The 222080-nt window shown below is 39.9% G+C and overlaps 14 protein-coding genes and 2 long non-coding RNA genes across 20 annotated transcripts; 7 read left to right on the top strand and 9 right to left on the bottom strand.

Moving 5' to 3' along the window:
• Nucleotides 1–1283: 1283 nt before the first annotated feature.
• Nucleotides 1284–10697, top strand: LOC117255327 (ATP-dependent RNA helicase DHX15). Its single transcript, XM_033624103.1, has 14 exons — nt 1284–1448; nt 2741–3083; nt 3263–3456; nt 3577–3736; nt 4680–4898; nt 4985–5152; nt 5312–5398; nt 5573–5722; nt 5881–5989; nt 6089–6280; nt 8816–8938; nt 9646–9836; nt 9965–10134; nt 10246–10697. The coding sequence occupies exons 1-14, from the start codon at nt 1384–1386 to the stop codon at nt 10361–10363; spliced, it is 2289 nt and encodes a 762-aa protein (XP_033479994.1). The 5' UTR covers nt 1284–1383; the 3' UTR covers nt 10364–10697.
• A 1097-nt stretch (nt 10698–11794) lies between these two features.
• Nucleotides 11795–16478, bottom strand: LOC117255303 (solute carrier family 22 member 7-like). Its single transcript, XM_033624050.2, has 9 exons — nt 16045–16478; nt 15833–15936; nt 15586–15740; nt 15174–15342; nt 14062–14185; nt 13845–13954; nt 13494–13708; nt 13187–13295; nt 11795–12357 (listed from the first exon to the last, which is right to left on the bottom strand). Exons 1-9 carry the CDS (start codon nt 16423–16425, stop codon nt 12147–12149), a joined length of 1578 nt encoding a protein of 525 aa, XP_033479941.1. The 5' UTR covers nt 16426–16478; the 3' UTR covers nt 11795–12146.
• Nucleotides 16479–18663: 2185 nt separating this feature from the next.
• On the bottom strand, nt 18664–24394 carry LOC117255709 (solute carrier family 22 member 7-like). The gene is made up of 10 exons (XM_033624852.2): nt 23924–24394; nt 23723–23826; nt 22056–22210; nt 21651–21819; nt 21300–21423; nt 21108–21217; nt 20214–20428; nt 19979–20087; nt 19556–19762; nt 18664–19474 (listed from the first exon to the last, which is right to left on the bottom strand). The coding sequence occupies exons 1-10, from the start codon at nt 24302–24304 to the stop codon at nt 19432–19434; spliced, it is 1617 nt and encodes a 538-aa protein (XP_033480743.1). The 5' UTR covers nt 24305–24394; the 3' UTR covers nt 18664–19431.
• A 7325-nt stretch (nt 24395–31719) lies between these two features.
• Nucleotides 31720–38512, bottom strand: LOC117255716 (solute carrier family 22 member 7-like). Its single transcript, XM_033624862.2, has 10 exons — nt 38044–38512; nt 37666–37769; nt 36457–36611; nt 36157–36325; nt 35133–35256; nt 34930–35039; nt 32845–33059; nt 32649–32757; nt 32328–32534; nt 31720–32045 (listed from the first exon to the last, which is right to left on the bottom strand). Exons 1-10 carry the CDS (start codon nt 38419–38421, stop codon nt 32012–32014), a joined length of 1605 nt encoding a protein of 534 aa, XP_033480753.1. The 5' UTR covers nt 38422–38512; the 3' UTR covers nt 31720–32011.
• Nucleotides 33254–37793, top strand: LOC117255717 (uncharacterized). Its single transcript, XR_004501567.2, has 3 exons — nt 33254–33471; nt 35229–35273; nt 37660–37793. It is a non-coding gene; the product is annotated as an uncharacterized LOC117255717 (long non-coding RNA).
• An 8159-nt stretch (nt 38513–46671) lies between the features above and the next one.
• Nucleotides 46672–57743, top strand: synpo2b (synaptopodin 2b). Of its 2 annotated transcripts, XM_078166266.1 has the most exons (3): nt 46672–47337; nt 48200–50259; nt 54966–57743. In XM_078166266.1, exons 1-3 carry the CDS (start codon nt 46689–46691, stop codon nt 55491–55493), a joined length of 3237 nt encoding a protein of 1078 aa, XP_078022392.1. In that variant the 5' UTR covers nt 46672–46688; the 3' UTR covers nt 55494–57743. The 2 variants fall into 2 exon arrangements, with proteins under 2 accessions (XP_078022392.1, XP_033480696.1); XM_033624805.2 differs by lacking the exon at nt 54966–57743 and having other exon boundaries at nt 48200–51636.
• Nucleotides 57744–58849: 1106 nt separating this feature from the next.
• Nucleotides 58850–67311, top strand: myoz2b (myozenin 2b). Of its 3 annotated transcripts, XM_033623004.2 has the most exons (6): nt 58870–59004; nt 60009–60118; nt 61929–62095; nt 62538–62631; nt 65227–65389; nt 65467–67311. In XM_033623004.2, the coding sequence occupies exons 2-6, from the start codon at nt 60037–60039 to the stop codon at nt 65690–65692; spliced, it is 732 nt and encodes a 243-aa protein (XP_033478895.2). In that variant the 5' UTR covers nt 58870–59004; nt 60009–60036; the 3' UTR covers nt 65693–67311. The 3 variants fall into 3 exon arrangements, with proteins under 3 accessions (XP_033478896.2, XP_033478895.2, XP_033478899.2); XM_033623005.2 differs by lacking the exon at nt 60009–60118 and having other exon boundaries at nt 58850–59004; XM_033623008.2 differs by lacking the exon at nt 60009–60118 and having other exon boundaries at nt 58881–59026.
• A 2770-nt stretch (nt 67312–70081) lies between these two features.
• Nucleotides 70082–104828, top strand: usp53b (ubiquitin specific peptidase 53b). Its single transcript, XM_033623266.2, has 17 exons — nt 70082–70483; nt 73895–74091; nt 74451–74611; nt 76726–76818; nt 76952–77086; nt 78996–79109; nt 79339–79421; nt 81371–81479; nt 83068–83214; nt 83927–84076; nt 84178–84346; nt 89294–89416; nt 89553–90279; nt 94452–94513; nt 96090–96168; nt 96887–97725; nt 98132–104828. Exons 2-17 carry the CDS (start codon nt 73998–74000, stop codon nt 98206–98208), a joined length of 3162 nt encoding a protein of 1053 aa, XP_033479157.2. The 5' UTR covers nt 70082–70483; nt 73895–73997; the 3' UTR covers nt 98209–104828.
• LOC144462473 (uncharacterized) lies at nt 72225–97242 on the bottom strand. The gene is made up of 3 exons (XR_013490765.1): nt 97113–97242; nt 73871–74082; nt 72225–72475 (listed from the first exon to the last, which is right to left on the bottom strand). It is a non-coding gene; the product is annotated as an uncharacterized LOC144462473 (long non-coding RNA).
• A 1002-nt stretch (nt 104829–105830) lies between the features above and the next one.
• fabp2 (fatty acid binding protein 2, intestinal) lies at nt 105831–107587 on the bottom strand. Its single transcript, XM_033623594.2, has 4 exons — nt 107430–107587; nt 106741–106913; nt 106309–106416; nt 105831–106024 (listed from the first exon to the last, which is right to left on the bottom strand). The coding sequence occupies exons 1-4, from the start codon at nt 107494–107496 to the stop codon at nt 105974–105976; spliced, it is 399 nt and encodes a 132-aa protein (XP_033479485.1). The 5' UTR covers nt 107497–107587; the 3' UTR covers nt 105831–105973.
• A 3944-nt stretch (nt 107588–111531) lies between these two features.
• On the bottom strand, nt 111532–137200 carry gucy1b1 (guanylate cyclase 1 soluble subunit beta 1). Its single transcript, XM_033624022.2, has 13 exons — nt 137070–137200; nt 136670–136743; nt 133358–133458; nt 133149–133267; nt 127797–127994; nt 126464–126694; nt 126129–126245; nt 124978–125111; nt 121126–121323; nt 117794–118031; nt 116906–117046; nt 115312–115466; nt 111532–113005 (listed from the first exon to the last, which is right to left on the bottom strand). The coding sequence occupies exons 1-13, from the start codon at nt 137070–137072 to the stop codon at nt 112861–112863; spliced, it is 1854 nt and encodes a 617-aa protein (XP_033479913.1). The 5' UTR covers nt 137073–137200; the 3' UTR covers nt 111532–112860.
• Nucleotides 137201–138738: 1538 nt separating this feature from the next.
• Nucleotides 138739–150629, bottom strand: gucy1a1 (guanylate cyclase 1 soluble subunit alpha 1). Its single transcript, XM_033624021.2, has 8 exons — nt 150069–150629; nt 149754–149821; nt 148677–148765; nt 147868–148583; nt 144791–145276; nt 142207–142350; nt 140326–140480; nt 138739–140037 (listed from the first exon to the last, which is right to left on the bottom strand). The coding sequence occupies exons 1-8, from the start codon at nt 150324–150326 to the stop codon at nt 139899–139901; spliced, it is 2055 nt and encodes a 684-aa protein (XP_033479912.1). The 5' UTR covers nt 150327–150629; the 3' UTR covers nt 138739–139898.
• A 10632-nt stretch (nt 150630–161261) lies between these two features.
• Nucleotides 161262–168575, top strand: ufsp2 (ufm1-specific peptidase 2). Its single transcript, XM_033623315.2, has 12 exons — nt 161262–161353; nt 161547–161637; nt 162598–162781; nt 162880–162946; nt 164119–164273; nt 164415–164607; nt 165889–166035; nt 166165–166329; nt 166427–166551; nt 166636–166712; nt 167857–167981; nt 168081–168575. The coding sequence occupies exons 1-12, from the start codon at nt 161351–161353 to the stop codon at nt 168165–168167; spliced, it is 1419 nt and encodes a 472-aa protein (XP_033479206.1). The 5' UTR covers nt 161262–161350; the 3' UTR covers nt 168168–168575.
• A 2014-nt stretch (nt 168576–170589) lies between these two features.
• cfap97 (cilia and flagella associated protein 97) lies at nt 170590–177722 on the top strand. 2 transcript variants are annotated; one of them, XM_033624696.2, is made up of 5 exons: nt 170590–170728; nt 171566–172545; nt 172935–173215; nt 176095–176257; nt 177044–177722. In XM_033624696.2, the coding sequence occupies exons 2-5, from the start codon at nt 171582–171584 to the stop codon at nt 177163–177165; spliced, it is 1530 nt and encodes a 509-aa protein (XP_033480587.2). In that variant the 5' UTR covers nt 170590–170728; nt 171566–171581; the 3' UTR covers nt 177166–177722. The 2 variants fall into 2 exon arrangements, with proteins under 2 accessions (XP_033480587.2, XP_033480586.2); XM_033624695.2 differs by having other exon boundaries at nt 177041–177722.
• Nucleotides 177723–178423: 701 nt separating this feature from the next.
• slc25a4 (solute carrier family 25 member 4) lies at nt 178424–180615 on the bottom strand. Its single transcript, XM_033624697.2, has 4 exons — nt 180403–180615; nt 179288–179774; nt 179050–179190; nt 178424–178943 (listed from the first exon to the last, which is right to left on the bottom strand). Exons 1-4 carry the CDS (start codon nt 180511–180513, stop codon nt 178786–178788), a joined length of 897 nt encoding a protein of 298 aa, XP_033480588.1. The 5' UTR covers nt 180514–180615; the 3' UTR covers nt 178424–178785.
• Nucleotides 180616–215408: 34793 nt separating this feature from the next.
• On the bottom strand, nt 215409–217337 carry helt (helt bHLH transcription factor). Its single transcript, XM_033625089.2, has 4 exons — nt 217205–217337; nt 216513–216617; nt 216246–216342; nt 215409–215980 (listed from the first exon to the last, which is right to left on the bottom strand). The coding sequence occupies exons 1-4, from the start codon at nt 217229–217231 to the stop codon at nt 215505–215507; spliced, it is 705 nt and encodes a 234-aa protein (XP_033480980.1). The 5' UTR covers nt 217232–217337; the 3' UTR covers nt 215409–215504.
• Between the last annotated feature and the right edge of the window lie 4743 nt (nt 217338–222080).

Genomic DNA, 222080 nt, shown 5'->3' with positions numbered 1-222080 from the left:
CCCAAATCAAAAATACATATTTCTCCTCTTACCTGTAGTGGTTATTATTGCTCTGAATTGTTTTGCTGTGAGCTGCAGAGTGATGGAGATATCAGCTGTAGAGATGTCTGCCTTCTCTGGAATATAATGAAACTGAATGGCACTCAGCTTGTGGTGCTCAAAGCGCCAAAAAATACATTTGAAAAACTCAACAATGTCTCTTTCCAAAAATCATGGTCAGGTTACTCAAGATAATCCACAGATTCATGTAGGAACTATTTTTTTGAGCGACAGCAGGCACGACATTTTTTATGTAAATATTGTAGTTGTTTGGTTTATTGGAATAGTTTCCCCTAGATTTTCTTTTTTTCCTTTTAAGCAATTCAGTAATTTCAAGGTAAAAGAGACCCCACACAGTAGTTTCCTTGACATCTTGAGATTGGAGGCAATGCAGTGAATGTTTAATATATCATAATATATATGTGCAACCTTTCAGAAATGTCACTATGGTGAGTGTGGGAATGATAACTGTGCAACTCTTCCTTCCCATAGTAGGCCTATTATATCTGTTTTTTCGTGGTCCTGTACAGCTTTACTTCTTCAAGATAGTGCTGAAACAGTCAGTCAACTGAAAAATTAAGTGGAAATCATTTTCATAGCTGAGTCATTCATTGGGTAAAAACACCCCCAAATTTTTGGTCTGAGATTTCTAAAGAAAATTGGATTTGCTGCTTTTCATCTTATGCTTTATTGGATATATTATATATAACTGGACTGTGGGTCTAACACAAGTTGAAGACATCACCTCTGAAATTTGTGTTGGACTTTTTTCACTACTTTGTGACATTTATTAACAAAAAATTGACCGATGATTAGTTGTTTCTGCTCTTATCATGTGTGAAGAAGCAACCAAAGCAGCTCCGTACAAATTGTGCATGAAATGAAATGTTAACATGATGGAACTGCTTTGAAAATGAGCTTGCTTGCTTCATTCATTCATTCATTCATTCATATTAGCACAAAACTGACATAATGAAGGTCTTCAAACCACATTTTGACAAACCATTTTCAGGACATTACTGGTTTTATGTTATATTTAGGGCCCTATCACCGTAGTGAATATTGTGCTACAGTGATGCATACTCCTGTACATTTTCAATGAAATCATCACAAATAATTTGCCAGAAAAACTCCTCTCACTCTGCACCTTGTGGTCATCCAGCCCTGCAGTGTGTTATACTGCCACTAAACACTCCAGACCAGCAGGTGGCGGTAATGTGATCCGCACCGCCGCTGTAAAATTAATGAAAAGAAGAAAACACAAGCACAGGAATCTGGAGTTATTACCCGGTAGAATTGTGTCCGCGTTAATAGATTCAATATAAGCTATATTATCTCCTAAAGATGTCCAAAAGACATCGCTTGGACTTGGGTGATGACTACTCCTCTAGTAAGAAGAGGTCTGAAGGGTAAGTGGAGCTCCAAAGTTAACATGTCTGCTTTAACCAGTTAGGTGCTAGCTAGCTGTTAGCCGATGCTAGTTATTTGGCTAATAGCCACCATGGATGAAGAACCGAGACAATATAACCTCAGCCGTTAACGTTGTAGCTCTGGTCTTAGCCACAGTTTAACGGCACCTGAGTGTCCATCTGATACAGGGTTATAAATGTATGTCGTTTAGCTGTATTGTGTTATTGACTTAATTTAGGTTAGCTAGTGAGGACGGCTTTAGCTAACAAACGTTACCTTTACGATTGAGGCACGTGTATGTGTGGCTAACGTTCACTTAGCGAGTTGCTAACAACCATAGCTAGCTAACTTTAAATGACTAACCCTAGCTAAAAATATTGAAAGATTGAGATTTGGTTCTTGGTATAACATTAGTGTTCTACTATTAATAATGATAACGTTAAGAGCCCCAAACAAACCGTAATGTTACTGTTACTGCATGCGTGCTAACCGGCTTTCGTTATCTTCTATTAACTCACTTCGTTTATTTGCCAGTTTCGTTAGGTAGCGTTACACTTAGCTAAAACTATTACTGTCTAATAAAACAGCCCTGAAATGAACACTGCTTTCATATTATCCTGTTCACTTTTAGATAAAATTATTATTCATTCAGTCTTATTTTGGAGGGTAACGTTAAGTTGGGATCTGTTTAAATATATTGCATTTTATCAAGGTATGAGTGTATTTTTTTGTCCAGCCTTGCCCTAAAGTTGGTCTCATATTGCATAACACCTCTAAAATGACTGTCAAAAGTCAACAGTAAAATATGCCAGTATATCCCAGTCGTGATTTTTTTAATTGAGATCATATTTTGTAGGAAACAACTTGAGGGTTGAATAAAAAAAAGTAATATTAAGTGCTGTGCAAACTGACAGTTATCATTATCAGTACCTGCCTCAATAATCCATTATCTTGAATTCTACTTTATAGATAAGGTCAGGCTAATACATAGTGTTATGTCTGATAGGACTCACCATAATTACTAGTTTTAGACTTGCAAATAGTGTTCAGGTCAACATCCATCATTATTCATACATCCATAGGGAGTTGTCTGATGTGAATGCTTCCAAGTTGTAAACATGGCTAAGGTCTCTTTCTCTGCTATTCACCCCACGTGATGTGAGCCTGGCTAAACAAATATTTATCCTTTGTGATTTTGACAGTAGTAAAAGCAGAAATCACAACGCAGCTTCACAATAATTTCCTTCACATTGGAAATATTTCTAACAATGCCCTGCCCTGTTGTTGACAGGAGAGACAGGGACCGGGACAGAGACCGTGAGGATCGCTCCAGGGACAGGGACCGAGATAGGGACCGGGACAGGGATAGAGACCGGGATAGAGACTCGAAGCCTCCTAGTGTCCCGTCTAACAGCACGGCACCTGTGCCATGCCTTGCGCCCATCAAGCAGATGGCTATGCAACAGCAGATCAACCCATTCACCAACCTGCCGCACACGCCGCGCTTCTACGAGATCCTGAAGAAGAGGTTACAGCTTCCGGTGTGGGAGTACAAGGAGAGCTTCAGCGATATCATCACACGTCATCAGAGCTTTGTCCTTGTTGGTGAAACTGGTTCTGGGAAGACAACACAGGTCTGTAATGCAATTAATTAGACAGTATCTTATAAGTCAGACACTAAAAGCTTGTGTAATGAGTGGTGAAAGCTTTTGAAGTACCAGCATATCCAGTATGATGGCACAGTGTTGCCCAAAAGTGATTTTTATCAGATGATTTTAACTGAAAGTATTGCAACTTGTGCTTCAATCTCCAGATCCCACAGTGGTGTGTGGACATGGTGAGAGGTTTGCCTGGGCCTAAGCGGGCAGTAGCCTGTACTCAGCCCAGGAGAGTGGCAGCTATGAGCGTAGCTCAAAGGGTGGCAGACGAAATGGATGTCATGCTTGGACAGGAAGTCGGCTACTCCATTCGATTTGAGGACTGCAGCTCTGCTAAGACAATTCTCAAGTAAGTGATTGAGGTCTGCTAATGCACTATAACTTAATTTCAGAGGCACAATGCAACCAGTCTTGTTTGTTTTAATCCAGATTTTATCACTCTAACAAAGCATGTCTGTTATTTCTTTAGGTACATGACAGACGGTATGTTACTAAGAGAAGCTATGAATGACCCGCTGCTGGAGCGATATGGTGTCATCATTCTGGACGAGGCCCACGAGCGAACTCTGGCCACAGACATCCTGATGGGAGTACTCAAGGAGGTGGTGCGTCAAAGACCAGATCTGAAGGTACTGGTTAATTTTTTAATGACTGCAAGAAATGATGTGCTTGCTTTTACCATGGTGTATATTGTGTGTTGCTACAACCAAGTGCTTCACTAAATAGGTAGGCTGTTAAGAAAATTAATCACGTTTCAAAAACATTGATCTGTGGCCCATAAGGAATTGCATCACTGTTGAAATGAACCCATTATGCTCATTTTCAAGGTCCTCAGATAAGATAAGACTTTATTGATCCCCCAGAGGAGTAATTCAAATGTCACAGCAGCACAAGACAAAAAAGACATTGAATAGAATAAAGATAAAAGAGAGGGGGAAAAAAAGAAAAATAAATAAATAAAAAAGATAAGTAAAATACACGTCATATTGACCAGATGCCAAAATAAGTCAGTTCAGAGCTGGATGTAACTTGAGCCAAACTGCTGTTGTACACTCTGATGGCGGTTGGCACAAAGGAGTGTCTGAGTTGTTCAGTCTTGGACCTGGGTGGGATGATCCTTTGGCTGAATGAGCTGCCCATCAGCCACAGCTTGTCGTGCAGAGGGTGAGAAGGATTGTCCAGGCTTGCACAGATTTTCACCCTTCTCTCAGCCACGGTCTCCAGACTGTCCAGGTCCAGTCCCACCACAGTGCGAGCTTTCCTCACAAGCTTTTCGAGCCTGTTGGCCTCACCAGTCTTAACGCCACCCTGCCAGCACACTACAGCAAAGAAGAGTGCACTGGCCACCATAGACTGGTAGAAGGTCTTGAGGAGCCCACTACAGACACAGACCTTTCTGAGTCTTGAATAGGGTTTTTTACTATAACATGTTAACCTGCTTTATTGGTCAAAACACACTTAGTTTTCCTCATACTGTATTCTCCCCCTGTCTGTGACGGCTCCATTTAGCACCGGCCTTTTCAAGCCAAGTCAGAAAAACAACATGTACCATGTTTTCTGCTTCCTGCACAGGTGATCGTCATGAGTGCCACGCTAGATGCTGGAAAGTTCCAAGTGTACTTTGACAACTGTCCTCTCCTGACTATCCCCGGGCGTACACACCCTGTAGAGATTTTCTACACTCCCGAACCAGAGCGGGACTATCTCGAGGCAGCGATCCGCACTGTCATCCAGATTCATATGTGTGAGGAGGACGAAGGTGACTGCCTTCTCTTTCTCACCGGTCAGGAGGTAAGACTTGTGGAGCTGGTATTCGCATTATAGCTGCATTGTTCTGTTTCCTCAGCGCACAAAGTTGAATCAAATTTTTCTTTCAGGAAATTGATGAGGCCTGCAAACGGATCAAGCGTGAGGTAGATGACCTTGGACCTGAAGTCGGAGACATCAAAATCATTCCACTGTATTCCACATTGCCACCACAGCAGCAGCAACGGATCTTCGAGCCTCCTCCTCCGAGGAAGCCCAATGGTGCAATAGGAAGAAAGGTACATTTTACCTAGTAGAACAAAGCAATTAGATACCCTCAACAGAGTACTGCACCAGATGCATGTTACTCTGTGGATGGCTTTACATTCTGTCTCCATTTGCATCCACTTGTCAGATTTTGATCATAGACATCTGATGGCCTTTTGATTCGTCCTCAGGTTGTGGTGTCGACAAACATTGCTGAGACCTCTCTTACAATTGATGGTGTGGTGTTTGTCATCGATCCTGGATTTGCCAAGCAAAAGGTGGGCAAAACTTAACTCACATTGCATTTAAGTGGTTTTTTTTTGTAATATGGTGCTAAATCAAAATTTGGATGATCCTGTAAAAGATTTTGTATATCTTATGATTGGCTTGTAGTCTATTGCACATCTCAGGTAAATTATCTCACTTAAACATGCTTTCAAATGTGTCTCCAGGTTTACAATCCCCGTATCAGAGTTGAGTCTTTGCTTGTGACGGCCATCAGTAAAGCTTCTGCCCAGCAGAGGGCGGGACGAGCTGGCAGAACACGTCCGGGGAAATGTTTCCGCCTGTACACAGAGAAGGCCTACAAAACAGAGATGCAGGCAAGTGACAGCAGCTACAGACTTAATTTCTTCTTCATGTTTGGAGATTTGAATGTAGACAAAAACAAAACTTCAGATAGTTTAGCCTATTCTTAAAACAAATGCACATTGATGGCAGTATTTGTTGTATATTAACATTGTAAACACTCCCACTCCAGGATAACACCTACCCTGAGATTCTTCGATCCAACTTGGGATCTGTTGTGCTGCAGCTGAAAAAGCTGGGTATCGATGACCTTGTGCACTTTGACTTCATGGATCCACCAGGTGAGTTAGTCCGCATTAGTTAGATTGAATGATAAAACATTTATTAAGCTCTACTTGGGCACGACTCTGACCTCTCTGCCTTCCCCTCTCCCTCCACAGCTCCGGAGACGCTGATGAGGGCCCTTGAACTGCTGAATTACCTGGCTGCTCTCAACGATGATGGTGACCTGACAGAGCTCGGCTCCATGATGGCAGAGTTTCCTTTGGACCCCCAGCTGGCTAAGATGGTCATTGCCAGCTGCGAGTTTAACTGCTCTAACGAGATCCTTTCCATTACTGCCATGCTGTCAGGTAATGCCCAGGACTGGGCTGACCTCTTCCTTGCCTTCTGTAGGCCAAGTCTCCTGTGGTTAAACACACCAATACTACTCACTGGTAGTTTTAGGCAGGGGGGAAGTGTCCCAGAATTTCTGTTGCGCACAGCATTTTGGACAAACGTGAATGAAGGAAGGAGTATTATGTCTTTTTACATTTTTAATTCCAGTGAAAGTCTTGATATGGTGTCTCAAGCACTTAAGTCAGCACTTAAATGTGCAACATGCACAGATATGACACTGTTAAATAGAGAAGCAGATCCCCTCAGCAGGAAGTGAAAGAAACGTGCGGTATGTAACTCTGGAGAGAGGCAGTTGATTGTTGAGTCTCATTCCCAGAAGGGCTGCGAAATTAATCTACTATTAATCACGATCTGGATTTTGGTTTCCCACAATCAAAAAATGTGTGCTCAGCTCAGAAAACTCAGATCAGAAAAAAAAAATTCAGATCTAGGACAGAACCAATCATATGCAAAGAGAGCATGAGACTTGTGTCTGTGCCGCAAAGCAACACAACTCGCTTAACTAGCTGAATAACACCACAATCTGCAGTGCTGTGGTGCAGTACGACAAATGCAGGAAGGCCAAAAAGAGTAATAATGCTAACGTTACCTCGCTGAATCCCCGTCCTCCCCAGCATCAGCTTAGACATCCATAACAGTGCCACTGTACAGTGTACAATTGTACCGTGGCAGCTATAAAAAATACAAAAAACAAGGCAGTGGATTCTTAGCTATCCAACTCCCAACGACAGACTGAAATAACCTGTGCAATCATTTTATTTAGACAAAGATATCTGTCCAATAAACACGGTTTCTTTTCGCTGCATTTTGGAATGGCACATTTTAGTTAGTCTATATTTAAGGATGCAGTTACATTTATATTTTGCTTGTACTGTATGTACTGAATTGAAGGTGAAGAAGAACCTTATTTTACCTAATTACTTTGATGCAAAAATGTGTTAACTAACAGGAATGCTGAACAACCTGGAAGTTAAAGCAGTGTTCTGTTTATTTAGATGTAAAGTGCAATAAAAATATTTATCCCTAAAGTCAATGAATAATCGTGATGCTAATATTAATCACAACAAGTATGACTTTCATTTTGGCCGTAATTGTGCAGCCCTAATTCGCTGGTCATCAAATACCAACACTTGAGAATGGTAGTCGGACTGAACCACAAACCCAAAGCGTGAGTATTTTACGACCACGGAATGAGACTCAACAACTAACCATCTATTGCCAGAGTTACATACAGTACCTTAAACTAAACATGTAGCAAATAAGTATTGGCCAGAGGTCATGTGAAACTGTTTCTTGATTTAATTCTGAGAGTTAATTTAGTTTAAACCAGTTGGCAACAACGATACACAGGTTGTACAGTATACCAAGTTACCCTCTGAATTGTAGTTCGATCCAGATGTGAGAAAGTGGCATATATTATGTTCACAGTGAGGTGCAGACTAAAGTTTGAAACAAAGATTGTCATTATTCCCAAGGTAATACTGCAAACAAAATATATGTATGTACAATAATCATTATTATTTAATCATGATATTGTATATCATAATCTGCATACTATTTTTTCATAGCTTCACAGCCCTATATGAACGTTATGTCATAAAAAGCCCTTTTTTATTCACAAATTCAGTTGTGGTTGGAATATCTTTCATTCTGGACAGCTTTACTTAAATTTTAAAGCTTTCCCTTAATTCTATACTGTTTTCATTTTAGGTTGAAATTAGTTACGGCCATAATACTGTATGTCCAGCATGTTCATTGAATAGTGAGTGTTTCTTCACCAAAGCAAGTGGATAGGGCAGGCACCACTTAAGATTTTATTCATATTCATCGCATTTATCAGAATTTTCTGTTCATTGAAATAATGCATTGTGAATTTTAACGATTAGCGTTATGCCTAGCTGTATGTAGCCTGGAAGTTTTTTAATTATCTGCTCTCTTTAAGATTTTTTCTACATCCACAAAATGACCATTTGTTTATCAGTTTGTCACAGTGTAACATTGAATTCATGAATAAAACTTTGTTTTTCTCACATGCCTCCACGGTGAACGGAGAATCCAAATATGTGAAAAACAAGTTTTCTTTATGAATGTAAGGTAACACTCAATGAGTAATTGATATACAAATGGTCATTTCGTCTGTTAAGTCTTCCTTTAAAGGCCGGAGCATTATGTCTTGATACCAAAAAGTAGAATTTCTGACTCTTGAGAAGTTAAAGCATTTGCTGGTGTCCCTAACACTTTGTAGTTGTGTGAAAACTCTTGTTTTACAGATGTGGTTAAATGACCCCCCTCTCTACGAACTAGTAGCCATTACAGTTGGGAATGACCATGAGAAAAGACTGCAGCCCCCTTTGATAGAGCTTGTGGTCCTGCCCTGTCCCAACGCAGTGTCGAGTGCCCTAGCATCATAGGCTTTGCTCCATTTTTCTGTGAATATTTGACTCATCCCTATGGGCGGCTTTGTTGGGGCCCATACCAACCTTGTTTAGTCCCACAGTGTTTTGTCCGCCCCACGGAGGCTAAGAAGGCAGCAGACGAGTCCAAGATGAGGTTTGCTCACATCGACGGAGACCACTTGACGCTGCTCAACGTCTACCACGCCTTCAAACAAAGTGAGTATCAGTGATCCCCTTGAGACGTGTTTCATGAATTAAATATAGTTGGAATACTGATGGGAAATGGACTGCACTTTTATAGCATCTTTTAGTCTACCGACTACTCAGAGTGCTTTTACACTACATTCTGTCACCCATTCACACATACATTCGCTCAAGGATACTTGGACATGCAGACTGGTGGGCGCTAGTTAGGAGCCCTGCTCATTTATGATTACCGCATTGCTGCGGAAAATGGGGGTCACCCTCTTGTGTCCTCCCAGGTCGCCCTGGTGAGCAAGTGGCTTCATTTTGAGTTGCAAAACCCCTTTAGCATTGTGAACTATGTTAGCAGCATTATCCACGCTAACACCGATAACAGTGCTGATGGAGCTTAGAGTGATAACATTATTAACAATGCTAAAGGGGGCTTGTGGCTCAAAATTGAGCACCACTGAAATGCTTGTTTTGGTCTTCACCTACTTGTGAGACAAATGTGTCCTTAGCTTGAAGGATGCCCCACTGTGCCCACAAGCTAGTCACTAACTTCGTCCGTTTGTTTGTCTTTAGGTTGGCAGGTAGTGACAGCGGGTTTGTTGAGCATTTTCACTGACTGGAACGAACAAATCCAAAACATGTTTATATGAAAAACAGTGCTTTGTGCAGCTTTAGATTTGTTGCCTGACACTTAATCAAATGTCTGAATCCTTGTTACACTTTTCCAGACCACGAGTCCAACCAGTGGTGCTATGACAACTTTGTCAACTACCGTTCCCTGATGTCTGCTGACAACGTGCGGCAGCAGCTGTCCAGGATCATGGACCGCTTCAACTTGCCGCGCCGAAGCACAGAGTTCACCAGCAGAGATTATTACACCAACATCCGCCGAGCGCTCTGCACCGGCTTCTTCATGCAGGTGAGCACAGATTAGTAAATGTAAGACACTGATCTAAAGATGGTTAACAGGATGTAACTTAAGTTTACACCAGAAATGTTTGTTTACTCACATTTATCTGTTTCTTAATACATGTTCGTAACCTGCAGGTGGCTCATTTGGAGCGCACAGGTCATTACCTCACAGTCAAAGACAACCAAGTGGTCCAACTGCACCCATCCACAGTCCTGGACCACAAGCCCGAGTGGGTGCTCTACAACGAATTTGTCCTCACCACCAAAAACTACATCCGCACTTGCACAGACATCAAACCAGAGTGGTATGTGTGCCGATATTTAAATGATTCCTAATACAGGTTCATAAAGACAAACTGAACTTTGCATTTGATCTCCTGACCGACTTACTCACGGCCTTCTTTCCTCTGTTACAGGCTGGTGAAGATTGCACCGCAGTACTATGAAATGAGTAACTTCCCACAATGTGAAGCTAAGAGACAGCTGGAGCGAATCATTGCCAAACTAGAGAGCAAGGAGTATTCCCAGTACTGAACAATAGCCAAGAAGTGTCCTGGAAAACAACTGCGTACTTTAGTTTTAGATCTTTCTGTATCATTGTATCTTAATGTTTAAAATTTGGCATTTTGATTTTTATATTTTGTTTGCTTTTTGTTTTGTTTCTTTTTTTTCCCATCACTGTTAATTCTGTAACTAAGTGTAATGTCAGATAAAAATATCAGCAGCAAATATTAGACCTGGATATGAAGATTTTCAAAAGGAATATCAGAGACATGTCATTTAGATGTGGTTGACTTTCCTTTAGGGGGGTGCTGAGTCATAAAAAATTGGCTTGCTTTGTTTCTTTAATAAAGGAGCTTTGACTTAATTTCTGTGTATATATTAATAAGTAAAGTTATTGCAGATGTTGTGCGGTCCCTATCGGAGTTGTTTAGCTTTTGTGTTGGGACACTGATTTAGCAGTTAACTTTGCTTGTTTAAATATGTAAATAAGTCTTGAGACTGGTTTATGATTAATTGATACACAGATCAATACCACTACTGTTACAAGTACACAATAGTACTGTTTCAGTATGCTAAATATCTGAAATAATATTGGTTCTCAGCAGCCACTTTATTACAGCACACTTTATTTAACCTGTGAGTTGGCATAATATGGATATGGCAGCTGCCATCTCCTGCTGGTGGCATCATTTGGAGCTCAAGTCTGCACAGTAGCAATCTCTTTAGTATTGACTTTCCACCCATGCACCCATCTAAACAATGCCAGACAGTGGCATTGATCTCAAGCACACTGAGTGGCACACATAGCTGTCAATTCTGATGCTAGTTATTTTTATACCATTAAATAACTCACTGAAAGCAAACTTATAAACAGAACCTTGAGCATACAGTAGTGTGATTTAAAAAAAAAAAACACCCAAAATGTGAGATACCATCTTTGGGGAAAATGTATTTGACTCGTGCTTTGATGTTTTAGTTTGGCCTTGAATGTGAGAGTTCAATCTTTAGATAAGTTTGCCTTATACATTGTCAGATATTCCACTAAAACAACTTTTGTCTGTCTGAGTGTGAAGTAATATGCATTTGTGGTAATAGTTAAAGCAGGAACCTCATTATGTGGTGAAATGAGTCATCATTTTCTCACATTTTGTTTAGGAAATACCTTTTTATTGCAATACAAAACCAAAAGTACCAATCAGTGGTGATCACATTTGTTTTTAAATGCCATACTGTACATAGATATTGCATAACACAGACTAAGGTGGTTACAGTGTTGTTATTTAAACATGTTGCAATCATTGATGTTCCAGCATTGTATTCATTGCTATGAAAAAAACTGTTGGTAGAGGGAGCCAAACTTCTTTAAGAACCATAGTCACAGGCGATAAACACACACCTATGAGCCCTCGTGGACTTAAGGCATACCACTGCCATCACGTAAGGTCTGTGAGGGCAGAGAGTGCAAGTAGCTAATAGACTGTCCTCAAATTTTTTTTTTCAAATGACACGATCTGAGCAGGGAACATCACAATTTGGGTAAACTGCTCACAATAACTGCTGAACTGCTACTAATTTAAGCTTAAACAGCACAGAGTTCAATTTCAAGGAAAAGTTTACCTTGCACCTCCTCAAATATCCTTCCAACCAACCAATATTTATTAAAGCTGAGGGTAATTTTACTTCAATCATATGCTGAAAAATGAATTAATTCAATACAGACTATACATACTGTCATTGTTTTTTCTTTGTTGTTGTTGTTGTTTATTTACTAAATATAACTGCTTGACTAAATAAGCACCAGTGACCGTCATCGCTACCACTGTTTTTCGATATCCTCTATGGTCTCTGGCAGGCACCGGTTGCGTGTCTCTGATAATGTTCTAGCCACTATTCCCCCCAGTGCAGCTGTAGAGCACAGGACGAGCTGGGGCAGGTCCTTCCACACGTCATCCAGTAAAAGAATCAAAGGAGCCACAGCAACACCAAGTCGACCCATGAAGGAGTTGAAACCCATACTACTCTGCCTAAAAACACACACAGAGGAGATGAACTTCAGGGCTCTAAATGATGATTTTGCTCATTTTAAAATGGGAAAAAATACGTTCGTTGTTCTGCAGTGTTGACATACACCAATCAGCTGCAACACTGATGAGGTGAATTACATTGATCATCTCGTTACAATGCAATATTCTCTTGGAGTACCTTGGGTCCTGGCATTCCTGTGGATGCCACTTGACATGCACCAAACATTGCAGACCAAGCACTGCCCCTAATGGCAACAGCATGCCCCAGTGGCAGTGGCCCTCCAAACAGGACAATGTTTCATGCCACACTGCTAAGCAATGACCTGAGGAACACGACAAAGAGCTCAAGGTATGGACCGGGTCTACAAATTCCTCCCAATCCCAATCTAATTAAGCATCTGTAGGATGTACCCGCATCCCACCTTGCAACCCACAAGACTCAAAGGATCCACGGCCAATGCGCTGGTGCCAGAAACCACAGGACACCCCCAGAGGTCCTGTATCAATACCTCAACAGTTCAGAGGTCCCCCCATGGATCAGACTTGGTTCTGACCTGTCAAGGCATGGACACAGGACATCACGTCCCATAGATGGCACTGCCATTGGGGAGCTCCTTTACCATGGAGGGGTTGACTTGGTCTGCAATGGTGTTTTGTGGGGTGGTGTGTGTCAAGTGGCATCCACATGAATCCCAGAACCTCAGGTTTACCAGCAGAACATTACATTGTAACAAGATGATCAACGTTACTCTCTTCACTTGTCAGTGGTTTTAATGTTGTGGCTGAATGGTGTTTTTAGGCTTTAGGAATGGGATGAATGTATAATTACCTCACTACAGTGGGATAGAGCTCAGAACTGTAGAGCACAAGTGTTGCAAAGGATGCTGAAGAAAACCCTTTTCCAATGATTGCCACCACTGTTCTGACAACAGACATATCTGAAAAAAGACAGCAGAAACTGGGGGATGACTATTATTGTTGCAGTTGCTGAATTTGAAGTAATTAAAATACTATAGTTCTTTATATTTTCCTGTGTTTAATGACCATAATTTCTGTTATTGAGACCATTAACAATTTAAAACAACAAAATAACCTAAACCTTACTTCTAAGTCTGTGGACATCAATGAACGCCTACCTTTAGGTACTACAATGTTGATTCCAAGACAGGTGCTGGCCATCAGCAAAGCTCCCACCTCAGTGCATTGCCTGCCTATCCTATCCAGTAAGTAGTAAACTGATAGTTTGGCTGGGAGCTCAATTAAAGCATAAGTAAACTGAGTGAGGTAGATGTTGAGCCCAAAGCCTGTGATGTTAAAGCTGATGCCATAAAATGTGATTGCCACACAAAACCTAGAGGAAGAGACATCACAATTGGTAGTTTGTTTAGATATAATCAGAATTATTCACCTGGATCTTTTAAAATGAGATACAAACATAATATTACAACCCAAAGGTCATTAAGCACAATGACATTTGGAATACAGACCACAATATACCAGTACGTAGGGCCAGTCTCCTCATTTTGGATGTCCGTATCAGATCGAGGTACGAATAGTGCCGATCTCTTTTCTCAGTCACAACAATAGTGGATAGTGTCTGAAACAATACAGAGCAGCATTATTCTCTGAACCACGTGATACACAACAGTGTATTAAGTGTATTAGAAATTCACTTAATTTACCCATCATCTGGAATATGCTGACCTCTGTTTTCAGTGTGTGAACTGAGTCCTCTGTTTGGTTCATCTTGGCACATTTTTTCAGATACATCTGAGCTTGCTCCAGCTTTCCATTGGCGATGAGCCACCTTGCCGACTCTGGCATCCACCTAATGTTGAAGGCAAAGATGTTTTCCCACTCCTGATGTATTACATAGCAATGAATGACATTTTTACATTGAAACAAATTTGACAAATGATGTGAACCTAACCTATGTATTTAACGCCAGTTGGGTACAGTGGCAGAACAAAAGTAAGTGTAAAAAAGCAAGTCCGCATTCCAATTACTATGAGCTGCCAAAAGTTTTAGAACTTTACCAATCTAACATGGGACTCCTATAACATTGTGTTCAGTGCATCGCAAGAAGAGATTAAAATGGATATTATTTCATTTGATTTAGCTACATTGCAGAGCTGCAACGTCCACAAGATTGGAGCAATTAAGGATTTTACAGCGACTCTGTCTAAAATTCCTTACGCAGGAGAAGAGAGATGTCTTGGCCTGTTTACCGACGGGATACGGTACGTCTCTGTTACATTTAACAGACATGCCGTACCTATGGCTACGCCGTCACATGGTCTGAATATCCCCGCCCATTTCTATTACAAAACGAAAGACGAATGTCCCCAGACTCCCATTCCGAAGTTAGGGAGGCTGGTCATGCGAGACTAAGTGGCTATCTTCTGCCAGCCAAGCAGCTAACTTGTGGTTTAACACTCTGCTACCGTGAATGGGGAAAAAATGATTTCATCATGCACCTCCTCTAGACTTTTGAAATGTTGCGTGACCCTATAGATAAAATCCCGCTCTTGAAACAAGTCATTTCGTGGTGGCTTTGACGCTCAAAACAGTGTATCCACTGATTTACAGATGTTTCTTTCCTAATGTAAGTCTATGGGGGAAAGTATTTTTGGGCTCTATGGCGTCATTTGATGGACCCGGATGTTATAATTCCATGTTTGGCCAGGTAAAATTGGCTTTAAAGCCTGGCGCTGTTCCAGGGGGCTTGGTTCAATCATAGCACTCAATGTTAAGCACCCCAAAACACAACCACCAGGGCACACTGTAGGGAACTTCTGTTAGTTTTAGAGTCGTACCTCCAGGTGATGATGGCCAAGATAAGAGGTGAGGTAACACTGACAATTAGCCACCTCCACTCAGTCACAAAGTAAGCAATAGCTGCAAATGCTGTGTTCCCAAACGTCCAGGATAAGCTGTCGATCACTCCAACCAGTTTCCTGTGCTTGATGTCCACCCACTCCACACCTGCAGAGAACAACACACAATCGAGAACATCGAACATGCGGCTGTTGTGGCAAGGACATTGCCTGATATACATGGGATGTCTGCTGGCTCTACCCAGTGAGCTACTGGGCACCCCAGAACAAAATTTAGTGAAAACATTCAGTGCAACCCCTTTTCTGTAGACCTATTGGTAGCCTAGGCATCTGAGGTGAACTCAACATGATACAGGGTATGCTTACAACAGAAATTAAAATGTATCATTACTGAGGACCGTTGAGACAATGATGATGCCGGTGATGCAAAACCCAGTGCAGAACCTCAGCACTGCGAACATCACATAGGATGTAGAGAAAGCACTTGCAACAGCAAAAAGCATTCCAGACACATATGACACCAGCAGCATGATCCTTCGGCCAAACCTACGGAAAGTCAGAAAGTTTCCAAATTTTAATCTTACTCATCCATGGAAATATTGGGTGATCAAAGTAGTCAAGTAGCCAAGCTGCGATACCTGTCACTCAGGCTTCCAAAAGTCACTGCTCCAAACATCACTCCAATAAAGAAGATGGTAGCAGTTGCTTTGTTTTTACCTCTTCTATCACACACCAGGTCCCACTTTTACAAACAAATAAAGAAGGAGATTAACTTTGTTTTCGAGGGCCTAAGCGTCTTCTCTCTAAAAAGCGTTGATGATTGTTACAAAGTACAAGAAAGGAAAGTCACCTGTGAGGTCAAAGTAGTCTTGAAGGTGGTGTTATCGTACACCCATCCATTCTGACATGGCACTGTGGGTACTTCAGTCATGTTGGAGGAGTTAAGCAGCAGATGATATTGAGGCTCTGCAAACATCTGACAGGAGTTTGGAGTCCCATCGTCCTGGACCGGAATACTAACAAGAAGCCTCTCTGCCTGGGATAAATTCCTAAAAAGTCCTCCATCATCCAGGGAGCTGATGTCGCAGTGGTGAGAGGGAACAGCCGCTATGAAGTTATTCAGCATGAAATGGCAGGGCATTGTGAAACGACCAATAAAGCTGATAAAAATAATCATTATCTGAAATCTGCCAAATCCATTGATATTTTCTAGAATGTTCTCGAACTTCATTGTGGCCTCTCGCTGTGTGCAAAATCCTCTTAAGCTGAGAAAAAATACCTATATGTCCATGCAGTCACACTGAAAAGAAGACGACAGAAAACCTGACCCTTAGATTTTGACATGGCAACCTTTGGCACCTTTCTCTAACCCAAGGTCTCCTGGTTTACAGCTGAGATTGGTGAATGTTTCACCTCACTTAACCACTATAATATATTTTGTCTGTCTGAGTGTGAGGCAATATATGCATCTGGGGTAATAGTTAAAGCAGGAACCTCATTATGTGGTTAAATGAGTCATCATTTTCTTTTACATTTTATTTAGGAAATACCTCTTTATAGCAATACAACACAAAAGGTATGAAACAGTGGATGTTTAATGCATGTTACATTTGTTTTTAAACAGCATTTTGTAGACAGATTTTGCATATGTAAGACAGACTAAAATGGGTACAGTGTTGTTATTTAAAGGTGTTTCAATCAGTGATCTTGGGCTACTGATTGCTATGAAGATGAATATTAAGCAGGAGATGTCTCGTCAGATGTCCAGACTGATCATCCTCTGAAACATAAAAAGTATAATCTTGTTATAACAGTTCAAAACTTAAGAATTTGGTTGGAAGTAAGGCCCAGCTGTCTGTTCCACATCTTCAGTGGTTTCTGGTAGACGGACATTTTGCGTCTCCAAAAGTAAACATGCTGACAGCCCTGCAGCAAAGGCAAGCAAGGTAAGAAGCAGTGCTTTATTTCTGCTCAGAATTCTTGGAAATCAGTTCTGAAGTCACCTATTTGACCAGTGATTTCAGACTTAAGTTTGTTGAGCATTTTCTGAATGTTCTCCTCCATTGTGTGAATGTCTTGGCGTCTTTTCAGTTTGGTCTTAGCACTTACGTTCAGCGTTATGGCTCCAGAGCTTAAATTCATGCCCAGAGATTACTATTTCCATACTTCTGCAAAGGTGAAAGCACAGGTTCCCTTTGAATTTAGTAATGAATCCATTCAGGGGTTGGAGCGACATCGCTCGTGCGTGACCGGAAGTAAAGTCAGAAGCAGTGCTGGGTAGAGGGAGCCACACTTCTTTAAGAACCATAATCAGATGGACACACCTACGAGGGACATGAAGGAGCTGTAACCCAATCCGCTTTGCCTGTGTGACAAAAGTATATTTTTTCAGGCTACAGAGAAAGCATTTCAATTTTGCAGAGGTTTACTGGTTTACTAATTCAAACATGGACAAATGTATAAATACGCGACCTTGGTTTTAAGCAGCAAACAATTCCAGACAATGTAGTAAACTCATTATCCAGAAAGGACCCTTGACAATGGTAACTGTTTGTATAAAATATAACCTCCACCTGTGCTAATAGAACAATGGCTACAATATAGTAACCCTCTGTGCAAAAACTTTCATCTGTTTGGTCATGTTTAGGTACATATACATTTAACATTTTGCAGCCTTTAGAAAGCTACAGACTTTATAAAACTAATAAATTTAGCAACGAGTGTTCAGAAAAGGGGTTGCTGTTGTCTTAAGCTATTAGTGAAAGCCTTTTTTTTTCTAAGAAGACCCACTGAGGGCAGGATGCATCCCATGATGGGTGAGTTTTGACGAATCACAGGCTGTGTTGGTTACTGCGTCACTGCGCTGATCTCACAGACCTTACATAACAGAATAGCATGACATCCAACTATCCGTAGAACTGTGGAGTCTGGGCAGTGGCCGAAATATTAAGTAGGATGTCATCGGTGTAAATAAGTGTAATAAACAATGTGTAGAGGATCCTTTCAGCACACAGAAATGGGCAAGAAGTATTACGGTGTAATGCAGTGTGTTACATTTTACAAGCCTAGAGTACATAATCATCCAGTCCATGTGTAACCATTCAGTATGATTGCTTTCCACTGTCTGCAAAGTTTACAACTTACAAAACACTTGACTTATTTTCATGCTGTTTTTATTGTTGGTCATTGGTGCATTTTTATATATACTTACATATACACATAATTTTTCATATACTTGTGTATGAAGGTGACATCAGAAGAAAAGGAGCCTTGTGACCCTGAAAAAATAACAAGGCCCTTCTGCTGAGGCAGGACCTGTCCGCACTGCAGACACACCAAGCAGATGAGGCAGTCTAATTCCCAACTGGTGGGTCGTAATCCAAAAATGGGTCGCTGATCCATTCTGAATGGACCGCAAGGGACTCGCAAATGTGTCATGTTTATAAAAAACCCCACACACTTTATTTTAACATACAGTGAATTTCTTGCGCAGAGCTTTTATTTTGAAGTGCCATATCCCTGCTGTAGAGTGAGTGACCACTTGAGGGAGACAGCAAACTAGCTCGACAGCATGGCCAAACACAAGTATGACACTGAATATATTAAATTGTATGGACCTTGAACTTGGCTGGACCAGATGGGAACCACTGGTCTTGTGCAATGTGTCCCTGTGTGTACAGTAATATATTCATGACATCACTGCAGCACGTAGCCCAGTGTGTCGTGGAAAAGAAAACATATACAACATGATTGTACATTACAGTGTTGAGCATGTTGGCCTTGAGCATGTTGGCCTTGAGTAGGTTGACATTTCTGCGTTGTCAAGTGGGTATCCTTCCTCAGTTTTTCTCCAGCGGGCTAGGCAGAACAATCTGCCATCTCAGATTGCCCCCTTCTCATATCATTCCCCTTTCTTGCATCCTTTTACCCTTTACCATCCACATGTTCCCATCTTTAAAACAATGCATTAAACTTAAGTCTGTCTCCTAGATTTTAACATCACCTTCTGCCCCCTCAGGTTCTTTTTTTTTTTAAGAAATATCTTTTCTTTATTCAGGAAACACAAAAATCAGTCATCAATCAGTAGTATTTGATCACATTTTTAAAGAAATGCACTAAAAAATTCTTTAAGAAACAATGGTTTGTTCATTACTGTACATTAAAACACATTATTCCCACTGATCTACCCTGCAACTAAACATGGAGGCCTTTTGGTTGCAATGAAGATGAGGTCCATTTAGAGTTGAGCTTTCTCGTCAGATGTGCAGATTGATCTTCTCCTGAAACACAAAAGACGTTTTTATTTTCTAAGACAACGCTCATTTATATGTTTCGATACAATCGAAATTAAGGCCCAGTACCTTGTTAGTTCCACATCCTCAATAGTCTCTGGTAGACGGATGTTTTTTGTCTCTGGTAGAAAATAAGCTGATAGCCCTGCACCAACAGCCACCAGGGAGAAAATAGTACTCGGCAAATGGCCCCACACTTCTTCTAGAAGCATGATCAGGGGGGATACAGACACACCGCAACGGGCCATGATAGCACAGAACCCCAATCCATTTTGCCTATGTAACAAAAAATACAACAAATTTGTAGCAATCAGGGAAATCAGTTTCAGGATACAACTGCGACTCCCTCAAGTCTTGTGCACTGGCTGATTTATAAAGACCTGATCAATGTGTCCAGCTAGCAAGATGTCACAGTAAACTCCGAGGCCTCTAGATATATATGCTGTTTGTTCATGTGCAAAATATAAGCTCCATATTAGACAGTTTACTGACCTCATTACTGTGGGGTAAAGCTCTGATGTGTACAGATATACAGTTGTAAAAGTTGCCTCGGAGAACATTTTGCCCAAAGCCCCCACAGCTGTCTGAAACAGCCCCTTATCTGAAAAGAAAAAGTTGTGAGAAGACATTATAACTCCACCTTGTATTAAATTTAAAGCCACAATGTCTAAAATTCCACTATTCACAACTTTGGCGACCCCCAGTGGCAGTTTTTGTGATCATTTACCTTTAGGGACAAACATGTTGCAGAATATACACAGTCCAGTCGTAAGAAGTGTTCCTGTTTGATTCAACCTTCGGCCAGTTTTGCTCAGAGAGAAAAAGATAAATGCTTTTGCTGGAAGTTCAATGGCTCCATAGATGAACTGTGTGAGATAAATGTTAAGACCAAATCCAGCGACATTCAAGCTGATTCCATAATACGTAAAGGCCACTCCAAACCTATCAACAGAGAGAGACAGAGAGACAGAGGACAAATTCATTTATCTTAAAAGTTACACATTTACCCCAGAAAACACTAGTTTCTGATTGGCTGGCAGGTGTCTGCAACAGGATTCTTCAATGGTCAAATGTTAAACCAGTAATCTCAATCAGTATGCAAGGAAGCTGTGGGTAACCATGGCATCAGTACTTTGTGTTGCATTACAACTGGACTGGATGTTGGAATGTACTTAACTAGGACAATACACAGTGTCTTGCTGTGCAAAGACTATCTGCCTGGTCTGTTATTTCAGGACACCTTACTGTTTCCATGATAAGTGCTATATCTAAATCTGTGCATTCCAAAGCACAGATTCATTCCTCAAACTTCCGGTTTCCCTTTTTGCGTTATTTCCTCTCACGCAGAACGTACGTGCTACTTGGCTGTCGAATGTACTGTCTTTGTAGTGTGTTCAAATGCAACTGACGCAGGGCGACGTGAGGCGACGTAGATGATGCAACAGTTGGCTTTCGTTGCCTCTAGTTCTTTGATGTCGGTTTGGTGTGTCAGCATCTTTAAAGTTAGTTGCTGCCAGGTTGAGCGATCACATATGGACAGTGCATTGTACACATAATACATTTTTCCAAGATTTAAAAGGTGAACATCTCAGTTGTTTAAAGGCAAAAACAAGGTATATACCAAACAATGGCAGTAAGTAGAGTCAGCCTCCTCATTCTGGGTGTCCTCACAAGGTCCAGGTAGGAATATTTCCTGTTTTCATTTTCTACAAGTATTACTTTGGACAGAACCTGTAGAGTGAAAAGGAAATGTTGATCATAGTTATAGCAGGTATTAATTTCTGACTAGATCAGATCATGTAAAAATTTGTACCTCAGGCTTTACGTCAGCCATGAACTGCTCTCTGCCGTTGGCTTCTGCACACTTGCTCAAGTAAAAGTGAGCCCTCTTGACCTTTCCAGTACTTATCAGCCATCTGGCAGACTCGGGGAGCCACCTGTGACAAAGTGCAGTTTGTAATATCACAGATTTTAAACTTTTTTTTTTTTTTCACATAAACTCCTAAGTGGCACCCGTGCCTTATCGAAACCAAAAGTCATGCTGTTAATAAGAATAAGGATCTTTATTCTGAAAGTTCACACGACTTGTTTGTGTTAGGTTAGCTTGGAACTGGAAAAAAAATTACTTAATATGGCTAGAGCTCAATTATTATTTCATCCTTACCACCAGGAAATCATTGCGAGAAACAGCGGGGTGGTTGCTACGGCAGTGAGGTGCCTCCAGTCATTCACAAAATAGGCCACCAAAGGTAGCACAGCAGTGCAAACACTCCAGTCCATGCTCATAAGAACGCCCACTGCAGTTCGATGCTTAATGTCCACCCATTCAATACCTGTAAAGAGCAATGATAATAAATCAAATCCATTAAAACACACTAGGCAATAGTTACGGTTGAGTCATTACGACTTTATCAACAAATCATACTTTTTTATGAGAAATTGTATCGACGTTAAAACAAATCTAATTGAACAGAAATGGATTTTATACTATATCTCAGTAAATATTTGTATGTTACTTTTTTTTTGTAAGATTAATATTGAAAAAAAGATGCTACGACATTAAACTCACAAAGGACGATGGTGATAATACTTATTCCAGACATTCCAAGTCCAGTGAAGAACCTCATGGCAGCAAACATGGTAAAATTATATGAGAAAGCACTTGCAAATCCAAAGATGGCAGCTGTCACATATGACACCAGAAGCATGATTTTTCGGCCAAACCTGTGTGACAAAATAGTTATAGATTAATCTGTACAATAGGTCCGTGGTTCTCAACTGGTCCAGCCATGAGGTCCAGATGTCCCCTTTGTCATTAGTTCGAGGTCCCACAGTGTAATATATTCAGCGTCATACTTGGATTTGGCCATGTGGTTGAGCTAGTTTGCTGTCTCTGTCAAGTAACTGTTGGTCAGTCTACAGCACAAAACGGCACTTCAAAATAAAAGCTCTGTGCTGGAAATGTACCGTATTTTAAAATAAAGTGTTACTTGAAACATTTGCAAGTCACTTGCGGCCCATTCAGAATGGACCTGGGACACACTTTGGGACCGTGACCCACCAGTTCGGACCCACTGGAAAAGGTGTGACAAAACATTTTTACAAATATATTCCTTACATAGAGTCCACTGTGTGTAGAATTAAAAGTAGTCATTAGATGGTCGATGTGCAGGTTAGGTTTGGGTTAAAGGGTACATTTTTTGTTTGAGATAAAGGTTAGACATAGGGTCAGGTTAGGTGAAGGGTTTTTATAGCCTGTGAAGCTGTACTTAGTAACACTTTCTGTACATTAACATTTAGTCAGCCGATAGCTGAGTTTTAACTTTGAACTTTCCAAATAAGAAGTACAAAGTTTGCTTCTGTTTTGGTGCATTTATGTTTGAGCAAACTGGACAAATTAAGCTTCTCTGTCCTGGAGTGCACTGTCTGTCCTCATCAGACCAAGTCTCCTAGTGTAGCTGCACTGGCTGTATTCCACACTCTCCTATGCATAATTGATGCCTCAATGTTTGAACCCAATTTTTGATTCCATACAGGTGTTGTTAGTAAAATTTGGCAATGGCGAAAAACAGACATCAGATGATATACCAAAGCACAACCCTGTGTCTTAGAAATTATGTTTGTATGTCATAAAACTGCTTTCTTAAACATGTTTCAGCAGTGTAATCACTGCCTGGGTTATGTTCAGACACAATGCTTCTTTTAAGTTATGAAACACTACATTCATGTACCACGTAGGCTTCACAAGGAGGATGGGGGGCATACAGAATGCAGGACCTTGGCACCAGAATCTTAGGTTTGCACCCAGACTCCTCTCTTAGGTTTGGGCAATGAAGGCACTTTGGTTAAAGTGAGGGAAGGATCGTAATTTTGGTTTAGTGTCATTTAAAAGGTAATAAAGTGGCAGTGATGTGGTCACTACAAGTGGATACTGTATTGCAAGATGGCATAATTTGGTGGAAAACAACTGAAATACATTGTCAGTGAACATTTTGCTGGTACGTTCAGTATGGTTCAGTAGCAACAATTCCTCATTATGTAACAGAAAGCATCATTTGCTCTGCTTTATGTTTCCCTCAACATGTTTGCTGTTTCAACTTGGTTGAACTTACTCTATTACAACAGTTATCATACTAAAGCAAAAACACATTTCAATGTATAAGTTTCTCTTAAAGTTGTGCAATTTAACCACACAGACCCAAAAATGTCTGGTCGAAGAATGAAAGGCATGTACACCTGTCACTAAAGTAGCCAAACACTGCTGCTCCAACCATGACCCCCATGAAGAAGATAGTGGCTGTGGCTCTGTTCACTCTTCTTTTATCACAAACCAGATCCCACTGTGAGGGAAACAGACAAGAGACAAAGAAAAGTAACATTCAAATGGCTAACTTGGGATTTGTATCACTTTTGGATTAGTTTGGAATAAACATTCACCTCTGTGGCCAGAGTAGACCTGAAGGTGGTGTTGTCATATACCCATCCATTCTGACACGGCACTGTGGGTAGCTCAGTCATGTTGGAGGAGTTGAGCAGCAGATGATATTGAGGCTCTGCAAACATCTGACACGAGTTCGGAGTCCCATCCTCCTGGAGTGGAACACTAACAAGAAGCCTCTCCGCTTGGGATAAATTCCTAAAAAGTCCTCCGTCATCCAGAGAGCTGATGTCGCAGTGGTGAGACGGAATAGCCGCGATGAAATTATTCAGCAGAAAGTTAAAAGGCAAAGTCATACGAGGAATTACCATCAAGAGGATCGTCTTTAATTGGAATCTACCAAAGCCATTCAGCTCTGCCAGCACGTTCTCAAACTTCATCTTCAGAATAAATGATACAACACTTCCAGTTTGGAGTGAAGTTCAGACAATGATATCACAAAGCACACAAGATGTCAATTTAAAAGTGGGACACTATCCTGTTGCACACTGTTATATTTCATGGGTTAATGGTCAGCTAAAGACAATGTGTCAATGTGCTGTGAGGTTGTACAAACACTTGTATCCACGTGACATGGGTATGCTCCAAACTTTTATGGGTTCCTCCTGGGCCCTTGCTACAACCACTTAAACTGTGAACTAAATCTACCTTCGGGTACATATAAAGTTACCTTACCTTAACCTTTCACCATGTTTCATGAAAAGTACACTTTCGGTTATCCATCTGACAGACAAACAAACGGACCTACTGAAAACACAACACCCTTAGCAGAGGTAATAATTTGCCAGTGACACTGTGACACCAAAGTACCTTCCTGTTGATACTGTACATGTCCTGAAGCATCGCAATACCCCCCCTTGAAAAGCCAATTTAAGATTTACCTAATACTGGGGATGATGGGTTGTTGTCTCATGATTGAAAATGTCTGATTGTGGAAGAAAATTCATTTGATTCCTTAAAAATTGTAGTGGGGAAGATACACAAGATCTAAGGTCCATGACAAAATCTCTGTAATGTATTAACTATTTGATGGATTGCCATGAAATAAAGTACAGACATTGACTGACTTGGTGATGCCCTCATGATGACATTTTGTTTCTCCACAACTGTTGGATGGGTTGCCATTAATTGGTTGGTTTGGTGAGTTAACTTCATTGCCATTACAATAAACACTGTAAGGAACCTTTCTTGGTTAGTTTCATCGTGCAGGACCAGTTGCACCCCTGGAAACTTTTCATAGGGGTGGTCAGGTGAGGCCACTGAAAATCTTGGGGTGGTATGCCTGGAACAAATGCCTTACTTTTAAGACAAGACAAGACAAGACCAGACAAGACGAGATAACTTTATTCTTTATTCTCTCAAAAATCAAAGTCTTATAAAAACAATAGTTTTCCTGCAGTCATTCTGTGTTCATTGCCTGTATGGCATAGGGAATAAAGGACTTCTTATATGTGCTCCGACTGGCTTTAGGGACCCTAAATCAACGCCCAGACGTAAGCAGCTCAAACTGTGAGTGTGATGTTATACTTACCTACAAACATAATATTAACCCTGATGTTTTACTGTTGTAGTATACAAGCTAGTTGAAAACCACGTCATTATGACAGTTAAGGAGTCCCATTTGCCAGCGATTGTATCAGGGTGGCCATGGCCCCTTCCTGGCCACCCCTTGGCAGTGCCACTGTGAAGGACGGGAAGGATATTTAAGGTTATTATGGTGACACCGGTGACATTTCCCAAGCAGCAGTGAAACCACTGTGAATAAAACACATTTGTAACAACTCATAATGTAATCACCACACATACTGTAATAATTTAAGTGCAATAAAAGCTCATAATGTAATAATCAGCACATAATGTAAGAAAGCCATGAATGCATAACATTTTGTGCATAGTTTAATAAGTTAATACAGTGTATGAAAGTATTACATTTTAAACTAAGCAAATAATTGTTGAGTAACATGATAAATTCAGAATATGGTGTAATAGTTTTAAAAGCGAGCCCTCATTTTCTTCTTCAAGCAAAGGTACCCTTCTTGGTTTACAAGGAACAAGTGGAGTCCTTATTATGAAGCACCTGGACTTTGTCTGCTGATCTAGACTTGAAGACACTTTCATCAATCAGTTCCAAACTGATGAAGCCCCTTGGATGTGTGACAGAGCTCAGGACTACAGACTTCAGTGACCTGGACAAATAAGAACATTTACAGGGACAGAGACTTTAGTACACTTGGTGATTCTTAGCATGTGAAATAGTTGTTCCCAGAGGTGGGTAGTAACTAGTTACATTTACTCAGTTACATTTACTTGAGTAACTTTTTGGATAAATTGTACTTTTCAGAGTAGTTTTAATGCAAAATACTTTTTACTTTTACTTGAGTTATATTGTTTTAAAGCAACAATACTCTTACTTGAGTACAATATTTGGCTACTCTACCCACCTCTGAGTACATAATTACATATATAAATATATATATATATATATATATATATATATATAAAAGAATATATTTGTGTTTCTTGTGCCTTGATTTATGTTATGTTTGTAAAGATTTAATTTATTTAATTTATTTTTGTTTTAGTTAAAGGGGTATCGTTTAAAATACATGAATTTGCAGATTATTATTTTTGATTGATTGATTACGTTCATGTTCTTATTTTACAAATAAATCAGACGTTACTCAACAGTTACTCAGTACTTGAGTAGTTTTTTCACCAAATACTCTTTTACTCTTACTCAAGTAATTATTTGGATGATTACTTTTTACTTTTACTTGAGTAATATTGTTCTAAAGTATCAGTACTCTTACTTGAGTACAATATTGGCTACTCTACCCACCTCTGGTTGTTCCATACTTAATAATTCCATGTACTTTCAATGTTGGCTATCCCATGCAGCACACTGTTTAATAAACAACCTATAAAACTGTGTCTCTTACTTTGGCCACTAGGTGGCTCCTTTCAGTGGTGATGTATTTCATCTTGCACAATGGAGAAGTTCTGCCTCTCAGAAAGAAGTCAACTTTAGCTCCTTAGCATTTGAAGGCAAATTTAACCGACTGAATTAAAAGTGTTGGTAACACTTTATATGGATAGTCCACCCACAGGTATTTTATAAAATATCTCTAACACTTCATAAGCTTATTAGATGAGATTCAGCCTGCATGGCAATTAACTACATATTGTCAGAATAATTAAGTTTAAAGGTCTAGTTTAAAGGTTCATTTGGTTGCGATCTGCAAACTCACTCCTAGATGCCACTAAATCCTACACACTGGACCTTTAACTTGAACTATTCACTCAACCTATGCTGCATAGTTGGAGTGAATACTATAAGTTCAGCTAAATTACTCTGAGAATATAGGTATGTTGATACACTGTCACATACTGTGGCGCCTATCCACCTTATTTTCAAACACGGAAGTAAATAGTGATCAACTTTCGTTTTTTTGTGCGTGACCTCCGGTCAGCCGCTTTCCCTTACCGGAGCTAACGGTGCAAGCTAATTTTTTTTCAATTGTCAATCAGTTAGTTAGTTAGTTAGTTAGTCTGTGTATTTTGTATAGATAACTGTGCCCACGTTTCCGTTATAACGAAAATTTATTCCCTCTAAACGCGAATAAATCGCACGTCAATCATAAACTATGAACCAAAAAAGCACAGTCTATCCCAAGTGAGACAAACTGCTTGATCCCCGTCTCCAGTGTACCAGCAGAGAACCTGCAGAACCGAATCAGCGAAAAAACACACCGGGCTAAGCCTCTCTACCTGAGCAGCTGAAGCTGCGGCTCGCACCCTCAACACACAGACACACAGACAGTGCTTCTGCATGCCAGCCACACGTGTGCGCAACTGTGAGAAATAAATAGTGAGGTGTACGCTGCTTTTCTATCTTTTTTTCCCTTTTCTTTCTTTCTCTCTGTCAGCGACATACACTCCTCACACAGGACGGGTTGTTTTAATTGACTGAGTTGATCATTAAGCCATAGTGATGCGCGGATCGGCTCTGATAGCACCTGAATCAGCATGTACGCATCAACCATCCAGCCGTTACAACATGATTGAGCTAGCAAAGCAGTTTTGTGTTGCTATGTGTAGTATTTATTCAGTTTTGGGAAATCACGATGTCTAGAAAGCATCAGTGGCTGCAGCTGACAGGGACAGCTAACGTTAACACTAGCAGCAAAGCTAACATCAGGATCGTCATCCGTTAAAAGCCTCCCGTTGTCGGATACGACATGAAACTACTCCAGTTAGCTCAATCATGTTGTAACTAAGACATCCGCTGGAGAAAATATTTTTTTCACGGGCCACTTTGTGAGTTTAGTGAGTTATTACAGACACGGCTAACGGCTAACAGCTAACGGTTAGCCCAGCTAATCTACGATAACCATGTTATTAATTACACACAGAGAAAATACTAATGTTTGTTCAGTCATTGTGTTTATAGACTTTACAAACATCAGATTAGTCTAAACGGTGATATAGTGACGTGAAAAATGTGATATATACATATATATAGCTAAACTCAGCAAGGTAAACAACAAGGCGATTCCCATTTACACAGTGGCAAGAGTGCTGGACCGGAAGTGTCGCACAAAAAACGGAAGCTGGCTGCGTTCTGTTTTGCCTCCGTTTTTCCGTGAAAAATAAGGTGGATAGGGGAGAAAAGTTAGGACGATTCCAAAAACAGGTAAAAATTAATATAAAATTATTAAACCATCACCATTAAGGATTTTTTTTTTTCAAATATAGTAATAAAATGAATGATCTCTTTGTTTTTACTTGTTTTTGCCAGTATAAGTTAAATATCCCCATTGACCAAAAAGTGAACATGCATATTGACTGACCACCCCCCTGTATCTGCATGAAATGGTTTGGTCCGCCTTAGCGCACTGACGGTGACGGTGCCTAGCAACAGTCAGCAGTTGCGCTAGAACGCTACAGTCATCATCATGCTACCTAGGCTAGTACTAAAAGAAAATCCGGTTTTCATAAAAGGAAAGGGAGAAAGGAGAGAGAGCAGAGGCAAAAGAAAGGGTGTCAATATATAAGCCAGTTTTTCTGCAAGAAAGGTGGGTAGCCTATAGTCTGTGAGTGGTAGAAATGAACCTGTTAGCTTAATGTCCATAGTGAAATAAGCTAGCTACAGACTAGTGTTAGCCTACATTTCACTCCTTTTAACCTACATTTAATCAGTGCAGGTAAATGTTTAGCAAGATATTCATAATAAATCAGTTGTCCCTGCCTCTTTTACCAGACTCAACAACAGATGAGTCAGAAGCAGCAGCCCTGTCTCCCCATAACTTTACTCCTCCCCGTCCCAATGAAGAAGGTGAGCAACACATGCCAGTTAGCATCATTGCAGGGAGTCTGTAGGAATTTCTCTCTCTCGCTCTTTTTTACTATTACAAAAAAGAAAACAAAATATTTTTTAATGACAGAAATTCAAACAAATTATTTTTCCACATAATAACTATTATGAAACAATGAAACGTTAAGTAGCCTAACTCAGCACCTCCATGAGGCCTTTTAATATAATTTTCCATTTCAACTTTATTTTCTTGTTGGCATATATGTGCAGTTAAGTTAAAAAATCTGCTGTTTTTATTATTTTGAGATGATGATCTTAATTTATTTTGATTGAAAAGTTAATGTAGCCTATATTTAAGTTATTCTTTAAGTCTTTCATTAATGTTAAGAGAATTTTCCATTTTGGGATTTTACATTAAGACTGTAAAAGATGGCCTTTAGGGCATTTTTTATGGCAGTTTTTAATCAAATAGTGAATTGCATACTGTATGCAGACTGTTGCATGTACAACTCACTAGCAGTAAATATTGTACTGGTAGTATTGAACAACAAGAAGCAAGACAGTTGCAAGCCTTCAAAGTTAGAGTTATGTAAAGCTTTTAATGGATCAGTTAGGTCCTAGAGATGTGGTGACAACAGCTGCGCAGGGAGGCCCAATATAATTTTTTTTCATGGGGCCCAAAATTCCTGGCGACGCCCCTGAGTCTATAGATAATCTGTCAAACATCTACAGAATAAAGCCAAACATTTGAATAGTTGATTATTGACTAATAAGCTGTTAAAATGTTACAAATACTCTGAAAACTATTTGTAGACTGACTAAAAAAGTGTCTAATTACTGGCAACTATGATAAACAATGGTATGTGAGAGAAGTTAGGATATAAGGTAAAAATACTTTCTGTCAGGGCAGCTAGTGCGTTCATCATTGTAGGCTCATGATATCTACTGCATATATGTCAGAAAGACTAACACGTTTATGACCTGTGGATTATAACATGTAGCCTAGTGTATTTCTGTCAGAAAAGCTATAGTGCATTATCACTGGTAAATGCACCAACTAACAGTCAAAGTAACTAAAATAATATGGATCTGTTATTTCATATGCCAGGAATCACGCAGTATATTAAATTCAGCACCATCTCTGTAAAAGTTCTCATTTAGGTCACTGGATATCTTGTAATCCTGAATTTTGTCACACATTCAAGAGGCTAAATCAGTTTGAAACTGATTGATGAAAATATTTTGTAGACCAAAAAGACCAAGTCCAGCTGCTTTAAATTAAGGACTTCACTTGTTCCATGTAAAACTGAAATAGTTCCAGGAAGAGAGAATTTTTTGCTTAGTTTATTATGTAAGAATTTTCCCATTATGCACAAAGCTGTTATTACATTGTTTTTCTTACATTATGAGCTTTTATCACATTTAAATTATTACATTATGAGTTGCTACACACAAGTATCATAAATATAGAAAATCAGTTCAATAAATGAAGGCCAAATGTTTACAATGTAGGAGATGAAAAGCCTAAACAATTAAAATACGTGAAACACTGCATATAATTACAGATATCAGCAGTGCCAGAGGATGAATCCTAATAAGTTATTCTATCTTTTGAGTTTTTCTTTAGCACCACCAGCAGGTCAGAGTTTTCATTTTTCAAAAAACCAAATGGGAGGCAGCAGTAGCACATACTGGCTTGGCTTGGAGTGTGGACTGGCAGTTGAAGAGGTGCCAGTTCACACTCCTGGGCACCAGGAAAGTGCCCTTGAGCAAGGTATCGAATCCCCAAACTGCTCCAGGGGCACCATATCATGACTGCTCCAAACATTTTTTTTTAATATACTTCATTAATCCCCCTGAGGGGAAATTCAATTTTTTTTGCTTTTTTTGTCATTAACACACAGGTTTGAAAGACACACACAAACAGGACCTATACATGCACAAAGTGGAGAGATGTCAGAGTGAGGGGGGTGCCTTGGTCAGGCGCCCTGAGCGGTTGGGGTGTTCGGTGCCTTGCTCAAGGGCACCTCGGCAGTGCCCAGGAGGTGAACTGGCACCTCTCCAGCCGTTAGTCCACGCTCCATATTTGGTCTGGATGGGGACTCAAACAGGTGACCCTCCGGTTCCCAACCCAAGTCCCTATGGACTGAGCTGCTGCCACATGTGTGTGTTGTGTGTAATAGGGATATGCGAAAGTCACAAGTCAACTGCTCCTGTGGATTGTTTAGACTGACAAAAAAATAAATAATAATAAAAAAAAAAACAACAACTGGAAAATTACTGATATTACTGCACCACCAACCTCAACTGTACCAGCAGCAAGCTAAACCAAGATATTCAATGTATGGACTATCTCTCTTTGTCTTTTTAAGTGTTTTTTAAAGGCAACTTTTTATTAACATGTGCATGAATACAATTGTCCCATATACCCGCACCATGACAGCAGGAAATAACTGAAACTAATTCCAATAAAATCCATAGTCATGTTCTCATGAATTACAATTTTATTGCTAACCTCAAGTAAATTCACAGTTACATTTCTCTCTTATTGTCTCTTTGTGTTTGTCCAAATTTCCTCTGTACAGTACATTATTAAGACAGCGCACCTGTGGATATGTTATATCTGGAAAGACTCTTAGTTCAAGTATTTATTGTGATTTTAACAATTTTATGGTTACAAAGCAGATTAAATCAACCTATCTTGCATTATTAAAACTTGCAGAACAAATTCATTGTGGCAAATAATCACTCTAGTTAACAATAACAGTGGTTTTTATTGAATCTCCTTGTTCCTTGTTGACTGTCCCCTGCAATTTAGACAAAAGGGAAGTGGGTCATTTTTGCATCATGAATAGATTACATAGTATAAGAGCAGACTCAAACGACGATTTCTATTTTTGGCATCTGCAAATGATTAAAATATGTCAATTATCCAAAAGAAAGTTGTGTAAATAACACACTGAAATTGCAAAACATCCAGTTGCCTTTGATTGACTGGATTACTCTTTAGCAGTGAAGCTCAGTGAGGTAGCTAATCATTTACTGTAGCTTTAATATTGAATTACATGTAATCTTTCTCTCCTTTTTACCTTGGTTTCTCAATGTCCTCGATGTACTCTGGCAGTCGGATGTTTAATGTTTCAGGCAGCAGCGAAACCACCAAACCAGATACAACTGCCACCGTGCAATAAGTGACTGCAGGGAGGAGATGCCATACGTCCTCCAATAGCATGATGAGTGGAGATATGGACACACCTAGCCGCGCCACAAATGCGGTGTAGCCTAAACCGTTCTGTCTGAAAAACAAAAAGCACTGAGGTTAATGTAAACCTGTAATAAATGTTGTCACAGCAGAGTAGATAATCATTGTTCATGGTCAAACTTGTCACAAGAGTTTGTTGCTGACTTACCGTACGACTGTAGGAAAGAGCTCAGTTGTGAAGAGGTATATGATTGTGAATGAGGCTTCTGACATGGCTTTTCCAATGACGCCCACAACAGTACGAATGACCCACTTATCTGGGGGAAAATGTTTAGATATTTGTCAAGACAACTCTCAGATATGTTAACAAAAATTTGATTTCATTAAAATAAAAAACAAATAACCTTGTGAGACAAACATGTTGATTAGGAGACAGAGACCAGTCAACAGCATGGATCCCATTTCACCAGACCTCCTCCCAACTTTCTCCAGGAAGTAATACACACCAATCTTCAATGGCATTTCAATAGATGCAAATATGAGTTGTGTGAGGTATGTGTTCAGTCCAAACCCAGTGATGTTCAGACTTATCCCATAATATGTAAATGCAACGCCATACCTAGAAAATGGAACACAACATTAAAACATTCACACACACCAGTTTTAACCCTGATAAGTGCAAAAAGGCAGATTTTCTCATGGCATATATTACATTAATATATACTCAATCACGATTTTACATTCACTAGTGTTTGATTTATGTCACTTACACTATGTTAAATTCATAGCTCAACATTTTTAGAAAAGACATTTGTTTGCTTTATTCATTAGGGTTACATCAAAAGATTGATACCACTAAACTACAGGGCTGGAGCCAGACTACAATTAGCTTAGCTTAGCATAAACACTGGTAACAAGGGGAAACAGCTACCTCGCTCTGCTACAAGTTCAAAATCCACCTACCAGCACCTCCAGGGCCTACTCATTAACATGTTTTCTGGCCTTTGAAGTCCAAACAGAAAAGTAACAAGGTAACAGCACATAGTTTGGCTTCATTACAACTCACAAGATTCACCGACAAACAACTGTCTTATACTAAACACATTTTCCAAGCAAATACAACATGCTAATGTTATTAGCGCCAGCCTATGGCATTTTACATTGTATAAATTAGCCTAGCAACTAGCGATCTTTCCCTTGTCTCATATAAAACCAGGGACAACAGCAACATCTAACAAAGGTAAGGGCACACAGTTTGGCTCCATTACAACTCACAGCATTCACTGACAGAACAACTGTCTTATACTAAACACATTTTCCAAACAAATATAACATGCTAACATTATTAGCACCAGCCTATGGCGTTTTACATTGTATAAATTAGCCTAGCGACGAGCGGAGATTTCCTCTGTTCATATGAAGCCAGGATAAATCCCGAAGTATAAATCCCTGAAGGATAAATCACACACAAGACTTAAAATGCTATTTTAGTGGAGGCTTTACTTTCTTCACAATTTATTGTTTCCTATCTGTGAACTACAAGTAAATACAAGCTTCGTCTCCACTGAGGGAAATGGTTTCAGTATACAGAAACTGACAGGTCTGCGTCACCGCGACACTGAGCGTAGGGTGGGCGAGTTCAACTTTCTGTCAACAGCTTTGAAAACACCCCTTTTTTCACAGGTAACTTAGCCTGTTCCCCCCGCCACAGGAAATAATGGATTAATCCTGGAAAGCTATTGATGTAACACTTTTCTCCTTATGAAAGTAACCCTGCGATTATTCCACCAATGAGAATTTGGTCGGACAAGAGCATATCGACCAAATAATCGACAAGTCGACCAGGAGACTACAGCCCTAGTACAGTGACGACCCTTGAATTGTTTCACAAGGGTGGCCATATGGAGCCACTGAACATCTTAGAATGGCACACTAAAACCAAAAGCCATAACAGAATTTAGGGAATTCTCAAAAAATAGCTATCTTAAAAATTGAGTGTACCACAGCCTCTTGACGACAGTAGTATCGGCCTCCAATGGAGGCAATGGGACCATGGCCCCCCTGGACTACCCCCCTGGGTACACCATTGTTGGTGCACAAACAGGAGATTGTTGTCGATCCTCTCATCTCAGGGCCCTGACACACCACCCTGCCAGTCAGCCATTGGTCAGTTTGTGGCATGTTCCTCACTGTTGGTGCTAGTCAGCCCTGGTCAACTTTTTTTAGCATGTTGAATCAGCATCAGAGACGGCGGAGTCCATCCACATTTGGTTGTGGATTTGGTTGTTGCAGAACATACATAAGCCAGTGGCTTTAGTGTTTGCGGTGTGCAAGTGTATTTGGCCAAGACCCAGGCAACATGAGGCAAAGAAACACTCTACCTTTGTCCCTACTAGTTATTTGATGTCAGAAAGAAAGTAAACAAGCATCTTTCTCAAAATGCTAGGCTAAACAATTCCTTTAACCCATGTCATGAAATTGATACGTACCACACTATCCCTGAGCATATAGACAGTTTCCTAATAGTTGGGGTCTTGAAAAGATCCACTAGAGTGTACTTCTTATCCTCAGTTTCACCTTTTACAGATTGCAGTAACTCCTATGAGAGAGCAAACACAGTAAAACTATTCATTCATAAGACTTGTGGACAGGACTAATTGTGAAACTGTTAGTAAATAACATCAAAATGTACCGTCGGTGTGATGGTGGCCATACACTTGGTTCTGCTGTTCATCGTGGCACATTGCATTATGTACTGATGAGCCTCGTCTGCCTTTCCTTTTGCCAGGAGCCATCTCGCAGACTCTGGGAGCCACCTGAAGCAACAAACATGGTGAGTTCAGTGTCACACTGAGCGCGTTTACATGCACACTAATAAACCGATCATTATCAGATTTTTGGAGTTACCTGATTATTCAAGTGGTCATGTAAACAGCATAATCCGATAGGCTTTATCAGATAAAAGCCATTATCTGATTATGAGAAATCAGATAAACACACCTAGCTTTTTCCCCAATAGTCAGATTATTCGGTGCATGTATACCCTTTAATCTGGTTTCTTTCGGGTTTTGCTATTTTATACTCCCACTCCACTACATTTTAGAGGGAAATATTGTACTTTCTACTCCACCACGTTAATCTGACAGCTTTTGTTTCCTTTCAGATAAAGATTTTACATAAAATAATATATTTTTATATTCTCAGTGTTTAAATTGTCACTTTTATTTTATCTTACTTATATGTTATGCACTTTGTGTGACAAGTTTATATACCATACACTTGTATATTGCTCTTTGCAGTACTTTTACTCCGAATCTACCCAAAGTATGTAAAATAGGCTCCACATTGATAAACTACACATTAGAATGCTCTCACATGTATTTGTTAATGATAAAAACAAACAGTACTGTAAGAATATAAGCTGTCAGCATGATGAGTGCTTTACTTTGCAAATATATGACTTGCGTACTTTTCAAGGTTTTTCAAGGATATGAGTACCTACTGTAACAGGAAGTTTGAGTTTTATGTCATGTACTTGGAGAAATCCAACTGAAGGACTGAATCATGTAAACCAGGTTTTTCTGATTATCAGATTATTGAAGTGCACGTAAACGTGTCAAATCGGATTATTGCCATTACCTGATTATTCCCAGTTATCTGATTATTGTGCGCATGTAACCGTGCTCACTGACTTCTGAAATATGAAACTTTAATACCTCCAAGTAATGATGGACACTATCATGGGTAAGGTCACTGCCACGATGAGCCTCCTCCATTCATTTATGCAATATGCTATTCCCACCAGAATCCAGGTCCCAAGTGTCCAATCCAGGCTTATGATCACACCAGCAAAGGTCCTGTGTTCAATGCTGAACCATTCAACATCTGGAGAAACGTTAGCACAACTGAAAAGTCAGACCGTATTTTACAAATGATTTCTTGAGACTAAAACCAAAAAAAGATTAAAACATATTCTATTTTCCTTATCTCATTTTTTTTAACATTAGCATACTTACTCAGAACAATAGAGATGATACTTATTCCTGAGAGTGACATCCCTGTAAAAAACCTCATGATGATAAACATCATATACGATGAAGAGAAGGCACTCAGGATTGCAAACAATACGGACGACAGATAAGATACCAGCAGCAGTGGCCGTCGTCCAAACCTGGTCATGAAAAGAAAAATATTAAGAACAATTATTGTCTTAAAAACTAATGAGACAGACCTTGAACATTTATTCTCAATTCACAAAAAAGGCCATGCTTTGCACATGTTCTTTTAACTTGTCTTGAAGGTACCGTGTGTAGGATTTAGGGGCAACTTGAATGGGGATAATATGTTTCAATCATGTGGCTACTCTACACATTCAAAATAATATCGGACTGAATGGATCAAATGTGATTGTGAAACGGGTCATTTCACAGGGGTTGTGACACTCTAAAATATTAAGACACTTATAGACATTTACAGACGCCTCTTTTGCCATGGGAAAAAGTATTTTTGGGCCCGATGGCATCACCTGACAGATGTAATTACTCTGTTTGACCACTTTAAAATTTGACGTTAAATCCTGGCACACCTTCTAGGGACCTGATATCTACATAACGGGTGGATGATCTTCCATAGAGTGCCAACAACCACTTTTTTTTTTTTACTAGAGATCTTAAACATTACATTAAGAATTGTCTTGCTTAAATCAAAGCCCAGCGTATTATCTTACGCCTCCACTGGTGCCCAGTACACAGATTAAAGACAGAATAATGTGAAAGAAAGCACCAGAGGCCGGGATGTTCTGACTTTTGGCCTCTTGTTAGGTCAAGATCCAAAAACACAGGATCCTACAATTTCCATTATGCAGCTCAACAGTGTTTTTCATTAATTTACCTTGTCTCCTAAATCCCCCATCCATCTAAAATTTAACACAGGTTAACACAATGTTAAATCTCAAGCCCAAGCATCATCATTATTTATTTTTATCGTAATTTTTGTCAGACTTTGTAAAGCTCCTCCAGAAAACAAGACTGTCCTTCAAAATTCCACAGGTGCTTTATGACACATATTTATGTTTTGTGTGTGGTGGCGACCTCTAGCTGTCGTATTTATTATTACAGGAGCAAAGAGGGAAGTCGGGTGAGGAAATATATCTGACATTTGTTATAGAGAGGCAGTGTGTATCCATTTTTTTTGTTGTTGTTGTTTTTTTTTATTAACAGACCTACCTGTCACTGAGAAACCCAAACATAGGGGCACCGACCATAACACCAATGAAGAAGACTGTGGCTGTTGCCTTGTTCATCCCTTTTCTGCTGCACACGAGATCCCACTGCAAAGACATGATTGAAAGCATTACAGTAAAACATTTTGCAGTTGTCCATTGTGGAAGCTGAACTCAATACCAAGTCAAAACTAAATGTTTCTTACATTTGCATTTAATAAAAAATTCAGCCACAAAGGATGCAACAAACATTTGATTTAATGCCTACATTAAAAGTCTACAGAACAAATGCCAATGCCTTTAACGTCTCTGAGGAACATGGTATTCGATTAAAACATAGCTACTTAAAAAAAATACTGTTAAATCTATTGAAGAAACTTACCTCTGTTGCCAAAGTAGATTTAAATGTGCTGTTGTCATACACCCATCCGTTCTGACACTGAACAATAGATGCATCCTCACTGCTGTTTAAGCCTACCAGATGATACTGCGGCTTTAAAAACATCAGACAGGAGCTCAGAGTCCCATCCGGCTCTGTTGGCACACCAGCAGCCAGTTTCTCTGGCTGAGATAAGTTCCCAAAGATGCCTCCATCATCCAGAGCGGTGATGTTACAGTGGTGAGAGGGAACAGCCGCCATGAAGTTATTCAGCAGAAAGTGACATGGCAGAGTCATTCGAGCAGAGATCTGAATCAAAAATAGTCTGATTTGGAATTTTCCAAATCCGTTAATTTCTGAAAGTATGTTGTCAAATTTCATTTTGCTGCTGTGCTGTCACAAGAAGTTAAATGTTCCGACAGCCATATGAAGTTAGGTCCCAGACACTTAACTGGACACATTCACCAGAGGCACGTTAATCATTATCATCCACTAAAGAACCAGCTTTTTCAGTGCCCCCTATGTGATGCAAACACAGTCAGTCTGTTATAAACTAACTTAACTGTATTGGCGCAACCACAACAATTTGCATAAATCACTGTGTAACAAGATTAACAGGAGTATATCAAAGACCACTGGACGAAATATAAGTCAGAGGGGTGTGATGATAAATCATCATCTCCTTTAGACAACACACAGACTGTGTTTACAAGGTCTTTAGTATCCCGGTTTTGAGGCTTATCCCGGCTTTGAGGCTTATCCGGGATATGATGTTTACATGGAACACAGAGAAAGCCGGTTATTCATATCCCTGTATACATGATAAATGCCAGTAACCCGTTTTCTGATCACTGCATCCTATCTGCGCAGGTGTGTGTTACGTCTTTTACGTCTTTTGTTTACAACAGATTGAGCGGGAAATGTGATATATTTATTATATTTAGAAGTAAGACAAAAATGAGACCTCTGTGGCTTCTAGCGGACTTAGCTTTAGTAAATACTCACGGCGCATTACAGCAATGGCTCATCCACTTCATCTGTGTCTTCTGCCGTCTAAACACGTCTTTTTGTCGCTCCAAAAATGGGAAGCTCTTGTTGCCGCCATGTTGCTTGTATATCTGGTGCATCACTCTGGCACCTGCGCACACGGTGGGCAGCCGTCAGAGACCGGGATAAGGCGTATACATGCTCCAGTATCCCGGCTTCTATCGGAGTACTCCAGGTGGCAAAACCAAGTTTCTTGAAACCAGGAAAAGGGCATAATTCGTGATATGGTGTTTACATGCACAAACACAAAAACGGAATACTTAATGTCATATCCTCCAAAAAAACAACCACAGTTACCCACTGACTTAAACTTAAACTGTGTTACATTTGGTGGTTGTCTCTATTTTATTTTTTAATTTAATTAGATTTTTTGTGTGTACATGTAACACAGAAAGGCCACAGAAAGGCTGCCAAAATGGCATTGGGGGAAAAAAATCTGATAGGCTGTTACTGTGGTATAATTAAATGATGCGTGTGTGATATTGTGATATTTAGATGTATTTATGTAATCCCAGCCAGTCTTTTTAGGTACACACACACACACACACACACACACACACACACACACACACATTAAAGAGTGATCTTGTTTTATTTACTCTGTTCCATTATGTTTGTGAAATGGGAGGAGTCATGAGATACTAGAATATTTTCCCAATTGTTTTTCCCCACTTGGAATTTCACTTGTAATGACAACCTCAGTATTATTGAACACACAATCACAGGAGTCTCCTGGATAAATACACGACGCTGCAAAGTTATGTGCTTCTATATATTCCAAATTAAGAAATCTCCATCCCCCAAAAAAATGATCGGAAACCATGAGTGATGTAAGTCACGCTGGACCACATCAGCCCTGGCCCTTGACACACAGTTACATAATGGCCATGACATGTTGGTGCCTCTTAAAATTGTCTTCCAAGCTAAAGTCAGTCCAGGTGAATACAGACTTTGCAATCCTCTCTGAGCATGAGGACATTGCACCATTATAATGACTATGGCGGTAATGGGCCCAAATGTTATTAAGATCTTAATGAAAAATGGGGATGCATTAATTGACCAACCAAAAGTAGTATTATCCAATTATCCTCTTAACAGAAAATAAAATACACTTATCAATAATGAATCAATCTCAATACCTGGGTTATGAATTTTCTATACAGTGATCTTAGTTCCTGCTCAAAAACGACTTGCCGATAAATGAAGATTTTTTTTAGGGCTAAATGTTTAACAACTGAGTAAATGAATAGTAAATGAAGATAATATGAAATGACACAAAATCAACAGTATGTATAAATGGATTAAGACAAAAGGTTACACTTTTGTCAGTTATTTAGTTTGCCGATAGTGAGAGATGGTATGTGACTATAGATAAACTGGGGACGCAGGGATGCGCATAACCATTTACGTAACGAAACCTAAATTAAGATCAGAATAACTAAGTCTCCTATTCAACATCAACTCTTATCACAACACAGCGGCTGCATCAGGTGAGGGGAATTCTTTGCCTGCCCTTTTAGCAGCGTTTAATCAGGCGGACGTTTCTCCGAGGACCCCCAGACTGTCACTTTGCAGCTCCCGGACCTGCCAGCAGAATGAAACTGGCTGGAACACAGTGGTGGAGGAGCGGTTGAGCCTGACTGCGATGTCCTTCAGGTGGCCCTCAAATGTCGGTTCTCTTAGGCTGCAGAAAGTCTCTTGGTTTGGCAAAAGATCCACTGTGGCAAGTGGCTGTCAGCCGCTGGATCTGATGCATCTTTGATGGAGTTGCAGGTCGAACAGTAGCTCATTTATTTAGCTGTGGCTACTCACTTATAATAAAGTTGAAAACAATCTCGTGGAATTGTCCGAGAGATTTAAATGATGGAAAAGTTGACATATGTTTTGAGAGTTAAAGAGAATACATTGAAAAAGAACTGGAACAAATGGAACATTTACATGAGACATGACACCAACTAAAAGGATGCCTGACTTGAAGACACTAGAATACGGAAACCGTCCCAAATAACCAGTTATTGTATTTGGTTTGTGTATCACATTGTATTAGCTCTGTGTCAGTGTGTTTGTACTGTTTATATATCTGTGAAAACTCAATAAAAATGTGTTTAAAATAAAATGTTTTCTTTCTCCAGTTCTCATGTTTGAATGACTGTCCAGAGACAGTGGTTCATTTTCTGTCTGAAACATGTCTTCTACACTTACCACTATCGAATGTAACCAAAGCTGCATTATCATAGCCATAATTCTCTTTTATCATATTAAATGTCTCAAAAACTCATTTTAAGGACTGAAAATGAAATACTACTTTTGCGAGACAAGCAGAGAGCACAAGTGTACACAGCTGTTGACATTTGACCCCACTTAAATCACCAGTTATTTCAGGCAGTTGACTTGTTGTTCCCAGTACGTCACCTCTATTTATAATGCTTCAAATCTGAAATGATCATCAGCATTTCTCTGTATTTTCTGACATTTCATTAAAAAAAAAACATCAACCACAGTAACTAATATGAGCGTTACTTGCTACCCTGATTTAACACATAGCCTATAATTTGTTTGTAACTTTACTTCATGTTAGATTACAATATGCCCAAAGGTTCTGTCAATTGAGAGACAACTTAATATGCTTAATACGTGCACAAACACAGGAACTCAACAGCACAAAGAAGGCAGGCTTGAATCAGCGGCTACTCTGATCTGTACCACATTCAAAGCTTGGCACTCTTCCTCAAACAGCAGCCAGTTTGCAATATGCTAAATGTGAAATACAGTGGTCTCATTTGCATGAGATACAGTGACCTTGTTACAATTTCCATTAGTACAAAGACTCACTCCTCATTTCAAGGAGCCAGGGAGATAGCCACATGAATTCAGATCGAGCTTCGTATCTTTACAGACTGTGGGAAGCAGGGTTAAATTATGTCTTCAGTGCTCAGCACAGCTTCCCCAAAAGTGATGAATAACCTGAGACCGAACATGAATGACACTTTTATATTGTGGGACGATCATTAGCTCCACAGTGAGGCCGTGAGGTCATTAAAAACAAATGCATTCATCTTTTTGGGAGCATTTATCACTGAGGAAATAAACAACTATGACAACATAAGTGCTTTATGAAGTTAAATCTAAGTGGAAATAATGATTGAAAGTGAATATCAGTGTGTGTGCTGCAGCTGGAGTTGCTTCTCCATTCCCATATTGCTTCTGCAAACCACGGTTTCAAACTTCAGTTCCATGTACGGGTATCCTGTCAAAGAACAGCAGTCTGACCTCATCTATTTACCATACAGCAGCTTTATAATGTGCCATTTTACCCTGATTTCTTTTAACCCTGTTTCATAACTCAATCTGACAGCAAACGCTTATTAATGCAACTTTTAACTGTAGTGGTTGCAAAGTAACATGCAGCACATCTGTGCTGACTTTGTATAAGGCGGTTTGCTAATGTCTTTTGGTGAAGTTATGACACATACACTGACAGCAAGCTGAAAACACATTTTAAATCACTCTAAAAATATCTACTATTTTTTCCTTAGGATCAGGGTCAACATGCTATAGCCGCACGATGCTAACTCAGCTGTGTCCAAACGGGGATGGGGGCAGGAGTACCCTTTTCTCCTCTCTCTTTAAATACGGTAGCATACATGAATGAGCAAGGCTGCACTATGAGCAAGGTGACCTGAACCTGAACATCTGCAGTCTGCAACAAGTGCTCAGGTTCTCTCCTCCACAGTCCTGCAGTGAAACCAGCAGGATGTGAAGTCTATAATGCTGGATTTTGATTGACGAGGATTTCTTTTTGGACAAACTTTCTTCTACAGTTGCTTCGGGAGTGAATAATGTAAGTAGTGGATAATGTTTGCCAAGTACTTTCTTGCTTTCTTGATCCTCCTTTAAGAAGCTTTCTTGTATCAGAAGCCATATCTCTGTTTTATTCAGCATGCTGTTGTGAATTTCATTTAGTGAGATTTTCTCAAAGTCTGCTTGCTTTTGGCTTTGATGGACACTTCTACATAGTAATGAATGAACAGGTTAAACTGAATACTTAGGCTTAAACTTATTACACCATCTTTGGGTGTTTAATTCTTTTCGTATGGTTCCCTCCTGCACCAGAATCTATTAAGCAGTAAGATACATCTCTCTAATTGCTGCTGCACCAATTTAATTCTAGTTTAGATATAACTTCAGTCAAGAAATATCTGGTTTGGCTGTATATTCAGACTCCTGACATAAACAACTAAAACGTATTTGCTGAGGCTGTTTAAAACAGGTGCTTCTCATTAGTGCCTAAAGTAAGGCGGTCTAATTGTGTAATAAATGGAAACATCTAATCCGCTAGAGCTCAATCCTCACAGGGGTCATCCCCCAGACCAAAAGTTCACCCGTTTGTCAAGGATGCTGACTCCCCGTCTCCATGGCTATGAGTCAACACAGTGAAATTACTGCCATACTAGGAAACAGAAACTCCCGTAGCACCAAAGTAAGGCTTGATGATGGTTTAGTGTTAAAACGAAGTGGAACCAAGTGTGAAGAGAAGCGTGGGCATGGGACAAAGAGTCCAGGGGTCTGTAGCTCTTAGTAATCCCGGAGCCGCATGTGTCATAAGGCCTCTTTATAGCAATGGAATAAAGATCCACGCAATCTAAAGCAGTTAATCCGAGGCTTCAACAATCTTCAGTTGAGCAGTGTTGCACCACATGAAGCCATTCCACCTGCTGCAGATAGAAATGTGTGCGTGAGCTGTATGTGTGCAATGATGCATAGAAGTGTCATTGTTTTCATTGGTGAATATTGCTCTTTGTTATCAATGATGGTCTGTCACTCCTCATAGAGTTGAGCATTAGTTGCCGTATTATACTGTCCTGTTCAAATGAATAAAACTAGTTTGCAGTGCAAATGCTCAGACATAAGTAGATGAGAGAAGGGCCAGTAAATTACCATTACAAAAATATGGTCAGCTATAGTATTTAATCTGGGAGACACCTTATGGAATTATAACTGGTTCTAGTGTTCAAGTATTATAGTGTACTTATGTATTGCACATTCGTATAGTCTATTGTACAGCTCTATTTGCTTATGATTAATAATATAAAAGGGAATTTGTTGTCATTTTCTCTTTTTTTCCCCTCTAAAAAATGCATGTTATCTTTCAATATTTTCCATCAGTGGACTCAGTGTTCCTCTAAGTGTGCAAACTGAAAAAAAAGAAGAGCAGGACTCATTTAAATTGGTCCAAATTTGTAATGTAAAGATGCATTCAACTGTGAAATAGTGTCAGTTTGTCTCAACACTTAAAGCTTTGTTCTAGAGAGCTGCTGTAAAGATTGCTGTGACAATATGTTGGATATTCATTGATCTACAATGGATGCATCCTCATGTTGACCTTTACCTGACCTCTGGTGCTGCCATTAACCCCCATGTCCTCTTGAACATTACTGAAATCCAAAGTGGCAGACTGATGTGAAAGCATTTCAGGCATATGTTGGAGCTTTTCTGAATAGCAACTTTCTGGCCAAAATGTCAACCTGTAATCTTACAGTAGGCAGATTGAAATTAAATCTCCTGTCAGCATTTATGCTCCCATTAGAGGAACAACACCTCTGAAGTTGCCTTTCCTCTAGCGCCACCCTCAGGATAAAAACTCTACCCTTTTGACCCAGCTATTTTTAAGGATCTAATAATAGCATTATCATTTTGTTTTTTTGTGACTTTGCAGCAAGTACAAGCTGCTTGCATGGCTTTAGACTTTGAGTGCTGTTGATTAAAGTCTGTTGTTTCTGGAATGAATTTAAGCGTATAAATTTTCTCTCTGAGTGACTTTAGTTGAATAATATTTGTAGGAAAGACACAGGTGGCAGGAACGGTCCTGTGACCCTTTGAGAAGTAGTTTTTGACGGTTTATTTCGTCACCCTATCAGGTCTCAAATTAGCTTTTCAGATGTGATGAAGAACTGATACGCATGTGCTTTACAGCCTATGATTTTTTTGTGTTACACATTATAATCTATTTATTGCAGCTGAATCAAAGGAGTATGTTGTAGACACTTTGAAAAGATAAATTATAGAGTGTGAATGTGAAGATTTTATAGCTCGCAATGTCTTTTTTTTTTAATTATTCTGGTGATCGGGGGTAAATTTATATAACTCATGGTCTGAAGTGTTATGGCACCACCCTCTGGAAGACATGTGTTTGGGAATGGAGAACTTGTGTTTGCAGTGAAATCTAAAGTGCTGTCCCTGCTTTCCAAACAATAGCAGACAACTGAAATGGCTTTTGTTCTGAATTCTGGCTGGTCTATAGATGAATATTCTGTCTAATATTGACAACATGAACAAACATGATGTCTGTATTAAATTTAACAGTTTCATATTAGGTTATAAAAGCACCATTTTATGTTCATGTCAATTTACTAACCTGAAAATGGGGAAAGCAGCAAAACTCTTGAATTTAATGTCAGTTTCGGCCAAAATAATTGATTGGATGGAAAAACACTGACCGCTGTTTTGCACTATTTTCTGTTTTTAGTTTAGTTTATTTAAGAAGGGACAGCACATATTTAAAGGCTATTTTTCATCTTTAGTCCCTGTAGATGTTACATAAGGCTACCTAAAATACAACAAAGCACAAAAAAACAGAACAACAAAAAAAGAAAAAGCAAAGAAAGAAAGAAAAAGAAAACAGGGCAGACAGTTTTAAAGACTTTGAACACATCAACAAGATATGATTTTAACATGACTTTTTAGTTACAAGAATGTAAGGATCATCAAATGTGTGATTTGGCACACATTTGATGATATTAAAGGACACACAATTTTTAAAAGCACTACAGGCTGTCATGGATTTTCACACAATAACTGATTACCAGAATAATTCAAGAGAATAACTTGGTAGCCTGTTTAAAAGATTATCTGTTAACACAATTTAACTTCAGTAACAAAACAAACACTGCTTGTAGTGAGGGAGCAGGAGGCTCAGTATTTCTACTATGTATAACACAAATTGTCTCTGAGATTCAGTTCTTAAATGGAGATGCTGATTGCTGGGCTGATATTTGTTGCAGTGATAGATGAGAGCTGCGGCAGGAGAGAAATCTCTCTGTATAAACAGGAGTACGGAAAACAGCCACCCAATTGTTTTGCTTATCCTCTTGGATGTGAATGCTGTTTCCCCCCTTGATATTACATACCATTCCATTTAGAGCGATGGCAGCCCCGATGAGACTGCCAGAGAAAAGCTGCACTTCCTATTGGGGATAGGAATAATTCAGATGGTAGTTCAAAATATTACAAAGTGTACTAATGCTGACATGTCTTGATCTGAAGAGTAAACACTTCAGTGAAGGAGTTTGTTGTCATGGTTGTTAGGATTTCAGTATTTCTGCAAGACTGTCAAAGTTTGACAAATCATTAAACCTAGTGTTAACACTCATGTCTGTCCAGGATTGTTTTCTGGGGTTCATTTTATACAGATACCATGTAATATTTAAAGTGTGATACATGTGTACTTATTTTCAAAGGGCTCCTTGACCTGAAACACTTTGTTTGTGTCTTAATGAAGGTGTTGTTGGTGACACCCAGGATATTGTGAAACAGCATTAGAGATGGAGCCAGAAGTCGAAGACCTTGACAACAACGACAACTCAGTGCCTTGGTCAGGTTCAGATGGTTCCCAGGAATTTTGTGAGTCTTATAACGAAGATGATGCCAGTGATGAAGAGTACCCTTTAGACCCTCTCCCTGCTCGCAGATCAAACACAGATCTCGAGTCCCCAGAACGCCGTCAGTCACAGGACTGGGGACCTCCAGGTGAGCGACGCTCCCTGCGTGAGCTGAGTGGAAGTGAAGACGATGTTTCATACCAAGAAGAGGATGACATCTACCTCAGTGAATCAAGAGAGTCCATTACAGAGTCTCCTCACATCCAAAGATCACTGTCCCCACACCCTGAGCGCCCCGACTCGGAGCCACACACTGGCCAGATAACACGTCAGCATTCCTACTCATCCTCCTCCTCTATTGGCCGTGCTGCTGATATGACCCTGGCCTTGACCCTGGCCGCAGAGCAGCCCCAGGACCTAGGCAGTGGGAACAGGAGGGTTGAATCTTCAGAGGAAGGAGGGAGTAGTGAAGCACCTCCTGCTTCTGTCTTCTTTGGAATTTCAGATGAGGCTGCTGAGCAGGCAGAGAAGTGGAACTCGGAGTCTGACACAGATCTGTGCAGACCGGACAGGCACAGGGCAAGGTCCACACGTAAGTATCTATCTTCTACCCTCACTTGTTAGATTCCAGTGGACATATGAAGCGGGTGGTGCAATCTCTATAGCATATACTAAATGTTTTTTTTAATCATGCGTGACTTATTAATAGATAAGATACTAATTTGTGTTTGTTTTAAAAGCAGCCTGAGACGTGAACTAACTTTTGATAATAATCTTAAATAAAAATTTCTGCCTGTCATTATTTTTGGTGTTATACGAAGACTTTAATCGATAAATAACATTTGCAAAGCACCATGGGTTCTGGTTATTTTCATGCTGCAACGTGGGGTCTATTTGAGGTGGACTTAGAGGGAGAATTCCCATGGCTTTAATAGTCAGAGCAGGATAAGAATAAAATATGACCATATGATGAGGCTGGCAGAAACAAATTTGACAGACACCAGCAAGTGTCACCCCGGCCTGTCACCCGATCCCTTTTCCAATCGTAACTTGACGGCAATGGAAAGTGAGCTCCTCACTTTTCTTGCCTCATGGACCCCCCTAAGTTAGCTGTAAGTAAATATGATGCTTTTATTAGTGTGCTTGCTTCAGCAGGGGCAACTTTAATATTGCTTTTGCTTGTGCTAAGGTGTGCTTGCTTCAAATAATAATGACAATAACATAATAATAATAATGGTTGGTTTCATCTGAAAACTGAGATCAAACTGAATTGAATAAAATCCCAGAATATCTGTCTGTTATATGACTTTACTCAGCACTGATCAGTTAAATACTGTACCTTTAAATGCCAATTGACTGACAACATATCAAAATAAAATAATGTGTATATATTTCCATCTGCATCTCCGTTTTTTCTTTCTTTTTCACCGTCCCTCTCTCCTCTTTTGTCCCAGGGCTCGATCACAGCGAGAGCCAATCGGAAAGACACGTCAAGGAGACCAAATCCAAATGTAAGCGAATTGCTCGGCTTCTAACGGATGCACCCAACCCTCAAAATAAAGGAGCCTTGCTGTTTAATAAACGCCGTCAGAGAGTCAAGAAATACACACTCGTGAGTTACGGGACTGGTGAGAACAAGCTTGACAGCGAAGACCAAATAGAGGAGGAAACTGAAGAAGTTAGATCAACTGGTTATAACTTTGTGGCAACAAGTGAATCCGAGCTCGAGGAGGAGTATTCTGTTTATCACCAGCAGCATAATTTAAGTCTGAATTGGGGAAGTGTTCGAGAAATGGAGGCACTACCAGAAACGAAAGGAAAGGGCGTTCTGATGTTCGCCCAACGCCGCAAACGGATGGATGAAATTGTGTCAGAGCGTGAAGAACAGAGGAATAAAGCATTACCTGTGGAGACGATAACAGAACACGAACGTACAGAAGCACAGAATATTTCTGACCCTGAGGAAATGTATGTGCATGCTGATCAGGCCGACTACATGGATGCAAATCTTAAGCAACATGTAGAATACCAAGAAGATATTCAACAGATGAACCACCTATCGAATGTGCCAAGACCGTTGGTGCCAAACAGAACTGCAAAGCCCTTCCTTGGATTTAATGTCAGCACAACTGCTCCTGTCATGCCTGGTGGCGATGTTCCAGCGATGAAGAAGCATGAATCAAGATTCAGAGTACCTGTGCCTATTAACACTAACCCACATGTTTGGTCCCCCACTGGAGACATTATAGCCTCAAGAGATGAGCGAATATCTGTCCCAGCGATAAAGACCGGCATCCTACCAGAATCTAAAAGGAAAGCTGCTAATAAACAGCCATCAGCGCAAAAATCTGATCCTCACCTTCAAAACAAAGGGGACAGGAGGTCTTACATTGAGCCTGAGGAGGACTTTTTTAGTCTCGGTGCTGAAGCTTGTAACTTCATGCAACCCAGAACAGTAAAACTCAAACATCCCCCTCCAGTTGCCCCAAAACCTACCATCAACCCATCCTGCCCACCTTGGATGAGAAGGAGCCCCTCTGCCGAACCCTTTATTCCACCAAGAAGTCCGGTTTCACAACCTTCTCACAGTCCTGCGGGGCCTCATAGTCAGCATTACTCACCACAGCAAGACTGGGCTCAGCCTCAACAGATGGCCAACCACTGGGCACCAGATCAGACTCAGGCAACACTTCAAACACCTGCCAGTGCCTGGGCTCCGGCCTCTTCTCAGCTTCATCTTCAGCCAACCACAAATAGCTGGAGTCAACAGCCGTCACGATCCCCTGTGAGTATGCAGGCCCGCAGTCCTACTTACAGCCCACATCAACCAGCTTCACCCGCAAGGAGTAAGTTAGAAAGTGTCCCAAACTCAGTTGCCTCTTGCCCACCACAAGCAGGGAAACCATATGTCCAAATGTCAAAAGCATCGCTGTCTTCTCCAAAGGGTCGAGTCTCAGACAGAGGTATCAATCGGGCCGGTGATGGTTCAACTATGGCGGGAAAAGGCGCAGAGTTGTTTGCCAAAAGACAGTCCCGTATGGAGAAGTTTGTTGTCGATGCTGAAACGGTGCAAGCTCACAGAGCAAGATCCCCCTCCCCTACTGCGTCCCTCCCTAACTCATGGAGGTATTCCTCCATTGTCCGTGCCCCACCTCCTTTATCATACAATCCTCTTCTTGCCCCTTTCTACCCTCCATCAGCAGCCAAGCAACCCCCTTCTACAAGCCCCAAAATCAAGCCTAAGACCAAACCAAAACCTAAAGCAGCCCCAAAGCACCTCAACTCCTTAGATATTATGAAACATCAGCCTTATAAGTTGGACTCCTCGCTATTCACATATGATGCAGCCCCTGAGGCCAAAAGCCCCAGCCCCAGCCCCAAACCAACTTCAGCATCCAAGTTTGAGGCTACCAAAAGCCTCAAACAAAGATCTGCCCTTTCTCATTCTCCTTACAATGCCTCTGAGCTCGTTGTTCAAAGCGAGCCAGAAGTCCCCGCTAAGTCTCCTATATCGGTAAGTTCCAAACATTCTTCTGCCCGCCCGCAAAACACAAGATCAGCTGAGCCTCTTGCAACTGACAAGCACTTGGATGAAAAGCACACTGTCACGCCGCCTGCAGCCCCTCACACAGGCAGTAAGCAAGCACCGGCCACCCGGCCCACAAGCGCATCCTCCCAGCATTCATCTGTTGGTGACAGCATAGCTTCAGCTTATTCTCCTGCATCTCTCATTGCTAGAGGCGCACTTCAAATGGCACCTCGCCCGAAGTTCTCTGCTAAGAAGCCAGCAGTGGCGAGCAAACAGTGGAGGCCTGTTGCTGTTCTTCATTAGCTCTAATACTGTATTTGGTCATGCGCTGGTGCAGTCACCACTGAGACGGTAGAACACAGTTACATCTGCCCTGCAACTCGGTAGCATCTTAACTTAACAGCTGGAAATGGTTAGACGTTTGTCTAAATGTAGGTCACATCCAAAATAGTTTACAGTACGCAGCTATGAGGGTATATTTAGCTGGAAATGTGAAGAAACCATGTTGAATGTACAACAAAGCAAAGCTTGCTTAAAAATGTAAATCAATAGAATATTAAATAAAATAAATACAGAAATAAATAATTTTGCACATTATACCATCTTCCTCAGATGTGGGAGGTGCATGTGTGCTTGAAAAAGGAAATGTGAGACTAGATAATGTTGAGTGATTCTCAGGAAGTGCTAATACATGTGCAATAATGTGTGCAGAGAGCCTCGTTCAACTGAGGTCTCTAGTTTGTTTTTCTTTTGTTGTTGATTTTCTTTTGTAAAAAAAAATGACTACTTGCATGAATTTTTTATGTGTTAGTGGTTATCACTGGCCCCAAAAACTACACACAACAATGACATTTACTAACATATTTATTTATTAAATTAATTAATATTCTGTCATCTGGGATAACAGGAACTCACAATTATATATGCAAAATATTCTTAATTGTTTAGTGTGTCTGGGGAGAAACTGTCAATGCACTTCTTTTTTTTGGATGCACAGAATTTGCAATTCCTTCAGTCTCATTCCAAACTGACATCACAACCACTAAAAGCACTAACATTAGTTGTGATTCTTAACCCTGATGACTTTAAATGTTTCTTTTTATGTGGATATATATTCTGCAGTTATGGCCAGTTATTTAACTGTCAGTAAAGTCATCAGGCATTCTGTATCCTAATCCTTGATGTAAAACACGAGCTACCACAGAGATTTGACGATTGATCCACATTGCCAGCAGCAACTCAAAATGAAAAAAGGAAACAGTTGTCTTGTTTGTGTTTATGTCTCTGTCTTTCAAACATATCACTGTTGATTGCACTTCTTGTTCTCAGCACAACCATGCTATTAAATTTCTCTTTCTCTCTGCGTGTGTACTTCCTGTGTGTGCCACGAGCCTCTCTTTTTCTGCACCACTACTTTTTCTGAGTCACCCATATTTCCTCCTTCATCTTTCTCACTGCCTCACACAGAATTTATTCATATTTACTGCACCTTCAGCAATGCCAGTTTTCCATGATTCACTGCTTTATTGGCTGTTTTTAATGAGTTATTGCTCATATTAATGTAAAATGGATAATTGCTGAAGGTTAACACCATAACTGACCGGTATGACTTCATGTTTCTGGACTGATGTATTTGTTTATTTTCACAGCATTTCCATAAGACCACCTTTGAAGCTGTAATTGGTAACTTTTATTAAAAAAAAAGAAGAACCATTTGTCATATTTGCTGAAACTGTCACTATATCCATGTCATATTATATGGTAAGACAGGTTATCATGAAAAAAATCATGTTCCTCTGCCTCCTCGTATTGCTTATAATGGCTTTCCAGTTGAAGAACTCATCAGAGCTGAGGAGTTTCAAACAAAGCTGTCAATCATGTCAATCACTGCCTGTGAACTGTGTTTAAACTGTCAAATTAGGCAGCTCTGATTAAAAAATAAGTCAAGATTCTGTCACTCCATGGCCTATTTCTCGCCTCAGATGTTTTCAGAATCATATTTTGGCGAGCTGTTTAGCTTGTAAGATGAGAAGGTTTGCTCGGGCTGGTGGGTGGTGCTTCGTTTTTGTTTGAAGGTTTTCAAAATGGCAGCCATGTCACAAACATTCTAATTTTACAGCTAAACAGTACACTAAAATATGTTTCTGACATTACATCCATAAACGATAAATACTGGGTGCTGGACAGAAGAACAAATCCAACAAGATCCAATAGGTCAGCAGACCAGAAACTGCTCTTTTTGGAAATTGATAAGATAAAAGATAAAACTTTATTGATCCCACACCGGGGAAATTCACATGTTACAGCAGCTCAAATAGCACAGATAAAAAAAAAGCCAGTTGAATGGCAACAGAATACTTACAGAATAAAGATAATATACAAAAAGATTTCAATCTTTCTAATCATAATTAGAAAAATATAGAATAAAATGTACTAAATTTGGACACAACTATACACTCAGTACTATTTACATTATACACCTTTCACTTATGCACATATTGAACAAGAATATGTATATATGAATATATGTATGGGTATATATCAACAGCTGTACAGGATGTGCAGACCTGTTCTTATATTTTCGATTCTAGCAAATGCTATTAGAAGCATAACTAGTGGGAGGAGGAAGCTGATAGTCTGTCACATGTACTTCTGTGTGGATGTGGTACCAGTTTCGGCAAATGTAACAATAACATACTTTTATAAAAGTTACCAGCTGTATCTTTAACTCTGAATAGACAAAAGTTTGGATCTATGATCTTGGCCCTCAAAAGATAATCTGCACACTTTTGTTGAGCGGTGCTGATAGTCTATTGAAGGGAAATCCACCCTAAAGCAGAATTTACATTTTCCTATTCCAATAATATCTTGAATGCAAATATGTACTGTCACAGTAAAAGTATGTTATCTGTATTTATAGAATATATGTTTTATTATATTTAAAGACAGGCTGGATTCTGCTTAGGTTTTGAGTGTATTTTATAGTTCTTAATACTCATCAATGTAGTCATTCACTCACAAATATTCTCCCCACACCCTAAGATCACTCAGCTACACCCAAAACTAGCACAACAACCTCTGAGTAACAAATATTCTAGTATGGTATATTGGCATATCACTAAGTTTTTCTGCTCACTAGAAAGATACAAACACTAGTAAATTGAGCATAGAAATATACATTAAGAAATGGATTATTTGTGGTGAAGGATAAGTCAGACACAATCACGTTAGCTGTGAAAACTAGCTATCAATACTGGCTAATGGTGTGCCACTCATGTTTAGATATATGGTCAAATGGTTTATGCTGAGACAGTCACATTACATGGTTATTTATTTCTTTAGCTGTTTTAAACCAAGAGAAACAACCAACACGAACAGGAGCTATTTCCTGGTTTTTTTAGTTTTTTTGAAGTTTATGGTTTATATGTTAAATCATACCGCAGCTGGTAAAGGTTGCTATAGATGTGCTAATAATACGGTTGTTCCAACTGACATGTCCGAACTGTAGAACAGACAGTATCCCTGTCAAGTATCCCTGAATACTGATTACAGTAGTGACCATGATTTGAGGAAAAATAGGCTGCAGTCTAGGCTAGATGTACAATGAAACCAACATGTGAATTGTCCTGTAGGGTGGATTTCCCCATTATGCACATGACACAAAGACAAGTGGGCACAGATATAGCTCCAAACAAGGTTCTATAATCGTTTAGATGTCTTTGTCGTAGTAATATTGTCACTGTGCTTGATTTAAGTTTCTTGAACCAACAGCAGGTAAGTTCTTAAGTCTTCATTTGTTTTTAATCTTTGTTAATGTCAAATGCTGCTACACAGATCATACGCACGCATATATATCATTTAAACCTGTTTAGGGGATTTTAATAGAAAGCTCAGTCCTATAGTTGGTCTATAAATCTTGACATTTTTAAGTTGTTTTAGACAAATAAAAGGTCCTGTGAATGGGCCCTACCCAAATCTGCAGCAATTGTTTTAAGTTAATAAGTACTGGTGAATATTTTGGTTCATAAAATATGATAATCATTGCATATATTTAGGATTAAAATGATCATTGGTGGCCTCCATGACACCATCCTAGCAGATGGGTCACAGAAAGCGTTCCCCTTTTTTCTCCCCTGTGGGTGGCCCTGCCAAAATCAACAGTCCCATTTAACAGAAAATGCAAAATATTACATTTATTTCATGTGCAAAAAGTAACACCATGTGAATAAATGTGACAAAAAATGAATGTTTCAGTCAAAGGACAACTTACGAAGCACAACTTGCAGACTAATTCCAGAGAAATAAATAGGCTGATCAGACTTACAACAATGGCCACTGGGAGGAGGGCAGTATAAGGCTGAAATGTTCACTTCTTGCTGGATGTTTTCGCATTGTGTCCCTTTTTGCCCACAAAATAAATGGATTCTTTTGCATCTTAACAGCCTCTTATGTCAGTATGCAGGGAATTTTTCCATAAAATTGAAAGTTGTTTTCTCAAAACTATAATTCAATTGTTTGCACCCACTTGTTGACGAGCACTGTCATTTAATTTCAAACAAAACATGAATAAACCTTACATAAACATTACATATACATGATTAGTTGTCCAGGCTTCCATGAAGCCAGAGGGTGGCAGCAAAGTCTGCAGCACTGCTGTAGTACCAGTCAACTAATTCGAGCTCTTCTTTCAGGGATATGGTAGAAGCCGCTCCCTGAGTCTGCCCAAGCGACTGAATTCGATGCCTTCTCCCAGACTCCTGTCACCTGTGAGCACACCAGGAATCCAGGCGTCATTTTTACCCACACAGAGGCAAGCGTCCTTTCAAGAAAAAGTCTACAAGCCACTGTCACCATGGGAGGCAGCATCCAGAAGCCCCATTGGCTCAGTGGATGATGCCTTTGTGTTTCAGGGCCTCTCGTCATCTGTTGCCACTAATGTCAAAGCCGCAGGGCACCGTCGGTCTCTGCCAGAGCCTCCAGAAGAATGGAAGCGTAGGGTGTCCCTTGATCCTGCACCTGTCAGTGCGGGTCATTACCGAGCCGCCCCAGCTTTTCAGGCACCGTTCATGAGCAGGACATTTTCACCTGAGAAACCAGCCTTCTATGGGCCTCCCTTCAGACCTGCGCAGCCTCTGAGGTCTGCCAGCATCGGATACATGGGGCAAAGCTCCAGTCCAACTGTGTACTCTCACATGCATAGTGCAATCCACAGAAGTTAATACCACTAAAATGAGATCAGGCATACATCAGATGAATAGAAACACTCTCACATTCTGTATGGTGAAAAGTGTGTTGAACATGAAAGACAAACAAGTTAATTTGGCCCCAAGAGATGGAACATGTTTGCTTTATAATGATTACAAAAAAGGGGTTGTTGATGTGTTGGCTCAAACTTTTCCAATAAGTCTGAGAGGTCTGAGACTCATGAGACGCATGTTTTAGACAATTTATTGTGTTTGTTTTAAATTGTTGATGGCAGTGATAAAAGTCGCTATCTTAATGGTACGAGTGGTCACTTGGTTTGAAGAGCACAACGACTTACTGTAGCTATTGTGTTGTGTTGAGATATTACCCGGCTAAGCATTGATGGGAGAGTCTGCAGTTGTGTCAGAAAGATCATTTCAGAATTATTATCATGTTATATCAGTTTTTACAGACTGGTTTAGGACAGAAGTGGACCACTGCAGTCAGGAAAAGTGTTTGCAAAGTGTTAGGAGAGCTAAAGTGAACGTGCAGTTGAAGAAATGTTTGGTAGATTGCCTTTTATAAAAATGTGGAGTGGTGTTGCTCACTGAAAATGCTGTTAATTTTGACATTGTTAATTATAAATATTTAGTGAGAAATGAGGCACTTTTTCCTTCTGTTCTGTGTGGCTTTTCAGTCATGTATCTTAAGTGAAGCTTTCAAACTCACTGTGATTATGTGATCACTTCTGTACACCTGAATGTTTCATATAGAGATGTCCAATACACATTCACTCATCTTGTTTTAATCTGTCTTTTCTCTCACTACTATTGCAGTGGCAATGGCAAGTATATTATGAGACTTAACATTTTGTATGTGTACTTTATATGTACTGCAGTGCATTCTAAGAAAATCCTGCAATAAGTGTGGCATCTTAAAGGAATATTTTACCTGTGAAATGACCATTTCTATATCAGTTACTCACTCTTACTTTGAATTAATGAAGAAAAATTTGTTTTTCTCACATGCCTCCACGGTGAACGGAGAATCCAAAAAAGGAACATTCTCCATTAATTAAATAAAAAAATGGGCTGCATTTAACAACTGCAAAACTATATAAAAACATCCATTTTCCGGGTGTGGCTCAGGAGGTACAGCGGGTCGTCCACTAATTGGAAGATCAGCAGTTCGTTCCGAGACTCCTCCAGTCCGCATTTCAAACTATCCTTTAGCAAGATACTGAACCCCTATTTGCTATTGCATCGGTGTGTGAGTGTGTTAAACCTGAGCAGCAGGTGGCACCTTGCATGGTAGCCTCAGTATGAATGGGTGAATGTGACTTGTAGTGTAAAAAGTGCTTTGAGTGGTCGGAAGACTAGAAAGGCACCATACAAGTGCAGTCTATTTACCATTTACCGTCAACAAACTTACAGAACTCATGCAGCATAATCCAAGTGTCATTTATTTAGTCATATGCTCAGTAATATCCAAACATATGCATGTTTGCTAAAACATTACGATTTCAAATGTCAGTGCAAATAGTCTCGTGCGAGGCCGAGAAGTGTGCCTTTGCACAGGCATGCATTTTTACACCGCATAAGCAGATTTCATACACACATGCATGCTACTCATAGGTGTTTTATATTGTAACGTTCTAGCAAAAATGCATGCGTTTGGGAAATACTGAGTGAGTACTGACTGGATAAATAAGACTTGAATTATACTGATTCATGTGTAAGGGTTTGTAAATGAATGTCTTGATATAGTTTTGCTGTTGTGTATTGACAATGATCCTTTTTTTGGATTCTCCATTCACCATGGAAGCACATGAGAAAAACGTCCTCTTCATGAATTCAAGGTAAAACACAAGCTGAGTAACTGATATACAAAAGGTCATTTTGGGTGGTAAAGTACTCCCTTAACATCGACCTTTTTCGAAACTGATGACGTATATGTGAGATTTCTCAATGGACAGAAGCTTTTTTGCCTTTATTAAATATATTTTTAAGTCAGGAGGAATAAATGTTGCATGCATACATTCATGGCATAACCCACCTTTGATGGTACACTGTGTGGTGTCAAAGTGTAACAGAAACACAGATTCTGCCACTGAGTGTCAGGGTTTCAGTGTGACTGATGTGGCCATGTTTCTTGTTTTCATGTTTCTGGCCTAATTGTGGGGGGCTTTAACCCTGTGTTTGATGATTTTCTTTAGTAAAATGTTGGGTTTTTTGCACCTTTTAAACACAAACTGAAAAATTAAAAGATATAAAAATGCTTTAAAGTGGTGTTTTTTGGCTTTAATTCAAAGAGTAAGCATTATTTTTGATTCATTCTCTGACCACATGTTACATTTCTTCTTTTATTTAGATGTTTATTCATTCAGTCATTCATTTTCCATAATTCATTATCCTGTTGGGGGTGGCGCGGGGCTGGAGCCTATCCCAGCTGACATTTGGCAAGAGGTCGGGTACACCCTGGACTGAGGGCCGACACATAGTGACAGACGACCATTCAAACTCACATGCACGCCAATTTAGAGTCACCAGTTAACCTGCATGTCTTTGGACTGTGGGAGGAAGCCGGAGTACCCGGAGAAAACCCACGCTGACACAGGGAGAACATGCAAACTCCACACAGAAGGGCTCTCCCTCCCCAGGGTTCAAACCCCACACCCTGGGATCGAACCAGGAACCCTCTTGCTGTGAGGCGACTATGCTAACCACTGTATACACCATATTAATGTTATATGAATAACTTGTATATTAATGTTATATTTAACACATGCAGTGCTAAAAAAAAATCGACAGTAACTTCCATAACAAAGATTACATCAGGAACTCCTCTCATGTGTCAACAGAGTATTTTTTTCCACAAGAGATTAAATGTTCACTATGTCTGAAGTATGACGACGGGTTTAGCTGCCAGGGTAACGACCTTGAAGCTGCTTTATAAAAATCTTTTTGGCTGACCACTATCTCAGGGGTGAGACCGGACTCCCTCTTTAAACCTCCCTCGCTGGTCTGTATATCATTATTCAAAGTCAGTAATCGCACATAGTAACAGTACAGCTTGAAGAGAGGCGTACACACAAGTAGCAGCTGTGTACTAACAGTACTAATGACCTCCCTCACTTGAAGGTAACAGCGCCTCGAGATTACATCCACCCACAGAGACACACTGACTTTGAAGACCCAACACAGGGAAGGAAATGTGTCTCTGGAGGGGAGTCCTCGCCTCAAAGAACATCAGTGAGCATGTTGTCCATCCTCCCCTCTCCCTCTCGCTCTCCGTCTCCCTCTCTGGTAGCTATCCTTGCCCCATGGTGTTTGAGAGTGGTTTTGAGTGTTTGGCAGGTTAAATTTAGCCTATTGATGTAAGCTGCATTCCATTCACAACAGACACAGAGACACACTCACAGTTTGGCTTTAGTGCCCGGGAGTGTGAAGATCAGGGAAGATCAAACTACCTTACTGTAGGTTGACCCCTGAGCCTCCGTGTCTCCCCTTCAAGGATACAGGTTACACAGTAGGGACACCATCACAGGTACGGAGAAAGCCTCTTCAAGGTGTGTCTTGTGAAATGCGGTTGATTTAATTTTGATTGAACGTTACGTTAGAGCATTTAAGAAAGTGACTGTGTTGTGATAAATAAATAGGAGTCACTTTCTTATGACCTTATGGAAATTTGACAGATTATCAGTTTATCAGATCTGTAGAAATGTATGGCTTTGCTTTCTCTTTAGTTTGCATAGAAATGATTTTAAAAATGTCAGATATAATAGCTGCAAAGCCAGCAGATGGGCACAACTACCAAGTTACTACTTATTAATATTTAGTATTGTACCATGGAGTTTAGTTTTCTGCAGAAAAAAAGTGTGATTGCAGGATGATATTTTAAGCATTATGTGTGATATTTTTGGGCTGGTGGACATTTGGTGTGTCCCGCTAGGCATACAAACCCAGATCACAATATTCACCCTTGACCTTTACGCAGGTGATTTATCTTGTGGCAACATTAATGGGAGATACCACTAACGTTAACTCACATACTCAGATTTGCTTCAGTGGCAAGGACGGATTTAAGAATTACGTGCGTTCTACCGATGCAAGTACAATGGGGCTTTAGGATTACGTAATACATTGTAATCTATTAAACGAAACCTCCTCAGAGAGATGATTGTAACATGACGAATACTGACACGGCAGATTTATTTGACGGGTTGCCCTCCGAATCATCTTTAAATTCCAGTAGATCATGACAGCAAATGGGAGATATACTTAAGACTAACAAAACTATATAATGCTGGTGTATTATGTAACAGAAAACAATACAACAACAATACAGACTGAGAATTTCCCCCCTTACAGCTGATGGAAGACGACTTTACATTCACACACCAAACATCAAACTCTGTGTTTAGCTGTATCCTGTCAACATGTGGACTCGCACTGCACTGATGTTCTTGGGGTTGTACCATTAGGGATTAAAACTCCTCCTTTATGACTCAGGCAGAAAAACCACAGCCTGTGCCCTGTATGTGTTTCCAGTACTCCTGCCAACCTTGCCAAAGCCACAATGTCACAATTCTGTACAATGCCAGCTGAGGAGAGGAAGAAGTGTGCAGCAGCTATTTGCCAAGAAGTCCATGGTACCGATGGTATGATAAGAGCGGACAAACACACTGTTGCAACAGAATATCCATTGTGATCCGGGTTCAAATGTCACGGCTGCACTCCCGCACTTGCCATAAATAAGCTAATGGGGTGATTTACTACCTATGGTGACTAATCTTTTGTCGTTGTCCTTTTCAAAAGTCTATTTCTGGAGAGGGGAGGGAAGTTCTGAGGGCCAACTGTGTGTAGCCGTTTGGATAACGTGACGGTTTGTGACAGCTGGGGTACATACCGTCTGTCGTGGTGGATGAGGAAGCATCACGTCCATCCAAAACTAATTCTCAAGTACAATGATAACTCAGTTTCCATGACAGGGCTTACAAAATGGAAAAGCTGAATTTTCTGACACCTTTGATGTCATTTATGGACCCTCTCTTAAACCTTCAGCTGGCAAACTGATATCAGCGTATATTTATATTGTGTATGCAGCACTTTCCAGCTCTAAAACCAGGGTGGGATTAACCCACTATCCCAACCGTCTGTAACGACTCCAGCTCCCTCCCAAGTTAGTTTGTCGTAATTTGATGATACGGAATTTATAGCATCAGCTGATGCATTACAGGCATTAAAGCAAGATTTTTTTGACACAGGACCTTTCTAGAGGACGGCCTAAATATGAGGTTAAAAGGCCATGTTGAGGTGCTCACTCTTTCAGTCTATATTGTGCTTTTGTATTCCCAAACAAATGTGCAATTAAAGCCTAGTGTGTAGGATTTAGTGGCATCTTGCAGTGAGGTTGCAGATTGCAACCAAGCAGCAATCTCTAGGGCTGAAAAATGAAGCCAATGTGGAAATGCCAAAAGCTGCAGTTCCTCAAATGGCCACTTGAGGCTGGCTCCAGAAGCCAGTCAGTTCCCATAGACCCCGATGTTAAAATGTCCAACTTTACAGCAGAAATAAACATGTTTACAGCCTCGTCTCTATAGCTAATTTTCCTCTTTATGATACCTGTATGGTGGATGATTTTTTAATGTAACTCACCTTTTTACACATCCTATTAAGGCTTAAAGTAATGCATTATTAAGGGTGTGGCCTCTTTGAATGACCAGCTGTCTGCAAGGCTTCATCACAAGCTATGAGTCAGATCCACCCCTCGCTCCTCCACAGCTCCACCCTCTCGTCCAAATACCTTCTGGCTCCAAAAACCTAAGGTGGTGATGGCCAAAAAACTGAACTTGAGGATGGCGTCACGTTGGCTATCCGTTATTTTATATTGGCTGTGACTGCAACCAACCCATGTGTCAAGCATGTAGAAGACCTACTGTGGCCAATGTGAAAACACAAATGGCGCTCTATGGAGCCAGTGTTATTTGTTTGTTCTGGGCTACTGTAGAAACAACTACGGACGAGGACCTGCTCCATATGTAGATACATACAGCTCATTCTGAGGTTACGAAAACCCAACAATTCTTATTTTCAGGTGATTTCTAAACTAAGGAAAACGTAGTTATAAATATTATATACCATCCCCCTGAATCCAACACATGGAACCTTTCATCAAATCATCATTCATGCCACACCATAAACTCTGGGACACCCAAAGCAGTTGCCCACCTTTTCCCATTGCTATCAACCCAATAACATCAGTGACAACCCTTTGGATTGGTTATCCTCTTTAAAATTATACCTTAACTAAATGATACATGTTGGCCTTAGTGTTTCAGCAACTGTTAACACACTGACTGATTAACTGATTGATTGGTTGGTTGATTCATTATTGTCTAAGCCTACTAAATCGACACAGATTATTTTCTTTTTCTTTACCTTTATCTTTATGTATATTTTTTTCAACAGGGGACACAATGGATCTCGGAAAGAAGCTCAGCACTCCTAAAGACATTATGCTGGAGGAGTTATCGTTGCTTTCCAACAGAGGTTCCCGGCTTTTCAAAATGCGCCAGAGGAGATCCGAAAAATACACATTTGAAAGTATCCAAAACGAGGCAAACGCACTGCTGAATGTGAGTCGATTCAATTCTGTCTTCTTGCACATTTTTGATTATCACTATCTGGAGTTCTGGCATCAATGCTGTCTGCAGGAGAAAGTGTAAAATTGTCTGTGTATTACTCATTTAGCAAAATTATCAGGAAATATGCTCTTCAAAAAAAAGTGTTACAACACATGGGTGATAAGAGAGACATGTGCCTCTTGCCTTTTACATCGTCCAGCCAAATAGTTCTGAGAGGCTGTGTAGGCACTTTGCTGAGGAGCTACTCCTCTTTATCAGTGCCTGCTGATGTGTTTCTGTGTCCGTGTGTATGTGCACGCGATGTAGCTATAAGTGTGTGTTTATGCGTGTGTATCAGTGCATGGAGCAGCTATAGATGTGCCAGGTTTACATTTTGTTACGCAACTGGTAACCAAAGCATAATACATGTACTGTGCTTTATTCTGTTTCGCAGAATGACATTTCAACAGAGAATACACACACTGTGGAAATTAAAGTGGATGCACCAGCTGAAGGAAGTACTGAAAATCCAGCAGTCACTGTTACAGGTAATTATAGTGTTAAGCTAGTGAGGCTGCTTATGATGAATCCAACAGAAAACTTTAAAATTTACAATATAAATCAAGATTTAAAGGTCTAGTGTGTGGGATTTAGTGGCATCTAGTGGTGAGGTTGCAGATTGCAATCAACCGAACCTTCTCCCATGTGTCAAGCCTGTGGGGAACTGAAGTGGCTGACACTGAAATGTGAATGGCCCTATCTAGAGCCAGTGTTGGGTTTGTCCATTCTGAGCTACTGTAGAAACAATAGCAGAAGACCTGCTCTGTAAGTAGATTTACACGGCTCGTTCTAAGGTAACAAAAAGACGATGCTTATTTTCAGGACGCTATACACTAATGGAAAAAGTATTACATCCCATTTCTGTCAATTTATCCCCCTACACACTGGACCTTTAAACATTAAAATATCAATCATAATCACGGGTAAAAATAAATGTGCTAACATTATCATCAGACCTGGTCATTGAAAGAATTCCTACTGTATTTCTTCCGCTGTCAAACTGTAAAAACATAAAAAATAAAAACCTAATCTGTTACGCTGCACATTCAAATAATAGTAACTGATTATGTAACGCTGTCATAATAATGACAACTGATATCATACAGTCATAACAGCTGGTCTTGTTTTGTGGCAACAAGCTTGAGTAGACAACATGGATGTAACTCTGATTCGTAACACAACCTGAGCAGCGTTAAATGCTTCATTTTATTTTGTTATATTATATTTTAATAGGCCAGCAGAATCCTGTGCCGATTCTTAAATGCTCCAGTAGGGTGTCATCCCATGTCGACACATTATATGATGAGTACACACTTCAACTATGTGCTATTTTAAGGCCCCAGATCTCAGTGACAGACAACTCAGTCTGCCTGTGTTCTCTAAGCACAGTCTCTATTCATAATCCTATCCACTCTTTAGCCACACCCCATCACCACCACCACTGCCCCCACCCCAGAAAACAGCTCAGCATTAAAGCTGTAACTTTTACTAAAATAACCTTGTCTCGTATTTGCTGAAACTGTCAGTATATCCACACAGCACTAAATGAGACAGATAATCTGTGTAAAGAAATCCTGTCCTTCTGCCTACTCCATTGCTTCATAGCAGAGACGCGTGTTTTATACTGCATGTGAATAAAACAACCAATCCAAGCCGAGGACTCTCTAACGTAGCTGTCAATCATGTCAATCACTGATCGTCAACTGCAGTCATACTGTGTTGCCTATTTTTTGCATCCAGTGTTTCAGAAACATATTTTAGTGCACTGTTTTGCTGTAAAGAGAGAAATTTTGTGACCCGGCAACCATGTTGAAAGCCTAGCATTGGCCACCGGCCATAACAAACTCTACCATTTTACAGCTAATGCTTGATTTATGCTTGATGCATCTGTGAGGGTTGGGAGTATCTGCACTGCAAAAGTGATGTCACTCCATTAGACACAGCCCTTCGTGGGTGTTTTGTGCAGTAGGTTTTCACCTGGCCATGCACATCTAACTTTTTCTACCTATGTGGACAGGGAGGGGTGGAGAGCCATGCTGTAGAGATGAGTTTTCGCTACACCACTCCCCACAGTTTGTTAGACAACACATTCTTACTCCGACCTCGTCACATATTGACGTTTGGTCATGGACTTTTCACGGCCACATACGACGTGCAAGGTACGAGGTGCGTTGGTCGATGACGTTCTGGGACACCGCGTCAAGTTCAGCCTGTTACATACATTGTCTTCTTTCCAAACACACGTCCGTTTTCACAGGAAATGTAACATTTACATACAGTCTCTTTCAAAATAAATGCACTGAGTCAGTACAACACCGTGAATTGATGTTTTTTTCCTTCAACAACAAACACATGCGGTTGGGTTCAGTCAACAAAAACACGTGGTTAGGTTTAGGAAAAGAGAACAGGGTTTGGCTTTAGAATCTTATGGGACACAAACACCGCTCTCTTGGGTGAAGGTCGCTGTTTGTTGGACCCAGCCACAACCCCTCCTGCCCACCCCAGTCGGACTTTCACCACCTTAACTTTTGTCCTTGTCCCGCTGCATTTCCCCCTGACACTGCTGAGCACTGTTAAACTATAATGGCAACCGGCCACATATCATGCCAACGTTAAAGGATGCTTTTTTTCATTGGTTTCTGACACTGCAAGTCACTGCCCAAGCACCGAATTTCGACGACTTTGGAGTAAGACACGGCTCTGTTAGAATGTCGGTTTTGCTGTGGGGAGAAACTGCACAGAGCATAAAAGATCCAAACATACCTCGTGTCCTTGCTAAAAGCATAAACAAGCCTTAAACAGTGCACTAGAATATGTTTCTGAAGTCAAGGATCTGCAGTGACAGAATCTTGATTTATGTTTGATCTGTCCAGTCTGACAGTTTAACAGCAGTTCATGGAGTGACTGACATGATTGACAAATGCATTACAGACTCCTTCACTCTGTTTGGTCATTTTCCAACAGCCACAGTAGATTGTAGTGAATGCCAATAGAGGCAGTAGGCAGAAAAGTTACTTGTTGTTTATTTAACCTAAAACCACTGATTTCATGTTGCCTCTCTGTTTCTGTTTGCTCCATGACAGAAGTGACTACAGAGAAGGTAGATGCCTCACCTATGCCAAAGTCCTACCACTCCCCGTGGGATCAGGCAATCCTCAGTAACCCTGACCTCGCCGAAACTCTGAAAGTGACAATGTCAGCACCAGACCCACGACCAGACCTTCCTGAGTACAAATGCTTTAACCGGTGAGAAAACTATGAGCACATTTTAACAAGCAGAGCACAACAAGTAGGCTGCCACTCACACTTGATGTCAATCACAGGGTTGCCACTCCTTTTGGTGGCTTTGAGAAAGCTCCCAAAGGAATCACATTCAAGCTCCCCGTGGTGGACCTGAACCCACCCAGCTTCCCAGAGCTGCAGGAGCCGGGGATGAAGCGACCCACCTTCAACAGGACAGCCCAGGGGTGGATATCTGAGGGCACCCATCTGATCCTACCCACTATTACCCTGGAGCCCATCAAAATCCCAGAGTCTGACGACCTGTAGGTTGCTTACTGTAATCTGGCAACATGATATTGGCTGCAGTGTTCTGGCCCCCACCTGTGATGACAGCAAAACGGTCATTTTGTAGCACAGTTACAATTCCTAACCAATATTTTGGGTTTTTCCCATTCAACGGACACAAAATGTTTCATGCATTTGATGACTAGTGTGTTTCCACTGATACTGAAAGCAAAACTGTAAATTTTATAAATGTTTAGATGAATTGATGAAAATGTAATGTAAATAAAGAATGCAAAGTATTTATTGATGGCACCCAACTGGAACATGCAGTAAGTTGTATTTAGTGCATATCAGTGAGCAGTATTTCAGTTATATCTACTTCAAAAAACTGCATTACAGAAAAATACACACATAAAGTATGATGTTCTTGCTATCCATATATTATCATAAAATCAAATCTTAACCTAAAGGGTAACTTCAGTATTTTGTACCCCTTTTTTCCAAGTTTTTGTATCTGAATGACGAATAGGAGCAAAAACTTTTGAAATTCTTCCAGTAGTGAAAGCGGAAAAACAGGCTGCAATGTAACCACTTGGGGAAACTGTGCACCATCAGTTTACGTCCACTAAAAGAGCTTGTTTTTGCCATTGACAGGCTCAGACTGTTATTCTAAGTGTCTAAACACATAATGGAAAGGATCCTCCTTGTTAAAGAGTAAGATCCATTTTGTTTAACCAGGCACAGCCATGAAATCACCAAATTCACCAGACTCCATTTAAAGTCTACAGACACAAAAAACCTCACAAAAACCATCTTGGTTCATCTCTCCATTGTTCCAAAATCACCACCTCTAGTTTGGTTAAAATAAACCTTTAATTCAACCAGTTAGATGTGAAAATACGCTGGCTCTGTGCACTCTAAAATTACTGTTTATTTAAAGAGTCTGGTGGGTTGGTGATGAAGATTTTGGGGCTGTTTCTGATTAAATAAAAAGTTAACAAAAAGCTCAGACTGTTTCGCGGGTGCAGCCCTCTCACTCAATATTGGAACAATTTCAAAAAATGTCGTCCCCATAAGTCACTTAGACACAGAAACATAAGAAAATAGGAAAAGAAAGAAAAGTACTGAGGTTACCCATTAATGTTAGAGCAAGCAACTGTTGAACATACAAATATAAAATATAAATCACTGAAAGTAAAGTAATGTAAAATTCAGCACAAAAACAAGTAATTTATAGATTTATAGAAATAAAATAATGGTTAAGAGCTCTGATTTCTTGTTGACTGCTGAAGAAAAAGAAATTGTTTCAAATTGCAACTGAGAAACATTTTATTCTGAGGAAATAACAGAGGTCATAAGCATGGCATCACTACATCGATCTGGGAGGAAGACTGAGAAAGCTGGACTTTGATCTGCAATGGCATGGAACTGGTACTTTGATTTTTTAGGCAAATACATTTCATAACACACAGATCAATACAAAATGGATATAGCCACGCCTTGTTTGGAGTGGAAGAACACCGAAGAGTAGATTAAAATGTTTGTTCTGCATCGTTTTTAGACACATATGCACTACAAATGCCGACAACAGCAATACTGTGTTAATGTGTTATATTTTGATGTTGAACTCACTGTGTTTCTGAAGAACTTGGCAGAAAACAGTCGCTCTGTGTGCCTTTACTTCCACAGTTTAAGTGTATTGCCTCCTCAAACATACTGTCTATTGTCTCTCTAATGACTAACTCAAAGGTACACTATGCAGGGTTGTTGGTTACCATTTCTAAACACGCTCACCAGAGCAAAGTAAAAGTAAAATCCAACTCCAGATTCACTCTTGCTTGCCATTTTGCCTCACTGTATTTGTGACTTTTCGGCGTTGTGTCTCTTGGATGCCTGCAGCTGGCACAGTCTATCTTTAATACACACCTTTTTTATGCTTCTGAATGTAACTGCACATCCAGTTTAACAAACTCTGTATTTCAGATGACTGGAAAACATAGACGGGGAGAAAATTGAATTCAAGGCCAGTGGGGACTCATGAGCAAACCTAATGCATGAATTTCATTTTCCAAAACCTCAACAATCAAATGAATTTGCATTTCTATTAACACCAAATGGTTTGTGAGTCAAATGTGCAGAGGGGATTTTAATTTTTTTCAGCTGTGTCATTACTGTCACGATAAGAAATGTCCATTTGGATCATTTCAAATGAATTAATACGGCAGCTGTGTTTGTCTCACCCACTCCCTGAAAGATTGAGCTATTTTAAGACTTAACTTTGAGAGAGTCTTATGTAAGCAATGTCACCGCAGTACATGTAGAAGGTGATGTCTCACTTTCATGATGGTGCACAGGTATAGAGGGGAATACGTGTCAGACATCCCAACATGTAAATCCTGTTTGTCTGTGATAGAAATCTAAAAACATGATAATAATAGACCTAACTGAACTCAAGTTACTGTTTAAACTCTGAATGCCCTCGTAGTCACTGATTTATAGTTGCTGAGAGTCTATTTAAGTCACTTTTTTCCCAGAAAGGCTGAACTCCACTCTGGAAACTGAAAAAAGAAAGAACAAAATGGATACAAAGAAAAAAATCCTGACTCCAAAAATAAACTAAAGAACAGTAGAGTTTGACAGCTCATCTGAACAGAGCTCAGCTGTGCAACATTCAGAGGGTGAAATATGAAGCCTAAAATAAAAAATACCAAAAACACCTCACGCGTCTCAAGGGAGGTTTCAGTGCTATTGCTGGAGCCAAGATGGGATCAGAGAAAAGCTATATACAGTTAGACTGTACCATCCCATCGACACATGCTCCACAGTTTTCCCATATATTCACTTCAGTATATAGCGCTGCAGAACATATCAGGACCTGTATGAAAATAATAGTTTCCCTACAGTCGAAGCGTATCACTGAAATAGAGGATGTGCCTGTTAAATATTCACAAACAGATTTCATTCTTGGACTCAAAATAAGCGAGAACTTCTCAGTGTAACAACTAACGACGAGTCAGATACGCTATTTTTCACAGGCTGGCCCACATACTGAAGACACACTCACACACACACTGTAAATTATCTACTAGGATCCACTGTGTGCATTGTATTTCAAGGAGGTGAGAAAAGCAGGAGGTGATCAACATGGCATGTGGCATAAGGATGGTAAACAGTGCGTCATCAAATCACTCATTTTATCCTTGATCTGATTATTTTTGGGAATTTAATTATTGTTGCACTGAATAATGAAGCTTTGGACATTTTGGGCAGACCCACTTAAACAGGGATACTTAATTTGCTTTCCTCAGGGGCCACTTTTGCAAAATGACAGGAGGCCAGGGGTCATTTACTAAACAAACATTAATAATATCTAACGGATAAACAAATGAATAAATGAGGCAAATCCAGTTGCAGCAGCACCACCCAGGTCAAGTGTGTGCAGGGGCGTTTCTAGGATTTGAGGACATTTGGGGCTTAGCCAGTACCTCTGTTAAAATAAATAAATAAATAAAAATAAATAAAGGTCTATTTTGATATTTCTGTGCACTCTGGCAGCTTCTTTACATTTGAAGAACAAAAACACAAAAAATAGAAATTAATTTATTTTCAATGAATTAGAAAACATGGCTGGCGGGGGCGTCAGTGGCTTAGTGTTTAGATCAGGTGCCCCTATGCATAGAGGCCCTGTCCCCTGACTCTCTCTCCCCCCCCTCACACTTGGCTGTCCTATCCATTAAAGGTAAAAAGCCCCCCCAAAAAATCTTTAAAAAAAGAAAATACTCAGTGGGCCACCCTGCAGCATATCACGAGCCAGGTTTGGCCAACGGGCTGTAAATTGAGTATCACAGCACTAAAATTTATGTGGGAAAGAAACAGACACTCCAATCACTGAGTGTCATTTCTGCTGACTGTGGCTTGTGTGCACCATCAGTCGTCCTGTCTTCACTTAAAACCTGCTCAGCTCTGCAGGCTCTCCCTTCCAGGCCTTCCATCTGCCCCGATTTTTGTGAATTGTCCTGTTTACTGCAGTCACAGAGACAGAGATGGTAGATTAAGAATATTATTGCTGTTTGATTGAAAAAAAAAAGCTTAATAGTGAATCAAATGATGAGAAAGAGGATGAAAGCTTCTTTTTTTCAGTGCATGGTAGTTTTGGAATATTTAAACATTTGGTATTTCACCTTTAATCCAGATATAAAACAGTATTCTGTTGTGTTGTTTGACATTTAAGTGAGAGCATTCACAGGAAATAAATAAAAAAAAAAATCACACACAGGCAGGGTTTAGTCCCCACAGTGCTGCATGATTATGAAACCAGTGCAGTCATGTGATGTCTTCTCTCATCATCATCATGACAAGTTGGAAGTCTGACCTTCCGCCAGCACACAGTTTGCCATGCAGGGACTGAAGATTGCAATACAGCAGCAGTGCACTTGAGGCTACACTAGGGGCGGAGTTTGACCTCTCAAGTCTCAAAACATCACTAATCCGCGTCGGACATTCACATGCACAGGCCATCACTGGCCCCGTTTGTGCAGGAAAAAAAGCGGACGATTTTTTTTTTTTTTTTTTTTTTACCGAAATAACACTGTCCCGCCCGGGTGTGTGTGGCAGCAAACAGCGGCTCGGGCTGCAGTCTGTGTGCGTGTCGGAGGGATTGGGAATGCTGCACTATGACAGATAGTGCGTTACATGCGTCTGGACATATCTGCAGTGTTTTCTAGCCAGTTTTATTTGGAGCATTCGGGGAGAAGTGTTGGGGATTTTGCGCGTTGACAGCTGGACCGCCCTGCGCCTTCATTGGAGGCAATCAAGTATCCGCTTCCCTTTAAGGTGAGTCGGCACAGCACTTGTTTTGTTAATGCCTCAATGCAAGTTGCCGCATATTTATGCTACAGTAGCTGACCGGGCGCTGTTCCCATGTATACAGTTCACCGTGGTGCAACGCTGGCAGCGTGTCTCCTGCTGTGGGAGCGCGCTCGACGAGGCTTTAGTTTTTTTTCTAAATGCAGGAAATCTCAGGATGATCATGCAATCCCGTTCAGTAAATGTCCTCTTTATGAACCCGACTGCAAAGATGGGCGCTTATGTCAGACCGTATAGGCCTATACGGGCATCACATGTTGTCAGAGAGGCTGGTGCAGAAACACATGTGGGCACTGACACCAAATACAGCCTTTACAGATGAGTTTACATAATGAAAACGCTGGGTTATTTATAAAATAGGTCATTTAAATGACTGCAATCAGTCATTGCTTGAGCATAGAAATTACACATAAGCCTATTAACAAAATAAAACACAAGATATGCCTGTAAAAGTTTAATATCCGGTTGAAAAATCACAATTTTCGTGTCTTTCTCACCTATTAATCAGAAATACTCCCCTTATGTGTAAAACATTACACATGTCAACAAACCACAGCAGCATCAGATTAAGATAAAAATAATGTAGTCTCCTGTGGGACCTCTGTGCACGTCAGTATAATTAAAAACAAGGCTGCAGTTGTGTGTTTGGATCTTTCAGTGGTGGGGTTACCCTGCTGTTTACATTTGTACTCAAGCCTGTAGCTTAAATTTCATGTAATTGAGTTTCAAAGAAGAGGAGCTTTTGTTTATGTTTGTTATCAGCTCCATAATGCAGCTATTTCTTTTGTTGACACATTATCATATCCACAAAGAGAAAAGAAATAGCTGCGGATCAAAGCTAATATAAATGTAAGCAATGCAGAACCACTTAAGGTTTTATTAGAAAACTGTAATGATAAAGTTATGTAGTTTTTAAAAAAAATGCAATAACTATTATGCTTATTGTTGTTTTGTTCCTTGTCATTCTACCTCGGCAAATAATCTGTCAGCAATGAAGCAGCAACAGGGTTAATTACAAATAAAAACTGCCCTAAAGGTGTCTGAACATCCATAAGCAAGGCAGTAATTATCACATATAGTAGGAGGACATAACCCCCCATTAACTTTCAAATAAGCAAAAAAAAAAAAAAATCCCCCCATACATTGATAAAAAATGATATAAATTATAGCTTTCACAGCCGTCCATGCATGGAAAAGCAGATTTCAAACCACTGTAAAAAATTCACTTATCGAAACAAAAATCTGAAAATAAACATATTGCATCTAGACAGCATGGAGATGTTGGTAATTTATTTTAACAATGATTGATTTGCTTCATAAGTGAAAAACTGATGTTTAAATTTGCCATTTTTACATTGACTCCAATTGTTCACATTAGAGCAAAATTCAAAATGCTGTCAAAAATTCAGTTTTTGAGATAAAATTCTGAAATTTGCCACATATCATCTACCATGACTCTAGAATTTTGTCATTTTTTCATGAACATTGAAGATTTATCTAGCAAGAACTTGCATGTATATGTTTACAGTACCGTTTACAGTCAAACATTTTGATGCATTTTGATAAATCAAAAATCTGAGAAACGTAGTTTTTGTAGGACAGTCTGAAGATGCTCTGTAGCAAGTTTGGTGTCAATTGAGCAAAAACTGTGGGAGGAGATAGGTTTAAGAAGTTTTACAGTCTTTGGAAAAAAAAACCAGAGTGATGAACTTCATAATTTTTAATAGGTTTAAATGTACAAAGGTTTCTTCAGTATTGGGGCTACAGTTTGATGAAAGTTGTGAAGTTGTAGCACGTATGGTTGATTTGTTATGAATTTTCAAAGTTTTGAACTTTAGGCGCTTGCTGTAGCGCCACCATCAGGACTTCTGGCTTGAGTTTACAGCTGAGGATATCTGGCATGAGACTGGACCTTTGTGCAAAGTTTGGTGAGTTTTCACCCATGGGAAGTATGATTTCCTTGGAAGAAGAAAGAAGAAAGAAGAAGAATACCTAGGATTACAATAGTGTCCTGGCAGCTTAGCTGCCCGGACCCTAACAACAACATCAACAACAACTATGACAGGTAAACACAAACCACTGTCCTAAACAATCATTTATTATAAACAAAATTCAAAGATATTCAGGGCAACAGCAGCTCAGTAGGGACTTGGCTTGGGCACCATAGGATCGCCGGCTCAAGTCCCAGCACTGACCAAGTATGGAGCGTGGACTGTTAGCTGGAGAGGTGCCAGTTTGCCTCCTGATCACTTCTGAGGTGCCCTTGAGCAAGACACTGGACCCCCAACTGCTCGGGAAGCCTGTCCAAGGCAGCCTCCTCGCTCTGACATCTTTCCATTTAATGCATGTATAGGTCCTGTTTGTGCATGTGCGTGTATTTCGGGCCCTGAATTTCCCTATCAGGGATTAATAAAGTATATCTTCGTCTTCTTTAAATTGCTATTATTATTACTACTGGTTTTAGTATTACAGTGTACTGCAGTGGTTTGTCCAAGTGGTGTTGCCGTACCCCAAGAGAACACAGCTCACAGGCATATTCAACCAATGATAATGTCTCAATGGCATTATATATATCTTCATAGTCAACAGATAGTCTGAGTAAAGCGTCAGCAATTTATGTTGTTATGATATATTATAGTGGTAAATGAGTTGAGGGGGACGACCCCCAGACCCCCTCTGGTGGATTTGGTCCCCTCCCCCATGTTGACTCCATGGCTACAGCCTTGTCCATAAGTCACCAGGTTCTCTTTCCCCCATAAGCAGGTCTAAAAACAGTTAAAATGTTGTCATGGTCTTACATCAGCCGATGTGGTGGTCACAATGCAGACTGTAGAGGCTCATGTTTCAGTGTTTCTGAACAAGTAGGGAGATACAACAGCAGTACATAGTGTGGGAATTAATCTAATTGAGTGTTTATTTGGCTGCTATATTCAGCAGTTTCTGTCAGAATGAGGAAAAACTTTGTGCTCGACTTGTGTTTGTGTGCTTTTTTTGTTTGTCTTCTGCAATGGTGTAGGTTTAATTTCAACACTGGGGGGGTGACATATGGTTGTTTGGGAGTCCTCAGCCAGAAAATTTTGAGTTCTTGCTTTCTGGTGATTTTTTATGCACCGATTTATGGTGTAAAAGTCTTTAATTTTGTCAAAGAAGAAGTCCTTTGCTACTTTCATATTTTTATTGAGGGATACAAATGCGCAGGCTCTAAATATGGAGGGGGAAGTATCCCCTGCGAAATCTCCATCTATGATGTTATGCAGTTCTGCAGCACTACTTTTGAAGCATTAGCTGGCTTTTCTGCTTTTAAGCCTCGCTATAGCTGCACTGTGGATTTGTGTTAGCACATTTATATTTTACCTCTTCCTTTCCATCTGTCCTCAGACATTGTCCAGTTGCCAGTCAATGTCCAGTAGCACATGGCTGAGGCTGCCTTGTGGCTGATCCTGACCATGCTTTCAACTAACCGCTCTGGAGGTTGGTGGGGATGAAATGGATGGAGCCCATGGCCAGACCAGCGCACCAGCTCCCACCTCCAAGCATGTCCGGCCGCAGCAAGTCTCCCCCCAACTCTGGAGAAGGTAGAGGACATGATTCATCTGGCGTCCAACCAAATCAGTCATTTGGATTAGTGATGTAATGAAAACTGAGTCCAAGATGAACTGAATTTCCATCCAGGGTTGCTTATTATGCCTCCATAGTGTCATGCAATAATAATCACATTTTGAATCAGACATTAAAGGAAATGCACTGAAGTAAACAGAATTTAACATGTTTGTATGTTTAGTATGTTTTAAATGGGTCATCCATTATTTTTGAAGTTACGTTAAGGCTCCACATGAAGTGTAAATTGCCTAAAAGGGCACACAAACACAGACTGACACCTTCTACATGTCATAACCTGAGGGGTTTTCTTCTTTCTTTTTTTTGTTTTAATCAGTTGCAGGCTCTAACTCCATGGCATGGGTGAAGATGTTCAAAAAACCTGGAGGAGGTCTGAAAAAATCCTACCAGCCTGGGAGCATGCTGTCTCTCGCGCTCACCAAAGGCCTGCTGAATGAGCCCGGGCAAAATAGCTGCTTCCTAAACAGCGCTGTGCAGGTGAAGAACCATTTTCCACCAGCTCTAAATGACTGAAAACATACTTGAATTAAAGGCAGGTGCTGTTAGCACCCAGGTGTCCGTAGCCAAAAATGCTACTGGGACCCAGAGTGTAAGAAGAATACATAGCTATTTATGCTTGGGTGTATGTATTCCTGGGCATCCTAGCAATGTCAAAATTGGCTACTAGCCTTAACCATGACCTCTTTGGCCTAACCCAGGGGTCAGCAACCTTGGCCATAAATTCCACCTTCACAAAAATGATAATGATCAGTTTTGGTGGACACTGCCAAGGAGGTATTGATTTAACTATATGTTTTTATTGAGGTTATAGTTTACAGTTGTATTGGACTGGACTGCATTACATTAAAAGGTGTTACTAATGCTTTGCCTCGTTTGCAAATATGAGGGGGGAAGAATATTAGAAAGACATTTCAATACAGTGCAACATTACTAATGGCTCTAAATAAGCATTCATTGATATCTTTTACCACAAGGTTGCTCCTCTGCAGTGAGCTATTCATGATTACTATATGTGCTGCTTTAACTTTGCAGCGTTGGTGATGAAGACACACACACTATTAAATTCTCTTTTTTCCCTTTTTGGATTTGGGAGACACAAGACGAGCGACCTCCATTGAGGTTTAGCAAAATTTAGAGGAAAAGGCGCCAGGTTGTAGACGTGTGACGCACATTTTAGTTGACAAAAAAACAAAGATTTAATCTGTGTATAGGCTACGCATTTTTACAATCGGAGAATGTGAAATCACTTTAGGCCTAGAACAATGATGTATGAATATTAAAATGTAAAACAAAAAAAAAAAATATTGACAAATCCACAGGGAGCCACTGCAGAGAAGCTAAAGAATCACATGTAGCTCCAGAACCACAGGTTGCGTACCCCTGCCCTCACCCTAACCACCTCCGACCTCAATGTGTCAACATGATGAGCACTAGCCAATCACAAAGAGGGGGCCGTAGTAACACGTTGTAGGGGTGGGTATAAATAGCCAAATAGCTGCAGTGTAACTATTCTCTGCTGGGTGCAAATAGACACTACATATATTTAAAATAACTTCACTTGACCAAAACCGTCTCAGTGCTCAAACAAACAAATCAGCACCTTTTCCTTAAAACATTCGGCACTCTTGTCTTATAGTTTTAAAACACTTCACTGTAAAGGTGAATGAATCATGTTCTCGCCACTAGCAAGCAGAAGCACACTCCAAAACAAACGCAGCATCCTTCTCTTTTGGCGAACATTTTTGGAATCATTATCCTAGTGGAGTGGAGTCCTTTTTGCCACCGGCCAACATTCGCTTATGTTTTTTTAATTATTTGGTCTGTCAGCTCCTGAATAAAATATCTGTCTCTAGCTCGATTTTATTTATATTTGTTTTTTCAAATTGTTTTGCTATTTTTATTGGCAGAGTCTTGATGACGTGTGTGAGCTGGATGTGTTTTTTTTAACGTGTGGGTTGGTGAGAGATGCTGGGACTCAGCCACATGGACCAGAAAACCAAAATAATGAGATGAAAATGACTAAAAGCTGAGAAAGGCTGCAGAGTTGAGTGTTAACTTTCAGTGGGTTTGGCAGCACTATAAACCTTTTGGTATTACACTGAGGAATTTCATTCAATGGTTATATCAGAATTTTGTTTTTAATGGCCCTGATGCACCAGGCCGACTGTCAGCTGTTGCTCAATGTCAGGCTGTCGGTGAGCATCCATCACCCTAGTTTTTCATTGCTCTCTAGCGCACAGTAAATATCCTTTGTTCTTTTAACATTGTTGTGGTGCTAACGGGCTAACTAGCATCTTAAATTCATCCTGTTGGTCTCCCTGTTTCCCTTTTTCAGTGACGGATACAGACTACCGCAGAACATATGTGCTAGTTGGCTGGTGGCTGTAGTCTTGGCGGTGTGTTCAAGTGCAGCTTTTTGGTGGAGGAGATATGAGGCGATGCATCAGTCGGCCTTTGTTGACGCTAGTTCTTTGACTTAGGTTTATTGTGCCTGGGCCTTAAGATGTTTGATTTGAGCTCATGAAATCCTTGAAATGAGTTAATGTGCACGTCTCTATTTTGATGTTTTTGCTGTTGTTAAACCTTCACAGGTGCTTTGGCAGCTGGACATCTTCAGGAGAAGTTTGAGGCAGCTCTCAGGTCACTTCTGTCTCGGTGATGCCTGCATTTTCTGTGCTTTAAAGGTTTGTATGTCTCTGCACTTTGAGCTAAACCTGGCATTATTTGAAGTATGGTTAAAGATATATCTCATTACTCGTTGATACTGGTTTTAAAATTATTATTATTGAGTAGCTGATCATTGTTTTTCCTCTCCAGAGTATCTTCAGCCAGTTCCAGCAGAGCCGAGAGCGTGTGCTGCCCTCCGACAGCCTGCGTAACGCCCTAGCTGAAACTTTTAAGGATGAGCAGCGCTTCCAACTTGGCCTGATGGATGATGCTGCTGAGTGCTTCGTACGTTGACACTATGTCTTTTAGCGTTAAATCAAAGTAATATCCAGTGGAAGACCTTAACTGTGTATTAAATAATGTTATGGTACTTCCTCTTCCTCTGTGACACTGAAGGTAAGAAACAGAGGCCATTGACAAAAGGCCTTGGTCCTGTGTAATCACCGGATTTATCTTTCACTGTATGTTAATTCTGAATTCTGGCCTCTTGCTTTGTTGCATATTTAAAGGGACACCGATTTTCAACCAGTTTTGTATCAGAATAATGCAGGTATTATGTATAAATTAACTGTTTTAAACTTCTCTCCGTCTCACCAGTGCCCAGATCCCTCTGCTCAGTCAGTAGATTTTCACTGGCTCAAGGGCTACTACAGATTGCGCTTCCTCATTTTGTATGCCCGCCGCCACCTTGGACAGAAATAGTATTGAAGTGGCTCTTCAACTAAGACTAAACTCAGATCAAACTGTAAAACTCTACAGGTCTGATCAAATATAAACCAAGATTCTGTTACTGTTTTGCCTATATTTTTCCCAGTGTTCTCAGAAACATATTTTAGTGCACTGTTTAGCTGTAACTTGAGAGTTTGTGAACAGGAAGTTGGCCCGATACTGTTTCCTGTATTGTGGAAACAGATGCTGAAAATATTGAGCTCAAACGGTAAAACTAAGCAGTGTTGGTAACACGTGAACGAAGATTCTGTCACTACACTGTCTATTCCTCACCTAAAATGTTTTCAGAAACATATTTTGGCTTGCTGTTTAACTATAATTCAAGATCATTTTTTACCATGTGACCACCATATATTTTTGGATGGGCAGCTCCAGTGGCATAAGGAAGTTACAATGGGCCCCAGCGCGCACCATTATGACGGGCCCTAGTGCACGCTATCATGCACATATTGTCTTGAGACTTGACACTGGATAATATCAACATACATATTACCCAGCTATCCTCATTGCATATCTGTATATGACAAAAAATACCTAAGAAATTATTAATTTAATTTAACAATTTTAATAGCTGATTTTTAGTTATAGAATAAGCATATTATTTTGTTATAGATGCTATTGACTATTTTACAAAAAAGAAAAAACCTGACAGAGGTGGGTTTGCCTCTTTGAAGGGCATATATAGCAAATGGCATTGTTTTTAATTTAATGAGAGTTCTTTTTTGAACCTGGGCATATTTTCAAGGTGGCAGTCACTCGTAAGGGTCCATTCTCCACCCAACCCTTCTGTCTCTATGGGCCCCCCACCTCACAGGCCCTAGTGCAACTGCACTGCCTCCTCTGTCTATATTTACAGCCCTGGGCAGCTCACGATTTGTCACCTACCAGCAGGAGCGTTTATTGGTGCCGTGTTGCCCATGTGCATTCTGGTAGTCGAAGGTTTTCTACCTCTTGAGCAAAAACAAATGCCACAGTCTGTTTCATCTGCTTTTTCTGCTCATATAGCACCAATTTCAAAAGTATTTGTGTCTCTCTACTGCATAGACGGCCCATTTTAGTGAAGAGATCGTCACTTCTTTCACATTCACTTTTGTGTTTGATCTTTGTCATGGTAGACAAAGATTTGTCGTGGTAGGTTGTTTGTACAGTTGTTGTATAGTTGTTTATAGAGGGCACATGGTGCATGGTAACTCGGTGTTTATTGAACTCATGGGGGGAAAAGTAGAGACCTCAGTAGTTCAGTATGACTTCACATCACAAGCTATGAAAAAGGGACTCCATTTTAAAATCTACAGCCGTTTTGAGTCCAAACCTAACTGAATAATATGTTGATATTTTAAGTGTGTCACATATGTGTTGTGTGTGTTTAACTGATTAATTTACAGGTTGTAAGGAAATAATGCCGTGCAGCATGTTTGTTTGCATTGTTTAAATGTTATATCTGTTCTTATCTCTTACACATTAGGAGAACATCCTGGAGAGAATTCATCTACACATCGTCTCAGACACTGCAACTGATGCTTGTTCATCCAAATCCTGCATCACCCACCAGAAGTTTGCAATGATGCTTTATGAGCAGGTAACTAAGTTTTTTCGATGATGTTTGTCATGTTAGATGTGAAGATGTGCATGTATGTGAGGTACATAGGGGCAATCACTGTGAAGTAGAATAATACTAAAGAAATCCTCTCACAGCTGCTCTGATTGTTAGAGTCATTGTTAACTGGTCACAGGAATGTGCACAGGTCATTAGTAAAACTGAGCATGAAATGTAGTCTTAAAACTTACCTACAGTATTTCTTTTACAGTTTGTGTGTCGCTGCTGTGGTGCGTCTTCAGACCCACACCCATTCACAGAGTTCGTACATTACGTGTCAACCACTGCTTTATGGTGAGTGCTTGATTTAGTGCCATGGCTTTAAAAAATGGGATACAAAAATCAGGCCACAGTGTTAATCCTGATTTAAATGTCAAAGTATTAAATATGGTTACTAGAAAATTATTTGATTGCAATGTTAAGCATCTTAGATCAATTTCCTTCCTGTCCTTTAGCAGCCTCACTTAAACATCCAGTGCTGATTATTATCAATGTGTCTATCCTTAAATATTCTCGAATGACTTAAAGCTAAATGAACGTTTTGTCTCATTTTTTGCATTTCTACAAGCTGAATGATAGTTCTGTCATCTTGAGGTGAATGGAAAAAATGCAAAGTGATCCTGCTTGGTTAACCAGTGATGTGTGGTGAGCCACATATAGTATTTTCAAAGACTAGTCACAGGCCAGTAATAATCAGTCTGTGGGCCACAGTTTGCACCCGCGCAGGACTTTGGATGTGCCTGCATTAGACCAAGCAGTGCTAACAAAATGTAAACAAACCACAAGTCCACCGTTGTTGTTGTTATCGCTTCTGGCTCATATGCATTATATAAAGCAGATAAAGCAGATGTCCACACAGATAAACAGTAACTGAACATTAGAAAGCAGTTTAAAAGATCTCTGTTTTAGTGACTTAAAACTCCATTTGTGTGTGGACAAGAGGCCAAAACGTAAAGGATATTATTGGTTTTTAAAAATAGCTGTGTATGTGTAGACAACTATCACCTCAATAATAAACATATGGTTGAATTAACACTTTTCTGACAGTGTCAAAATATGTGCATATCCAAATTTAAACCATGTTATATTGATTTCCAGAGTGCAGTTTCTGTCTGTTACAGATGCACAAAAGTTGTGGTGACTAAGTGTACCCCAAAACTTCCCTAAAACTTTAAAAGCATAGTCCCAATTAAACACCTAGGCCCTTTTACTACCCTGGTGTGGCTACATATTTTGACAAATAAAGGCCTGTCTCACTTAGAGGCCTGGTCTGGTTGTTAAGCGCTTCATTTTTTTTTTTAATAGATGTTCTTCGGATGTTTAAAACGGGGTTGTTGACTATCTCAGATTATGTGTCCATTCCTCAATGACCCTGTAAGTTATTCATATTCCTTTAGTCTACACGGGTCATCAGATCAAAAGAATCAAAAGGGTTTGTTAATACAAGTTGTTAGTATTGTTTTAACAGGATTTAGTGGGCGTGTGCCGTAATCCCTTCGAGTGCTGTAACTCAGTCTTTCTGTGATGCTCTGTCTGTCGGAGCTAGATCACATGAATGATTCATAATTGATATATTATCTGAAACCTCATTTTTAAACAAGTAATGTTCATATGGGTTTAAATAAACAATTTGATTGTACTTCCATCTTTGCTGAGCAACAGATTTGTGTGAAAGGAATTGAAGTCCTGTCCCATGTGGACGCCTGTCCCAAATATAGGCCTGTTGAGTTCAGCGATTTAACCCTTTGAAACGTGACGGCAAATTGGCCTGATTTCCTTTAAAAACATGGGAAGCTGGCAATGAGCAATGAAAGAAGAGATGACCAAAAAATTTAGCAAGATATTTGTATGAGAAAAATAAAGACAAGACAATTAGTTTAAAAAAAGAGTGCTTAAACATAATGATAATTCTGAAACATGATTTTAAAATGTAAAAAATAATAATTATAAATAAAGTTTTCCCTTGCTTTTTTCTTTTTTCCACTATTTTTAAAAATAATTTTCTAAATATTATTTTTTTTATATATATAATTTGTGGGTCATTTCTTATCAAGTTGCTCATTGCCTTTTTTCCCATGTTTTTGAAAAAAATGCACCAATTTGCTTAGGGTTCAGTGATTTAAGCAAATAATAGCCTGGGCTATTGATAGAAGTTTTATGGTATCCACTGAGTGAAAAATATAATACATTTGTATTTGGGACCAACTCTCATCTGTTAATTCAGTCTCTGTTTTTACGCACAGCCAACAGGTTGATCGCATGTTGGGGAAAAACGAGCGGCTCAGGTCAGACATGTTTGGAGAATTGCTGCAGGCAGCAAACAACACAGGTGGTGACCTCCGAAGCTGCCCGGTAAGTGATTTATTGTCACTGTTCATTTCAATGTAACAAATCAGACAACTTTACAACTTAGTTGCTCAGTACCTCTCCCTGTTCTGCTGCTTTGTCAAAACAACTGAATTCAGCCATAACTAAAGTAAACGCTAACACGTAACACGGACACAAAGATGATTGTTGCAGCTATGCAGAGTACACTCTGTGCTTTCTGCTGTGACTCTGCACTTGAAGCGGCCAGAAGGAGACGGTGCCAGACTAGTGTTAGGATATAAATAGCAGTAAGGGGGTATACTGTTTTTCTCTCATCTGTATTTGTTACCACTGTCTTCCTCCTCAGTGTGCATCAGTTGGGTGAAGCTGAGTGCTCTGTTCCCTTAACCCATTATTCTTCCCTAAAAAATGTGAGCTGTAGCACAGGTATAATGATACTGATGTGCAGACTGTCTGATTCTTTTTTTCGTCTTTGCAACAGTCCTTATCATGAAGCGAGAAGTCACAAGTTTTATTTCAGTTTTGTCTGTGTGTGTGTGTGTGTGTGTGTGAGACAGAGATAAAGTCGCAACCCAGTACTAACATTTGGGGAAATGTGCTCATTTATTTATCGCTGAGATTTAAAAACAAAGCTGCACATTTTAGATTTTCCTCCTGTGTCTGCTCGGCTGCTTTCTGTCTTGTTAGTTTTGTTTTATTTATTTCATGTAAAGCACTCTGTAACGGTGTTCCTCACTGCGTTCTGCCTTTTGATTTTATTCCTGTATCTTTGCTTTTTTTGTGTGTGTGTGTGTTTGTCGTATCAGTGTATCTTGTTACTAATGAACTTATCACCGACACATCCAAGAGTTGTTCACGCTTATAAAAAACAAGCTGTCAGTTTTGACTTAATTGGGCCAAGCTAATGTTTGCCAAGAAACAGAAATAGAAAGGCTCAAACTCAGTGCTCCTTGAAATGTCTCACTTTCTGTTACTACACATCTTAAATACAGACATACCATTTGAATATAAAGCAGATTATGAAGTGTTGTGACACTGGCTTGTTGTCTTTGTGCTAAGATACATGTAGGCTGAATACAGAAGCCTATCTCTGTAATGAACACACATTGAAACTGACTTGAAATCCGTATTTTGTTTCCCCAACAGGTTTAACTTTTACAGTTGCTGTCTTTTTGAGTTCCTCGAAGAACATTGAGAGACAGACTCAACCCACTTGACTTTAATGATGATGATGAATTTTTGTAAAGATACCGGTCTCTTTCTTTTTCACTGTGCTGTTGTCCCTTTTTTTGTCCTCTATGATTTGGCAACATTGTTTCATTAAATCAGCCAGCAAGTTTTTCTCAAAGGAGGTAAAATTTGATCCTCTCTGCCGAAGTACCGAGCAACAATGTGAAGTATATTGTTGCACAGTTACCCCCAATTCAAGATTAATTTTTAATGGTGCAACTGCGCTCTGCTTAATTTTAAATCTAGATTTACTGACTTGATTTTAATAAACTCTGATTTGAGCTAAATTAATCCTTGTTGGTGCATCCCAGCCTTAATGTTTTCCATGTATGTACATTGTTATTAATGTGGACCACCACATGTTTTCCTTCATATTTTGCAGAGCGACTGTGGTCAGAGTATCAAGATCCGCCGTGTGCTCATGAACTGTCCAGAGATCGTCACTATTGGATTCGTGTGGGATGCCGAGCAGTCCGACCTCACGGACGATGTCATTCGGTCACTTGGCCCACGTTTGAACCTGTGTGGGGTAAGCAGAGATGGAAAGTAACTAAGTACATTTACTCAAGCACTGTACTTAAGTATAATGGACTTTAGTAGTAGAAGTATTTCCATTTTATGCTGCTTTACACTTCACTACATGTCAGAGGCACATATTGTACGTTAACTTCACTACATCTATTTGGCCATGTTAGTTGCTAGGGACTTTTCAGAACCAGGTTATTAATAAAAAATATAAATCAGCTGACGAATTATGATGCATTTTTATATACCACTTCTGTATGAGTCTATACATTGTTTTTTTATGGAAAATCTTGCATAGTATATCTTCAAGTAAAAGATCTGAGACCTTCTTCTACCACTAGAGCTGGAGCAAATCAGGACCACGAAGTTATCTTGTAACTTTATTGTGTTATCCTTGTCGTCTTTCACAATGTATGACCTTTTATATTTTTGATGTCAAATAAATCAAATCCTCACCCAAAGAAAATATAGATATTTTAGTCCTTTTTGCACAAAAAAAGTCACTCGTACAAAATGACAGTGATCCCAGCTGTCAGATATTGACTGATATATTATTGTTGTCCAAACACTAGTAATGATAAAGGTCAGTCTTTTTATATAAAGACTTCAGCAGCGTATCAAACACACTCACACAGAGAGTTTACTGTCATAGGATTTAGCATCTGCCAAAGTGCAACACATGGAGATCAAACTTGTCTCATTTTGCTCTTTTTCAGCTTTTCAACCGCGTCACTGATGAAAACGCCAAACGCAGCGAGCTTCATCTGGTGGGAATGATCTGTTTTTCGAGTAAACATTACTCAGCCTTTGCCTATCACACCAAATCTTCAAAATGGATGTTTTTCGATGATGCTACTGTAAAGGAGGTCAGGAGCGCTACACTATTAATCCGCTTTATCCCCGTTCAAACGTCTCCGACCTGTTACTGTGTGTTACATGCTCTTATATCACACTTTGCTCTGCCCAGATTGGATCCAAGTGGAAAGATGTTGCCTCTAAATGTATCAGGGGACATTTCCAGCCGCTTCTTTTATTTTACACCAACCCTGAGGGATCTCCAGTGTCTAATGAAGATGCACCGAGACAAACCACCATGTGTCCTCGGTACAAAGCCCAAATAAATGGTGACGTGACAGGTAAGACAATTCTCTGATTATCAGCACACTTGACCCTCACACTTCTAACAGGCAATCAAAAGGTGTTAATTAAAAAATGTTTGAAAAATGAATACAGATGGGGCGTTGGTGGCTTAGTGGTAGAGCAGGCGCCCCATGTACAAAGCTGTTGCCGCAGCGGCCCGGGTTCGAGTCCAGCCTGTGGCCCTTTGCTGCATGTCATCCCCCCTCTCTCTCCCCCTTTCACACTCAACTGTCCTGTCCATTAAAGGCAAAAAATGCCCAAAAAAATATCTTAAAAAAAAAAAAGAAAAGAAAAATGAATACAGTGTACACAAACCTTTTACTACTGTGTCCACTTAAAATCCACTCTGTGGCCAGTTTATTCATTATTGTCTAACATCAGGACACTTCCTCGTGCATTGCTGTTCACTATAAACAAACCTTATCATGGATTAAACTGCTTAGACCAAAGGCAGTTGCAAAAACAAAAAGTAAATTAATGTCTCACTACTGTTTGTCAAAAGCTTTGGACTGCATGCATGACATAACGCAGCAGCAACAAAATCAGATTCAATTACATCGTTTATCAAGGACTGAATCTAGAACTTGAGCCGAGTAAAGACTGGCTGTGCAGTCAAGGAGAAGTCTGTTATTTTTCATAACACATGTCAGGGTGGATTAACTTGATCTCCACAAGCCTGTATGCCTCTAATTAAAAGTAAAAGTAATTTTTGTATTTATTTTGAAAGCACTGCTCTTTTTAATTAACTCCTCTGTCAGATGCACTTTCTTCGGCCACCTTGGGATAAAAATGACTTCACTATTCCGTCAAATAGTAAATCTATATATATACATATATATATATATATATATATATATATATATATACATATGTTCATTAAGAACAGTGATACAGTGATACTTTACATCGTGACTGTATGGTATATATACTCCAATCAAACTGAAATATTGCCTGTAGCAATGGTACAGAGACTTTTCACATGCACTCTACAATCAGAAACAAGTGCTGACCCACACTATGGCAGCTTACAACCCACTACCATAACAGAATTATAATAATGGCTCAGTCCAGATTACCCCAAGATTATCACCCTTATTATTATAGACAGAAATAAAGGTTGTGAACTGAAGTGTCATAAAATTATCCAATAAATTAACCCTTAATGGCCTGTGATCACGCCACCGTGATCAGATCACGTGACGTTTTCAAAGCACCATAACAGACAGACTAGGACACCTGTAACGCTGCTATCAACTTTGCTTGAAAGTTGAAAGTTTGCTGATTTGAAACTCTCTCACAGTTGTTGTTTTTTTTTTTTTTTTTTTACGTTGATAGACCATGTAAAACCAGAGATATGATAGTTTTAATTTGATGATACAAAAATATTTATCCATGCGTGAAATTGGGATGAGATGGGATGGGCAGGTGTTGTTTTCTGGAGTACATAAAATGAAGTTCAAGAGTCTCAGTGACTACGGTTACATGTTCAAAATATTCCAGTTTTTGCACTTATTCCAAAAACGACAATATTCTTACTGAGCTGTTTACATTGGTTAATGAAAATGAATATTCTGCTTATATTCTCATTCACATGCAGCCTTCATCCTCCAGTTAACGTACCCTAACATGTCATGTATCATGTCAAAGTATGGAAAAGTGGAACAGCTGATTTTTTTTTCCACCGGTTTGACTGTGTGAACACAGTCTCCATCTTTCATTCTTTCAACCACCTTGTTGAAAACGTTGGGGTTGCGATATTTATACATATCCAAAAACCTGTCGATGTCGAAATCTGTCATAATGTTTAAAAGGACATGTGTTTCTTCTTCAGAACAAAAATGTTGGCTTTTCTTTTGGGCATGCATCTCTACCTCACAGCCTTGCAAACCGCTGGAAGGTGGTTTGTATACAACATATCCATGACAATGCACAGAGCCAACCATAGACAGGCAAGAGACCGTGTGTCGTAAACTGCCATAAGAACACAGATTGAGAGGCATTTTCTGAATGCGCTGTATGCACGTTCAAAGAATTCTCCTAAAACCTGAATACTACCAGCATATCCCACATGTCTTTATCGGAAAATGCGTTATTCAGAACAAGGTATAATTCGATATATCCAAATGGAATATGCTGTTTACATGATCCGTATCAAATCATATTTAGAATAACAGTGGAATATTAGTATGCATGGAAATGTACCCTGTTTAACACACATGATGGTGAGGTAACATAAGGCAGTCTTCAGATTTTGTACCTAATAAAATGAGGTATTAATGCAACTGTGCGCACGTTCAGGATTGTTTTTCTCAAAGGTGCAAATTATATTCATATTATAATAGATTATTTGGGTTATAACAGAACTTCCCACTGAGATGAATGCAGTGAGTGTTGTCTAATAACAGAGTATATTTGCTTCCAGACAGCAGTGTGTCTATAGTCCATTTACTACTGATGATTAAGATCATGATAGGGATCATCATAGGTGATCAATTTCAATTTGTCTAATAATTTCCTTTCCATAAATCCTAATCTATGAGAGCACCTGAACATTTTTTTTAATGAAAGTATCACTAAGTAAAATTAAAGACCAAAACAATGTCAGCAGCAATGAGAATAATGATTTCACAAATTACAGTTATGGTTTGCTTTGGGATTGAGAGAGTGCTGTTAAACCACAGGCAGAAAGATTGTCCTGCCCTGTGTGCTGGCTTGAACTTGACATGAGGATGATGCCTCTGTTGCATGCAGATTACCACCCACGCCTCCCTCCCTAATCCCTGCTCCTGTGGCCAAGCGCACTCCTGCTCCTGCTCCATGGGTCTCACTCCTCCCCTAGACATTTCCGATGTTTGCCTCCGTTAATTTATCTGCCTTTTTTTTGTTTTTTTGGCAATGAATCCTTGCCTGTTTAGATGGATTGTTTTGCTTTAGTGTGGTGCCCAGATACTTTGACTGGCATGGGACTGGATTCTTGTTTTTATGAAAATAAGCGTAAGTGACTGATATTTTTTGGTTGCCTTAGAGTGAGATATGGCTTCTTATTTAATCATTATTATATCTATTGCATCCATTACTTGCTCTTTTGTGAAATGATTTTATGTTCAGGTTTACTGATGTGCTGTTTTATGCTCTGCAGTAGGAGTTTATCCTTTCTACACTTACAACTTAAACCAACAGAGACTACAGCCCAGCAGTGTTATACTGTATGTGTATTACAAAGCCTAAGAGTCTGTGTGTAACTGCAGGCAACATGATGAAGTGTGTACTGGTTAATTACATGGCAGTTGCGAAGTGTGTACTCCATTTAAATCTAGTATTTGTTTTCAGTGTAACTACTTAAATGTCAGCATTAGGCTACATGATCAAATCTGGACGTCCATAATACTCCATCTTACTCACTGCTGTTACTCACTGCTGTTATAACATCCAGCAGCCATGCACATGCACACAATCATGTTTCAGAGAGGCTTCTTATTGTACTGTTGCTATATTTTATATTTTGTTGACTTATATGGAACATCTTCTTCAAGGACATACAAATTAAATAAAAATCTAAGGAGGAAACAATGCTAACATGCAGACAGGAGGAGTTGAGGGATAAATGTGAAAGACAGTGCAGCTGTCGGGTGAATGTGCTGATTTAGAGGCAGATGTTCGCAGCATCTCTTGTTTCTCACAGTGACCTGCTTGCTATAGAGGCAAAGAAACACCACAGGGTTTGCAAACGTGGCAGCAGTGGTGTATTTTAACATTGCTAATGATGCTCTGGCATCTGTTCGTTGGTGAGTGTGTTTTGTCTCTGTCCTTGTTTGCAGCAAAGATACAAGGCAGGAGTGTCAAATAGCTGAATTGGAATTTGCAGTGAATGAGTCAGAAATGACCCGGCTGGGTAGCTGACCCTGCTACATCAAGCTACACGCCTCCAGTACATAAGACAGTGTGAATGTGTCTTAGCCCAGCACAAGATGCAGGACTATTATGTTATGCTCTAACACCTCTGATAAGCCTCATATGTGGTAAAATAGAGTGCCGCACCTGCTGAACATTGCTGACGTAAACAGTCATGTCACAACCTAATTGGTTGTTTATACCTCATTTGCTCCATGCAGGTAAATATAAAATATAAATCATAAATTAAAGGGAAACTTCAGTATTTTTAACCTGGACTCTGTTTTTCTATGCTTTTGTATCTAAGTGACCAATGGAGACAACAGTTCTTTAAATTGGTCCAGTATTGAGAAAGGCCGCAGTAGTGTAGCAGGCTGTATTGATCCATTTACGACTAATGACAGTGCTTGTTTTTGTCACTGACAGGCTCTGATTGTTGTAAGAGGTGTGTGACTACATTATGAAAACGACCCTACAGAGAAATACAACATTTTTCCTCACTTTTCACTGGTCTGTTTCTTATCGTGACCTAGTGTCACTTAAGCAGAAGTCTCATTCTGAAATATCACATGTGGTAGCTTGTGGCTGAGATAGTGAGAGTTGGAGAGAGGTGAGGTGGGAAGGGTTTGTTTTGTTGGAGGTTAGTATTTCTTAAGATTTCTTAATGTCGTAGCTGTATATCTAGCTGACTTCAATAATGTGGACAAGTCTGCAAGATTCCAAAACGAGACTTCTCCTTGAGCGAGAAACCATTTAATTTCTCTATAGGGTCTTTTCTGTAATGTTGTTAGAAACTTACAGTAACAGTTGGAGCCTGTCAGTGGCAAAAACAAGCACTTTTAAAGGACATAAAGTGACAGTGCACAACTGCCTGTAGGGATTGTATTGAAACCTCTTGATACTGGACCAATTGAAAATAAATTTGTCTCCATTAGTCCCTTAGACACAAAAAATAGAAAAATAGAGTCCAGGCTTAAAAATACTTCAGTTTCCCTTTAAATAAACATCCACAAGCAGCCACTCATCTGCCTTTTCAATGTTTTTCTCCTCAGTGAAACATCCCCTTGGCAGTCCAAACAAATTCCAGGAACCTTTCATGGAAAATTTGCAGAGGCCGAGTGAAACATCGAAGAAGGACAGAGGGCATCGGAAAACGGACCCATCACAACACAAAGGTAGAGCATTGTGTCTGCATCATAGGACACACTGATAATAGAGAGACAAAAGCAAAGACATACAGAGGCAAGCCAGAGTAGGTAACTCCTGTACGTCAGAGCATGTTAATCAACAATCCATGTTTTTTATCTCTAGAGATGGCACATGCAAGATCTTCGTCTCCTCCAGAGAATGGACCGAGGCCCTCTCTGGACCAAAAATCAAAAAGCTATCCACGCACTGAGAAGTCATCAAACCATTCAAGCAGAGGATCTCATGAGCCACGAGGACAGTCCTTCAGTACGCAGGGTGGTGGGCACAGTCGGAGGAACAACTCTTCCCCAAGTCGCTATGATCAGGACAGCAGCCAGGAGCAATGGGAAAAAGGTGGCAGCGAAGGAAACCGCAATAAATCTAAGTCCACTTGGAGGCCCATTCGAGAGGTGTTAAATGTTGACACCGTGCTGAATGAACTGGAGCAGCGCCGGCAACAGCAACACGACAGCCCGCGGCACAGTAAGCCTTCATCCCAGGAAAGAGTGCACGCCGAACAAAGCCGAGAGCGCGAGCGGGAACACGTACGAGCCAGGGAGGATCGGAAACAGAAGTGTCTAATGACGATTTATGAGGACGAGCAGCGGCATGAGACCGAGAGCCACAGCTCTGTGGAGTCAGAGAGCAGGGCCAACCAACAGAGGGGCAGCAGGCTGAAAGGTGGCCCCAAGACACTGCTGCGGAGTGATACCTGGACCATCCAAAGGACAGAGTCTGGCTACGAGAGCAGCGATAGACTCAGCAGCGGCTCCACCAATCCCGACTCACCTGGTGTTGATGGCTTTATTGTTAAAGACCAGAGGTCAACACCAGAGGCACAGCTGCAAAGGTAAGAAATAACTGCATCTTGTCTTGAAGGACAAATGAAGGTTTTACATTCAAGAAGTGGTAACAGCCTGAGTTATAGGGTCACAATTTTTCAAGACAATAGTCAGCTGCCCATATGAACACTGAAACTGGGTCTGCTTCCTTTGACCAGTCCTAAAGTTCATACTGGCCATTAAAGAGTAACTAAACCCCAGAGGTTTGGCTGAAGTGCCTCTACCCTGGAAATTCAAAAATACCTGTAGAACTTGGAAAAAGTATCAGCATGGGCAAGGCTGGGAGAGGAGAGTTGTTCCTGTTGTGGAGTTGGTTGGTGACGAAAGCTGCTACCACATACATCACCTGCCACCAGATCAGCCAGTCGCATTTAATATTCAACTGCAGTAGCTGAGTTTTAACCAGTAGAGGGCGGTTGCTATGCATATTTATAACACTGTAGAACTCAAATATTTTGCACTGAAATGTCAAAAAGTGGACCTGAATCAATCAACAACACAACTGAATGACCATATACATTAGTTGTGTGGGGGTTTACTTATTTGAAAAAAGACCTCTGTCTTCAGTGTAAGTGAGTGGGGACAAAATCCACGGTCTTTCTTTTATGTACTGTAAGAATTAAGAACATGGAAGATAGTTGTTTGAATTAACTAATTTAGATAACGTAAGCCTCATATTAGCTTCTTTCACTTTTGCACAGAACAAGGACTGTGGATTTCCTCCCCAATCACTTTCATAGAGTACATTAGGAAGGGATCTTTGAATGGTCAGAATGAACAGGACGAACGATTGAAGGAAGCACAACCAGTGTCAGTGTACATTTGGGCACCTGACTATTGTTTCAAGATGAAGTTCACATGGACAGATATTTTTGTGAACTGACTTTTTCCCTCCTTCGTTCTTAAAAAAAAAAAAAATCCAGTCCAAACAAGCACTGTTATAAAAAATTTATGTCAAAAAAAATACAAAGACAATTGAAGCGTGGTCAAGAGCATGCCAAGAGCAGGCCAAACCAACAGGCGGCAATATAATCGTAGCCTTAAAGCCATGCAAACAAGACGGGTTTGCCTATCAGCAGCCTGAAAAAAGCTGTAAGCAATCCATTACCCATACGACTATACTACATAGTATGGCAGAAAAAAAATTAGTATGTCCCAAGACATAGTATGTCCTATGCAGTATGCCAAAAATACCAGGATGTTCTACTACATCCGGTCCAATTTTGCAGTATGTAAGTCAGCATGCTTTTCTGGCTGTTCTGACCCACAATCCTCTGCACGGTGAAAGACACATCACAGCGACTTCTTTTTAGAAGTCGCAATGATGGATGACAGTGCATTCAGGTGACCAATGACCAGTCAATTAGTAATAATAGGGATATTAATCATTTAACTGAATAAAATAATCGTAAAGATAACCAACAACAAACAGCCTGTATAGCCTATTTAATTTTACTATTGTGAATATAATATGTTAGAATCTACAATGTATGCAGTTATTACTTATGGCAATATAACAACATCAGAGCTGTCCGGGTTGACCTCTGTACATGGATACATGAGTAAGAGATACGTGAGAAAGAGGGTCAGAGTTCAGGGTGTAACGTTATGAGAAGGTAGCATGTCCTGTGCACACTGCATGCAGCAGTACATACATTTTTAGGACAGCTTGATTACCTACTTAAAGTAAAAAGAAAAAGTATGCGATTCCGAACACACCCAAAGAAGCTGTTACCAGAGGACTAACTGGGGCAGTGAACTTTTAATTTACTTAATTGTACTCATACGTGTAAACATGTAAAAAGTCCTGTTAGTGACGTTAGACTGAAATGTAGACGCTTTTTAAATAAAATAATCTAACACACCACACCCTGCACCACAAAGGAGACAAAGCAAGTTGTGTGTGTTGCCTTCTTCTCATCTTGTACTAGCAAGGGTAGAGCCAGCACTATTTTAGTCACTAAGCTATTTTTTTAGTGACCTAAAATGCCGTTTGTGTGTTGACAGAAGGCCAACACACATTAAAAAAAGAGCTATGTTTACAAAAACACTGTGTCTTTGTGGACTAGGCTTCAGACGGACATTAATGATTGAATTTCCTTTAAAAGTTCATTTCCATGAAAATTTGTCAGAAACCCTTTAATTCATGAAAGAAAACCTTGTTGGTTCATGAGGTTCATATTAGCAACAGTCCAGGTTTATTTGTTGATCTGTCCCATAAATAGCCTTTCCCATCCAGTCATTGGCTCCACCACATAGAAATAATAAAACTATTTTTATGTAATTAAAGATGACCACAGACTGCATGCTTTCCAACCAGTTCTCAGTACAAGTCCTGCAGTACATTTTTCCACCAGTGTGCTATTTTGAGATTCATGATGTTTGATGATGCTGCCATGTGTGCATCATCACTCGGAAATACTTTTGATTTCTGTGGAAACTAGGCTAACGCTGGACTGCAAGAGGACACACTTGTCCCCATGACATTAACTTTCAAATAACTTGTACTTTACATAATGTCAGTGCATCAGGAAGAAAGCTGAAACCGCACTATTGAAGCAAATCTTGGATTTTTTAGGATCTGCACAGATTATTAAATCCTTCCCCAGCAAACATCACACCTTGCACAGTTGTTTTAGTCCCTTTTTTATTACTGTCCATGAAGATAAACATTTGTGGGTAGAGAATTTTCTTGAATGCTGCATGCAAATGGCAACATCTTATTAAAAATGTGTTCCTGAAATGGACTGAATGCCACAGAAGGTAAAAGTATTTCCCTTAAAATTAAGAATATAGTCAATAAATGACAAATGTCAGAGGTGTTATTAGTATTAAATTGGGATTTAGAGATGGTTACTAGTTGCAGCTGTGTATTTGTGCCTCAGTAACCCTAACCCATTTATCAAAAAAAAAAAAAATGCACTTACAGTGACTGTAAGATGAAGTGCTACCAGGAACTACTGATCATAGTAGAGCTCTTAGATTATTTCTATACATTCATGTCTGATTATCACAATTAGATATCTAAATGAAAGTTTTTTAAGGTTCACTGCCACCAAATAAAAACTGAATCAGTACCAGCCGATACATGGGTCTATACACAGGGCCCGTTAAAATATCAATTATTAAAATCAAGCTGCTTTTTTGGGGTATTTGAAGAAGGTCTGGGCAATATCAAGTATTACGGTAAACCAGGGTATTAAGAAATTCGAAGATATGACTTTCAGTATGGTCAAAATTAGACACTTCTCTTTCTATTAAACTGATACAGAGATGCTGTATTGAGGTAATGTAGTGCACAGGATGCACCAGCAGAGGTCAGTGGCTGCTGGGCAGCTGAGCTGAGAAAGATGGCGACTGCGAGTGGTGGGGTTAAAGTTACAGGACAAGGGGGTGCAATATTTTCATACATAACTCTGTGAATTAAAGATGTACGCCAACCAAACTAGAGTTGATTATTGTTGAAACAGTGGACAAACTAACTAAGATGGTTTTGGTGAGTTTTGTTTTATTTCTGTGGAGATCAAGTGAGGTGGATTTTATGTTGCATTTACAAGGCAATTCAACTAGAAACAGAAACTGTGTTGTATTTTCCTACTTGATAAGTAAAATAGGTGTAAGAATATTTCCTGTCTTAACATTTTGTGAGATTTTTTAGAATTAATTTTATTAGATTTAAAAACTAGGAAAGCTAAGAGGCAGTGGCGGTGGCGGTGGCGGCGGCGGCGGCGGCGGTGGGGACGTGTACACATACCTGTGCAAATGTGCTGGCAATCATCATTTGTTAGACTGACAGCTGCAGTTTGGAAGATTTAAACACACTGCCCAACCCTAACGGCTAAACAGTGTCAAACATGCTACATTGACTTCTATGGCCAGCAGCTCAGCTTTTACAGATAAAACTCCATCATGTAACCGGTAAAATGTCAGAAAGGTAATGTATGAAAAAATAGATTCTGCCCGAGCCTAATTCGAATCCAGTTGGACCTAAGCAGCAGACAATGAATTTGAAATGCCTTCATGTCCGTCATTCTGCCAGTATAAGAAAGACCAGACCATGAAAGTTTGTTCCTTTGTTTGTTGCTATGCTGACCGCTTTTTTCAAAATAGTAATTGACTGATCTTGGAAACAGGATTGATTGAAAATGTGCTTAGAATAATTGTAGTCTTTTATTTTCAGTCTGCTGCACCAAAAAGGAGGCGATGCCAAATCAAGTATAATGTCCTCACCTTCACACAATGGTAAGTTCCAAGATTTTTAAGGGCTTATTTTATATTGTTCATACTGTAATCAATTAGCAAGTATATGATTTATTTAATATGTTAAATTAATAATTGAAGGCAGTGTTAAAAACATAAAGCCATTATTTGTTTAAAGATAGGTGAAAGAATTAGAGACTGAGACACTAAAAGTAACATGATGTGACAATTAAAACATGAAAAAGAGCATAAAAGAACGTGCCAGGGTGGTTATATCTTACATCTAATCTGCAATACTTCCAGATGACTCACAGGGAAGATAATAACATAGTCATTCAGTGTAGATCAGATTTGTAAATGTAGGATTTACACACACCAGTTTTCTGTCAGTGCAAAACGTGTTGGGCATTTATGCACTTTGTACATAATTCAATAACAATAAGCGTGAGAAAGATTATTACTTTCTTTTTTCCTCCATGTTTCTGTTAGTGTAACAGATGAAGTGTGAGCTGATAATGTGAGAGTAATTGAAGATTGATTTTTGAGCTTGGACTGGCTCCTTTAACCTCTTAACCCAGTCAGCCCTGCACAGGCATTAATCTGATGATAATCCCACAAAGCTCATTCAGATAGCACAGCTGGACGTGGCTGCTGGCATTGTCATGAATATCTTTCTGTTTCACGCAGTACTACTTTGACTGTGCTGCACTTGATACTTTATCGAGGCTGTGTGTGTATCTGGAGCCAGTGCTTCCAAACAGACCGCTGAAGCTTTTATCCTTGCTTGGGCCTCTCCAGGGCAACGGCAAAGAAAAAAAATGACACATCTATTTTTAAAGGGAAGGAATTCAGCACCATGCTGGCTGTCACTGCGCTGGTGCATGGAGGGAGCGTGCAGACTGGTTCATCCAGCTGTGAGGAAGTTTAGTGTGATTAAGACTCTGCTGCTGCCACCTTGTGTCTTGAGAGGGCATCGGTTTCACAGTCAGATGTGTAGATGATTTTGTCTCTGCTTGGTCTGTACTTTTTATTAATTTTGCTTTATTGTAAGTGTGTGTGTATCTGCCTAGTTTATAATTAGGAAAGAGGATTAGCAGTAAGTGAAAATAAAAGTGTTTAAGCTCTGATATTAATCTCCGAATTCTGAGAAAAATAAATCTGAATTATGAGATTAGAGTCTAAAATCTGCGATTTAGCAGAGTTCTGATTTAATTCTCCGGGTTCTGAATTCAGTCTCTAAATTCTGAGAAAACAAGTCATTAATCTCCGCACTCAAATCTTTTTTTTTTCTCAAGCCTCTAATCGTCCTCCTGTTTTTCTTTTTATACCAAATGTCTTCTCAGTTGTTGTATTCTTGATATTTTTATCTTCTGACATAGCTAAGATGATTTCTGTGTTCTAATTTTGTCCTGATAAATTTAACTCTAAAGCGTAGGAAAGGTCAGAAGATAAAAATACATTACCTTTTGCACTAATTACAGTGTGTGAATAGCTGTTTGCCACAGTGGAGCAGACCTATCCAAAGGAAGACTGCTGAATAGCTTTTGATTTTTGATATTTTATTCTTTTCTCTGTCTGTCGCTTTGTGTTGATCAGCTTTGTTTTTTTCATTTTATAGGTAAACATCAACCCAAACCTCAGGGAAAGAACCATGACCAAGTTTTACATTCACATCTAAAGTGCAGTCCAAGTTCGAGGTAGTGCCCTTTGTTATGAACTATATCTAACTTGTTAGGGATGGGAATCAAGAGCCGGTTCCAAATTGTCCGATCCACTGGAATTGTGTGCCTCATTTGCACATTGCAAAAGAATGACCTCAAACTTGTGCGTCTTTGCTGCTGGAAACTTCCAAGAAGGAGTTATAGCAAAGAGGGAAATGGTCCTAAGTATGAGTTCATTTCACAGAGGAAGATGACAACAGTGCTGCTTGTAATGTCTGTAAAATGATGATTTAAAGTAAGGGTAAAAACGCCAGTAATATGATTACACATCCCTTGAGTCAACATGGGCTTAAATTCCAGGAATGTCATGTATTTGACACTCACACACCTTCCCAATTGAGCAGCACATCCGTTACTGAGGGTAAATATCCTGTTGTAGTAACATTAGCACCACGCTGCATCACATGCATGCCTTTTATCTACTCTGTTTCTACACCATGGTCAGACTCAGAGATGATAAAAGAGTTGTGTTGATGCTGAAAAGCCATGTAGGCCTACTGTTCCCAAACAGAAAATTGATCAGGAATAAAAAAGGGAATCTATAAGAAATCGGACTGATAAGCAGCATCAATAATGGAATTGGTATAAAAAAGTCAGTTCCCATCCCTATAACTTGTTCTAATATGTGCGCATAAGGACTCATAACTTGGATTTTCATTATATTAAATTACATTTCCATCATTCTCTTCTGTAGACGGAAATCAAAGTACACTTCCAGTTCTTCCAGAAAAGCAGCGTCCTCAGAGAGAGACTCCACTGGCTCAGATAACCGGCAGAGCGAACAGCAGGAGCTGACGAACTGTAGAGGGCACACTGGAGAAAGTACAGCCCTGAGGCACATTACAAAAACCAGCAGCTCAGAATGGAACAGCTCCGATGATCTCGCTCTCTCTGAGCCCGAGGACAGAGAAAACACTTACCGCAACAGCGAGGCCGTCGCCTCCGAATCCCAGTGTCCTCACATGACCCTGCCATACCACCCTCCCAGCAATGTGACTGCAGAACCACTCCAAGTCCAACTGAACAATCAGCGTCAGCTGGGCACGTCAGGGTCGCCGCACCTTCGACCGACGCAGCGGACCTCTCCTCACCAGGGCGAAACAAGCCACGCTGTGTTTCGTCCGAGGATGCTCCAAGAACCATTTCCCTCAAGTCCTCGTCTTTCATCCACATCCTACGCTAGTCCTCACAGGAGGCCTGACATGTCAGGCCTCAGAACCTTCTCAGATGCAAGCTCCAAGTCAGGCTCAGACCCGGAGCGGAGCACCCCATCATCATGTGAAAGTGAGGAAAGACTGACTGGATGCAGAGTGGAACAGGCAGCGCTGGCTCAAGAGGTTTCTCTGACAACGTACTTCACTGTGGATAACTGTATGACGGAAACATACCGTCTCAAGTACCACAACCAGAGGCCTCTTGTCCTCTCTGCCACGGTGCCGCGGACAGTGGTTGTGACTGAGCGCAGAGATACCAGCCACACACTCCCCACTGACACATACTCACAAGATGTGCCAAAAGCCAGACCTGAAACAAGTAAGCCTCTCTAATATGCAAACCCAAATGTAGGGCAAACCATTGTGACAATATACTGTATATACTGTGAGATTATACACACGTAGCAGCTGTAGCAGCTACATGTTTCATATCTGGTTGTTTCAGGCCGTTGAGGACGATGTTGCAATCCAAACTGCAGGACCACTGTAAAGAAAAATTTAAATTTTAAATATTTCTGCATCAATGCTGGTTACTATATCACCATAAATATATATATCACAATCACAATATGAAGTGACACATACATAACAGAGGGTTTTATTTATCTTGCCCGCTCCTACCTGAGAGTTTTTCAGTTGTTGTCTTTGTTGTGGTGTAAATGAACACACAGGGTGAATCGTAAAACATTATTTAAACAAGATTATTCTTTTTTTTTTCTTTACAGGCCATAATAGCAATAAACCCACTGCAAAATGGAACCCAGTGACAGCCAAAGGACTGGATGAACGTGGTTTTTTATGAGTGTTACTTGGTAAGGTTTGTTTACATGGATGGGAAGAGGTCAGTAGAGTTCTAACTGGATGCCAAAGAGTTTACAGAATGGAAATATGTCCCGAATGGCAACATCTCCATAACGAGTGGAATTTATTTATGCAAGCTTGTCACATAAGTAAGACCTATTTCTAAATGCTGTTGCGTATCGTCTGACGGATTATCAACTATCACGTATACTCTACCGTCTTCCATTGTCCCGCAGTATTGCTGCAAAGAAGATTTAGTTTGAACCAAAATCAGGACTTTTTTCAGTTTGCACAAAAGGGTTCTGGAGTCTTTACTATTCTTTTTAATCACTTTATGTCAAATGTTTATTTTTTTATTTGTGCAGGAGTTCTGCAGAAGTGCTGCGGATTTAAAGATGCACCGATATATTTAAAGACGTGAGAGATTATGAGGAGCCACAGAGTGAAATCACAGAATGTTCAGAACGTGGAAAGTTAAAGATACTTGATCAGATTATGATGTCATTCTACACAACTAAATAAAAAACTACAGGTCGAAGGTTTGTGTCATCAACAGCAGGTTTTAAGTCAGTGGTTCCCAACTGGTGCAGCCACGGGGTCCAGATTTCTCCTCAGTCATTAGTTCGAGGTCCACACAGTTTAATATATTCAGCTTCATACTTGCATTTGGCCATGTCGTTGAGCTAGATGCTGTCTCTGTCAAGCAGCTGTCCATTAGTCACTCACACTACAGCAGGAAACAGCACTTAAAGCAACTCTTACCATTCTTGCATTTCACAAAGCACTTGGAAAAAATTTGAATATCCACAACTCCCACCTCCTTCCACCTGCAACTCCACTTCCCTCCAAAGGCCTACTCCCCCCTCCTCAATTACGTCCTCATTACATCTATGATAGATGTAGGCGTTGGCAAGGTAACGTTAGATACACGGAAGAGGAGAGCGAGTGTAACATTACATCCAAGACAGTCAAACGCAACCCCGAAGTTTTAAAACAGTGTCAGTGATGACTGATGAGTTTTAGAATAAGGTTACAGTGCTAACATTAGATAGTAGCGTTAACGTTACTAGTAAGTGGAAATGCACAAGGAAGATAACGTTAGTAATTCAGAGCCATTAGCAAATGGATGCTGTGTTGTCATATATAACTCGTCATACTCGTCTGTCCGTCATACTCGTTGTCCTCCGCTTATCCAGGTCTGGGTCGCGGGGGCAGCAGCCTCAGCAAAGAAGCCCAGACAGTCCTCTCCCCAGCCACTTCCGTCAGCTCTTCCGCGGGAACCCCGAGGCGTTCCCGGGCCAGCCGGGTGATGTAATCCCTCCAGCACGTCCTGGGGCGGCCCCGAGGTATCCTCCCGGTTGGACATGCCCGAAACACCTCCCAAGGGAGGCGTCCGGAAGGCATCCTTACCAGATGCCCGAACCACCTCAACTGGCTCCTCTCAATGTGGAGGAGCAGCGGCTCTACTCCAAGTCCCTCCCGGATGTCCGAGCTCCTCACCCTATTCTAAGGCTGAGCCCAGCCACCCTGTGGAGGAAACTCATTTCGGCCGCTTGTACTCGCGATCTCGTTCTTTCAGTCACTACCCAGAGCTCGTGACCATAGGTGAGGGTTGGAACGTAGATTGACCGGTAAATCGAGAGCTTCGCTTTCTGGCTAAGCTCCCTCTTCACCACAACGGACCGGTTGAGCGCCTGCATCACTGCTGACGCCGCCCCAATCCGCCTGTCAATCTCCTGCTCCATCCTACCCTCACTCGTAAACAGGATCCCGAGATACTTAAACTCCTCCACCTGAGGAAGGACCCCCCCCCCCGACCTGGAGTGGGCAATCCACCCTTTTCCAGCTGAGGACCATGGCCTCAGACTTGGAGGTGCTGATTCTCATCCCAGCCGCTTCACACTCGGCTGCAAAGAGCTGGAGGTCACTGTTCGATGGAGCTAGGAGGACCACGTCATCCGCAAAAAGCAGGGACGAGATCCTCCCGTCACCGAACCTGACACCCTCCACCACTCGGCTGCGCCTAGAAATTCTGTCCATGGAAGTTATGAACAGAACCAGTGACAAAGGGCAGCCCTGGCGGAGTCCAACCCACACCGGGAACAGGTCCGACTTACTGCCGGCCACGCGAACCAGACTCATGCTTCTTCGGTATAGGGACTGGATGGCCCTTAGCAAGGGGCCACCAACCCCATACTCCCGGAGCACCCCCCACAGGATGCCCCTGGGGACACGGTCGTAAGCCTTCTCCAAATCCACAAAACACATGTGGACTGGTTGGGCGAACTCCCATGCCCCCTCCAGCACCCTGGCGAGGGTAAAGAGCTGGTCCATGGATCCGCGTCTGGGACGAAAACCACATTGCCCCTTCTCAATCTGAGGTTCAACTATCGACCGGACCCTCTTCTCCAGCATCCTGGAGTAGACCTTACCGGGTAGGCTGAGGAGTGTGATCCCCATATATATAACGTTATATGTTATATTAGAAGCAAACTAAACATAACGTTACCTGTCCTGCGCAGTCAAACGCAACCCTGGAGTTTTGAAACTTATCCAGAGTCAGTGATGACGGATGAGTTTTAGAATAAGGTTACACTGCTAACGTTAGATAGAAGCGTTAACGTTACTAGTAAGTGGAAACACACAAGGAAGATAACGTTAATGTATCAGAGGCTACGCTACATTAGCCGTTAGCAACCAGATGCTGTGTTGTCATATATAACGTTATAGCCTATGTTACATTAGAGGCAAACTAAAAATACCTGTCCAGCAGAAACTCTGCGACCATCTCGTCCCTTTTTAGCTCAGGAGGAAGCTGCATCAGTCTTCGTCATCGCTTGAAAGCAGAGCCGAAGTTTTGGCTATTCCAGCATATTTGTTGTCTCACAGACTCAGGGGCGGGGGCCATACGAGAATGGTACAATTATGAGTTTTTATCTCTGGTGGAATTCATTTACATTTTAGTGTGCCATCAGCTTATTAATAGCATTTTAACCGAAACAAAGAAAGGCGTAAAATTTCCAGAAAAGTAAGTGTCGCTTTAAAATAAAAGCTCTTTGCTGGAAATACCCCGTACTTCAAAATAAGGTGTGCTTTTTTCTTTTTTTTTTCTTTACAAGCTTGACACATTCGCGAGTCACTTCCATTCAGAAAGGACCCTCGACCCACTTTGGGACCACGACCCACCAGTTGGGAACCACTGTTTTAAGTAGTTCACTTATTTGCACCTGTCAGAGGAGTAATATCTGGGCAGCTTACTGACTTTATGCACATCGAGGGCTTTAGGTCACCAGGAAACAGACATTGCAACACTTCCATATATTCAGTTACTGATTTGTTTAAAGTGTTATCATTTATCAGCTGTTTTACAACATTTATGTGTTAATGAGTGACTGAGGGCTGCCCCGTACCAGTCAACTCCTCTGGCTGTAAAAGTCTGTTGGCAAAGATTCTTCCGCCATCGTTCATTACAAAGTATACATCTTGGAGAGGTTTCCCAAAATGTGATTTTGTGTGACTGTGTTCAGTTTTTGGCAGACTCCAAGTTGTACAATTTGTTGACTGTGATGTTCTGTAGGTGGGGCAGCCCTTATGTTATTCAGTGGGTCACTATATACTGTGTCACCTTGTGTATTTTACCTTCGATCGTGCTGGTACTTGTAATCCTTTTTTGTAATTCACAGTGATGTCAAATTGTATTTTTTCAGTCTTCCTTTTAAAGTAGACGGATTTAAACAGGTCTGTATTTGCAGGTATTTTCATAATGATGCCAATATAATTAATATGCCTATCTGATATTGACCATACAACAGAACAATTATTCTTGTTCGTAAGACTGCTGTTCTGAAACCTGCATGTGGCCTTTACAAAGTCTTAGTAGCTGTGTGTACAGCATAAGCATGAGCATGATAATACCGGACTTTGAGTCCAATAAAACGTAAATTCTATTGGATTTTACTTAATTGTGATAAAATCTAGTCATTAAATAGCAAATTGTGCCGACATTTGATTTGGAAACTTTTGTAGCACTTGAATGTTGTTCCCCTTCTCGTGCTCATGAAGCAACACATACGTTTGGTTATGCACCCATTGTAAATATGAACATGTGATGCAAATAATACGCTGGAAAACAAGTGACTGTCTGAGACATACTATGCATTCACTGAAAATGACTTTACGATTACTTTAAAAGCAGAATTTGGCATTTTTAAGGCTTTGTATTTTGTACATCCAACATTCCCGAGAGCACATAAAAATCAATGTAGGTCAATTTTGAAATATTGATATCAGTTTTCTTTTGTGCTCACTATATTGCCAAGTCTTTTCCTGCCATTTATGCATATCTTTTCACTGTGTGTTTTTGTCCAAACACAATAACCTTTGTCCAGGTATTTCTATTCTAAGCGCACACATTCAGTCACTAACTTTGCTGTGTTTGTGCTGTCTGACACTAAAGGATTGTGTGTAGAGATTTGTGTGTGTATGTGTGGGTATATGCCTGTTTGAGTTGCCACAACTGAACTTGTAATTTGAGCATCTACTTGGATTTGTCGTGGTTTGTTTACTGACATTGATCAAAGGAACAGTGTGTAAGGTTTAGGGGGATTTAGTGGCATCTAGTGGTGAGGATTGCAGATTGCAACCAGCTGAAACAGCTCTTGTTAGATTTCTTAAGTGCTCATTGTTCAGGTTTTCACTGGGAGCTGACCTACCCACAGAGGTCTTTTACTCTCCTAAACAAACTACCCAAGTGATTCCAACAGGTAGAAACACTGAGTAAAGCAGAGTCGAGTAACAAATCAAGTCTCCGAGGCTAGCCTAGCACCTGCTAATGAATGCTCACATATTTTCTCTGATAACTTAAGATCCAGATGTTCAGGAGGTTTCTACCAGGAGCTGAATTATCTGCAGGGGTCTTTTCCTCTCCAAAACAAATGGACCAGGCGATTTAAACCGGTAAAAATACTGAATGAATCACTTTCACGTTGAAAAATCAGTGTTTTCTAAAGGGGCTGCTAACGGTGGCCAATACGAAAATGCCAGTGGCCCTATTTAAAGTCACTATTTAGTTTGTACATTCTGGGCTACTGTCGAAACATGCTAGTGCAACATGATGATCTCAGTGGACAAGGACCTGCCCCCTATGTTGATATAAACAGCTCATGCTAAGGTAACAGAAACACGATTCTTATTTTTAGGTGCTTTTACACTTAAGAAAGCATACATATTATATTACTTTTCTACCAGTATATCCCCCGACATCCTGCACACTGGACCTTCAATTCAAAGAAAAAGAAGGCTTTCAGTGTAACTGAGCTATCGAGCAGTCTAATTGTCCAAATAATGTAAGGATGCCTTTACACAAGATTGTGCTGTCGTAATTATAAATCACTCATTTTACCGTTATGAAATATCTAATATATTCACTGGATGATAAAATCACTAAACTATTGAATTAGATGAAGCTCAGTTGGATCAACCAGATTATCTTCATGTTGTTTCACCTGCAATGTGATTTTCTTTGTGCGTGCGTGTGTGTGTTTTCTTATGTGACCTATTTATGGTACCTTTCCTGTTATTGAATTCTTTTCCTCATCTGTAAAAAATAGGAATCATTTCCACACCAGTTGTATTTTAAATTCTGAACTTTGTGTCTTCAGTTGTATCCAGAGTGCCTTGACATTTTTCAGTGGGACATGTTATTATGTGAGTGAAACCACAGTGAGGGACTGAAGTTGAATGAATGAAAGGGTTGGAGGATGTCATGCAAAACCTTTTAAATATGCAATGCTAATATTGACATATCTGATGACATGCCTGTGTGTGTGTGTGTGTGTGTGTGTGTGTGTGTGTGAGGGAGTGACGGGAGGAGGGCGGATTTGTGCCAGGTACAATATTCCTAAAAGCCCTTTCAGACTTGGAAGCCACAACAACTCACTGGTCACTCTGCATCCAGCTGCACTGGCAAAAGTCTGACATGTTCAAATGTCATGCTTTGATGCTTGTACGTGCATCCCACCTTCCAGTTTGAAAGAGCATTAATGTATAATAACTGACAGATTTACTTGGGTTATTATTAAACGTGCATGCCTGTGTATCTGTTTGTGTGCGAGCTTGGAAAAAGAAGCTGATAATTGTGTTTTCCTCTTGCGCCCCATGCCCCATCTTCATTCATACTAAGGCTCTATATACTGTGACAAAAGGTCTTTATGTCCTGTGTCACATGACGTCACGGTTGGCATTGCATCAATCCATATCTTTTATCTTGTGCTAAATATACGGGGACAGCACCTAATTAGACTGTATTGCATCAACACTCAAGAACAAAGACGAACTTTCCCCCATTATGTGGCTGATTTTATCTGATACGTTACTGGCTGATGTGTTGGAACTGTATGCCTCACTGAATCCTATTGTCATACCTCTGTATGTGCTTAGGATTTGGCCTGCATTACTGTTGAATTGAGTTGTCGGTGCTTCAGTGAATGCTTCATGACTTGTGTAAGTACAGATCAATTTAAAGAAACACATAAAATCTGTCTACACTTTATATTTTTGTAGATAATATATATTTATTTTTATTCATTGTTGAATAAAGTTTAAATTATTGTATCACTCTCACATCAGTCACTTCACTGTGTATTTTTTTTAACTTAAGGGGATAGTTCCGATTTTAAAGTTGGGCTGTATGGGGCACTTATCCATAGTCAGTGTAATACCTACAGTTGATGTCAGTCAGCACGCCTCTAGTTTGAAGAAGCGTCAGTACTACCAGCCTGGACGGAGGGGTGGGGGCAGCGGCAAATGTATTTTAGCCACCTAAAAAACTGTTTGCATGCTCTATTAGGCATATTTCCGCCGCTGACAGCCTGTTCTGACAGGTAAGCCGTTAATGGCTTCAGTTCGCCATCTATGCTCTCTTCAAAGTCACCAGACTCCATTGACAAAAACACTCATTTTGGCTTGCTGAACACAGGAGCTGCTTTGTTTGTGTTATTGTGGGACTTTGGTGAATCTGAACTAACCCTGTTTAAATGCCAAAGTCACACAGTAAACAAAACAGCTGATCGACGCAGGGATAGACCAGCAGCTCCTGTGTTCAACACTGTTAAATTGTTGTTTTTCTCAATGGAGTCTGGCATTAAAGAGAGCGATATAGCAGCTTCAGTTCCCGTCAGAAATAGCTGTCTGACGGCAAGGTGGAGTGGTGAAAATGTTCGTAGTATAGCATACATTTAAACTGTTTATATATTTTTTAGGTGGCTGAAAATATGTTTTGTTGCTGACCCCCTCCACAGAAGTTCATTGCATAGCTTCCATGTCAGACTCCAGTCGGCTTCTCAAAACTGGGGGCGTGTTGACTGACATCTGCTGTATGTAATACACTGACCATGGATAAGTACCTTACACAACCCTAATCTCTCAAGACAGATTCTGCAATTTACATTAAAGTTTTTTTTTGTTTGGTTGTTCGTTTTTTACCGATGGATTTCCAGATTCACACAACCCCACCTCAAAAGATCTGAACTATCCCTTTAACACAAACCTCCACAAACCTCCCTGAAAATGAAAATTTCGATGGATACAAAACAGAAGAAAAAGAAACAGGCCAGCAGCATCAAATCTGTTCCATATACTTTATTGGCGTTACAAGTAGTGCATTTTTAACAGGTTATGTTGGTGTAAGTAGTTGATAATTCAACAAAATATTGCATGTAATCCTGATGGCAAACATCTCACAGTTAAGTTTCGTTGATCAGTTTGGTCTAACCCCTCTTGAAAATCCTCTTTGCATCCACACCTTCATAGTTGTAGCTCTGTTGACGAAAGATTATGTTGGTTAGGACAGTTACTATACAACTTATGCGTTTCTGCATCTGGCTGAATCATCAAGAGGGTTTTCTCAGACAGAAATTCTGCATTTGAGGTCCTTACTCATAATATATTAACATACGTAATCAGAATTAGATACAGACAACATATTCAGACAGTTAAACAACAAAACCTAATCTTTGTACCCTCCATAACAAGGTCCCAAATGTTTAATAAAAAAATGTCGATTTTTAGTGCACTAATTTGCATAGTTATAAATTAACCCCACCTGTATAAGTTCATCTCCTTGGACTACTCTGGTTGTTGTCAGTTGCTTTCCGTTGTCCTTTCTCATGAAGATTCCCTTCATCATGTCTCCCTCCAAGGTCCATGCACCCTGCAGGGTGAAAAATGAATCAATGACATGAACACTGGGTGGGAATAGTTTGTAGAAGGCTGCCAGTTTTATGGCTGTTCATGGTAGTGAGTTAAAAAATCAACAGGTTGGCACAATAGAAGTCAAGCCTTGAGCTAACAACTTGTTCTTGCAGCTCAGAGGTTCAAAGTCTAAAGTGATTAAAATAGCCAGCTCATCGCAAAGTGTTTAGAACTAAATGGATTGGAGACAAACTTGAGTCTTTTCTTGTAAAGACCTATTTCAGAGTAATTATCAAGTCTAATGATGGGAAAAGATGCCCGACTAGTAGCCCGTTATGCTTACGGATAATTCTGTTCCATCTGCAAGGCTGTAGTCGAAGGTGACCCCCAGGGTGAAGTCTATTTCCAGGGTGCGGAAATTGCTGCTCTCCTTGATCTTAAACTTGTCTCCAGTCTGTTCGATGGTTATCTTGAGGTTATCGTGAGACGCCAGCTTCCTCTTCACCATGTTAATTCCTATCAATAGACACATTGGAATATGTTCAATAGGCTCTGAACAATCAGAGGAAGTTTGTCAGGACTTAATCACTTTTCAAGTACAAGAAGTTCCTTCATTTGTGTGTTTGTAGACGGTAAGTGTGTATAAAAGTTAAATCATAAACATGCTCTGTAGGTCATTGTGCCATCAAGTGTCCTTTAACTGAGATTTGATTCAGTAAGCATTTAAAAAATTAGGATATTAACTAAGAACTTGAGTGCACACATTACAAAAACTTAAATGTGATCAAGTAAAACATTTGCAGGATTATTAGTTTGCTGCATAACTGATATTTTGACTTAGAAACAACTATATTTATTCAATTAAAACTTAATCAGAGCTTTATCAGATCTTGTGATTATATAATCTTACTATACAGAGAGTAGACATGGTAAAGACACTGTCATTTTTCTACCTATGCATTAAAATCTGCATAACTAAGAAATATGCTCTTCTGTTTCAGCATTTCATCAGCTCAGTTTGACATCACTCACCCATTTGCTCCATGAATTTCTCATAGTTATCATTGCGATCGATTTTCCAGGTGCCGTTGAAGGTCATGGTGGCTGCGAGGGTGAGCTGGGTGACTGCAGCAAGGAGGAGGCCGAGGAGTGTCTCACTCAAGGTCTGCCACTCCTTTTAAACCGCGCACCCTCCTATCTCGACATCTAATCAAAATGCTGATGTGGCCGACTAAAGCTCACATTTTCTCCAGGCAATATCCACAGCTGCAGCTGATTGGGTAATGCTATGGTCTTCCTGGACAGAACAGCTCCACGCCCAGTAAAACACATTATGATATTGTATACTTGTTGAACAGCAGAGTGGTTGGTATCCTCTTTTACCTGCATGTTTGTTTGTGCAGGGCGTTGGTCATAGCTTCACCATGTGTTCAGTGCAGAACAGTGATAGAGCGTGCAGCAAATACAAACATATTCTGAACTTTAACTTGAAACACAATCATGTGTTTAATGTCTGTTTTTTGGTCCCTGTATGTCAAATAGCACCACCACCTCCACCCAAACAATAAAAGACAAACCTTAACAATCATGTTGAAGCACATGCAAGTACAAGTTTTCCACTACTTAAATGTGACTGTGATGTCACTTTGGCAGACGCCTTATCACTGGGCCAAGATATTACTGCAATACATGCAATTGCTTTGTGCAAATACAACGTTGATCAGTGTGGGTGATAATGTGTTTCCAGTGATACCTTTGAACTTAATTTGGCCATTGTTGATGAGCGAGACCTTTGAAATTTGAAGTTAATATTACACAGTGTGTACACAGTATAATTTGTCATTAAGATGCATTATTAAACCTGATATGATGCCTTTTATAGTCTGTCTGGATAAACACAACGGTGACAGAAAGTTTTGTTTAGTTTTTTGTAGGGTGCAAATGGATGAAGACACAATACTGGCTACAAACAAACTGCGGAATTATCTTAAAAGGGCGGGGAGGTAAAACAGTAAATGCACATGCAATAGTATTTCTTAAACACCCATGCCAAGTATCACAAAGGGATAAATAAAACATGCCAGCTCTCTTATCTGCGTGTCCTCTCATCTTACTATGTGGCTCAAGAGACCTTTGCCTGACCTTCACTTTCCCCTCAATGAATCTGCCTCTTATCAGACAAAAGACCTTTCTACCATGACTGTAGTGATGAAATTTAACAGGTGATCTTAAGACACACTATACTAGATTGGGCCTTATTGAAGCTAATCTTTAACAAAATGATACACCACAATGTTTTATGCTAGTTGTAGTATCAGGTGTAACATTACACGCAAATTGGAGAGGCTGTCGCTGCAGTGGCTCAAAGTCTGTTTTAGTTGGTGCTGTATGTCTGTGAAAGCTGATCCTACAGTCAAATTGTGAAGGTTTTTTTGTAGCATCCATCTAAGCATAAGGGTTTGGGGGCTAGAAGATCTGAAGCAGGCTTGAACTAGCTGGATAAATCACGATGGGGGGCTGAAAAAGAGGTGCGTCCACCTTCTTACCAACACTGGGGGGCTCTTGAGCAAGGCCCTTAACAGCTAACTGCTTTTAAGTAGATGCTCTGTTGCCATAAAATCAAATTGTGGTTGAATTGATAACTTTTTGCATCGCAACACATTTGTTTTTGACTTCATTTTTAATATCTGATGAGTACTTTTACAGCTCTTCATGGCCAGGCTCCAGGTTACATTTCAGAGTTGATCCAATTTATCAACCTGTGCCCAGCCTGACAAAAAACTGCAAACTTTAACTGTCTGAATATGAACAGGGCCTTCAAGAAAAAAAGCATATCTCCCAACAAAACCTGCCTGGATAAATAAAGTTAATAACAATATTATTCATGCATACCACAAAGCCCTTTTCACAGCAGTCACTTTAGCTCAAGAGGCAAAAAACCCCTACAACTACCACAATGCACTGGGTCACACCTGACCAATAAATGCTCCCGCTGGTGGGTGATGTAATGCATGTGTGACTGTTTCCACAGAAACAATATGGTGGCCGGCTGGTAACAAAAACAATCTGGAATTGAGGTAAGCTAAAATATGTTTATGAAACAGTTCTGAAACCCTTTTAGGCGAGATATAGGCAAAACTCTCTCAGCCTCAGTTTTCCAGTACAGGAAACAGCATGGTGCCCACTTCTTTCTTGTATTACAGCCAAACAGTACACTAAAATATTTTTTGACGACATTTAAGGTGAGAAACAGGCAATAGTATCAGTAGTATCAGAATGTTGGTTTATATTTGATCAGCACTGCCTAGTTTTACCAATTAATCTGAGTTTTGTCTAAGTTTGAGAGAAAGAAGGATTTGGCCAGTTCTGTATGTTTGAGGCCCCTGACTCAAGGTTATGCCATGGTTCAAAGGGTCACGGTTTGTAAATCCTGGTAAATAAATGTGCATTTGTGTACAGTGTGAGGGCAATGGCTGACTGGGACATGTGACTCAGACTCAAGCTAGCAAACTACACATTGGTCTGCTGTCCCACACAAATTCAACTAGCTAGGTAACGTTGCTGTTGACTGCCTGCCGATAACCAGCCAGAAGAAAGTAGCACATGATGAGTCCACAAACACACCAAACATTCCCCGCTCCTATCCTTTCTCCTTCACTGTTTCCGTGGCACGACTGACGGGGTACTCTTGGTAGCCCTATATTCGTCTAGGGGAGACTAAACACTTTTTGTCTCAGCACCTATAACTTGCTGAATTTTTGTTAGAGCTCTCAAATATTGACACACAGTACCCTTATTTGTTTACTACAAATAGCAATGTTTCCAACTTTTTACAAAGGTGTAACTGGCTCATGTGCACTCATCAGATGCTTTGTACCTCACGTGGCAGTGAGTCCAAAATATCTGCTGCCTCAGTTAAGTAACTGGTCAAGTCATTCTCTTGCTGTGCATTGAAGACATTTTGACTGCTGTGATCGCCCACACAGGGCAGCTTTGTTGGTCCTCTTCCTCTGAGGATTTGTACTCTCATCTGCTCAGTGTCCATGGCAGATTGAGTATTATTTGGGGAGAGACGTCACTGTCTAACCTGACTCATCTGCCTCACCTCATCTGATGCTGATTTTAGTACATGTACAAGCACACCCCTATCAGGTTTTCTTTCCTGTGTGAGACAGATAGATAAACTGTGTTTAGTTGTCATTAAGGTTAGTTGTAACACTTTCATGAGAGGTGTTACAACCATCCCCACCTCTGTCATCCAGTGTTAAGCAAGCTGTAGCAGCATGGTAGTTTAAAGTCAGCAAAGATGAAATACCTCACATTTTACCAAAGAGACCACTCTCTTCTTTTTTCTAAGTTATATAATTCTAATTTCAACACTATCAGTACTAATCAAAATATAGACTTGGTCCCAGAAATTACTTTCACACCTGAAAATCAGTGTTTTGACTCTAAATCTGCACACTCCTTCACACAACCATGGAATTGAACATGCAAGGTCAGAAAGGAAGTGTCCATCCAATAACCATGTATTATAACTTATACATACCTTCAGTGTGTAAAAGTAAAGGACACCTTCACAGTGGCCCCATGCTTGGAGGAAAGTAATCAAAAGGGGGTCTGAGGGTCCTCCACCAGGAGATCTGGAGTGTCAGACTCTTCGTTTCCTGCATCTTGGCTATTTTTATGCACCAGTTTGTTTTTTACGCATCAAGTTCAAAGTCCTATCTACTCTAAACATGAATGTAAAAGGACAAGAGAGTTAATTAAAGTGAGCAGTTGCATCAGTTATCTTAAAGATGAAAACATCAGATCACAGACATGGGCAAATGACAGTGTGGGATACTTTGTAATAACACCTCACATCTTTTATGCATTAAATGGTTTGTCATAACTTAAACAAGTTTGCACCAACTTTGTGGTGACCCCATTTTTAAATAATCAGAAGTAGGTTGTTATCTTCTGCATGACCACTAGAGTGCGCTCTTTACAAAAAAATCTACTGCATATGATCAGATATTTGCACTGATGTTGCTGATTTTACAACTCTATTTTTAGTCAAAGTAAAGACAATGCATCTGTTAAATTTAGACTTAACAAGAGCCACAATGAGCAGATCGATAAGGCAATATCATGAAATCAACACTTCTTTAGAATAGTATTTATTAGTTACCTCTCGACAGAAACATTGTTAAAGTAAAACAATCAATGCACTCATACAGTACAAGAGGCACCTGTTTGTTTCTAATACAGGAAGCGGCATGGTTGGAAAATATTGTTTTCTAGGGCATAATGTGCTGAAGGACTTTGGAAATATAAGGTTAAAAAAAAGAGTGGTACATGTATTCATGTGAAATGAATCCAACACATACAGTACATAGTTTAACTTAAAGAGGCACAAAACGTAGTGTCATCCATAATAGAGTTTACTTTACGTATTCATATGAGAAAAAACATATAATATGGTGTTAACAATAAATATAAATATCTTTAAGACTATCTTAACATTGAGTAGAACTGAAAATGTGAATATTATTTCACAGAAGCAGACAAAAAGTGAGCAAAGAGGTGCAATCAATTTGTCAAAGTAGTGTACAGTGCTCATTTTTAAATATCTATTTTAATAAGTAAGTGAACAGTTGGTGATGATACAGGTTCAACGTGTACCATTTGTGGCTTTTTTAAAAATAAATCAACATGAAATACTACTTTGACGTGTAATATATGACTCTAGATAGAAAGAAGTGGTGAACACGGTGATATAAATCTATATAAATATAACAGCTATTATATCTAAATTCTTATTTCTTCTTATGATCGTGGTGCCAGTGTAACATACTCAGTGTAAAACTCTCACAGCAAATATATGGATCCTTAAAATAGTGACAGTATTGTTTGGCACAAGCTTAAGTATGTGTGTGTGTGTGTGTGTGTGTGTGTGTGTATATATATATTTATTTTACACTCATTTATTTGATTTAATAGACTTTAAATTCTCAATATAGAACAAATGCAGTATGACAAAATTAGCAACTAAAAATATTGAAGATAGATGGAAAATGTTTTGCTTATCAAAACTGTTAATGATTTGTATGTACAATAACAATGTGAGAATATTTTGTCCAAAAATGTATCAAACTTGATTATCACTAACCTCTACTATTCATGGAACACTTCACTATTGTGTCTACGCTAAAAAATATATACTGAGGTCACAAAAAAAAAAACAAGCAGGGAGAGCAATGGCACAGGTTTAAATTCACGTTGAAACAGCTGTGGATTATCATATTAAAAATATCTGTATGTCTGTAGATAGTTAATCATTTCTTTATTTCAGCTGATCCATCTCTCCCCTGCCTCAAAATGAGTGTAAGAGATTCTGACTACACAGTACCACACTGCAGCTCCTGTTACAGTAGATGACACTCATGGTGTTGTAGTGTCGAATCCAATCTGCTGAGCTTTAACTAGCAGTGGTGGACTCTGTGTCCGTGGGATTCCTGGACAGAAACCACACCTTCATCGGTTCCTTCTTTCCTTTCATGGTTACGGGGCCCCGGTACTCCAGATTAAACTGAGGGTCAGCGTTCTCAGCAGACTGCAAACACCTGAAATACAACGTCAGCGCCATCATAAATCACTCGTGCCGTATGGTCCAGGGGCATTCTGTATCCTACTTTTACTAACACATAAATCCATAGACCAAAACATAGCTACTGGTTTATGTTTTAAAATTGATGTTTGAAATGGAAATGGATGTTTGTCACGTACAAACGTGAGATGCTTTTGTGCCCAGCTCAAAAAAGGAACTAGCAAACAGAATAAAATAGAGCAGTATATACAAAATATAATTGTTTACAAAAGCAAGTTTTGGAGCAGTGGTTCTTAAATGGTGTGTCATGATGCAAATCCAGGTGTGAGGTGGGATTTTGTTATAACCACACATTATTATTGTAATATTCGGCCTTTACAAAAACTTTAAAGACTTTTTAATTGACTGTATCATTATGTTGAGTGCACTCATTCCCTAATAAAGAGGCAAACACTACCTAAAAAATGTAATTAATCTGATTTAATTTAATAAAAAAAAAAAAACCTTTATGGGGAACCTATTTGTCGCCAATTACGTGTGGGAATTATAAGTGTGTGACGCATCATTTTATCTTACATTAGCTTTCATTATTTCCATTTAAATGGGTGTCTTATTGGTGCTTTGATGTCATTTTAAAAAGTTTAAATTGTATTCTTGAATCATTTTGTTAAATATTTCATGAGTAATAGTTGGTTGTCAATTGTTATTTGATATTAGTAAATAAAAACAAACATTTATGTCATGATAAGAGATATAACACACCTCATATAGGCTATTGTGCACAGATATAAATACAGGTGTGCCTTGAGATTTTGAGGTTTTAGAGAAAAGCAGTGATATAACCATGACACATACTGTAGGCACTGTGTGGCAGGTGGATGAATTATAATAGTATGCATTATGTGTAATGAGTTGGACAGGCCAGGGGTCCAGAGCGCGACCATTTTGGTTGCACGTGCAATAACAAAATCTGTCAATGGTGACTTAACATTTTCAGAAGACGCACTGGTGCACCTGCTATGTAGCAGGTCTGTCTCTGTGTGTCTGTGTGTAGCATATTTTTTCCCCGACATGCATTCTGCGAAGACCTGCCCTACTCTGCCTCTGATTGGCTCAGCCTTGTTATTTTCTTTGCTGACTGCAAATGGAGAAAAAAAAGAAAAGGCATGTGTGTATGTGTGAACCAAGCTGCAAACTCCCGGGCTGAAAATTGAAGTCAACACAGAAACTGCAGTTCTTTGAACGACCACTTGAGGCTGGCTCCAGAAGCCTGTCAGTCCCCATAGACCCCCATGCTAAAATGCCCAACTTTACAGCAGAAACAAACATGTTTACAGCCTGGTACGAAAAACGAGTTTTGTCTCTATAGCTAATTTCCCCCATTCGTGCCTTTGTGTCAAATGTTTGGGAGTAGATTTTTTTTTTTTTTTTTACTATCTCATTCACATTTATTTTTACGTTTATTAAGGCTTAAAGTTACACATAATTATGATCGTGCTGCTTTGAGTGATAGGCTGCCTCCCAATTGTGACCTCGTCTTCTCAGTCAGATCCACCTCTCACTCCTCCACAGTGCTAGCCTCTCACCAAAATATGGTCACTTCTGGCTCCAAAAAAAAAACCAAGATGGTGACGGCCAAACTCGAGGCTTCAAAACTGGTGTCCATACACCAATGGGTGATGTTCCAGTGGCTGCGTCCATTATTTTTACATTCTATGGTGTAAACGTGCACCCTGGACTACTTTTTGAGAGACAACCTTAAAACATACTGTACTGGTAATCAATATGAACTGTTTTTTTTTGTCAAGTGGCCGTTACACCTGCCCCAGCCCTGAGAGGCCAAGCCCAGACCCAACATTACTGGCAGAGGTAACTGCTCCACCGCCTGTCTCCCCTGTCCCCTGTAAAATGCCTAATCCTAAACCTAAACGATAAGTGTGCAGTGTAACCACTGTAAAAGAAGTTAGTCAGGACCCTGTAACAGTTTCAGGACCTGACAGCCTGAGGGAGGAAACTACTCCTTATCCTCTCTGTTTTGGCCTTGAGACAGCGGCAGTGCCTCCTTAAGTGCAGCAGACAGAAGAAGAGTCTGTTGTTTGGGTGACTGAGGTCTTTTATGATTCTCTCAGTCCTCATCCTGCACATTCTGGTCTAAATGTCTAGTATGGCTGAGACAACCTAACCATGTCTACTACTTGTATATCTTACATTACAAATCCATTTTAATGCAGTTTAACCCAGATGCAAAGCTAATTTCTTTAAAGACAGTGATAAAATTCAAAACATGCCACTGATATGAAATAAGGAGGTGTTTTTACTCACCGGTAAGTATATTCTGAGACATTTATTTTACCCTTTTCACCAGTTGTTTCTGTACGACTCGTGAGGTTGACTGTATTTCCAAAGAGGCAGTATCTGGGCATCCTCTGACCAATCACACCAGTCACCACCTCTCCTGTGTGGATCCCAATAGTAATCTGGAAAGAAAGGACAATGAAAAGGGAGAGTCTTCATGCTATCTACTGTGATTCCACCATGTGTTATAATTTAAGTTAAGTTAATAAATATGCCACATTTATCTCTATTTCTTGTCAAATACTGGCAAAAACAAGCTTAAATATTTAGATAAAATAAACACAGCCCTGATTGTTAGTTATCTGTGGTAAACTCATTACTTTAAGCAGCAAGTGATTTATCTACTGACAAAAAATGCACAGTTTGAGTGTGAGAAAACCTACTATAGCATTTAATTACACCCGTTCAAATGCTGAGTGAAGCAAGGAGGTAACAGAGAGAGAGATAAAAAAAATATATGCAAGCAGCTGAATGCTTGTCTTAGATCACTGGCACAAATTCTTAAAGCTATCGACTGAAAAGGTGCAACATTTGGTGGGCGAATATAAGGTTTACTGTGCCAGAAATCACTCAGTGCATCAAATTAGATGTGTATATATATAATTTTTTTTTTTTTTTTTTACATTTGCAATAAACTAGCCACTCCAAAAGTAGCCCCAGGCAATCTACAGACTAATATTTACACTTGAACTTGCAGGCACTTCAGCGCTTGTTGTCTTCGGAGCATGAACACTCTGAGAGTGTCTGAGACAAATGAGAATCTATTTTTAGACACGGGATCGTGAGATGATTTGAGTCTGTTTCTGCTACTAAACCGGACTCCTCTTCTGCCGGTGCCATGTCCCAAAATAAACAGCCTTTTGTTAACCAGACATGATTTTCCAAAGTTAAGTCTCAACAGTCATTGATACAATAACAATCTTCAGCAGTCAGTTAAACAAAAGTCTGCTGTTTTTTATCCAACTTTTCACTGTGCATTACTTCAGCGCGGAAATATGTCCACACGCACAGATAAAATTACGCTGAAATCAATCAAGATGTCCTCGAGGGTAAAGCGTTGGTCGTATTAGGTTGGATGCCAGTTGGTAGTATCCGTCAGGTCTTACAATCAGAATATTAATATTCAGAGCAGTATTAGAAAACTGAGCTTCGAAATGCCTGTGCCAAAATAACAGATGCATTGCTAAAAACAAACTGCTAAAAAAATTAAATGTGTGAAGGAAAACAGTCTGAGAATCACAACAAAGACACACAGTACACAGGGAGGTAGGAAAAATCCAGAAGTACTGCTCACTGGCATTCATGCACACACAAACACACAAAAATCTGCAAATCTAAAAAAATTGACCTAAAGATTTTTGTGACTAAAATGTAAGTCTACAATTATATTAGATAATTATATAGAATCATACATTATAGAAATGAAAAAATATACTATACATATATATATGTATAAAACCCATTTGGTATGTGTAGCTTAGCATGTGTACAATATATACAAGTATCATTAAACAGCCTTATTATAGAGAAAACATTTCTGAAGCTAAGAGTTTTATCACACCTGCACTGGTAGATCATCCACCTTAACTTGTCCGGCAATCTCCAGCATATCAAGAGCGAGGTGGCAGATCGACTTGGCGTGGTGTGTGCACGGCTCTGGCAGGCCGCTCACTGTCATGTACTTATCACCCACCGTTTCCACCTGTATAAAGACAAACTTTGTCATCCTTCATGTGAATTATATAACAACCTATTTTTGCTTCGCTTCACTTTTGGTCCTTGTAAAATCATCTGCTCCCGCTGCGCTGCATCGAGGTTCTTTGAATGCACAGCGCAGCAAGAAATAAACTAAAACACCCTGGAATAAACACTTAAACACTTACATCAGCTTCAAGACATTCAGGGCCTCTTTGAGCCCCGCTAAAACCCTCGGACCACCTAGCCATTCAGCTCGTAGAGTAAATATTACTTCTTTTGGTGACCCAGTGCCTGAAGCCGATCCCCTGGAAGTGCCGAGGTCTGTTTGACTTCTTAAAGTGCATTCTTGTCTGAAAGCCTGGAGTGTAAATCTGCTGCGCGAGGCCTATAAAATGGCGCAGTCCCTCTGTAAAACTACACCGTGTTTAGAAGTTAGTACTATTCTTCTTATGGTGAAAAACTCAAGTCAACTGATATAAATACTCTCTCACTGACTTGTATGTGCATAATTGCGTAACATTATTCACCAGGAGGGTCGGTGTGCTTCCCCCGTGCATTTAAGCTGAGGAAGCAGCACAGAATATTGGAGTTACAACCCCTCAAATTCTCAGTTTTAGATAGCAGACTTGATTTATTTTTACACTTTGATTATTATAGCTTACAACATAGATCCTTCTCCTCTTATTTCTTTACTGGGAGAAATGTACACACATGCATGATGTAGTGTCATGGTAAGATTCTTGCTTCCAACCTTGTATACATAAGGGTTGTTCCGAGAGTCTGTCAAGATGTCAAAACGCGTGTAAACATCGTTGAGCAGGTTGACTATCTTGATGGCACCCTCAGCTGAGGCGTGCTTGCTGCAGAAGGCATTGAATCCCACGATGCCACTGAAGAGGATGGTCACGTTGTCGTAGCGTTTAGCTGGGACGGGCCGTTTGTGTCGCAGTTCGTTGGCAACAGATGGCGGCAGAACGGAATAGAGCAATCTAGCAGGGAAGAAGAGAAATGAGCATTTTGAGCGAGGTGTATTTATGGTGCACTCGAGCGGCGGAGTAATGGGCTTGGGCTGCCAGACTGAAGTCCATCCTTTTGGATCAGCATTTTATGTGCTCACCCACCACCTTTTGGCCATTTTGCTATGCAAGCTGCTCCGAGATGGGAGGGTGGTGTTTCTATGGTAACTGGTTAGATCATGGCTGCCTGTTAAAAGCAAAACACCTTCTATGATGCGTCATATTTTGAGGACACATGATACATATAGAGCAGATGATGGTCACCACACAAAAATCTATACATAGAAGTAGAGTACATTCACCTGAGAGATGAGAGTGTGCATTTCTCTGTAACATCTTATCACAATCCACATTCAAGTGTTTCTCTCTCAGTAAGTAAAGCAGCATAAATGTATGTTTTCATTATCAGAAAACAGGCAGACAGCGCAGCAGCAGTTCTCTTAAATATTTAGAGAGGAGCCATAAATTCTTATCAATGTTTCGAGGCCCAAGGCGCCGTGAGACTGGAGAATGGCGAGAATAATAATATAGGGATCCGAGAGGGAGAGTGAAAGTCTATTCCTATACGAAGATAGGGCTTCTACAGTCTTAATAAAGACCACGCTCCACCTCCGTGCTCCTCTTCAGCTGTCACCCACTGCTGTGCCAAATTACTATGACAGGCCCTTTTCTGAAAGCCAGAGTCAAAACCAACTGTCTTCACCATAACAGGAACTGAAGAGCAACATAGGCGAACCTCAACTTGAGTATCACAATAGATTCTGACCTTAGGTGGTCTTACTGTCATGTAGCCTCAACACAAAACTGCATGGGAGTGACACCTGTTAGTGCCCTGCTGTTTCTTGTCTCAGTCCATCCCTGAAAGGGAATACTTAAAGAGACTGCTCTTTTATCTCCCTAAAAGACGGACTAATGAACAATCTGTGCCACTTATTTTTCCAACAAAGGAAGATGAAATAAGAACGACAGCACTGTTATTGCAGTGAGCTTGAGGATGACTCACAACCTACAGATAATCACAGGGCTTTGGTTTACAGCCTGTTCTTATTTCCAGGTCGTTAAATACTGCAGCTTCGTCAGTGGCCCTTGGTGTCTGATACAGATCACAAAACACCCTTTAGTGTTTGTGTGCAATGGACTTTCAACGAAGTCCAATATAAACCCATCCACAGCAATATTTGAAGCTCAGAGGAACTGGCACAGTAGGGAAGGGGTTGGGGTGGATGGGCAGGTCAAACAAACACAGGACTTTCACCCAGGAGACCACTGCTCATGTCACATGTGACCCCAAAAGTCATCGGTAGTTTAACTGAAACTATAATCTTCTCCTAAACCTAACTACTAGGGCTGGGCAATATGGAGAAAATTAAATATAGAGCTACAACGGTCTGGTAAGTTCAGTAAATTACATCACTTTACTGTATTACAGCCTTTTAAAACCACAAAAAGACAACACATACAATACCATGACATCCAAAATCTAAGACATATCACGGTCTCAATATCATATCAGTAGTTGGTGCCAAAATGTTATCTATGAACACCGAAGTTTATTTTGAAAAGACATGTAATGAGTGCTAACTGACATGTCCAAAACTGACTTTAGAGAGGTACCTAGAACGCCATAGTTTGAAGCGTAGGGCTGCTGACCAAGCTGTTGTATTGTAAGAGTTGGGAGTGAGAATGGGTTAACAACTACGCATAATTATGACTGTAATAAATATTTTTCTTTAAGTTACTTGAGGGAAAAGTTTATAAATACCGAGGTTATTGCTTAAAGCAGTGATTCCCAACCTAGAGGTCGAGCCCATCCAAGGAGTCACGATATAAACCTAAAGGTCAAGTGTGCAGGATTTAAGGCTCATTTATGCTCCCTTTATGTACAAAAATAGATACGTCTGTTTCAAATGTTGTAAAGGTCACGGCCCTCATGCTTCCACGCTTCCTTTATGAGCATAGATACAGCCAATAAATGGCACTAAAGTTTTACACAACAACAAACAAGGGGACAGTGGAGGAGGTCGTAATATTTTACCTTTAAATAGAGACAGCATGGTAGATGACAGTGGTCTGTACGCCCATTATATACATCCCAACATGTGGACGGAGAATTCTTTTCACTATGTATTATTATATATTACTGATTTGTTGGTTCTGACATTATTTAACGTCTCCTACGGTCATATCTCGCTTGAACTATGCTACACTGTCCCCAAGATCTCCAGTGGTGCTGCTTCATTTTGTCTGTATCCATAAGCTTTCAGAAAGCGTGCGTAAATACAGATGAAATGAACGCGGAATACCGACAGAAGGCCCCACCCGTCTCTGAATCTAACGTTGAGCATAAATGAGCCCTTAGTGGAATTTGGTATGTATGTAGGAGAACTATAATGGCGTCCATGAAAAAGCGAATTGCCCTGTTTAGAGAAGGTGATTGATTTGTCCATTCTGGGCTACTGTAGAAACAACATGGCGGACTCGTGGAAGAGGACCTCCACCCTGTGTAGATATAAACACCTCATTAAAAGGTAACAAAAGCACAATGATTCTTGGTTTCGGTTGATTGTAAACTAACTTACACACTGGACCTTCAAGGGTCCATACATAATTAACTAATCAGGACAAAAGAAGAAATATATTTTTCTGATACAAAACTTTGCTTTTTACTAGATAAATTATTTATAGTTTTACATCATTATGCCTCTAAAAACATTTAAATTAAACTATTTAAGAGGGTAAAAATAACTCTTTGCTTGAATGGTTCACAAGTCGACCTTGTCACAAGCCAAAAAGCTCAAATGGCTCAACTTTGACATACCCTACATATTAGCAATTGTAAAAATGTTGTAGTTAAAGTGGTGTTTAAGTGTATCTTGAAGTGTTTTTGCAATTCTTACATTGCTTGGGTTGAGTCACTTGAAAATCTATCAGGTTGGAGGATCATTTCTTAAACTATTTACACAATACACATTAAAAGTATGGTTATAATTTTTCATACACAAGAGAAGTTCAAGCAATCCATTGACTCAGAGAAGCTGCAGTTTACACCTGAGAAAAAGAGTCTAACCTGTCCGTCTTTTTCTTCTCGTCCTCCAGGGCCCTGAGTGTGTGCTGCAGACGATCTGTCAAGATTTCCAACTCTTGAGTCAACTTGTACTCCTCACGAAACTGCTCGCCCAGCAGTACCAGGTCACGTGTGGCGTCATGTAGCGGGATGTCGCTCAGGTAAAGCCCTCTGCGTGTGAGATCATCCAGGTTCATAACACTAGAAAAACAGAGACAGGAGAAAGCAGTGAGATACTTGTTGGTTACTGCTGGTGGTAACAGTGTCATTTTCACAGACGAATGACAGAATATATCTAATGTGTGTCTGTGGGCAGAAGGAAAACTGCATTTTTTTCTTGCTCATGCTCATCTCAGGGATCAGTGAAAATAAACAGAACCTAAAATATGAACCACCACCAGTGAGATCAACATTATCCTCTCAGGGCCGAGCACACTGTCTCCAGATAAATGTTCCTCTTGTTAATAAGGGTGAGGCCAGACACTGTGCTGTATGAGTCTTATCTGCTCAGGTGAATAAGCATGCTTTTATGTTTCAGCCCATTATGTCCTGTCAGGCTGTAACCTTTTGTGAAAACACCACTCTTGTTCTCTGCAAAGTGTCTTCGATCTGTGAGGACAAGACCTCTTGAGCCACGCTGTCCTGCATCCGATATTTCACTAGAAATGTCTGATTGGTTACAGAAGGGCCGCAGAGGCTAATGGAGGTCACAGCAGAAGATCAGGTGTAATTACCAGCTCACAGCTTTCTTTGTTTCTCTGTTATTTTTCTCTCTGATCATGTATCCATACATGTTTGGTTGTAAAGGCAACCTTTGAGCTATTGAGCTAAGTGTTTGATTGTGTGACTGCAACTGCATGAAAAACACTCTTATTGCCCTTTCTGAGATTATTTACATTTCTGAAATGCAAGCAAAACAGATTTTATTTGACATTTTTCCTATAGTTCCTCAATCATTTCCTTGCAGACATTAAAGATAAAACTTATTGTCAACAAATCCCTTTAATAGATGAAAACCAACAATAAATTTATCCTGATATGGTGTCTTTTTGAGTCTTTGAGTACCATGAAAAGAACTCTACAAATAAAATGTATTGCTATTATTATTATTATTACGACTACTACTCAATAGCAAAAACTATAGTCCATTGCTGTAAAAAAAAAAAAATTAAAGGGGCACTACACCAATTTTCAACATAATAATCAGTTTGCTTATCACAAGATGATATCTTCTTTAAAATACTTTTAAAGAAGATAGCTTGCACAAACTGGGGATGTGGAGTTTGATTTGCTTAGGCATCTCACAGGCCAGGAAGGTCCAACAGAAGATGTTAACAAATTGCATTATGGGAAATGTAGGATGTTTCCCATAATGCAATCGCGAGATGACGTCACACACAGCCGGGAGAAGTGAAGGGTAAGGGAAACGCTTAGTATGCTATTTACAGAGATAGCACTGGCGATCTGAACCGGTCAGTGGCGAAAAAAAGCATGTTTAATGTGCAAACTTATACGGGACGCATTTGCCCCCATATCTACCTTGCGGCTGTCGGCTGCATCCGCCTCCCTCAATACTGAAACAATTTTAAAACGAGTTGTACCTATGAATCATACGCACACATACACATGGGGAAATAGGGCCCAGGTTGAAAAATACCGAAGTTATCCTTTAAGTCTTAAGCCCAAAGACCATTTGTTTCTATTACACATCACAAACAGAATAGGACATGAAAAAGAGTGTGAGAAGATCATCCAGGTTCATAACACTAGAAAAACAGAGACAGGAGAAAGCAGTGAGATACTTGTTGGTTACTGCTGGTGGTAACAGTGTCATTTTCACAGACGAATGACAGAATATATCTAATGTGTGTCTGTGGGCAGAAGGAAAACTGCATTTTTTTCTTGCTCATGCTCATCTCAGGGATCAGTAAAAATAAACAGAACCTAAAATATGAACCACCACCAGTGAGATCAACATTATCCTCTCAGGGCCGAGCACACTGTCTCCAGATAAATGTTCCTCTTGTTAATAAGGGTGAGGCCAGACACTGTGCTGTATGAGTCTTATCTGCTCAGGTGAATAAGCATGCTTTTATGTTTCAGCCCATTATGTCCTGTCAGGCTGTAACCTTTTGTGAAAACACCACTCTTGTTCTCTGCAAAGTGTCTTCGATCTGTGAGGACAAGACCTCTTGAGCCACGCTGTCCTGCATCCGATATTTCACTAGAAATGTCTGATTGGTTACAGAAGGGCCGCAGAGGCTAATGGAGGTCACAGCAGAAGATCAGGTGTAATTACCAGCTCACAGCTTTCTTTGTTTCTCTGTTATTTTTCTCTCTGATCATGTATCCATACATGTTTGGTTGTAAAGGCAACCTTTGAGCTATTGAGCTAAGTGTTTGATTGTGTGACTGCAACTGCATGAAAAACACTCTTATTGCCCTTTCTGAGATTATTTACATTTCTGAAATGCAAGCAAAACAGATTTTATTTGACATTTTTCCTATAGTTCCTCAATCATTTCCTTGCAGACATTAAAGATAAAACTTATTGTCAACAAATCCCTTTAATAGATGAAAACCAACAATAAATTTATCCTGATATGGTGTCTTTTTGAGTCTTTGAGTACCATGAAAAGAACTCTACAAATAAAATGTATTGCTATTATTATTATTATTACGACTACTACTCAATAGCAAAAACTATAGTCCATTGCTGTAAAAAAAAAAAAATTAAAGGGGCACTACACCAATTTTCAACATAACAATCAGTTTGCTTATCACAAGATGATATCTTCTTTAAAATACTTTTAAAGAAGATAGCTTGCACAAACTGGGGATGTGGAGTTTGATTTGCTTAGGCATCTCACAGGCCAGGAAGGTCCAACAGAAGATGTTAACAAATTGCATTATGGGAAATGTAGGATGTTTCCCATAATGCAATCGCGAGATGACGTCACACACAGCCGGGAGAAGTGAAGGGTAAGGGAAACGCTTAGTATGCTATTTACAGAGATAGCACTGGCGATCTGAACCGGTCAGTGGCGAAAAAAAGCATGTTTAATGTGCAAACTTATACGGGACGCATTTGCCCCCATATCTACCTTGCGGCTGTCGGCTGCATCCGCCTCCCTCAATACTGAAACAATTTTAAAACGAGTTGTACCTATGAATCATACGCACACATACACATGGGGAAATAGGGCCCAGGTTGAAAAATACCGAAGTTATCCTTTAAGTCTTAAGCCCAAAGACCATTTGTTTCTATTACACATCACAAACAGAATAGGACATGAAAAAGAGTGTGAGAAGAAACATCACAGTAACGTTCATGCTCATAACCAAGTGGCAACCTCTGGGGCTGAAAAATAAAGCCAAGATGAAGTGCCAAAAAGTGCAGTTCATCAAATGGCCACTTGAGGCTGGCTCCAAGTACATCCCTCCAGACCCCCACATTAAAATGCTTGACTAAATAGCAGAAATAAATACGCTTACAGCCTGGTACAAAACACGGTTTTGGGTATCAAAAGCTAATTTCACCCCTCATGTTTAACTGTACAGGGGATTAATTTTTAAATATCTTACCCATTTACATTTTATTATGGTTTAAAGCATATTTAAGGGCGGGGCCGCTTGAGTGACAGGCTGTCTGTGAGTTGCCATTAAATTCTGTGGGTCAAAACAGAGCAGCAATGGCATTCATTTAAAGAAAATCAGCACCTTTGAATTGGAATTTCAGGACTTTATTTTTTTGCCAGAAATTGGTGTGTTCCCATTCAGATTGTAAAAGAAAATCTGGTTTTTGGTGTGTGTATTTTCAGTCTGTGCTTCTGTCGGGACAGACTGTGGGTTTACCTGGGTGAGCAAAGAAAAAGGATGTTCTCCGCCTCTGGCAAGTAAATCATCTGTCCTTTCAATCTCAGACAGCTGATCTCCACCCCCGTCAGCTCGTCCTCATTCTCTACAGTCTCCACATTCAGCAGGCCCTCCTGTCAGGATTACATCACACTTATGAATATTGCATTATATGTTCTTCCCTAAATCTGCTTCAAATCTGGGAACCAGTTCAGCACACTCTTTATTTTTAAATCTGTATGTTTTTGTGCCTTTAGTGGCACATGTATCATGTGTGTATATAAAAAATATCAACTTTTAAGTAGCATCCCAGGAATGTCGCGCATTGAGACCAGTCTCTTCACAATGAGTACAATCTGCTTTAAGGCACAGAAGCTGTTATTTTAACACTGATGCATTTTCTCTTCCAAGTTTCCATTTGATTAATGGGATTTGCTTCACCTCTCTCTTCTGTCGTTTCTCAGTTCCTCAACTTTCCCAGAAATATCTATCTTGCATGTCTAGTTTATCAGGACATTTACACCCTTGCACTCTATGATTCATGCATGAAGCTACGCCAGAAAATGCTACATATCAGTTTCTTTAATTGATTACACGCTCAATGATCCCTGCATGACAACATTTTGATTAGAATTAGGAGTGTGCTATGCAGCAGCTAAAAACATCAGTGCACTTATCAGTAATACTTCATAAAACTATAAATGCATTCTGTCAGGTACAATCAAAACCGCTTTTTACAATCAAAGTTATAAGAATAGAAATGGAAATAGGAAGTATGCAAAAAATGTGCATGATGCTACAACATAATACAATATATATATAAATATAAAATATAAGAAAGAGATATGCTGTATAAGAAATGTATTAAATATGTACAAATATGTGCATCATACTACAAATGTGCTGAATATAAATGCAAGAGTAGGTCAGGTAAGAATTAAATAAGAGAGTATTGTACAGTGTAAATATTACAGTGTTTTGCACAGTTAAATTCTTAAGCACAATAATATAGACGGCTTCAAATCACTATTGCATGTTGTACAGATCTGCAGGTGTGTGTGTCCTGTGTAGGTCTGTTTTAGTGCATTTTGTTCCCTGGAAAAGTGGCGAATATAAACACTGACAGGACCTAAACCATATGTCATATCTACCTTGCTTCGCAGAACGAAGACGGTGTTGATGTGGGAGAGGATGCCATGAAAGCTGAAGTCAATGTGAGGGCGGACCAAAGAAAACACTGAAGGGAGGATACAGGTACCAGGCTGGAGCTGGGGAATAAGATAAAATGTGCGTATTTAAGTAACATGAGATTAAAAGTTATTGCTTTGTTATCTATATAATTACTGCTGCACTCTGGGCGTCCAGGACTAAGACAGGGACTTAGACAATTACAAGTCACACTAAAACATAATCAAGTGCTGCTTTGATGAAACAGTGTTTGCTGCATGTAAAACAGACTTTCACATAATTGGCTGTGAAGGCACACCTGAGGCAGGACTCGATAAATGGCGTTCCCGCACTGTGTGAGCATCAGGTCTTTGTCGAACATGAGGTGGAATGGGAAGGCCTTGCAAAACGTGTACGGGCTGATCCGAGTCTCCTGTGTGCCGTTCTCCTCGAAGCCGTCCAGGTCCTCGTAAAACGCCTCTTCCTCCGAGTCCTTCTCCTCGATCAGGAACTTGATGTGGTCGCACTCCTCGCTTTTCGGTTGGATCATCTGCAGCAGGAGTTAAATAACTGATCAAATATCAATGTTATTGTTGCAAAGATGACATAATTAGGTTACTATGATATTAAACATGCCTATATTGTGGCACAAGGTTACAGCAATAAGATGTTTTTAATTAATATTTCACTCACGCAATTTAAGTGTCATTAATATTATTCCATTAATGATATCACCAACCTAAAGTCTGTTATTATAGAATTAAGACTGTGTAAACTGACGTTATTCAGAGGGTTGATGGGCATACGGCATGCTGACATCAAGCTGCTGTCTCTGCACCCTGTTGCCACAGCAACAGTGGCTAATATTTCCAGAAATTGGGTGTCACATTTGGAGCGTCTGCCATTTTCTGTTCTTTCATTACACACACAATTGCTGAAACATATTATCCTGTCTGTAGAATATGATTAGGTTTGGGAGAAAATGTCGCTCGCTTATGAAACGGAAGAGAAAACTCCAGCCAAAGTGCAGGGGAAGTCTTGGGAGAGCAACATGCTGCAGTTATTGGGTCGGATCACAGGCTGTGATTTGTGGGATTCACATTAACAGACAAATAAAAATACCAATGATAGTTTATAATATTTATACTAGTTTGGGCAAAAGCTGATTAGTGTGGTTGAGTAAATGAGCCAAGATCTAAAATATGGATCTCTCCTCAGGATGAATTATCTAATAAACGTGCAGACGATGGCCAATTTAAATTCATCCGCAGTTTGACAAAGTTAAAATAAGACTGCGGAAGAAAAAAAACTTCCTGAAAGACTCCCAAGCTCCAGACTCTATAACTTAGATCTAAAAATATCCTCTGACTCACAGACATAGCCAAAAACCCGCTGCTGAACAGCAGATGCAGTGCTGTTTCCGTTTGGGTGTTTTGGAGCTTTCTTCTGTTCAATCTTCACATTATAACCTCTTCAATTGTATTTTGAGACAAAACATTACAGGCACTATGAGGCTTCATTGAACGCTGAATCATAAATTAACAGCAGAACAGGGAAAAAAACAAAGTCATCTTCATTCATCATCAGCAGCAGAGTGAGCCATTAGAGCTGCGGGTCCAAAAAAGGAAACAGACAAAAACAGTGAAGCAGACCTTCATCTCTATCTCTGTTCCATGGATTTGTTGAGCGACGGTTTTAATGATGCCAATCACAATGTCTTGCAGGCCTTCTCTCTCTGAGTAGTAGTGCAGTATCAGATTGTTCCCCTTCTCCGCATCAGTGCAGCGGAACGAGGGAGCCCTCATCCCAGGATAAATGGTACCCAGGTGGTCGTGTAGAGCGTCCAAATTCTGAAAATTTAGATTAAAGATGAAATATGCAACATCCAATTAGAGCACAGCTAATTAAAACCTGACTGAGGTATAATGAATTAGATGATGATGCTGAATATTTTACATAAGTCACTGAAAAAAAGACAAAAAAGAAGGTTCAAAACTAAAGTAACAGAGGCTGAGATATCCTGACTTTAACCCTTTGGGCCCTAGGCCCTTTTGGGGTATTTTTCCTGCCTTTACGTTTAAGCTCATATCATAGTCATTATAAAGGCTACATACACATGCTATATTTTGGGTTTTTTCAGAACAATCTGGGCTATCCAGATTTGCCATCATTCCATGTCCTTCTATGTGCCTGTATTTTATATTAAGTTATATATCAATGAAAAAAAATCTGTGTGACTACATTTTTAAATTTTTACATATATCTCACCATAGCAAGTTGGAAGTAGACATATTCTGCCATATCTGAAGAGGGGAGACTCTCTGGAATCTGGCAATATGAGAACCATGATGCTGGGACATTCTGTCACTTCACAGCTGTCCAAAACATGTGGTTTGTGCCAGGCGGACATGATTGCCAGTATTTTTTCATTATTGCAAGAAATTCCATTGACTCATTCACAAGTCAAAAATGTGTTTTATTTGAAGGAAACATGCAATATTTACATCTAAGATCATAGAAAAATAGTAATAATATTATTCCTCACTATATGAAGTGACTGATAACAAGATCTGTATAATGGATTGTAAAGAAATTTTTCAGGTTTTTATTTTGTAGACATTTGATCTGTATTTACAGCATGATGAGATGGCAGCACAGTGATGTGTTTGGTATCACCGGAAAGCTCTGGTCCTGTGCTTTCATGTGATATGTGTGACATTTCTGTGCATTCTCTGCATTTGCGAGTAATCCATCCAACAGTAATGTGTGTACAAAGCTGTATGAAAGCTCTGTTATACATAATTTTAGTGTAAATTTATTGTTTATTTTCGCTGTGAAAACATTAGACTACCGACAAGTAGGAAAGCTAAGGTTCCGCTGTTTCACGTGATATATGTGGCTTCTCGCTATGATGAACAGTTGCGGAGAAAATCAATAGAGAAGAACAGGTGTGAATTTAGACGCACTATGCGTCGTTCGGGCCCATAGGGTTAAGGGAAGAGAACTGGGATTAGCCCTAAATAGCATGGAAAACTATAGGCCTATAGCCTTAGCAAGCATTATATCTAAAGTGTTGGAGAAAATCCTCCTGAAGAGGCTTGAAAAATACATCACTACCACTGACAACCAGTTTGGTTTCAAATGTAAACACGGCACTGACGTGTATTTTTCCCTTAAGGGAAATTTAAGATAAATATAATTGTCAGAACTCCACAGTGTTCATGTGCTTTATAGATGCCTCTAAGGCTTTTGATCGCACTAATCATGAGAAGTTATTCATTAAATTCTATCATAGAGGGGTCCCTAAATGGATAATTAGAACTGGTGTTTACTGGTCTGCTCATCAGTCGATGCAGGTTAGATGTATTAAACAAGATGGAAAATTAGAATTTCCTGAATTCTTTTTATCTGGTGTTGCTCTTAAAGTTTGTCATGAGATTAAATATCTTGGTCATTACATTGTCAGTGATTTATCTGATGATAGAGATATCTACAGACAGTGTCACAAGTTGTATGTGCAAGCTAATGTGCTTGCTCGCAAATTTAGTATGTGCTCAGTAAATGTGCAGATCGCTCTTTTTAGAGCATTTTGCACTCCGCTATATACTGCCCACCTGTGGCACTCGTATAGCAAGAGCAATATGCTGGCATGAGACTGTTTCTAAAACTTCCACAATGGTGCAGTGCCAGCCAAATGTTTGTAAGCGTTGGTGTGCCTACTTGTCCTGGTTTAATATGAAATCTGATATATCGATATATGTGCAGCGCTCTGTCTCAGAGAATAGTGTCATTCAGGCCTCGGCCGACCCTGAGCTGAGCTCAGTCAGATTTTCATCCAGACTGTGGGGCCACTGGCACTCCAGCTTGTTTGTGGGTAAAGTTTCTTGGACTCTGCCCATTTTTATGAATTTGTATAATGATGTACTGGGTATTTCTTATCTTTTTTTTAAAAGATATTTTTATATATTATATTTATTATATTGTATTTTTTGTACATAGATGATTGTTTGTTTTGTGTAGTGTGCTATGGACCTCTCTGTGTGTCCTTAATAAAGTCATTATTATTATTATTATTAAATGTTGCTGTTGTCCCTGGCTTTTTATAAGTAGAGGAAATGTCCGCTAGCCACTAAGCTATTTTTTACAATGTAAAATACCATAGACTTGTGCTAAAAACATTAGCATGTTGTATTTGTGGGGAAAATGTGTCCAGATAAAGACAAGTGTTTGTCTGTCTAGTGCCATCTAATGGGTGCATCTATGTAGTGGGCAGCGATGGAGACACTGTTTGAAATGAACATATTTGTTTTTGTTGGTGAAGGGAGCAGAAATGAGCCTTTAAAGTGCTGCATTTTTTTAAGGTCAGGGATCCCGTCGCTTCCCAGCATAGGAGGCTTGATGGGCGTGCCACTAATGCAGGATTTATACTTCTGCGTCGACGAACAGTCTACGCTGTACCCTACACCGTAGCGTGACATGCACCTCCCTAGAAATGTAACTACACGCCACCGTGATGCAGACCTCCTTAATTTTTTTCCGGCAAGATGGCGAATGCAGCAACACGTACAGCTGCTGGCATTAAAGTTTGCTCACGTACAAAGCCTGAGATTTTTAAAACTGCTGATAGCAAAGTGATTGTGGAGGATGAATTTCTCAACTTTCTTGTTAGCAAATGAGGACACTAAGTCAGGATGAAATTGTAATGCTTGCCGCGCATATCTTCCCCTTTGAGTGGATGGAGGAGTCCAAGAAGCTTCTCTTTCAAGTTTGTCTGCAAACGACTCAACACTGTGTTTTGCACAAGGTCCTCAGAAGGATATAAAAAACATCAAGGCATGCCTGAAAGTTGTAAATGAGTGCAGGAAAACATGCCACGATTTGCATCATACTATCTGGCTGATCTCCCACCTGTTACATCTGGTAGCATCGATGTGTCGGCCCTGCTTGGCAGGATTGATCAACGGAGCCACGAGGTCTCCAGTATGAAACTCAAGTATGTGCGTGTGAGGACCTAAGAGCAATAACTGCAGCGTTTGATCAGCGTGTGAAAGCACTGGAGAGGCCTTGTGGACCCCTTGGCCTTGACCACATCACCAGTGGGGCTGTGCAATCTACAAAGATCCTTGTACAAGAGATAACACTTGACACAGCAGCAGCGAGGACGCCACAGACATCACGGTCCCCAAAATGGAGTGTGGTTGTTTAATACCTGGCATGGGTCAGAAATACTGGATCCTACAATTCCCATAATGCAACACAATAGCATCTTTCCTATGACCCTCTCTGCCCTGTAAATGTTTACATATTAAAAAATTTGGCAGCCACAGTTACGAAGGCAGGCTTTCTGTGAAAACTTCAAATGATGTGTGTCAAATGGAATACCTTTCCGTTTGGGTGCATAAGTGCTTTCACCTTTAATGGCCGCCATGTTGACTATGTAGCAGAAGGGGCTGAACTACAAACACACTTTAAACTTTCAAAATCTCGGCCGACAACCGTGGTAAACACCAGCACACTTTACAAATATACATATGTATTTCTCTCTACCAATGTACTGTTGTCAAATATATGCAATCAGGTTATTTACTGGGAAAATATTGTAATAATTTCGCACTGAGAAAAATAATGCAAATGCTAGCATTAGCTTGCTGGCTAGCTGACAGCGGCACATTTTATCATCAGGCAGTGACGTTATATGTGTTGTGGTGTACACTATATAATCTGTAAGTTTAAGTCACGTTTGGTGTAGGAGCCGTGAATTAATTTAGTTTTGAGATGGCTGATATTTTGTATTGTTATATGTTTTTGGTTAGTGTTTTGGGATATCATTAATATTATTTATTATTTTTTGGTGACTGCGGTTAATGGGAGAGTTGGGTCACATGGATATGGGTGGTGACACTCATATTCTATATGTGCATCTCATCTTCACCTGTGGTGAGAGGGTGAGTGGGTCGTCGGATTTTTTGTTGACCGCACTTTTCTTTGTTCCCTGTGATCATCTTAATTATAAGTTTGTGCACGTTACAATAACTTGATTACTTTTCATTAATACATTTTTTTGACGTATTTTTGGAAGCGAATTTTTTCGTTGGCGTATCAGACAACTTAACTAGGTTTGTTTCCTGCAGTCGCTACATTTGGTGTTTATGCATGTTAAAATGTCGTCTTCACTGTGTAAGATTTTAGTGTTAGATTTGTGGTCTGATGCTTAACTAAGTCAGCCAGTATCAGCCACAGACATTCATAGATATAAAAGCAGGCCGTGAAAGCATGATCATTCTTAACACAATAAATAAATAAATAAATACAGAAGATACCAAGTGAGCAAACAGGAAGATGCAGCCAACATATAGTGGCAATCGTTTGTCAAATGTTGGTGATAATGCTCCATACGGTTCAGGTTTGGAAATGAATGATTAAGTTCACCTGCCACTGTGGCTGGTGGATTTTAAAATCTGCCTGCCTCTTAAATGATCACCAATAGATTTTTGTTTTTGGCTGGTGAGTGAAGCATATCTAGCAGCCACTTGCATATTTTACCAGCATTTGGCTGGTGGCTGATGCTAATTTCCAATCTTGATCTGGTTGCAATGCACTGAGCGGAGGTATTTAAGTTGTCAGATCATCCTCATTTCGATCGTCATTTCTGTTAAAACAACACCACCCTGTCAAAATTTGGACGCTATCTTAGTATACGCAGTGTATCACATGTACGCGTACTAACAGAAGTACCCAATTGAGACACAACAAAGGTCTCATGTCCAAAACTAAGATGACCCTGATGACTTCACCATGACATCATCAGGGTTATTTTCTTCGGAGCCAGAGAGGACATTATACAACTGTTTTTACTGGCTGAGCAGTGCTCCTGGTAATGAGTTAATGGATGTTAATGTGTAAAATTAATGTCTTACAACATTCCAATTTTACAAACACGTTTGGTTAACATTTCCATCCAGCTGCCCTACATCGAAAAATGAGAGAGGAGAGAGAGAGCCTACCTGCAGGAATTCACGAACATTTGATCCCAGTACCCGCAAGATGGTGTCATATCCCGACTCCTGGCAAAATTCGAAAAACATCTTCCCAAACATCTGCAAGATGGCTCCTGCATCGACCTCTGAAAAACAGACAGGATCTCATCAGTATTTTAGCTTTTCTTTTATTCTTATTAATTATTCTATAAAACACCACATACACTGTCACTTACTGAGAACTTTGCTTGCAGCAGCAACAAGGTCATACGTTTTGCCATCTTCATATATGATTCTCACGAGGAACTGACCCTCAATATCAAGCTGAGCCTCCCTCCTGAAAACAAAGTGAAGCCATCAATCAGGAGCAGATGTCACAGCAGAAGTAAACAGTCATTGTAGGCAACCAACAGCTTTGCCTTCTTGAAATTGCTTTTCTACTGTTTAAATTACAGAGGGAATTCTGTTTACAGGAGTAATGCAATAACAACTTATTTATCTCATTTGTGGCCAGACAGTGTGGGTGTCTTGATTTATATTACAGTAACAAAAACTTTCCATATTTCTTTGAAGAGGTTTTAGAACAAGAACAGATAATCAGGTTTAGACCTACTGCAGGTCCACCAGTGATAAGCACAGCTCCAAGCTCAGAGTGCACGTTGCTATTTATACATTTTACAACCCAATTTTTACAATTTTTTAAGATATCTTAATGAGGTTCTGATTACTACTGTTTAAAAAACAGACATGATTTACAGGCCCGAGCAGCAGCCACCATTTTATCAGAATGTGTAACAGCTGTAAAAACATACCAAGCCTTGAAAGCTTTCGTAAAGAAAACAACAAGTTATTTTTAAATGATTCAGCTCATCAAAGGTCTGAAACACAGCAAAATGATAAATTGTGCATTAAATAACAGTGAGTTACATTTGCAGGGATAACAAAGGGGATCTTTTTTGGGTGGCTGAAGAATGAGTACTTTCTTTGAAAACATTTACACAAGGCAGCAGCTGCTGTGTTTTTTTTTCTTATTCCTCTTTTTTTTTTTTTGAGGCAGGGTCACATGTAGGACAGTTTGAGCCAAACATTTCAACATGCCGAAAAACTGACATGTTGGAATGGGGCTTTAACACACTCTGTCTATATGATATAAAGGCTTTATCGGTTTGCAAATTGCGGTTAAGAAACAGCCTGACAATGTTGGATCATAAGTAAATTGGTAAATGTACAAAGGAGTGTTTTTAGGGTTACATTTTGAAGCAGGGTCATAGCTGCCACTGAGGTTATTCCTTTTGTATTCTTATGGGAATCTGGGGCTTTTAGCAGCTTCCACATTGCTTACATTCTGCATTGGTGGATGTTGTGTGTATAGTTGTAGATAGAGACCAGCACTGTCCAGTAAAAACAATACATCTCTTAATTTGGTGATTTTTAATTTTTCAGACAAACATCACAACTAACTGTTATTCAGAGGTGCAGTCAGCGATTCTAATCCAGTTACTAGCTGTCCAGTCTGTGTGCGCTTTAGAAAAATCCAGTGTTCAGCCCTGGCTCTGTAAATGGCAAACAGACTAAGTGGCTCGCACGACCCACACAACACTATTCCAGCCAATCAGCAACAGGGGGCGTTAGTGCTTGTGCACAAGTCAGGAGAAAGGCCATGGATGTATGGGGAGAACGGCAGTGGGAGCAAGAGGGACAGTAAAACTGGGCCTCTGAAGGAGCACTGGCAGGAGGGGAGTATTTGTTTGGGTGTTGAGCTCAATATCCACAAGCTTTCTCCAGTATAGCTGACTCCATCTTTAATGAATTGATAAAATTCTCCAACTTCTTGTGCTAAATACACTAATTTAAAACCCACCATGTTTTTTGGAGTCATGCTGGGAAATAACAGTTACTAAATCAAAATGACTGAACAAAAGTTAGTTTAACTAAGCCATTAACTGAAAAATAAAATATCAAAAATGCAAATACTTAAAAATAAATCTGAGAGTTCACTTTAGGTGTGTTATTACATTTTTTCTGGGAGATGCTGGGGCTCTGAGACATCAACCCAGTATTTAAAACTCTGGCTACAGCCCTGCTAAGTAGTTGTACTTTGCTTGAGTGCTTCATAATAATAATAATAATAATAAATTTTATTTGTAACGCACTTTATATTTAACGAAAAATCTCAAAGTGCTACAACAGCAAGAAAAGAAAAAATAAGTAAAAACAAGAGTTAAAAGCAGTTATCAAAGTAACACGAGCAAAAATTACAGATTAAAAGATTTTTTAAAAAGGTACGTTTTAAGGCCCTTTTTAAAACAATCAGTTGACTGTGGAACCCTCAGGTGTTCTGGGAGGGTGTTCCACAGTCGAGGAGCAGAGGAGCAGAAGGCTCGATCTCCCAGTGTGCGGCTCTTAGTCCTTGGGGGGAGAAGTCTGTGGCTGTTGGTGGAGTGGAGTGAGCGTGCTGAGGTCTGGGGGGTGAGGAGTTCTTTGAGGTACTGGGGGGCGTTGCCATGGATCATACGTTCTACTGCACATTTCTGCGGACACAACTGTACTTTTACTCCATTTCTTTTATTTTACAGCGAGAATTAGTAGTTACTTTTTTAACATACAAAACATATTGACATTTTGTTATATGATTATATTTTTTAGATTAAACTACACTTGTGGAAGAGACTCCAACACACTGTCCAACTTGCAAAAACAATGATTTTAATGCTGCAACGTTTCAGTGACTAGACCTTAATCAGGCAAACAGTGTTGTAACAAAAAAAAAAGCCATCTTAAGTAGGAGTGGCTGTGAGTTTGCAATTAGTCACATTACCCACATGCAGTTAAAAGACTAAATACCAAACACCAATTAGTGTAACAATCAACATTATAAAAAGAAACATAGGAATTAAGAAGTAAAATTAAAAACTACTTGGTGACAATCTTAAACATACCCCAAAAAGTGTAGGCTAGATAGGTATATCCTTATTTGTTAACTTGCATTCTCTAAAAACAAACACATCCAAATCTTGAAGGTACATTAAAAAATGAACCTATAGGGTTTGTTTTTTCGATTAAACTACACAAAAATATATGAAACCATAGATAGTAGTCCTATTATGGCCCACTGCAACATTTAAATGTTACTCACATAATGCATTAGTTATAAAAAATAAAATAATATAACAGTCACAGGCATAATTTGTCTGCATAATGAGTGGTTTCAATTTAAATAGCCAACTAGATACATTTTGATAACTGCACTTGCATATTTTCATGGTAAGAATTTGAATGTAGGAGTATTTTTGCAGTGCTGTAGTGCTTTTTGGCAACAAATACTTTCTGGCTTGAATTCCAGCCTGCTAAAACTTCATTTAAATGTGCTATTTACCAACTTTACGTGAGGTGAATGATTACAGTAAAGGCAGGTGTCTCTACCAGCTGACAGTGTGACAGCTGAAGGTGAGCTGCATGTACAATAGCCCTGTTGTGGTGTATCTGTCCACAGTGTAACCTATGATACCAACAGGGCCGGATAGTAAACACACGATCCACAAACTCACTTGATGTCTTCCCACACTTCCGGCCCGTAATTCCTTAAAACGAGGAGCTCCAGGGCGTGATTCACAAAACCATACTGCAAGATTATAATAAAAAAAACAGCAGCAACGTGAATATTATTGCATGAAAACAGGCGATGTGTCTGAAACACAGCTTGCTACGTACGTGTTTTTATAAAATATATGCTCTAAACATACTGTAAACTTAAAATAAATACGCATGTATATTCTGTTGAGCAGTTAACATAAACAGTTCACTGTAATAAGGGAATTATTGTGTAACAGCTACACAGCGGTCTAACAGGAAATGTCAAATGCAAATAAGCTAACGCTGCAGCACGTCGCGCGACAAACAGACTCTTCACCAGCATTAAAACAATATGTACAATCCTATTAAACATACCATGGTGACAGCAGCTCTTCTCTTTCCTTATTTTATGCTATATCCGTTGCATCTGACTCAACCTTCATCGTTTGGTACAGATGCTGATGTCTCTGCGTCCATTCCTCCTTTTTCCTCTCAGCTACTGACTGACAGGGAGTCTGTCCAATAGCAGAGCAGAGAAGGTCCTACGTAGGCCGTCGCTGACCAATGAGAAGCCAGCTGCGTTGTCCAACTGATGCTGCTGGTGGATCTGAAATCACCGCAGGCTGCTTCCCAGTTTCTGACATTTAACATCATGTTTTACACTCTGGACTTTACAACTAATGATAAATGCGTACTGTAACACAAAAATAAGCAAAAGATGTCAGAAATAACTTTAAGCAAAGCAGCCATTTTAAGAGGTAATTTGTTTGGCTAACGTTTAAAAAACTAGCTGATAAGATATGACTTAACATTTTGAGGAAAGAGTAAGCAGCAATACAAATACAAGTCCTGCATTCAAAATGCTGGTAAAACTAAATGTAAAATGGTTAAAATACAAAAGTCTTGTTAGCAAAATGTACTTGTAAATCTGATAAGTAAAAGTAGACCTATTCATTATGCATAGACTCCTTTCAGAAGAGAATAGAAGGCTAAAATACATAGTCATGGATCTATTTTATGATTGCATTCCTATTATTGATGCTTTAATGTCTAAATAGCAATTTAATGTTGTGGTAAGTCAAAAGGGAGAGAAGTCAAACAACTCTATATGCTTTAAGAAAATACACTAAAGCCTACATGATGAGCTGGTCACGTTTTTTTTTTTTTTTGTAAAATCTCTTGCTACAGCTGACATAATCAGTAGAGTAAAAAATGTTCTGTTTTAAAGTGTAGTGAAGTAGATGTATGACATAACGTAACATAAAGTAAAGGTGTTAAAGCAGGGATACTCACCTGATGTACCTAGACCTAAGTGGGCCTATTCATTATGCATAAAGACTCATTTCAGAAGGGAACATTAGGCTAAAATACATAGCCATAGGGCTGTTTTATTATTGCATTGCTATTATTGATGCTTTAACATCTAAATAGCAGTTTAATGTTTTTGCAAGTCAAAAGGGAGCAAAATCTAACAACTTTATTTGCTTTATGAGTTGTTGAATGACCACAAATACACCATACCTTTTATAAATAGCTGGTACTATGTTGTTTTTTTATCCATTTATTTATTTATGTTTTGTTGTTGTTTTTTCTGTAAAGTTGAGTATCACTGTGCCATAGTAATGTGCAAGTACCTGAAAATAGCAATTGGCCTACACATATAAGCACATATACTTGTATGAATGTAGTTAGTTAGTTTCCACTATTGCACATCATAACATAATGGTAAATGGACTGCACTTGTATGGAGCCTTTCTAGTCTTCTGACCACTCAAAGTGTTTTTAAACTACATGTCACATTCACCCATTCACACACTGGTGGACGAGGCTACCATACAGGATGCTACCTGCTACTCAGTAACCAATAACAGATGTAATGGAAGAGCCATTGGAAGCAATTTGGGGTTCAGTGTCTTGCCCAAGGACACTACGACATGCAAACTGGAGGAGCCAGGGACCGAACAGCTGATCGTCCGATTGGTGGATAACTCGCTTTATATCACAGAATATATTATATTATATATAATATATACAGAGTCACATGAGCATGTTAATGTCAATATTTATTGCGCATTGACTACATTACAATAATGATTAAAGCACATCATTATGAGGGATAGTAGAACAATCATTGTATTCTTGTTGTGTCATATTCCCACTGTATAGGAAAGGAGTGCTATGAACCAAATGTAATAAATATAGTATAAATGTGTACAGTGGGAAAAAAAGTAAAAAATAAATGTATATAACTTATGTTTGGAAAATGCAATCTTGAAATGCTTTATGTCTCATAAATGGAAGTCTAAGTTACATGTCATTACAAACATTTACTGAGCTGGAACCACAAACCTCTGGAAGAAATTATTGACACGTAAATTCATATTGAACCATATCTAAAGGAAAAAAAGCAGGTAAAAATAATGTGAAATATCTGTGATCCTGCAGGTATATTTTCATATAAGGCACCTGAATCTGCTCTGCATCACTTAAATTGATTAGAGGAGTGAATCTAAAGTTTAAAAAGGCAGGATGTCTCCTAAATATTTGAATAACTCTTCCAAATTTTGAAATCTCCCACTGAGACACACAAAGCTAATTCTGTTTCAGTCTTCATTTCTTCTGTCGTACCAATAGGCAAAGGTGCTTTTAGCAGGTAGTTTGAACAGATGTGAATGGACCAGTCACATATTTACAGAACATAATCTTCAAATCTGTTTAGCAACATCACATTGAGGATCAACATCCAAAATGGATTTCTGAATCATGTTATGCAGATGACATATTTAACTCCTTACATCAAACCAGAAGCAGCTACTTTTTAAAAAACAATATGCCCTTTTTGGCCACATTTAGCACATTTTATGTATTTCGTACCTCCTTAGGTATTAAAATGAACAAAACAGTCAAGAAAGCTACTTTTTATATCATAATAATTTGCAGAGATGACTCATTCTGGAAGAAAAATGAAGGAAGTGAGTATTTCTCTGTGCTACAACTGTACAAATGGAAAATTGTACAGAAACAAGACTCATGTTTGACATCAAACTGACATGTCTGTTATTAAGCAGCTGCAAGAGTTGACTGACAATATCATCAATATCTAAACAACCCGAACCAAAATACACAAGGTGTTCGCACTGTGTTCACTGGATACGTTTATATTCTGTCATATTCTGTTTTTTTGGGCTCTGCAGCAGCTCGACTTCATTTCAGAGGCAGTTGTGAAGTTTTGAAGGACGCCTCCAAAAAGTAACAAACACCAGGGATGTCTTCTGGGAAGTTGGCCGGAAGCTCCTGTCTGCTCCTGGGAACAAAGACAAACTCTGGCCGATCCTTCAGCAATCTGGGACAAAGAGCGCACAAATAAAACATGAATCTAAAAACAATGTGGCAAATTATTTGACACAAGAGGAAACACAGTGCTCCTCTAAAAGTTAAGTTTCCTGTCTAGAGCACTTAAGTTTGTCTTTTTCTCCTCCACAACCAGTTCAGGAAACAAATGTCATATGGTACTAACATCTGAAATTTACTTACTAAGCAAAATGTTTTAGAACAGACTTACAAGTTAGTATTGTAATTCTAATGGGAAAAAAATAATAATTTGCAGCCTGGATTGGCTGTGTTACTTCACCTGTGGGTTGTAGGGCTGATGTTGATTTTCCCAGGTTGGCTGCAGGATTCAAACTTGTTGGCCAGTGTGACATTGTTCCCGAAAAGGCAGTAGCGTGGCATTTTCACCCCAACGACACCAGCCAGTACTGAGCCAGTGTGGAGGCCGATACGCATCTGAGGAAAAACACAACATTCAACATGATTCGGGCTCCTGCTCGTCTTTTATCAGGCTGTTTTCATGCACTGCTCGTACATATATCTGTGAACAGTAATGCACTAGAATCCTTTCATAACCCACGTAATCAACAAGGCTGCAATAATGTGACCAATATGCTGAATGGAGAAAAGAAGGAAGTAGTATACAGAGCGGAAGTCTGCTTAAGGAGAGGTGGGGTGGTGGATAGGTCAAACAAACACAGGACTTTCCCCAGGGATATTCAGTGTTTGAGACCGTGTGAGTCCAAGTCAACATTCAGTTATTGTGTCACTGTCATTGTCGTCACCAAGTTTCTCTTCCTGAACCTAATATGTAACTTTACTTACCTAAACCTAAAAACACCCAACCACGGAACTTCATGGAACTTACCCAAAATAACTTAACTCGCCAAAACTTAATGGGCGCAAATTTGCATGAACTACATAACTATACCTTAACTACGAAACATCATTTGTGGAGCACTAATTGGTTAGATATCGTACAAACTGTTGAATGAGGATACGTTGTGTAACTACAGTACTCGCTAGGGAACAAATTCAGTGACTGAAAATAGTCCCGAATAAATAGGCTAGTTTGGGATGAACCAGGCCTGCACCAAATTAGCGCACAATGCATTACAGTCAGATTTGTGTCCGACTTCATCCCGGCTTGCTCTGACGTCATGCACATGTGGGCATAAACCTCAAGCTCCAGAGGCAGTTTTTAGAGCCAAGCGCTGCAGTTGCTATCCACTGACTACAAGAACCAGGGCATGTTGGGAAACGCTTTCCTGTTGCCTAGACCAAAGAGCTGACTGGTTCTTAGTTTCAACCAAAAACACCACAGTTTGTAGAAATTCAAACTCTGTTTAAATTAAATATTTAATAATAGATTGTACGCTATTAATCTCACATTGTTTAATCTGTAAACATAACTTGTGTGGTTGATGATAATAATAATATGCGGTCTGCAAACAGCAGGTAGCCTGCAGATGGATCTAACAGGAAAATATTTCTGTGACTTCTTGTAAATTCTTTGAAGGTTGCTAGAAATAGAGCATCTTTGCTGGAAACTGTCCGACTTCACTGCAGATTTTTGTCAATGCCATTCACTGCTGATGCCTGATCTTTCAACTTTCCCGGCGGCACGGTGCGGTTCATCTTGAAGGAGCCTAATAAGTTAATGCCTTTTCAAGGTGACCTCTAGTAGCGCTATGGAGTAATGTTTTAACATAGACTGTATAAATAATAGGCATAGCATACATGGCATCACCCATTGGTTTGTGGACTATCATTTGAAGCCTCAAGGTCAGCATTTTGGCCATCGCCATCTTGGTTTTTTGGAGACTGGAGCGACCATATTTGGACGAGAGGAGGAGCAAGAGACTCACAATTTGTGGCAACACCTCACAGACAGCCTATTACCCAAGCAGCCCCGCACTTAAAATATGCATAACTTTGGGCTTTGATAAAATGTAAACTGGCAAGTTATAAAAATAAAAATAAAAACCATACAGTTGTCGGAAATGTTGACATTAGCGAGACCCACACCATTTTTTTGTATCAGGCTGTAAAGTTGGGCATTTTAACATGAGAGTCTATGGGAATTTACTCTGTTTGGAGCCAGCCTTATGTAGATAGTGAAGATTATTAATAGGAAGTTGCATCATCCAGTTGAATGAAAGAATCAATACTTGACCCTCACCTGTATTGGTTCTCCGGTGGGCGTCATAACTTCGTCTGAAAGCTCCATCATCTTTAAGGCCATGAGTGCAATTTGGACAGCGTGAGTCTCGCTCTCCTTGTGTAATCCACCAGCTACGCAGTACGCATCACCTATGGTCTCCACCTGAATACAGTAGAGGATTATTAAAATGATTTCTAGCCTGGCAACTGAGACAGAGGACAGGGCTGCAACATCTGTGTGTGCAGCCTCCTCCCTTTCTTCCTTATCAGGGAATCTACACAGAGCTCTAATCATTTAACCCGAAAGTTTCAACTTTATTAAAAATCTACTTCAGATGTTATTTGACAATAAACCTTGAGCAAAATGGCGAATGTGAAGTGGCTATTCATCAAAATCTCTTCACAGTCTGACTTGTGCTCTCCATCTTGCCCCAGAAGACAAAGGGCAGAAAACTGAGGAGTAATAAAACTTAAATTGTAATAGTACTTGATCCCTGGTCATATTATACACAAGTCCACAAGGTTTTTTCTTTCTTCTTCTTTGAACGAGTAAATCTGGACCGGAGAGCACTCAGCGGCTATGTGGCAGAGACAAAGTGAAACTATTTTTAGGCTCATACATGTGGAGTGGAAACAGGGTCCTGAAGGAACCTCTGACTTCCTAGCGTTTTACGAGATATTTGTCAAACATGTTGCTCTCTCTGTTATGCTTCCGTGACACTTTGATTACATTATCCAACCTCCCTGTAGATTAGCAGCCTTTGGCAGACACTTGTGTAGCTGGTTGAGCTATAGTCTCAGTCTGTCTTTTGAAGCTGTGAAGGAATGGTGTATTATTTTACTTAAAAAAATTCATCATGTGAAGGCAAATTATTTGAGTCCATGCACCCTATGGGAGTACCTGATGTATTAAAATACTTATTTGTCAAAAGGCAGAAAAGTGCACCTGTTTTTTTTTATCTGTAAACTACTGTAGATTATAAATTCTTAACATTTAGACATACATTTATTTTTTTCCAGTGTCGTCAGCAGCCACAGTTACATTAGAAAAGTTAAAGGCAGTTTTATGTGGTTTTAGGGAGCTACTGTACATACAGGGCCATAGCTACTGTACCATTGAGGACACTGAGGTCATGTGCTTTATAATGCTTTTCTAAATCTGAGGAGTTTTAGGGTGATTTCTTAAGTTAGATATCAGAATATCAAAAGATTTGACTGCCACAAAAAAGGCTTATCATTCTCCACCACAACTACATATTGTACTCATCAGTGTCACAGCAGCACTGGGGGTCAAATTTACAGGAAATATAATCAAACTGTTTGATGAATGAATAAAATCTGAAATGTTTTGATTTCTTTAAATATTCCGGCTCCAGAGTTCTTAAAAATTTTGATGAAAAATGACTGTGAATTAATTTGAGCAAAAAACATCTAGCATAAAATTCTATTTACAAGGGTGTAAGTTCAATTTCAGTGTCGTAAAACAAATGCAGGATCATACAAAGTAGCTAGCCTACGATGACGTATAGACCTAGCCTACACTATGTAACAAGTCAGTGTGCAGGAATGTTTGTGTTGCTTGGCAACAGTCTATTTCCAGTCCAGTTACACAGCTATTTGTGCTGGCAGAACCAAATAAATCTTTTAAATAAACAAACAAATCCAAATCTGATGTTGCTAATTATTCTAAATGAATACAGAATGTAAGACTGACATCACGCAGTGTTAAATTTTTTGGAGAGGGGCGCCATCTTGTGAGAATAACTAAAACACACTTATGATGAAAAAAACTTTTTGTTAGATGAGTCTGCTGAATTTCTTTAAGAAAAGAAATGCATAAATGTACACAGGTCATTGAAAGTCCTTGAATGTATCTATTTCTGTATGAAATTGCATTAAAATAGGATTTCACCGCGTGAATTTTCAAAATTTTCTCGGGGGAGAACCCCCAGAACCCCCCCTTGAAATCTTTCTTTTTGTCAAAACAGGACATATTGTTGGATTTTTTAAGCAGATGATCAATACTACCATCAGACTGATGAAATTTACCTTGATCTGTGCTGTAAAACAACTATTGAGTGTCTATGGACGTATGTGGGGCTTAGGCCTATAGATATCATCTCTTCTGTTTGCCACATGTGCATATTAACTCTTTTAAGGTAAAAAAACAAAACGTGCCACCATGTCCACGTATGTTCATGACCACGCACGCACAAGCAAATATTACGTCACAAGGTAAAATCTCACTCCGGCCCTCTGACCAAAGTTGGCAGTCCTGCTAATGCGCTACCTCCACTTACATACCCAAACCTTGTAAACTATCTAGGTTTTGGACTGAGTGCATACATAGTGGAAATAGAGATAACAGAGCATGTACCTCACAAGATGGCAGCCCTGTCCTGCATGGTGTGATGTACATTCACATTCTGTATAAATGATACTTGAGGAACTGTTGTATAAAAGCTATATCACACCTAAGGTCGTGCTGTTGTACTAGATATCAGTATGACTGTGATTATCTTTGGCCTATGACTGAATCACAGCTGTGCTGATATTTAGTCGAACAGCACTCCCTGCCATGTGATATTCCTTCATTAACCTACCTTATAAACATCAAGCTCTCCACACTGGTGGTCAAACCTGGTGTACAACTCACTGAGCATGGTTATCACTTGCATCGGGGTACAGCGTGAGCAAACAGCCGTAAAACCCACAATGTCAGAGAAGAGCATTGTAACCCGGTCAAACTTCTTGGCCTGCACCGTTTGGCCTTGCCACAGCTGCTGAGCCACAGTGCCGGGGAAGATGGAGAAAAGAAGATCCACTGTCTTCTTCTTCTCCTCCTCCAGTGCCTGGTGAGCGTGCTCCAAGGCTGCCTTGGCCTTTCCCAGTCGCTTCTTCAAACCGTCCTGGGCTTTGGCCTGTTCGCCAACCAGCACTACATCACGCAGTGCGTTATGTATAGGGATGTCTGACAGGTAGAGGCCGCGGCCTGTCAGCTCCTCCAGCTTGTCCACACATGGTGAGCCCAAGAACAAGATGGCATTGGACTCTGAAACATAGATCATCTGACCTTTAAGGTCCATGAGCTGAAAGGAAAAAATAAGATGAATAGAGAAGTTCATTTTTGTGGAATTGGGTAAACTTTGTTAGTTTCATGTAAATATTGGGCCTAACTGTCCTTGTAGCTCCATGACTTTGGTTTTTAAAAGATTAATTAGGATTACTGTCTTGGCTACATCCCGGAGCAAACGTCTCTTACTAGTAGTATTAGTTCTTATTATTATAAGCATAAATTTCCCACAGTAAAACAAAAAAAAATAATGTTTTTCCTCCTCAGTGGCACTTGTAAAATATAGTGTGTACATAAATACACTCCCTTAAGATAAATGTAAACAATTAAACATTTGACATAAAGAAAAGCAAACTTGTCATCTGTGTGGTATTTATAAGAGCGCAGCTGTATGCAGCTGTCTGTCAGCCACAACAATAAACAACACTGAAAGGATTATTTATGTTCTAGTGTAGCAGACAAAAAAAACACATCTAATCCAAGCACATTTTTCTAGTCACTGTCAAAATAACTCAACAACTATTGAAAGGACTGCCATAAAATTTTGCTTTCAGACATTCATGGTCACAAGAAGATGAAGCCAACTGACTTTGATGATCCTCAGACATTTGCTCTAGAGCCACCATGAGGTTGACATTTGGAGTTCAAACTGAAATGTCTCACCAACTCTTGGATGGATTGCCATGAAATTTGGTGCAGGTATTCATCTTTATTAACTGACCTTTAACTAAGCACCACTATAAGGCCAAAGTTTAATTTGTCCAGTGCTTTGATTTATGAATTAATACCTTCAAAACTGACAACATCCCCAGCATCAACTGTGCTTTGTGACTACAGCAAAGCTGGAAGTATTAGCATGCTAATAATCCATCTGGCTAACATGTTAAATATAGTCCATCATCACAGCAAATGTTAACACGCAAAAGTGAAATACTGACTTAAATGATAATAATCAGGCTGTTGTCAGTGCACAGAATTCATGTATCCTCCTGAGACCCTGTGTCCTCATATGAGGTCATCACATTTTGGGTTTTTATTTACTTGACCTTATACTCCATTTTGCTTAACATAGACCTGTTGTCCTCGTTCGTGGACACTTTTTTTATGCCATCTAGTGGTAGTAAGACCACAATACACTAATCCATGTAAAAACAAGATGGCAGCCGTCTCTGCCAAGACAGTCTGCAACTGATCATGACACAAAAGTGGACAAGGTCCAAAACCTGATCACATTATATGGTTTAAACTTGTTTCTTATGATTAATAATGTTTGTAGTTCAATATGGCAACATATCTGACCAATTTTAGCAAAACTATCAAGCTCATTACTCATTTGAAGACATTGGGACTTTATTATAGTCTCACTTGAGGATATTGGAACTTAATTTTCTTTGAAAATGTTTACTTTTTTATGCTTATTGGCTCCTCCTGATCCCAAATACCTTGGCGAAAATGAATAAGCATACCAAATAAAAGTTTAGGTCTCAGGAGGGCATAACCCACATCATCATGAAGGCTGCAGTCATATAAAAAAATGTGCTGATGGGAGTAAAGAAGGGAGAAGTATAAAGAGTGAAGGTCTGCCTAAGGAGGCAGGTTGGGTGGTGGACAATCACAGGACTTTCCCCCAGGAGACTGGTGTTTGTGTCCCCGTCGAAACCAAGAAAACTTTAAGTTATTTTAATGTACGTCATCACCATATTTCTTTTCCTAAACCTTACCTATGTAACATGACGAAACCCAACAATGATTATTTTCCTACACCTAACAGGTAGGGCCACAAATACGTTGGGCACTAATTCGTTAGACATCATACGAACTGTTGTATTAGGTTACGTGGAAATAATACATGAGTAAAGAAAAACCTTGTAATTTCTCATGTAAAAGCTGGAGATATTAAATGATTTAATATTAAAACCAAAGACTCTATTTTGAGGCACATACTTCCTGCCCTTCTACATGCATTTCCTTATTATTCTGACACCACCACCTCAACTGCTAAAGATCAAACAATATTGACTTTTATCACTTGGTTTTCTTATCATAGCCTCACAGAGTCATGAGCTGCAAAAAACAATAGCTAAAGGTAAAAATACAGCTACAGGAGTATTTTGAAATTTGTAGAAGTGATACATCATGATACCCAGATGGTAAAGACTGAGACACTTGCTGATTTTTACTTGTTTTAACTGGACTCTGTAGCTACTAACAGCAAAGCTACCATTGAGAGACTGGTGTTATAGTAAGTGGAAGCACCTCTGGTTGAATGTTATAACACCACTGCCATGTGTACTCGCTGGTACTTTTTTTTTTTCTTGTGATGGCGACCAATTGCTGTGCACCCCCGCATAAATAGCACAAGCATGGCTGTGCCTTTGATGGATAAAATGGTTTGACATTTGCTTCTGATCTCCGTTGGGGGTATAATGTTGATCTCTACCTCAGGCCAAGTGCACCCAAGTACAACACTAATAAGCTCAACTGCTTATAAATAACATGATTTTTCCCCTCTATCTTACTATCAAGACAATGACTGGAAGACCTTTATCGCCTCAGTAGTCAGTGATGTCATTTTTCAAGTCGTATCTCCCAGATAGGCCCACATACCTTCCCTGTGTTGTCTGCGATGGAGACTCCATGCTTGATCCGAATGATAAACTGTGTGTTTAGCATGGTCAGGATACCTTGAAAGGTACATTTGATCTGGGGAGAGACAATAGAGAAGTGTTCTTGGAAGGTAGCAGTACGCCTGAGTCCATCCTTCCTGAACAGTCTCTTCCTGAGCCCATGTCCTATTTGCACTAGAACCAAGTCTTGGTCCAGGATCAGATGGAAAGGGAAGATGGTAGAGAACAGAGAGGTAGGAAGGGTCCCAGCTGAGGTAGCCCGCAGCGGACTGGGGCTCAGGCTTTTAGCATCCTTGACTACAACTGTGTACAGAAGACTGGGCTGCGGGCTGGACTGCAAGATGCTGTCTTTAGCACCGGGGGGGTCCATCAACACATCCACAGTGGTGTGATACAGCAGGCGGGCAGCAGCTTTAATGACTCCAGGGAAGAAGAGCTCAGTGGTCGGGCGGGGGTTGAAGAAATAGACAGTAAGCAGACCCACATCCTTGTCTAAGCAGAGCACCGAAGGTTCGTTTACACAATCCTCTCTGTCCGGGTTGGGCAGCGTGCTGCTCTGTTTCAACAAGACATTGAAGCTGTTGAGGAAATCGTGGAGAGCTCCCCCCACTACCCTCAAAATGTGTCCGTCCTCCTCGTAACACATGTTGAAGAGCTCCTCGCCAAGAGCAACTCTCAACGCTTCCATCTGGATTGCTGTCGGAAAAAGGGAAACAGGTGAAGAATACTCACCCAGAACACCCAGAATTTCAAAGTATAAATGTATAAATGCTTCAGATGTGGCATTACCTGTTTTGGCTGAGTACATGTTCATCATTTCCACTAAATGCTCCGTGTCATCACTGCAACTCTGATAGTCTGTGCAGCAAGTTATTGGACTGTGAGACGACAAATATAAAAGTCAGACACATAAACCACTCAGTGGACCACATCTTTGGTTCAATAACTTAGACCAAGCATGGCAATATATCAATATTATATTGATATCTTGATGTGAGACTAGATGTCATCTTAGTTTTTGGACATTTTAATATCGTTAGTGTTGTCTTTCCCTGGTTTTAAAGGATGCATTACAGTAAAGTGATGTAATTTTCTGAACTTATCAGACTGTTCTAGCTGTTCTATTATTTGCCGTTGCCCACTTAGCCATTACATCCACACTGGTGATGATTATTTATCAAAAATCTCATTGTGTAAATACTTTTTAAAGCACCAGTAGTCAAGCCTACAATATCATTGCAAAAATACAATATCGTGATGTTTGATTTTCTGCATATTGCCCAACATCAGACTAGAATTGCAACTACCTATAATCTTGATTTTCAGTTAATCTGTCAAACATTTTCTTGATTATTTGACTCATTGTATTACCAAAGGGGAAACAAACTGAAAATGGCTGTTTTAATTTCTGAAAGCATAAGTCTTTCAATGTCTTCCAATTGTTTGTTTGACCAACAGCCCAAGTCACATTACCTTATTGTCATATATGACCAAAAAAAGCTTGCAAATTCTCACATGCAACCAGTGACTGTTTGACATTTTTGGGAAATGGTTTGCCATTTGCTATAAAAATGTGTTTTTCATCAGCATCGTCAGGGATTTCTCAGCAGCCTGTGTCACACCTTATTTTTGTTACCATCATTTCTATCAGTCTAGTAGTAGCAAGATACATTTTGAGAGATTGAGGTAAACAGAGGGCCAAATGAGACTGTAATATTTCAGCATCATATTATTTGGAATACATGCTGTGGCACTTCAGTACAGGCCTATAATTTGCAGCAGCAGTAGTGATGATTGTAGCAGTCTAGCAGGAGTAGTGTACTTGTTACTGGTGGCAGCTGTATTTAAAAAAAACACACGTGTTACCTTTCCGAGTCTCTGGTTTGATCTGATAGTCGCATCATTCGTTGGAGGGCAGTGTGCAGCCTTTGAAACTGTATGACAAAGTGTTCAGCGAGTTAAAGGTCATCGTCTGCTGAACAGCAGCTTTAATTACAGGAGCGCCCACAGATAAATAAATAAAAAAAAGCAGGGTTACCATGTTTTAATCTCAAGTGATCATGGTGTCTGTGCGTTAAGGCAGACACGCGACGAGACAACTGCAGTGTTTTTTTCATAAATCTCTGCAAAATACACTGTGGTAGTTGCATGATTTGAATATTAAATGTATTTTTGACTCACCTCGGGACATGCCAATTTGCGGATGCTCTCCCCAAGTGTATGCAGGTTAACTTTGGCTCTGCTTGTCTTCTGCTGAGGTAGATCCTCACCTATTTTTCCGTGCACGTCCTTAGATATAGGCAATAAATCCGCGGCGTCAGTTGAGCGCTCCTCAAAGTCTCCGAGCTCATTATTTTTGGCGCTGCCGCCGCTGCTGCTGCTGCTGGAGAATGGACACTCTCCTGATATCTTCAGCTCCTTCAGCTTCGCGCAGAACATCTTCCCCGCTGTATGATCTCCTGGCTCTGCTCTTCTTATCTAATTTCCGAGGCAAACAGTCCTGGTCGAGCAGCTGCTGTCTCTGGGAGAAATTCCATCATCTGGTGCGCTCATCCAGGATACCTTCCTCCTCGCGACCCGCTGATTCAAATGATCAGCACCAGAGCCAGAGACCACATACAATATTCATTGAAAACTGCACGGGCAAATGATGGCAGGCAACTATTATTACCAAAAGCCAATGAGAAACTGGGGAAAAAAGAGCAGTAGGCCAATCCATGCGCAAGTGGGGCTGGTGTAGCTCAGCAACCTATCAGCAATGAGAAATTATTTCCAGGCGACTCCTCGCATGCAGGGGACTTTTTTTTATACAAACAAGCCTATGGACTGGGTCCCATCATATAGACTGGTTCCTCCATACGCGAATATTCACATTTCTGGCATATTCACAAGGACTGCAAGTGCACGTGCCTGTGGTGCCCAATGGTGTGTTTGTAGACCTCATGACGATGTTGATTTTCCCATTGCTCCTACAGAATACTAATAGTTTAACATTTTTATTTGATTTTATTTTAGGTGCCCCCTATAATATGTCTGACTGTCCCCATTATGTCAGGCACAATTGATTTTATTACAACACAGTGACAGCAGCTGTGAATGAACATATAGGCTACTTTCACACATGTTTTAACATTGTGTGCTTTTGTTTGCCCTGCTTTTGTTTTAATGCTTCATTGCACATCTGGCCTATTTCCAGTACTTTCATAATTCCCAATATTGTTTCTAGTGTTATTTTTTTCTGCCACTTTACTATTATTTCAACTTATTTGTTTTGTTTTTTCTTGTTTTTCTATGGCATCAATGTGGGAATCTTGGTGTACTAGTGCATATGTATGGATTTCTTTGGAAAAAAATGTCCCTCTCAATATTTAGGACATTTCCATCATCAATTGGTGCATAAAATTCACTAAAAGGCAGTAAATTAGGGGTTTGACACTCAAAATTTCCTTGAAGAGGACCCCACAAACCCCATGTGTCCCCCCCCAATGTTGAAACAAAACCTAGGCCCTTGTACTCATGCAATGACAATAAAGATCTTCTACATTTCCTATATTCTTACAACAGGTCCACAAGATCTTCTCTGAGAGAGGACTGTAGGTATAATATCCTGTGGGACCATCTCCTTCAGCTGTGGGTGGATTATGAGTGGGCCCCTGGGCGCAGATATGCAAAAGGGGCGGTCCACAGGGACTTGGGTTGGCAACCGGAGGGTCACCTGTTCAAGTCCCCGTCCGGACCAAAATATGGAGCGTGGAATGGTAGCTGGAGAGGTGCCAGTTCCTCCTGGGCACTGCCGAGGTGCCCTTGAGCAAGGCACCGAATCCCCCAACTGCTCAGAGCGCCTCTCATGGGCAGCCCCACTCTGACATCTCTCCACTTAGTGCATGTATAGGTGCATGTGTGTGTTCGGACCTGTGTGTAATTGACAACAGAGTGAAAAAATTTAATTTCCCCTCGGGGATTAATTAAAGTATACAAAAAAAAGACACCAACAACATACAGTAAGTTAGGTCTGAAGACTACAGCTTCGAAAAGAAAAAGTAATGTAATGTGAGGGATCTCACCAGACCTCTGTAGCGCAAGACTACATAACCCAGTCACTACAAAAAATGTTAGCATTGTGTCACTGCAAACCATGGATACATTACATTTGCACGTTATTATGTAGCAAATTCTGTTGAAATTTTATGTTTCACCAATGTTGTGGTTAACATGTATTCAGATTTAAGCACATACTTGGTTGTAGTTAGGAAAAGATCATATTTTGGTTTAAAATTAATTAGGGGGCTTAATCCCAGCAGGGAAAGATGTGATGCCCTGGTTGAAAAAAAAAAAAGCTTTTCATGCCTAAAAAGCCACTGGCAACAAAGTAAAGGGTCACTACATCTGTGGCTCCCAACTGGTGGGGTCCAGAAGTGGGTCGCGGGCCCATTCTGAGTGGATCACAAGTGATTCACAAGCATGTCAAGCTTGTAAAAAACACACACATTATATTTGAATAAGAGAAATTTCAGGCACATAGCTTTTATTATGAAGTGCCATTTTCTGCTGCAGAGTGAGTGAGTAACCGACAGCAACTTGACAGAGACAGAAAACTAGCTCAACGACTTGGCCAAATGCACGCATGATACTAAATGTGTTTAACTGTGGGACCTCAAGCTAATGACTAAGGAGAAATCTGGACACCATGGCTGGACCCACTGGGAACCACTGCACTATAGTTCCTAAAAAGCTGGTGAAACACAGCAATACCTCCTTAAATCCTAATCAGTTTTGTTGTTTGCTGGGCTTTAACAGTGGTCTGCAGCTTGACAGGCAATGTCAGCTCATACTCATTTGAAAAACACTGATATGATATGATAAAACATGCAAATGTAAACTGTTCACACTCTAAGCAGCTGAGTTGCATTGTGGGTAATGTATAGGCACCAGGTTTTGACAAGGAAGAAGAAAGCCTGAAGTTGTTTTTAGGACATGTTGCCAAAAAGCTGCTACACATTTACAGAAACACTGATTAATGTGTTTTATCCTCATAAATAAATGAAATGGAATAACATTTACTACAAAATGAGCATTTACTCGCACTAACATGTATCTGTTGAGGTCTTATATATGACAGAAAACACTACAGTGTGAGTGGAACATGAAGCGAATCTGATTAATTATATTCAGGACTCTTCAGGAAATGGTTCGGTGATGATTATACATGTTAAATGATCATTTATAAAACTCGTCTCAAAAATAGATTTTATTGGCCCTGATGAGGCTACGGCGCAGCTTGATGGCCTTGTTTGGTCTGAAAAGAGCATTTAGTCGTAACACAATAAATCCATTTTAGAGCTTAAATAATGAACAGCTTTGTCATCTGGGAGCTTTCTGATTTCTCGCAGGATAACTCCGGATGAGCACGCTGCTTACATTGGCAATCGTTCAGCAACAAGGCCCAGGATGTTTCTAACCACAAGACAACAAAAAGTTTATAGGTTAGAGATTAAAGGGGGAATCCTTTCATTAGGCTTCAGAGGGGCCACCCTCCATGCAGTTCGTTAAGACGTTGAGTTCCCTTTAGGTTGAATATCTGCCCATTTTGAAATGTTATTCTATCAATGACACTTTTATGGTGCATTACGTTAAATGATGAGGTTGTGGTAATTAACATCTGAATAAGGAAGGTTAGGTGAGAGGCAAATAGCCAAATATGTCCCTCTGACAAAAATATCGCCTCCATGTTGAAGCTTCCTGTTTAGAGATTTTTGTTTCATAAATATGTTGTATTAAACAGTGTAAATACAAGTCTCCTGTAAATCACAAACATGCATAACAATTATTACCCCTGCATGAAGAGAGGCATGAAGACTGAGGCCTCTGAGCTGCAGCTCAAGGTGCTGAAATTAAACCCTCCAGATAAATAAAGACATGAAATGCAAGACAGGGTGCAAAATGTCAACTTAAATAAATAGAGGAAAGAATAAGAATAAACAATAAGAATAAAAACACAACATCATATACTGTAAAAAATGGGTTTTAAGAAGAGCTTTAAAAGAAGTCACTGATTCTGCGAGTCTCATCTCCTCAGGCAAGTCGTTCCAAAGCCAAGAGGCCCTGATGGCAAAAGCAAAGTCATCTGTAGATTTCAGCCTCGACTCTGGAGTAGCCAGAAGGGCCTCATCTGACGATCTAAGGCTTCAAATTGGCTTATGTGGAGACAACATTTCTGCTATGTACAGTAGCTTGGGGCCACTCGTCACAAAACGTACATTCAAAGTTGCCAAAATGTGAAATGTCAAAGGCACTGCTTGACAACATGCCAGCACACAGAAAATCTATTTAATTCTATATGATGGAGGTGCTCAAGAAATGCAAATGAGTTGCAGTGACGTCTTGAAGCAAATCTTGCGGGCTATCCTCAGGTCTCACACCGAAAAAGTGAGTCAAGTCGAGCAATGGAAACACGCTTTAGTGACCCATCAGCCATCAGGGAGGTGACAGCTGTCACTGCCTCCTCTCATCAAGACCCAGAGGAGATGGCACCAGCTGCACTGGCATGAACAAACCTCTTTGTCATGATTATCTGCAACATGGACTTTCTGATCTGTGCCAAGGTGGGACAGTGAATTAAGCTTCAGGACAGAGAGGTTTTATAGTACATTGTCATCTTGGCTGTGTGGCTGGTTGTGTTTTCTCAGACATGAAGACAAGAGCTGAAGAAGACAATGAATTCTGAAGCATCTGAGGAGCTGCATCAACAAAGAGAAGAGGTGCTAGATGTAAAGACACAACACCTTCATGAGTAGAAGTGGGCAGAAGTCGATCACTGGAGTCCTTGTGTTGTTGCTGTTAGAGGTTGCTTTTGGCTGACTGTGTTGTTGTAGTCTGAAGGTGTGGGGAAGGAGGAGACAGTTCTCATCCAGGACTGCAAGGAAGCAAAAAAAGCTCTTGCATGAACAAAAAAGAATAAAGAAGAGAAGAAAGAAAAGAAGCAAGAAAGTCTGGCAACTTTTCTGCTCTATGGAAACAGGCAGCTGTGGAAGACGTAAAATCTTGTAATATCTTAAAGTGAAAGTACACAAGTATTATCAGCACACACACTGTAAGCTAAATCTGAATCTTCATTGTAACTATTAAGCATGCAAAACACATACTGGACCATAAATCACTGCACATTCTGTATTCAACATTTGTACTGCTATATTTGACTTACTGTTTGGAAGTTTGGGGCAACACTTACAAAAGCAACTTACAACCATTAAACATCCTTCAACAGAGAGCAATCAAGACAGTACACAATGTTGGATACAGGGAACACACCAACACACTGTTTTTAAAGCCACATGCAGTGACATTTTTTGATCCGATCCAATTTAAAACGGCAATAATCATGTTTAAAGCGAGAAGTAATTCACTTCCGGGCAACATTCAAAAAATGTTTTGTGACAGGGAGAGAGGTTATAATTTAAGAAAACAATGTGTTTGTACAACTAAGAAGCGTCTGTGTATTTCAGTGTATGGGGTGGACTTGTGGCTGCGTGATGAGTTGAAACGAGGCACAAATATAAATTTAAAAAAATATATACAAAAAATATATTTATCTATTTATCTAGATGAGGAAAGGTTGTGTTAGAGGAGTGCATATTCATTTAGTAACACTAAGTGGTACATGGACTGTAAATAAACTGGGTTTGTTACTTATTTATTTAATTGGTTGGTAAATAGACTGGGAGTAGTTGTACATTAGTTGAAACTAAACATGGGAATTTGTTGAAAGAATATATGAGTTAAAAGAAGAAATGTAAGAAAGGGGTAGGGACATATAAGTTTTACTTCTACATACTCCTTTAGGGACACTGATAGATTTATTCATTCATTCATTCATTCATTCAATATATGTAGTAGAGTAAGATGAACAATGTTTTCCTCTGAAATTTAGTGGAGTAAGCAGGAAATGGAAAATCCTATGAAAAGTTAAAGTACCTCAAGTGCAGTACTGGTGTAAACAATACTCCACCAACAAAACTGGTCGTAATATCTTCTCTCTTTCATATATTTGTCTCTCAGATGTTATCCCAGAGGTGAACCAGTTAACGATAGGGGATGATAGACGACCACCATCCAGCACTCATGCCTCAGTAGGAGACCAGTGGTGTGAAGCTGAGGTCATTTTATATCCCGAGGCAAAAGACATGTATGTTACATCGAGATATTTCCACGGGACGCCCTGTTCCACTTTTTATGGTTAATTATGCTGCTATTTGTAGAGAAGACAACATCAAAAAGTAATTAATTCAACACCAACAGTGGGCATGCTGCATCAAGTACAGGTAGCTTTCTTATTATTATTATTAAGGCACACTTTTTGTTTGTTTTATGCTTTTTGTTTACACACACAACCCACACTTAGATGCATGGAGAGTGCAAAAAGAATCTGTCCAATATTCCTTCTCTCTTTCCTTGTCCTGTCTCGTGTGTGTCTCCCTGGTAATCACTCGCCCTGCACTATTGTTGATAAATTTTTTTTTAAAAAAGTACAGGTAGCATTGTTGTTGAATGATGTCACCAAAAATGGCAACCTTCAACCTTAAAAAACACCTGACAGTGCTGAGTACATTTTTGGTGACAGTCCAGTTTTGAGATTATGAAATCATTTTAGTGTAATATAACCTTGTCTCATGGAGAAAGATGATCCTTCCATTTATACAAGGACTTAATGTGCACCAAAACTGGATAACCACAGTTCCCATTGACAGAAGTATATATACATTTGCATTGTCTGATGTAGACAAATAATCAGACTGGCATGAACTCAATTCTTGTTTTAGCTGTGAGAGACGTGCACATATATGCAGAGACCAGCAGAAACTTGTTTTATAAGCGTAGCTCGTGAGCACAACATGATCCCAGATGTCTTCAGCAACCACCAGTGTTGAGTTTATGAGTTGGACTGAGACTGTAAGCAATATAACAGTTTCTTTTCTCCTCGGATGTTACATAACCAAATGAATCCAAATATAAACTTTGCTTATATGTCTGTATGATGAATGTGCATTTGTCCTGTGAGTTTCCATAGTGCCTGCCATATACTCAGTCCCTGCACACACTTGTCCAAAGATCCTAATACTCTGTTTATGATACACGGAGGGAGATAGCTAATCTCATCACAAATCAAGCCCGGCACACTCAGTCCACAGGAACTCATCAGCCGTGACTTCAGACAGTCACAATGTATATACTCAACTGCACTCAGTTTAACAAGGAGAAACTTTTTTCAGGCAGATTGCGACATTTAGGCACATAAAGTCCCTTTAATAGATACTAACAGTAAATCTTCTTTGGTAATGTTGCACTTATGCTCTCTAGTAGATTTAATAGTGGATCTTTGGGCCAAAACCGGTCCATCAGACGAACTCATGCTGTCTTTTCCAGGTTTCTAAAAATAATGGTTATATCCAAAAATGTTGTTTAAGTGAAGGTACTATACAGTGCAGCCATCTCGTCTGTATGCTAAGTGCTAACACTACAAACCAGCCATTTGCAGTGGGCATGTTTGAGTGTGTTTATTCACATTTTAACTGACAACCTGCTACATTTGGACGATTGATGTGGCCGCCTGAATGAGATAGGCCATTTCAGCTCCCAGTGCTCTTAACAAACCCTTAATGATTTTATCCAGGAGCAATGTTGGAACAAAACACGACTGACCTAAAGCTAACCTCATTTTCAACCCTGCTTCCGGGCATGTGCTTTATTTGACTTTGTAAGTTGTAGGTTTGAACTCAGTGAGGGTAACAGGGCTGTGACGTGAACTCGTTTCAGCAGGTCGTTTCATTTACAGATATTCATGACAGAACAGATCCATGTGGCAGCTCTTCAGTAGCGTGCGTAAAAGTTCAACAAATAAAATCAAATAAAAAAGTAAAATAGTGTGGTATGTGCCAAAAACTGAGGAATATGACGCAAGAGTGTGTGTGTGTGTGTTTGTGTGTGTGTGTGTGTGTGTGTGTGTTTCAGGTTACAGTTCTTGGAAATAAGCTGTATTTGAGTGTGTTTGTTCTACTTTTTATTGTCCTGTACCTTCTTCTCGAGGGGAGGGGGTCAAGCAGACGGCGTCCAGGGTGGTGTGGGTCTTTTATGATACAGCTTTTTTTGTGCTTCGTTGCATTTTAGGTAGCCTTGTTTAACATCTTGGCCTTTTGGCTAATTCTGGCATTTTTATACCATGTGTATTTATTAATTTGCACTGTCCCTTCTAATCTAAACTAAACTAAACTAAACTAAACCAGGCACAGGCCCAGGGGCCTGAAGTGTCAGGGCCCCCCCTTGGCTTTACCTGCACAATGTCACTCACATTTACAGGTTCCGAACAGGAAGAGACTCAAAATGACCACAAAGAGATGCAAAGAAACTGCAAAGTGAAACCAAATAACTACACAAAAGGACAAAACAAAACATGACCAAAGAAGACACAACATGACCTCAAAGAGACACAAAACACCTACTAGATGCAAAATAACAACAACAAAAGAGGCAACATCGCCAGAAAGACTGCAGCCCCTTTTACACTGCCAGATATTTGGCGAATGTTGGGCTGTGTTGCCGGCAAGCTGCGAGCGTTTAGACACACAGAGCCGGATTGGCAACTTGATCCGAGGTGCCCAATATTCCGCCTCGTAGGGTAGACATATTGGCGGAACCCTTTTAGTTTAAAAAGACCGAGGTGCCCTTCCGCCACGGGAGGGGCTGTTGATGACTTGTGGGAGGAGCTGTTGATGACGCCACACATGCGACCCACTGGCGGTGGATAAACAGGAAACAGCTGATAGCAGGAATGAGCTGCTGGTAGCAAGAGGGAAATGCAAACCTGACAGACACTGTAAAGATGAGTAACTGGGGAAACAAGGAATTGCGCACCCTCCTTGCCCTCACAAATGAAGACGCCATTAACCGTCAGATGACGGGGACGGTGAAGGACGGGCCAACTTATGAGAGAATCGCCGAAGGACTGACCAGCCGTGGCTTCTCGTTTTGTTACTTGCTCACGCCCCCTATTGCCCAGAAAAAGGCGCATTCTGTATGAACAAAAGTAGACAGGCGGCATTTCGCTGCACTACCTGATATTGTTTTTATACTGCCAATGCTGTAAAAAGACAGATTGGGCTTTCCTGCACATTTGCACAATTCCTATATAAAAAGGGCTGAAGTGTCTTGCTCTTATGTAGCAAAGGTGATGGGGCCTTTTGCATATCTGTGCCCAAGGGCCCACTGTCTCATAATCCACCAGTGGCCTTCACCACCCCTTACAGCGTCTGCTGGTCTTCTCTGGTGCGGCTGCCGTACCACACTGCAGCAGGAGTAAACTCATAATTCATAAGCTCAAAAAATGGTCCTTTGTTTGGCAAAAAGCAGTTAATTATGTGCTGCTATCTGATTTGTCTAAAAGTGCAGCCTTTGATAATGATTGTGTTTTGCTATTGTTCAGTTCAAAGACTCTGGGTGTTGATGTTTGCTGTGAGCCATAACAGTTAGAGAGCTCCTACTTCTACATGCATAACAACTACATGCAGCATCTCTAACCTTGTGTCTGCTCACCCTCCCTGGCCCAGCACGCATGGCCTGAGGCAGACAGGCAGTGCACCATGAAACTGGGTTTAATGTAATACTCCTGACTCTTAATACACTCTTTGCATTTATTATCCTTGTTAAAAAGTACATATAAAATCCATATAAAGAGCTGAACAGAAAAAGATAAAAAAAATATAGGAATGTGAAGAATGTTGATGCATGTTGTCAAGTGTTGCATAAGAAGGGTGACATGAGCACTGATGCTGGAATAATTAGATGTAGTATGCATCACTCAATCCTCGTAAAGCTGAACCAGCAGCAGAGACACACTTAATACTGTATAAACAGCATCACTAGGAGACTGTATAGTGCATTCATTAGCAGTGAGCAGTGTGATTGACTAGAGAAATTTTGTAGCTATGGCACCTGTAGTAGGGTATTTTAAAATTATCATTGTGCCCCAAATGAAGGTAACCTGTTCTCATTTTCAAGCGCTTTTATTGTTTATTTCTCTCCCTACATCTCCTAAAACTCACATTAGAGTATTTAACTATCAGGAAAGATGAGTCTCCATGTTATTTGCTCTTACAGGGAATTTATTCAGTCAGTGCATTCTACATCTCTGTTAATATGACAACATAGAATTTTATCACAGCTCTTTTTATATGTTTGAATCCTTCTCAATCCCATCAATTCCCATCTTTTTGTTTGTTTGTTGTTGTTTTGTGACAGACTGACAGTCTGAAAATGAGCCAGTGAATGTCCAAATATGCGTTTAAATGTCATTGAGATGAAACTATAATGTGTATGTTTTAGTAGCTAAAGTGCAGAATAGGAAAACAAACAAACAAAAAAAATGTGATGCAACTCTTCTAAGAAAAGCGTGACAAAAACAAGGCTACAACCGGTTGTGGAAAGAAACTAAGTATATTTATTTAAGTCATGTGCTACTTTATATTTTTTCTTGTAGTTTTTCTCCACTGCATTTATAAGGTACCAATGATTATATTTTAGATAAAATTATATTTTTGCACAATTTTCAAAGACACAAAATTACAAAAAAAAAAGCAACAACAACAACAAAAAACTGCAGGGAGAGGTGACATACCAAACCAAACCAAACTAAACCCAAAAACTACATTAAAACTTCACAGTGTTATCAGAAACAAAAAAGTTAACACACAAAGAATAAAATGACAACATAAAAGTGATGGCAAACTAATAACAAAATATATAGTTATTAAGTTAGTTAGTTAGTTAGTTACTAGTTGCTTCAGTATTAACATGCATTTTAAATGTAATAATAACAATAACATCAACAATATGTAATGTACAATATAAAATAATGTAACAATGACAGGCCCCATTTTGGCTGCATCGTGTGTAATTTTACTGTTCTACTTTTTTTTTTTTGATAATACTTATGTCCTTCTACTCAAGTAAGATTTTAAATGAATGTGTTTTACTTGTAACAGAATATTAGATATATTTCTACTTTTACTGAAGTAAAATATCATAATAGTTCTTCCACCACTGGCTGTAACTTCAGTCCTGTGGTTTCCAGCCCACTGCATAAAATTGTGTTTTATAATTTAATAGTTTTTTCTTCTTTTTGTGAAATATTGGAGGCTTTTAGCTCACCAGGCCTTTTAAAAATCCATCTGAAATTCAGCTGAGAAGTAAAAATAACTTTCATTTTACCAGGCAAAAAGGTTTATGGTTGGGACCCACTGTGTTATACAGAAAAGCTTCTAATTACGAGTTACCCTGAATGCACCATAACTGGGCGGGCTCAGTGTGGTCCAATAGAATGCAGCAGCCAGAGACACGTTGAAAACAGACATGTCAGCCTCCAGCGCCTAAAGAGCAGCAGGTATCTGAGTGGTTTTACTGGACTGAGCTCCACAATGGTAAGTTTACTACAAAGTTAGCTCAACCAAACGTTTATGTCTCTTTCTGTTCAGCTGCGTCACCTTTACATTTAACCAGCAGGACACTGGCTGCGGCCTCTCGCTTCCGTGTTGGCAGGCTATGAAAACACAACAGTTACCTTCGTTATAAACTCTATCAGCTGGTTTATTTACTTCTCTTGTGTTATCTCAGGTTGTTGCAGACTCACAGTCCCCCGACACAGGGACCATCCTTCGTGTCAGAGGCCGGCTGGAATTGAAATGTCAGCTAGACTGCACAGATGGTATGTTCACGGACATTTTACTACAGTATATTTGAACGTAGTGGTTCTCAAAGTTGGATCCCATGAGGTTTAAGGGGATCCCAGCAACAGTGTAATTGTGCCAGCATGATTTAAGTGCATACTTTGGTCACAGGGTTCACTTTCCTTGCTGCTGTGCCCTTTATCTATTAGTAAAAAGGAGATCGGTTACATTACAGGAAAGCATTCACAACCCAGATATGTAACTTTCCTAACAACGCACCTGCAGGACCATAGTCAGGATTTTAGGGATGCAAAACAAGCCTTGAAACAAGTGTCTTCCATATTAGACCGTATAAACTTACTATATAAATACTGCTACAATATACAAATGTAATTTACTTGCTACATGTAGTAGGTAAATGCTGTCTCAAAGCCTTTCCCACAATACCAGGAATATAAGTTCCCATTAAAAATGTCAAATTCCATGATTTTGATTTATATGTTTGGACTTAAACGGTTGACTCTGATTGCTTTTGGTCTTAAACAAATGTCTGAATCAAGCATAAAACCATTGAATGGGAAATATATGTGTAATTGTGTTATGAAAATGCTTCCTCAAGATGGTAAATTTCCCTGAAACCAAGGACTTCGGTGTCCTGACTGGTAGCCACAGAACCGGTGATTGTCTTACATGCACACAACAGAAACAAGCAGGTATGGAAGAAACGGGTAGAAAAGACAGCAGACAAGAGAAAGGCAAAATGCTGATGTTAAGATTCTAGTGGGACTTATTAGGTAAAGATAAATTAATGTCAGTAAAGTGCCATGCCACATTAAAGGATGTGCACCTGTTTCCATTGTGTCTTAAGATTGACTGAATGATAAGATGTATAACAATACACATGGCAGCAAGAATGATACCAGCAGGATATAAAATAGATTGTGTTAACAGTGCAGTAGTTGTTTAACATCTAATGTCGTCTCTCTGTCTTCTTTCAGCTCCGCTCATGCACAAAGTCATCTCGAAAACATTTGAGGCGCTTCACTCTCAGGTGAAATCTGAATCCTGTGTTTTGACAGTTTGTGACAGTCCTGTTTTCATTTGGCCAAACAGAGGTGTTTATGCAACACCTGAAGAAATAACTCCTGGCACGCTTTGTGAAGATCTACAGCAATGGATACAGTAAGTTCACTTTTTCAAATCTTTTCTGTCTTGTAGGGAACCCTCGGCTTTTTTTGATTGTTTGGCTGCATTGTAATTGAGAATTGTATTTATTTCAGGACAGATGACCAAGAGAGCACTGGCAAGAGATCCGCAAAAAAGAAACTCAAAAAAAGTTCAGGAGTGGTATGTACATCTTGTGTTTACGGAGATGGGTTAACGTTGAGGTTTTTCCGACATGAACTGTACAGATAGGGGAATACCAAGTTGTGAAACACTGCAGAACACTTTTTCTTTTTCTTTTTTTTAATTTTCCCCCATGTGAGCCACAAGATATATAGCACATATATATAAATACATGGCATCTTAGCAGCATTTTGTATTAGGGCTGTCACAATACCAGACTAGTAAAGAAAAACGATACTTGACATCTCTTATGACACCACAGCAAAAATGCCTTAGGCACACATAATTGTAATGATATTTTGTAACAACATGCACACTGTGCTAGTACAGGAAATCGTAACTGTACAGTGTACACACCCCTCCAGTCACATTGTGGCTTTGTTGCTGGAGAGAATGCCAAAACAGCCACAGGTTCAGGAGCAGTTGATTTTCTTCTCCGTTGTTGTATTGATGCAGCCTTGGGGTAAAAATCTGATTGTTGATTGTTCTTTTTATAGCTTTGGTACTTCAGACACTATCAAATGTATAATTAATGGAGATTGTAGCACTTTAAAAATTGGATAACTACTGGGAAAGTGCTGATCTACTGATAGTTTTGACAGCCTGTTTTTGTTTTGTAAATGTGCAATGAGTCCGACTATTTTCTTAGTCAACTGAGGGCGAGATTTGTAAGACGTCTGAAAAAAATGAAAACTACCCCTTACAGTCTCCCAGAGCTCAAGGCGACACCTTCACATCTTCTTTGTTTCATCTGATCAACAGAAACACACAAATATTCAGTTTTCTTTTGTAAAAATGTTATCACAGCACAGAATGTCTAATGTACTTAGGGTACACTACTAGGCCATTCGTGAGATTTGAATCCACAATCCCTAGCACCAGCCTTTGTGTGAGGTAAGATCAGGGGCTCATGAAAGTGTTTATTATGTGCCATATGTTCATTCATTGTATCCTACACTGCAGATTAATTATTTAGTCCATACAGTGTCAGAGAAAAGAGAAAAAAAACTGTCACAGTTTCACAAGGTTCAAGGTGTCTTCAAATGTTTTGTCTGACCAACAGTCCAGAACCTAAAGATACTCAGGTTACTGTCACAGAAGTTCACCTATGTCTTGTTTTGGTTCTCATGTTTGTGTGTGCTTATGCTCATAAATTCACACTTGTCTTTCAGAGTGTCATTAACCTTCGCCTGATGACAGAGGCAACAAGGAAGGGCCCTCTTCCAGCCCCGATCCTCAGCAGAACAGTCCAGAAATCCCACTTCCTGTCTACAACTCTTCCCATGGACTGTGTCGTTCGGACCACCAGCGATGACACGATCAAAGAGTATGTTTTACCTAAAAATTAAATATCACTGACCAAACACCCAAACCTCTCTGCATCAGTGTCAGTAAACCTGAACTCACCACCAGCCACTTCCATGACTTGCTCTGCTCACTGTGAGAGATTTTTGTTCTGGTGTTGCAGTGCCTTCGAACGCCTGCTGGAGGCGCTAACTAATCAGCTGAATGAGATGGAGAAAGTAACCCTACAATACATGAAGGGGACCACACTGCTGGTACCTGAGCCGCTCCACTTCCTCCTTCCAGAGCCAAAAGGACTGGTGACTGTAGTTTACCCAACAGGAGTGCCTGACAGCCAACTAGAGACACAGCGCAAGGTACGAACCACGGTCCACAGAGTCTTTAAAATCAAAACAGACAGAAAATATGTTCTCCTGATGTTGAAGCTGTTACTTTGTCATAATTCTAATTGCTCAAAGGACATATTCTACATTTATCCAACAGGCCCATTGTACTTGCATGAAGCACTGCCTGAGTTAAAAGCATAGAAATCTTTATTGTGTTTTAAGTGTGGCTGCATGAGGTACTTATCCATAGTCAGTGTATTACATGGATTAGATGGCACGCCCCCAGTTTTGAGAAGCAAGCAGGAGTACTGACACAGAAGCAAGTATTTTCACAGCTTTACCTTGCTGCAGACAGCGATTTCAAACGGGGAACTGAAGCTGTATTATCACTTTCTTCAAAGCCAGACTCCATTGAGAAAAAAAGTAATTTAACATTGCCGAACACAGGCGCTCCTGTTCTGTTGCTGCCTCAATCAGATCATTTTTTTGTGTGTTATTGTGACTTTGGCATTTAAAGGGGTTAGTTTGGATTCACCAAAGTCTCACAATAACACAAACTAACAAACTGATCCAGGCAGTGGTAGATCAATAGCTTCTGTGTTCAGCGAACCAAAGTTACTGTTTTTGTCAATGGAGTCTGGTGGCTTTGACAAGAGTGTAAATGTTGAACTTCAGCCGTTAATGGCTTCCCTGTTGGAACAGACGGAAAGTTAAAGCAGTGAAAATACTCTCAATATAGCGTCCACTTCAATTGTTATAGATGTTTTGAGTGGGACTTTTTTTAGGTGGTTAAAATGCATTTTGCACATGCCCCCCATCCAGCAACTTCACTGGCTTCCCATTGATTTCAAGATTCTGCTTCTCACCTTTAAGGGCTGTCATAATCCAGCCCCTTCCTACCTGTCTGAACTCCTTCATATCTACAAACCGTCTTGCACTCTTAGATCTTCTTCTGCAATCCAACTCACATCACCATCGGCCTGCTTGACTACCATGGGTTGTAGAGCCTTCAGCCGCTCTGCCCCTTGCCCCCGGATTTCTCTCCCCCACAATATTTGCAATATTGACTCCCTTTCCACTCTCAAATCCCGCCTGAAAACACACCTTCTTAAGCTGGCATATTCGGTCTGATTTAATGGCGACACACATATTGAGACTTGCACTGATAATGATTTTATAATGATGATTTATACCTAATATTTATAATTACAATTTTTGTCTAGTCATTTAATTCACTTTTATTGTATGTTTCAGAATTGTTTTTTTTTTAATTTTTACATTTGATTGTACACAAAATCTCTGTCTATATAGGAACTGCATCAACAGTTTGAGCTACCCGATGACTGGCCCTATTTTAGAAGAGCCAACACTTACCACTTTCCCAATGAGCCCTACAAAGACGGCTACCTCCGAAATCCTCATCTGGTCCTCACACATCCCACACTGGACAATGGAAAGGTGTGACTAATCAGCAAATTAAAGTCTGTCACACTCTATCTCCTCTTTTGAAGATGGATAATGAAACTCACTCTGCAAGGAAGAGTAACCTTGATTTATCTTTTCTCATGTGTGTTATCTCTTCTTAAGGTGTATTTGGTCCAGGGGATCTACAGCTATCACCACTACATGCAGGACCATATGGATGACAATGGTTGGGGCTGTGCTTATCGCTCCCTCCAGACCATCTGCTCGTGGTTCCAGCAGCAAGGCTACGTAGAGCGGGCAGTGCCCCCTCACAAGGAGATCCAACAGGTACAGTCGTGGTCCTGTAAATACAATACACTGCATTGCTATCACAATACAATAAAAATGTCCAAATGGCTGGTTTAAATGGGCTCTCACCTTCCAGGCTTTAGTGGATGTTGGAGACAAACAGGCCTCCTTTGTTGGATCACGCCAGTGGATCGGATCCATTGAGGTGTCAGCTGTTCTGAATCAGCTGCTTGGGGTCACTTCCAAGATCATGTTTGTGAGGTGTGTTGTGTGACACCTATGGATAGCATGTAGTATGTTCGTATTGTTTGGGTTCAACTGATGATAAATGTTTGGACTCTTTAGTCAAGGGTCTGAGTTGGCATCCAAAGGCAGAGAACTGGCCAACCACTTCCTCACTGAGGGGACTCCCATCATGATTGGTAAGCTGGATGTCTCACCTATTTCAGAACTGTTCCTAAACTAATCACTTAGGCCTTTTAATTAAATGTAAAGAGACAGTTCAACCCCAAATCAAAAATACATATTTTTCCTTTTGCCTCTGGTGTTTTTTACCAAACTAGATTATTTTGGTGTGAGCTGCTCAGTGTTGGAGATATCAGCCGTAGAGATGTCTGCCTTCTCTCAGATATAATGTAATAAGATGGTACATGACTTGTGGTGCTTAAAGCACCGAACAAAATACATTTTAAAAACTCAACAGTTATGTCTCTCAAGAAAATCCACAGACCTTGTTGTGAAGAGTTTCATGTAGAAACTAGGTCAGCACCAATACAATACTGGGGTACACCTGTGGTGCACCAAGTAAGCAGAGTCTGCACATCACTTAAAAGGCGTCCCACCTGGCGCATATGCCAGATGCCCCTCTCAATTCAAGCAGCAAAAGCAGCGTGTACGCCTACTTTGATCATATGGCTGATACAAACACAACAGTCATTTAATATTGCGATTTGGCCCTAAATTGCGGAGTACAATACATTATGCTATCACAACTGAGTAAGAGCAGCCAGCAGGGGGTTGCTGGTATCATTTTTTCTCTGAAGCATCGTCACAGCCATGAGCACACCCACTATTTTCTTGCTACCGAACTACACTTGCCACTGAATCACCGTGCAGAAGGAAGTGTGCATCTACTCATGGACGAGAGGCTCATACTTGTGACGGCAAGAGATGTAAATATTAATGGCATCCTACTTTGCTGAGATGGAAAGTTAGCAGCTCAGTGGTGCTAGGTGAGCTACGTAGCAGTAGATGCACATTCCAAGGTCTGCACCTAGGCAAAGCAGAACATGTTAAAGTAGGAAAATCTGTTTTTGATTTTGGGGTGAACTGTCCCTTTTAAACAGCTTACACATCATTTGTGCATATAGTGGTACAGAATCTTTAACATGAACAATAATAACACCTAAACTATAGCAATTTGGCCCCTCAATGCAAATTATATATGGCTGATTTAGTAAAGGGAGGCTTTACAGAAACACAAACACAGCCTAAGTCAAAACTTAGTAAAGTTTTTTCCTAAGATGAACGCATGCAATCTTTTCATGTCACTGTTTCCTGTTGCAGGAGGGGGAGTTTTAGCTCACACTATTCTCGGTGTGGCATGGAGTGAGACCACCGGGCAGATCCGCTATCTCATCCTCGATCCACATTACACAGGAGCAGAGGACTTACAGGTTATCACAGACAAGGTAACTGTTAAAAGCATCTGCAGTGGCTGCATTTCTCTCTGTAAAGTACATGTTTTCACATACTGCATTGTGTTATGGTTTGTGTATTATCTTTCACAGGGCTGGTGTGGCTGGAAAGGTCCAGAGTTTTGGGATCAAACTGCGTATTATAATCTGTGTCTGCCTCAGAGGCCAAAGGTCATCTGAGCTCTCACAGCCTGTCTGACAGACATCAGAGACATTGGTAAAGCATCTGCAAAATTTAGCAGTGACATAATAACCTGTCTGTTTTATGGAAATGTGTCCGACATTGCAAATTTGAGTAATTTTTGTAATTATGTTAATTTTATTATAATTTACTCCTTCATGAACCATTGTCTTAGCAACACAGGCACAAATACAGTTGGATATGGTTTGGTACTGAAAAGAGAAATTGGTCATGTCATGTTATGTACTTAACGTACTCTCCATTATTTAATATGACAAAGGTTGGTTAAATATTTATACTAAATGGGCTCCTTTCATTCAGGAATACAATGCATCAAGGTCAACAGATTTTTATTTTCACTGGCTGATTTTACAAATGATTAAACTGTACAGTATATTTCCCCTCAATATGACTTTGTTCCTTTTTCAAATTTTGTAAAGTTACAGACTAGAGCTGAAACTTTGGATATTTTTAAGCACAAAAGGCCAAATATTATCTGATTCTAGCCTCACAAAGTATGAGGATTTCATACTTTTCTTTGTCATATATGATAGTAATTTGAATGTTTTCTGGTTTTCTGATCTGTTGTTCAGATGAAACAAGAAAAATAAAGACATCACCTTGGGTTTGGGGAAATTATAATGGGCCTTTTTCACTATTTTCTGACATTTTACAGATACAGAATAATTGTTAGTTTCACCCCCTTTACAGACAACCATATAATACAAGCCCCCAACATTCAATTAACACCTACATTGAAGGATTAGTCTTTTGTGTTAATTTGTAAACAGAAATGTATACTCATTTTTATGCATTCTGAAATATATAAATTTGCCAGTGAATACAGAAATTACACTAATCGTTATTTAGCTGTGGACCTCCTGGAAACATTTAAAGGACCCTCAGGCACTCTTGGTCCTACTCTGAGAACTAAGAAGCTGCTCCTGAATGCAGCCTGTCTGACACAGCCCATTATTGGAAAACAATCACTCCCTGTAATTGAGTTTTCAAAACCAGTTAGTTGTCAGAGTTGAATTGACGCTTTTCTCTTCTCACCAGTAGGCATCATAAAATTTTAATTTTCTTAAAAGTCTTTATAGCTTAGACTGGACGGTTCATTTTGCAGAAACGTGTTGTCACTCTTTGTGATTTCTTCTCCATGGGCCGATTGTGTAACTATGGGACTGCCACAGAAATAGCCCCCCTCATTCAGTCCCCATTTCTACCCCTCCTGCATTGGCATGTAAATTCTATGACAGTGACCAGACACAGGTTTATACGATAGATTCACCCGATTCCTATTGTCCCAAGGACATCGGCATTTCATTAGTGTGTGTCACTTCTAGGTCTAACAATGTTATTAAGAGAAAAAGCGTGACAAATTGTAATGTCAGGGGACGCGCCTTCAGATAATCCCCTTTCTTGTTAATGGGAATGCACTAGGGGGAGCAGTTACTTTGGCATAATAGATCCCCAAAGGAAAAACTAAATGACCTCTTGTCTGTTCCTCTACCAGTTGTGATTCTTGATATTTTTAAGTAATTTAAACCTCTAGCTGCCAAAGATGAATTACTGCAGGGTAATGTGTTTCTCTGTAAAGTAATGGTGCTGACAAGCTGCTAAATATGAAAAATAATAAATGAAATCCACTTTGTAGGAAAAAAGTATGAGCTCAAACAAGCACTATGATAGTAGCTGACTCACCAAACACACTTTACTAACTTACTATACTTTGTTGTTGTTGCTGTGAAATGGTGTCATGAATTTATTTTACCAAAGGTCAAACAATTTATATATATATATATATATATATATAAAAACACTGCAGTTTGGTGAATGTCTGGGTTAAGGTACATTGTTCCTGGTAAGTTAACCATATGAAGAATTTATATTTAGTATAGGTTACATTTTTTCCAGGAACTAACGCCATATATTGATATACATATGTATGTATGTATGTATGTATGTGTATATATATATATATATATATATATTTTCGGGGTCTGCTAAACAAATCGAGTGTGTATATCTATCTATTTTTTTCAATTTATAATTTTTTTTTAATAACCAACTCACTATACTTATACTCTGAATCTGTATCAGTTTTTTTTTTTTGCCAAGCAGGTATTCACCAGGTATTCACGTAAGTTTTTTTTTTTTTTTTTGGTGCGTAACAATAAATACAAAAGAGAATATAAAGGAAGTACTGCAAAAATAAAAAAAGAAAGTCTCGCAAAATAAACGTCTAAAATAAAATGTGGGTGAAAAAATACCACAAATAAAATATCTACAATCAACTATGCATTTTAAAATAAAAAAGCAAAGGCTCTAGCCCACGACATCACTGCAGAGTAACCGTTGCCAGGAAGTGACGTTGCCTAGTTACAAGGCACCATGTCACGCTGACAGCAGCCAGCTGGAGCCGCTAACGGAGATTTTGTTTTGCTTCTAACGCAGCTTTGCGTTTCATTTATTCGTCTTTTCAACGGAACACATCCTCTCCAAAGAGTTAAATGCAACTGTAACGTGAAACACTGTTTACCGGAAGCCCCTCCGCCAGGTAAGAGATTGATATCATAGGGCTAAAGTTAGCTAACCTAAACGTAAAACAGTTGGACTAAGTGAGCTAGCATACTTTAGTTAGCTATAAAGCTGGGTTGTGTTCAAGGTGTTAACGTGTTTCTCCTTCATGGTGTATGACGTGGTGAAAAGTGTCTTTAATGACAGTATCGTTCTTACAGCTTGTCTGTCCAAATCTCATGCTAAATTTGATAGTAACGCTAAGCTACAGATGCTACATTTAGATACATTCATAATGTTGTGGCTGAATACCGTATAAGTAAAACATTAAGTGGACCATGCTAATGTGTTTGCTACATTTAGCTCCTCAACAACAAATCATTTGCAATATTCCTCACATTTTTCCTAAACGTTTTCAAATCAATCTTGATGGAGTTGTGTGATGTATTTTCCCACAGCCACTGGTTTTCATTTCTGCCTTGATGGTTTCTCAGTAAATTGCCTAATTGAAATCTGTCTGAGATGTGTAATCCATCACACAGGACATCTGCATCAAATCCAAGTCACTTTTTTCCAGTATTACAGTATTGTTGTGTGGTAATGTAGGTTTTAAGTGCAGCTTGAAAAGTCCAAACTGGTATCTCACAATGATAATGTCACAAAATGAATACAGATTTTGATTTTCAAGAGTTTACTAACTGATTTTAATGTTGTATGGAACTGAATAAAACCTAATGGAAGAAAAAAATGTGTTCAATCTCTAAAACACATCATGAAAAATCTGAATTTGTAGCACATTGGTTAAAACATGAAAAACCATCAGCACAGTTCTTTGACCTATAGTAGCCTAATGTTGTGATGTAACGCTGCCTTGCAGGTCCAGCGTGTTGGCAATGTCTGCCATGTTCAGCCCAGGTGAACTAGAAGGTGAAGTGGATCATTCGTTTTTCGACAGTGACTGCGATGAACACAGTGTCAGTAAAGATGGAGGGGGAAAGGAGCGCCCACCACGACATGAGAGCCTACTTGCAAAACAGACAGAAAACACAAAAGGTGGCTTGTCCCCGAGGACTGATGGGCCAAAAAAACATGTGACAGCAGCTGACAACAACAGCAGCAGCAGAGCAGAAAGGAAGAAGGACATCTGTCAGTCAAAGGAAGAAGACAGGAGCAGGGTGTCTGGCGTATCTGTTGCATGTGCATCAGAAAAGGTCATCAGTAATAGCAGTGATAGTGAGGCAGACTCTAATATGCACTCTAACAGGTCCAAAGGAACACTCATGGCTTTGTTGACTGAGGCCAGAGAGTTTGATTATAAAGATGTGTACAGTCAGAGTCCAAATGAGTCTGAAGAGGAAACACCACCATCCAAACATTCAGGCTCAAAAGGGAGAAATAAACAGTCTCCTAAAAAACTGATAAGAAGTCGGCGCACCCGAACGCCATCCCCCACCTCAACCGAGAGCAGCGTAGACGCAGACTCGGAGCACTCCTGTAGCAGTAGCAATGGGAGAAGCAGTTGTGATTCCCCCGTCTTTCACAGGGCCAACAAACCTTCATCTCCTGGAGTGAGAAGGACCAGAGTGGGCTCAACAGGATCCCGGGAGGGGCCTATTGGCCGTACAGAGGAGTCAGAGGATACAGTGACAGATGTGAGCCCCCTCTCCTCTTCTGACTTTAGCCCTCTCCAGTCGTTGGACCTGAACAACACAGAGGCAGAAGAGGGTAGCCTGAAAGAGCAGCAGCAGCAGCAGCAGCAGCAGCAGCAGCAGCAGCAGCAGCAGCAGGAAAGAGTGCCCTCCAGTGGCCTCAGCAGCATACATCAAGATGAGGACTCAGATCAAGATGTAGACGACTGTGAGTAAAGTTGTCTGTCAGTTAATGCTTTGCTATTTGTTTTATACCAGGTTACTCACAAACCTTTTTGACTTGTCACCCCTTAAAATTAAGCAATATCTACCCCATCAAAAGTTAGGGCCTTGGTATGGACATGAGTTTTCAACAGTTTACAGGTAGAATGAAAAAGCTGGAAAAAAAATAAACCCATTAAAGGTAAAGTGTATAGTATTTATGGGAATGTATTGGCAGATTTGATATAACAATTATAACTATGTTTTCAATGGTTTATAATCACCAAGCAGCAATCTCTGGGGCTGAAAAATGAAGCCAACTCAAAAGTGCCAAAAACTGCAGTTCCAGGAGCCAGTCAGTCCCCAGCTTTAACAAATGTCCTTTTCACCAATTAGGCTCCCTCAGTTCAGAGGGTCAGCTCGGAAGTAAACTGGTCTTGCGCTATCCTGGAGGGAGGAACAGGAAGAACTACTCATTCACCAACGATGAGGTCCGACGCATAGATCGCGAGAACCAGCGTCTTCTTCGGGAGCTGTCCCGCCATTCTCCAGGGCCCAGACCAGGAAGTACAGCAAGAAAGAAAACCCACGTGGCCAGCAAGTCGCCTCATAATCGCCTCTCTCACAGTGCTCTTAACAGACAGCGGGAACAGCAACGCATTGAGAGGGAGAACCTGGTGAGTTTTGCCTTGTGTGGATTGATACTGTGATGTAAACACTGACCCATAAACCTTTATATAAGAATAGGTACTTCAGTCACTCGAATTCTTCAGTTTTCCTTTTTGCTTTTCAGTCAGTCCTCCTTAAATAAAGTTGGACATGACAGAATGTTTGCTTTAGGCTTGTGGTTCATGAAGCTCAGTGTTACTGATGTTAAGCTCATGCACACAGTGTTACAAACTGCACCTCTTCAGATCCACATGAGAATCAGCTTTTCTCTGATTCTCAGGTACCGGCTGCGTAGCACAATTGACCTGAAGAAGTTGATTCGAACCTTATCTGCTGTATACACTGCAGCAGTGGTGTCAGTTCTGGGGCAGTGTGAAAAGTGTGTTTTTGAGTTTCTAAGTGAATGTTATTCCCAAACAGTATATCATCTATCCACGAGTTCAAGTCAAACCCTCAGCTGAAACCTTTGTCACATGGCATTTATTCCTTTATTCCTGTCTGTCTCTACATTGACCTAATAACAAAGTAAAAGTTCCAATTAATCTTGAAACATATCTGTGGTGGTGAGTGTTCAAAATGCTAAAATAAAAAAAAAAAAAAGTATTAATTTAGTATTATGTAGTAGGTGATATTGGGGCTGCTGTGTCTCTAGACAGAAGTTCCAGATTTCTCATTTGTGTATTGCGTCTAACTTATGCCAACCATAGAAGACTCTGAAAAGACTTCGACAAAATTTTTTACAGACTTGAGTCTGACACCCTCTCACATAAAAAGACTGAATTTTGAGTCACACACTATAGGATTTTGAAAAGACTGGAGATTTTGCAGGGTCACTTTTTGCAAGAATACAACTAGATTCCTTTTGAAAAAAATTTTCCCATCCTGCACTTGGTGGAAAATATTACGGCAAACTCCCTTTAAGAAATCTGTCACATTAACAATTCTTAACAGCAGAACACTTAACTCTAGAGACACAGAATACAAGGCGTTATTTGTCAACAGTCAATTCAGCATGAGTATAATCTGTAAAGATAAACTATATTTGCAATATTATAATAATAATAAAATAATTACCATTATTGTCACAATCATACAATTGATTCTGTTTTTATAACTTAACTTTAGCCTGTGTGGTTTTCTGCAGTTAAATCCCTTATTCTAACAGGTATTTGCCTCCTAAAGTTTACATTTCTTTAAGGATACTAGTTAGTTGGGTTGAGTCAGTGTCAGACTAAGAGTGCCGCCCCTGAAAACAGACACGAATGGACATAGACAGATGGGAGCAGGTGGCAGGCCAGCAGCACCACAGAGTGACATTATAAGACCATTCAGCCTCTGCAACTTTAGCCTCTCACCTTGGATATTAACTCTGCTTGACCACTTGGTGGAACAAGCAAACAGCAGTGTTTAAAAATAAGAGGGAGAAAAATAATCAGGAAATTATAATAGGCAGCCAGTAGAGTGTTATCGCCTCCTGACAAGTGAAAACAGAAAAGTTGCATTCTTTTCTTCTCTGATATCATCACACACGTCTCTCATTGTTGCTGATTAGAGATTTTGGAATAATCCTGATTGATGTTTTTATCATTCTCATCTGTTTGCAGTCATTTTCAGGACAGACTGTTCTTTCTCTTTTGCGTCCATCTCTCTATGATGTCAGGAGTGCTCTTCACTCTCTCTATTATTAGAGTGAAGTAATTGAATCTGCTGTGTGATGAAGTGTCCACCCCACACATTACACATGTAAGACCCCCCGTTTGTCCTGCCCAAGTAGAACTACTTATGTGTATTTCAAGGTTGGTTAAAATACACAGTATATCTTCATTTCCTATCAAAAAAGTATATTGATGTAGAGGATTAGATTTAATTTGAAGAGATTTCAAATTACTCATATTTTGGATATGAAGTAGGTGATCAGCATGACTGCACTTAGAAGCCTGCAGTGCCTTTTTATGATCTCTGAGCTTTGTGAACTAAACAGCCTCTCGACTGTTGAGCTTTTTGCTATTTGCATTGCTTATGCGGAGGTTTTGCTTACTAAGAGATTTCTGCACAGCATGCATGTGGGAGTGTGACTGCATGTATGACATTCAGCCACTTGCCTGCACTGTGTTGCTCACGCTGCTGTGAATTACTACATATTTCTGTGAGTTCAGAATTTAATAAGGATTTGTAGAATTTCTTTTTCATTTCTGAGTCAAATACTTGTTTGTTTTGTGAAAGATACAAACTCCTCATAAATGTTTTATGGGGTTTTATATTTTGTGGGTGAAAAGCCAGAACAAATGTGATCAACTTATAATAAATGGTAGTGTTGACACAATACTGGGATTTCTAACTTTGATACAATGGGGGGGGGGGGGGGGGGGTAAATTTTCAATACCATTTTCAATGTCACCATTTTCAATGTCACATAAAAAAGTCACTGTAGTAAATGTTAATAATAGGACAGCAAGAAGGTGCAGCTGTATCGATACTCCGAAAAATTAGTACTGCAATTGTTCTTAATATTCAGAATCAATGCATATAGATAAATGGATATTTTTGACAACAGTGGTAAAGGGCTAAATCAACCAAATGCTAGAAAAAGTTTAACACTCACCTAAAACTGCTGCTGGCACAACACACACTGAGAGGAACTGAGTACTTAAAGAGCACATGACACACTTGTCTTTTCAAAACAATGGATAGTTTCCACAAGAAAATATTTGACACAGACCTCATATACTGCATATATGCCCACATTTTTCCAAGGTTAACCTGACTACTACCCTGGAAATTCACATTAAACCTGATGGCTTTAACAGTGTGTCAGGATAATTAGCATTTGCAGTATGATATTTGATCACTACTTACCTGGTAAAAAATGTCATTATGTGTCTTTAAGGCTTTCCTGAAGAGGCTGGAGTCCGTCAAGCCTACACCTGGCCTAAAGCGCTCAGAGCAACTGGAAGACTATCAACGACACATGGGATACCTGGGAGCTCCTTCGTACACTGTCTGTATGTCCACCACTAATAAAGAGAGGCCTTCCAGTAAGACACCCTCAGGTAGGTAACTTGGGTTTAGATCTAACAGTGTTTTACGGTGTTAGAAATGGGTTTATACCCAACATTTTAGAATGATGTTTAACATATTAAGACTATCTCTCTACCCAATTATGTATTATGTATGTATGGCAACACCACAGGGGCCTGAGGATGTGGGTTAGCACTTTAAGAGAAACCCACTTGTGAGATAACTGCACACCATAAAAGCACCTGTGCCCCCAACCCTCACTGAGTGTTTTTGATGCCACACGAGCAGTTTCGCACCAGCAGAGGTGTGTAGAGTTAATTTGCAGCAGCCTGCTGCTGTTTGCATGTGATGATTTATTCAAGGTAAACAAAGAGGACCAGCATGTGGCACTGTGCTGCGATGTTCCTCTCAAATTAAAGGCCGCAGATTTATGGGACATGTCTGAGCTGCTGCCTTCAGATGGCTGCAGAAATTTTATTAACAGAAGAAGATTTTCAGGCAGTAAAAAGCAGCTGTGGAAGACTGATGCGGGTAAGAATCACCCATTGATTTATACATCAGTATCGACTGATTGACTGATTTTCTTCTTGTCATTGTAAACCTTTCTGATGTTTACTTAAATAATGTTTGCTTGAATAATTTGAAATAATTTGTCTAGTTCAATTTTCAGCATTATTTCAAAATTTGCTGTCAAATTTGTTGAACCATTTGTCAACAGTAGAACCAGTTTCTTTACCAAATCTGATGAACACCATTGTCCTTATGCATGGTAATCAGAAAATGGGAAAAACATATTTTTCTGTCGTCCACACCAGCAGGACCCAGGCCAGCCAGTTCTGCCCACCACAGCTCCAGAGCAGTTTCCACCACCTCTGACTCCGGCAAAACACCCGCACCCAGGTCAAAAAAACTAAGTGCATCCCGACCGGCCTGGTGCTGAAAAAACACTGCCATTTTCAACGAAGCACATCGCTGGTTCCCTTTAGTGACATCTGTTGGTGTCCGTCCATCACAAACGGTTATGTTTTAAAGGTATGAAGCTTAAAGCAGCTTTTACATGCATGACTTCACCTGGCTTTTACTTACCTAAATCAGCTATTCAGTGATTTGTGTCGTCATGGTTATCAGATAAAATGAAGGTGGGCTTCTTTCTCTTTGATGCTGAAATATAGCAAATGGTCAGCTCAGACCTACTATAATGCATTCCAACAGTTCAGTTGTGGCTTCTGAATACTGCAGTAGCTCTACACAACAGTTATCTAGCTGTATATTTGTAAGGAATATGCTCTATACTTCAGCAGCCATATTGAAATTACAGACAATTAACTGTTTATGTGAGAGACCTTACCATTAAATCTGCATTTTATTTTTTGTTTGCCCTCGTTTCTCGTATTTGTACAATTTATGATGCACTAGAGAATGATGTTTATAAACATTAAATAAATGTATATGTATGTATATTATGTGCCTTATAAAATAAAGCTGCTTGTTCCAATAGTTAGAGGTGTGCTGTTTTACAACTGATGGACAGAAAATCTTTTTTTAATGCATTCTCTCCTAAAACATTCTTGAGCACATGCCACAATCGGTGGCCAGGGGAGTGGTTGTATATGAAACTACTCAATATTTCTGTGGTGCCTGTGACTTTGAATATTGCACATTATCAAACGGTTCTTTGCAAAACCAAAACTGCTGTGATACAAACCTCTCAGACTTTATGGTTATTGTTTGTCAGCAGTGGAGGTGTCAGGGTACAACTGGTGAAATCCCATGTATGAATCAATATTTGCCACAAACTCTACCACAAGTAAAAATCAGAGCGATGATGTCACTTTATAATATAAAGACAGAATCCTAATTACTGTGTTTTACCTGCAGTGTGCTCTTAAAAAAGCTTTTTCATTTAAGACATTTGACATGTCACAGAAGGAAAAGCACAGGTGTGAATAATAAAATGAATGACAGCTGAATTCTGTTTTACTGCTTCAGTTTTAGGGTCCTGGTGTTTTGCGTGGTGCCTCAGTGTCACACGAGGCACCACTTACACTAAACAGAACAACGGTTAGTACCATTAGTGACACCAGTACTTGTTTCATCCTACTGGTAAGGCAAAATGTCTGCTTTGAAAAAGGCCTGTTAAACTGCAGATGACAGGTTGCCATGTCAACAGTACATGCATGAAAAATAATGGACTGTGAGACTAATAAATCTTTATTTTTAATAAAATAATGTGTGAGGTGTCACAACGTAACAACACATGGGCCTCAGCAACTGCCTTACTAACTGACTCTGACATAGGATGGGTAGTGACGTCATCTTCTGCATCATTACAACATCTCAACTGAAACACTGGCTTGACTGTCACACTGAAAGACGTGTGTGTGCGTCGTAGATGGGATATATACAGATTTCTGAGGAGGCATGTTCACCCGGGTCAAGTATACCTACCTGTACATGCCCACATTGTAATTCACCACAAGCTGTTATCACTCTATCACAAGAATTAAGACTTAAAACAACGTGACAGGTTTCCTTGAGGACTGGGAGATTAGAAAGTTTATTATGTGAACTTCTTGATCTCGTCATACAGCACCAGCACAAAGGCACCACCCATGCCTCTGATCACGTTGGACCAGGCACCCTTGAAGAAGGCTCTTCCTCCCTCGTCTTTGAGGATCTTCCTCCAGCAGTCGATTGTGCCCGCGTACATGATGTCAGCTGTGGAAATGGGGACATGGATAGTGAGGCGTGATGCTCGTGGATTCGTGCGTAAAATGCAAATCCATCACTATAATAAGACATGGTTCCACTGAGTGAGGCTCACCTCCTTTGCGTCCGGACTGCATCATCATACGACGTCTGACGGTGTCGAAGGGGTATGAGATAATACCAGCTGCAGCGGTGACAGTCTGGGCGATCATCCAGCTGATGACGATGTGCGTGTTCTTGGGATCTGGCAGCATACCTGTGTGGGGGAGGAGTCAAGTCACCCGTGCATAACGAAATACTTAAAACACATGCGTTAAAACATGAGCAAAGTAACATGGAGCACATGTGCGCACCTTTAGCTGTGTCGAAGCATCCGAAGTAGGCCGCTCTGTAGATGATGATGCCCTGCACTGACACGTTGAATCCAAGGTACAGACCCCTGAGGCCATCGGTTTTGAAGATCTTGCTGATGCAGTTTCCGAGACCAGTGAACTCTCTCTCGGCTGCGCCCTTGCCGATGTCGGCAGCGAGCCTTGTTCTGGCGAAGTCGAGCGGGTAGACGAAGCACAGCGAAGTGGCACCAGCGGCGCCACCAGATGCGAGGTTACCGGCGAAGTAACGCCAGAATTGTGTTTTTTGATCCACACCACCGAGGAAGAGCTTCTTGTACTTGTCTTTGAAGGCGAAGTTGAGGGCTTGGGTGGGGAAGTAACGGATCACGTTGGCCAAGTTACCTCTCCAGAAGGAGAGGAAGCCCTGTTCCTTTGGGATCCTCACCACACAGTCTATGATTCCCTTGTACTGCTTATCAGCGGTGATCTGTTTGCTGGCATGCTGGACCTACAATTAAAGACAATTAAAGCACATTAAAAACACACACAATGTCCAACTACCTCAAGATATGATTAATTCTCTCATTGTTTTGCATTTCAATTTCAATAACTTATTGTATTTACACAGTCGGCCAGGCATTACTGTGTGTAGTTGTAGACCGACCAGCCTCCATGCACAGTGCTGTCATTTGAGAATCAGCCGTGGATTAGATTACATAGTTCAGGTTAAATTTAGCAATTCAATTCCACTAAATATTACCGCGGTCATCTGTTATATTGGAGAAAAGATGTACTCAATAAACACACCAAGGGGTCATAAACTACTATTGTGGCTATTTTATTGGCACATATCAGGAGGCCTGTCAGCATCGCCATCACAGCAGCAACACTGCAAAGTCCAGTGCGTAAAACCATCTCCACTTTGACGCAGATCCTCTCACGTGCCCCCTGACATTATGCACCCCAGCATATGAACTTACACAGTGCACACTTGGACTTTCTTTTAATTAGAAAATTATTCCAGATATACATTTATATATTTGGTTTATCAGTAAAACGACATTTACGCACACTTTACGCATAAAAGAATGAACATGCGGCCATGCTTTAGGCAACAGCTGGTTCAATTATTTTACCTGCAGCAACAACTTGACTCTCTCAATGGGAGCGACAGCTGTTTTGGAGATGGCAGCGGCAATGCCACCTGCCAGAAAGTCCTTCAGGAAACTAATCACCGCGTCCGACATGGTTGGATCCTCCTTGTGCCGATGTGAGACCTTTGACTGCTCTGAACCTCACCAAGGTCCTCAGGGAAACCCAACGCCCCTCAAAGTGGACGAGCCCCCCCCCATCTGTCCTAATATATCAGCGCCATTTATCGCGAGAATTTTGAGTGACGGATTGGGATTTTGTCAAACAGATAAACGAGGCTGGATAAACTTCCGAGGTTGAAGTGCAAGACGTGCGCCATGTTCCTGAAATTGGGGAATGCGAAGCCGGGGACGTTTAAAGGACATAATATGCATAGTTTGATTATGATTAAAACATAAATTTATTTGTAATCTAATCTAATCCTAATCGTGGTAAAGCATTTTACCTTAAATCCTGCTGGCCCCAGCCTCCTCATCCATAATACAAACATACACTTGTGGTTCAAGTGTTTCCAGAGGCCTTAAAATAAAGAAAAGTGTATTATGTAGTGCATCTCAGCTGTGGTGCACTCTTTACTATCTTCCTGCAGAGTACAGACCATTTTTAACATTTCATAGCAGAGGTGTGGTATGACCCTGGCATAAAAAGACAGTGACTTAATTTCTCTCATTTTTTGAACACATCAATATGCTTTATGCTACTAAAGAAAATATAGAGTTAGAGCCTATTTTCATTAGTATAAGGGGGGTGCCACTTTAGATTGAAATACAACCTGTTGATTCTGGGTCAGAGGTCGAATGGATGGGAGACTTAGAGGACAGAGAGTATTCAGCTAAATCACCACCAACAACTTGCTTTTATTTCATTTTATTATATTTTATTTTAGGCTGGACTTTTCTTCTCAGCTCACTGACAGTTTTGCTGCACATTTACTTTTGGCACCTGTTGAAACCCCGCGTCAAGCCAGCACGAGGTAGGACGGGGAGTAGGAACGGAAAACGGAAATTTTGCTTTCAAAATAAGATGCAACCAGCACCCCCCAAAAGCAACGACATGATTTAAGCCAAGTTTGCTTTACTCTGTCGCACCGGAAGTGTTATTCCGGCTGACTTGACATCACAAATGCCACGTGCAGATACGCAGAACTGACACGAAAACGCAATATGATCCAAAGCAATATGAACGGAGCCAAGATGCCTGAGAGACGCAGGACATCCAGTCCAACAGTGTGGCTGCATTCAGAGACTGCTTCATTCATGTGGGGATATCAAATACAGCCAATTTGCAGTGACACATTTTCTGGTGACCAGAAGCACAACAAAGATTTTTTTTTTTTAAATAAAAACAAAAAATGTAGGTCTTTACAAACAAAATCGGCTTCATCAAGTCATTTTTTTGTAATTCATATAACGCCATATTATAAAAATTATCTCAGATCACATTTATTTTTATTACATTTTATTTTAATTGATTTGACAAGATGTGAAAAAAGGTAGAGAAAGGGGGGATACAAAGCAGAATACAAACAAACAGACATAAGTATAGAAATAATTCAAAATGTCCGGATTGCCCTGTTTCTCGAAAGCTAATCATCTCTGTGACATAGGCAGTTACTCAGTTTCTTGCATCTTGTCATTGACATGTCAACACTGTCCATTTCTCCTTAGTCTGTGGGTTAACAGTTCCATATCATGTATTTTGTTCACAATTTTCCATCAGTCATCTCATACACAGATCAGGTCTATAAAAATTCAATATTTCAAACCATATCTCACGTCAAAAAAATCATCATAGCAGTGTCAAATGTAAAATCCAGATTTTAAGAAAAAGATGAAGCTTCACAAAATTGCAAACATGTATTGAATTAAACTAAAATGAGAATACATTAAAATGAAGTTTTTGAGGTTTCACCCTCCTCAGGACTGTGACTGCCATCTCATGACCACTGGATGGCGCTGCTTGACTGTGTTCACTCATAGGCAAACTTATAAGTTTCAAAGTTTCCTAGCAGGATAATGGAAAGATGATAACTTCAATAATGATGATGGTGATGATGTTAAAATTATTACAAAGACCAATACTAATTATGATATGTAAAAACTACTCTGCCTACATAAATGTTGTACTCTCCCAAAGTTGCTCTGTGATGAGACCTCACTAATTCTTATGACATAACTGTAGTTTGTTTTTTATAGATTATGTTTCCACTATATATTAATTTCTGAAGAAGATTTAACTGGGATGTCAGAGCCTAACAGTGTTAGAAGAAAGCAGTGACCTTTCTTCCAGATCTGTAGTTGTTGCTTATCTGAATCTCTCAGTTTGTGGTCCATGCTGCTGTATTGTGCTCTCTAGAATCGTCAGTGGGTGGCACTAGAGAGCTGAGTCACATTAAAGAGCATCGATCACATCCCCACAGTGCAAATGTGGTACCCAGTGAAACAGGTGCTTTTACTCATTTACTCCACTCTCCACTCACAACAATACAAATAATGCACCACTTTACTTGTTACCCATGGGGAAATATTCTTGAGTAGCCCCCACCAGCCAGGTCAGAGGTCAGGCTCAGCTGCAACCTCAGAGCTGGGTCGGGATTCAGCATCTTGTTCACTTCAGCCCTTCGGTTAGGCAGGTGCTCGCTGACACAGGGGCTTGCAGCTGCTTTTAGGCGAGTAAGAGTCATAGTTTTTTCAGCTTCTTGGTAAATCAGTTTCTCTGATTCACATATTTGTCCTCTGAAGCATCTTCATCCTGAGTTGTGCACCATTATTTAAATTTACAGACATTACTTATGCAGCTTTCAATCTTATTTGGCAACATGACATATACTTCTTAAATTCTCTGCATTGTCATTACAGATTTTATGATTATAGACTCAGAGTTTTTTAATCAACAGTTGCTCATGTATTAATTATCATCTAGAAATATCTGGTAACTATGTTCTTGAATGGAACAGATCAGAAAATTAGCCCCTCATATTGTTTTCAGAAAAAAACGTAACTTCTTCTTTCGTGCCGTTGAGAATCTTTTTGTTCTATTATTTAAATCTGATCTAGATTTGCAAAAGTCGTTGCTCAGTAACCTCGGATCTCGGAGATGGAAGGAGGGGTCGTGGAGGGGGTGTGGGCTTGGATTTGCATTTTGAGTATGAAGAGCTGCAGGTGTCAGACAGTTCGACCCCCCGCCACACACATAAACATGCATCCACAAAGCCGTTACGCACAGTTCCAATACAGTCACTGATTTTATCTGTGAAGCAGCACCAGTGACGAGCATCTTATTATTCCTCTGGTCCCCTACCGTATTAGACATTAGATCTTAGACCAGTAGAGACTCAAAGATAATGGAGATTATGAGTGTCAGACAGGGTTAAAACCAGAGCTATTAGGGTCAGAACTCACCAGCATGGGACCACTGGTTGCTTCTGACTCCAGCATGTGACTCAGACTGAATTTCAGGGTAGGGTTTAATTCCTCTGTAAGCCATGATTTAGAAACACATTGTTAAAACAGAGATTAGTTAGTAGGTTTTCACTGATGCAACACATTTGTAACCAAAATCCTGCCTGTGTAATACCTTATAATATTAGAACTTTTCATCAAGACATGTCCACTTAAAATTATTTTTTTCAAATTTGTCTCCATACCAAGTGCACCATTCTGTGCTGATGTTGTTTTATATTTTTCTTATTGTGAAGAAATTCCATGTAAAGACCAATATCAACAATGTATTAGTGTCTCTACCCAAACCCACTGGTTCCTATTGAAGACATAAATGTTCAAAAATGGCTCATAGATTTATAGTTTTACTTTTTTTAAAAAAGGCTGACCAATTTCCTAAAGCAGCTGGTCACTGTAGTTTTACAGACACATTACTCAGACAAGAGTTAATAGTCCATTTTGGTGGGGACTATTTTCTGCTGCAGATTAATACACATTTGGTAGTGAGTATGTAAAGGAGCAGCGTGTTGGATGTACTGGCATCTAGTGGTGAGGATTGCAAATAGCAATCAGCTGAAACTTTTCGGGTGTGTCAAGCATGAACTCGTGGTTAGATTTCCTTCAGTGTTGATTGTTCAGGAGGTTTTTACCTGGAGCTGAATTATCCGAAGAGGTCTCCTCCTCTCCAAAACAAATGGACCAGGTGATTAAAAGTGTTAGAATACTAGATACTGTATGCAGTTTCAAGTGACAAATAAGTGTTTCTCTGATACTTTTTGGCTAGTCACACTAGGCCCGCTAGCCCAGCACCTGCTAATATGTGCTCACCTTTTTTCTCTTGTAACTTAAGATCACGATATATAGGAGATTTTTATTGTTTATAAGGAGCCAAACTATTTGCAGAGTTCTTTTTCTCTCCAAAACAAAATTTAAACTGGTAAAAACACTGACTAAAGCAGTTTCGCGTTAAAAACAAATCAGTGTTTTTTGATGCTGCTTGTTGAGGAGGGGCTGCTAACTATGAAGGCTGCCAAGAAAAAGTGAATGGCCCTATCTAGAGCCAGTGTTTGGTTTGTCCATGCTAAGCTACTGTATAAACATGGCGGTGCAACTTGGCAATCTCCTTGGACAAGGACCTGTTTCCTATGTAGATATAAACAGCTCATTCTAAGGTAGCAAAAACACAACAATTCTTATTTTCAGGTGATTATACACTAAAGAAAACATACTTATTACATCACATTAATGTCTGCCAATATATCCCCCTAAATCTTACATACTGGACTTTTAAGACAGCATGGGAGACTGAATAATAAACTACCAGTGCCCATGTCCATTATAATGAATGAACATGTCACCCATTTCAGCAGTAGTAGTTCACTGGTGTTTTTAATTGTTTCCAGCCAGTGGTGAAGCTTACGGCACAGAGGCTACACACAAACAAAAAATAAAAGAATTCTAGCCTGACCCTTTAAAAGATGTAACACTACAGCCTCAATAGAAACTTGGACTTTTAATATACACAAGTAAACACTCTGTACTACATATTTTTTTTTCTTGATGTATACAGTAATACAAGCAGTGTTATCCAGCACATAACAACAGGGCTACACGTCAACAAAAGCTCAGCTCCCTCCTGAAAGCAGATCATGTTGGCTGTTTATTCCCTCACAATGCTCGATCCCATGAGTCTCCCCTTTAAAGTCAAAATGTTAATACAATCCTCTTGCCTCGGATCCAACAGGCTGGGATGCACACTGTGTATCGCTGAGCAGACTTAGAGCCTGAGCTCTCCAGGGCCCCTCTTCTTCTCTTTGGTGCCATTATTGGCTGTTGGCCTGTTTTCATTAATGTTAAGGAGGCTGACAATATGAGTGAAAAGCACGCGTGTGAGACTGTGTGTAAAAACAGTGAGACAGCATCACGCAGCTGACGTTTCTCAGCCACAGTCAGGGCAGTGCCCACAGCAGAGCAGCCAAGGTGGACAATCACACAGACATATTAACACACTGCTGTGGAGAACCAGGAGAAATCCCCATGACCAATCAGGAAGACCTGGAGACACACAGTCAGTGGGGGACGTAGGGATGGACATGGCGGGAGTGGGGGTGGAGGGTGAGAGACACAGAGGCTGAGGCAGCAAGGTTCATGAGAAAGAGGGGTGGGGTGAAAATGAAGACTGGGAGAATATAAGAGAAGAACACGTTGGTTTAGTGCCACAAACACCGGTGGAAACACCGGGTTGGGTCGGCAGTGGTCGGCAGTTTGGCAGCTGTCTTGGTGTCAAGCCATCCACCATCCCCTCAACCTCCTGATGACAAAATCAGCTCATATACTACATCACTGTAGAAATGTGACATATGTGCATGTATGAAACGTACTTATCTGTGACTTGCAGAATCACATAATGAGAACATTTTCTTCTGGTGACTGGGCTGGGGGCTGAACAAATTTGAGTCCACTGTCTATTGCTGTTTCGTTGTGATCATGTGTGCGCAACATGACTGTTTTTTAAATTCACCAACAGGTGTCCTTGTATAGTTATCATCTAAAAAGTATCCAATAACAATTTGCATGGCAGGCTAGACTCAGCATAGTGTAGTATGCAGGTCTAAACATACCACAGTCCCCAGTACGACTAAAAAAAATCTGCCTATGACTTTACTGCATATTTCTCAATAACAACAATGGTCACAGCGGCACCATGGTTTCAGCTCAGTTTAGTGGCAGGATTTTACAAATGTTTCCAAATGTCTAGATTTTTATTTGAAGATGCATTTTAATCCAAGAACTAATAGTGATGTTGTGGAATATTTGCTAGACATCTTAGTTGTAGTATGCATAAACTACACTACGCTCCCACTCAGAGTCTGTGTCTTAAATCACTCCTTATTTACTAGGTAGTGCACTATATTTACTCTCCTCCCATTTTATTTGAGTCTCCTAACTCTGAGTGTGAAATTTATTCTAGTGCCCTCAAAATTTGTACAATGGAATAGGAAGTAGTGGTCATGGCATGCACACTACTTTCTGCTAATGATCCTGAAATGCGATGTGTTCCATTTCATTGATAAGACTTAGTCTAATCAATGAAATGGAACACATTGCAAGAATTAGTCTTTTTTGTAGGGAGTAGTGAATGATTGAACTAAGGCGTGAGACACCCAGAATTCAGACACTTAAACAAAATAGTGAACAGTTTATATAATACAGTACATTTCTGTGACCTTTTTACTGATAACCAAGCTAGCTATTAGCAGTCTGAGGCTAATGTGTTGCCGATACAAAAGTCTAGGTAACTGTTAATTTACAGTTGGTCTCTTACCCTTTTAGACTCAGCGTTTACTATATTAGTTCCCGTGTTGTACTACCTCTGGGGAATTCAACAGCTAATCTGTACTTTTGTGAATCCATATTTCTTGTCACTGTGCTAATTTATATTTACAGTACCTGTGGTGCAATTCTGTTTCTGTGTAGACTGTCCCTGCCCTGACAACCCAATGGCCATAAAAAAAATGCTGGCTACATACTTTTTTTCTGCAAACCATTTATACCTTACATTTGCATGTTATTATTTAGCAGTGACACTGAAACTTTACATTTCAACAATGCTGTGGTTTAGGTTTAGGCACAAAAACAACTTGGGTACGACTTGTAGAATGGCGGTGTTTTGGCTTAAAATACCCAGTTGCAGGGGCACAATCCTGCTGGAAAAGCAGCAGTGTCTGGGTAAAAACAATTGCTTGTCATGGCACTATTCCCACTGGGAAAACCACAACAGGTTACTAAAAAACAACCCCGTTTCGAGGCTGAAAAGTCATCCACCACCCCCTTCACCTACTGATAATATTGTAACTTAACATAGAATAGCATAGGCTTTAAGTGTTGTAGTTTGAGGTCGCTGTTGTTAAAGTTTGGTAGTTTCCAAGGTTCAAAAGTGTCACACTGTTTAAACTTCAGATCTGAAGTTGGGACAGAGAAGCAGCAGTGCAGACAGCCCCCGCACAGATTAACTTCTCTAAATTGGATAAATTAGACAAAGTAAACTTTGCTCACAGTCCATTTTGGGGGGTTTAGGAAGAGAATAATCAGGATTAGTCCAAATAGGGGAAAGAGAGACTGATCGTATGTGACATGCTCTCTCCATTAATAACTTCTGCATGATGTTTTACACCGTTTCTCTTTACAAACTTAAATTTTAGTTTTTCTGTCCGTTTTTTTAGTGTTCAGTTTGGGGCTTATTTCTGTAAATAAATCAAATAAATCATCATCACATCACGTTCATTGGATATGACAGTGCTTTAAGAAGCAAAATTAGCTGACAACCATTGAATACATCTTTCTTATGAGTTTTTTTCTTGTGTTGTTAAGTTGCTTTCTCCACCATCTGTTCAAAAGCCTCCCACAAAATTAGTTTTGTGAACTCAGGTATTATCATTGCATCAAACTGTAGTTATCCAGATAAAGTATTAGAGTTTAAGCAAACGGTATATGACAGAATTAATGAACTGCTACCAGTTAAATGATGTAATTCTTGTGTATCCTAAATATCAGCACCAGTTGCATGAATGTAAATGGAGCCATGGGAGTTTGTAACAACCCCCACAACACACCGTGAAGCCTGAACAAAAACTCTCATTTCTTTGCGTTGACATTTCGGTCCCCTTTACCTTCCTCTACCTTGTTTTCTTTACACCAAAATGTAGAGAATTTTTAAATAGCGGCACTCATCTCTCACTCGTGATGAAAGAATTCCACTTGGACCGGCGGTCACTCAAGACAAACTAATCAATTCAGAGGAGTAATATATTTGTAGCACCCTCAAGATGATGGTCCCTCTCACACAAGTGTGTGGACTTCATTCATCCATTCTTCCTTCTGCTCAGAAAGACAACAACCTCTTCAAACCTCAAGACCATTTAAAATGGATTTCGAACCCTCTTAACAGCCCCAAGTCCCAAATTAGTGGGGTCATTTTAGCCGTGAAATAATCTCATCTGGAATTAGAGTGTGTAATGAGGAAGACTTTGTCACACAGCTTGTAAGGAGTTTAACCTGTAGTGTCTCTTGTGTAATAGTCCTGGTATGTAAATGTATTTACATGATAAAATGTATTTATCATGCACATTATGCTGTAGAGAGGTCATTCTTCCTTGTTGAGAGGACTTCTTTAATGTTCGTCTCTCAAAGAAAAAAGAGGATGACTTCACCCAATTAAACAACAGGAAGGCTCTATAGACTGAACATTTTGTGTTGCAGTTTCTTCTTATCTTTACAACAAATAATTCTCAGAAAATATCGCTCATGTCTGTTATCATTAGGGTATAATGGTACTTCAAAATCTTTTGAATAGAATTTAAAATAAGCACAACTGCAGCATGAAGTGAAACCTGCCGCCTTAAATTAAGAGTTTGTGACAAATACTTCAGCCTCAATAATTATTTAATAGTTGAATCAATACCCCTCTGACTCAGAATCAATAAACACTGATTTATGACAGTGCTGTTGTTTTGGCTTGCAGTGTATTCCATGGAATACATGTAGTTTTGCCAACCCAGTCGCCAGAAAAAATGCTTCTGCAAACCACGAATACATTACATCTGTAAATTATGTGGCAGATATGTTAAAACATTTCAGCAATGCTGTGATTAATGTGGCTTGTTTAGGCACAACAATCACTTGGTTACAGCTAAGAAAAGATCGTGTTTGTGCCCAAAATATCCAGTTTTGGTGCCACAATCCTTGCAGGAAATGTTATGGAAAAAACAACCGCCTTTTTGTGACGCTATCCCTACTGGAAACACAGTAACAGGTCAGTAAAACACAACCAGCTTTGTTGTTTGTTGGTCACAAGTGGTCTGCAGTTTAGTTGGCATCTGGCGTAGGTACCACGCCAACCACCATCCACCTTCCCCTCACAATGACAAAGTCAGCTCATGTACTATGTCACTTTAGAAACGTTGTGATGCGTGGTTTGCAGAAATGTGCAATGCCAACATTTTTCTCTGGCGACTGGGGTTTGTTTTGTTCACCCTTGTATCTGAAGTGGGAGTGAGACAGGAGCCACTTTTTTTGCCAAATCTACTCCAGACTGGCAGCTGTAGAGCAAAGCAGAAAAGGTTGATGTGAGCATAAATTACTTGATAGATATAAAGAATTTTAAATTGTGCAGTCTGAAAGTAGGTGATAACACTCCACTTGGTTGGATACCAAGACATATGCCACTCTATTTATCTTTGTATGATTAATTTCAAGGATGATTTGTAATAATGGATATTTGAAAACAATTAACTGATCAGCTGATCATCAGTAAATTCTGAGTTCCTCAGGAAAACTCTTCAGCTGCCGATGAGGTAAGCCCCCCACATCTTGACGCATCTTTGGTTTAGTAGATTATGACACACAGATCTCAAAGGGGGCTTGTTAGAGTCAGCTGTTGGGAGATGTTTGTCTTCAGGGCTTTCTCCCAGAAAGGGATTTCTGGGTTAATGTTAGGGAAAAAACATGGTTTGGGTTAAAATGAATAGATTTCTGCCAGAAAGCCAACTTCTGCCATGCGTGCTCAGTCACAAAGAGGCGCATTACAAGGGACTATGAGGGGTAATGTTTTTAGAAAGGCTTAAGAGTGTAACATTTTGCACTAAAACATGAGTACTTCCATCAAAATTTATAATTGTTGGATTTGAATAGGCTACAAGGAACTGGGCAGCTGATCTAAAAACAGCAATTAAAATGGAGCTGCCCTTAGCTGCTGTCATTAAATATATGTTTCTTATACTGTTTGAAACCACAATTCATATTATTTTTATTTTGTAAAGGTATATGGTACTGCGGGTAAGGTGGCCTGCCTCTGCTATAAAAATAATAGGAAAGCCTGAAAATTATTTCACAGTACTTTGAAATCTTTTGAGTCATCTATGGAGCAAAAATATCAAACACTCTCTGGTTTCAGCTTCTCAGTGTGTTTTTTTATGTTTTGTTTTATTGTTCATTTATTAGTTTGGGGTTTTGGACTGTTAGATGAGCAATTTGAAGATGTTGTTTCTTGCTGTGGGGAGATGTGGAGGGCATTTTATTGATCTATTAATTGAATAATCAAAAAAATAATCAACCAATTAATTGCTAATGAAAAGGATTTTGAGTTGCAGCTCCAGATTATTGTTCCCAAAGTTGTTTGGTAAACAGACTTTTAATAATTAAGAGTTTGAAAAACCAAACTTTCACTCATAAAATACTTGTTTAAACAGTGTCATTTTGTTTTTCAGATATACTAAGGTAAGTGGAAACTTATGTCATACATTTCTGTTCTATCCTTCACATTCATACCATCTTCTAATAAATAATTTAAATGCAAAAACACCATATAAATGTCACCCGCATTTAGCCATATGTCATGTCTTCATATTCTCCTCGTCTCTGTTGAAACACAGTTTAACATTTTCTGAAAACCTTAGAAGTAGATTAGCCTTAAAAAAATGTCTCAACACATTTGATAAATCAATTTGTTTTGATGTGTGTGTGTGTGTGTGTGTGTGTGTGTGTGTGTGTGGGTGTGTGTGTGCGCGCGCCTGACAATGCATCACTGACCCTTTGATAGGGGGATAAGTCGTTACTTGTGCGTCCATCTTGATTTGATGGCTGGAGAGAGGGCTGATTGACCCCGTGACCTTTCTGTGTGGGGCGACGCTCCTCGATGTCCAGAGGCCCTGTCAGCGGGTTAATGAGCGACGGCTGCTCAGGGCACGCTGGGCCTTGGCTAAGTGACCGGGCCGGATGACCACCCTCTGCTCTGACCCTTACGCTTCTCTACGGCCATCAGTTAAACACCCCCTCCACCTCCATGTTTCTCCACCACCTCATGTTCATCCTTCCTCCCCCTCCCAGAGTGAAGCTGGGCTCAAGACCTAAGCTGAGGTTTGTACAGCTGCTGCACAAGCTTTCACTGGTCAACAACAGAAGTGTTCACTACTGCTTCCTCATGGCAGTTTGGGATGCAGCAATGCTCCTTCCAACACAGGTGCACACACAAATAAAACATTATTGTTTATTATATTCATTTTAGTGAAATTACAGATATTTATGCACATAGGCTGCGTGAATGCAAAAAAACTTAACTGTTACACAAATTCACTGTGATTATCTGTGTTTTTGTAGTACAAGAAATTAAGTACCACATTCTGGGGTAAACCACTTATAAACGTTAACAAGCAGAATATAAAAAACGAAACAAAAAAACAAAAAACAAATGTATGGTTCATAACACACTATTATGTAGCCACAAACAGATATACAAAAAATTGGGTTCATGAATGTCAACAATTTGATCATAATAAGAACACATACACTCTAAAAAATGATTCATCAGGTTAGTGGATAAATGAATAAGCATAAATAGTTATGATTGTTACATTAGCGTGTTTTAATCAGTTTACAACCTACTCAAAGAGGCTGGTCAAAATAAAAACATTTTTGACATTTCTGAGTAGGATGGGATCAAAACACACAACTAAGAATATCTTAAATTAAATTATTTGACCACTAAATATCAACACAACTTTTGGAAAAATATCAAGTTGGTTCAACTTAATTAAGTTTTCAAGGTCAAAGCAAATCAATCATGTTGGTTGTACTGAACTAATTGAGTTTGTCAGAAAATAAAAGACTCATAGGGTTGACTCAATAATGTCAGAGTTCTAAGTACTTAAAAAGATGCATGCAAATTGTTACCTTAATTGTTTTAAATTGAACAAGTAAATTATTTTTAGCATGTGGATTGTGTACAACCAGTGACTGAGTACTTGATTTTACAGTATAACATGGCTGTTATCATATATAATGAGAGTACACATAAACAAACAAATGTTATAAAGCACGTATTAACTATTTATACACAGTTTTCATAGATGGATTTAAAAGTGTTAATATGTGTTGACATACAATAATTTGTGATTACAACTATGTTATGTTTGCCAGCATTCCTTATCTGTTAATACATCAGTTACTGATGCTTTATGTGCATTAAAAACGTCCTTAAATCTGCTTACAACTGCATTATTCCATGTTGTTAAAGGTATACTAATGCTTCATATGCAACTTCCAAATACTAAATAGACGAACGGTTAAAATAATGTGCTGCCACTTTTAGTTACCCCATACCAATATGGCATATTTTAAAAGGATTTATAAGTTGTAATTTATGGATATATCAATGGTTAATAACGCCTATTTTATTGCTTTACACACCAGTAAGAAAAATCTTTAAAAAACAACAACTTTTGGTCAGCCAGATTGTAAGAAATCCATTTGGCTGGTGCATACTCTCCATATAGGTACATAACTTACTTATATAGATAACTTTACTTTTTCTTCTACTTCACTCCTAACTGATGATCTAAGGTGAGAAGTTCATGGCCCTTTTCTTAAAGACTTAGTAACGTTTATAGCAACAGCCTTGAATGCTTATATAGGAGAGTGAATTAATCATTACCAAAAGAGTTTCTGACCTAATAATAAGCCATTAGGTCTGCCACTGTAAACGCTATTAAAAGATGTCACAAATGGCTTTTTGCTGACGTATGAACATTTATATATGATAATATTTATATATCAACAGCAGTGTTCTTTCCAACATGGCAGCCCCACATAAAAACTATTGGTTAAAAAAAAATATATATAGGACAGACTTATGAATACGGTGAGATACCTAAAAACTTATCAAGGATCACAAAACAGAAGACCAAAAGGAAAATATCAGACTGATGAAATAACAGCAGTAAAAATACAATAACAGATATGCAGAAACAAACAAACAAAAAAGGAGCTCCTATGAATACAAGCATACTTAAATATATAAGTACTGTATACTACCGTTTTTTTTCCCCGTTAAAGGGTTTTTTTGGGGGAGTTTTTCCTTATCTGCTGTGAGGGTCCTAAGAACAGAGGGATGTCATATGCTGTAAAGCCCTGTGAGGCAAATTGTGATTTGTGATATTGGGCTTTATAAATAAAATTGATTGATTGATTGATTGATTGATTGATAAATAATTCCAACCTTTGAGAAAAAATAGGCATTTCATTTTGCAAATTGCATTTGTATTGTTGTATTTAATACACTCAGTTTAAAGGCGTTTTGGTCATTGGGAAGTTTATAGATTGGATTAGTTTGCACATTTTTCTGCACCTAATACAAGCTTTAATCTTTTATGTTTAATCCCCATATATGTCTGAACCGTTCCTGATTGTATGAATTTGTCTTATTCGCTCAGCAGAGTTGGCTCGCGATTCAACAGGCTCGTTTCTTGGAGCACGTGAAGTCTATGGCCGCAGCTGAAAGCGGCCCATCCCAGTGTGGACGTTTGTTAAAGTGAACAGGGTAATGAATTTTAAACTGCTATAGTAACAGCTCTCAGACATGTGGTTTTAGTGTGTGAGCTTGGGTGAGTGGGTGGGCGTGTGTGTGTGTGCGGTTGGGATTTGGGGTTGTGTCTGTGTCTATGTATTTTCTATGAATGTAGGGGATATGTGCATAGATGGGGGTGGGGGCTGGGAGTCAGCCTCTGTGTACGTGTGAGTGTATGTGCGGAGGATAAAGACCTAGCAAACCAGCCTGGCTTAGTTGACAGGTGACAAGGGTTGTTTTGAATGGGGATTTTGTAATACCAACAGTGAGGAAAAAGCTGGGGTACCAAGGGACTTCTGAAAAGAGAGAAAGAGGACTTTTCTTCTAGCAGTGACGGAAGAGAGAAAGGGCCGTGAAGGCTTCGGGGGACTTAAGGATCCCACTAATCAAACTGCTCCACCGTCTAGCGCACTCATTTTTATTCAAAACGTAGAAATGCTAAATCATTCCAATCGGATTGATCCCTGTGTCAGTGCCTGTGTGGTATTTTCATTCTCCGCTTTCCGCAGTGTCCTCAACTTTGACATATCAGTCAAGCAAGGACAGAGCTGTTACAAAGAGTACTGATCCAGAGGCAGCCTAATGGTTAAGAAGTGGCATTTTAAATGTTGTTTGTAAATTTGCATTAATTAACGGGCCCTCTTGAAACGAACCACTTCAAATCGTTTCGTCAGAACGTTTTCCCAAAAGGTTTGCTTAACACGATATTTATGTGTGTATTGTTTCTCTAACAGTACCATTACATCACATGTAACTTAATTAAAAACAGTAGTGTGTGGACGAGGGTAGGTAACGACACATAATTAAACCATTCAGTATTCTATTCTGCCTAATACTTGATAACACTTATTACACTCATATAATGTTGGATTTAAACTGCTGCTGCTATTTACACCCTAACTGATACTTCAACTGATAACAGTGCATGCACTTCACACATCTCTGGTGCTTCAACTGAAATTTCAGTTGCTTTCATCACTACATTTCAACTGATTATTTAAGTACTTTAATATCCTTCTCTTAAATTGACGGATTAAATCAAATCAAACCAAGTTATTTATACAGCACATTTAAAAACAACCTCAGTTGACCAAAGTACTGCACAAATTGAAAGAATGACACACAAATATATAGCAATATAACATGTACTCAAATATAAAACAGAATAACACCGGTAAGAACAATTACAAACGTAAAAAAGGTTATAAAATACTGAAATATTAAAGCCACTACAAACAACCAGAGGCCATTGAAAACATTTACGTTTTAAGATTTGTCTTTAAAGTGTCAGTGGATGGGGAGCATTTGATTGAGAGTGGAAGGCTATTCCAAAGCTTTGGAGCAGCGATCGCAAAGGCACAATCTCCCTCACCCACCGGCCTCAATCGTGGGACAGTTAAAAAACATTGTTCTGAGGAGCTAAGAGGTCGGGAGCTGGAGTAGGGGCAGAGAAGTTCAGCAATATACTTAAGTGCCAGCCCATGTACTGTAAGGCTTTAAAAACAAGTAAAAGAACATTAAAATCAATCCTGTACAGTACAGGCCAAAAGTTTGGACACACCTTCTCATTCAATGCGTTTTCTTTATTTTCATGACTATTTACATTGTAGATTCTCACTGAATGCATCAAAACTATGAATGAACACATGTGGAGTTATGTACTTAACAAAAAAAGGTGAAATAACTGAAAACATGTTTTATATTCTAGTTTCTTCAAAATAGCCACCCTTTGCTCTGATTACTGCTTTGCACACTCTTGGCATTCTCTCCATGAGCTTCAAGAGGTAGTCACCTGAAATGGTTTCCACTTCACAGGTGTGCCTTATCAGGGTTAATTAGTGGAATTTCTTGCTTTATCAATGGGGTTGGGACCATCAGTTGTGTTGTGCACAAGTCAGGTTAATACACAGCCGACAGCCCTATTGGACAACTGTTAAAATTCATATTATGGCAAGAACCAATCAGCTAACTAAAGAAAAACGAGTGGCCATCATTACTTTAAGAAATGAAGGTCAGTCAGTCCGGAAAATTGCAAAAACTTTAAATGTGTCCCCAAGTGGAGTCGCAAAAACCATCAAGCGCTACAACGAAACTGGCACACATGAGGACCGACCCAGGAAAGGAAGACCAAGAGTCACCTCTGCTTCTGAGGATAAGTTCATCCAAGTCACCAGCCTCAGAAATGGCAAGTTAACAGCAGCTCAGATCAGAGACCAGATGAATGCCACACAGAGTTCTAGCAGCAGACCCATCTCTAGAACAACTGTTAAGAGGAGACTGCGCGAATCAGGCCTTCATGGTCAAATAGCTGCTAGGAAACCACTGCTAAGGAGAGGCAACAAGCAGAAGAGATTTGTTTGGGCCAAGAAACACAAGGAATGGACATTAGACCAGTGGAAATCTGTGCTTTGGTCTGATGAGTCCAAATTTGAGATCTTTGGTTCCAACCGCCGTGTCTTTGTGAGACGCAGAAAAGGTGAACGGATGGATTCCACATGCCTGGTTCCCACTGTGAAGCATGGAGGAGGAGGTGTGATGGTGTGGGGGTGTTTTGCTGGTGACACTGTTGGGGATTTATTCAAAATTGAAGGCACACTGAACCAGCATGGCTACCACAGCATCCTGCAGCGACATGCCATCCCATCCGGTTTGCGTTTAGTTGGACGATCATTTATTTTTCAACAGGACAATGACCCCAAACACACCTCCAGGCTGTGTAAGGGCTATTTGACCAAGAAGGAGAGTGATGGAGTGCTGCGACAGATGACCTGGCCTCCACAGTCACCGGACCTGAACCCAATCGAGATGGTTTGGGGTGAGCTGGACCGCAGAGTGAAGGCAAAGGGGCCAACAAGTGCTAAACACCTCTGGGAACTCCTTCAAGACTGTTGGAAAACCATTTCAGGTGACTACCTCTTGAAGCTCATGGAGAGAATGCCAAGAGTGTGCAAAGCAGTAATCAGAGCAAAGGGTGGCTATTTTGAAGAAACTAGAATATAAAACATGTTTTCAGTTATTTCACCTTTTTTTGTTAAGTACATAACTCCACATGTGTTCATTCATAGTTTTGATGCCTTCAGTGAGAATCTACAATGTAAATAGTCATGAAAATAAAGAAAACGCATTGAATGAGAAGGTGTGTCCAAACTTTTGGCCTGTACTGTATGTGACAGGTAGCCAGTAAATGTCAATGTCCCGCCCCTTCTTCTCCTCAGCTAAACAATTTAGCTGACATTTCAACTGCTGTCACTGCTTACACACTGGCTGACACTTCAACTGATTACAGTGCACACACTTCATTCATCTCTGGTACTTTAAGAGACATTGCAGCTGCCTTCACATCCCAACTGAAAAGTTAAGGACTTTAATTTCTTAACAGGATTGTGTGGCCTAAAATGCCTCATTTCATGGAAGTGTTTCTAAAGAATTGCGATGCATGTTACAGTGTTTTTAGACTTTTTTTTTTTTTTTTTTTGCAATGAAAATTGGACCAATGGGGATGGCTAGTAGCTCACCTGGCAGAGCAGGTGCCCCATGTATAAAGGCTTAGTTCCTGCTGCAGCAGCCAGGGCCTCAATTTCCACCCATGGCTCTTTGCTGCATGTCATCACCCCTCTCTTTCTCCTCCTTTCATGCTGAAAAAATCCCTAAAAAATATCTTAAAAAAGAAAATTGCAAAGATATGGTGATTTGTGTTGTCTGATGTCACCACATTTCAGTCATTCCCCAGGTATGTTTTGTGGTAGAAAAGTGTTTGTCAGTCGATGACTTTCGTTTGTGTTCCACCACAACTTTACTCACTGTGCAAAATAGTTTAACTCCGCTTTTAGTGCTGAACATCAGGGAACTGCCTCGCATGGTCTTTAGCAGTTGTTTTTGTTGGTAAATGTGAGACGTCCATTCTGCACACATCTGCATCTTCTCAACCAGAGACAACAAAGTGAGTTTGGTGACATTGTGCATTGAACTGCTATGACTGGTGAAACTAGCAGGAATATGATGGTCAGTCACATTTGCAGAAAAATTGCATTGAATGACAAAATTGCAAGGGCACGCCAAATTCTCGGGGATTGGTTGAATATGCATTAATTTTGCTATCGCAACACCCTGGAGGAGCTGTGTAAGGGCTTTTACACACCGAGGGGTCTTTTGCGTGTGAATAGTTTGAATGTCAATATATTTGTTCCAGCTGTTGTTTTTGTCATTAGTATTTTCACAAAGTACATAAATATTACACTGTGAAAAAGTGACATAATTGTTTTCAGAACAGTTGATTTTTCTGAGCCTGACCTTATGAGGATTACAAAACAACAACATAGAGACTCTGTAGTCTGTGTAGATGGCAAACTTTATTGCTCCTTTCAACCTTGACAAAGACAGCACATACCAGATCCCCTCCTTCCGTTCCTACCTTTACAACTAAAGCCTCAGACATATACACTGCGTAACTGTTTACCAGAGACAACTCAGACTCATTTAGAGCATCTTGCTGAAAGGAAACAATAAAATAACTTTAAGTAGCTGATGCTATACAACAACTTACTTCAGACAGACTGCCGGATGTTGTTCTGGATCCTCGTAGTTGTCACAAATATGCATCACTGCCGGTCCAACTATTTGTATCAGACCTTTTTATTGAACAAGTGTTGCACCTGTTGCAGATTCACATCGCTGCTGATATGTATAGTTTTGATGCAAAAATATTTTGCATATTTGGGTTTATTTGTTGTGCCTCCGGTGTGTAAAGGCCTTTACTCTCAGAACTGACAGTTCAACTGCTTTCAGCCTCGGCACACCAACTGAGACTTAAACAATATTCAGCCTTCAGCACTTAGTTTAAATGCTTCAGTTGACATTTCGACCACTGACACTGCTTAAACACCAGCTGCCATTTCAGCTATTCACAGTGCACACACTTCAACTACTAATGATATTTCTGATGATTAAACTGCTTTCATTTCACTTCACACTTCACACCCTTTTAGTGCTTTAATTTAAGTACTTTGATTCAAACTGCAACTCTCACACAACATCTCAGAGGCAAACAATTGACATTTTTAGGCTTTTTAATTTATTTACAGTGTCTCTACCCAGGTTTCAACATTAGCAACCACACTTGAATTATCTCCAGAAAATCTTACCATTTCTGGTTATACATTTAACCATAAAATGTTGAAGGAATGACTGCCTACACACATAAAACACACACAACAAACTTTATTCAAAACTCAAAAATCTAGAATTTATGGCAGAATATCTCAGTATTTATTTTTCGGTAACTCAAACACCAATCAGTTACATTTAACTTGTAGTTTATGGTAAATGTGAGAATCAGTCTGTCTTGCCTTATCTTGTCTGGTCTGATCTGTCTGTGTGTGTGTGTGTGTGTGTGAGGGTGTGTGAGGGTGTTCTGTTTGTGTGTATGTGTGTGGCATTTGGGAGGCATAATATCTGCATAATTAATCTCAGTGGGCAGGGCTCGCTTTTGCTACTGCATGTCTTCACACTGGACCTGACCGCCTCTGTGCCATCAACACCTGCATCTTGTCTCATCCAAAACTATTTGTGCTCCATGTTACAGTTTGCAAATTCTCATTTAAAGGGGAAATTAAGAATCCCAATGTGTTATTTCCATGGACAAAAAAAAGTTTAGTCCGTATATGTGAGGATGAGCTCTCTCAAAGCCATGAACCGGAGAAGAAAGTCTCAAACTTGTGATTTCATGCTCTCAGTGTCATCTAGAACATCTTTTCCAGTTCACTGTCTATGGAGCAGTCCCAGACTTTATACCATGATGTCATAAATCTGAGAGAATTGCTCCTGTTATAAATATTTCTGGAGTGTCTTAAACCATAGGAGTAACATTTTTGGTTAATTGTTCAGTAATCCAACTGAGGCACATCATTTCTTTCCCACTTGACAAAAACCCACTAACACCCACTTACATCTGGCTTTTGTATTTAATGGGAAAGGCTTTAATCGGCATTCATAGCCAGGACAAATTAATCTGGTGTAGTCATGAGTATTTATCAACTCAAGCTCCAGTCAGCTCCAATTGGCAGTGATGGAAATACGACACCGGCGTGGACAGAGACATATAAAGCTGCAGCCACATTCTGTTTGGAGCAAGACACGCCCCTACAAATTGCATCCGCCACCATTACAAGACAAATCCACCACCAATGCGATGGTCATTTGAATCCTGCTAAAATGCCATCTTGTAGTAAATAAATATGAGGCCAAACATAGCAATAAAACACTTTATAAATCATTACACATGAAGACATGATTCACCTTATAAGTAACAAGCTGTAATCATTACCCTAACCTTTACAGCCTCTCTTTTAACCGAACACTTCGTAGCTAGATAAATGCTAACTTAGCATTTTCTCCAGGGTTTCCGCTCCCAGACCAAGAGGCGAAGTGGGCTGATTGTGAACTAACATTTAGGTATGGTGGGTGAGTCATGTGGCTGTTGAGCGGGTCTCATAGCTGTTTTAGTCGTGGACACACTAATTTCGGCTCTTTTTGTGGTGCGTTGCAATGACAAGGCACCAGTTTGTTGCCATCCAAGCAGCACTCAAAAATTGTTCAGAAGTAGTAGGCACTAAGCTGGAAGGGAGACCGAATAAGTAACAGAGAAAAAAGGGAAGTAACCACCATCACATTTTAACTGGGCTCCATGCTGCTTTCTAACCTGTTTGTCTGGTGCGTTGACGTTCAACATAACACACTCATCTACTGCAGAGTTGTATGCACAGCTCTGGTTTAATGGCAATGAGAAAAGAGTATTGCCTCTTTTTATAAAGTTTTCTTGTGCTTACAAAACCTGCATATTTGGGCTAATTTTGGTGGAGAAGGGTGTAAGTGTGTTCACCTCAGTAACTGGACTAACATCAGAGTGGATTAGTGGCTGCAGCCAACAGAGAAATTGGTAATTGTGTTTAAAGGAGACAAGTTTTTAGGGTTAAACACCCCTGCTGTGACCCAGGCTGTCCAACGGAGAACATTTACCCAGGCAAACAGTGGCCTCTCCCCTGCCACCACCCTCCCCCCTCCTCACGCCACCTCCACCCCAACACACCCACCATAGTGGCTTATAACACCCCCAGGAATGAAAAGAGGAGCACTGACTCAACTCTCATCCTCTCCGGCACTGTCCGAGATTAAATCATGAAATCATTTAGTGTTTGTGTGGTCTTCCCTGGCTGCGGGGAGAAAGGATGGACCGGGTAGAGAGAGAGAGAGGGAGAGAGGAGGGATCCAGCTTGAGTCAGTGTGTGGGAACCACATAGGGAGAAATCCCCGGCTGATCCTGGCCAAGACACTTTGTTTTTCTCCCCTCCGCTCCCACCCCCTTCCCTCCCTCTCTTTCTCTCCATCCATTTTTGGGTTTTCATTTTTATTCATAGGGTGATCGGGGTGGAGGGAAGGGTGTCAAGAAAGCAGGGGGCAGTGTGTGTGTGTGTGTGTGTGTGTGTGTGTGTGTGTGTGTGTGTGTGTGTGTGTGTGTAGGAGGAAGGGATTGTTGGTCGGCCGATGCCAGTGGATGTAGGTGCAGGCCTCAGACCAGGCCTGCCAACAATAGCCACAGTGTTGTTTGGGTAGTTGCGTCCAGGACTCTTGGACATTCTTCCCATGTCAGTATAATCACTACTGGGAGGTAGCTCCATTACGGATTACCATATCATTAATAGTATCCATGACTTTTGTTCAAAGGCTACTTGTGTAATGTTGCCTTGTGGATGACGGCTAATCCGCTGAGCTGCAGCTGTAGGAAAGAAGAGGGGTAGATCCCACCATCAGTCTCTCTCCCTCTCTCTCTGCCTCACACACACACACGTATATATAGACACACTCACTACTCCACACATACTAACACATATAGAGGCATCTCTCTGTCCAGGCCCACGGGGATCAGGCCCCTGAAAGACAGATACAAACAACAGTCAAATACAAAGTTCCCCCCATAGAGAAAAAGAAACATCCATTCTACACTTCCCAACTGATCCCCTCCTTAAAGCCAAAGACCAACCCCCTGCCTCCCCCCTTTTCTCTCCCCTTCTCCTCCCCTGTCCCTGAGTTGGCTCTCGTCCTCCCGTTAAAGCCCCCCGCTCTTTAGCGCAGCCCTCCTCTCAGATGGTGGGCCAGATTAGGAGGGGAACAATAACAGTTTTCAATGTAAAATGTGCATCTTGTTAGTCCTTTTTCTCTCCTCTCCTATCTTATGATGGGGAGAGAAAAGGAGAAGCGTAAGCGGCCATTCAGAAAGTTATCTGTGGGTGTCTTCTCTGCACAAACGCTGGCTTGTTCTGTGGCTGTTTTTAATCCGCCTTTTTCTCAGTCTGCTGCTGGATTTTAGCCGAGAATACACAACCCCGAAACCTATAGACCGGGGTTTCCATAGGCATTTCAGCTCAGCGCGCACAAGATAAAAAGTTTTAAAGTGATGTTTATGCATTTTCTCGCTGACACTATTTTGGATGAAAAGAGAAACTTCTTGGTACTGTCTCGTAACTTTTAAACATTTTGAATTTGTTCTTACTGGGTGATTTTAAAAACTTTTTTTTGACGTAATTATTGGGTTTTGTCTGACGATAAAAGCTGCAGCAGCATCTGCAATAATGTTTTGTAAAATTAAGCAATCATCATTATATCTATGAGACTGATGAGGTGACGAGAGCCTCTTTAATTTCTTATTTATTACACAGAGCAGAGAGAGTGTCTGCAAATAGAGACATGTTAATATCTCTATTTATTCACATTATTTTACTCCATAGTTTATATTTATTCTTTTAACTTACAGAAATCCTGTGTTTTTGCTCTGACGGATAGTGACACTGAAGACTTTTTCCAGATTAGAACAATGCAAACTTGAATCTGTCTCTTCAGAGAGTCACAGAAGCAGGTTGTTTGATCGTTGCTTGAATGGATCCCAGCCCTGCCTTGGGAAGCCTGAGAGTCACCCCCGATGTTGGCATGTCGGCAGGGCAGAGCTGCCAATTCTGAGTGCAGCAGATAGCTCTGAATAATGCACCCTCAAGCCCTTGTTTGTTTTCCTAATGGGTATTAATGTTGGGTGTAAAAAAACACTCCTTTGTGTGTATGTTGGCTTTGTGTTGATGTGGGAGTTCAGAGGGGGCAGCAGGACTGATACTGTTGTAAATATAAACTCATAAGAGTTTGGCAAAATAATCTAAACTCGAGGTCCATTTGATCATTTTTGTCAAGAGCTTTCAAATGCATCTCACAGTCCCAGTGAAATATTTATCTACTTAATAAAGAATGAGACTGGGGAAAACAAGAAGCTATTGAGCAGACCATAAATTAATATTATTTTGCCATACGACTGTTGCTATGAAATTTACCACTCTCTGAATTTCAGGAGTTCAATTATGCTGTTGTAATGTACAGTATAGGCTAGCTAAAAACTATTTTATATATCTTTTATGTATCTATACATGTTAAGTGATTCATTGTTCTTTAAATAGGCTGGTTGTCCTTGTTCTAAAAATAAAAAAAAAAATAAAAATATGCTGCTTTAATTTGAAGGAGTGCATTGATTGTAAGGAGCAAATCATTCACTGGGAACAATCCTTCTCAAGTTTAGAGGAGACTGTTGGATACCTATAGACTCACTTTCATATCTTGAGGTGAGAGTTGAAGGGACTCAGGTTGTTCCCTCTCTCAAAATTTAGCCTAATTTTGGAACATTATTTAGCCCACTTCACAACAAGCCATGCCAGCCACTACGTAGTTAAAAAAAGAGCACACCACAGCTTCTTTAAGACAGTAATGAGAGCCTCCAGTTAATTTTACCAGGAGGGATGGAGGTGGGGTAGGTGGGTGAGGGGCTTGGGTCACTGCTGGGAGCAAAATGTAAGTGTAAAAGACTCTATCACCATTTGTAAAATAGTCAGTCAATTCAAATTTATGATATCTGAAACCAGAGGATAAATCAACCCAACCTGCATTAGCTTTAATGATAATTAATGGGATATTAAGATACTAGTAGTGTCAGTACTGTCATAACTTTTACCGTCATCTGCTGGAATATTGTGTTTGGTGTCTAGTTGAAAAATGTGCAACCAGAATTTTAAAATTAAAGCATTTTAGTTGTAAAAATAAACCTTTCAAAAGACATGAATCGAAACCACAGATAAAAAAAAAAACAATTGGATCCCTATGCACAGTAAAAACATAATCAAGATTGAATAAACAACTCAAACAAATCAGATACGGTCTAGAAATAATAACTCTTTTCTGTTTGTACAACATCAGTCAAACAGGTTCAGACACTTACAGTGTTTGCAGTCCACTCACGTTTATAAAGATTAAAACCAACTTGTTTAACTTATTAAACTGCACCAAGGCACTTTAACATTGAAAACTGCTCTGGGATCCACATGCTGTGACCAGGGACAGGAAACAGGCTGGAGGTTGAAATAAATAACATCTATTTTCATTACCATCCACATCCAGACTCATGAGTGCACCCTGGTGGCAAAGTGGTTTAAGACTGGCCATGTCATCACAATGTCGCCAGTCTGAGTCTGGCTGGGGACATTTGTTGCATGTCATCCTCACTCTCTCTACTCATGTCCTGCCATTACTCCACTACTATCTATATAACATCAACAAAGACCCAACAAATACTTTAAAGAAATAAAGAACCATGAACTCCCTCAGCACACTCAAACCATCACATGCAGAAACTGCTTTTAATGTTTCTGATTTTTGCCTTTAACAATCATTAATATACCATAAAACACTCACAAGTTATGTATATATACACATAGCATATATATGTGTACACAGTTTATGCATGTGTCAAATGTTCAGTCAAAGTGTCTGGTTCTCTGGCAGCTCAGTCTGTCTCATTGGATGAGTGACTTTTATTACTTGAGTTACGGCCTTATGTGGTTGTTCCATAGTCTGTGTTGTGCTGCATCATGTTCTTGGTGTCAGACATGGGTGCCCTGCTGTGAAGGTCACAGTGAGGTCAGTGAGGGTATGACCGCTTCGCCCACCACCACGATGACCACTGCTGCAACACCAGTCAGTCGGTCAAAACACTGTAAAACCAAAAGGAAACAATCTTTAGATTTACAATATTGTTTCTTATTTTGAAAATCGTTCGTCTCTCAGTGTCTCTTCTCAGTGTGTGGATGTCTTTCTTTAGTTCTGCTTTGTCTTCGTTTATCCTTATAAAAGCTCTTTCAGCTCAATCAAAAGCTTTCAGTCACACTATCAACGTTCACACGAGAAAATGTATATCTGCTCGATCTCTTTCAGTTTGATCGCATGTAGTCACTTGAGATGAAGTCTTCGATTCTCACTAACTGCCAATCTCGTTTCTGCTTTATTCCTCTCCCTGGATTGGTTACTCGGTTCGTGACCTCAGAGGGTGACCTGTGGCGCCCCAGGGTCCCCCCTCGCTGGCCCTACGCTGGCCCCGGACGCAGCTAAATACAGAGGAGCGTCCGGACAAAAGGGCAAACATACCATGCTTGCCCCTCATGAGTCCAGCCAAGCGCACAGGGAGCACATTAGGACCTCTGGGTTTTATTTACCCTTTCTTTTTGGCCCCGCAAAGAGTCGACTGGGGCGTCAAGTTTGTCAGGTGCCTCAGCTGTGACCGTCTGACCACATCACACACACACACACAGCCTTTCACATTCCCAAAGAGCTTCACGTTGCATTCTCCTGATTCACGTTGTCGGTTTTCATATTCTCTGTTCGCCACTGAAGCGTTATGTTTGAGAAAGATTTCTGGCAGGAATAAACCAGCCTCAGTACAACCTAAAGGCTTTCTCAAAGAAAACCTTCACACGTGAATGCAGCCTCACAAGCACGAGAGTGATTGAAGCTGAAAGGACGGCTCTCCACATTGAATCCCAAGATGGGAATTCCAGTGCTGCTGGAGATCTTGAGCTTCACTTGGAGAATAGAGGAGAAAGAGGCGAGTTAAGTGTGTGATGCAGGGAAATAAAAAGTGAAGTGACAACAGACATGAGAGCAGTTTACAACTCAACAGGGTAATTATTATTTCCATTCTGAAGCAGATAAAAGCTGTGCGTCTGGTGAAGTCCTGCAGAATTTCACTCAAATTATGTTCAACCAGGAGGATGGAGACTGTTGTTTAATGAGCACTTGTTAAATCATTTAAAGGACCCGCTCACCCATCACTCTTTCACTCACTCTGGTGGCATTGCCAGTTTGATGGTTAAGGTTTTATGCGCTCTTTCTGCTCTCCCCTTTTCCACTAAAATGAGTGTGTATATATAGAGTTTTTAAATGCGGGAATACCCTCTAAAATGGCCGACAACCAGGGCTGTGTGTGGAGTATGCCTTTCTGTTTAGTTTTGTTTTTCTGAAGTGTCACATACAGGGTAATGGACATGCTGGAAAACATGGCTAGTAAACAGTAGACAGCAGCATGGAGACCAGTGGAAATGTAACAGTGGTTGCTTATTTTTTATGTCTCTTACTTGTTGAGTGACTCTTGCAAACTTGATGCCGACTAATTTTGATGGAGGGAGATGGACAGCACGGGGATCTGGCCCAGCGTGTCATTGTATCACACTAGAAAAGTGGTACTTCCATCAATGCTGATTAGAGCTGGAGCTGATATATACTCATGACTGCTACAGAGTTGTTTGTCCCAGAAGTGAATGCCAATTTCAACCTTTCCCACTGTATACAAAAGCCAGGTGTAAGTTGGTAGGGGTTTCTTTGTGCAGTGGGAAAGGGAATTTACTTTACTACAGTAAAAGTAGCAGAAAAATTCCCTTTTGCAAACTGTTTAAGCCATAACGCATAAAAAGTAAAAGCACTTATTAAGCAGAATGGCAGTTTTCAGAGTGTTATTAAGTGCATTATTATCACTGATGTATTAACATGTAAGCAGCATGTTGTAACTCGTCTCATCAAGGTTAAACTAATTTATCAGCTTTATTCTCAGTTGAGTGGGTTAAATGTTTAATAATACACCATATTCTTTAAGCTCATCAAATGTTTTGTGTGAAAAGTATTAACTTATAAAGTAGAAAGTACAGTCGTTTACTCTAAAATTAAGCAGAATCAAAGTACAGTATATATAGCATAAAAACGAAGTACCTTAAAACTGTATATAAAGTACGAGAGCAAGAGTATTTAGTTACCTTCCACCATTTGATTTCTGAATCTGTCCCAATACAATGAAGGTGAATGAAATGATGTTTTTGTTTTTTTGTAAGAAATGAACAGCAGCATCCCTTTTTGGTGAAAATGTCTCTGTTACTCTGGAGTACAAACATATTTTTTGTCAACCAATTTCATTGGGACTATTTCTTTGGTAGAACGTAGTTCCAATGATAATGTTGAGGTTAAGATAGAGACACTCAGGGTTTCTTTTTGGGTGGGTGAAGCTCAAGAGGATTATTGTGTTACTTTTAAATATATATATATATATATATATATATATATATATATATATATATATATATATAATTAATTTGTGTCTACTGGATTAAGTTTGGTTGTTAAGCAGCATAAAACTTGAGAGAACAACAGGAAATGTATGGACCATGTTTAATTGCAGATTTGCTTAAGAAATTGAAAAGACTGTCATAAAATGTGTTTTGAAAAAGAGAGAAAGAGTGCAGAGTGAGCTGCTTTGTAGTGGAAATGGAAATTTAACATTTTACCACTTGATGGGTTAAGATGAAATTTCAGGAGTTTGCAGCAGTATGGTGTGTTTGATATTAAGTATATTGACGGTCAATTTTTGTGTCCACTAAAAGTAATCGCTGTATTTTTAAAAACATTTTTAAAAGTTTTTCGTCATCACTCCTCGCTCTTCACCAACTCTAATTTTATGTTTCTGTGTTTTGTTGATATATATTGCCTTTATTTTGCTTGACACCTGCACCAAAACAAATTCCTTGTACGCATATACTTGGTAAATGAAGTCTGATCCTGATACTGAAAATGTAATTTTGTATATCTAGTAGTCACATAAATGACAATGGATTTGCAGAGGGAAACCAGACACAAGAGTCAGAGCCTCGAAAACTAACAAAAAATGTTGCAAGAAAAGTTTGGAACAGCTTTTCTGCTGTTGATTTTGTAGTGCAAACTTAGGCTAATATCTTTAGGTGGGATTCTCTGATTTAACACATTCGTCCAAATCTGAATAATTTATTGATGTTGTCCAACTTAATGCCATTAGCCTCGAACAAAAAGGCCTTAAATCATAAATTATGCCACTCTATTGGAGACGTCTGGTGAAATTACTCACATGGTGTTATTGTTATATTTGCCTCCTCTTTTTACACATACTCCCTTTCTAAGCGCACACAGGAACTGGAATGTATGGCGCTCTTTGTCTAACTACCATGCAAAATTACCTGATTTATCTCGAGCACTTTCCGATGTCACACTGTCTGTGCTCGTGACAAAAGTGCCCCTTGTTGTGGCACACCAGATAACCAAACCCACCCTCATGGAACTCACAGCGCCACATCTGAAACATGCTCTCTCAACCTTTTGTCCCCCAAAAACAAAGACCTGCACTTTCTCTTGGCAAATGATGCCTTAATTGTGCAAGTTAACAAGCTTGCTCTTTTTTTCCCATGAATAACAAAGAGTTTGGTCCCAGTTTGTTTCTTTTTGTTTGTTTTTTTTTGTTTCTTTTGCTCTTTTTCTATAGTGTGTCGTTGCACGGTTGTTGGACTGTTCCCATGCTGCTCCCTCTGCCTCCATATTCCTCAGATTGTCTGCGATGGCGGCGGCCGTGCTCTACACGAGAAAAACTCAACAAAACAACAGAAGGAGACAAAGGGTGGGTGTGACTGAAACGATGGTCCACAGTGGGATGTTCTGTACAGTATTCATTATGTTTTCATTTATATCGGAAGATGTCTTTGACCCTGCTCTGGCTCCTTTAAAAACACTGCCTCTTTTATCACTCTATTCATTTTTGGCTCAAATATCTCAGTTCTAAATGGAGGTAGTGTTGAATGGGACATCTCCATGGATTTGCATAATCTGATGGCATTGCTGGTGAGCACAGAGAGGGTTGTGCCAAGTGCAAAAAGGTGAAGCCCTCATCTCTTTGGCAGGGGGCAGAGAGGACTGAAAAACCGATTTCATATCTGATATGTTCGGCCTGATGTCAGTTTTTTAGCGTTCATGAGCAAAAAAAACTGTCTAAAAAATTGTGATATATATATATTTATTTCCCATGTCTACATCCAGAAACGCTCCTTTCTTCATGAAAAATCATCACATCAGTTGTACCTTTTTAAACTCTGTGTCATCTCAGTGATGTTCTCTCACCAGAATCACTCCCAGACAATCAAAAGGCATTCATATGTGCTGTTTTCTTTTCTCCTAACAGACTCCATTCATGTCTGCTCTCTTCTTACAGTGCCCGTCATTCTTCAGACATCACTGGTGCCAAGGCAGTAGGATGGCTGCCTCTCTCTCTCTCTCTCTCTCTCTGATGGGAAACTGTTGCTCATGTGCTCTGGGTTGGCTGCCAAGTTTTGGCATTATTGGTAAGAGGAGGGGGAGAAGGAGGAGGGGGGTGGTGGTGGTGGGGAGATGGAGGAGAGGGGGTGTACAGAAAGGGGGCCCTTTAAACCCTGTGAGATAGTGGTATGTGTTGTGGGAATGATCTTCATCCCTTTCCCCCCTTTTCTTAACACTCCCTCTATCTCTCACTGTTTCTGTTTCTCTCTCCTCTTCTGTTGTTGCCCCCTCCTCCGCCACCTCCTCCTCCTCTTCCTCCTCCCCTCACTCTCTGTCTCTGTCTCTGTCTTTTCATGCTGGAGATCAGACGACCATCCTGAGGTGAGCCGGCAGAGATCCGATGCCACTGGAGGACTTTGATTACCAACCAGCACCGACTGTTGGATTTCTCACAGCTTGGGTACTTCTTCTTTGGCTTCGCTCCCAAAGCTTGACTGTACCCCTCCTTCACTAACACACTCACACACAAACACAGGCGACACAAACACACAACACCATGGTAAAGGAAAGGAGATTTGCTGTTGCGCTCTCAGAAGCTTAGCTGAGCGTCTAAGCCTGACTTTGCTGCTCATACGAGGACAAAGATCAGAACAGGAGCTCTCAGACACTTATAGGGCATTTATGGATCCCTCCTTGAGCTGTGGCAGCCAAAGTTTTGTGCCTGTGACCCCTTAAAGGAATAGTTCAACAGTTTGGGAACTGCTCCTAATTCATGAGAGTTAGATGGGTGGGTTGATACCACTCTCATGTCTGTTTATTAAAACTACAGCCAGAAGCTGGTTAGCATACCGTAGCATAAAGACTGGAAACAGGAAGAAAAAGCTAGCCTGGCTCTGCCCAAAGGTAACCAAATCTCAACCCGAATAACAAGAGTAAATGTTGGCCTTGTACGTTTCTGTAAATCATGGATATGATACATTTGCACCTCATTATGTAGGGGACATGTTGAAACTGAAACAGTGCCTTGGTTAACATGTGGTCAGGTTTAGGCATAAAAACACTTGGTTATGGTTAGGAAAAGTTCATGTTTTGGTTTAAAATACCTTGTTTTGGGGTCACAATCACTGCTGGAAAAGCAGAATGCTTTTCGTTGCGCAATCCACGCTGAAAAAACAGGGTCAGGTCGCTACAACCCACATTTAGTGCCTAAAAATCCACTGGAAACACAGCGATGACGCACTGAATCACAACTAGTGTTGTTGTATGTTGGTCTCAAACAGTGGTCTGCAGCTCACTTAGGTGACCATCCACCAACCCCTCCACCTCCTGATGACAAATCATACTCAAGGTTGTGATGGTGTACTAAATATCGGCGTGGCTGTGAGAAAACACATCCAGGATTTGTTCAAAATATTCCTAAAAACGTGAAAAAAAAAAATCTTTTATTGGTAAAATGATTTGCTTGATTTGATTTTAGTGTGTCCATTATAATTTGTTAACTGTGAAGGTGCATTGCAGAAATTAAGATGTATTTTATTTCTGTTTCCTTGCCAGAGGTGTAAAGTAAAGTATACATTTCAATTCCACTCTGTAAAACAGTGGTCACCAACTGATCCAGCCACACAGTCCAGATTTCTCCTTAGTCATTAGTTTAAGATCCACACAGTTTAATATATCTAGCATCATATGTCACCAAGTTAGTTTGCTGTCTCGGTTAAAAAGTCATCCATTATATACTCACTTTACAGCAGAAAATAACACTTTAAAATGAAAGTTCTGTGCAGGAAATTTCCTATAATTCAAGAAAAAGTGTTGTTTTTTTTTTTACCAACTTGACACATTCACAAGTCACTTGCGGTCCAGAATGTTCAGAGTGGACCTGCGACCCACTTTTGGACCTCGGCCTACAAGTTGGGAACCACTGGTATAAAGTAGTGCAGTGCAAGTAAAAGTTCTCCATTCAAAATTTTACTTCAGTAAAAGAGCTTAAGTGTCATCAGCAAAATATACTTAAAGTATGAAAAGTAAAAAGCAGAATGGCCCCATTCAGTGTTTTATTGTCATACATTTAATATTTGAATGTTACTACTAATGCAATGTAATGTGTGAGCAGCATTTTAATGTAGTTGGTCGAGTTGGTGCTAATGTCAACAATTTTATATTCTGTACATAATCTTAAAAAAGTGCATAATATTTGATATACTGATGACAGGTTTTGTTTGTAAAAATCTTAATCTGCAAAGTCAGTGCTAATTATAACTGTCAGTTTAATGTACTGGAGTAAAAAGTACAATACTTGCCTCTGAAATGTAGTGCATAAAATGAGAACACTTCAGCAAAAGTATAAGTACTTCAAAATTGTTCTTGAGTAAATTAGTTACTCTGCACCATTGTTTCTCACTACATATGAAACTAGATTAACAATTAAGTCCTGGAGAAAAGTAAAGCTGATGTTGCACCTGCTCGAAACATTTGAAAGCAACTTTTTATGGAGGCAAAATTAATTTTGCATTAAATGTAGTCTCCTTTCCTTTTCTTGAAAAGCCCCTTTAGGACATGTTAGATCAGATGAGCTTTATTGAGCCCGAACAGGGTAATTCAAGTGTTACAGCAGCAGAGGTATAGGCAGAACCGAACAGGACAACAGAAGCATAGATAAGTACGTTTTTGAAGTTTGAAGTTATGAGTGCAAGTGAATAACACATTCTGAATATTTTATACATGGATATAAAGTGTATTGAGATAATGATAGTTACAAATAAGAAGTGCAAGTTGCAAAACAGAATTAAATACAAAGAATTCTCTAACAAAACTTGGTGGTATAAAGAAGTGAAGTTACAGCCAAATGTGGCCCGCAGTATGGTGCTGGGTGGCCTGCCAACCATTTTCTAATTTGTAATTAAAATAAACTGTTTCACACTGGGAAAGTTTGTTTCCTGAATGTAAATACCGCCCAAAAGAGGTTGAGGTTAAGCCCCAAATGTCCTCAAATGTTTGTTTATTAACTGGCCCCTGGCTGGTACATTTAATGGTGGTACAAAGTGTCTTGTGTCTGCAGATGGAAGAGCAGCTTTAACTACAGTAATGGCTCAATAACAATAAAAAATAAATAAACATAAAAATGCTGTTTATTGCTAAATAAATAATTAGTTTTTTTTTCTTAATGGATGCACAAGATTTCTAAAAATAGTATAATTTATTTAACATAACTTTTTTATTTGTTTTGGTTTATTGATAAAAATTCTTTTACATTTATAAGATACAAACACACAAGAGAATAATACTGTCCTGGACTTGTTCCCATCATCGTCCCTCTGTTCACACGGTGATGAAACTTGTTATTTTTTCCCTCAGGATCTTGATGCTCACCACAGTTAAAGGCTCAAAGTATGGATTGTGTTTTCCTTTGACATTCCAGTGATGAATATTTTTCCTTTAGAGCAGATTGTTAATGCTCAGCATGTGATATTAATGCGAAAGACAAACATTCTCAAAGTGAAGCTTTGCCACCGCAGCTCAGTTTACATGACAATAAATGTTTTTGAGTCCTTTTTTTTTTTTTATCCGTGCTCAATTTATTATTATTCATGTGATGTGCTGCAGCTAAATCTTTCTCATCTGGCTGAACATGAGTCTTTTTTCCTCCTGTTTAGAGTCAGGATTTAAACCAATATTGGAGCTGTAGGGATCCAAGTATTCCCTCAAAAGCCTTTTCTATTTTATCGTATTGCCACTTTTCCATCTGCATGGACACTTGTCTTTCATTTCATTCATTTGCTCTGTTGTTGCTTGTCTTTTTTTTGGTCAGGAGCTGGTTAATGTGGGTTTATCCAACCATCCAGGCGATTAATGTGGGCTTATCCCTGCATCTGTACTCATCTAGCCGGAAACAAATCTTCCATCTATCATATGTGTCAATATACGAGGACACCTAGCACACCTTGGTACTTGTCTCCTGTTAAGGTAAGGTGTTTTTGACACAGGAGAGATGTATGTGTTATGATTTCTTCTTCTTTCTTATGAAGGAAACTGGGAGTAAAAGTGTTTTCTTGAGCTCCTCCCAAAGAGAAACTTTGATTTCATGGTGTTGATTATTTTTCTTCACAATCACTCAAGGATAAAGCACAAGAGACGCAGAGATTGTTCCCCTTTCAGAGGCACCACAATGGGGCTCCTTGGTTTAAAAAAAAATCACAACAAGGAGTTTCCCCCTGCTCCTTTTTTTTAACTTCTCCTCTTTACAATCCAACAACTTACTTAAAGAAAGACAGAAGGAGCCTTGAAGCAGTTTAATGCATTCATTGAGACTCCGTGGTCACATATAGCAGACACAAGCTTGGCAAAAACAGTTCCCTTTTGATCAGAGTAATTCCCTATTCTGTGGGAGGCAAAGAGCCCCTTTGGACAGTAACTATTCCCAATGTGGCTTTCCTTTAGAGGGTGAAAGAAAAGTTTAAAAGGCTTTGCAAATTTCCCTTCCTGTTGATGAAATTGTTCATGTCAATGTAATGCTACTGTCTAAAAAACAACACATTTTACATGTAAATAAGCGCCAACTTTTAACCAGGGTGGCTCTGTCCTTGCTGCATAACATCCCTCTTTACTCCTGATGAATAGTCAGCCTCATTTCCCTAAACAGATGGAAATACTTGGCTCAAGTTCAGAAGGAGGAAAGCTTTTACCTTGTTTTGACACTCTCTTCTTTAAGATCTTAGATATGCAACTTTTCATTCCCAACTGCTTTTTTGTCCTTCAATATGAAACTGTGCTTTGTATGAAAATCTTTATTGACATATTTACCCTTATTAGGTCCAAAAATGTTTTTTGTATTCAATTACAGATTTGAATAAGAGTGGGGAGTGTTGGGTGAAATAATGGTTTTGTTAACTGCAGGTTTGTTTAAGTTAGGAGCGGGTGGCCCAGTGGGAATCAGGCTCATGTCTGCCCCCTGGAAACCTGCTGTGACACCCATTAAACACACAGACCCACCCAAAGACAAGTCTGTGGAAAAGACTGAAGAATACTATGAGCTTTTGTGAGCTTTTGGTAAATTTGAGCCCAGTCTGTCATTTTCTAATGGTTCTCGTTACTATTAAAATGACTCCCAACAGTCCTTACTTTATCATTTACTTTGGTTTCCTAAAAAGACATGTAAGCTCTTTTTTTAGAAGTTAGATTGTTTTTTGGATACATAGGTGAAGATTTTAGGGGGGGGGGACAGGGGGCATGTCTTCCTAAATAGTCAGAATGTGCATTTGTCCTCCCCATTAAAAACCTAAAAGTAGTAGGGAACTTTTATTTTGACAAAATTTAAGACATTTCCACCCTAAACTGATGCGGAAAAGGCCCAGATTGGTGCATAAGTAAACCAGAATGCAGCAAATTAAGTGTTGGGTGCTCAAATTTTCCTGGATGAGGACCCCAACCCTTTTTCATATGTGTCTCTGTAACAAAACCTACGTTCTTAAGTGTAAGGCAAAATCACAAAAGCATTAATAATTCACTGAAGACTGAAGAAAGTGAGAATTTACAACGTTGAACTTGCAAATGTTTTCTCTTTCCCCTCCGTTGAGATGCTTTCCGTGGCACTTAGGAAACAGGATTGTAACTTCATATAATTTTGGAGACCTTTACGCACGTAGAGCGTCACCTATACACCCAAACTTGAGTACGAATGATCACAAAACAAGCTGAGTTTTCTCAGAAATATTTATTCACAATATGTACATGATCTATTTCCATCATTCACAAATATATAAATAAAAACAATATCAAAACAAAACGGAGCTATTTACATGGCGTGTTGCGCACTGTGCAAACTGAACGTGTTTGCGTGCGTGTGACCGATGAAGTTGAAATAGTGGTGATCGAGTCCCTGCACCGGTGACAAGTATCCACCGTGCTGCTGCGTGTGCGCAGAGAGCGGCACTGCTGGGTATGAGAGGCCCGGGCTGCGGGTCGAGCTGTGCCAGGAGAAGTGTCCCGGTGGACTCTGCTGGTACACGGAGTCAGACGGGCTGTGGCTTTGGTGCTCCGGGGAGGAGTGCAGCTGGCTGAGGTAGTCAGACGGTTCGGGCATGGAGCCGACGGAGCCGAACACAGGCTCGGTGACCACACGGGATTTAGACTGTAGGAAGGCGAGGATCCGTGCGTACTTGATGTCTTTGGTTTCAGCCCTGTCCTCTGTGGTCAGGTAGTGCACCAGGTTCTTCATACACTCGTGGTATCCGTAGTGGAAGTAGTTTGCAAACTCAGCCAGCAGTTCACCTGGAATGAATCATAAAAAACAGCGGTTACAACCCAGCAGATATCACGCGATAAACAAGTGTGACGCAGCGTAGTGTCTGTGCGTAAACCTGGACTTGCAACCAAATGTATCAATATTAGTTTAGTCAAACTTAAAACTACATTACTATAGAAATAACTCAGATTTATAACAAATCAGCCCTGTACAAGTTTTCACATAGTCTATTAACAGAAATGTGGGATTGTGGTGCGTCAAGTGTCGGAGCTCCGTGTAAAGCTGACTCACCTTTTTCTCTCCCGCGGGGGAAATCCGCTGAGTGGAGAGCTCGCAGGTACTGAACTGTCATTTCCAAGATTTCAGCCTTCTCCAGCTTTCCAGAGTTCTACAAAAATATCAAGAAAATCCAAACAATATAAAATGTTTGACTGCAAATATTAAATGACCAGATTATTTGATAAACATTGGTGGATAAACATGTTCTTGCTAAATTATCAATATTTTAGAATATATAAGATCTCTCAAACAGAAAAAAACGTTAAAATTTTACAATACCTGTTTTGCTAGTGCCATTGGAACAGTTTTTCCTAATTCGTTAAGGCAGCGATTAATGCGGTCCCGTCTTCGCTTCTCGATGACTTTGTGGGAGATGGGAGTTCTCTGTGGAAACAGGGAGAGACACAACATGAGCACACAAATATATTGTGCTTCACCTCATTAACAGCTATTTTGTCAAGCAGAAATACGAACATAAAACAGCCAGGGAGATATTTATAGGAAGAAACAGAGCGATGGAAAATGTATGACGAGATCTGTAACTCCCGGAGAGTTTTGCGCGCCGCGCGCTTTGCTGCTCCAGAGCGCGCGGGATACATCTGCGCTCCGGGCAGTTTCTATAACTCTGCCGCCTTAATGGACATGTTTGAAATCTCCTTTAGTAGATTTAGCATCTTACAAGTGTTTGTAAACCAGTAAATTACATTATAATTGCCAAATATTCCGTAGGTGTCAGAGAGGCTGTTCTACACCAGTAGCGCGCCGCAGTTATCCTGTAACGCGTGCTACAGAGTAAGTGGACAATACTTTTCCCCTCCACTAACATAAAAATAACTCCAAGTTGTAGTTGAACAATAATCGATGCAAATACTGAAATACAAAATTCCATAAAGTGGCTCAAAATTGTTAAAAGTGCAGCGCTGGCAAAATAGTTCAGTCCTCATAGTGCAGTGCGCACAAGAAGCGCGTACCTTCCTGTCTTTCATTTTTGATGCCATCGACGGATGTCTGTCAAACTTCTTAAAAATCAGATGAGATGGAAGTTGGAGAGATGTGTCGCTGTGGCAGGAGATGAGGCAGACTGAGGTTTGAGGGGAAAGCTGGTCCTTATAAAGGGATCATCCGAGGGACTGTGGCATTCATGGTGTAAATTATTCCATGGGATTAGAGCCATGCACTGGGTAAATGTGTGCATTTAGGATCAGTTAAAGAAATAGTAAAAATCTAAAGCCATGGGCTAGCAGGGGGGCAAACCTGCTTTGTTAATCCACGTGGCTGTTCAAAAGACACGTGATTACTTTCGGAATATTATTTGCATAGTAACAACCCAGGCGGGAAATAAGAAGTGAGCGTTGGGATCGCCTGATCCGGCGGGGCGCACTGTGCGCACTGAAAACAAAGCCAGCGAAAAAAGAAACCCTCTTTCTTCCAACTCGCGTTTCTCACACGATCGCCTGTTTACAAATCCCAGCAAGCGATCTTAACTCTCATCCAAGCCCGGTCCGAGTTTTAAGGCCTGTCCAGTGTCATTAGAGTAATTAAGTAAGCCTTTAATAGGCTGTTCCGCCAAGTTCAGGGGAGATCTTTTGGAGACGGAGTCCCCCCGTTTGTTCTCGGCGTTTCTCACACGACTTGGTGACACGTCCATCTTTTATGAGAGATGGCAAGCTTTTTGTTTACATTCTTTATTTTGTTGGACTCCTCGGCAGGTGTGTGATTAGCCCTGGCACACGAGCGTCGTCTGCGTCAGGGCCAGCGTCTCCAGCAGCCTCTGGCACACGAGGGTTACCCACCACTGGAGACTCTTTGGAGAGGCTCAATTTGTATCCTATTATCCTATAAGAAAATGTCTATTCAGTCGAATGAATAGTTTCATTGGCCTAAATTTTAATAATGCTGTGAAAGAAAGGGAGAAATAAAGAAGAATGCAGCTGGTGTGAACGCGCATTATTCCCCGTCACCTGCAAGATGGGTAGCCTGGAGACCCCTATTCATTTGCCTAATTTCGGTCAACTTAACAAACTTTGGGAGAAATTATACTGCCATTGTTATGAAGGGTGAAGCTTTCTGATCGAATTAACAGCATGTTTTGATCCGGTAAATGTCATTAGAAAGAAAGAAACAATCGCGTTTAAAGGGGCCTGGGTAATGCGCCAAGTGGAGACGCCAAAGCGCAAACTGCACAAAGGGTGCTAGTAAATGCCACAGGGGACTTTTGTACCCTCACATTGCTCAAGTTTTTACCCCCAAACAAAGGGCATTATTTTATACTTGAATACATTTCATACAACAATTGGCTGTTTTCTTCAAACATATTTTCACAGCAAGGTTAACAACAGGTTTATTGTGTGCGCTCCTCACAGACTCAAACTGCTCTCATGCGCCAACACAGTTTGCTCCGATTCTTTTTTTGTCACTGAGAACGTTTTAATCTCGAAACTTTCACCGTGCTTTGGATATATTTGATCCTGTGAGCGATGTCGAAGAATAAAAAGCAGCGGAGGTTGAGAAAGAAAAGCTCACAAGACATCTGAAGCGTTTGGAGAGTTTTCAGAGCACCATGGAGAGAAAAGCGCGAGCGAGCGGGACGGGGGCATAAAATCCAATTACTTCACTGTGCAGTTTTTAACACTTTTTATGTGTTTGTCCTTTGAAATATGGAGGGACTTGTGTGCCTTTGCTTTTTTTAAAGACTGAATTAAATACTGGAAGTTTTTGCCGGCCGACTTTGTAACGCCAAGTTGCGTCAGTGCGAGGCCAAAGCATGCGTCAGGATTTATTGTACAACTGTGATGTGAAAATTGTATTTCCGAGTCAAATATGTTGTTAAACGATCTGACGACTGTCTGATTCTATAAATAAACGTTTTAAATATTCATATTTATGCGCTCTTCTACGTAAAATGTTTGGCAAGGCACCACATATTTCACGTTCTGCTTTTATTTTTGGCACCAGGATGCACCCAGAATTAGAATAGGGTTTATTACCGAGGAATTAGCCTCGGTGTTTGGTGTATACAGTAAACATATTAAGAGCAAATAAAAAAAAGGCGAACTACTGCAACACTCACAGAAATTTAGAATATAAGAATTACAATAAACATATGGAAAAATGATACTATAAAAATACTAAAACATCACAAATATGTATAATAAAGCTGTTTTAGAATTAAAAAGCTGTGCAGTTTTGTGCAAGATGTGTAAAAATATTACTCAGGGGATGTGCAAAAGTTCACAGTGTGGCCAATATGTGCAATGCGTGCCATTATTGCTTTCTTTTAATAACTGCTTATTCTTTTGGGGAGTCGTCGTTTTATGAGCGTTATTATTCTTAATATAAATATATACAAATATATAACATTGCCTGAATTTGACTTTGTTATCCAGAATGGCTGCAATCTCTGCGCATGTGTAGGAAAAAGTTAATATTTGCTTTCTTTATAGATGTTTAATTTATGTGTTGAATGCTCGATTTGGCTCTTAATGCACCAATGTGCAGTGTGGTACAGTAGAATATTTATCAATGTAATGAATCACTGCTCAGCCTATTAGTAAAGAGGTCTATTGAAAGAATTACACTAAGTTATGGGTCATTAAAGGATGCACAGAACAACAAAAATGATTTTGGTAACAATATGATGCAACAGGAAGTGCAAGAAATGTGCTTTACTGATGTGAGATATATAAAAACACTGTGCAAAACCGTTATGGGTTCATTTTTCTGTAGTTCCTGCAGATAGATCTGCTCCTGTGCAAATAAAACCGAGATATGAATCCCTTTTACTCTGAATTTTGTCATTTTTGATGCACCATTCACTCTCTGTTACACACTGCTGCACATTCAGTTAGACTGACCCTGTTATTAGTGCGTGACGTCACCTACTGTAGTTGGTTAGTTTATGGAAAATGTGCAAACCAAAACATAGCGGCCAGTTTTGTTATTTTCCCTGCAGCCCATAGCGAGAAAATAATCATGTTAAACATATTCCTTCAAATGAGAGCAGTGAGATCTGCGTCAACATGAAACAACACTGCACACACAGCACAGAGCTAGATTATCCCCTCTTGTGTGATATTTCTTTAATATTCGCAGTGCTAATACTGTATTTTAAGTACATCTTGTGCATATTTATTTTGCTGGTTCTGCATCAAAAACAAAACAAACATAATTTGTTATGACAGCCTGTTGGAGGCCCCCAACTAAATCTCCTGTCTGCTTAGTAAATATATAGGCTACTTATCTCTTATATTTTCATTACTTGTTTGTACGTCTGTTCTTAATCTCCGGTGGTATCACGTCTGTACTCCACATCGTTACAGGAAAATATCAACAAGCCTCCAGCCAAGCCTAATTTGTGACAGCAGCTCAGTGAGGACTCTTAGTGTGTGTGTGTGTGTGTGTGTGTGTGTGTGTTGTCAGGCGCTGCGCTGTGACCCGTGGTGACCTCTCAGGGTCCCGGACACAATCCTTTGGCTTGGTGCGCCACCCTCCGCCTGAACTGCAGCAGTTCACACGGTCCCCATTGAGCCCGTGGAAATGATCTAAGCTGAGTTCAGACTACATGGTTCAGCAGCTTTGAAAAACAAACACAGCAGCAAGATCGGCATTAAAGCCTGTAAACACTAGGACAAAAGTTTAATATCCCTCCCACCCAGTGTGTGTTACAGCAGAGATCATCCAGAGGGAAAAAATATTTTAAACTCCTCAAAGAAAAATAACAGTGATTTTTGCATCTTGGGAGATAAACAAAGTGAACAATATGAACCCACGTTTTATCACCCAGTCAGAATTATAATTTACAATATGAAAATACTCACTTTTTAACCACTGACTGGTGATAAACTAATGTTTAGTAAGGACATTTAGAACATTTAAATGTGTCTGAAAAGATTTAAAGTCTTTAAAGGTGCGTTTATAAATACACTCTCTGTCTTTTTATAGTGCCTAACAGCTCCCTCCTGTGGTGTACTTTGGAAAATTCAGGGACCTGTTCACTGGAAGATATTTTAAAGGTAAAGAACAACACTTATACTTGTTACAGTTTTATACAAACAGACTCCTTTAAAAACTATAAATGATAGTTAATCCAGATGTTAGAGCATGAATATGAGGTGTCAGGCAACCAAAAGTATCTCTTATAAGGGAAAAAAATATTTAGTTATATCAGGAATCATCCATTAAATAAGAGTTTTATTACTGTTGTTATTATTACAAGAGATTAAATAATACTCATCCTGACCCACATATTAAGATATTTTCTGAAAATATGATTTTTGGGCTGTCAACTGTAACACTTAAAAAGAAAGAAAGAAAGAAAGAAAGAAAGAAAGAAAGAAAGAAACAAAACAATCCTAAATTCAGTTTTGTGAACATCATGTTTCTGCACATTTACTTAAGTGGTGGTAGATCACATCCCTTGACTAAAAGTAGGAATATTTCAATGGATTAATACTGTTAAAGGTCCTAAATTGAAATAAAATACAATAAAATACAGTAAATGTTCACAGCTAGTGTAGGCCTATTTAATGTATCAAAGTGAAGTTGCCATTATTTACAATGGCACCCTTTAGAGTGTTTCAATAGGCTCTTATATAGTTGGATTACACGTCTCTAAAATGTAGTTTATTTTATTCGTTATATTTGCTGTTCAATTATTAATTTTTTGGCAAGTTTTATTTATTTATTTTAGGAAATTAAGAAAATTTAAAAAAACAAAAAAAAACAAAAAAACAAGAACAAACCTATCCAGGCTTCCAGGAATAAAACTCAAATGAAATACTAAATCCTTTATTTATTTTAGATGTGGAATTCTAAAATACTTATTTATAAAATGATGGAATCAGCCCA

The sequence above is a fragment of the Epinephelus lanceolatus genome, chromosome 3, assembly GCF_041903045.1.
Source record: "Epinephelus lanceolatus isolate andai-2023 chromosome 3, ASM4190304v1, whole genome shotgun sequence".
Classification (NCBI taxonomy): domain Eukaryota; kingdom Metazoa; phylum Chordata; class Actinopteri; order Perciformes; family Serranidae; genus Epinephelus; species Epinephelus lanceolatus.
This window is presented reverse-complemented; position numbering and strand designations above follow the sequence as displayed.

What these genes read in the sequence shown, in the direction of transcription:
- synpo2b (XM_078166266.1), top strand. Translation starts at nt 46,689, where the DNA reads ATGGAGCCAGAAGTCGAAGACCTTGACAACAACGACAACTCAGTGCCT. An exon ending in GCACAGGGCAAGGTCCACAC is followed by an intron (nt 47,338 to 48,199) that starts GTAAGTATCTAT and finishes CTTTTGTCCCAG; the next exon opens with GGCTCGATCACAGCGAGAGC. An exon ending in CCGCTAAGTCTCCTATATCG is followed by an intron (nt 50,260 to 54,965) that starts GTAAGTTCCAAA and finishes CTCTTCTTTCAG; the next exon opens with GGATATGGTAGAAGCCGCTC.
- ufsp2 (XM_033623315.2), top strand. An exon ending in TCAGCTAGACTGCACAGATG is followed by an intron (nt 161,638 to 162,597) that starts GTATGTTCACGG and finishes GTCTTCTTTCAG; the next exon opens with CTCCGCTCATGCACAAAGTC. An exon ending in GATCTACAGCAATGGATACA is followed by an intron (nt 162,782 to 162,879) that starts GTAAGTTCACTT and finishes TATTTATTTCAG; the next exon opens with GACAGATGACCAAGAGAGCA.
- fabp2 (XM_033623594.2), bottom strand. Translation starts at nt 107,496, where the DNA reads ATGACCTTCAACGGCACCTGGAAAATCGATCGCAATGATAACTATGAG. An exon ending in GAAATTCATGGAGCAAATGG is followed by an intron (nt 106,914 to 107,429) that starts GTGAGTGATGTC and finishes GTCTATTGATAG; the next exon opens with GAATTAACATGGTGAAGAGG. An exon ending in CAGATGGAACAGAATTATCC is followed by an intron (nt 106,417 to 106,740) that starts GTAAGCATAACG and finishes TTCACCCTGCAG; the next exon opens with GGTGCATGGACCTTGGAGGG.
- gucy1b1 (XM_033624022.2), bottom strand. An exon ending in TTTATCGAGTCCTGCCTCAG is followed by an intron (nt 126,246 to 126,463) that starts GTGTGCCTTCAC and finishes CTTATTCCCCAG; the next exon opens with CTCCAGCCTGGTACCTGTAT. An exon ending in TCTTCGTTCTGCGAAGCAAG is followed by an intron (nt 125,112 to 126,128) that starts GTAGATATGACA and finishes TAATCCTGACAG; the next exon opens with GAGGGCCTGCTGAATGTGGA.
- usp53b (XM_033623266.2), top strand. Translation starts at nt 73,998, where the DNA reads ATGAAATGGATGGAGCCCATGGCCAGACCAGCGCACCAGCTCCCACCT. An exon ending in ATGATGCTGCTGAGTGCTTC is followed by an intron (nt 77,087 to 78,995) that starts GTACGTTGACAC and finishes CTTACACATTAG; the next exon opens with GAGAACATCCTGGAGAGAAT. An exon ending in AATAAATGGTGACGTGACAG is followed by an intron (nt 84,347 to 89,293) that starts GTAAGACAATTC and finishes TTTTCTCCTCAG; the next exon opens with TGAAACATCCCCTTGGCAGT.
- LOC117255327 (XM_033624103.1), top strand. Translation starts at nt 1,384, where the DNA reads ATGTCCAAAAGACATCGCTTGGACTTGGGTGATGACTACTCCTCTAGT. An exon ending in AGTAAGAAGAGGTCTGAAGG is followed by an intron (nt 1,449 to 2,740) that starts GTAAGTGGAGCT and finishes TGTTGTTGACAG; the next exon opens with GAGAGACAGGGACCGGGACA. An exon ending in GTTCTGGGAAGACAACACAG is followed by an intron (nt 3,084 to 3,262) that starts GTCTGTAATGCA and finishes TTCAATCTCCAG; the next exon opens with ATCCCACAGTGGTGTGTGGA.
- gucy1a1 (XM_033624021.2), bottom strand. Translation starts at nt 150,326, where the DNA reads ATGTTCTGCGCGAAGCTGAAGGAGCTGAAGATATCAGGAGAGTGTCCA. An exon ending in GCAAATTGGCATGTCCCGAG is followed by an intron (nt 149,822 to 150,068) that starts GTGAGTCAAAAA and finishes TTTGTCATACAG; the next exon opens with TTTCAAAGGCTGCACACTGC. An exon ending in CCACCGGAGAACCAATACAG is followed by an intron (nt 140,481 to 142,206) that starts GTGAGGGTCAAG and finishes GTTTTTCCTCAG; the next exon opens with ATGCGTATCGGCCTCCACAC.
- slc25a4 (XM_033624697.2), bottom strand. Translation starts at nt 180,513, where the DNA reads ATGTCGGACGCGGTGATTAGTTTCCTGAAGGACTTTCTGGCAGGTGGC. An exon ending in GAGTCAAGTTGTTGCTGCAG is followed by an intron (nt 179,775 to 180,402) that starts GTAAAATAATTG and finishes CTTTAATTGTAG; the next exon opens with GTCCAGCATGCCAGCAAACA. An exon ending in ATGCTTCGACACAGCTAAAG is followed by an intron (nt 179,191 to 179,287) that starts GTGCGCACATGT and finishes TCCCCCACACAG; the next exon opens with GTATGCTGCCAGATCCCAAG.
- cfap97 (XM_033624695.2), top strand. Translation starts at nt 171,582, where the DNA reads ATGTCTGCCATGTTCAGCCCAGGTGAACTAGAAGGTGAAGTGGATCAT. An exon ending in AGATCAAGATGTAGACGACT is followed by an intron (nt 172,546 to 172,934) that starts GTGAGTAAAGTT and finishes TTCACCAATTAG; the next exon opens with GCTCCCTCAGTTCAGAGGGT. An exon ending in GCATTGAGAGGGAGAACCTG is followed by an intron (nt 173,216 to 176,094) that starts GTGAGTTTTGCC and finishes TGTGTCTTTAAG; the next exon opens with GCTTTCCTGAAGAGGCTGGA.
- myoz2b (XM_033623004.2), top strand. Translation starts at nt 60,037, where the DNA reads ATGTCACAATTCTGTACAATGCCAGCTGAGGAGAGGAAGAAGTGTGCA. An exon ending in AGAAGTCCATGGTACCGATG is followed by an intron (nt 60,119 to 61,928) that starts GTATGATAAGAG and finishes TTTTTTCAACAG; the next exon opens with GGGACACAATGGATCTCGGA. An exon ending in GAGTACAAATGCTTTAACCG is followed by an intron (nt 65,390 to 65,466) that starts GTGAGAAAACTA and finishes TGTCAATCACAG; the next exon opens with GGTTGCCACTCCTTTTGGTG.
- LOC117255303 (XM_033624050.2), bottom strand. Translation starts at nt 16,425, where the DNA reads ATGAAGTTCGAGAACATTCTAGAAAATATCAATGGATTTGGCAGATTT. An exon ending in AGACTACTTTGACCTCACAG is followed by an intron (nt 15,937 to 16,044) that starts GTGACTTTCCTT and finishes TGTTTGTAAAAG; the next exon opens with TGGGACCTGGTGTGTGATAG. An exon ending in CTACGTACTGGTATATTGTG is followed by an intron (nt 13,709 to 13,844) that starts GTCTGTATTCCA and finishes CTCTTCCTCTAG; the next exon opens with GTTTTGTGTGGCAATCACAT.
- LOC117255716 (XM_033624862.2), bottom strand. Translation starts at nt 38,421, where the DNA reads ATGAAATTTGACAACATACTTTCAGAAATTAACGGATTTGGAAAATTC. An exon ending in TGGCCACCATCACACCGACG is followed by an intron (nt 35,040 to 35,132) that starts GTACATTTTGAT and finishes GCTCTCTCATAG; the next exon opens with GAGTTACTGCAATCTGTAAA. An exon ending in GAGGACATTGAGAAACCAAG is followed by an intron (nt 32,046 to 32,327) that starts GTAAAAAGGAGA and finishes TCTAAATTGCAG; the next exon opens with GGGACAGTCAACAAGGAACA.
- LOC117255709 (XM_033624852.2), bottom strand. Translation starts at nt 24,304, where the DNA reads ATGAAGTTTGAGAACGTGCTGGCAGAGCTGAATGGCTTTGGTAGATTC. An exon ending in TATTATCACCATCGTCCTTT is followed by an intron (nt 21,820 to 22,055) that starts GTGAGTTTAATG and finishes TGCTCTTTACAG; the next exon opens with GTATTGAATGGGTGGACATT. An exon ending in TGGCTGACGTAAAGCCTGAG is followed by an intron (nt 21,218 to 21,299) that starts GTACAAATTTTT and finishes TTCACTCTACAG; the next exon opens with GTTCTGTCCAAAGTAATACT.
- helt (XM_033625089.2), bottom strand. Translation starts at nt 217,231, where the DNA reads ATGGCATCAAAAATGAAAGACAGGAAG. An exon ending in CAAAAATGAAAGACAGGAAG is followed by an intron (nt 216,618 to 217,204) that starts GTACGCGCTTCT and finishes CTGTTTCCACAG; the next exon opens with AGAACTCCCATCTCCCACAA. An exon ending in CAATGGCACTAGCAAAACAG is followed by an intron (nt 216,343 to 216,512) that starts GTATTGTAAAAT and finishes ATATTTTTGTAG; the next exon opens with AACTCTGGAAAGCTGGAGAA.